Here is a 288,358-nt window from a genome sequence, read left to right as displayed (position 1 = left end):
ATATTTAAAAAAAAATATATTTTTTAAAATCTTTGAAATACCAAGTTAAAGTCCTTATTCATTCTTGATTTACAGCATAGTATTATTATATAATACTAATATATACAAGATTAAAAAATATTTTAATAAATAGAAAGTTATCATTTTCTCAAAATGTATATTTATTCTTGTAAGCTGTAAATATTTGCAGAAACCATAATTGTGCCCTTAATCAATTTGATATTTTCCTTCGCTTCTGTTTGTGGCAAAAGCGAACTGAAATTATTGCTAGAATACTCGGTAGCAGTATTTGGATTTAATATACTGCACCCTCGAAGAGAAGCCGCACGCCAAACGCAACACGGACTCCGCTCCAAGATATATGCGAGTGGTCTAAAGAGGAAGACACGCCACTCGGAAGGATTTCCGCGGTTGGAAGACTTCCGCTACTAGTAAGTAATATTTGACCATACACACTGGAATTCCAAGTCAAATCGTAAGTGCTATATATGTTTATATATCACTCTCAAATTTGTTAATTCTATTGGGTACTATAAGACTTTTTTGATAAAATTAAATTTACTACAAAAATGATTAATGTGTGTGTAGTATCTATAAATTACAATATCGCAACTTACATATAACTTGTTTATAATTTTTTCAAGTCAAAAGCGAGACGGCAATTTTTAGTTTTGAAAATCCAGTACGAGGGGGGAGGTCTATAAAATAACAAATGCCATTTAGAGATACAACAAAAAAAAACAGTTTTTTATATGAACCATCTTTTTAAAATCATTATTTTGGACTTTTAGTAAGAACTTTATTTTTTGTTTATATGTGATACTTTTTTATCTACAATATTACTAAATTATATCTTATATTTTTCGATCTTATAAAATTCGTCTTGTATAAAATTTATTCTACTTTCTTCATAATTAATTGAACAAAAATAGCACTTGTTCGTTTAGTTTCATAGTTTTTGGTAATTTACGTATAAATTTTCGAAGAACAGGTACAATTTGAGACAAAAGATCTAAATCCGGGAAAAATATTGCTAAAATATTAGAAAAACCCGGAACACAAGGTGCAAATCCGGGATTGTACTTAATATTAATGATATTATATCAATAATTTAAATATAAAACTAGTGAAGTATGGAATCGTGTCTTAAGGCAAATTGCTGCAACTTTTCGTACCGTAATAAAAAAATCGAAGATCTTTTTAAATATATTATTATAAATACTGTATCTTTCATCATACATATTTTATAGACAAAATAAAAGAACTAAGAAATTGAACAACGACATTTATATATGTTTGCATGAATAGGAATTAAATAAATCTCAATCAGCCGGATTTAAAGTGAAGAACATTGTCTTCAATTTATAATATTATAATTTATAAGCATTATATAAATTGCATTGCAAAGTTAAAATTATTTGTTTGAAGTATATAAGTATGCTTTAGAACTTTAGCTACAATTAAAATTAAAATCCGATTTATTTTCGATATTCAAAGAAAATTTTGAAATAATTTTCAAAACAAGACAAGCAAAAGTATTTTTGAATCATGGTTCGTTCTATCAATAACTGCTATTTCTGCATATTTAGCTCCATATCTCCTGAATGGCTGGACCTGTCTTTGCGAAAAACTATTCATCATTTTTAATCATCATTGAATCATATCCGAAAAGGCTGGATGTGTCAAAAACAAATGAGCACCATCAATAGGAATCAAATATTTTTTGAATTACTCAATCGGTTTATCAAAAATTGTATCCATACAAACATAAACACACGCGCATATCCGTTTTTTTTCTAAGATATACGATGAATGAACCTTAGAAACGAGATTAAATTCATATTTCGATTTTTGAACGAATACAATAACTTACGCTACGGGAAGTTAAAAATACATATATATTATATTATTTTGTGAATGTCAATGTTTTAATTCCTATAAAAATCGGCGTAATTTGCATTTTGTTTTGAATAAGTTGCATAATCATCCCGATATGATTAAATAATAACTTAATAATAATTGCGATTTAGTTTCAACTGTTTATTTCAAATATTAATATTTTGCGTTTTTTAAACCCTAGTTAGTTTTAAATAGATATATTTCTTCCAAACATTTAATAGCAATGATTGAAATTATCATAGAACACAAACACGAGCTTGTATATTCTAAAAGAGCGAACTATGGTTCTAAGCTTCAATGAATTTTCATAATTTAAACACTCTTCGTAGAAATATAACATTTTTGGATACTCGTTTAGACCATAAACTCTGATATTTGCCAGAAATGAATTCCCAATATTTGACTTAATTTATTCCCGAATTTTTGACTAGTATTTGGACAAAAAATCACGCTGATTCCAAAGAAACGATTTAACCAATAATCATGTAAAATTAATCAACGCGCTTCCTCATTATGGGATAGCTTTTACATTTTTGAAATCGGTTCAGGCTTTGAGAAACCGTCAACGAAAGGTCAAAAATCGGCTAATATACATACATACGTACTTGTGTGTAAGTAAGTACACACACAAATACTTCTTCCAATTTTTGTTTCAAATGGTTTAGAATGACTTGAAACGTCGAGAAAACATAATATTAGAAAATGGCTTTTTGTGAAGCTTTTTCAGGAAGTTAATAATAAATTAGAAGATTTAGTGCGTTATCTATACTAAATTAGAATCTCTACATAGTTTACAAAACTTACGTTCTGTCATTGAACTAAAAACTTATAAAATTTGTATAAATATATCAAATTCCAATAATGAATCAAAAACTTTCCATGTACCAGTCAGGCCGTGGTTAAATTCCTATGTTCAATGGTTAAATTTCCAGCCGGAGATGAGGCGTAGACCGTAGACCCCAAACTAACGCAAGAGAACGGTGGAAACCGTCGGTAATGATGACGCATCGCCTGAATCGCGGTGGAGACTCCGTTGGGATACTATGTGTTTGAGAAGCCCTTTCTCGTTGCTTAAGGTACACATACACCGACATGTAATATTTACCACTCTAACAATAAGTAAGATAGATCATATTAGATATTTTAGAATTACGAATTAAGATTAGTTACTTAAGAACTTTGATCAAATATTTATAACTGTTATAATCTCCTTATTTGTGAATAAACTTTTACAAACAATAGACGTTTGCTTGGACAACAAATAAGTAAATCTAAAAATGTATTAATACTAATATAGCACTTCACAATATGTGATGTACCAGAAAGTCGCATATTGTTTTAATGGAGAGAGTCCAATCCAAAATTCTTTGATAGATCATTGATGTTTTTTGGTTGGTCAGTAATAAGACTTTACATGATGACTTTAATATGAATTTTGTTCAGTCACACCCACTTTCTAGATATTTAAATATAAATGTAATAGATTTTTTTTAAATTTTAGTTGGCCTCGCTCACTCTAAGCGAGCCACCTACAAGATTTTTATTTATTCACATTCTATACTAATTTTTACATCATAATCAATCTATATATATATATATATATATATATACTATTCTATATTTTTCTTCTTGATTTCTTCATTTTTTGCTGTTTTCTATCAAATTTTCTAATTCTATTCAACTTACATATTCATTCCATTTTATTTTCTTCATTCTTTTTTTTAATCTCAGCAAGTTCTGGTATTATTTCTTCTTACTCCTAAATACAATTCTGCTTTTCGAATTTTGTAATTCCTATTTTTCTTAATTTTTATTTAATTTCTACTTAACAAATACATTTTCATTTAATTTCGAATTAACTACACTTTTTTTTCATAATTTCTAAGTCAAAGACAAGATTCGATCCAACGATCCTTGTCGTGTGAATCGAACACGCTACCAAGTGAGCTATGCTCGCCATGATGTAATAGAAATAGATTTATTTTTTGTAATATTGAAAAGTTTTGTATTCTTTGAATAATTATATATTTATTAAAAACTCTCACACTACTTCTTTCCTGAATCGAGTTGGAGCATAACTTAGCTCACAGACCTGCCTTACACTATACCCAATATTATTATGAAAATAATGCTGTAAACTTTTTGTATAAAATAAGTGCAAATCTTTATTAATATATAAGGTTGTCAAATATCTCCCTTCCGCCTTTTTGTATTATAAACCAAGAACAAAAAAGCGGAAGGGAGATATTTGACAACCTAATATATACAATATTTTTTACGAAATAATATTAACTCACATTCTCCTATTATTTACTTTTCGAGAATTAATTGTATATCAGGAAGTTCGATTAGCATACTATTACTTTTACGCAATTATGAAATCATAATTGTGTAAAAGTTATATTACTAAATATTTTTTGCGGGTTATACATCATTTACGGACAGGGATTATCGTATGTGGAATATAGAATACAAAATTGCATTATTTTAGGACATTTTATGCCTAGAAAGTCATAAAATTAACTGTGAGATGAGAAACCAATCACTTCTTTCGACGCAAACCATTGCATTAGCAAAAATCCCAAGCAAATGTTCTGTACAAATTAACAGATTTAGTACCAGTTAAGGGAAGTCGGATATGCCAAAATCTTCGGTACAAATCCGCTCGAATTATTATTTTATTAGTTATCACTCCGCAGTGACTTACCCATCTAACTTTGTATATATGTGTTCGAGTATTTTTATATGCGATAGATTTTTTTGTTTGATGGCAGAGATCAAAAATAACTAAATGACAAAAACTAATTGATTTTATAATGATCAAAAATAATCATTTTCATTCATGACAGATCTTTGTAGATCATTTATTTCGAAATAAATTTTTAAATATTATCATTCTGCATTAGAAACTCAAAATAAAATGGAATGTATTCTTATTGAATATTTTTAAAATATTTTACTATATAAGTATCATTGACAGAAAAATCAGGCAAATTTAAAGTATGTGTATGGGATCTCTTACAGGCGAGCCGCCCTCAAGGGAACATACTGAAGGGCCGGCCTGTTATGGATACAGACACGTTAATTAATTGATGGACGTTAAACTAAACTGACACTTCAGTTTATAATGCATCATATATTATATTACTGATTTTGAAATTCTCTAGAGGTATTTTATTTATTTTGTTTGCCATTTTTATAATTGTTTTGATTTTGTTACGTTGATTACACTTATTTTACAATTTTCTTTGAATGATCGTATATTTCGTTACACTTACTAGGCAATCATCAAACTCAAAACAATGACTTTGCGCTATTCTAAATTATTATATTTTTAACGGTCTTTGTGCGGTAAAATATAATTTTAAATGCAGTATTCAACGTGTTGAAAATTGTTTCAATTTTTATTTGTATTAGTTTCCTTCATTTTATAAGGATACGTAAATACAGCCAGATTCAAATATTTTTATTGAAAGCTCAATTTAAATATTTTCAGAAAAAATGTAATACATTTAGTTTTAAGTATTTAAATACCTTACATAATAGATTTTAATACATTTATTATTAAATATTCAACCACAAAGAATAAATATAAAAAGTCTAATGCAAATTTTGTATGCATGTACGTATATGTAGATAAGAATGTAGTTTTTCGCACTTTTCGAACATTTGATTAATAAAAAATAAACAACAAATACGACATTTCAAACAAACAAATACTTGACTTTGTTCAGTAAAACTCTGAACAAATTCATCATCGTAAAAACAATTTTTTTTTCAAAAATTTGTCACATTTTACCCTATTTAAGTGCTTAATAGAACTGTTGGCAAACAGATCTAATGTCTTATTTTTATTTTAAAAAGAATTTTTCTTACAAAGTTTCATGGAAACATTTTACAAAGATAACATAGTGAATGAAATACCGGTGTAACGATATACCGAAAAACCCGTATGCTGCCTAAATTTTTGGCGGTAATAACACCAGTTTTTTCCTTACAAGTACCGGTATTTTTGATATTACAGCACTAGTTCAAAAAACTTTCGATTTCTATTGATAGGAAAATGTGCTGATTAGTTTTTGGCAAAGGCAGGTCTAGTCGTTACGTAGATACGGAGCAAAGAGTGCAAAAAATACGAATCGAGTTTTTGAGAGAACGGAGTATCCGATTTGAATGATCGGAAGAACATTCAATTTGTGTTGATTGGGAGAAGAGGTGATTAGTTTTTGGTAAAGGCAGTTCCAGCCATTTCAAAGATACAGAGATGAATGTGCAAATAATGGGAGTTTTTGAGAGAATTACGGGTCCGATTGGAATGATTCAAAAAACTTTTTGCTTGTTTTAACAAAATAAATTATGGTTTCAATTTTTTTTTTCAAAATTTTTTTTTGGTTATCGAAAATAACTCAGATTTTAATTTTAATTCTTACTAAAGTTTCAATATACTTTAAAAAAATAATTTCAACTTTGCAATTCAGTTTATCTAATTCTTAAACATTAGGTAATGTTACAATATTTATAATAATCTATTTGAAAACATTTAATATTCCTCGAACATTTCGTTACGGTATGGGAAATTCTAGCAATTTGCCGTAAGGCACGATGCCATGCACCACTAGTAAAATACTCGAATCACCATGTATTAAGTATTTTACTAGAATCATTTCAAGCTAATGCACATGCAAACATATTACCTCAGCTACAAAAATGTGAAAAAAAAAGAATCATAATGCGATACATTTAATGACGGTGCTCAATAAGCAGTCACGTTTGACTAATGGAATAAATAATACTGAATACATGTGATGTATCGAACATCAATCGAAAAAATACATATAATTCATGTGAGAGAACCAACCGAGCAATATGTTTAATGGGTTTCAGCAAACTATATTAAGTAATGACATGTCCACTTCGATATATCATAATTTTGTCCTGCATTGTGATCTATTTATTCTTTACGAAATTTTTCCCCTTTGTTTTTCCTTATCAGATATTATATACCCCCTGTTCGGTGGAATGCTCTATGAAGTTCTTTTATTCTCGCCGATGACATTATTGTATATAACGACGTCGTGTACAAAGAAAACTACATAACCATAAATTAGGTACAATATAAACATATGCGTCTATGGGGACTTTATATTCTGGTTTGTTTTGTTGTATAGATAAAATAAATTTTATTAAACTTGCATATGGAAGATTGAAGTGGAATTGATTAGTAGTTGATAAGTAACAAAAGGATAATAATAGTTCTGAATTTTCAAAGGAGTGGGGATAGTAATAGATTAAAGATATTGTTATGATAATGTATAAAACTGGTCATCAAATTTGGGTATTTCTGAAAATTCTAAGTGCTATGTTTTTCAAAACATCAAAATTAATTATATCAAAAAATGATTACTACAATACTGATGATATATGTCTGAGTGTGCAATGCATATAAATTCAGATTTTCTGCACACAAAGTTTACTCTATGTTTCTTTTTTTAACGTATTCAGTATAAGTGGCATTTCTCCTCAAGGCAAGTTGCATAAAGTGACTTAATTATGTTGATATTTAGCTACGTAGATAAATATTTTAACCGTTTATTTTAAAAATATTTATAAATATTAGTTTTACTAAAAACTAATAAATGCGATTTCTAATTAGTATCTTTCAATTAGATTAATAATAGAGCACGTGCGCTTGCTACAGGACTCTAATATTTTAGTATGTTCGTTTAGTTTAGATCATTAAATTAAATATGTCATGAACAAAATTAGCATTTAATTACTATTTTAAATTTGTTTTAACATTTAGGAAACAATTCGACCGATATTTGATAACTAGTGGGGTGGGTGGCATCGTGCCTTAAGGGAAATTGCTGGAACTTCTCGTACCGTAACGAAATGTTCGAGGAATACTGAATGTTTTCAAATAGATTATTATAAATATTTTAACATTGCCCAATATTTATAAGAAGTATATAAACTGAATTGCAAATTTAAAATTATTTGTTTAAGTTATATTAGAACTTTAGTCAGAATAAAAATAAAATCTGAATTATTTTCGATATACGAGAAAAACTAAAAAAAAAAAATATATATACAATTTTTTTCCAAAATCAATTATTTTGTTAAGACAAGCTGAAAGTTCTTTGAATCATTTAAATCGGACGCTTAGTTCTCTCAAAAACTGCCATTTCTTATATATTTAGCTCCGTATCTTCGAAATGGCTGGGCCTGCCTTTACCAAAAACTAATAAACACTTCTTCCAATCATTACTAATTGAATGTTTTTTAGATCATTCAAATCGGATACTCCGTTCTCTCAAAAAGTCGATTTCTATTTTCTGCACTCTTTGCTCCGTATCTCCGAAACGGCTAATCAGCTCTTTTCCCTATCAATAGGAATCGAATGTTTTTTGAACCATTCAAATCGATCTGCCTTCGCCAAAAACTAATCAGCTCTTTTCCCTATCAATAGGAATCGAATGTTTTTTGAACCATTCAAATCGATTGATCCGTGCGCCCGAAAACGTGACTGGAAATTTGTATCCATACATACATACACACTCTCACACATGCATCCATTTTTTCTGAGGTATGCCAAAATGTTCAGAATCATTCTAAACGTCGAGAAATGTAAAAATTTTTAATTTCGATTTTCGGCCCATTACAATAACTTACCCTACGGGAAGTTAAAAACAAATCAGCACGATTCTCAAAATGATATCTTTGAAAAAAGCCTATGCTAATTCTAAAAACCGACTTGACCGATTGTCTCGAGAACCTAATAAACGTGAGACTTTGTCAAGTCACATCGAACGACTTCTAAACTTTTGGAATATTTTTATTATTTCTACTTTTAACCGCAATCAGAATATACTATCCTATAAGCTATTTGCTGCATATCAAAAGTTGACTCACATATACATGCACAAATACTTCACCAAAAATGGGTCTCAAACGATAAAAAATTATTTTAATTTTGTCTTTAAACATAATTGGTGCCTTGTTATAAAGAAAGTGTTTGATGAAAAAATCTCATTTTTTCATTCTTTTTCCTTACGTTTAAATATTTACTCTTTACTTATGTTTAGTCTAGTATGTCCTATGACACTATTTTCAATTTTCCGTGCCATTCGTCAAACATCTGCATTCAACCATTTAATGAATATTTTTATTCTGGGGCAACGTCATATTGAAAGCATTCTTTTTTCACCATAAATTCAGTCTAATGACAGCTCATAGGTAAGTGGTTAGAGTGATGGGATTTCAATCATAGATCTTAAGCTTTATACATGCTTGATGTCAAGTAGTAGTGACAGCGGTTCTTGTATAAAATAAATAGACACCAATATGTATACAAGTAAATATCGTTCTTACCATACATTGATAGATCAATAAAACTTCATCACTATTGTAGGAATTGTAATGATAAAAATCATTTAGAGATGATTAAACTGTTTTGGTTGCGATCTATAAAATTAACGTAGTTAAATTTATCATAGTATAGAAATAATACAGAAATGTCATAACAATTTTTTGAAAATTGCCTTAGGAGCTCCAAAATATATGTCCGACTGGTTAATTCATGTCGACAAGAATACACCTATCATAAATGAAGTGATAACAAGAACAGCACACAAGTATAGAAACAAGCTAATGAGTCACCCAAATTCATTAGCAAACTCCTTGATAATAGAGAACTATCCAAGAAGATTGAAAAGAAAAGCGCCACTGGTTTTAAGCCATCAACTCTCCTGATAAAAAATGAAAATAACTTAATCATTGTTTATAAGAAATTATTCAATAAGTAAAAAGTTAAAATTATATAATTATCAATAAAATATTGTGAATTTTATATCGAATGGAAAAACAAGTACTGAGTTGTTTTTTCCAACATGCCATTGTAGTATACAATGTTCCTTTTCGGCCGACTATTGTAATTCTTCAAATTTATTGAATGTCCTTTACTGGACAGTTGTAAATAACAGAGATAACAATAAAAAAAAATATCATCGCAGCAGCTTATAGAATGCTTAAGTTCCGATCGCTGTTCAATAGCACGAAAAGTTCAATTCGATCTGGTTGTCTTTTCTCTTCACATTCATACTGACTAAAATTTCGCCCTAACATCCACAAAGTAGTACTTCTGCATTTGTTACCTTATAAGACTATTATATTTTCTTAAACTGTGTCGATTGTAATTTAATGAAGCTCTTAATACAGAGTTTATTAAGCATATCATTTCATAAAATAAGCCCTGCTCTAATAAAATTTAGCACTTGTTTCAACAAAAATACCCCATCAAAAATCCCTCGACGTTGAGCGTGATCAAACCATGTCAAAACTGCTAATATCTCTATCACCATATAAAATAATATCGCTGATGCGATACGAGTATGTGTTACCCGACATCAAATGTATCCCCATTTAGGCAATTGACAGTGGTTGACCGCAGGGCTGATAAAATGACTCTTGAATATCGTAGGTTCGTGCTCCCTCGGGAACATCAGTCAGAAGTCGTGGCATTGCGTGCCGCCCCGAGGTATTCGCTGTCTGCAGCAGACAGAGAGCAGCAAGGGCCTTGACGCATCTCGGGAGAGCGAAAGATATTCGACAACACTCTATACACCGAATTAGAGGGTGTTCAGGTTCACGATTGCGAAAGCAGAAGGTTTTTTCAATATTTATAGATAAAGTGAATAATCGATGAATTTATAAAAGACTATTTTTAAAATTAAATTTATGTATTTACATTTACGTTTATATCTATTTTGCATCTTATAAACTTTGACTGGTATCACAAACAACGTCCATTAGCCTGATATCAAATTTAACAAAAATTTATAAATTTGTACAAAATTGGTTTATTTTAATATTTTTGAGAATTCTCTTCCTTCATATATCTAAATATTTTATTCAATTCAATATCATTAACGTCCTTCTTGTTTCAGAGGTCCCGGGTTCGATACCCACTTCGAGCAGCCTGTTGTCAGGCAGCAGTGACAACGATTCTCACTTGAAAATATAGATAACAATATGTTTCCAAGTGAAAATAGCCCTTGCCCGTATTGCTTCACCAATAAAATGTCAGACCTATTAGATTAATTCTAATAACAAAAAATCATCAAATATGCATGGATTAACCATTGGGTTACCATCTAATAAAAATACGAAGTAAGGAGAAGTTTCAGTCCAACAGCTCATAGGACGTAAGGTTCTGATTCCTGTTCAAAAATAACATAAAAAAAAAATTTAAAAAAAATTAACGTCCTTCATTTAAAAAAATCATGTTTCATGTGTCCGCCAAAAAATTCGATTTGCTAATTTCATGTTTTCTCGACGTGTCAGGCATTTTGAAGCGATTGAGACCAAATTTGAAAAAAAGTATTTGTGTTTCTGTATGTGAGCCGATTTTTTATCTTTCATCCACGTTTACTCGCAAATGGCTGAAACTACAATATCAGAAACTTAAGTCATTCGATGTATGTATCTCAAGCACTTGCGTCGATTAGTTTTGCAAACGGTTTCTCAGTAATTATCAGAAAAAAAAGTTCTACTTGCACGTGATTTCTAAATTCAAGAACTGTTTGAAAGATATAAGTTAGGAATGGCGTACATTTTGTTAAAGATCGGCTTGGCCATTTCATTGTAATTAAATATTAAACAAAAATGTACGATTTTGATGAATATCTGAAGTAAAACTTCTTTAGGCGCGACTATGGTGTAAATACGCGCAAATGCAACAGTTACGCCCGAACTGTTCGTCATTCGCTCTCAATGGGATCACTTCTATACGGGTCGATTGTGATTAGCCGTTGTGTATGTAAACAGAGATCTGTTGTTGTATGCATACCGGCATCAACGTTGTATACGTACCGATATCAGCAAGGAAGTCGGCATAGATAAATAAACATGTTAAAGTTATATCGTGTACAAAGCTTGATTTAATAAAAAATGCCTGAATCAGAAGAATATTTTACCCTGTTTCATGAAAATAATAAAATAAATTAATCATTTGGGCCGTGTACTAAACGTAAGTTTATTGATTAGAAATTATTTCTATATTATTCGTAGTTTCTATAAATCTTTGAAGTTATTAAAATGGAAAATATTTTTTAGGCAAGACAGATATTTCAGCTGTTCAAAGAATGTGATTATATCGCTAGCAAAAAAGTAAAAAAAATACAAGCAGTCAATGAATGTATATTAATTTTAATCACATAAAGTTCTTCAAACACAATTACATGATGAGTGGAGTTGAGAAAACAATATTTGTTTAGGCGTTGTTAAACATAATCCACTGTGTAAACAAATATAAAAATTTTTTATCAGCAATTACTTCATTTCTCTAATGAAAGTTCATTTCTAAATGCTAATCACAATGACAAATCTATGATGTGATATTTGAAGTAAGACATTAATTATATTATTGTTTTTAAATATTATACATATTTTCGATGCTATTATAAATATATAATTTTTTATAATTTATCATTATATAAATGTGTATAAAGGTTGACATTAATAAATATGTGCATCACGATTGTTACCATATTACTAATAAACATTATTCAAAATTAATATAAGGTGTATTTATTTTTACTTAAATGCTATCTTATACAGTAGCAAAAAGTTTTACTTCAATCGCGTGTGAACCTTACGCGCACTCTTTTTTATGATAGTAGTAGAAAGTTTGAAGAAATATATTAGTCAGGAATTGTGTCAAAAGTCGTGTCGTTCAAAAGTCGAATTTGTGAAATAAACTCGATAACAAGGTGTCACTATTATGTGTAGGTACAAGACGATTGACCACGCCATTTCTTTGAAATTAGCATAAAAACTGCTTTACAGCATAATATTTGAAATTTAGTAAATCAATTTTTTTCAACAACGCCTATGAAATGGCATCAAAATCATTCAAATACAAGAGTGAGCCCAATTCTGTATGGAAACATGCGCATATCTTTTGTACAATATTAGTTGTTTAATATTGTAATATCACAAACAAAACCATTAGGTTTTTATAATTTGTAATATGTATTAGGGTAATATCTTAGTCAATTTCGAAAATAACTGCAATTTAATTTGAAATAATATGCATTGCATAGTGACCTATGACTGAGATGATCTGTGAGCTGCAACTATATTTTCTTTCTAGGAATATGTTTTTACACCAAGATTGATAAAATCTTACTTATATTTACTTTCAATTACATTTTCCTATTTTATTACAAATTTGGTTTGAATCGATTTTCCAAAAGTATCTCTCGTTTCCTCTGATGGAAACAATAAAATCTCAAACGACATATATTATTTTCTGTTTTATTGCAAGCCAGCTTATTCGGCAGTATCATATGACATTTTGAAATGGTTTCATCGGAAAAATATCAGTATTGAAAACACAAATAAAATTCCAACCTTCATATATATAAAAGTTGACTTTGCTGCAAAATCCTTGCAACATGTAGAATATTATATTTCGAAATAGCAATATGTGAGCTACTGTTTTATTAAGTCCAAATGGAAGGCAGTTCATGTATATTATGAAATGGGGATGAGAATAGATTCATGTAGAAAGCAACAAACATAACTGTAAGTTTATAGTATTAAATTTTAAATTACCATCAAAATTTTGTATAAGAACGACACATTCAAGACAAATGTAAATAAAAAAAAATTATTAGAAATAATTATAAGAAATAAATGGTATATTAAAAATTCAAGTTCAAACTGCGTTGTTTGTTATACATTTATTAAACTAAAATTAATTGAAAAAGTATATATAATTTTGTTGTAACAGATTAGATAATTTTATTATATTATGACAAATTATAAGTAAACAAAGTCGAAAGTGATCAAACTCTGGAGTGAAGCTGTCCAATAAATAAAAAACCCAAAAATTAAACTCAGATGAAGACCAAATTTGTAATCATAAATGCTCAATTGATGATTCAATAATATAAAAATTTGTCAACAATAATTATCTACTGAAATATAAATTATAAAATTTTATTATCCATCTGAGTTTTATATTGTAATCTTAAGTTGCTACTTCTTGCTATGTATAAATAATGGAATAATTTATTAAAAATTGAGATTTAGCAATTTTTCTAATGGTCGCTATAAAATTCTTGAAAATCGCATCCTATATTATTTCTTATTTAATTGAATTTTCATAAATAAACCTCTTCAATGCGTAAAATATTTAGGAATGTTTGTTAAGGCTCTGAAATCTATCATTAAAAAGTTTAATTAAAACCAACACAAGAACATGAAACAATTATTTCAATTTTAATTGTACAAATCGGCCAACCTTCTGTGATAACTGATAAGGATTTATTGTATTTTTAAAATTGGTTCAAAATTTCTGGCAGAAATTTGGACGGAAATTTTACAGATTTTCTCAGTGCATTCTGTATCGTAAAATTGCACTTGGAATTCAAAAATTAATAAATGCGAGTCCCACTTTCCATTAAATGGGAAAATCTAATTTTATCAAATGACTTAATACTTGGTTTACGCACGCATACATATATACATTTTTTCAATTTTGATATCGAACGATTCAGAATAATTTGCAACGTCTAAAACTATATATTACTGTCTAAAAGCTCAATCCTAGCATAATATTTATATAAATATGTTTTAACACTTTCATACGGAAGGGAAACAATAAAGCTTTATCACTTTATTACACTTTATATTTCAAAGTATTAACTAATCCCTTATATCGCAATGCATTATGTCCATAGTTCTTCAATCATTATTTCGTCTTTCTATGAAATTCAGATTCCTTGATCTCAACCCACTGGTAAATATAATATTAAATAATTGTAATAAGAAATGGCTTTAACACAAAATAAATTAATTAGTAAGTTTATATGTAATTATTAAAACACTTTAATCCCGAAATTCATCTAAATTAGGATCAATAACTGAACATTCAGATAAGAATAATTATTCTAACAAAAACAAAAAAGTAACATATCTTCACAAACAACATATATATCAATTTTTAAAGACCTGATATAGCCACTCTTTACATTTCGCGTTATTAACTAATAGGTTCAGGACACCAAAAATTAACAAATCGTATTTTTGGTGAATAAAACAAATCCTTCGAAAGGTTTGAAATTTATTATATAATAGAAGTATTTGGAACTATTATTTCAAGAAAATATCATCATTACTGAATACGTCACAGTTAATTACAATAATATCAGCAAAATCGTCCCACATATGCACATAAGTTCACCGTAGAACTTGAACTCCCCCGACGGGCGACGCAGTCGTTCGAAGCAGTATATTAATTAGTTTACCTTTGATGTTAGTATATCAGGGGCCTACAGAGCATAAATTATAAGGCACTTCGGAATCATTAAGATTTCATAACGATTTAAACGCGAACTCGACGAACGTTCGCGGTTGCGTGTTAGCCACTTAATCGCATACCACGCAAATATGAAATATGCAATGCCGCTCAACGCCGGCGGCAAACCGCAATTCATAATGCATGATGACTTTGTTGAATTCACCAAAATAATATTTTAAGTGGTACACAATTAAACTTACAACATCTCTAAACGATCAACGATATGGTCGATTGTCAAAGCGATGTTTGTATAGATTGATCTAAACCAGTAATTCTTAAAGTGGTCCACATGGACACTCAGGGGAAATGAATATTAACAGTTGCGGTGCAAAAAATATACCAGTTGCTTATGAAATCTATTATTTATTTTTCCATCGTCATACCTGATCGAAATACTGTTCAAGGAAAAAGATTGGACACGTAATTAGCTGGGAGACTTAATACTTACAAAAACTGATCAAATGCTGATATTTGAATATTAAAACATCAGATTATTGCTTTTCATTAAGAACTTTTATTTCTTGCTTATGTTGTTTTGTTAATTTTAAGTGAATTAATAAATGCATTAACTCAACATGTGTTTTTACACTAAATTTTTAAAACTATTATTCGTTTAATTTGAGAATTTTATCTATTGACGATTATATTCGTCATGCGTATAAGATTGCAACCATTTGCTGTTTTAATTAAAAAATTTGTAAAATAAAATATATGCTAAAATTTCAAGTTTTTTAGAATATTTTGAGGAATAGTAGTATACTGACGATTGATGAATATACTTACTCGATTAAAATGACACTAAACTGTGCGCACTGTCCCATATGAGCGATATAGTTAACTGGTTAAAATATGCAACTGTCATTTGCCACATCGAAAAGTTTTTTTTTTACTTAACTTAATCCGCATTATGAGGTATGTTAATGCGCGAGTCTCAACCCTGGTATAATAAAGTTATGGATACATTTCAATATATCTTCATACAGGATAGCAATAATCCTATCCAAAAATCTAATCCATCTTATTGCACTATTTTGAAGTTTAAAATAATCCTTTATATTATAATGTCTCTAGTCTATAAATAGTCCCTTAATGCATCTATTTTTCTAGAAATTAGATGCCTTAAGATGGACAAAACTAAATCACGCGTCAATATCTACTGAGTTGTTTTTTCCAACATGTCAATGTAGTATACAATGTCCCTTTTCGGCGGACTATTGTGAATTCATTAAATTTACTGAATGTCCTTTACTGGACAGTTGTAAATAAAAGAGTTAATAAAAAAATAATATCTGATTGGATAAGAATGTAATGGGCAGTTTCTTGTACCCAAAAATAAACCCATCAGAACATTAATATAATATTATAAAACGCTTTGTAAATTAGTAGCAATTCAAACTTTAGCCAAGTAAGATCAGAAATATATCAACACTCATCTAAGTAAGAAGTATTAACTCAACATTCAAACAAGTAATATCATTATAACATTAACAATCAAACAAGTAACACATCAAAAATAATCTAACAATATTCAACATCATATCAATTTATTAAACAACATTTATCAAAACTATATATAATGCTTTAATGATTTGATATAGCCAATAATTATATCTGGTCCTTCGATTGTAATAAGATACACCAAATATAATTAACTACGATTGTTTTTATTTCACTTCCTGAAGTTCTTATTTTTTAATTCTGTTTATCATGACTTTTCACGTCCATCCAGTCTATTATCAGCATTTTTTTCAACCTGGTCATTTCGATTATTTTATCCGATCTTTATATTAATCCTTCCACAGTGTTCTTTGTAAACGATTAAAAGAGCTTTCTTTTATTTTTATATTTGCTATAAAATATGACCTTAGAGTTTATAAAGTTAAAAGCAGGGTATCGGAGTCAAAGTTCAAACTTCAAATCAAATGTATTATTAACTCTTCCGATACGAGCGCTATTCATTGACGACATCCACTCGACCATCTGTGTAAGGATGTCGTCGATGGACGACATGTTGCGTATGGAACTTTGCTTCAAAATTCATCACCGTTAGTTAAGCTATCGGTAATTGTGATATGTATTGTAATTTTAAGTACATTAGAAGCACAAATTTTAATTTTTAATACCGTTTTATAGATATTGGTTTTAGAAAATCCTCAACATATATACGTATAAGGCGCGTGTTTGTATTAACATGATGTATAATGTGTAAATCATTTTCCACAAATAACCAACATGCTAAAGAATATTAAGCAAATTCGATAACATGCAATAGTTTCTCACATGAATCACTCTCGAATTATTATATTGATTTTTTATTGATTAAATCAATTATTCACATATGTCGAAAAGTTTATTTAGCTTGCCTTAGAGCAAAATGCTACTAAGTGCGATAAATACAAGATAATATAATTACCGATAGACAAAAGAAGTGCACATTATTTTCAAACGTTTACTATTTTTCAGAAAATCGTTATATATTCAGGTGATATCGGAAACTTGAAACTCCATAATCCTCAGTTTTTATGATTGATATACTTTGTAAATATAAATACAGTTTGAGGTCTGATTAAGTATATTCGTAAAATATCGTCCTTAAGAAGATGTGATTTATTATGTGCTCGCAGTATTTGATTGACAGCCAGAAACTTTTTTAACCTGACTCAGAAGAAGTTATGATAATGTAGAAGTACTTTGTCATTTTCTCTTGAGGGGCGAGTGCATGGAGTTCTCGTTTTCTGCTCCTTCGTTCGGCGACAAAGAATTGAAACTGTTAAATTGGTTCCGTAAAAGTTTAGTAACGTTTTTTTGAATAGAATGCGAGCTGGTTATGTGAATGTCAGGATCGTGCCTTTTGGAATATCTCACTGTGAATTTGCGAAACTAATATTGAAGTTTTCAGCGGTTATTCAATGTGAGCAAATAAGATATTTTGCGAAAGGCAAAAATCAACACATATTTTCAATCGTTTGTCTGATAAAAGAGCTGTTGCAAAAGTTTGCAGACGAAGGCTCTTGAAAAAATAAACTAGAAAGTAGCGACATTCTGTTAGGAACTTCATTTCAAATGTAATCGACTGCACAATTCTCAGTTCATGAAGAAAGTTACATATGGTAATTACAATATAAAAATATTTTCAAAAAAAAATCTAATGAGTTTGCCTAAAAGATGATATTCTTCATATTGATAGTATGTTTATTGACTTAAAAAACCCTTACGCAATTATTTATATTTCATGAAACAAAAGTTTTTAACATAATCAGAAAAACATATAAACATCTTGTTCGACCTGATACATACACAAATATAAATCAAAAGAAAAAGAAAAAAAATGTGACAATCTTTAGAAGAAAGAGTAGTAGATTTTTTTTCTAATTGATGATTTAAAAATTCAGATTAGTGATTGAATAGGAATTTTCAAAGTAACATTGTTTTTACAGTTATTTTCGACAAAGTATTGAAATAAAATAATAAATCATTAATTAAATGAATTAAATAGTAAAACTGTTTTGATAATTGATAATTGTTAATGAATATGGATACTTTTTAAAAAATATAATAATCTTGTAAAAATACTGTAGACTCTTTATAAAAAAATGTTTAAATAGTTGAATATATGCTATACTAAAGTGAACCTCTACGTTCTTTTACATGATGTATGTAGCTTACAATTGGTGGCGCAATATATGTATATATATATACAATAAATTAATATTAAATAGCATTTCTATTTACGAAATTTAACTTTTACAGCAAAGACACTGACTAGTATTGTACTCTAACACAACTCAATTTTAAAAGAAAATTTCAAAAAATATATAACACAATAATAAAAAAGTGGAAATACGTTGAGAAATGCATGTAGAAGTACTTTCAGTACTATCATTTGAGACATGTGATAATTGAAAATCTAATTACACTTTTGAAATTCAATCTACGTTCCTTTTAATCAAAAATTTCATCAGAATCATTTCAGAATTTCTCATTGGATAGGTTATGAAATTGACAAACAAAGGGTATCAGTTCTTAAATATCTCATCTCTTGATATTTTTGTGTGGTTGTATATATATATATATATATATATATATATATATATATATATTAGGGTGGTCCTTAAAATGGTCATTTTCGAATTTCCTTGCTCGCAGGGGCTCAAATGGTTCCAAATTGATAAAAAACAATTCTCTGGAAGTTTTAGCTCTTAATATTAACGTTTAGATAGAGCGCATTTCAATCAAACTTCGTATGGAAAGAGCATGGAAAAAAATTTGAAAATTTAAAAAAAATGTTTTTTTTAGTTATAACTTAGCGACAAATGAATGAGTTTTATTCATTCATTTGTTTGCTAAATTACATCTAAAAAACATTTCCACAATTTTTGAAAATTTTAAATTTATCTATAAATTGAATTAAATATTATAATTCTTCGATTTAGCATTTCCTAAGTATATAAATGATGTTCTATTAATAAAGAATAGTTTTTAATAAATTAAATAAAATAAAATTCTATACGTAAGTATATTCAGCAATGTTTATAAATTTTATTCATAAATTATTCATTTTTCTAAATATTGTGGTATGTTAAACAATGGTTAAACATAAAATATATAGAAATCGTACATTTACGTAGTCTAAAACACTAAATACGTATGTACATAAAAAATATTTTCTGTTCAGCTTATACATTTGAATAAATAAGCCGTCCACTAATACACGTCCTTTTTTACATATACAACGTAATTCCATTTCCCGAATCCCATAGAAATTGTCGGTCTATAGAGCAGATAATATATTCCAAGAATGTGTTCCATGGAAAGATCAAGTCCGATATGGACGTTCTACAATTAAATTAATTAATTGGGAATGAAGAGAAGCTCGGGATTTGCTCGAACGATATGCAAGACACGATTGAGATATCTTAAGGTGTGACCCGACTCCGCTAACTAACAAGGTATTCATGATCCCAAGAAATCGGGTGAAAACAAATTCACTGATTTCGGTACAAGTAAACATTTTAAAATCAAATGATAATGTGATGTTACATAAATTTATCATATGTAGAATAATAAACTATATGTGAAATAATAAACCTTGATAATTTTTGGTATTATAAAGAGAATAGTTATCATACACAAAATGTTACAAAATCCAAATATCTGTTATTTAAATGTGTATAATAAAATATCAAAATTCAATCATGAAATTATCAAGTATTTTACCATTTTACAATTCTTATTAAATGAAACTTTTTATAAAACTTACCAACATACTGAAGTACCTTTTGAAGTAAAACTTCTTGAGGCGGCAACGAAAATCCGTTACGTCAGAACTGTTCGCCATTTGCTCTCGGTGAGATTATTTCGATACTGGTCGATTGTGATTAGCCGTCGTGTATGTGAATAGAGATCTATCGTTGTATGCGTACCGACATCAACAAGAAAATTGACATAGATGAATAAATATTTTAATTACATCGTAGTATTAATCTTGGTTTAATGAAAAATGCCTGAATCAAAAGAATATTTTACCCTGTTTCTTGAAAATAATAAAACAAATTAAACATTTTGACCATGTACTAAACGTAAGTTCATTGATCAAAAATTATTTCTATAATATTCGTAGTTTCTATAAATCTTTGTAGTTATTAAAATGGAAAATATTTTTCAAAAATTGAGATTATATCGCCAGCGAAAAAGTAAAAAATACAAGCAGTCAATGAATGTATGTTAATTTTATTTAAATAGTTAGTTATTAAAATGGAAAATATTTTTTAGGCAAGACAGATTACAGCTGTTCAAAAAATGAGATCACATAGCCAGCGAAAAAGTAAAAAAAAATACAAGCAGTAAATGAATGTAAGTTAATTTTAATCACATGAAGTTCTTCAAACACAATAATTATATGATGATGAGTGAAATTGTGAAAACAATATTTGTTTAGACGTTGTTTAACATAATCCGCAGTGTGAATGAATATCATAGAATTTATTAATCAGCAATTACTTCATTTCTAAATGCTAACTACAATGACAAACCGATCATGTCATATTTGAAGTATGTCTTTAAGTACATTATTGTTTTTAAATATTATATATATTTCTAATGCTATTATAAATATATAATTTATAATTTATCATTGTATAAATGTGTATAATGGTTGACACTAATAAATGTGTGCATCGCGAGTGTTTCTACATTACTAATAAATATTATTCAAAATTGTTATATGGTGTATTTAATTTCACTTGTACAGTAGCAAATAAGTTTTATTGGTTGGGAATCGTGCTGATTAGTTTTTGGTGAAAAAGAACCAAACCGTTTCTTCGTAATTAACTGTTGAATTTTTTTCCGCAAAACTTTTTATGTTGCTAAATATCAAGGTCTTTAAAAACATACTAAAATCATACGGCCGTCATAAGTCGTTTAATTTTAAAAATTCAAAGTTTGAAAAAAAATAAGATAGTCAAAGTTGGTGTCAAAAATCGCTTTTGTGATGTCATAAGCCAAAATTTTAGTTTCTTCAACGCTTTCTCAAAAACGGCTGAATCAATTTCATAAGCTTAAAATCTACTGTAACTTGATAAGCGATTAGGTTTCCAATTGGCAAAGCGATTTCCTTGGAATTAGCAAAAACTTTATTTTTTGTAACAGTTTTTGCATTAATTTCACTATCTCAAGTTGATAGATTTGTGCATTGTTCGCAAACATTCAATATAGAGTTCTCTAAATAGATGTTTATATCTGTATCACGAAATTAGCAGTCTACAAAACATCTCTAGTTGTGTAAAAAATATTACCATTAATTTAAACGATTAAATAATATAAAGAACTACGTACGTTGTAGAAAATTAATATGGCGATAAAGGGAATGAAATAGTCCTACGAAAATTGGTTGAAATACATAAATTAGTGTAATTTTGGAATTATAATTCTCAGTTTTAAGACAAACATGCACCTGCTACGATTAGTATAAATACATATAATATAAATGTGTAAGAGTGAAAAGTATAAGTGAAAGTTTAACCGGACTCTAGAAATAAACAGTGGAAAATTTCAACTATATATTTGAATCTTAATTTCAGTTAATTAAGATAATTATTACACCTATCAGCAAGTTTTGTAATTAATTTCCTAATTAATTACTTAACTGATTCAAGCAAATTATTGAAAATATAAATAAAATGTAAAATATTCCAGCCTATATTTCAATTAAATTCATTCTTTTAAAATTATCATGTTTGTTTGAGACAAAATATTATTTATAGAAATTCATAAATATTTGTATTATATTAATTTTGTTATAAATATAATTCATTATTAAGCAATTACTTTCACAAATAATCTCTTAAAGCTCTAAACACATAACAGAATTAGTATGTGCTGTACAGGGAGGCAATTTACAAAAAAGCTTTCCAGACGAAAAAATGACATCGCAATATAATGCATACAAACTCCGCGTACTTCCGCAACGTAAGGCATTATAAAGAAAACTTTTCTGTTTTGCACTTTATTTCTGTTTATAAATCCACGTCTAGTCGGAGAGTCTAGAACTTTTTTTCTGCCCGCCTACCCTCGAAGACTTTTAATAATGTGATCAAACGCACGCCAACCCTCGGAAAACGGACAGCCCGGGACGGTGAATTATGAGTCTGGCCGGCTTCGTCTTATCTGCAGTATATCAAATGTACCATGAACAAAATTGCCGAAGTTTCGACAAATCACGATCTCGAAAACTATCGTCACCCATCTTCAAGAAGAGTTGGAGAAAGACGCCCATAAAATCACGTCCGTACATATTGAAGTCCGCGCGAACGGCATAAATATATAAATCATTTTTTCATTATAGGTTAAAAGTCACGACAGTAAAAAGTTGCGAGAAAACAAGATCGTAAAAGAACCTCAAAACTTTCTGTAGACGACCAGGAGATTGAGAAATAAAATTAGAGAAAATGGTTTCGGAAAGATTGATGATCAGAGATTAATGTATTATATATTCCTTAGCTGCATATGTACAGGGTGCCCAAAAACTCAACGTTAATCCAAAACTCAGTGACAGCATTTATCATGAAAAAAATATATATAACTTGTGGGGTGCATGGCATCGTTCCCTAAGGCAAATTGCTGGAACTTCCCGTAACGTAATTGAAAATCTTGGTACGGAACCAAAAAAAATTACACAAAATGTGTACACATTATTAAAATCTCTATAAAATATTTGATAATTTGATGTACATATGCCCATAAAACATTTTTGACCGACAAATGACATTTTTTAACTTATTTTTATTGAAAAAAATTAATCAGTTCTTCATCTTGTCAATACAGGTAAAATGTTGTTTGAATTATTTAAATCGGACGCTCCGTTCTCTTAAAAATTAAGTTACCGTTTTTGCCCCATATCTTCGGAATGGCTAAACGAATAGAATGGTTTTCGAATTATTCAAATTGGTTGATATCATTTTGGTTACCAAAATTGTCGACGAAAATTTGCATCCGCACCCACGCACACACACATACATCAATTTTTTTGAGGTATGCCTAAATATTCAGAAACCTTTGAAACGTAAAGATATATACAAATTTTCATTTTAGATTTTTTGCGATTACTATAACTTATCCTACAGGAAGTTAAAAAATATCTCACGTAGTTTAAAAATTATGAACATTAAGGTTAGGTTCGATGAATATGGGAATTTTTCGCTTATTGTAGTTTTTTTTTTTTACTAATTTTGTTCATTTTAACTTTGGATCCGTATGCGTAATTAATATATTAACACTATATATTGAACATACTGGCAAGAATAGCCCAGGGTTCCTCCTTTTAAAAAAAGCACTAAATTATGTTGGCAAGTTCCATCAAAAGTTTGCGCATTTAATCAGAAAAAACTCGATAATTTTTTAATTAACCCATTTGCTTCATAAGCGCACATATGCGCGCATTGCACTTGGGCATTTATAACAGTTAAAAGTTTGGTGATAAGAACGAATTTTTTACTTTTTTGTGTGATGCAAATGGGTTAAAAACATCGAGTATTTCCAATTATTAATAAAAAGTAAAAATTGTAACAACTATGTCAGATGTTCAAACTTTGTTGTGCACAAATATTTTATGCAAAAAAGTAACTATTTATTTCAGTAATGTAAGTATTGAGACAAGAATATATTGACTATGTAGAATATGGTCAGTGATCTAATATTGTGTCAAAAATTAAATTTAATTCATTTAAGATTTTTATAATTATTATAAAATTAAGTCTTAAAAAAAATCAAAATTAAAAAGGGCATACTTTATGTATAACCTGCACATGTACAAATAATAAAAAAACGTATTATTTTTTTGTAATTTTCCATAACAATTCAATAGTTCATATACATATAGTAATGATAATATTTCATTTATTTTTATATGATCTGAATTTTATATTGTGTTAAATGAATGAATTATCTGTGTATTTAATACTTTATAAAATTAAATTTTTATTTAAAATTTTAATATTTGTCGCTACATATGAATAAATAGGTACGAAATCCGTAAACCATTCTTGTGCATCACATATGTACATGAACAATAAATTTCTGCCAGGTAGCATTTTCGTCCGGACACTAGTAATTTACCTGGAGAATGTGTTTCGAAGGAACATAACAATGGAACGTGCTATTCCTCGGGTGCATACGAAATGTGCGGACAGACAAATATCGTCTTCTACATATATACCTCTGCAATATACCATTCGCGTTGAATCCGGATAGAACTCTCATCGTTTTCAAATCATTCTTTCGAAAGATTAAACTTAATTTTCTATTATTTTGTTTCCACACTGTAGATATTTACTGAAATATTTTTAACATATTTTGTATCCGATTTAATATAACATATGGAAGTTATTCGCAATGAGTTTTGAAGTTTTGCTCGTTATCTATAAACATATTCTGTCATTCTGGTACCCACGCTAGTTTGAAGTGAAGAACATAGTCAGTAAATTCAATAAACAGTCAATGATAAACTCAGTAAAAATTCGTCTTAATCAATAATATTTGAAATGCAAACGATGGTTCAAGTAAGTAAAATTAAATATTTTAACTTTTTTTTGCCATTTCATAAATCAGTAATGTATTTTCTGAGTTTGACTCTCTTATGTATCCACAGCATAATATCCAATATATGTATCGCACATAATTGTTAGGCATATGTAAGAATATATGAAATTTTCTAATATTGTTTTGTACGGAAAATCGCACGAAAACATAACCTACTGTTTTTACTAAGTTGGTTTTAAATGATTCTGACAGAAAACTCCATCAAATCAGGTTTAAAACGAAACTCAAAGTTTTCCTTCCAAAAATAGCAATTTATTTGAAGATCTTAGTAATTTCTCTTTTTAAAATAGTTACGTTTCTCGTACCACAATTTTTATAAAAATTTTAATCTTTTCTGTTTTCTATAATTTCGTATAAATATGTATGTCTATGCTCAAAAGTACAAGATCGCTCCACCGGACTTGCTGAATGGTTAAAAATATAAATTGAATAAGCAGAGCTACGCATTAATAATACCAAGATATACAAAGGAAATGTAATATAGAAACTACATAATATCTTTTGCCTTGTATGCCAAAACATTATGGAATATTCTAGAGATTTTTCCTAATTTTCTAATTTCTAGTATTAATTTAATACATGAATTTTATGAAATGAAAACTTTTAAATAGTCAAACAAGTTATATATCGAGTCAAAATTCAGAAATTTTAGCTTGATAATATATTCATCTAAACCGAAATAAACCGCATATATATTTTTCAACTGTTGTTCTTTCTTATTTGCCATTCCATTCCGCATCGTGCGTTCCGTGCGGAAGAAAATAACACATACAGAAGTGTGATATCGGGTTTCGTCTTTGCCAAGTTTCGCTCTAAAAATATGATAAACACATTCTACACATATAATATTTGTCTATCTCACTTTGCTAAATCCAATTCAACATTTCCTAGCGTCTGTAACAGAGGTGTTGTAGTTGAAAATTCTTTAAGGGCTGATTTGGAAATTTTAACTTGTATATTGATATTTTATAACGCTGTTTTTATCAAAATTTTTATATATTTTCTACGATTTATAATCAAAAATATATTTATTTTCTGAAAATCCTAACGGGCTCGCCAAAGCACTCATCTCAGCAAACTACTCCAAAAGATTAAAAAGGAAAACGCCTTTGGACCTAACTGGCATTCCAAGTCAATCTAGATCATAATCTTTTCTTAAATTAGGAGAGATTGCAACTGTGCACTCTCTCAAGCATTCTAAAGTTTATTTTGCAGACAGCTTCTTTGTTATTTTGTTATTCATAAAATTTACCTAATATCCATTGGACAGATGTAAATTATATCTAAAATAAAAAAAAAATCTGAAAATATACATATTTATCACATTTCACTCTTTGTTTACTATAGTCAAAACAATTTTTTATGCCAACATCATATTTAATTTGTTACAGATTTAATTCATCTACTTCGTTGTAATGTGACACATAAGCTTATCTTATATATAAAAATGGACCGCAAAATGTGTTGGTAAGCGCATAACTCAATAACGTTTGGACCAATTTGGCCAATTCTTTTTTTAAAATGTTCGTTGAAGTCTAAGGATGGTTCTTACGGCGAGAAAAAATCGAATAATTGCCGGGAAAACCCTAAAAACAGCCCTTTTTTTCACATACAAACGTTTTCTAACTAAAACGTACAATCAATTTGCTATAATATAAAGTTCATATTAAATTACAAGCACTCACTGTATACTGCTTCTAAACGATTATTCGGATTTCGATAAATCTTTCTGAAGTTTGTTAAGGAAATTTTCTAGAATGTATGTGATTATAAAGTACTGAGATGTATGTGCAGTATTGTAAATAAATGAAAAAATTGAAAAAAAAACGACATGTCATTGTTCGGATTGAAAACAAATGAAAACTATCATCTACCAAAAATTTCAATTTTCTTATGAACCGAGACAATATTATGGTTATGGTTATGATTATGTTATACCGTTTAAAAGACTTCAATTTCCAATATAGTGTGGGAATTGAGACACATCATTTTATTTAATATGCATTTTGGCGTGAAGAGTCATTTAAAAAGCAATTATTATTTTTAGGTAAGCGGTAAATATTAGTATATTATAATAAAAAATTGTAGACATGGGTACAGAACAACGTCTGTCGGGTCATCTAGTGTATAATATTTATGATTAGTATTTATAGCTTTGTAAGTAAAATTATTTGTAAATTCACTATATAATTTTTTTATTTTTAATTTATGTAAAAATAAAGATGTCGCTTCTACTAGGAAATCATCAAGGCAATTTTTGATTGATATGTTTCTGAAAAATTTATAATATTGGTATTTATATTAATTCGCATGTATAAACACGCACATGTTAGTGTTATCCTGAGAGCGCAACTTAGTATTACATACTTTATTTTTTAAAATTCAACTCTTTTCATGTGTGAATAATATTTTAGAGTGTTCGTTTCGCAACATTCAGACTCAAAATCAATTTTATTAAAATTTATTAAAATATTGTTAATATTAAACTATCGAGTTGTTTTTCTAACATATCATTATGATATACAAAATGTCCTATTACGGCTGACAATTGTAAATCAACATATTTGCTAAATGTCCTTAACTAGAAATAACAGTTAGTTGGTATAATATATCTAAGAAAGTGTTAAAAAGATTCGAATATATACGGTAACCTGATAAATATGATATGCCGGAGTTAGTATATACATAAATTACCTGCTTCTCAAAAATCGATTTTAAATTTATTAAATTTTAATTTTCATTCTAATGAAAATGCAAATCTGAGTTCCCCAATCTTGTAATTTTAGCGTAGGTAATGCAACTTATAGCATTAATCAGTCCACCATTGTTTTTCCAGCTAACTGACAGTTGAAATTTACAGATTAAAAGTATTTTAATTATAATATATGAATGTTCACACCAAACATCTAATTTTGAGAATGAATACAACCATACATTCTGAAGCAGCCCTTAGGCCGTTTTTTGAGCACCACTGCTTCTCAGTTTACAAACACACGCACGCTCCTTCTTGGCTGGTGTGCAGACACAAGGATCAAGTTACGTCCGATATAGAATATACTTCCTTTTGATCCCTCGGCATCTATGAATATTTTAAAACAATATTCAAATCCCAAAGAAAAGCGCGGTTTGAGAATATGAAAATACCGATATTTTCATAGAAAATCTATAGAACGCAATTTTGCGAAATTCTTGTACCTGCATTTTTAAATGAATTTTTTAAACTGAGATTGGATATTGGTATATCAAACGACGGGATATGCAGTGTTTGCATTTTTAAGATGTTATGAATCTGGCATAGGAGATGTGCATGTGATTTTTAAATCAAGCATACTTCTGGATAATATTTTATCGACTGTACAAAAATTTCTTTTCTTTCCAACTGTAACATTCCAGTTGCAAACGTATTTACATTGGGTGATGTTTTCTTATGATTTTAATATTGAATGATATTATTTACTATTCAGTGCTTTTTATTTCAATGCAAAATCATCTATAAATCGGTAATGTGCGATTAGAAAGCAGTATGGACATCCAATTTCACTTAGATATATAGATCCAAAATATGTCGTCAAATAAAAGCAGCCCTTCCATTACATTTGAGTGAATATGTGAGCAATATTAGATAAATTGTAATAATAAAAAATCTATCAAATAAATAAAGGTTAACCGTTGGTTTCAATATCATTCAAAATACTTCGTAAAAAGAGAAGTTAGACCAGAACACCTTTGGAATTAAATTCCAATGCATATACTCAATTACTTCTGATTGAAGTTTCTTCTTATATTTGTTTTATTACAGACAAGATTTATATATATGAAATAATAATGATTAGTAGTACTGTGCTAGGGCAAGTCCGTGAGCTGAGTTAAACTCCAACTCGATTCAGGTGAGATTAGTGTGAGAGATTTTCCAATGCCACATGTAACTATGTAATCATAAAGTTTATAAATCTTAATTTTTTATTAGAATTTGGATTTATTATAAAAATACCTGTAAAAAAGAATTAGTAATTTAATTCTTAAATTTATTTCTATTCGTGAATAGTAGGTAAGTAATGAAATAAAGACAACTTTATATGATATTATAAATGCACATTTCCAGATTCTATTCAAAATTTCACGTAAGAGATTTATAGCACGAGTAATAAAATTCTATGGCATTTTTACAGCCGCTTTATATATATAAGAGCCACCAGTTCGAGAGAATATGTGCCCGTTGATAAATGCATTATAGTTTATAGCTGACAAAATGCCTCTGTGAAGAATTGGACATAAATCAAGATTGTAAAATACTTTCTAATTATTTAAATTAGATACAATTATTAATGTTTAATTAAAATAGATCATTTTAACAACACAGTCTATCTACTATATATTCGTATGTAGGGGAATTTCTCCTACATACAAGTATCACATTTTTTTTATTAGCAATGATTTTATTAATTTACCAGTTGTCTGGGAAAGAGTGAATTAATTGTCTTGGAAAAAATTGAAGATTCTGTAAAACCAATGTAAACTTGTTCAAACAAACATACTTGATCTTTCTCTCTTTGGACTTTATCTCAAAATCAGTATAGTTTAACTGATTATGACATCTATCACTATCGCACCCTGGCACAACCGTACTCAGTTTTCCTTACTACTTGTATTAGAAAATTATTTTGTGCGATGAGAAGTTTTTATTTATTTAGCAGTAAAATATCACAAAATAATTGCAAATATTGCAATGCAAACTATATAATATGTGAATATAATTGGCAACTAATAAAACAATAGAAATTAATAACATTATTACAATGTTTCATTGTGTGAATGAATTCAAAGTCGAACTACTATATATATTAGTTATATATATATATATATATATATATATACAGCTAACCACGCATAACACGGTACTTCTATACCACGAATTCGCTCTAACACGATATAAGAATTGAGACCATCCCCCTCATAACACGGTGCTATCGGGTTCGCATAACACGGTTTAAGAATTGAAGAAAGTTTTAGTAAATTAAGAAATATAGTAAAACCTATGAAAAGCAAACTTTATTTAATCTAAAATTAGTAAAATCGTCGTACAATAGCTGAAAAAATGTGATGAAACTAGTGCAAAAGATAACTAATCTGGTACATATAAGAGCGCATACGTTCTATCAAAAAATAAAATTCTAGGATTATCCATACACATAATTCTTAAGCAACTCTTTAAATAAAATGAGCATAAAAAATTAATAATTATTACTTTATATGTGTTAAATATATAAATATCATTTTGCTAAAAGCAAGTAATCAAGTAATTTTCAATTTTATAAAAAATAATGCACGGATAACACGATTTAAGAGAATTGGAGGTAGTCTAGAACACTGCTCAGAGGTTGAGGATATCTTGCAGAAAAAGGATCATATTGAATAGCACTTACTTGTTAATTATGACAAAAAATCATGTAATTCAAATAATGTATATTACTTTTCAAAAAAAATTAATTAATGTAACAATATTTATTATAAAATCATGGTATGTAGCATGTTATTTGAATTCTTGAAATGTAACCCCTTTTTTGTACTAGTTGTTTGTCCCTTATAACACGCATTCGCATAACACGCTAGTTTTCTGGAAGGTAACTACCGTGTTGTGCGGGCGTTACATACATATATATATATATATATATATATATATATATATATAAATATTTTTCGTAACCATTAACAATATATAAACTTTTTCGACCGCCTTGTAAAGAAGAAGTAAAAAACTTGTAATGTAATGGAAAGATTTTGAAGTTGAAGTTCACTTAGATTAGTAGTCCAGATAGTTTGGAGATGTGAAGCAGTGCCAAGTGGCAAAGTTTCCGCTCGATTTAAGAAGTATAGTTGTAGAAAACCGAAAACGTTCTTTTGATCTGCTAAACCATAAAAACGCGCAGAGCGGCCCGTGCAGCCTGATCGCGGACTGAATGCGAAATGAGTAAAGCGCAGAATAATCCGACGCGCGATTTCTGGCATTAGGAGACATATCGAAGATCAGTCCTGTGTTTGTTCCCTCTATCACGATTATTTTATTTCACTTATGTTTTACCAGAAAATAGCATTACCGGTAACACCAACAATATTAATAGAAATAATATTAAAGTGTTTGGACTAAATACATTACAAATCTTTACAAAGACATTTAGTAATTTTGCAAGTTTACTTACCCACTTGACGTTCAGCACTAACTGTAAGCACGGGAGAAATCTGTAATAAAAAATATGATTGATTAGAAAATATAAAATAGAAAGTTTAGAATTATTTGTCGAAAGAGTTTTGATATAGATTTAATTAAACATCTACAAAAATGATTTGTTTTTTATTAATCGGATTAATTATTCAAAAAATATCAATTTATTGGAAAATCCAGTATTTAGTTATTCAATATTAGTTTCAAACTACAATATATTGTTTTAATTAAATTCTCTTCTGTTATAATATTGATGCAACATTAATTTTGTAAATTATTTTAAAAATACACGCTCAAGTTAAAATAATAAGCTTTAAATTTGTTGAAAAATTATTTGAATTTTATTCAAAAAGAATATAACCTGACAAAACAATCGTAACTAAAAGTAAGTCGCATTTTTTATTTTACATGAATATCAACTTAACTGTGAATGACGAACTTACTAATCACGAAAGTTCTGGAATTTTGTCTATTGAGTCATTATGCGTTTATCATAAGCAATTGCCTATTTTCATTGCAATTTTTGAAAATTAATAAAAAAAGTAACCATAATCACTGTTTCAACTATTTATTTCAAATATTTGTTACTCGCTTTCACTAAAAAGCAATCAATGCAAGGTCTTATTAATATTTTTCAAACATAGGGGGAAGTCCGTAACACCGGACACTATTTAACACGTATTATTTATGCGAGTATAAATCTTTTTATTCCAATAAAGAATATTTTTAACCAATTTTAGTAGGTGCCACCAAATGAACAAAAATGTCTGTCCCTTAGCACAGGGCACTAAGTCGTCCCTTAGTGCCGGACTGTAAACATATTGATATTTCTTGTGAGAATTTACGTAATTTATTCCAATTATTTAATTTTGTTCTGTATGAGTGCTAACGGTCACTACATACCCCTATTCTTCGTATTTTCTAGACAAAGAATGAAAATCTTATAATGAATGCTCCAGCTAAGAGCATCGGTGTGGCCCACCCAAAATAGTAAAGAAGTGGATAAATAGTGATTTTTTTGTTGATATTTCTTGTGAGAATTTACGTAATTTATTCCAATTATTTAATTTTGTTCTGTATGAGTGCTAACGGTCACTACATACCCCTATTCTTCGTATTTTCTAGTCAAAGAATGAAAATCTTACAATGAATGCTCCAGCTGAGAGCATCGGTGTGGCCCACCCAAAATAGTAAAGAAATGGATAAATAGTGATTTTTTTGTCAAAGACACATGTGCAAATATTCCGACGTGTGGAGATGACTATATATGTGATCAATGAAGGTTATTTTGAAATGTCCGGTACTAAGTTTAAAATCATATTTTTTGATACCAAAGTTTGATTAATAGTATTAATTATTTTTTAGCAAAGATTACAGTTTTGTTAATTCAGTTTGATTTCTAACTTTGTTATCTAACATAAATCATAATTAAATAAACATTTCGTAAAATATTTTTTGATTTATTTATAAAAAACCTAGGTGTCCGCCACTAGGGTTTTTCCCTACTTATTACATATATTAGCCTTTTTATAGTAGGTGCAACACTAATATGTGCATGTATTCCCTAAAAAAAAAGCAGTAAATAATTCCGAATTTTTAATAATTTGACTATTTGTACAAGATTCATAATTCTGGCTGTTTGCTTCTTCATATCAATAACACCATGTTAAATTTTAACAAAAAGGGAAAAATAATTTAACTTTGAATTATGAAAAAACAGCCCGGCCAATCGTTGTCAAAAACTAATCAGCTCGAATCCGAGTTGACATATTTCGGATTTTAATTTTCAAAATCAGTTCAGGTTTTTTAGCGAAGAAGACAAATATTTTTGTATCATTTTAGTGAATTCAACAAAAAAAATAGTCCGACAGTCTCGCAAAACTAATCAACGCTAGTCCTCATTGAATTTCATCAAATCAAAATTAAAGATTGGAAACGTTGACAAAAGGTCAAAAATTGGCATAAAAATACACACATATATTTTGTCCAATTTTAAAATCAATTAATTCAGAATACGTCCAGAAGACAAAACTGCCAAATTGAATTTGTTGGTTCAAAATAAAGATTTTCTTCGGGAAATTAATAAATCTTTCAGATTTGGCAGAAATTTAAGACTGATATAAATACTTAAGACTGAATAAATTATTACACCACAAATAGGTAATTTCCTTTCTCTTTAATGTCTATCATTCCCATTACCAATATTCTCTTTTTTGTGCATGTTTTTATGCATTATATGTATATTTTATGCATTATATTTATTATTTTTATGCTTTCTGATCCTGCGCTTCGAATTTAAATTCCCTGTATACCCATTGATATAAGACTGATATATTATGTAATTATTTAGAATTGGTGTTTTTGTTAGAAGTAATGCAATTATTTAGAACTGCTTTTGAAAGCATTATTTAAATTATATTAAAAATTAATATATATTCTCTTTTCTCAAAGCTAAATCTTTTCATCCTACTGCCGCCCTGCAAAGAATCTATGGTGTCTTCTCTCAGTCGCTATGTAGAAATAAAAGTGACGGACTTCCAGAGTAAACTAAGGACGTTCTTTCAATGTAATGCTCAAAGCATCCACTCAATTGATTCTGATAAACGAGCAAAGCGTAGACAAGCCAAAGAGTGCAGGAAAACGTGTCAATTCATATCGTCATTTTGCAATCATAGCACATTCCAAGATACGGATGCTGAATAAATTTGCCATAAATTCTCAGCCTGGAATGCGATAAATTCATATTTTGCATAAACGTTTTAGAAGAGAATAATAAATTCTTGTTTGCTTGGTGGAATAAATATTTCAATTTAATATCACTATAAATATCGCGAGAAATAATTCTTATATAGTATTAAGAGAAATAATATTTCGATATATAGTACTATAATATACTATATAGTATAGTATAGTATATATAGTAATATAATATTAAAGGTATCATCAATGAGTACGGACATTCTTTTTATTTTTATAACCCTTATTGAAATTTCACTTTTCCATCATTTTTATATGCCTATTCAATATTAGATAGATTCAAATAACATGTCCACAATGAAAGTTTTTGTATTAGGGGTGCGGCATATGTTTTTCAATGTAGTTTTTACCGCTGAACATAAATCTAAAATTGAAATTAGGGGGTCAAAGGGCAAAAAATTTAAAAAATGTTGAAAAAAGAATCTCTGATGTTCTATTATATGTTCTTTATACTTAAACTGTTATAATTTCTCGTTTCCTAGCCCTTTTCACCTTAAATGTCTATTGAGTATTCACTTAAATCATCTATTTAGTTTACTTTGTATAATACAGTAGTAATTTGCAAACATATTCTCAGATATTCAAGTGCAAACATGTTTGCATATAACCCAGGTGCAATGGGCAGTATTTGTCATTAAGTGAATACTCAATAGTCATTCAAGATAAAGAACCAGGAACGACAGATAATATAAAATTTTCAATGTCACGCAGAAAAATTACTAGATCAGAGATTTTGTCGTTTTTCGCCATTTGACTCCAAGTTTTGACCTTACAGTTAGATAAAAACTGCATTGGAATACATATATAGAGAGATAACTTTTCTGTGGACTTGTGTAATCTCCAAATAATTCGTAGATTCTAGATATAGAAATAATTTTTAATTCGTGATCACATCAAATATTGCATGTATAAGTTAAAGTTAACGGTTAGATTAATTTGCAAGATCTGTTTAAAAAAATAGTATTCTCATAAACTTGCCGTATATAAAATTAAAGACTCATATTCAGTTATGCAGAAATTCGATCTTTTGTCTTTTTTTAGGAAATTTTTAAATTTATATTAAATTTATTTTTATTGTTTATTTATATTAAAAAGTAATATAAAAAAAACATTTTCATAAGTTATTCTTTATACATGTGTAGAGCATATGGGATTCTACTCTAAAAGCAATTTGTGCGAATTTTGCACTTGATTCGAGAAAAGTGCATTTTAATAAATACATGGTTCATTTTCAAAAATGCGTGTCCCCATACTCCAAACTTCGATGATAATTAAATCATTTATCGTCTGTCTAGAACATTTCGAAATGTTTGTTACAACCATATTTTCTAATAATATGCAAATATTCAATGGAATGGTCAAAAAGATGGTTTTATTAATTACGAAGAAACTGCCGATTTTCACCAAATACTGATCAGCACGGTCCCAAATCAATATCTTTTGGATAGTTTTTCAATTTTCAAAATCAAGTGTAGACTTATGGTTAAATGCGGACAAAAAATTTTGCACTTTTCTGCTAATTACAGGAAAAACGGCTTGGCCAAGTCAAATATCGGCTTACACGTGCACTTGTTCCAAATTTGTTTTTTTTTTTTCGATGCAGAATGACTTGAAACGTCGAGAAAACAAAATTAGCAAATGGGATTTTTAGCCGAAAACGAAATTCTCCTTCAAGAAGATAATAAATATAGTACAACTAAATATGGTAGTTCGTTCTATGAATCGTCCGAGAATCAAAATTGAAAATTTTTGCATATCTCTACGTTTCGAAAGTTCCTGAACATTTTGGCATACCTTAGAAAAAATTGATGTGTGTGTATGTATGGAAACAATTTTTCGTCCGCAATTTCGGGCGCATAGATCAACCGATGTGAATAATGGCTGATGAGTTTTTGGCAAAAACAAGTCCTGTCATTTAGAAAATACGGGGCAAAGAGTAAAGAAAATAAAAATGGGGTTTTTAAAAGTATGGAAGATCTGATATGAATGATTCAAAAAATATTCAATTTGTAATGATGAAGAGAAGTGGAATCTAGTACATTAGTAATTTTCTGTACTATTCATGTTTACTCCATATTTTATGCTACTGCATTAGTTATTTGAAAACAAAAAAATATTATTAAAATATATATTAAATCTTTTAATTTCGTACTTTAATTTTCTGTATTTTAAGTTTTTCCTTATTAATGCTGATGTAACAGTATATGTAAAAATTGCTACGTTTTTGTGAAGTAGAAACGATTTACATAAACAATAAAAATAAATCTATTTTTTCAATGATGATGGAAGACATATAACCGTCGTGAGTCGTTCCATAGTAGTGAGGAAGCTTTCAAAATAGTACAAGGTAAATGCGAGGGCATTTTGCAACCGCGTCATAAGTACCGCTCACGGTTGGAGCTCGTTGGGGCTCGACACATCTAGCGCTTCCTACTTCACAACCAGTTCTGTCTTAAACCTCAAAATCCGCAAACACCTTTAGAAAACAGAGTCGAACTGTAATTAGACAGGTGAACAAAATTATGTGATTTTATTTTGAACAAATAAATCGAAGTATGATTAGATAGTGTTTAAGCAAAAATTAATAGGCATAATGTACGGCTAGATTTAATTTTAGCTCAACATTTTTAACGGGTTGAAAGGTAGCAGACTGCATATATCCCAAAATATGGTCTAAAATCTGGCTAACATAGCATGTTAGATCGCCAGCAAATTCTGAAAATTACATTCTAAGTTTACTACATAAGTCTAAATAGGCAATGTCAATGGCAATTGCAAAATACCTGAGAAAGATTTTTTAACTACCATAACTGTGATGTACGATAGGACAGAGGTCAATTTTTAACAAAATAGTGAAAAAGCATTGTTTTATCAAAAAGCATTGGAAATTTTACTAACCTTAGTTCGATTGTTGATTGTCCAGAAGGTATTTGTGTTGTGATATACTTGTAGTTCATTTGGTTTAGGTTTAGACAATATAATTATATTGTCTAAACCTAAACCAAATGAACTTCGAGTATATCACAACACAAATACCTTCTACCCGAAAGTCAAATTGCATTTTTAATGCGCCGCCCTACTCTAAATTGCCCCTTATTTTACTGTATTGCTAGTAACAAAGTTTAGGGTTTTCATGTCCGAATAACTTAATTAATCTATAACTTATTTTACATGTTATTATTTTTTTTAAAAAAAATGCATTGATCTAGTTAATATAATTTTGCATACGCTCATTACAGGTTATAAATGGAATGGCTTGAATTTTATAACTTGGCCAAATACAAGCTAAACAAAAACTCAACGATTTTATTAAAAGAACTTTTCAAATGTTAAATATATAGGTACATTCTGCTCTTTCTTATATAGGTACATTCTGCTCGTATATATTTAATCTTGCATATATTGCATATATTGATAAAAAATATGAATTTTTTTGACAAATCAGTGCATGCGTAATAATTTTTACATTGCACATAATATTTATATAATTTATAAACACCAAATATGTAATTAAAAAAATAACCTATTTATTTGCATTTTTTAATAAAATTATATAATCATAATCTATTTTAAACAATATAAAATACCTGATTATTTCAATTTTTTAATAAAATTATATAATCATAATCTATTCCAAACTGATTGTGAGTGAAATGCGATCGCAAAAATCGTGTTTTGGGGTTTTTAATTATTCACTCGTATAATAAGTTCAAAACCGATCTATCTGATCTTTAGATAAAAAACTTATTTTAGTGAAACTTATCAAGGTACTTTAGAACTTCAAAAGCTTTTCAAAATCTATCAATTTTGACTATTCTAAATTCATTTATTAACAAATAGTTTTAATTGTACAAAACTTAAAGAATTGAGTCATTTTTCACTATGGTCCTAGAAATGTTATTCATGGTTACAGTTTCAATGTTCAAATTAAAAAAATTAATAAAAATTTACCACAATAACTAAAAAATGGTTGTAATTTCACCAAAGCTCTAGATTGCACTTAAAAGTTCAGAATTTTGAAGTAACATAAAATTTTTTTTGTTTCTAAATTTTGTCAGGACAGTTAAGGTCAATACCATCACCCAGTTTCGGCTTGACGTCAGTGTTTGGTATATAAAGGTGCAGAGAATTTTGACAAAATAGTCACAGATCTCGTAAACAAAGTAGTAGTCTACGGGTATTAAAAAGAATAAAATAATAAATAATGTTTCTTCTTTTTTTTAATTTTTAATAGCAATCTGTCACATCTAAGACATTCAGTAATTGTTCTGATTTTCTATTACATGGATCTTCAATGGATAACAACCCAGTAGTTGTCCAATCTAATCATGACTCATTATAAATAATAAATAAATAATTTTTCATTTTTTCTTCCATTGAAATTTATTCGAACACGATTAAACCATCACGTAACTTTCGCTCAATTGATATTTTATTCATTAGGTCCATATCATCCCTATTCTGATATATGAAACGACCGTGGGGAAGAAAATGTATCATCCTCGGGAAAAGTTTGTTCCGCGCGTCGGCCGATCCTGAAAACCGTCTCATTGCGAAATTTCATGCGACCACCAAGCGGCAGAACATCGTTTGCCCATTAACAAATGCTATTCGTTACATCTGCGGTTTCCAAAAGTTTTCAATAGAAAACAATTATAAAACAAATTGAACGATGAAACAATTTTAACATTGTTATTCGGAGAACTACAATTTTACCAATAATATAAGTGTTAATTCAATTAAAGTGGAATTCAATTCACCTATTTAGTTTTATTTGATTGTAACCATAAAGTTTATTTTTGACACTCAATCAGATTAAATAATTGAAATGGTCTTATCATAAAAATTTACACTTTTTTTTAACTTTCCCGAACATAAAGTCTACTTTTGCTAAATAATTCGATTTAATAATTTCATGTTATCTCGATGTTTTAGGTCAATCTGAATAGCTTTAGAATAAATTTGGACTAGTGGGGTGGGTGGCATCGTGCCTTAAGGCAAATTGCTGGAACTTCCCGTACCGTAACGAAATGTTCAAGGAATATTGAATGTTTTCAGATAGATTATTATAAATATTGTAACAGTCTAATATTTATAAGAATTATATAAACTGAAATGCAAAGTTGAAGTTATTTGTCTAAAGTATATTAGAACTTTAGTCAGAATTAAAAATAAAATCTGAATTATTTTCGATATACAAAAAAATGTTTTTTTCCAAAATTAATTATTTTGTTAAAACAAGCAGAAAGTTGTTTGAATCATTTAAATTGGGTGCTTAGTTCTCTGAAAAGCTGCTATTTTTGCAGATTTAGCTCTGTATCTTCGAAATGGCTGGGCCTGCCTTTGTTAAAAACTAATAACTTCTCTTAATCATAACTAATTGAATGTTTTTTTTAGATCAGTCAAATCGGATGCTCCGTTTTCTCAAAAATTCGATTTCAATTTTCTGCTCTCTTTGCTCTTTATCTCCGTAACTGCTGGACCTGCATTTGCCAAAAACTAATTAGCGCATCTCCCTATCAATAGGAATCGAATGCTTTTTGAACCATCCAAATTGGTTGATCTATGTGTCCGAAAACGTGGACGAAAAATTATATCCATACATACACACACACATGCAATTTTTCTGAGGTATGTCAAAAGGTTCAAAAACCTTCAAAACATCGAGAAATGCAAAAATTTTCAGTCTCGATTTTTGGACGATTACAATAACTTACCCTACGGGAAATTAATACAGTATTTGTTTATGTGTATGTAATGTATTAAGACATATCACAGAAGTTTTCAATTTTTGAACATTCAACTATAATATTATGTTATTCAGTTATTAATTTCCCAACTTAAAGTTGGAGTATTGTAATTTATAGTAATTGCAAAAAATGAAAATGCATATTTCAATGATTTCTGAACATTTTGGCGTATCTTAGAAAAAAAATGATGTGTGGTGCGGATACAAATTTTCGTCGACGATTTCGGGAGCACTAATCAACTGAAAAAAAACATTAGATTTATAATGATGGGAAGACGTGATTTCAAGGCAAATTCAGCCATTTCAAAGTGCAAAAACAAAACTTTCGATTTGAATGATGCAAAAAAACATTCAGAAGTATTGACATTGGACGGAATACAACATTGTGTAAATTTTTGGAAAAGGTAATCCAGCGGTTTAGGAGATCCAGAAGAAAAAGTTAAAAAAGGTCATTCGGTTGTGAAAAGTTACGATTGGACGTATGCGTATCGAATTATCAGATATTTTATAGAGGATTTGAAGTTGAGTACGAATTTTATTTTATTTTATTTATTTTTTTGGGTTCCGTACCAAGAGTTTCAATTTTTGAAGTTCAGTTTTATAATTCAAACATATGTTCTCGACATTTTGGACAGTATTTATGAATCGGTTTGAATGATTCAAAAAACATTTGGTTCATACTGACCGTGAGACTTACTGATTAGTTTTTGCAACAGGCAGGTCTAGTAGCCGTTTCGAACGTACGGAGCAAAGGGTGTAAAAATAATCATGCAGTATTAGAGAAGACGGTTAATCCGATTAGAATGATTTAAAAACATTTTGCTTGATTTGATTTTGGAATGTGCAAGAGTAATAAGCCGAAATTAAATAGAGTTGAAAGTTTGAATATCAGTGCCAATCCCCCGATACCGCAAAAGATCGCGGTTGAAGAGGCGCTCGTAGTGAGAGTGTCTTATTCGTTGAACAGGCGCACTTCCTCCGATTTCTGGTGTTTGTCTCTGAGTTATCGCCCCGGAAAGGGAGATCGTTTCTGGACGGCGCGTCGCGACACGAGGCAACACTTACGAATTTTGAGGGGCGCATTCGCATTGTAAGAGCCTTAAGTGTGCAATTCAACTAAGAAATGCAGGCGGCAACAGTCGAAGATAATTGTTTCCACGCATTAAGAGAATTTACGGTGTTGTGCAAATGACTATTCCCATAGTACATAATGTATGAGCATTACAAGTACGTAGAAAGTGGAGATTTTTTGCTGATTCTAGGAGTATCCAGAATATTTTGTCCAATGAGCGATATCTAGTGACGCTTTATATAGCATTTTTATTGTTTTATTAGATTATTAAAACTTTCATTAATTTATTGAATAATAGAACCACTGGTTTTTCGATACATGCAAAATCAAATTACCATCTATACAACAGATATGCAGAAATGTATTACCAAAACATCTAAAATAATACAGATTAAACTTGATCAGTTAAAATAAATTCATATAAGTTTATTATTATATGTATGTTTTTCGTTCAGAAAAAAATACCACAACTGCCCCAATTTTTCAAGAATATAGAATTCTTCTGATGAACTATGATTTTTTTGATCAGGTGTCTTTGTGAGGCCCCTATTTAAAAAAAATCGTACTAAAGTGTGTTGGCAAATTTTATCAAAAGTTGGCTTTATTCAATTAGGATTGTGAATTGGTAAAATACTTGATCATTTTATTGTAAAATACTTTCGAGCAACTTTTAAAAACGTCATTATTTTTGCTAGTACATTTTAAATCAGATGTTAGAAATCTGAAATTTTCATTTTCGATTTTTTGACGATTACTGTAACTTATCCTACGAGTAGTTCAAAATGCAATATATTGATTAGCTTTATTATTTTTGATGTAGGTACTTCATATTTAATTGAAGAATTGGAAAACCAACAAATGTGTTCTTTCTTTCCCACTACTTGTTATAATTTTAAAAAATTATGTTATACTAATATATAGTTGAAAAAATGCAAAATTAAACAGTAGTCTTTTATGAATGATAAAAATGGTTATAAAACGTTCTAAAACTACTAAAAATACTTTAAAAATATGTCCAAAATATCTAAGAGCTACTCCTTGTATTTGAATGTATTTAATTAGTCCATTATGTTGTTCGATTACTAATAGATTACATTCAGGCATTTACAATGTTCTACATACGGAAATTATCTAGACCCAAAAAATCGAAGAATATTTCTACGTAGTTTTTCATGCATATACTCATTGTTAATCAAAATATAACATTTTTGAAAAATATGCTGGTCTTTATCCCTTTAAAGAATTTATCTTCATTGATATATATTCTTTTTTGACATTGTATTTAATATCGTATGGCCATTTTTAAGTAGTTATTTTGGTTTAAAATTATGACTTAATCAAATTCTTTATAATTGATTATTTTTTTCTATTTGTTTTTTATAGAATTGTAATTCATGAAAAAGTTAATAAACAATTAACAATAATGCTTATGTGCTCTGACTAAAATAATTCAATAACCACATTTTTCTTCATTAGCTATTGCACAGTATAAAAATTGTTATAATAACTTGTATCAAAAAATCACATAATGCACTATTTTGCTATCTCAATAAACATACATTACATGTAATAATAAACCTTCTATGAATGATAGTATAATATATTACATTTGGGAAAAAGTATAATTTTTTGTAGCGAAAACTATTTATATAAAGTTTTCTGCGTTTTTAGTTACAAGTGATCAATATTATGAGAGCGTTCAGTGATTGTTTTGACATTTTCTTGTGTGGCTTGTTTGAAGGCAATCCAGTTAGTTATCCTACCTTAGTTGTGATGTATTAAGGCTACTCATTATATTAAGTTAAATATTTTTGACTTTATATTTTTATATGCAGTCATGTCCACAAAAGACAATTTCAATTTTCAAGTAAAAATTTGGTATCATGCTGCCTTATATCGATCTGACCGAAGACAAATCCGCGACTTGTTTGAGTTTGCTCAACTCCTTAGTGGTTGCGCCATTTTGGCTCTAAATTACTGTACTTGGAGGAGCAAACAAATTATTATATGTAATAATAAACATTCGATAAATGATAATATATCACTTTTGAGAAAACGTAGAAACTATTTGTGGTGAAACCTCATTATATTAAGTTTTCAACTGTATTTTTTTATGTGCAGCTATATCCACAAAAAACGATTTCCGTTTTCACGAAGAACTTTGGTGTCATGCTGCCTTATATCGAGCCTTTTCCGAAAACGAACCCGCGACTTGTTTGTGTTTGCTCAACTCCTTAGTTGTTGCGCCATTTTGGCTCGAAATTACTGTACTTGGAGCAAGTTGTACAGCATGTATATACACACTAGATCTATATGTAGCTATATAATATATAAATACAGAAATTGTATTATATTCTCAAATAACTAAATGATTAAAAAATTCACCCAAAACCAGCAGCTTAATCACTGTCGGTAAATTGACGTAATAATCATCGCTAGATATAACAAAGGCTAATATACTCGTACATGAATATTCTATGCTATTCATATGACCATAGAGAGAGCTCTATTGATTAGATGAGTAAATAGATATTCTGGATTTCGCATAATATTATATCAATGTGCGCAATGTAGCATATCCAGTTTGATTGAAACTCTCTGTCCGTCTAATGAGGGTCCATGTCACTCTGGGGCACGCGCCGCCGATGGTCTATATGTGCAGGATATAGTTTGACACCAGACACTGCTGACAGAGGATGGAGAATTGGAGACTGCACATGTCGAAGAATTTAAATCGTAATTGACATAGTGCATTTCTAGATTATGAGCATGTGAAAAGATGACTTCGAGAACTATATCTGGGACACTTAATAGTAATTGTTACAAAATGTTTGTCAAAAAAATTGATCCAAAAACATTCAATTCGTTATAATGTCCAGCCATGTGGAAGATAAGGAGCTAAATGTGCAAAAATGCCAGTATTTGAGAGATTCAAAAAACATTCAAGCCGTGAACTAAACGTTAGTTCATTGATTAGAAATTATTTCTATATTATTCGTTGCTTTTATAAACCTTTTAAGTTATTAAAATGAAAAATATTTTTTAGGCAAGACATATATTAAAGCTGTTCAAAGAATGATGTTAATTTTAATTAGGTACCTAGTAGACACGCCGCTGGGTGTTGCTACTATCTTCTTGTTTATATTATATGATAATTATTGTTAGCAATCTCTGCTTAATGTTAATGAATATGTAAAACAGATTGCAGAATAAATTAAATAAAAAAAAAATAATTAGGTGAAGTTCTTCAAGTACAATTACATGATGAATGAAGTTGGGTAAACAATATTTCTTTGCGCGTTGTTTAACATAATCTACTATGTGAACAAATATTATAAATTCTATTAATCAGCAATTACTTTATTTCTCTAATGAAGATTCAAGTCGTAAATGCTAATTACAGTGACAAAACGATCATGTCGTATTTGAAGTATGACTTTAATTACATTATTGTTTTTAAATATTATACTGTTTTTAAATATTATACATATTATTAATGCTATTATAAATATATATAATTTATTATATAATTGTGTGTAATGATTGATGCTAATGAATCACGAGTGTTACTAATATACATTATTCAAAATTGTTAGATGATGTATTTATTTTTACCTAAATTTCAGCGTGTACAGTAGATTTTAATTTTGATTCTGACTAAAATTCTAAAGATAATATAAGATAAAATAAATAATTTTAACTTTGCAAATCAGCTTATGTAATTCTTATAAATCTTATACAATGTGCTTAATTTTAAATCGGATTGATTATATCTTGTCTATAATAGTATTTATAATAATCTATTTGAAAATATTTAATATTCCTCGAATATTTTGTTACGGTACGGGAAGTTCCAGCAATTTGCCTTAAGGCACGATGCCATACACCACTACTTTAACTTTTAGTTTATTAATTTTCTGAAAGAAAAGTTTATGTTTTATCCCACAAATTAGATTCGCTATGTTATGTTTTCTCGACGATTTAAGTCATTCTGAATGAGATCAAATTTGGAAAAGTATGCGTGTATGTGAGTGTTTTACTTTTTTGTCGATGATTTTTCAGGAACATCTAGACCAATCTCAAAAAAATTTAAAAGCTCGATAGGCCGAGAGCCGTTTCTTTGTAATTAGCGGAAGAGTGAAAAATGTATAGTCCACGTTTTAACCCCCAGATTAGATTTTGAAAATTCGAAAACCGTTTCAAAGATATTGTTTGGAAATCGTATTAATTATGTTTTTGGTAAAGATCGGCCGGGCCATTTGTAAGTAACTGTTAAACCTTTTTGTATAAACATCGTAGTTGGAGCATAATAAAATACTATGGCCTTACGACAAGTAATTAAGTTTAATTTTGAAAATTCATCAAAGAAAGAACATAAAATATAACATAAAATTTGTGTTAAGCGTCGCTTTTATGATGTGATATTATATAAATTAGTAATTTAATTTGTTAGGTTTCATAAAAAAAATATTTCGACCCTTTAACATTGCAATAGTGGCGGGAATAGCTCACTCAGTAGCGTTCTCAACTCACACGCTGGAGGAATTCAGTTCGAATCTCCAGCAATACCAGAATTAAAATATAAAATATTAAAATAGATCAAGAATTATTAATTTGTAGAATACAAGAAAAAATTGTATTAGAAGTAGAAAAAAAAAGAAAATTAGTTTAGAAGATGAGAAGAACGTATTGAGAAACAAGAAAAAGAATGAAAATCAGTAGAAAGAAAATTGAATGGAAGATTAGGCTTTAAGAAGAGTTAGTATATATATATATATATATATATATATATATATATATATATAATGAATGTGTAAGAAATATATATGTAAGACTTGTATAGAACATGATGAAAAATAATATAAATAATGTAGGTGAACAGTCTTACAAAAATTCGTTGAATTATAAAAATTCATAAAAAAAATTTCAGGGGTCGCTTTTAGGACATGCAAGAGAAAATGCCACTTTGAACTAGTTATTTAATATTGTATCATATCAAATAAGTGCGAATTTTCATTACGTCTGATGCAACATTATCCTGCTGGCGCTGAATAACAAATAATAACATTTATTATGCTATTTGCTTTACATATTATAAATTTCGAAATAATCTTATCAGACGTGCACTTGGGCGTTCTACCATTGGAAATGTTCTACTTAGACGAATGCCATAAAATTTTATTGCAATAAAACGTAGACGTAGTAGCGCCGGCTGCTTTTAGTATTCATTCAAAAGTCACATCTGTGCAGACTAATTACAAAAGGGAATTAAAAATTGCTACTTTAATAAAATATTTTATGCGTTTTCCACTCATAAAGCTTTGTTTTATCTCTGATCTTAAAGATACCGCAATTCTTAATGCGGATCGTAACTTCATTATTTTTTTATGTTGCTCTCGAATTGCGCACTTAAATCCCTCTGTGGATATTTATAACTCTAATACACCATTTGTTTTGGAATTTGCGATTTTCTAAATCCGGTAAAAATACTTAGATTCGCTTTATTTTAATCCTAACAATGTTCTTTTATTATTGAAATATTTGATTTATGCGAATATATATTATGAGGGCATTTACTACTAATTTTTCGTCTATTATATAGCGTTTTTTTACACAATCATTCTATAATGAAAAATATCTCGAACAACCTTAAAAACTAATGCAATTATTTTATAACAGCAAATAAATTTTTAACTTTTTGAAGGAGAAATTTGACTTGCTACTATTATGCTATATCTGCTTTTCAAGTCATTCTGAATCAAAATTCAGAAAATTTGTAGAGGTATGTATGTATGTACGATTTTTTATCCTTTCGAGGAGAACCTCAGGGATTTTGATAAAACTTTGCATAGTTAAAGTTGATAGTCAAACTTGAACCTCTTATAATATTATAGGCATATGAAAAGTGGTTTCATTATGCATAAAACTTTTTTTTTAATTTTAATTTTAGATCTATCTCGATGCATATTTATAATTATTTTAATTGTGCGAATTTCGTAAGACATTTTGAACTATTTCGGAAATATCAGTACTTGTTAATGCCCCGCCAAAGGAGTCTTCGAAATAGGTTCGAACACACGCAGAAATAGAATTTTTTAATGTCCGTATAAAACTTTCTAATACCTTTACTGTATGTAAACAGGTATATATTAAATTACTTTTTCAAAGTAACGTTAAAAAAGCAAAATTATACTACATTATTATTCATTTATTACAAAAATAATTATAATATATTAATGATTATAAATATACATCGAGATAGATGCATTTTTCGAAACTGTAATTTTTTAAATTAACACTAAACCTACCGGCAATTCGTGTATACCTATACATACCGCGCGCGGTCAAATTGGCCTAGTATTAAAAAGTTACCTATTTTTTATTTATTTCAGATAATTTATTGTTAATTGTTTATAGAATGAAGAAATGTTCATAAACTTTTATCTAAATTTACTTCATATAATTTATAAAATAAATTAGAAGAAAAAAATGAATAAAATCGAATTTTTATACAGAATTCGGCTTTTTCACAATGTTTACCAATTATTTTATTCAAAAATTGTACAATTGAAGCAAATATGTATGTTGTTTCGTAACTTTCACTAAAATTTTTTGCGTGTTTTTCGTTCTCACAAATCCAAACTCATGAACAGTGTTATTAAAAACTTGAACTTCTTGAAACTTGAGATTTTATGCACCTCAAGTTAAAAAAATTATATATAATAACTAAAACAAAAATTCGTGTCTAAAAATACTTTACTCGTCCTCTCTCTATATATTATTTACACTTTATCCAACTAGAATCAAAATGTTAAAATATACCTGAAGTTGCTAACTACAAATTTTTGACTTGATGTTACATTTCTTAGTTCACCAAACAAGGTACTAATACAAATTCTAATAATTTTTGGAACACTTTTGCTGTTTTCTCTTATTTTTATTGGATAATGTTTGAAACTTAGGACAAGCATTTTTTCAGTTTACTGTTTTACACCGTGCGAGTAATATAATTTGTTTTATAAAAATTTCTTCAAAATTTGTGAATTTATTAGTTTTAGAACAACAAATGTTTATTTGAAGAATTGAACAATTTTTTCTCTTATCATTTCCCAAATAGAGAGACCCACTTATATATTTATTATTGATTTCACACTCCGCCCAGAACTTTATTCTAAATTTGGTATATTTTGTATAAATCTCTATCTACAAGTTGATAGATACAACTCTCTAAATAACATAATCTTCCAGCGGCCAAATTGACCGACCGCGGTAGTTAGACCACATCATTTTTTTTTTTTTGGAAAATTAAAAAAATAATTAAAATCGAAGGTTGAAAAAGTGTTATAAGTATGTTTGAAGAATTGTCATGTAATTTGAGATTGGTATATTAAAGTTTAAAATTGTCTAAGTTATTCACAAAGTTTGAAACGGTCATTTTGACCGGCCTTGTTAGGTTTAGTGTTCTCGTTGGCCTATAATATTTTAAGGTATTCAGTTCGACTATCAACTCTATCACCAAGCAAAGTTTCATCAGAATCCCAAAAGATTGAACCTGAGGTTCTCCTTTTTAGTAAAAGTTTTCTCAAAAGCGGCAGGACTAACTTCAAAAATTCAAAACACAGAAAGATGAAACTTATAATTAGAGTTTTTTAGTTTTCAATCAAATCAAGACTGGAAATAAATGATTTCATTTGTGGATGATGAAACTTCAGGATAAAATTTGGAGCCATCAGTTATATATGTCATAAACTTTAATCTCATGATAAAGGCATTGTAGTTGAGTTAAAATTAATAAACAATTTATCTGCAATAAATTTAAATCTATGACAAAAGAATGTTTTTGTATTAAAAGAGCTCTTATAAAACGTTCCATATTAAATATACTGTGCTCTCGACAAAGAAATATTAAATATTTTAATATCCAAGATAGCTCAAAGTTCCAAGAAGTCACAAGCGACATCACAAAGGACACGAACGGAGGCGAACGGAGAGCACTGATTTATTATAATTATCGTTGAAAGGCGTTATTGTGAAGTTAAACTCCCGGCTGTAAAGTTTTCGCTAAATATCATGCGCTATGTTATCATTTTAATTAAGAACGAATTAATATAAGACCTTATCTATAAGCAAACTTCTGCTTTCATAATAACAGCGCATTCTTCGACCATTATGACAATATACAGTCATTAGTATCAGTAGACTCATGGAGATGAGAAAGCCCTTCGAGAGAAATTATGTTATTTAATTCGTTACTCGTAATCTGAGAAATGTTTGATTAGATTTCTGAATTTCATAAAGTTAGAATGGTTAATATAATATCAATAAAAATAAAGTTTTTATATTTTAAATAAAAACTATACTTACAGATAATTTATTGATTCTGTTATAGCTTTTAATAAATTAAAATAAATTAACTTGTTTTATTCACAAATTTATATGGTTTCATTATACAGTTAAATCTCTAAAATCCTCATAAAACGTATATTTTTTTAACTCAAAATATAAGTTATTTTATACATTCTTAAATAGTAAAATCATACATCCATTTATTTGGACGTCAAATCAATCATTTCGAACAAGATAATCGAGTACCCCAAGAGAAATAAAATAAATTAATCAATTTTGAAAAAAATTAAAATTGCTGTGTCTAGATTCCTAATTTTACCGCAAGAAAAATTGAACCTTTGTCAAAAATGGGTGTAGAAATATATATAGGTGTCATTCATATTTTCGATTAATCTTGCACTACTAATAAAAATTATTTTTTTAATGCACTACCGGAAATAGATAATTTCTATTTTTTTCAAAAATGAAAAACATGAGAAAGTATTAAATGGCTTCATTCTTAATCAGTATCTTTTAAAGGTTTCACTTTTATATATCTAAATTAGTTTCTAGAAAAAGTTAATATATTATAAATATCTTATTGATTATTAAAATAATGATAATGGTCACCAATATAATAACTTTGAAGCATAAAACTTTGGAATCAAAAATTGATAAAATAGTGAATAACTTTATTCAAGATCAGATCAACGGTCTCATCAACAAAACACAGCTGTTTTTTATTAATGTATCAAAATAAACCAAGAGACTATGAAGAGAAAACGAAAAAACGAATTTTCAAGAGAAATCGCATTTAAATATAAATGATATTTATAAGAAATTCTACATGTGTAATACTAAAAACAATATGCAAATATATAAAACATTGTTAGAAATTAAAAATAAGGTAACTCTGAATTGAATGAATTTCAAATATCTAATTAAACTAGCGGGGTGCATGGCATTGTGCCTAAAGGCAAATTTCTGAAATTGCCCGTACCGTAATTAAATGTCTTGATACGGAACCCAAAAAAAATTGCACAGAATGTGTACACATTATTAATATCTCTATAATATATCTGATAATTTGATGTGCATATGTCCAATAAACATTTTTGACCGCCAAATGACATTCTTTCAACTTATTTTTATTTAGAGTCCATAACCGCTGGATTTGCCCCCCCCCCTAAAAATTTAATCAATTTTTCATCTTGTCAATACAAGTAAATGTTTTTTGAATTATTGAAATCAAACGTTCCGTTCTCTTAAAAACTGAGTTGCCAGTTGCCTTCGTCAAAAACTAATCAGCACGTTTCCGTATCAATACGAACCGAATGTTTTTTGAATTAATCAAATCGGTTGATCGATGTTCCCGAAATTGTCCATGAAAATTTGTAACCGCACTCACACACATACATCCATTTTCTTTAAGGTATGCCAAAATATTAAAAAAACCTTTGAAACGTAAAGATATAAAAAAAAATCATTTTCGATTTTTTTGTGATTACTATAACTTACCCTGCGGGAAGTTAGTTATAAAATAAAAATCAACTAAAAACGATAAAATAGAACCTAATAAGAAGGAATAAAAAATAACATGGAATTTTAGAACATGTGATTTCCTTTCCGTAATTCCTTATATCAATAATTGATCGTTTTTTTTTTGGCATACAAAAAAAACTATTTCACTTTAGTATATAACTTTTACTATTGTTTTAACATTTCTGTATACAGTTTCCGTTTTTAGATATTGAAACCATATTCAATACAGTTTAATGCATTATAGAAAAAAACAGAGGCTTTTTCATGGCAGGGCTTATAAAATTGACAAAGGTTCACTGGAGATCATATCTTCACATCATAAGATCCATAAAATATTTACATTGGAAATAACAGAACCAAAAGCCGACATCGGCATTAACCCTTTTCAACTGAATGCGTAAATAAATAATTCGTTTCATCTATACTATCCAAGAACGTTTTGAAAAATAAAACTTATATGATATTTGGCTTAAAGAACTTGGATGTTGTATTTCCAATGCATAAAAATAATTTATGTTGTAATAGAAAAATAAAATAATTTTTTTTCATCGACACAGGGTATTTTTTAGACCTATACAAATGCTTGTAATTTTATATTCTTACCAAATTAGTAAAAAAAAGTTCTATCTTAATATTAATTCCGCATATGCTAAAATATGAATAACAATAGATTTTTCTTTGTATCGAACTTAAATTAATTAAGTTGTTGAGCATACATCACCAACATACATCACTATCTTCATCACTTATAATTAATCAATTTATCTATAATAAATAAGAAGTAAAAAGAAATAGGAAGGCGCGACTAGGGTGTAAATCCGTACAAATGCAACGGAAGTCCGTTACGCCCGAACTCTTCGTCATTCGCCTCGATCATTTCTGTACGCGTCGATTGTGATCACCTGTCGTATATGTGAATAAAAATATGTCGTTGTATGCGTACCAGCATCAACGTTGTATGCGTACCGATATCAACAAGGAAATCGGCATAGATAAATAAACAATTTAAAGTTACATCATAGTGCAAATCTTGATTTAATGAAAAATTTAATGAATCAGAAGAATATTTTACCCTGTTCCTTGAAAACAATAAAACAAATTATACATTTGGGCCGAGTACTAAATGTAAGTTTATTGATTAGAAATTATTTCTATATTATTCGTAGTTTATATAAATCTTTAAAGTTATTAAAATAGAAAATATTTTTTAGGCAAGATAGATATTACAGACGTTCAAAGAAAGCGAAAGTAGCGAAAAAGTAGAGAAAATACAAGCAGTCAATGAATGTATGTTAATTTTAATTACATGAAGTTCAAACACAATTGCATGATGAGTGAAGTTGCGAAAACAATATTTGTTTACGCGTTAACAAAATCCACTGTGTGAATATTGCAGAATTTATTAATCAACATTTCTAAATACTAATTATAATGACAAACCGATCATATCATACTTGAAGTATGACTTAAATTACTTTATTGTTTTTAAATATTATACATGTTTTTAATGATATTATAAACATATAATTTATAATTCATCATATATAAATGTGTATAATAGTTGACGCTAATAAATGTGTGCAGCACGAGTGTTACCATATTACTAATAAACATTATTCAAAATTGTTATATGATGTACTTGTTTTTACTTAAATGTTGTCTTGTACAGTAGCAAATAAGTTTTACTTCAATCGCGTGTCAACCTTTTGTGTACTCTTTTTTTTATTCTCCTCCGGAGCCTTTATAAATTGCAGGTTAAAAAAATGTTTGTATCAATTCACAGTAAATTGCATCAACTAAAGTAAAATGTAAAAAACAATTTAGCGCATAGATCCACCTCATTCTTGGTAGAATTTTTTCTATTTTAGAGTGGAGCCTAATATCAAAAACAAAATTTTCATTTAGCTTTCCTATTAAACTATTATTTTTTATATTATATATCTCTTATTTGTGTGAATGACAAATGTGATAGGTTCTAAATTTATACCAAGATTGTAACAGTCTACATAAGCCATAATCATTTTACGGGCAGGAAATTTTACAGTCGGTCCAAATAACACAAACGGCGAGGACAGTATTACAATCCTTTGGATAATATTAACTATATTAACAATGAAAAATACGATAGCACGGATGTTGTGAAAAGGCGTTACAAGAAAAGCATGCAAACAAATTGTGGTCGAGGAGCTGATAATATCTTGAGGAGTAACAGATATATTAAATAATTTTCAGTTGACTTATGTAATGTGAGATATATTCCAGCTAAACCATATATAAATGATGTATTTTGGATTCAACATTTTTGAGCACTAGTAATACAAAAGTAAATTTATTGTCATTTATGTAATTTTATTTAATGTTACTATTAACAACTAAAACCAATACCCTTATTTACAAGATTAGCTTAATGCATATACAAACATAAGAGACTTTTTTATTGAAGGGGGAATAAAATTGATAAAGATTCACTATATATGACATGTTCACATCGAAAAATTTATGAAATATGATTATATTAGCTAAAACTATAAAAAATTCTTTTCTGGTCTAGTTGAGAGATATGTTTCTGTTGCTCCCCAAAAAGTTGAAGAGCTCATTTCATGTATTCTCAACGATTCAAGCCATTGCGTGTTTGAAAGTTGAAAAAGTGTTCATTCTCTAAAAGAAACTATTAGTTCATGGCATGGTTAAAGCAAATTGCTGGTACTTTCCGTACCGTAATTTAAACATTTTAAAAGCTTAAGAATTTTAAAATAATTAGATTGGAGAAATAAAAAAATATTTTTCAGAAAATTTTGATTTTTTTTAGAAAATTTGATATTCATTCATGTCGTTTGATTCATACTTTAAAAATGATCAGGAGATTTGTTTGAACTAACTAGTTGGTATTGGTATTTTGCCTTAAAGCAAGTTACATGAATATTCCGATATGTGTAAATAATCGTTTCAATCAATAAAAAATAAATTATTTTATAAGTGATTAAAAGTATTCCTTGCAGATTTATTACACATAATTGAAAAGAACGAAAACGTTAACTCAGAGTATTGTCTAAAAGCAAATTTTCACAAATCAATAATTTTTATAATTGAACCAGTTTCCGTAAGGTCTTCAATGGTTTAGTATGTTCATTAAGACCAAGTCCTCTGTCGTTATAACAAGTAAATCATCTAATTTTAATTTTAACAAACATAAAAAAACTACTCATTTTCTCATATTTTTAAAATTAAACTACTTTTTATAAGGCCATAATATTTCAGTGATTTTTATAAGACCATATATATCGCCAAAAAAAGTTCCACAAAAATCGGCTGAATTTTTTTTAGCAGTTAATTACAAGAAAATGGCTCGGTAGATTTTTACCTAAAACTAATCAGTATCATTCCCATCTAATATCTTTCAAACAGTTTTTGATTTTTTAAAATCGATTCAGTAGTATAAGCTCAAATGTGGACGAAAAGTTTAACACTTTTTCTAAATTAAAAAAAACGGCTCAGCCGATCGTCGCACAAAACTGAGAAACGATAATCCTCATCGAGATACATCAAATTGATTTTAAATATCCAAGATCGGTTCAGGCGTTTTTGAGAAAACGTCGATTTACGTCAGAAAATCTGTTCACATACACCCTGTTGTGGTATTCACCCTTTACAATAATTATAAATAATATTATAAATTCGATGTAATAGTCAATATGAATAACGCAATTGGTATGACTAAGCTTGCAATATTGTACGCAACAAAGTATTACAGATAAGTAACATTGTAAACATGCACGTGTACCGATCTGTGACCGCAACTACGTCTCAAGTAATAGTTGAGTCATTCCTAACGGTAAAACAAGCGAACCTTCTAGAAGGATAATTGCGTCACCATCGGAGATTATAAAAAGCCGGAGGACGACCAAACGTGGTTCATTTCATCACTTACTTGCCAAACAGTTCACATCACTCTTATCTTAAAATATCTATTGTGTATTAAGTGTAACCAAGTAATGAATTAAATAAATATTAATAAAAGTCTTCAGATGTTTGATTAAATATTCCACAGTGGTAAAGTTTATGATAGCAGCAGAAGAACCTAATTTTAATTGTTGACATCGTTGGTACGCAACATAATTGTCGGTGACGGCCTCAACATAACTTGTTGGCAGCCAGGGTGCACAACAACCCATACACATAGTTTTATTAAATGAAAATATCTGATCATTTGGTGTGCATATTTTTAGTCATCATTTTTGACCGCCAAATTGCATTTTTTGCAATTCTTTTCTCGAGCTCCGAAAAGGCTGGACCTGCCTTCTTAACAATTTAATCAATTTTTCACTTCGTCAGTACAAGGGAAATTGTTATTGAATCATTCAAATCGGACGCCTGTTCTCTCAAGAAGTGAATCGCCATTTTTTGCAATTTTAGCCCAGTATCTTAGAAATAATCAGCAAAAAATTGTATCTTCACAAATACACACACCCACGCGCACGCGCACGCGCACGCGCACGCGCACGCGCACACCCAAACACATCCATTTTTTCTTAAGTATGCCAAAATATTTAAAAATCTCTGAAACGTGAAGATATGCAAGAATTTTCAATTAAAATCATTTTAAAAAAACAACAATAGGGGGCATTTAACCATTTTGCAATGCCAGAAATTCTATTTTTCGAACTGTACAGTTCGAAATTAGCGTTTAATAGATGTCCCCGAATTTTTCATGCAACACGTATAATAAAGATTGATTACATATTGAATTTTATCAAGTTGTTCTTAGTAGATTCTGTTAATTAGGTTCAGTATTTTGTGTCAACAATCCCAGCTCTTCTTTCAAACCTAAAGCATCTTCATCCCCGTCAGTGGAATGGGATGTTTTATAACGTTTTTGTAATCTGTGAGCGGGAGACACGTAACGATGTGATACACAATGAAAATCCCAGTCGTAAAATGAGCTCTGGTTCGCCGCAATACTCCTCGCGCTTCACTGGCCGTGAGATGAGCCGCGAGATGCCGGAGTTACACCGGGAAGGGATGCTGTGCGGTTGCGGAGACGGCCGCGAGACGGTGGCTTCACAAAAATTATTGGTAGAATAGTGTTTTTATGGAAATGATAGATCAATAATCCTCTATTGTATGATACATGGATGTCTAATAAATTACTTTCATTTATTGTACCCAACTTAATACTAAAGCCACCTAATTACCTTTACCATAAGGTAAGTAGACATTGACAAAAAAAATTCTTTTAGAAAAATAAATGTTTTCTTTATTTTGAAATAGTTTGGAAATTCTGAACTTTTCTCAAAGCAATCGTACTGCTGTAATTGCATAGAGACGAAATATCGAAGCGCTGTCTAACGGATTAAAAATGATACGGAACTCATAGGAATGTAAACAGAATTTATACTTATTGTTAAAATATCTTATAATTTGATGTGCATATGTCTAATTATCATTTTTGACCACCAAGTGGCATTTTTTTTACTTTTTTCTAGACCTGCCTTTATAAAAATTTTATCAATTCAATGTTTTTTGAATTATTGAAATTGGACGCTTCGTTCTCTTAAAAACGGGGTTACCGTTTGTGGCACTTTTTGCCGCGTATCTTCAAAACGCCTAGACCTGCCTATGCCAAAACCTAATCAGCACGTCTCCGTATCAACAGCATTCGAATGTTTTTTGAATAATCGAAATCGGTTGAACCGTGTTCCCGAAATCGTCGACGAAAATTTGTATCCGCACACACACATCAATTTTTTCTGAGGTTTGCCAAAATGTTCAGAAACCTTCAAAACGTGAAGATATGCATAAATTTTCATGTTCGATATTTTTTGCAATGACTATAACTTACTCTTAAGGCAAGTTGCATTAACTTTCCAATACATATACAATACATTATCAACTTAATAAAAATTGACATCCACTATTTAGGTAAAATATTCAACTGCCTATTTAAAAAATAAAATTTTGCTTTCTATAAAAATTGATTAATGCCATTTTAAAATAAAGTCTTTCAAACACATTTTGACATACATAGCATGTCATATGTGTAGAATACAAAAGAGTGAGTGGATTATATATTGTGAGAGATAAAGAATGACATTTAGATGTATTATGATGTAATATTGCAGAGAGAGTATTTAGAGACAATAAACGAAAGACGAACGAAGTTAAATAAGAAGTGGGGTTAACTTAAAAATAACTTTAAGAATATTTTAAAAGCATTAAGATTAGAAAGTGTGAGATTATATTTGTGACATTACACCAACAAAAATTATTAGAACAATTACAACGACTTGAGTGAGCCACAAGGATTAGAAGAGTTATATAAAATTGGAAAATATTGGAATGCAGTTGCCATGATGATGTAATGTAATGATGAGAGTATTTAGAGTATTTAGAGTATTTAGAATATTTAGAGACAATAAACAAGTGATTAGAGAAGAACGAAGTTAACAAATATATCGCAGTGACTGTATAATTTAAAATAATTTGTACTACACATTCTATTGCATCGATATCGGGTTCTAAAAATGCATTTTTTTAGTTTTGACGACAAGCATTAGTACATACGCAATACCGAACCTACAGATGCACGAAACGCATAGATTCTAATTAGAATCGCTTATCGTAGGCCTATAATATTTTAGTATGATATGTTTTGTTTATGTATGATCGTTAGAAAAAAATAACATTCAATTACGAAGAAGCGGCACGCCGATCTTTACCCAAAACTAATCAATGCAAGTACCAACCAATGTCTTTCGAGAAGTTTTCGAATTTTCAAAATCGGTTTAAAATTGTGGACCAGCAATTATGCATTTTGCCACTATAATTAAAAGAAACGGCCTGGCCGATCGTCGTTCAAAACTGACAAAGGTAATTCTTGTCGAGTAACATTGAATGGCTTTTAAATTGTTGAAATCAGTCCAGTAGTTTGAGAAAACGTCCACTAAAGGACAACATACATATACATATTTTTTCCAAATTTGGTCTCATTCGATTCAGATTGGCTTGAAAGGTCGAGAAAACATAAAAATAGCGAATCGGATTTTTTGATGAAAACATAAACTTCTGCTTCAGGAAGTTAATAACGTTTCTATAACAATTATAGAACAAACAAGTGGAAATAATTATCGCAGAAATAATATTACAAAAAAATAGTTATCCTTAATGTAATGATCAATATCAACAGTCAATATTTCAAGTTATTCTATCTAGGTATATGATGAATTTTATTAATATAATTTCTGATTTTTTTTTACTGGCGATGCAGTGAAGGGCAAGGACTATAAGTTATTGCTCTCAAGATTTACAAAAAAAAAATTTATTACAATTTATACAATATACAATATACATACAATTATTTGTATATAGTTCGTAAATTAAGGTGCAGTTTGTACTTGATTGGATGTACTACCATAGCTCTAGCATTTACAACTTTTCCAAATGTTATTCTGCGCCCGAACGAAACGCTCTCTCCTGCAATTTGACGCTCAAGTCAGCCATCCAGCCGGGACGAAGGGAGTAGAGGTGTAATAACAGAATTATGCTAATATCATTCGCGCTTGGAAACTAAAGTTTCTCTGCACTGTCTTGGACTTCCTCGATATGACAAACCTGGGATTTCAAAACGACTTAGTCTATTTTTCATGTACGGGAAAATTGAGTTGCTCCAGATACTTTAATATAGAAATCAGCCGATCGGATTGCAAATACATAGTATAATGTATAAGGTTTTTCGGATGAGGTAAGACTTATAATAAAATAATTTCAGGCATCCATACAGCAATAAGAAAAAATAATAATGAAAAAAAATTACTAATCAAACTGCAAACGTTCCCAAGGTACATAATTACCATAAAAGATTACCTTGGCAATGTAAGTTTTTGGGTCAAAATATTTAACACCAAATCCAACTTCAGGACCTTTGAAGCTGGCGTACCACAAGGTGGTACCCTCGGTCCAAACATGTGTTTATCGTTTATTATTGTTTTTTTTTCGTTATTTGAATTCTATTTGAAATTGTTTTTCCTATTCCTCATTCCAATATTATTTATTGAGTGTAAAATTGGTGGTCGAGAAATAAAAGTATCAAATATGAGTTTTCCTACAAAAAAATTATAATTTGTATTAATTATTATCAGGTTGTTATTGCGTGTAATTCTAAAACCTCCAAAATTCTGGTCTAAGATATTGTTTGATTGATCTATTTATTACCATAAATTCTATCTAACAAGATTTATAATGAATATTACTTTTAAAACTATTATATTTTTTATAAAACAACATATATAATAAAACATTTATAATAAAACAACATATTTTATAAAATAACATATTTACAACTACTCAAATTTCTAGAATTTGACATTTAATGAAATTTTTAATAATACAAATAATAGATCATAATCATGATCAACAATTTTGTTCATAATAAATTATAATTTTAATCATAAAAATATTCCTTTAGATCTATTTTATTCCTTCACAGTCGCGAATTGCGAGATTTATATGAATTTTGCCGGAGCGGCGGCATCCAAGTCGAAAGGGTTAAATATCAAACACATTATTAGTAATTGTGACCTTACTGAAGTTACAATTTTTTTTATTTTATAAAAAATAAGCAGAATACTAAATGTTCAAGTTCTTTCCAATAATATTTTTGAAAAACCATGTTAGAAGTCTTATAATCTTTATTAGGAAAAAGTTTACAACTTAGCGCAAAGTGTTTTTATAAATATTGCAAAAAGTTTAAGTTATAATTATTGATCATATACGGCTTATAAAACTGTAATAAAATTATAAAAACGCTAGTAATCTACCTAACAATGATATATTGGTAACTTTTAATTTGGAGAGAAAAATACCGATGCATACCTATACAGGGATATGCACTAAACTAACACTCTATATTTAAACTATGAAGTAATTATTGCAATTTTAATAAACCTTGTATAATATTCATAATAAACCAATAATACCAGCATTATTAGAAAAAATGATAGCATTCATAAAACAATGTACACAGAATTTCTAAAATAATCTTAATAGAATTGATCCTGATAATACATTTTCTTATGTTAAGCGGGCAATTAAACAATTTGAACAATACCTACAATTTTTGCAATTTGAATGAAATTTGAATAATATTCGTAATATAAAAATTGCAATGAAATACTCGTTAATCAAATTTATCTAGAAGAAAGTGGCGTACCGTTTATAGAACAATATTTACAGAACTGCTAAAATATTTTTTTCTACTATCTAAAACCCCACTCTTCCCTACCTAGCCATGGCGTAAAAGAAAAAAGTAAAATTAAAACCGTTTGAGTGACACTCGACAAGTCTTGGAATAATAAACGAAGCGTTATTATTATGCAGGGAGAATTGTGGGAGTGATGGCCATGAAAAATGATTGTCGTGCGAACGAGGATTTTTATATTTCAATTTTAATATATATTAATATTATTTCTTTGGCGCTTTTGTTCTGCGACATATATTGCACGTCGTGCCACGGCCCCCGCCTTAGGGGTTTCGCCCCACAGTTCGCCCTCCTGATATGACTTAATGATATTGTCTGTTTTGTATATATTTATTTTTACACCGCTCGCGAATTTCTTGTAAATGATCATGATTTTGCGAGTGTATGAGATATTTTGACGTTTTCTTGACTTTCCCGATATTAAATTACGAGGAATATTCATTTATCAAATATTTGATTTTGATCATTTTCATAAAAGCGTGGCTTGTGTAAGTTATTTACAGAAAATATATTCTTATTAGAAGCAAGCATTATTTAGAAAACGGCCTTCGTAACCTTAATATATGATAAATAATAAAACTGTGGATCAACTGTGTTACAGAAGCATGTTCACAGTTGCAAAAATATATCAAATCATTGAAATTAAACTAGCTACAAGTGGCCTTTTTCCTTAGGACAAGTTGCATAAACTTTCCTAACCGAGTGCTTGACAAGTTTCATCGAATGGCTTATAAATTTTTGAAATCGGTGCAGCCGTGTTTTAGAATGTGTAGAAAAATCAAAAATCGGCTCACATGAGCACACACACTCGTTACACACATACAAGTTTGATCTCAAAGTAGAGAAAACATGAAATTAGTAAGTCAGATTTTGTCGTGAAAACAAACTACTTCTTCGGAAAGATATAGAAGATGTTTTGCAAAATTGCATACGATTGAATTATAACAATCAGTGAGAATCTTATTAAGATATCAATCATTATAAGAAATAATTCAAAACATATTTAAATTCAACCTCCAAGCAAATCAATGAATTAATAAATTTTATGCAACATGTTTTGTTGATATTAAATATAAATATATCAAATATATATGTGAGTATTTACTAGCTAATATTGGTTTGATTGATTTCTGGTTTCCGCCTCAACAATAATAATAATAAAAGTATATAGTTTTGAAAAAGTGTCTAAAAGCCATTCGATGTATGTGTAATTGGTCAAACTGTTTATTATTAGTGTAGAAAAGTGCAAAACTATTTGAAAGATATCAGTTGAAAATTGTTATAATTAGTTTTTGGTTAAGATCAACTTGCCGTTTCTTCGTGAATAATGAAGCTATGCACAGTAAAAGGTTTCATGGTTTCAACGAACATCCAAAAATATTATGATCGGCCGAGAAGCAATATTATGAGCTTGAAAGGAGTAGTTGGATTATAAAAAAAAATCATTAAAGTTTAGAATAGTACGGCATGTCATAATTTCAACAATTATATAGTGACAAAAGTTTCTAAATCTCCATTCCAGATTATGTGGATTATTTACACATATAGTGAAGTTGTTGCAACTTGCCTTAACGCTTACCATTAAGACCAAGTACTATATATCGTTATATCAAGTAGTATATCGTCAAATTTTAATTTTAACAAACGTCAAAAAACTACTCATTTTCTTAAACTTTGATGAATTTTTAAAATTAAACTACTAGTCGTAAAGCCATAATATTTCAGTAAGTTCTATAAGACCATGATATATATCGCCAAAAAAGTTATTTAAAAATCGGCAATTTTTTTTCAACAGTTAATTAAAAGAAAACGTCTCGATAGATTTTCACCTAAAACTAATAAGTATCATTCCCAACTTACATCTTTCGAACAGTTTTAGATATTTTTAAAATCGATACGGTAGTATGAGCTCAAATGTGAACGAAAAGTTTGAGACTTTTCCCAAATTACATAGAAACGGATTGGCAGATCGTCGCACAAAACTGACAAACGATAATCCTCATCGAGATACATCGAATGGCATTTAAGTTTTTGAAATCGATCCAGCCGTTTTTGAGAAAACGTCGATTTACGGCAAAAAGTCTGTTTACACACACACACATACTTTTTCCAAATTTAGTCTCATTCGATTCAGAATGGCTTGAAACGTCGAGAAAACATGAAATTAGCGAATCGGATTTTTCGATAAAAACATAAACATCTCCTTCGGGAAGTTAACAAAAATTATTATGTTATAACTCCATTTAATAATTCAAAATATTTTGCAACTAGGAAAGTTTTGCATCAAAAGTTCTTCAGAAATATGTCACTCCTTGACCAAACAATCCCTCTCGTACTTTCCAAAGCTTTGATAATATATTATTTAGCACCAAAAAATGGATTTTCTCCAGGCATTCGCATTTTGAAATATTTAATATAATTCAGTCTATAAATAAAGTAGATGTCAATTCACATACTGTCATCGCTAACACAAATTTCTTTTCGAAGATTTTCCATAGAATAAAAGATGTTGAAATAAATCCTTGTGACAAGTAATATCATCGGTAAAAATACGGCCATTATCTTATCGATGCAGCAGGGTATTCTTTCTGAATTCGACATTTCAAAAGGATTCAAAATTGACGCGCAAAATCGTCTTTGCATTGAGAGATTGACGCATTTCGCATTTCATTTGACGCTTGGAGGAAGGATGATACCATGACAATGTTGTTATCAAATACAAATAAGGATGTTACGGTAGATATGATATTTAAGTAAAATGTGTGCCATTTTTAATATCTAAATCTAAATTGATCGGTAAAGATTTTTATAAAATGTGTAAAAAAAATACGACATATGACACTGAAAAGCAATTTTTTTTCTGCAAAACTAGTAATACAATACTAGTAATAAAAATTTGGCAATATTTTAAACATGACATTAATCAAAAAAACGAACAAATCATAAACTTCGACATTTTGGCAAGAAATGTATGTGGGTGTTTTTTGCGTATGTAACTTTGCGTATGTATTTACCATTTAGGTTTTGTTAAATGTTAATTTGATTTATTATTAACTTCCCGCAGGGTAAGTTATTGTAATCGTCCAAAAATAGAAATTCAAAATTTTTGCATTTCTCGACGTTTTAAAGGTTTCTGAACATTTTGGCATACCTCAGAAAAAATGGATGTGTGTTTGTGTTTGTGTGTGTGTGTGTGTTTTGTGTGTCCGCATTTTTTCGTTCACGTTTTCGGGCGCACGTATCAACCTATTTGAATGATTTAAAAAACATTCGATTCCAATTGATAGGGAGATGTGCTGATTAGTTTTTAGCAAAGGCAGGTCCAGCAGTTACAGAGAAAAAGAGCATAGAGTGCAGAAAATAGAAATCGAGTTTTTGAGAGAACGGTGCATCCGATTTGAATGATCTAAAGAACAATTAATTAGTAATGATTGGGAGAAGTGGTTATTAGTTTTTGACAAAGGCAGACCCAACAATTTCGAAGATACAGAGCTAAATGTGAAAAAAATGGCAGTTTTTGAGAAAACTAAGCGTCCGATTTAAATGATTCAAAGAACTTTCTGCTTGTTTTAACAAAATAATTGATTTTGAAAAAAAAAATTTATTTCAAAAAAAATTTTTTTTTCAAAATAATTTTTTGTATATCGAAAATAATTTAGATTTTATTTTAAATTCTGACTAAAGTTCTAATATACTTTAAACAAATAATTTCAACTTTGCAATTCAGTTTATATAATTCTTATAAATATTAGACAATGTTACGGTATTTAATTATAAATCTATTTGAAAACATTTAATAATACTCGATCATTACGGTACGGAAAGTTCCAGCAATTTGCCTTAAGTCACGATGCCATACACTCCACTAGTTTATTACATATAGCTTTTTATTTGTATTAATCAATTTAAAACAGAGAAGACCTGTAAAATAAAAATTGTATGAAAAAGCGCTCACGAATTAAAATGTTACTAAAAATATATGGTCAATATTTGACTTTTTGTTGCCGGAGTTGATATTTTTGTTGGAAAAATTGACTGGCTAATTTTATGTTTTCTCAAAGATTGTGAATCACTTTGAATCGTTTGAGATCTAATATCAATACGTATGTATATATGTAAGCTAAAATTTTATCTTTCATCGAAGTTTTCTTGAAAATGGTTGAACCCATTGAAAAAAAACTAAAAACCATTTAATGAAACTGAATAAGGACTCTCGATGTTTAGTTGTGTAAAAGGATTGATCTAGTCGTCATTTTTTAAGAATCATCCCTTTTTGAAAAATTTTTGATCATGTTTTTTCGCAAAGAGTCTTGAACCGATTTTGAAAGTTTAAAAACCATTTGAAAGATACGGAGTTAGTTCAATAATTTCATTTAATTTATTTAATAAATTTCGGTCTAATTCTAATAATGTACTAAAAATGTACTTTCGGTTCTAATTATTCTATTGTATGTTAAGTTATAGCATTCAAAAATAAGAAATATATACCTTCACGTTTCAAGATCTCCAGAACATTTTGGCATACCTTAGGAAAAATGGATGGATGGTTGTTTGTATGTATATGTGTATATGTGGCTACTAATTTTTGTCGACGATTTCTGGAACACGGGTTAACTGATAACTGAGGAGATGCAGGCTATTTTTTTTCTATTTGATAATTTGTAAGTTTGTTTAGAAAATTCATCAAAGTTTCGTATAATGTTGAAAATTTTAAAATTAATCCATAGATAAATTTACTTATGGTTACCAGGCAGCATCACATAAAATTTTTATTTGAGGTTTTAGATTTCAAATATAGGGGCAAATTCTGCCGTAAAATAGAACAATAGTGTGATAAGGCTATTTTACATAGCGTTTTTTACTTAAAATAGTTCTAAAAGCGTACATTTCCTGTGGATTCAGGCTGTGGGATTTGCAGATTTACATTACAAATATGCATTCATGATAGGATTTTTACGTTGTTTTCTATCTGAAACGCGTGACTGTACAACAGCCATATAGCATTTTGACAGTTTTTACTACCAGTTTTTATGAAAAACTGCAGCGTTACGTAACTTTGTCATAACATTGGTCTATTTTACGGCAGAATCGTCCCCATAATCTGAAGTGAAGATCGCCCATTGTGGGCATAGTTGCACTTAAAATAGTCTATATCAACATATAGAATACGTGATATTTATATTAAGTTTAAGTGAAGTAAGTGCAGACTATTTAATGCAGTTTAAATAGAGGTCAATAAAAAAGATATGGAAAAAAATAATATAATAAAAAATATAATAATGTAAAACACTTATCGGCTGGTATGGTGGTTGTTCTAAACATAAGCAAATATATATCTGCGATACGAGATACGAGACGTGATATGAAGCTCATTTCACAGGCGACTTCGCATCGTCGGCGTTGCATCGAAGTCGCTATCATATTTTCTTCCCTAACGGCTTTCATGAATAACCCAATGCATATCGGCCACCTAAACTCGGGCTTTATAATCATTCAGCTTATTTTCAAACCATTTTACCCTCGCAGAATGCGATCCCATGAATAAACCGTGTGTAAAATACGGGAGAAGCGGGTAAAATATACGGTCTGAATTTAGAATCATTTGGAGTTCTGTAAAACCGCTCCGAGAAAAAACTAAAGGAACCTTTAAATTGTCTACCTACCATACACAACAGAAATTTATAATATTAGAACCTTTCAAAGGGATTTGCACAGAGCAAGTATAGTAAACTATTTTTTTTATTTTTATTCTGCAATGTATAAAAATAATTATATTTAGCAGAGAATGCTGACAAGTTGTTAATAAACTAATTAACCAGTTAATTGAGATTGGGAAATTATACGTCACAGGAAGGTGGCAGAATTTTCTGTGTCGACGAGAATATCCGTCAAGCGTTTTAAACAGTAATCGCATACTGTTTGAATTGAAAAGTTTGAAATTAAAAATAGAATTAAGCAATCTCATTTTTTTTAGAAAATTTTGTGGATATGACTATATAAAATAAGTAGTTGTGGCATTTTACCTTGAGAATAGTTGCATGAACTTCCCAAAATATGTCAAATTTATAATTACTTTAAGCTTATGCTAAGTGTTAGTTGACTGATTTCATTTAATTTATTTAATACACTTCGGCCTAACTCGTATAATAGTAATGTATTTTATTCAAGAGTGTACGTCAAAAGTGATCAGTACATAAGAGAGAATGATATATATACTCGTATATATATGTTGCATGTACTGAGAAATTCTAAACATTAATGATTTTTCTTAATTAAACTACTTCTCTTACGCTTTTAGTATTTTCTAAGGTTCATAACACTTCACAGCGAGAATTTGAAATTTTACTCATTTGTGTATATTTAAGTGAAGTTATTACGTTTTTAGTGTAATATGAATGGAATATATGCTTACGTTAACAAAGAAATAAAACGATTTTTTTTTTAATTATGTAAAATGACCACATATTTTCACTTCCCATACGTTAAGTTATAGCATATATAAGTGAAAAAAATTATATATTTTCATCTTTGAAGACCTGCTGAACATTTTGGCACACAAAATGAATGGATGGATGGATGGATGGATGGATGGATGGATATATGTATATGTATATGTGTGCGCGGATTCAAATTTTCTTGAACGAGTTCTTGAACACGGGTCAACTGGTTTGAACAATTCATAAAACATTTGATTCCTATTGACATGGACACGTGGTTATAAGTTTTTGGCAAACGCAGGTCCAACTGTTTCGGGGATATGGGACAGAAAGTACTAAAAGTGGTAATTCAGTTTTTGAGATAACCGAGCGTCCAATTTGAATGATCGAAAAATTTTATTTGTATTGAAATGAAGAACTAATTACATTTTTGGAGAGGTAAGTCTAGTGGTTTCGAAGATCCAATAAAAAAGTGAAGAAAAATGCAATTTGGCTGTCAAAAACGATCATTAGACATATGCCTATCAAATTATCTGATATTATATAGATTCTAATAATAAGAAAAATTGTTCACATTTCTCCGTACCAACGTTTTTCCTTCGATATTTAGTCTCTTTACTTTAGTACGGAAGGTTCTAGCAATTTGTCATAAGGCACGATACCATTTACCACCAGTTCATCCGATATATTATCGGCAAAACTGACAGACCGATTCTTCCCCTTAGCAGACAAATGTTATAAAGAACTTTTCCATACAAATTCGTTCTAAATATTGATAAAACCCATGTGGTTGCTGTGCAGTCAGAGGTTGTTATATAGAAAGCCTAACCTAGAAACCGCACTAATGTCAAAAAAACAATCTTGGATAACATGGTCTTTCTAACACAGCTTCCTAACATACGATTGACGTTGCAGTTTATATGTAAAACGTCTGAATGAATAGCAAATTTATGACATTTTGACAGTATTCATGTATCATTCAGTAGTATAATGTATGGAAGTTGAAGCGTAACATGGCCTTGCCATAACATTGGTCTGTTATGCAGCAGAATCGGCCCATTGTGATTGATGAATACCTTAGGCTCGAGGTTTACACGTAGCACAGAACTGTGCACACTATTCCATGCCGGCGCCACAGTTAAATGGTTATGGGCAACGACTTTGAATAGTTATTTTATAATTATTGAAATATTTGTGTGGATGTGGTTGCTGTGCAGTCAGAGGTTGTTATAGGGTGAAGCCTAACCTAGAAACCTCACTAATGTCAAAAAAACAATCTTGGATAACATGGTCTTTCTAACACAGCTTCCTAACATACGATTGACGTTGCAGTTTATATGTAAAACGTCTGAATGAATAGCAAATTTATGACATTTTGACAGTATTCATGTATCATTCAGTAGTATAATGTATGGAAGTTGAAGCGTAACATGGCCTTGCCATAACATTGGTCTGTTATGCAGCAGAATCGGCCCATTGTGATTGATGAATACCTTAGGCTCGAGGTTTACACGTAGCACAGAACTGTGCACACTATTCCATGCCGGCGCCACAGTTAAATGGTTATGGGCAACGACTTTGAATAGTTATTTTATAATTATTGAGAAATATTTTGGTGGAGGCACTGCAAATCTGCTCCTGCATATCGTAATCAAAAAACGTAACGCTAAGCGTGGTAGCATAACCCGGTTCTCCTTTAAAAATTGAATGCAAATATAATTTCGTCTCAAGATATTCGTTTTTGGTCTGAACGTATGTAATGTGGTTTTTGTTGTGTTATTGTATTATTTATCCATGTGGTTCTTATTCTTCTAACGCGATGACTTTTTGTTCCTAGAGGCGCACGTACAGTATACCAGTATAGGGTACCCCAGCGCAGCGCCGATTATTGCATTACTTGAACGCGCGTACGAGTATGCATCAAATAAATTATAGCAATGCATCTTTTGTCTAATGTTCATATTAATATAGGTTATAATATTAATATATATATATATATGAATATAATATATATTATATATATAATATATATATATATATATATAAAGCGAGAGGTTTTTCTTCAGATGGTGAAATAATATGATAAAATTGTTTCTTGGGCATCCATCCAGTAATTAAAAATAGTTTTATTGCAGGAAAATGTTTTTATTCAGAGAACATACGTTTCGGGTCTTGATCTGACCCATCTTCAGTGCATACAAATAAATTTGAAAAAAAAACACAAAAACACACGAAATTGCACGTAAAAATAAATATGAAACAAAAAATTGATAAAACGTCGAGTTATGATAAATTTTAAAAAATTGTAAGATTAAAATAAATAATATATTTTATTATAAAAAAGCTTATTCCAAACAAACATGTGTTGTCAGCTTGGAATATGTATTACGTGTAAACATACATATTCCAAGCTGACAACATGTTCCTTAGCAGTCATATCAATCATATTTCACTACACAAAAAATAAGTAAATATTTGAAATTACCTAATTAAAATTGTTTGGAAGAGAATAAACTCGGGGTTTTGTTTAATTGTTTTTAGAACTACAATTGGCATCAACAAGTATGTATCAATATTACCTATTTTTTATTTAATTAAAAGTTAAGTTTTTTATTTAAAAATGTATTATTTTTATTTATTCGAACTCTTTTCTTGCATTATTTTTATTTATTCGAACAATATGTGAAAATAATGCATGAATAACGAATAATAATTTTCAAAGTTATTTAATCCAGATCAACTATTATTTCTTTGTTTTACTAATTAAAATTAAAATAAATTTACTTACTATTCATGAAATTGAATATTAAATAAATTCAGTCAAAATAAAATTCGAATCCCGATTGTTGTATAAGTTAGCAGTTATCAGTTCAAAAAAACATTATATTAGTCATAACCAGTCAAACCGTTGAATAAAAATAAAAAAACTATTGGTACAAGTGGTATTTTGCCTTAATGCAAATTGTAGGATGACTGCAACTGATGATTTTATCAATGAGGATGGAGTTGTATCAACTTTGACATTTTGGCGCAAACCAAATTTTGATGATTTCGCATACTTAAACCACTTTTCATATGCCTATTTTATTTTATGATGTTCATTGAACGTGAACCCTATCAACATATGTTACAAAGCTTCATTAACCCCTTCGCTTACCAGCTAATATCCAAATTTACGGGCCAAAAACGACACTAAGGTCGGCCGCACGCAGTGGCATAAACAACTTGGCTCGGCGTTCGAAACTGTACAAATCATGAAATTCCTGTAGTTTGTATATACACGTGCTCGGTACAATTAACTTTACAAGATGTTTGAAAAATAATTACATTTATTCTTAAATAAAACTGAAAATTGATTATTACATATATATAAATTTATACATATAATTATAATTTATAAATTTGTGCGAAAAGTATGTCACTACCACTGTCAGTACTACTGGTAGCAAAGTCATCACTGCTATGTAATTCATCACTAATTTTTCTTGAAGGCAATATAGTGTGTATTTTTTTAAAAACTTCTTACAAACCATGTATGTATATGCTTCACCCAGTTTCGGAAATGTATTATTTATGTTTCGTCCGGTAGACTTGCGACGACTCTAAGGCGTCCTATTCGTGTTTGGACCGATAACCTTGCGACGACTCTGAGGCGTCATATTTGTGTTTGGGCCTAATACCTTGCGACGCCTCTGAGGCGTCATATTTGTGTTTGGGCGGATAATCTTTGGACGCCTTTGAGGCGTCTTTGTAAGCGAAGGGGTTAATCATGAAGAAGCGAGCGGTCAGACGTTGGTTAAAGACTAATCAGTAGTATTTCCAAGTGGTGAATTTTCAAATATGATTCAGGAACGTAAATGTAGCCGAAATAGAACTGTTTTTTGGGAAACGTAGATGACTAAAGAAATGGCTCGGCTGATGTCTCGCAAAACTGATCTTCCCTAAATCTTACCTAATTTCATCGACTGTTTTTTAAATGTTTGAATATACTGAAAAAATGGCCCATATTACAAAAAAACCTCAAAATTTTCATTAATTTTTTAAGTCAATTATCTCTAAGTTTAGAATAAATAGGTTTCTTCAAAAACGTCAAAAATAATTTACAATAACTAACAACAAAGAAACATCCTGGCCGATGTTTACCAAAAACTTAATGGCACAATTCCCAACTGATATCTTTCAAAAATATTGATTTTTTTTATTCGGTTTAAGATTTTGGGCTAAAACGCAAACTGTATTTTTTATCTATTTTGCTAATAATGACGAAACGGCTTGGCCAATCGTTATAAAACAAAGACCTAAAAGTTTGGAAGCCGGTTCTGCCGTTTTTGAGTAAACATCTACTAAAAGTCAAAAATCGGTTCATATACATGAACACATGCGTTACGAAATTGGGTCTCAATCGCTTCAGAATGACTTGAAATGTCGAGAATACAAAATTAGCAAGTCGGATATTCAATAGCATTTTTAAGAAATGCTAGTGACGCTGATTTATTGGAGGAAGACAACTATAAATTTTTACTACATTTGATATGTGGCTATATATAGATTAGAGATATTCGGGTAAATTCTCGGATAAAATAGTAATGCTACCTAACGTCTTCGTATAAATTAGTAGTAACAAACCGTCAAAAATCAATGTATTTGCTGGGCGATCAGGCGTTTTACACAATAAATTTAAATATGTTAACAAAGAGACATCAAAGTTGCATTCCTGATAAAATTTAATTAAATGTTATTTGGCCTTTGTGCGTCTTGAAGGTTAGCTTTTATTTGTAAAAAGCCTCATACGATCATAGCCCCTTAACATAGCATTTATTTTATCCGAGAATTAGCCCCATAGGCACTAAGGAAATCTGTGAAAAACTACTGAGAGTTTCTAGACGTGAAATGAAACCTTCATAGATGTTATTCATTTTAGATGTATTTTAATTCACAAAACTGCAAGTATTGATATGATCACATATCTAATTCATCAGAGCATTCATTGAATGGAGAACGTAAAATTTCCAGTTGCAATAATGTTCAAATCCCTCTCCATATAAAAAATAAAGAAAAAGCGACCGTAGGAAAGTTACAACACGGTTCCACAATTAATATCAAAATCCGAATGGTAAAAAATGGTTTTGGCCTGGTCGTCGGACATTCATATGAATTCGTATGGGTTTTAAAGCGCAATGCCGATTGCAATTAAAGCAAAAGGCAGCGGTGAGTTGTTTTAGTACTTGAAATCATTCAGCCAGCAAAGCTTTTAGCAATTCGCAGAGCGAATTTATTCAATCGTGACGCACTCGTGGTCGCACACACTCTACTCTAGTTGTACTGAATTATACCAGAAATAAAGGAACGTTTTTATACAACGAATATCGTTACATGCAATTTTTTCGAAACAAAACTTAACTAGGCGTAAGTAATACGTGGAAGTATAACAGTTTGCCTTAACACGTTAGTGGACAGGCAAAGTTTTGGCAAGGTACAAAAATGTACAGTCATTTTATTTTTAAATTGTTGGTGATATCCGAAAATTGATTAAACATCGCTATTTAACCGTTATATGCGACGGATGCTATAGTTACGTTACGTTACGTTTCCATTTTACGCGAAGTGCTTCTCATTTGGTGACTGCGGGAAATGATATGATACAAAAATTCCTAAAGCATATGTTGATCATTTGACAGCTATAATAATTATAATAGCGTAAGATAATATAAAATTAAATTAACTAGTGGTGTGTGGCATCGTGCCTTAAAGCAAATTGCTGGAACTTCCCGTACCGTAACAAAATATTCGAGGAATGAACTGAATTGGAAAGTTTAAAACTTTGTTTATACTTAAAGTACGAGTATATAAGTTTTAGAACTTTAATCAGAATTAAAATTAAAATCTGAATTATTTTCGATATACAAAAAAAAAATTGAATGAAGAAATTTTTTTGAAAAAAAAATTTTAGACAATTTTTTTTCAAAAGCAATTATTTTGTTGACACAAGCAGAAATTTTTTTGAATCATTCAAATCGGACCCTCAGTTCTCTCAAAAACTGAGATTTTTTGCATATTTAGCTCTGTATCTTCTTAATGGGTGGACCCGCCTTTGCCAAAAACTAATCACCTCTTTTTCTAATCATTAAAAATTCAATGTATCTTAGATACATTATGGCTGGACCTGCTTTTGCCAAAAAATTATCAGCACATTTTCCTATCAATAAGTATCGAATGTTTTTTGAACCATTCAAATCGGTTGATCCGTGCGCCCAAAAACGTGGACGAAAAAATCCGGACATACAAAATACACACACACATCAATTTTTTCTGAGGTATGCCAAAGTGTTAAGAAACCTTCAAAACATCAAGAAATGCAAAAAAATTAATTTTAGATTTTCGGCCCATTACTATAACTACCCTACGGGAAGTTAAAAAAGTGACTTTAAAATTTGAATGCTATAGCATTTGTCATTCTGGCATAACTGACTAAATGAACAACAATTTAAAATTTGAATTTTTACAATTGTAAAAAAAATACCTTTACAAATTGGCTATTTCAGTGTCTACATAAAATCATTTCTGATTAACTTTGAACTTACTAATTCTAATTTTCTGAGACAGCATGGATAATCTTGTGTTTATAACTACTATTAGCGAATTTTGTATAAGCTGAGAGTATATTTGAAGTAATTAAAACTATTCGAAAATATTTAGAATTTCTAAAATCTTCAATAAAATATGCAGCAATTTAATAACAAAAAACGATCGGACAAAATCTTCACCAAATACTAATCAGCACAATATTTAACGAATGCTTTGAAGAGCATTTATAAAATCAGTTTAGGATTATTTGGGTAATTATTGAAAATAATTCAAACCAATCTATTGATATTATAATTTCCAAAATCATTATTGAATTTTGTAATCATTTATTAAGAGAAAAACAATCAAGCGATATCTGTATACCTAATCCTAAAGAAGATAACCTAAAAAATTAATCAGCACAATCTTCGACTAATATGTTTTGAAGAGTTTTTTATATTCAAAATTAGTTGAGTATAATTTCCGAAAACGTTTACGAAAATGTTCAATCGTTAATTACATAGAAACAAATTGATTGCTTATCTCGTAATACTAATCAAATCAAAAATCGTTAATAAGTTTTTAAAATTAACTTAGTTGTTTGAAATTTAAAAAAACTTAAAAACATAAAAAATTCGTTTATCTTTACCTAATGTTTGTCTAAAGAGATTGAGAATGACTTGAGAAGTCAAAAAAAATTAAAATGCAAGTGGATTTTACACGAATGAACGTTACACCTTACCGTAGTTGAAAAATAATTTGAATTACATCTTGTAACTACTAAAAAGTCATGAAATGTTATCACTTTCTATAGGATTATATATCTATTGCAATGTAATTTTATTTAAAAATGCGCCAATACGATAAAAGACCTTTTAAGAAATCATGATGTTACTAGTTATTACTCACAACAATGATGACGGGCTTTGAAAACATTCTCATCTATATTTTCAAGTAAAAACCAATATCACCAACACTTATTACTTTTTAAAATATTTTAATTTATGTTTTATATCGATGGTTGTGGAGCATGGACCTAATTAAGTTAATAGTAAAGAAAAAAGTGGGAGAGCAATTAAATTATTTTCAAAGAAGTTGTAGTCAAGAAGGATTTTCACTATTTTTTTAAAATGAAATACGCCGTTTTACGAAGCATAATATACAAATATAAAGAAAGCATAATATACAATTCAAAAAGTAAATATTCAAATGTGAATCTATCAGTCTTTAAATTTTTTGGATTTAATGGAAATATCCCCTGCGCAGTGCGCGGCATGGGTCTTACGCATTCTTTGTGCGATTTATATAAATTTAAAACTTTCAAACACATATGTATTTGGAATGTCAGAACAACATTGAATTCCACCGTATAAGAATGTAAATTCCGAAGAAAAAGCAACTAAACTTTTCTACTTTAAAGGAAAAACTTTTTGTTTTGCATTATCCATTGATGTTTACGAACAGCTAACTTATTGTGTATGTGGAAATTTATTAGAAGTTACGAGATGAATACGAACTTATATTGCGGTTTGATAAACTATTATCTAATGAACTATTTCGATTCATTGCAATATGACACAAAATAAGAAAAAACTTTTTGTGGCTTTTCGAAGTAGAAAATGAATTGTCTCATTGATCTTATGAATTTTTAAAGACGGACAAGCTAAATCAAACTTTAAAAGCATAATTTAATTATCAATCCGATTTTAAAAATATTTGCTCTGAATTGGTATATTTTTTATGTATTTTTACCGTAAAATCATTTATGCAATTATCGTATAGATAATATTGGTCAATTATTAAAATAGCTCAAGTAAAATTATAACAAAATTTGAAATTCTGCCGCATAACAGAAAAATGTTATGGCAAGGCCTTATTACTCTTATGCTATGAAGCTGTGTCAGAAATACACTATTATCTAAGATAGTTTTTTTTTTTGACATTTGTGCGGTTTCTAGGTTAGGTTTCCTATCTGACAAACGGAAAAACGCACTTTTTTTCTGCACGGCTTTTGACAATATTTAGAATAAATTTGTATGAAATGTTTTTTATAACATAGCCTTGCCATAACATTGGTCTGTTAAGCGGCCGAATCGGTCCATATCTTTCATATAAGGAAAAGTAATTCTTTATTGATACCATCAATTGACGTACGTAGTTTTATGAGATACAAAAATATTACACAAGATCAATTTGAAGGTTCCAATATTGCAACCTATGCTATTTTATTAAAAAAAATATTTTATTGAGAATTTTTATTCATTAATTTTAATCTTAAGAAATTATAGTAATATAAATAGATATAATTATTCTATAGAAATTAAAATATTTTTTTGAAAAATGTTAAAACAATTGCTACTTTGGCTACTTCTCATCACAATAAATTACCTATCTATTGGAAAAAATTAATAAAAAATTGTTATTGATTACGGCTTGCTTATGAATAAATAAATAAATTAATAAAAAGAATGTATACACGACATAAAATTAATTATAAAAAATAAATATTAGGTCCCACTCCGAAATATTTGGAAATCGCTTTAATGCAAAATACAAATCTTTCAATTAATATTAATTATATAATTCCAGAATTTTGAAAAATGTAAGTGGCTTAATGCTTTAGCAAAGGCAAAGGAACAAAAACTTCATATGTCTATACAATTTTACTACAATAACTTACATAACGATATGTATTCTGTCATTTATGAAAGAATGAAAACAAACTTTGTAATACAGTCTATTGAAATTTAAATTAATTGCATGACTATATAATAAAATAATTTTCGACAATACAAAATTCGTCATAGGGTTCAACACGTTCAACTCCGGCGTTGAAATTTGTCGTATATATATTTTTGAAAATCCTCAACAATTTTGTATTAAACTTTAATGAAGTTTTGATTGACAAAAAAATTTAAAAAAATTATAAGAACTTTTGAAATTTATCAGAATTATTTATATTTATCATTTCCATTTTACCAGCATTTTAAATTTTATCGAAATTTTAAAATTTATTAAACTTTTGAAAAATTAGAATCATGAAAAAATTAAAAATTTAAATATTTTTAATTTTCAATTTCACTCAATTTAATTATCAATTTCACTAGATCGTAACAAGCGTAAATTTTGAAAATCCTTTCATAACCTGATTTTTCAAGCATAAGATATTCTAAATAATATTTGAATCAATCTTATAAATAAAATTTAAATCAATCCATCAGATTGATGACAAATTGCATTATAAAAATGAAACTAGCTGGTATTGGTATTTAGCCTTGAGGCAAGTTACATGAACTTCCCGATATGTGTAAATAATCGACTTAATCAATAATAAACAAGTTAATTAATGAGTAATTAGAAGTATTGCGAGAGGATTTATTACACATAATTGAAAATTAACGAACATGTTAACTCGGAGTATTTTCTAAAAGCAAATTTTAACAAATCAATAATTTTCAAAATTGAGCCAGTTTTTCGTAGGACGTTAATGGTTTAGTCATTAAGACCAAGTAAATCATCTAATTTTAATTTTAACAAACGTCAACAAAACTACTCAATTACTCAAACTTTGATGAATTTTTGAAATCAAACTATTCGTCGTAAGGCCGTAATATTTCAGTAAGTTACATAAGACCAATATATACATAGCCAAAGAAAGTTTCATAAATTTCGGCTTAAATTTTTATTTCAACAGTTAATTACAAGAAAACGGCTCGGTAGACTTTCACCTAAAACTAATCAGTATTATTCCCAACTAATATCTTTCGAACAGTTTTTGATTTTTTAAAATCGATTTGGTAGAATGAGCTTAAATGTGGACGAAAAGTTTAACACTCTTTTTTAAATTACAAAGAAACGGCTCGGCAAAACTCACACAAAACTGACAAATTATAGTGCTCATTGAGATACATCTAATGGCTTTTAAATTTCTGAAGGCGTTTTTGAGCAAGCGTCGATGAAATTTCTAATTTTGACAAATGCCAAAAAAACGATACCAATATTTGCAAACTTTGACGAATTTTTAAAGCTAAACGAGTTGTCGTAGGGCGGTAATATTTTAGTATGACCTAGAAGACTATGGTACTACCGTCAAAAAAAATCATGAAAATCGTCGATTTTTTTTTAACTTTCTTACTAGAAAAAGGCCCGGCCGTTCTTTACCAAAAACTAATCAGCACGATTCCCAACCAATATCTATCGAATTGTTTTCGAATTTTCAGAATCGATTCAGAATTGCGGGCTAAAACGTAGACAAAATTTTTTTCATTTTTCTGCAATTTACAAATAAACGGCCCGGCCGATCGCCGCACAAAACTTAGAAACGCTAGTCCTCATCGCGATACATCGAATGGCTTTTAAATTTTTGAAATCGGTCCATCCGTTTTGGAGAAAACGTCGATTTACAGCAAAAAAATCTGTTCACACACACATACACACACACGTACATTCGATTCAGAATAGCTTGAAACGTCGAGAAAACAAAATTAGCGAATCAGATTTTTTTATGAAAACATAAACTTCTCCTTCAGGAAGTTAATTAGAATGCATGCATTTCATTTGAAAGATCAGAATTAAAATTCTAAGTTAAATTAAAGAATACAATTACCCAGGTAATGGTTCACACTTCACCATGGCGCACTGTGATTTAACTGTGCACATTATTGTTTTGTGTAGTCGGAATCTAGGTAAAATATTGTTTTGAAGGTAAAATGCCATTAACAATTGTTTATTATATTTCGACATAGACTCTTTTTTTAATTTCATAAGTTACAATCTATGTGGGCAATCGACAACCATTTATATGTATGACGAATGTTACTCAGCAACACATAAAATTATGTCACTTCTCCATAACAAATATATTCGTCAATCACAGTTAAGTAGTTATCTGATCATAAAATTTAGCTGATTATGAAAATTGAAGACTACCGCTTCAAATCAATGAGTATGTGTTACGTAAAATGTAGGGGGTATGACGTGAAGTGACTCATCAATTTCGCACCTACAGGCTGAGTTTATAGGATATGCAATTCTGAAATCCTACCTTTTGTAGTGATCATTAAATGTTTCGGCCCTTTACAATTAATTGCTCTAGAGCAGATTAAAGTTTATAAATGGTTGCACTTGTCACTTCACTTCGCAATACATTTTATAATCATACCGCGACTCGACCTGAAAGACAACATTTTGGCAACTGATCTAGTTCCTACAAGTTGTTGCAACCTACTGACAATTTTTTTAATATTAAATTGTGGCGCCATGTTTGGGACGATAAAAATACTACAAACTGCAATAATATATTATCAATACTATTATCGCGCCAATTCTATTTCTATATCGATTTTATTTTATAACAATTTAAAAGTTTGTAATTGTGGACTATGTATAAATTTATATTGTTCATAATGTTATTTCTGCAAAAAATATCAACTCTTCAAAAGAATATTGATTACTTTATTACGTTACATACAATCAGACTATCATTTGTTTTCTATTTGATAAAAACTTTATGTGGATGTATCTTCTTAAATTACTTATAGATACTTATAATGTTACTCATTTCATCATGATATAATAATAAAGTAAATGAAATAAGTATATAATCACTTTGAATGCTATAACTTATATTGTTAAAACAGCATTAATTATAATTATAATTCAATATAATATGGTCAATTTTAGAGCTAGAACAAGGCTGACTAACCTCTATTGATAAACACAAGGTATAAATAGCATTTTTCCTTACGGCAAGTTGCATAAACTTCATGATATGTGTAACTTGATTCAAAAATAATCCACTTTTTTAGCCGAATTTTTATATTCCAACCACTATTTGTATGCCTATAATATTTTAGGATGTTGAAGACCATGGGTTCATCACTATGTAAAATTTCATTATAATCGTTAAAACAAATTTGTTATCAATTAATTGTAATGAAACAACCGGTCCGATATTAGGTGAAAACTAATTAGTAAGATTTCCAACTGATTCGAAACGTTCTTCGTTCATCGTTTTTAAAAACATACATAAAAAGTGTTTTTTCTCACACACCCTTTCATACAAATACACATACACACGCAAACACATACTTTTTTCCAACTTTGGTGTCAAAAAATTCAAAATGAGCTAAAACATCGAGAAAAAAATTTAGCAAATCCGATTTTCTGGGTAAAACAGACGTTTCCTTTGTAATATGACAGTCATTGAGTGAGACATGTCATTGAGACAGTAATGAAATGTTGCATTATGAGCATTGTTTATTATGGAACTAAGAACATGAACTCAAGTAAGGAGTTAAGTAACTGACAAGATGAAATAGTCTGACATAAGAAAGTAAAAAATAGGAAAAAAGTGCAAAAGTTTTAAGCTATAATTGAACTAAAGTAATCACATTGATTAAAATGGTTGCAATTTATCTGTAAAGAAAAATAATAAATTGAATAATGCGAGCATTTTTTTAGAGAAACTGTATACGGATCATGGACAATTTTTATAAACAGTGACAAGAAAAGTGAGATAATGACTTGAACAATTGAATGATGGTATACAATTTAATTGGTGGTGGTTCTTAATAGGCGCCAATAAAATAATTACATCATACGAATATTGTAATTTCAAATAAGTTTCCATTTCATGTCATAAGTTGACAAAATGACATGGTGATTTGTTTTTAACGATATTTATTAACTTCCCGTAGGGTAAGTTATTGTAATGGGCCGAAAATCGAAACTGAAAATTGTTACATTTCTCGACGTTTTGAAGGTTTCTGAACATTTTGGCATACCTCAGAAAAAATGGATGTGTGTGTGTATGTATGTATGGATACAAATTTCCAGTCACGTTTTCGGGCGCACGGATCAACCGATTTGAATGGTTCCAAAAACATTTGATTGCTATTGATAGGGCGATGAGCTAATTAGTTTTTGGCAGAAGCAGGTCCAGCAGTTACGGAGATAAAGAGCAAAAAGTGCAGAAAATAGAAATCGAGTTTTTGAGAGAACGGAGCATCCGATTTGAATGATCTAAAGAACATTCAATTAGTAATGATTGGGAGAAGTGTTTATTAGTTTTTCGTAAAGGCAGGCCCAGCCATTTCGAAGATACGGAGCTAAATGTACAAAAAATGGCAGTTTTTGAGAGAATTAAGCGTCCGATTTAAATGATTCAAAAACTTTCTGCTCGTCTTAACAAAATAATTGATTTTGGAAAAAAAAATTTTGTTTCAACTTTTTTTCAAAGAAAAAAAAATTGTATATCGAAAATAATTCAGATTTTATTTTTGATTCTGACTATAGTTCTAATATACTTTAAACAAATAATTTCAACTTTGCAATTCCGTTTATATAATTCTTATAAATATTAGAGAATGTCACAGTATTTATAATAATCTATTTGAAAACATTCAAAAATCGTTACGGTATCGGAAGTTCCAGCAATTTGCCTCAAGGCACGATGCCTTACATCCCACTAGTTTATTTAATGATATTATAACCAATCTCAATCGTTTTTGCTCACTTTTAGTTCATTGACTACCGGTTTACCAGTAACATAATATTTTAATTAAGTAAATTCTTAATAACATAGTTATTATGAAAACATGCAATCAATTACAAAATTTATTTTGTACATATAATATGGAGAAAATGACATAGGTTGAGAATATACTGACACTTAAGAAGATAGTTCATAAATAAATCGTTGAGTCCTTTTTGGCACATCAGCCCAAACTACGTCATTTTGTCCGAAAATGATGCATCAAGATTCATCGAGCTCATAATTGCAATAAAAATGAGAAAACCTGGCGCAAGTCCGTACCGTGCAGTATGGGGACCGTGCTATAAAAAACTCGTATTTAACATACAATTCAGGTTAGTTCGTAGTGCGTTCTATGGAACCTTATATAGTGCAGTATGGGAACCGCGCTAGGAGAGACTCAGAGTTAGTACAAATCGCACAATTTTTATCGTGCTGTATGGAGACCAAGAAATGCAACTTGAAGTAAGAGTAATACGGACGAAATGACATGTATGACATAGACACCTTATTCAAAACTTGGTGCGACGCACTAGTCAGCTCAAACGTGTTTTTAAACAGCTATTATATAATCAGGCACTAAAAGATAAAAGTCGATAACAAAACTTACATTAATACCCTTTTGATATCAAGTTACTAGAATCACTCATAGGTTGCGCAAGGAACTTATGGCCTGTTGAACAAAAACCGTATAATAGGAAGTCCGTGTAGTTGGAGGAATGTCGGATTTTTAGCACCGCGTAATATGGGAACCGTGCACCCAGAGTGCCGTGTTAACCGAGGGTTGGCTGTATATCGTTTTGTCCCATAAATGTAAAAATATGACTATTGTTTATTATTATATTTGTACGATGCTTTTGTTTTACCAACTGTTTTCCTCACAGAGATCTCATTGTACTTATTTGTGCTGGCAGATTAAATCTGTTAAGTGAAAACATCATACTTTTGAAGTTTTTTAATATAATTACTACTCAAAAAATACTTTGAAACTTATTTGAAATAGCAAAATTAGTGTAACGTAACTGATTTTTTTTACATCTAATAAGAATCACAATAAAATTACATACCACCATTCAATTATTCAAGGCTTCGTGTCCGTCCAAAATCACGGAACGTGCAAAGAAACCCAATAAACTAAATAATTAAGTCGTATTGTGTACCCTGCTTAATAAACGACTAAGTCCTATTTTTTATGCGGACGAGCAATAACTCAGAGCCATTGTTGCAGGAGATGCCATTAGGATGCCGGCAAAAGCGGCGAAGCAATTTCAACACCTGACACATTCAAACTAATCTGCGATTATTTTTCACGGGCATAATAATTCGTGTAATTGCAACGAAGCAACCCACTGGAGCCATATATCACAGGGAACAGGGCGCTCTGTCATGTTTTATGCTAATTAACCCTCCGGGGCTCTCCTCCGCCCCCGCAGTTACTCATCGGCCAGATCCAGATAGACCGAAACAAAACGGACGGGCCGCCAGCCAGTAGGGGAGACTGGGTACGGTTGTGCCACTTTTTCTTTGATCAGCAATAATTTTGTTAAATTACGAGTCAGCTGGGAGAAAACTGAATTAAATGAAAATACTAAAATACTGTTTTTAACCCTCCGTCGGTCGGCGTGGTCTGGCCAGACTTTTTTCGACTTCAATTTAAAAAAAATACTTCTAGTAATCCTATCGACTTGAAATTTATTGGCTTTTCCTAAAATTTCATTAGTTGTCGATCAATGAAAAAATCAGGACGAAAAAATGTACAGAAGGATAATTATAAGGATATTAACTTTTTTATACTTCGAACGGTCGGAAAGGTCTGTCTAGACCACCCATACATTTTGTATGAAATATACGCTTTTTGATATATGTAAAACCAGTATTTTGTCTTTTTTCATGGTATTTTCTATTCAAACTGCGTTGTATATATTCTTTGCTATGTGTTGTAACATGAATGTTAGTATTTTCATGACGAGAGTTCCTTGAAAACCTACCAAACTTATTGGTAATCGCAAACACTGAAAATCGGATGAGTAATGCACACATTATCAACAATTTTTCTACCCGTACTGCGTTCGAATTTTTTTTTTTTGGAGTGAAATTATATTTTCACTTTGAGTTTTACAGCTCATTTCAAAGGCAACGCACCTCATTTCGTTTTCATTTGAATTTCACATTCATTTCAAAGGCGCCGAAAAAGAATAAATATTGTTTTTCATTGATATAAGACAGAAAAATTAACAAAAAAAGCAACGATTTTTTTATATTTCTTGATTTTTTTTATATAATATAATATGTAATATTTTTATTATAAGTAAGCTCAGCACATGCAAAAGACGGTACGAAAAAGAAAAAATCTAAACTATAAATATTTACTACTAATAATCGTTAATATATAAGACACCAAAAACTCATTTATCCCATATAAATGCATATAAAATGAATGGTGGTCCAGTCAGACCTTTCCGACCGCTCGAAGGTGAAAAAATATCCGAACGACGGAGGGTTAAATATGAAGGATTAGTCATAAAACCAAATTATACGAGAAAAAAGCGAGTGTCGCAAGGGCCAACATCCCCAGGACAATTGTGACAGGCATAAAAATAGGTTCAAAAACAATAGCTATGACAAGCAAAATAATTTATAACAACTTTTACTGACAGAAATATGTAACAACACAACATTATCATTTAAACAAAGCTTATGAATATAATATAACAATATATAACCAAACCATTTTTTAAACAAAGTTAAGAAATCTTTTTTTCTTATATTGAATTTTTCATTTCATCTCTCTTCAGTACTTTGTTTTAGTTAATTTTTACTTCGTACCCCTAGTTTCCCCTACAGAACGAATTTCTATCCGCTGCGTACGATAGGATAGAAATTGAAACTGCAGACTCAGCGTGTTTTATTAGATTTAAAAACGATACGAGTTTTCAATTCATTTCGATTTGGATTGTTTGCAACGTTTATTTTACATGCCATGCCAAAAATGTGTACCCATATACCTACTAGATCTATGCATCTCGTGGAAATCTTTGAAACACACATCAGTTTTTATTGTAACACTATTGACTTGTTTTACTTTGTTGTTTTTATTTACACTTGCCACTTAATATAATATAATTTTGAATAGATAAGAACTAATAAACTAGTGTAAGTAAAATTTTGCCTTAAGGCAAGTTGTATGAACTTCGAGAACTTCCGGAAAAAAAATTTTTCTTCAGACAGTTGCAATTTTATGAGAAACAGAACATTTTATTTAATTTGTCCATAATTCATACGATCACGACAATATTCTAAACTAGCTGTAAGTGGAATTCTGTCTTAAGGCAATTAGGGCATCGTGCCTTAAGGCAAATTGCTGGAACTTCCCGTACCAAAAATTATTATTTTTTTTTAAAAACGATTAACATTTTTGAAAAAAAATTACTTCGAAAAAATAAGATTTTTGAGAAACTATAAATTTGACAAAAAATTACTTTTTTTTGAAAAAAAAAATTGAAAAAATAAATTATTTGAAATTTTTTTTTTAAATCTTTTTTTTTTGAAAAAAAAAATGTTTTCTTTATTTTGACATATGTTGGAAGATCTGAACTTTTTTTCAAAGCAATCGTACTGCTTTAAATGCATAGAGACAAAATATAAAGCGCGTAAGCGCCGCGTCGCTGTCTAACAGGTAAACATTGGTACGGAAATCATAGGAATGTAAACAAAATTTATACTTATTGTTAAAATCTCTATAAAATATCTGATAATTTGATGTGCATATGTCTAATGATCATTTTTGACCGCCAAATGGCTTTTTTTTTTACTTTTTTCGTTAGATCTCCGAAACCTCTAAACCTGCCCTTATAAAAATTTGATCAAATCTTTATCTTGTCAATACAAGTAAAATGTTTTTTGAATTATTAAAATCAAACGCTCCGTTCTATTAAAAACTGAGGTACCGTTTTTGGCACTTTTTGCCCCATATCTTCGGAACGGCTAGACCTACCTAATCAGCACGTCTCCTTATCAATACGGATCGAATGTTTTTTAAATTATTCAAATTGCTCCATCCGTGTTCCCGAAATCGTCGACGAAAATTTGTATCCGCACACACATACATACTACGCACACACACACACACACACATACATCTATTTTCTCTAAGGTATGCCAAAATATTCAGAAACCTCTGAAACGTAAAGATATATAAAAATTTTCATTTTTGATTTTTTTTGCGATTACTATAACTTACCCTACGGGAAGTTAATTAATATGCAAATTGTTAACTTCCCGTAGGGTAAGTTATTGTAATCGTCCAAAAATCGAAATTGAAAATTTTTACATTTTTCGACGTTTTGAAGGTTTCTGAACATTTTGGCATACCTCAGAAAAAATCTATGTGTGTATGTGTGTGTGTGTATGTATAAATACAATTTTTCGTCCACGTTTTCGGGCGCACGGATCAACCGATTTGAATGGTTTAAAAAACATTCGATTTCTATTGATTGGAAGATGTGCTGATTAGTTTTTGGCAAAGGCAGGTCCAGGCGTTTCGGAGAAACGAGTGCAGAAAATAAAAATTGAGTTTTTGAGAGAACTAAGCGTCCGATTCGAATGATTCAAAGAACTTTCTACTTGTTTTAACAAAATAATTGCTTTTGGAAAAAAAATGTTTCAATTAGTTTTAATTAGTTTTAATTCTGACTAAACTTTTAAATACTACTATTTCTAATATAATACTACTTTAAACAAATAATTTCAACTTTGCAATTCATTTTATATAATTCTTATATTAGACAACATTTAATATTCCTCGAACATTTCGTTATGGTAAGGGAAGTTCCAGCAATTTGCCTTAAGGTACGATGCCATACACCACTAGTTTAACTTGTCTATAGTTCATACGATTGCGACATTATTCTATTTTAATAATATATCCAATGTTTTCTCATATTATTTACAGGGAACACCCACTTCATCGCCTTCTAGTATTAAAACGTTGATTTAAAATTTTTATTTTCATTTTTTAATGTTCTCAAATCATTAATGATTTAATTTAACTTTTAACCCTTACGGGACGACGCCGATTTCAAAACAATCTGTTGTACTGACTGTAAACTTGATTTCATTGTCTATGTTACGCAATTTGTTTGATAAAAAAAAATTGTGGTCATTGAAGGACATACTTTATTTTTGATCATTTTATAAAGAATGGTAACGTTTAAAACAATTTTCAACAAACATAGCGGATTGATTTTGACATGTTTCAGAATAAAATCTTGTACGACGCCTTCCTCCAGGTGCTTTTCTGTGCGAACAGACTATACAATCTCATTTTCTTTTTCTCGCATTTAGAACACGCCACTGATTAGTCAGATTGTTTGAGAACGATGTAAATGAAAATGTTTGAAATTTTTACACCTCTCAACAGTTTCACAAGATTTTTTTTACAAAACTGTGGTGTGACATTGGTTGTTGTTGTTTCCTTCACAAAATTCACCAGTCGTTTTGCCATATTTAAACTAGTAGGTGTTGGTATTTTGCCTTGTGGCAATTTACATGAACTTCCGGATATGTGTAAATAATCGATTTAATCAATAAAATATAAATTAATTTATGAGTTATTGAAATATGTATTTCGAATGGATTTATCACACATCATTGAAAACGAACGAACACTCGTTATACCAAGTAAATTGTCTTATTTTAATTTTAACAAACGTCAAAAAACTACTCATTTTCTAAAAGAACTTTGATAAATTTTTAAAATTAAACTACTTATCGTAAGGCCATAATATTTCAGTAAGTTGTATAAGACCATGATATATATCGCCAAAAAAGTCCAATAAAAATCGTCTTAATTTTTTTTTTCAACAGTTAATTACAAGAAAACGGCTCGGCAGAATTTCGCCTAAAACTAATCAGTATCATTCCTAACTAATATCTTTCGAACAGTTTTTGATCGATTCGGTAGTTTGAGCTTATAGTTATATTTGTAGTTATAGCTTAGCGTAAATGCCATAATAAAAATAAAGAATTTTTAAAATTAAATGACTTGTAGGCCCGTAATATTTTAGTATGATCTATAAAGCTATGGTATCTACCCTCAAAAAAATCATAAAAATTATCAAAAAAAATTTTTAACACTTTATTACAAAAAAAACGGCCTGGCCGATCCTTACCAAAAACTAATCGGGTCCATTCCCAACCCATATCTTTCGAACAGTTTTTTGAATTTTAAAAATCGATTCAGAATCGTGGGCTAAAACGTGAACGAAAAAATTTTCACTTTTCTGCTATTTACAAAGAGGCGCTTGGCTCATGGTCGCGTAAAATTAATAAACGCTGGCCCTCATCGAGATACATCGAATGGCTTTTAAATTTTTAAAATCGGTCCAGTCGTTTTTGAGAAAACGTCGATTTACGGCAAGAAATCTTTTCACATAAACGCACACACACATATACTTTTACGAATTTTGGTCTCATTCGATTCAGAATAACTTGAAACGGAAAACATAAAATTAGCGAAACGGATTTTTTGATGAAAGTAAAAAAAGACTATGTAGCAAAGAAAAGGCTAAAAATACTTAAAAAATAACTAAGAATTATTTTCAAAATAAAACACCGTTTATCACTGCTTTATGTAAACTATTTAACGTTTTGATGCAAACTGAGTCATTGTTTATAAAATAACCTGTGCCTCACAGATAGCCTAACAGAGCACGTTGTCCACTCAGATAGACAGCCGTCCCCAAAGAGTTAAGAAAATAATTAAAATATTTTTTATCTTAGCCAAGCCAATTAGCCAATAGCCGCATAAAACTCATGCCTTTAAACCAGAATACCCTCTTTTATTAAAATTATTAATAAAGCTTTTACAACACTATCTAGTTACTAAAGATCACGCTTGACAAGAGCCTGAAATAATATCTATTATTATTGATTATGGCTTGCTTATGAATAAATAAATAAATAAATAAATTAAGTAATTTATAAATTTCGCAAAAAATATGGGGTGTGGAAAACAAACTGCGCTTCGTAATGCAGCATTGTGCTATAGAAGAAGAATTTTAGCAGCGGGTTATTTGGAAAACAGTGTTTCCAAAATATCACGTTATCGAAGGATTGATTGTATATAATAATAAACACAATATATAATTATAAATACAATCTATAACTTACCATTTTTGTGGCAAACATAGCTCAGTCAGTAGCATGTCCGACTCACATGCAGGAGATAGTTGATTAGATTCCTGGTATATTCTAAAAAAATAATGAATTGTAATTACGAATTTGAATATTATAATATACTTGCATTTGACTGTATTAGTATACAAAGTATGTAAACATAGAAGAAGTATGTAACAACGTAGTTTGATGTAAAAAAGTGACATTTAGTAATTAGTAGAAGAAAGAAGAAAATGTATTCAGAGGGAAAAAATCGCATAATTCAGATTATGTAAATTATTGAATGAATGAATTGAAAAAATTATGTATGTGGGTAAATGCTAGTTAGTGCACTAAACGGAGCGTTTTAGGTCTGAATTTTTTACTGTGCTCCGAATTGAATGAAATTTTGGAATTAGGTTCATCTTACCTCAAGTTCAAAAGTGAAAACAATTCGGGTTGCGCCATCACCCCCCGGGGGAATGGCACCCCTTCTCAATTGTGTAATTACATTTTTTCAAAATTGAAAAAAAAAGTTTTTATAAAATCGTGAGTTTTCTGAAAATTGTTTGTACTAAAGTAGTGAATCTGCTAGAAAGTATCAAGATATCTATAATGAAGTGAATTCTAGATGGAATGTGAATTACTTTAATTCTGGTGGAAATGGCGCTCATTAAACCACATGATTTAGAAGAAAAAACCATCGTATATGCTTCTTATTTGCATGATAGCTCACTCATTTTACACGCAAAAATCTTGTAACAGCGCTCATTTTAAAGCTTGTGTTGAGCACTATAAAACCCAAGTTCACCGAAATGCATAAAATGTAAAACCTCGACACTAGATGGCTTTAAATACAACAAATAAATCCAGCGGCGTAGCGTGCCTTGGCGGGGCCCCGTATCAAAATTTGTTTGGGGGCCGCCTCAAGAAGAATTTTTTTTTACAAAATACAAAACGCATAAAATTAAAAGAATATTTATTTATCAATCTAATTATTTCTCTATCTATTTTTTTCTAATTTTCTGAATATTTCACAAATGATTCCTGATATTTATTCACTCTCCATGCCTTTTTTTAAAAAAAACTGAATTATTTAGTGATTAAACTTTATAAAATTTCTGTCTCTAAGAACATACAGATCCGGTGGATCTTTCTGTCCTAAATTATCTTTACGTAATTGTTTATTAGTTCCAATTTTATAAATTCTATTAGCAGTTGCAATTGTAACTGGAAGGGCCAAGAATAAAATGTATGCTGTTATTTCGTTGAGAAAACTGAATGCAAGCCTGTTGCATCCTATCATTCTGCCTTAATGAAAAAAATTTCTTAGATTTCTGTATTCAAACCTTCATACTTCAAAGATATTTTTATAGTATTTCTTTACAGTAACTCAGTCGCGTGTTTTCCGGAAATATTCATTAATTATCGATTTCAAAAAGTCAAATGTTACTACTTTACGTGGCAAAGCTTTTAAAATACTTGTTTGCTTTGTGAAATTAATATATATCCAAACAGCAATAGTATACATTAAAATAAGATTTCGGGTCTAAAATTTTCTCATATTGTGATAACTCATCATAATAACTTTTGATAACTCATTATAATAATGCTCCATTATCTTTTGTTTTTTCTTCTTTAGAATAGTTATTATAATCCATCTTTTTTGCATATTATTTGGACTTCTTTAGCAAACTTATTCAATAAATTTTCATATCACAATTCGCACAGTCTATTCAAAAGATTACTTAATAAAATACTAGTTTTTTGTAATTCATTACTGGCATGTTGTAAAGTTTCATAAATGAAACTAATAATTTGAAACAGTGAAGAAAGAAATCTGAAAGTGATTTAGTTGATCATATTTATGAAAATCTAACTATTAAACTTACGCGTCATGCAGACAATTCAAGTAATAACAAAAACAAATATAAAAATGCTATAAACATAACTATAAAAAATCCAAATTACAATTTTCGATGAAGAATGTATAAACTGGATCCAGCAACAATTGTTGACAAGAATATTATCTATTATCGGATGTGAAAATGCTTTACTTAGTGAATTGATTGCTAGGGCTTGCTAAAATATTGCAACAGAAATAAATTCTCTTAAAGCGTTGGCTTACATGTTGAAATTTAATACCTTTCGATAACAAAAGGAAATGCAAACTACATTAAAATTAATCATTTTTTTTGAAAAATTGTTGTTTTACTTTCTGCTTGCGCTCGTTGGGGGCCCCCTCGGCTCGGGGGCCCCGTATTTTTGATACGGCTGATACGGCGATAGTTACGCCCCTGAATAAATCTTAAACGAAATAAAAAAACGACTTTGCTCTTTCGAATCTTGCTTAATATTTTCCCTAGAACACTAAGTAATACCGATTTATTAAAATTTTTATTGACATTATTTTGTTCATTACATGATTTTCGTTAAAATGTATATTTTAGGAGATATTTGCAAAAAAAACGAAGAAAAACGCCAAAAATATATGAATCTTTAGTGGCCAGTAACTTGAAAAGTATTAGTTTTTTTGGAAAACTTTAAAAGACATTTTTTTCTTATAATTAGTTCTTCTATCGATTTCCGACGATATTTAGAAAAAATTTAATTACACAATTGAGAAGGGGTGCCATTCCCCCGGGGGGTGATGGCGCAACCGGAATTGCTTTCACTTTTGAACTTGAGGGTAAGATGAACCTAATTCCAAAATTTCATTCAATTCGGAGCACAGTAAAAAAATTCAGAGGTTATACCCTTTTTTCCTCTCTGTTTACTGCACTAAGTGTAAAGACCAAGAAAAGACGAGAAAAAATTACCGTTTTATTTGCAAATAATTTTGTTAAAATCGCACATGACACACGCGACGAACATCAACACTAAAGGGCACTCGACAGAATTAACACGACGATGACCGACAACCGACGACCGATGACGGACGACCTATGTCCGACGGCGAAGACGGAGGACCGATAACATTGCACTTCGAGCGCCGCCCGATAACTGATTTTGCATTATTTTTTACGATTTATTGTCCTTAACACGACGATGACCGACGACCGACAACTGACGACTGACGACCGATGAGAGACGACCTACGACCGACGGCCGACGTCGGAAGACCGCCGCCCGATAACTAATTTTGCATTATTTTTGACTATTTATTTTCTTATTTATTTTCGCGACGATTTTATTTGAAATTAATAAACAAGGTGCAAGTGCCATTTTGCATTGTGAGAAAAACTTGTCCGTTCATAATTAGAAACGTCGAAAATTTGATAAATGAATAAAAGAAATTTAAACTAGTGGTGCACGGCATTATGCCTTGAGGCAAATTGCTGGAACTGTCTGTACCGTAGTAATTTTAACATTTTTGTTAATTTTGAAATTTTTTGAAAATTTTGAATATTTTTTAAGCGAGTTGCTCTGTTATAGATCACGTCGCTCTCTTTATTGGTTAAACATTATAAACCTCGGTACAAAAATCATAAAAATTAAACATATTTTTTTACATATTATTAAAGTCAATGTAAAATATCTGATAATCTGATGTACATATGTCTAATGATCATTTCTAACCGCCAAATATCGTTTTTTTTAATTTGTTTTAATAGGTCTGAAACGCTGGAGCTGCCTTCCCAAAAATTTATTCAATCCTTCACTCCGTCAATACAAAATTGAAATAGTTTTTGAGTCATTCAAGTATGATTCTCCGTTCTCTCAAAAACTGTCTTACCATATTTTGCACTATTTACCCTAATTCTTCAAAACGGCTGAACCTGCCTATGGTAAAAATTAATCAGAACGACTCTCCATCACAGAAATCGAATGTTTTCTATATTATTATTGTGATGCCTTCGAAATAGAAAGCAAAAAATTGTATCCAAACATATACACATACACATTACATACAACACACACACATACATCTATTTTTTTCTAAGGAATGAAAAAATGCTCAAAATCCTTTAAAACGTAAAGATATGGAAAAAAAATATTTTTATTATTTTGCGGTTACTATAACTTACCCTAAGGGAAATTAATAAATTATTAACTTCCCGAAGGAGAAGTTTGTTTTCATAAAAAAATCCGATTCACTAATTTTATGTTTTCTCGACGTTTCAAGCCATTCTGAATCGAATGAGACCAAATTTGGAAAAAGTATGTGTGTGTGTGTGTGTGTGTGTATGTGAACAAATTTTTTGCCGTAAATCGACGTTTTCTCAAAAATGGCTGGACCGATTTTAAAAATTTAAAAGCCATTTGATGTATCTCGATGAGGACTAGCGTTTATCAACTTTGCGCGACGATCAGCCAAGCCGTTTCTTTGTAAATAGCAGAAAAGTGAAAAATTTTTCGTCCACGTTTTAGCCCGCAGTTCTGAATCGATCTTGAAAATTCAAAAACCGTTTGAAAGATATTGGTTGGGAATCGTGCTGATTAGTTTTTGGTAGAAATCGGCCGGGCCGTTTTCTTGTAATAAAGTGATAAAAAATTTTTTTCGACGATTTTTATTATTATTTTTTTGACGGTAGATACCATAGTCTTCTAGATCATACTAAAATATTACGGTCCTACGACAATTCGTTTAGCTTTAAAAATTCGTTAAAGTTTGCAAAAATTAGTATCGTTTTTTTGGCATTTGTCAAAATTAGACTTTTCATCGACGATTGCTCAAAAACGCCTGAACCGATTTCAGAAATTTAAAAACCATTTGATGTGTCTCAATGACGACTATCGTTTGTCAGTTTTGTGCGACGATCTGCCAAGCCGTTTCTTTTTAATTTAAAAAAAAGTATTAAACTTTTCGTCCGCATTTAAGCTCAAACTACCGATTCGATTTTAAAAAATCAAAAACAGTTCGCAAGATATTAGTTGGGAATGATACTGATTAGTTTTAGGTAAAAATCTACCGAGCCATTTTCTTGTAATTAACTGTTGAAAGAAAAAATTAAGCCGATTTTCATGGAACTTTTTCTGGCGACATATATCATGGTCTTATAGACTTTACTGTAATATTACGGCCTTACGACAAGTAATTCAATTTTAAAAATTCATCAAAATTTGAGAAAATGAGTTGTTTTTTTGACGTTTGTCAAAATTAAAATTGGACTATTTACTTGGTATAACAATAGAGTACTTAGTCTTAATGAACATACTAAACAATTAAAGTTTTACAAAAAACTGGCTCAATTATAAAAATTCTTGATTTTTGAAACTTTGTTTTTAGAAAATACTCCGAGTCAAAGTGTTCGTTCGTTTTCAATTATGTGTAATAAATCCACTCGGAATACTTTTAATCACACATAAGTAAATTTATTTTTTATTGATTAAGTCGATTATTTAAACATATCGGGAAGTTCATGTAACTTGCCTCAAGGCTAAATACCAAACCAACTAGTTTAATTAAATGTGTTATAAGTCCGCTTAAAAAATGAAAGCAAAACTCTATTTTTGAAATAAGCAATTGAAAATTTTATAAAAGTAGATAAATCTTACATATTGCTGATTAAGTCAGTGAAGAATTCAGATTATAAAATATTTCAAATACATTTGCATAATAAATAATTTAAATGAATTAACACTAAGATTAATATATTTTTAACTTCCCGTAGGGTAAGTTATTGTAATGGGCCGAAAATCGAAATTGAAAATTTTTACATTTCTCGACGTTTTCAAGGTTTCTGAACATTTTGGCATACCTCAGAAAAAATGGATGTGTGTGTGTATGTATGTATGGATACAAATTTCCAGTTACGTTTTCGGGCGCACGGATCAACCGTGAATTGAATGGTTCAAAAAACATTCGACTCCTATTGATAGGGAAAAAAGCTGATTAGTTTTTGGCAAAGGCAGGTCCAGCCGTTTCAATTAGTAATGATTGGGAGAAGTGTTTATTAGTTTTTGGCAAAGGCAGGCCCAGCCATTTCGAAGATACAGAGCTAAATATGTAAATAATGGCAGTTTTTGAGAGAACTAAGCGTCCGATTTAAATGATTCAAAGAACTTTCTGCTTGTCTTAACAAAATAATTGATTTTGAAATAAAAATTATTTCAACTTTTTTTTTTCAAAAAAAAATTTTGTTGTTATCGAAATTAATTCAGATTTTATTTTTAATTCTGACTATAGTTCTAATATACTTTAAACAAATAATTTCAACTTTGCAATTCAGTTTATATAATTATTATAAATATTAGACAATGTTACAATAATAATAATAATCTATTTGAAAGCATTCAGTATTCCTCGAACATTTCGTTACGGTATGGGAAGTTCCAGCAATTTGCCTTAAGGCACGATGCCATACACCCCATTAATTTCTATTAAAATACTTCCATTTAATAACAGGCATTTAAATAAATCAACAATGTGCGCAATAAATATGATTATTGAAAACTATTGAAATGCACAGTACATTCACTCATAGGCCAATTCTCCGATAAAATAGACTGTAACATAGCATTGTTATGGCAACGCTTTCTTCATATAAATTGATAGTAAAGTTCAGTGCAGTCAGGCGTTTTAGAAATAGAACCTAACCAAGCAAACGCACAAACGTCAAAAAAGAATCTTATCATGATTGCATCTTTCTGATTTGTCATGATAACACATACATAAAGTTAGATTTTACGTGTAAAACGCCTGATCCCACAGCATACATATAGCATTTTGGCAGTTTTTACTACCAATTAATATGAGAAAGGACTGAAACATATCGTTGCCCTAACAACGGTAATTACGGTCTATTTTATCGGAAAATTGGCCCCTCAGTTTATAGACTTTACAATTCTTCATTGCACAAAAATTGTCAAACGTGTTTTGACAATAGTATAGCACTTAAAGAAGGACAAATACGTTAAATCTAACAATGTTAAAAAATCCAAACAATTTGAGCAATTTCTATTACTGTGTACATTGAGAAAGTTTTCATATTATCCTAAAATTAGTTTTATCATTTTTACTCGTAGTTAAAATAAAAGTTGGTCCACTAAGGAACAAACAAAAGTTCTTTGGCACATGCAACACAACAATTCTCGTCGGTTCGGCTCCTTGAAACAACTGCAAATTACTCTAATGAAGACATATAACCCAAGGAAGGAGCCCAGAAGCACAAAGGGACTAGATTTCATCGCTCGTGTTTTATTTTACGTCGCTTTGATGCCACTTGTGAATTATACAGGAAATGTGTTGAATTTCGTGTAATCACAACGGTACAAATTAAGAAATTTTATTCTCATAGAGGAAAAGATTGTGTACACTGTACAACAATATGGCGCAGTGAAAATATTTGCATTTTGTCGCAACAAAGATTTTCTGGATTTAAAGTAGGTACTCTCTTTTCTTTCTGATTTCATTTAAAAATTTAAAATTATTTTTCATTTATAGCCCAGTTTTCTGTTTATTGGAATTTTATCGCTAATTCTCTATGGTTTCCTCTTGTTTCCCTGAAAAAAATCTAAAAATAAAATATGTTAAAATGAAACAGGAATTTAAAATAGTCCAACTTGCGATATGCATAAACACAAGGTAAGTGGCTTAAATTTTACAAATAAATATGAAGTAACTATTAATTTCTTGTAGATTTTCAATAATCTAAATCTGTTAAAGATTTAGATTTTTTGCACTAGAAAAAAAAATGAGTATTTGGATTTTATTAACTTTCCTAGGGAGAAGAAGAACTTGCTCATATTATATTTCTCTACGTTACAAGTCATTCTGAATCGTTTGAGACTAAATTTTCAAAAAGTTTGTGTATGTTTGTGAGCCAATGTTCAAACTTTTGTCAATGTTTTCTCAAAAAACAGTTGAAATAATTTCAACAATTTAGAGGCCATTCGAGTGAAATCGATAAGCACTCGTGTTGGTTAGTTCTTTAAACGTTAACTTTTTAGTTCGCTTTCGTTAAAAACTCTAAATCGATCTTGAAAATTCAGAAATTATTCAAAAGATATAATTTGGGAATCCTGTTCATTACTTTTTGGCAAAGATTTTAGAATCGTTTCTTCGTAATTCATTATTTTAAAAAAATGCGCCTATATTGAAGCTTTTTACGTAAATATAGTTTTTGGTTTTGTCGCCATGATTTTAATAAACACATTAAAATATTAGAGACCTACGACAAGTGGTTTAGTTGTAATAACTCATTGAAATTGGAATTATTCGAGAGTTCTTTTGGAAAGTACTCTATGTATAGGTGTTGGTTTTTTTACAATAATGCATAGTATTTAAACTATTTGTCAAAAATAACTAACATGTCTGGATAATTTGTATAAAATTAAATAATCTTCTATAGTTGCTCACATTATAACGCTTTACATTATCTTAGTATACTTATAAATCACACACAAATTAATATAATGATTTGTTATTGATAAATGTAGATTATTTGCACAGGTCGGAAAGATCATGCAACGTTCCTCGAGGCAAAATGCCACTTACACCTAGTTTGATTAATTTTGTGACAAAGTTTCATTTATCCTAAACCTTGTATCAAGTTAAATATGTAACAAGCTTTTTAAATGTTTCAACTAAAATCTATAAGTTTTGTTCGAATAGTTGCAATGTTTTCTTTGCATGGATTAGTAATGATATATTGATATTAACTCCAAAATTTAATAAATAGATGAATAGTAGTAAAAGTGTAAAAAAACGTTCTGTAATTTAATCGAAATTTTTTGGCTCAAATATAGACGTTTTTATCTATTTTCCACCGTATCAATTGTTTTCTTCACACAAACACATATCTTTTTTGTAAAGTAAGCTAAAATCATAGTATCTATAAAAAGTGACAAATAGACAAATATATTTTATTTTGACTCCACTATTTTTGACATAATTTTTTCAATAATTATTTGAATTAAAAATACCATAAAAAATCTGATTCTTGGATTTATAATTTAAGTTCATTTTAATTTTAGAAAATAATTGATCATCATTATGTTATGTTTTGTTAAACATATTACTAATTTAGCTCTTCTAACGTTATTGATACTATTGATATTTTAAATTCTACTTAATTCAATTCAAATATTTCTAAAATGGCTAATTTCATTGGAATTATTTTAGATAATATTTTCTTATAAATAATATATTCAATTAAATATCTTAATAATATAATCAATAAATTAAATATATTGATATAATATAGTCGATTGATTGATTGTCAATCAATGAATTAAATATATTGATATGAAAAAATATTATAAACTTTTGTGTTTGTATTATGTCATATAATAATAGTATTTATACATAAACCAACCAACACAAAAGTTTTGGAATTACGACAAATTTATTACAAAATAATGTTGTTCTTTATATGGCCTACAAAGATACCTAGAACGCATTCGTGCAAATAATTTAGAATGAAAATAAAAACTTAAGGCTCCATGCACGTGCAGGCAGTAGCTTTTTGATAGTTTTCCTCGTAAGAGGTTGGTGCATATTTTATTGAGAAGCAATTTCGAAGCATTTAGAACCGGCGAATTTATTACACGAATGTGCAAAATAGGAAACGTACTTTTATCGGAGGTTCCTGAAAATTTAAACATGGAGTATTCTTTACGAGATAGATTTCTATTTTTAGAAACCAATGACTTGATATTTATTATTTTCCAATTCATTTTCTTTCCTGTTAAAATTAAATCTTTTTGTTTATATGTAGCGTTTTGATTTACCAACATATATGTAAGAATTAAATAGTAATTAGGTCAGGATGGGGCACAAAGTATCAATTTCACTTTAAGCAATTATTTTGTCTAAACCAAATGAACTATATTCAAACACATAACGTGTATAAGCAACTATCGAACTATGTTCAATAAAATTTCCAGTTATTTCCTAATTAAAGTAATGTGTTGTTTTTAGTGTTTTTCTTAAATTTGTTATTTTTTTAGCCCATAGGTGGGGTAAAATGGGACAGCCAGGAAGCAAACAAATCTAATGTCCTATTTTTAAATTTAAAGAATTTTACTAAATAATAGGTACAGTATTCAACCAATGCATTTCATCAGTAAAGTTAGAACTATTAATTTAATTTACTTTTTTAAAATTGCCTTTAAACTGAATTTTCATTTTTATTCACTATTTTTTAGTGGTCAAGCCTTTGCCAAGGTAATAAAGATTCGGTTGGCGCTCTTTACCCCACCCACATGTAGGCTATTATAGAGGTTATATAAAAATATCTGTTAAATCTAACAACTCAAAATTAACATCAAATCTTATAAAAAATTAACTTAGGAGTTCTTAAAAACTAAATTAAGGTGTCGTAGTCTAAATAACAGTGCTCACAACTAACAATAACGGAAGAAAATACTTTAGTTATAGATTGTCAGACATGGCCCCTTGATTTGAGGCGATTGCTCATTACACATCTTTTTCCCTCTAATTTCGAATATAATTGTTGAAGAATTCCTAACTTTACTTGTTTTTGAGATCTTGGTGTTGGATCTTTTTACCTGCGGAACTTAATTCCCGCTCTACCCTATATTTCTTAGAACTTTTATTCGTACATGAAAAATTAAATTGGCATCCATAAACAAAGATAGGTGATTCAGTCATTTTGCCTTAAGGCAAGTTGCATAAACTTCCCGACATGTGTAAATAACCAACTTGATCAAAACTAATTGAATAATATAATTTAAGAGTTATTTATAAGTATCAGGAATATTTAGCCTGATAAACTGATACACGAAAATAAAAAATAGTTACAAAATTGCTATCACTTACAATTTACAATTGAGATCACTAATTTCAGAAATATTGTAAACTTTAGAAAAGTTTCAAATTTTTTAACAAAAATATTTTACTACATATAATTTTTATAGTCAGCAAAATATTTTTTTCATATTTTCATATTATCTAATTTAATAAATTTCAAGTGGTTTTCCATTCTCCAAATTTCCCTAATACTTCACTAATTTATGGATGGATATGCACTTAGAAATTTTTAAATTAGAATTTTTGATACAACTTTGAAAAAACATTAAGTGACATAAACAAATCATAAGAAAAAAATAAAAAATAACAATAATATTAAAGTAATACTAGTGAGTAACAATAATAACCATAACAATAACAAAGTATTCACAAATAATTAAAAAAAACATTTATGTTTAATATAGCAAATTCAAATTTATAAAAAAAATCACAGATATTTAACACGTTCTAAATCTTTTGACATTTTTTAAAAATGACATATGTAATTTTATTTGTATAAGCAACCAAATTTAAGTTAGAATATTTTTGTTATTATTATTGTATATAACTCATCTCGCTATTTATGTTTCTAGCCAATCTTCTTTTATCATATCTGAAGCTTTTTCTCCAATCATAATTGCTGGTCCATTTGAATGAGCAGTTGGTTCCTTAGGAAGAATACTGCTGTCTGCCACTCTCAGTTTGCGTATTCCATATACACGCAACCTATTATCAACTATAGCCTCGGGGTCATTGGCAGGTCCCATTTTGCAAGTTGCAACTTGATGATGCAAAGTGGCTGTCAATTGCCTGACGCAACACCGCCAATAATCATCACTACCAAATGGTATGTTTCTACAGCCCGGTAAAGGCCTTTCGTTTATTTTGGAGCCAATGCTTTGCATTGCTTCAGTATTAGAGATCTTGATTACATATTTAATACCTTCAACTAAGGTATCAATGTCTTGGTTATTGGGATCTGTGAAGTAGTTACCATACAATAATGGATACGACATAGGATCTTTATCTCGAAGTTTCATGTATCCTTTAGAATTTGGATGCACAAGCATTGGAAATGCTGTCCATGCATCAATGTTTTCGATAGGTTTAAAAACAGCATCATATATTTCTTGTTTTACGCTCATTCCTCTACTAACTCCAGTGCCGTAGTCTGAAGCCATTGTGCCTCCAATAAAAATTAACTCAATATCTGCATAATCTTCGGTTTCTTGGCTTTTATTAGTTTTAATAAATCCTAAGGCCTCAACGCCACCTATCATCGTCAATTGGCCTTTACCACCTAGCCAGGATATAACATTTTGAGGTTGTACCGCTTGTTTTACAATTAGACTTGAATGTGTTGTATTAACAGTAAAAGATAAACCGGGATAACAAATATGATCATACATTATTTGTCCAACAGGAAGATCCTTCACAACTTCAATTTCCATTTCTTCCAAATGTTCTTTTGGTCCAATGCCAGATAGCATTAACAATTGAGGCGAATGATACGTTCCAGCTGATATAATAACTTCTCTTCTAGCATAAGCTTTCAAATTTTTGCCATTTCTAAAAAATTCAACACCAATCGCCTCTAAGGAATCTGGATCTATAATAATTTTGGTTGCTTTGGTATTTGTTAATATATGTAAATTAGGACGACGCTTAACATCGTGCAAAAAAGCTTTAGCAGTACTACATCTGCGTCCATTTCTAATTGTTGCTTGTACATAACCAAAGCCAAACTGAGTTTTACCATGATAATCAATAATATCGTGTCCAAGTTCCAAAGCACCTTCCAAAAATTTATGGACGATTGGAGTACGATATGGAACATCTTCGACACTTAACGGTCCATCAAAACCATGGTAATAATCTTCACGATAAGCAATTTTTGCGGTTTCAGATTTTTTAAAGTATGGAAGCACGTCTTCGTATGACCAGCCAGGATTTCCTGCAGCAGCTAGTCTATCGTAGTCTATTCGATTTCCTCGATTTAAAATCATATAGTTGAGAACAGTAGTTCCACCTACAGCTTTACCTCGTGGCCAATAACATTGCTCATTTTCCATTCCTATAATTATATACAATTTATATCTAAATTCAAATTTCAAACATTTGCATTATTTTATGTAACTTCTTGTTGTGTTAAAATGAATTTGTGTGTTACTGTTTTCATGATTTAGGAGAAAACTCAAGTAATTGTTATGATTTGCGGTAACAGTTTTAATTGATTACCTAAACAAACTCCTTCTTGTGGTTCCATTTTATGTCCCCAATCATAACGAGATTTTTGAAAATAAGCCGCTAATACTGGAACTTCAGTTAATAACATTTCTCCTTTACCAGCTTCTATAACTAAGATCTTCCAACTTGAAATTTCAGATAAACGTCTTGCTAGGACGGAACCCGATGAACCAGCGCCAACAATTATAAAATCATATACCTCATCGGGATTTCTATGCAAATCTATAAAAAATAATACTTAGATTTGTGAAAATAAAATGCAAATTATTGATAAATTGCATAAACTTGACTAACAAAAAAAATATAATTAAACTAGGTGTAAGTAAAATTTTGCCTGAAGGCAAGTTGCACTCATTTCCCCATCGTGGAAATAAGAAATTAATAGATTAATTTATGGGGAATTCATAAGTATACCGAGTTGCTGTAAAATGAATAGTTTAAATATTATACGTTGCAAAACAATACCTACACAGATCCTAGTATAATATATGCACGGAATATTTTCTAAAAGCGCGGCCGATTAATCCAAACTTTAATTTATTTTTGAAACTACAAGTAACCACTTTTTGTAGGCCCATAATATTCTTGTTTAGAGTAGACCATAATCTCTAACATCAAAAAAAGTTTTATAAAATCCGTTGAAAAAATAATTCAACAATTAATTACGAAGAAACTTGCCATAAAACTCATCAACAAATTTCCCAAAATCTTTAGTTTTTGAATTTTTAAAATCCATTAAGGATCTTTGCCAAAAACGACGTGGACGAATAATTTTGCACATTTCTGCTGATCATAAAGAAACTGCTTGACCCATCGTAGCGCAAAATAGATAATCGCGAGTTCTTATCAAGTTACTCCAAATGACTTTTGCATGTTTGAAATCAGTGTAGCCGGTTTTCGAGAAAATGTCGACAAAAGGTGAAAAACGGCTTACTTATGCACACATACTTCCAAACTTGATGTCATTCGATTCAGAATGATTTTAAACTTGGCGAAAACCTACAACTAGAGAATCAAATTTTCTGGCTTAAAGAAAGAAGACTTAAATTTTTGCTTCGGTGAATTAAATATTCCACTTAAACTTAGTTTATTAATTTTCTTAAATAAATTCGTATCAAATACCATAATCTTCTTGCACCAAATTGAGAGCTTGAGTAACAAGAGTTTCCTTAATCAACTGAAATGGGTCGTTTAAGGAAACACCACCAACAGGACGTTGTTCAATATCCTGAGCTGCCGAAAATGTGTCGACAGCAACATCTTGCACTAAAGGTTCTAAGAAACAACAAGATTTTTTCACAATTAACAAAAACACTAAAGATTTCCAAACTGTCATTTTTTAGACAATGTTAACTTTCGGTATAATCATTTGCAATTGTAAACCAAAATCACCAAATGTTAACATCGGTTGTAAACATTTGCACTTGTAAATCTAAAACACTTGTGCAACGCTGCTGATGTGTTAATGCACTTTATTGACGTCGAAAAACATTTCTTTGCAAATAATGAGTTAGGTGTTTTTATTCTTTATTTACAGGTATGCGAACAACGGCTTAAAATTTATAAATAACGACTGATTAATTAATTGTATGCTTACTAACAAGAAAAATATGAACACAACACAGAATACAAATTTGGGCAACGCCTATTGTTAAATATTTAGGCGAGCAGCTAATTATGCATATTTGCATTTTACATGAATACTTTTTAGAGTGTCACACTGCACGTTTTTGGAATTCGTTTTCATTGAATAGCTTTCAAATTCATTTTATCACATCCAAATAAATTATTAAAACCTGTATAGAAACAAGTCTTAAATCCTTTCATTTTGATTGTTTTAATTCATTATTTATGATACCAAATAATTTACACTTTTTTATAACATATCTTAACAACTGATGTTTGCTCTTATAAAATATTTTGCACACTGAATGAAGAAGACTGATTTTATATATTCATTTTTCACTCTATGTATTTTTGGTCAACAATGAGTTGCTCATAAATTAAATATTGTGTATGAAAATATTTAAGAACAAGCAGTAATATTTATTTTAATGTAAAGTATTTGGAATTTCACCAACGATTTTGAAATGGTTGTATATATATATTTAATTTTTAAAATATATAAATATAAATAAATAGCAAAGACTATATAATTTTTGTAGAGCTATCAAATAGGAAATGCAGATTCTAATTACACGTCCGGCAATATATAAATATATACATATGCATTTATGCATATCTATGTTTTTATATGTAATCATTTATATTTAATAACCCATATAAGTATTTCCGCATATACGTAATTTTATTTAAGATGCACAATTTTCAAATTCCATAAGTAATTTTTATTTATGTAATTTGTTCACTTTTTCTTTTCATTTAAAATATAGTGTAGCCAGCTATTATAATAGTCCTTTCACTGCAGTTACTAAAGATTGTTTTTGCAAAAAAATCCAGTTTCATAATTTTAACTTTATTTTTAAATATATAAATATAAATAAATAGCAAAGACTATATAATTTTTGTAGAGCTATCAAATAGGAAATGCAGATTCTAATTACACGTCCGGCAATATATAAATATATACATATGCATTTATGCATATCTATGTTTTTATATGTAATCATTTATATTTAATAACCCATATAAGTATTTCCGCATATACGTAATTTTATTTAAGATGCACAATTTTCAAATTCCATAAGTAATTTTTATTTATGTAATTTGTTCACTTTTTCTTTTCATTTAAAATATAGTGTAGCCAGCTATTATAATAGTCCTTTCACTGCAGTTACTAAAGATTGTTTTTGCAAAAAAATCCAGTTTCATAATTTTAACTTTTTTCAAAATTTGGTCTCTTCAGAATGACTGGAAACTAGTCATTAGCAAATCGGATTCTTGTGCGAAAATCGAAATTTCTCCTTCGGAAAGTTAATAAAAAAAACATATGTCACATACGTATTAAAACAAAACCAAAAATAAATTCAATTAAATATTATAAATATATAAGTGAGAATTCAAAATCTTGCTGTGAAATAATATACACATTATAAAACATTATAGGTCTATGAAAAGTAGTTTATGAATATTAATTAATGTTTAAAATTAGTATGGGAACTAGCGGCTGTTACAACAGTTTTTTTTAATTAATATATCTTGAAATCCACCGAATAAATCTCTACGAAATAAAGATTGTCATTTGCTGTAACTAATTCTCTACCGAAGTAGAAATATATCCACAAATGTTCTTCATTATTTCACAATTAATCAATTTCTAGAAAAAGTACGGTGTTACAACTTACCTCGTGGTTGGGGCCAGTTGTAAAATCTATCGGAGCAAATAATAACGACAAGAAAACGACCATAATGCCTCTGATAATTTATTCTTTACTCATTTTTAATAAAATTGACTTGTTTCTGCGTGAAACTATAATTTATTAATACAAATAAAGTATATTGTCTCCTGTAATATGAATTTTTATCATAAATCAAAGTGAAATATAATTAATATCATAATCACAAAATATATAGTATTGTCTCCTTTGTCACAATTTACATGTGCCAACATCTTACAAACCATTAATACCATTAAATCTTCTTCATTTGAATCCGCATTAAAAAATTTTATGTTACAACTAGCTCCAAAGATTTATTTCAACTAACCACAGGTGTGATTTTTTTACATTTATCAACTAAAATTTTGTGATCGCTAAAATTTACTATTCGTAAATTTTAGCAATCACAAAAGATGTTACACATTAGCAAAGATTGATAAATTTCAAGCAAATTAAGATGTATAAAATTTGAAATTAGTGGATAATATTAACGCAGATAGAAATTTTATGACAGCAGAATTTTATATAACATCTCAAAAATGACAGACCTGCACCGTTCTGTTTATTGCGTCAGCCTGCGGGACAATAGCTATAACCATATTTTACATGACGGTTCACATGTCCAATGGAGATAAATAAATATTTTAATATTGTTTAGAATCCTATTGAAAGAGGCATGTTACTAGTTATCCCTGTTACAAATAGTCCCTAGCTTCCATACTCTTACTATACAAGATATATAGATATATGTATTCAGCGTTACAAGCAATATAGATATATTAACCCTTTCGAACCAAAAAATACGTTGTACCATTGCTATGTACGCGTGGAAAGGGTTAAATAAAATACATTTTCCTAACAAGAATAACTATAATGTTCTCGAACGTATTTTCGTTTTATTATATTGGCCACGAAGGTGACAATCTTCATGGCATTGAGCTTTACACGGAATGGTTGCTACCTGGTAGAGGGGGTAGAGGAGTGTTTTAATGGAACTAAACGAAACAATATGTTTGATAATAATAATATATATATATATATATATATATATATATATATATATATATTCTTCCTATATAACTTACTGACAAATCAGTGATTGTAATAAGAACTGCAACAAATACATAATATACAAACAAATAGTTGTTTAATGCAGTCCACAGCTACAAGAGTTAGATTATAAATTATGAATAAATTAATTAAACTATATTAATACAGTTACATGTACTTATAAGTTTGTGTACAAGATATCATTTGGAAATAGCGTTGATTAGTTTTTGGTGGAAATCAAATTTAAATAGCTAAATCTAATCCTAATAGCAAATCATCACTTATTTGTTATTTTATATGCGTGAAGAATATACTCGTCAAAACACAAAATTCCGCCATATCTAAATGACGAGTATATTCATCAATCACTGTTAATTGTTTATTAACTGGGATTAATAATGTAAAAAGTGATTAACAAGCTGGTCGGCAACAGGCGTTTGTAAGAGAAAACAACAACCACGCAACATCTCTCCCTGTAAATCTTAGCGTTCCTGCGAACAAAGAAAATTATTACCTTAGTAACTTTTATGTTTATTTTATCTTCATTACGTTTACAGTGACAATCTTAGCCAGAGCAGACATTTGCGAAATCATGTTATTCATATTAAACCCGCTCATTTATAACCCAATTACAATGTATACTGTTCATCGGGGTAAAGTTTTCGACTGTGTGCTATGCTACTGCGAAGGATGCATATATTACTCTTTGCAAAATGTTTGGTTATTAATGATACAACTTTACTTTAAAGTGTACTTTGGTACTCCTGTAATTGAAGTTCCTGTGCAGTTGCATAAATACGATGCATTCTGCTTATTGCGTACACTCGGGCTCCTTAAATAGGTATTCCGTATGATTACTTTGCTTGTTATTTTCTATGCGCTACACCGCACCTACAGTTTTGCCAAGTTTTTTGCGATTGTATTACCGATGTAAATATATTTAGCTTATTAAATAAATACTTTTCGAAAGTTCTGATAACTATTATGGTAAGTTGTTCGGTTGAAAACTGCCAAAGTTTGTGCTATAATTATTGACGTTCTGTCCGAAGGCAGATCAGTATAAAAGAGCACCTCTTTTTGCATTTATAAGCTTCATGTATTTTCTTCATTCGCTAAAGGTGTTCAATGACATTATTCATCGTAGTACTTCTATTTTAACTGTCTATTTTTAATATGGTTCGAACTAGCTTTATTAACTTCCCTTAAGGTAAGTTATAGTAATCGCAAAAAAAACCGAAGATGACAATTTTTATATATCTTTACGTTTCAATGGTTTCTGAACATTGTGACATACATAAGAAAAAATGGATGTATGAGTGTGTGTATACGGATACAAATTTTCGTCGACAATTTCGGGTACACGGATCAAATAATTTGAGTATTTCAAAGAACATTCGGTTCGTATTGATAAGAAGGCGTGCTGATTAGTTTTTGGCAAAGGCAGGTCTAGCCGTTCCGAAGATACGCGACAAAAAGTGCCAAAAACGGTAACTCGGTTTTTAAGAGAGCGGAACGTTCGATTTTTATAATTCTTTACTTATATTGGCAAGGTGAAAAACTGATTAAATTTTTCGAAAGGCAGGTATAGCAGGTAAAAAAAATACGTAATGTGTATCAATTTTGTTTACATTTAAATGCGTTCCGTGGCATCGGCGCTTACGCGCTTCGATATTTTGTCTCTATACTGCTATGGCAGTGCGATTGCTTTGAAAAAAAAATTTAAATTTCCAAGATTCCCAAAATATTTTAAAAGGAAAGTTTCAGCAATTTGCCCGTATGGCACGATGCCATACACCACTAGTTTTAATTCACACCATCCCTTTTTCCATTCTTTACCAACACCACATCTAAAAACTTGACCCACAAGCTATATCTAGATACTTTAGCACGAAAGTCAAAATATTAATTTCGGTTATTATCTTTACGTTTCAATGGTTTCTGAAAATTGTGACATACATAAGAAAAAATGGATGTATGTGTGTGTGTATGCGGATACAAATTTTCGTCGACAATTTCGGATACACGGATCAACTAATTTGAGTATTTCAAAGAACATTCGGTTCGTATTGGTAAGAAGGCGTGCTGATTAGTTTTTGGCTAAAGCAGGTCTAGCCGTTCACGGGACAAAAAGTACCAAAAACGGTTACTCGGTTTTTAAGAGAGCGGAACGTTCGATTTTTATAATTCAAAAAACATTTTACTTATATTGGCAAGGTGAAAAACTGAATAAATTTTTCAAAAGGCAGGTATGGCGGTTTCGGAGATCTGTTAAAAAAAGTAAAAAAAATACGTAATGTGTATCAATTTTGTTTACATTTCTATGCGTTCCGTGGCATTGGCGCTTACGCGCTTCGATATTTTGTCTCTATACTGCTAAAGCAGTGCGATTGCTTTGAAAAAAAATTTTAAAATTTCCAAAATTCCCAAAATATTTTAAAAGGGAAGTTTCAGCAATTTGCCCGTATGGCACGATGCCATACACCACTAGTTTTATTTCACAATCCCTTTTTCCATTCTTTACCAACACCACATCTAAAAACTTGACCCACATATCTAGATACTTTAGCACAATAGTCCAAATATTAATTTCGGTTATTATTTTGAGAAAGTCAAACCAACTACGTCGCAATACATAACATATATCAAACAAACAACTATCGAACTATGTTCAATAAAAATTTCCCATAGAACTAGATAATTCCTGCAGAAATATGTTTTTTTTTTCATTTTTCTAAAATTTGTCATTTTGTACTTTTCATCCCATCATTTTCATCCCAGAGTAGAAATAAAAAGGAACAACCAGTTGACAAAAAGGCACCACGTTATATTTATAATTTTAAAAGGATTTTACGGAATAATATCTCCATTATGAAATTAGTTATTAATGACTAACAAAATTAAAAATTACAATATAAATATATAATTGTTGAACATATTACACATTAAAAAAATTCTGTTTTACTTATGACAACTAATCTCATTGTTATTTTTTTAAATATAATTATTACAAATAAGGTCACTACAACTTCTGTTTGATCCACACATTTTTTACAAAATTCGAACTGTATATAACCTTCGTCAGTTGGAATAACTAATAATTTCATTTATGTCTTGTACAAATGTCAGTTTTTACGTATTTTACTTTTTAATTACTATTTTTATATTATTTACACCTTTGGTTCAGTTGGTGTTTAATTCACAAACCAAATGTATGATTTTATAAAGCTTATATAAAAAACTTAAAAATAACAATATACCGTAAAATTAATTATTTATTTACAAATATTTTTCGTTAAAAAAATTGATAATGTGGCCAATTTGAGACTATGGCTTATTACATATCTTTTGCCCTCAACCCCTGAAAATATCATCTTTAAAAAATGCGATCGTTTTGTTTGTGAAATAATGGTCTTAATCCTTAGACCGCAGAACTTTAAGCGTCACTCTATCCTATATGTACAATAAGTTGCCTCATAAAGATCAGCGCAATTTATTCAAATAAAATATTCAAATATTAGGTCTTAATTAAAAACACGTGAGTGATTAATTTTATCGATAATTTCCCGCAGGAAATAGCAAATATATAAATTTAAACATATGGCGAATATGTGTCTATAAGTCGCAAAAATTAATTAAAACGCAAACTTATCTAAACAAATATCCAATTTTAATTAGTTTGTAATTACTATTGTGTTTGATCAGATGTGATAAAAATTTTACTTATCATAACGTATCAGCGTAATCTTCTAAAATTATCTCACATTTTGTGTATATAAGATCAATTGATCTGAAGTAATAACACAAAAAATAAATTTTCGGTAACTGAATAAGTTGTCTCCCAAATCAACTATCAAAATGAAATACTTCTTGGTTTTCGCTTTGGCATTGATTGCCTTGTTCGCCAATGTGCAATCTGCTGCAATTGAAGAACCAGCACAAGTTGAAGCTGAAGTACCAGTTGATGCTGAAGTCGCCGTCCCAGGTATAAACAATAATATTTAAACGATAGTTAATTCATAACAGATATTATGATCAATGTGCTCTGAATATGTTGAAAATAGTTTTATACATAAAGCAATTAGTATTCACTTTAATTTATTTTATAGAACCTCGTCTTTCTTGCCAAATTGGTGGAATCATCGGCTGCTCTGCTCACTGCATCGCTCTCCACAAACCAGGCGGCTACTGCAAAAATAACATCTGCATCTGCTTTTAAACTAATTTTATAATATAACCCTTCATATACCATGGCTAATGTTTCCTATGTACTATTAATGTAATTAAATTAATTAATTAAATAAATTTCAATCCATATCTTTACAATAATTTATATCGTTTTCATTTCGAAAACATTAAGTTATAGTTAAATAAGGGTATATATATTTTAAATGTTAAAAAAATGTGAATCAAAATGCACATATCAATATAATACCCAGCCAAGGAGTGACCGGTAAGAGCGAGGTCTAGCACCAACTAGTTCCGGATTCGATCACAACATCGGCCAAGCTCGATATCAAATTTCCACTTGAGATCTCAAATATAAACTCAAGTAAAAATCGCATTTCGCGGGCATTGCTGCATCACATACAAGACAACTTTATTGAAGTAAAACTTCTTTAGGCGCGACTAGAGTGTAAAACTGTAAGAATGCAACGGAAATTGCGTTAAGCGCGAACTGTACGTCGTTCGCTCTCAATGAAATAGCCGTCGTGTCGAATAGGATCTCTCGTTGAATGCGTACCGGCATCAACGTTGTATGCGTAGTTTTATGCTTATTTATCTATGGTATGCGTACCGGTAACAACAAGGAAATTGGCATAGATGAATAAACATTTTAAGATTACATCGTAGTTCGTAGTACATATCTTGATTTAATAAAAAATTCAGAAGAATATTTTACTAATGAAAATAATAAAATAAATAAAACATTTGTGCCGTGTACTAAACGTAAGTTTATTGAAATAATTTCTATATTATTCATAGCTTCTATAATTCTTTGAAGTTATTAAAATGAAAAATATTTTAGGCAAGACAGATTTTATAGCTGCTCAAAGAATGATATTATATCGCCACCGAAAAAGTAAAAAAATACAACCAGTCAATGAATGTATGTTAATTTTAATTATGCATGTAAGCATGTAACAACAAACACAACTACGTGAACACGTAGTTCTGATCGTTGTTGAATATATTTCTATCACAATATAGAATGATAATAAATCTCCAGAACTATAATAAATTTTGGTCATAAGTTGTTCCAATGTGTTATTAAATTTAAATATTTAGATATTTAGAAAGTTTTTAAATTATTTTCTAATACATGAAATTACAAAACAAGATGAATATTAAATGATACTTTGTTATTAGGAACGTTAAAACAAGATGTATCATCATTCAGCAGTTTTAAAATAATTGTTTTACATATGTTTTTTTAATAGTTACAATCGTGGCGTCGGAACCAAATTTTTGATGGGTGGGCTCGTTTTTTTTTTTTTTAGATAGGCAGCCAGTGGTCTCATTTTTTTTAGAGATATTAGCCCATATAATTTTTTGAAATTGATGGGTGGGCTGAGCCCCCCCATCAAAATTCATGGGTGGGCTCAAGCCCACACAGCCCACACGGTTCCGACGCCACTGGTTACAATGATGTTTTAATCAATTTTGTTGAATATTCTTCAAGATCAAAATATCATTTATTCATTTTAGTCATTTAGTGTAAGACTTTTATCATTATTGTCACTTCATAATTTTTGAGTTATATCTGTGATATTTTAAGTAATAATGCCAACCCTCGTGTTCCGAACATTTGTAATTTTATTATATGGCGTCGTGTTCAAATGATTTATGGTTGTCGCATTTTATCTCGATATGAGTGCCATTAATTATTAATCGCAATTAGGGTGACCATGAGCATCTGTAAATCAAATCAAAAAGCGTTTGCTTCTAGATCAGTGATCGGGGAACCGGGGTAAATTACCCCAAATGGGGTAAAAGTGGAATTTTTGGGGGTAAAAAGTATATATGTGCAAAGCACTAAATCAGCTTCAGTAAAACCTACTATCGGAAAGAATTTCTGCATTAGCAGAAAATGTGAAGGAATAAGTAGTTTTCGCACTAAAACAAGTTAATTATCTTGCTTGGTTTAAATCAACTTCAGTAAAACATACTACCGAAAAAAATCTCTGCATTAATAAAAAATGTGAAGTTTTTGCATTAAAACAAACTAAACATTTTGCTATTCAGCTTGAGGCAACGGATTTCAGTAGTAATTCACAACTGGTATATGTTTACTATAAAGTGCAGATAATTTTGAAAAGAATTTGCTGTTTTGTTTTTTTCTCGAGTTCAGATGTCGTGGTATAGATATTTATAATAAAGTAAACGAATACTTCAAAGCGCAAAGATTAAAATGGGAAAATTGCAATTTGGTGTCTTTGGATTAAGCTCCATCTATGATGAATCATATTTATGGTTTTTCAGCTTTTGTAAGGGAAAATAATCAACTCTCATGATGAGATTATAAATTTTATCAAAGGACATGCACTAAATACGCGGCTATTTTGTGAATTATGTCAGGATGGTGAAGCTGAGACTTACCTTCTTTATTATACATAAGTAAGGTGGCGCTCTCGCGGAAATATTTTAAATTGAGTATGGACTCTTAAAAATGAAGCTGAAATCTCTATGGTTTCTCAAAAAAATATTCTTGCTGAAAATTTTAAAAACTTTTCCTGGGTTGCATATCTCGCATATTTAGGAGACATGAAATTTTGAAGAAATTGTGTCAAAGATGAAGCAACATCATTTCTCCAAATCGTAATGTTCTTACATTACATGTGTGCGTGTTTTTTAGTCACTTGTGGCATTATTGTTAACTTCCCGTAGGGTAAGTTATGGGAATGGGCCGAAAAACGAAACATGAAAAATGTTGCATTTCTTCACGTTTCAGAGGTTTTTGAACATTTTGCCATACCTCAGAAAAAATGGATGTGTGTTTGTGTGTGTTTTGTGTGTCCGCATTTTTTCGTTCACGTTTTCCAGCGCACGGATGAACCGATTTGAATGATTCATTCAACATTCGGTTCCTATTGATAAGGAGATATGCTGATTAGTATTTGGCAAAGGCAGGTCCAGCCGTTACGGAGATACGGAGTAAAGAGTGCAGAAAATAGAAATCGAGATTTTAAGAGAACGCAGTATCCCATATGAATGATCCAAATAACATTCAATTTGTAATGATTGAGAGAAGTAGTGATTATGTTTTGGCAAAGGCATGTCCAGCCATTTAGAAGATACAGAGCTATATGCACAAAATTGGCAGTTTAAATGATTAAAAAGACTTGCTGTTTGTGTTGACAAAACATTTACATTTGGGAAAGAAAAATATTTCAATTTTTTTTTCAAAAATTCTTTCTTTGTATATCGAAAATAATTCAGATATTAATTTTAATTCTGGCTAAAGTTCTAAAGCTCACTTATATACTTCGAATAAATATTTTTTTTTAATTTTGAGATTCAGCTTATATATATCTTATGAATATTATACAATGTTACAGTATTTATAATAATCTAATTGGAAACATTTAAAATTCCTCGAAAATTTCGTCACGGTGCGGAAAGTACACCACTAGTTAATTCATGTATTAGTAGGATTTTCGTGAAAAATATATTTATTCATAATGAATATAGCTTTTACTTATTGTCTTCTTCAAACCACTTATTTCAGCCTTTTTCAAAATTTAGAAGTAACAAACAATGTAGCAAACCGTTGATGTGCGGGTTATGGCAGGTTATACAGAAATATGTTGCAAACAGATTCCAATTATAGACTACATTTTTTTTTGTGGGGTAATGAGAAGTTGCACAAAAACATTTTGGGGTAACTGTTCCAAAAGTTCCCCGACCACTGTTTAGATATATAGCCATTGGCTTAAAACAAGCTATGAGAAGAAATCTTAAAGTAATACAAATTGTTTGACAAAAGCAACATTATTCTACATTTAGGTTGTGGCGTCTTTATATTCGAAGTGAAAGTGAAACCATAGCTATTTTTTTCATCTTATGATAAAACAGTAGAAAAAATTATTTTAAAATACAAAACCAGGTATAAGTGACTTTTCACATTGGGAAGTTGCATGGACTTACCGATATGTGTAAATAACCTAAAGCGACTAAGTTTAATGATTTTTTATAAATAAACCACTCTTCGTAGGCCAATAATATTTTAGGATGTTATAAAGTAATAAATTACTAGATGTAAGTAGTAAAAAAGCTTTTTGCCCTAAGGCAAGTTGCATGAACTTTCCGATACGTATACATAATAAACTTAATCAATTAAGAATCGAAATTCACGTAAATAGATAAAATATTTAGCTATTTATTTCAAAAATAACATTTTCATTTTACTAAACAATAATCGACACGATTTCCAATTGACGTCTTTCGAACACATTTTTGTAATATCAGTAATCGTATGAAATAAATTAATCTGTTTAACGAAAGTTTGTCTAAAAATTCGTCAAAATTTAGAATTTCGAAGCGCGCTTAGGTGATTCTAATCACAAGCTATGCCGGGCACATGTACGTTCCGTGTTTCGTAGGTAACTGCTGATTACAGTTGACGTCCAAACTAAAATAAATATGTACTTCTATTTTTCATATGAATTCATAGACGGCGCATATGTGTATTTATTTTTAACACTCCATGTAGAATGTAACTGAAGTTATAATATAAGAGTAAAATAAAAAATTTGTTGCAACACCTGAGGTAACTTATACCTAATATTTTTTGGAAACGGACCGGCGGTTACAATACTGCTGGTCCACTATGAACATATTATGATATGAAACTGGCAACTAGACGTAAGTGGCATTTTGCCTTAATTTAATCCACAATAGCCGGAATTTAGATTGAAATGACTTTCATGAAGGACTGTATGCTCATGAAATACACAGTGTATGTATATGATAAGTAATAAACATATAAATTTAAAATTGAAACGCTAAATCATTGATATGTTTTCTACCAAGTCTTCATAAATATACTCAGTATATTTGATGACGTATTTGTGATTCGTAAATGCATCTTTGGCTAAAATTTTAGTGGAATAAATTTGTTTTCTTCTTTACGAAAGTTTGAGCTTCTCTATCCTTATACTCTTTTTTATCTACGTCTCCATGAACACATCGTATTCTAATATTGTCTAGGTACGTCCCTATCGTAGATGTTTCGTAGATCATATGAATAAAGATTGAATATAACTTACAGCCTTTCTATTTGCACCTGAAAATAAAAATATAATATATTGTATTTATCTAAACGTTAATACATGTAATGTTTATATACTTACATACAGCAAATGTAATTTCACATCGCCATAATCAATGTTCTCAAATTCCACAGAATGCTGATTGAGAAAAAAATAATATTGATAAATTTAATAATGTTACACTTTTGGGAAAGTTATATGTATCAACATTAAAATAATATTTCTTATATTTTATTCAATATCATTAAAAATTAAATGTTAGGTCCAGGGATAAAAGAAGAGTATATGACGTAAGGAGAGTATATTGACCTAAGGTCAATCGCGTATTTTATAGTAAAAACTTATTAGGGTATTGTTTATAAAATAATTAACTTTAAATAAGTAATTAATTAAGTTTAAAACATTATTTAAATTATATCAATTATTATTGTGTGTATAACTTTGTCATTAAAAAATATTGATGCAATAAGTAAAGAAATCAGATTAAATAAATAAATTTGAATAATCAAATAAATATTTCGGAATTGTATCCCTAATTCATAATAAATGAAAAAAATAATTACTTGTATTATGAAATATATGATACAGATACTATATAAATTATACTTTTTAGAAAAAAATATGGTATTAGTTTGATATTAATAAAAAAAAGTAAGTTTTCTGTTGTTTACAGTTTGTATTCTAAAAAACTCACTAAATAACATATGCATATCTCTAAAATCGAATATCATTTCCCATAAAATGTCTGTTTATAAAATTCAATATTTACATTAATTAATATATACATATCTATTTTTATTCCTGTATTATAGCATGGATTGTTGTATTTCATACAGTAATTTCTCCTGCTCTTCTAATTCTTGCAAGGCGGTATCTAGAAAAAAAGACAATGAGCAATATATTTGATTATAGGCTTGTAATTTTAAAATAGTTTTTAATTGGACGTTCAACATGATAGTAGATAAATATGAATTTTAAATCTGTTTTTTATACTCATTTATTATTTTTGCTTTTGTAAGAATTTTTATTACTTAGATTGCAAGTAATTGTATGCCAAAAATAATGTAGAACGATAAGTTCAAAAAAAAAATGTAGTGTGAAAAATTGTCTGGCAAATCAGTTTCAATGATGTTAAGTTTGATTAAAACACTTCTTAAATTTTTATTTATTTATAAAAAAAAAAAAATTATATAGTTAGATAATAAATAGATATCTACTATTCATGTTTTGATATAGAGGACAGGTATATGGGATGGAATTGAACAGGGTAAGAAATTAAATACAATGTAATCGAGAACAATATTTTATTGTTGTATAATAAAACTGAGTATAAAAGTAAGAAATAATGCTTTGGAAAAAATAAAAAGGGTATAAAACTTTAACTTCATTTTAATTTATGCTTGAAACATGTATACATGTTTTGTTTAATAATAATAAAATATCTGAACAATTGTTTTATATAATTAAATATGCTTTAATATAATTAGTTACACGATAGCAAGAAATAAGTCATTTCTGAAGTTGGAGTATTTGCAAATAATTTTAACTAGAATGTATCCAATTGTAATATTGATAAATAAGATCATTAGTTATCATTTATCAAAACTTCACCTATAAACACATCATCTGGCAAGCATCACACGCAATTTTGATTTCAACTATACTTATATAAATATTGACTCAGTCGGTTTTGTGAAACATTTGCCATGTTGTGTGAATATCTGGAATTTGCTATTTGATTTTCGACACACATTCATAAAAATAATTATTGTTTGCATTCAACATCAATCACGCCTATAATAATAAATGGAGGTTATTCTTAGTCTCATCAAATTTATAGCAAATCAATTTTTTGATTAAATACTATTCTAATGATATATATTTACAAATTTAAAATCTTTAATTATAATATTGACTAAAGGCAGACTTTAAAAAAAATTCAATCACAATACGAGGTTAGTAAAAGAAAATCTAGTCCTATTATGAAACAATTTAAAGCTAGTATACCAGCGCACACACTTCACTACCAATACATGAGTTTCGCCATCTTATTCTAACTTAAATTAAATAAATAATATAAATATTTTCTGCAATGTACATAGAAAGTATAGGAAAAATAAGACAAACACGGCTGATTAATAACATTACGTGTTGGAAATGACTTGATTTGCATCACTGATATTAAAATGCAGCATCATATTAATAATATAAACGATATCTGCAAAATGAAACATAAATATATCATATGATTTTTATTATAAAATAATGTTAAATTTTGTAAAATATTAGACTACAAGCCCATCCATATTGTAAATTCATAAAAATTGTGGTTTCATATGACTGCAATCTTGTGTAACGGCAGTCTAAGATTTAGGACAATTTATGAAAAAATAATAATAATAATAATAAAGTTAATAACCAATTAAGTTGGACTGCATATTATAGACATAAAAAGGCATTTGTAAATGACATTTTTCAGTAATACTATTTAATTCTGATCAAATAAAACTGGAATTTACCTCGCTGAAAAATATATATGTATAATGTAACTAACATTACTTAATGCACATATTTAGTTGCATAATCTCCACGAATGGACTTGTAGAATATGAATCTTAATTAATAAAATATTAAAAATGTATTACAAGATTTATATAATTACATATTATTAAGAAATTTAAAAAACTATATAAAAGCGTTTCATTCGGGTGATATTGCTATATGTGGTAAACATATTGGACTGTTAGTTGGTATACCATAACTTTTAAATATATGTATCACCATATTTTCACTGCTCACCGTTCTAGCAATACCTGCAATTCTACAATTGCCAACCCTACTCTTTCTTATATGTAAACACTACCGAAAATCTACAGCTTATATATATATAGTCCCGGGGGTCAAAGTCGTATTGCGCTGGTACTACTCATATAAAAACTAAAGAAATATGAAATATTCATCAATATAATTCCGGAGTTGTAAATATTCCGTATCCTAGCGTTTATACAAAAGTATAGAAAACTAAGTTTACACCATTACTAACTGGCCGAATGTACAGCTGTCTGTGAACTCGTTGTGGGAACTAGTAATGGAGGCTCGTTTTTCTCTTCTATAGGTGATTTACTAATTGCATTTGATGCTCCACAACTCCGCAATGCATCTTCGATGAGTGATGTGACTTTATCTTGATCCGTCTGGAAAAATTGTTTCAACAATAATTATTCATTCAAGTCTTCTCTACTACTTAAATATAATATTTTATTCATTAATAGTAATGAAGTATGTAAAGATCATCTATATAAATAAAGGTAAACCACTTGCAACCCGGTACTTCTATAGCATGTATTCACTCCAACAAGGTTTGAGAATTGAGAACCTCCCTCTTATAACATTTAACTAAGTCACTGTTCGAGAATTAAGCAAAACTCTAATGTAGTAATATAGTAAAACTTATAAAAAACAAAGTTAAGCAAAACTCTAATGTAGTAATATAGTAAAACTTATAAAAAACAAAGTTTATCTAATTTAAAATTAGTGAAATCAGCATACAATACATTTTTAATTCGAATGCTATTTCAATAAAGGTCATACAAATATTTAAAATAAAATTTCACATGTGATTATAATCCATAAAAAATGTTAAATGCTCGCGGTGAAACAGCACTTCCTTTTGACGTCGAAAATAGCATTTAATTCATTCAGTATGCACTATTTCTAGTTAAAAATCCATAAATATATTTATCTGTATTAAGAGCGAATAATAGCTAATTTTATTTAAATTTTTGGAATCAATCTTTATACTTGTACTAGTACTGGTTTCAAATAGTACGGTTGTTCCGTGTAATATGAAATGTAGTACCGTGCTATATGGGGGTTACATAAAAATTTAATTTGTGTTTCCTCATATAGTTCATTATACTAAGCATTTTAAAAAATGTAATGTTTTCTATGCTTCATATGTTTTCTTTCTTCAACTGTGAGCAAACTTACTTCATGTATGAATCCTAAATGTACTAACTCTTGAGAGAGCATTAAAGCTGTATCATCAGATGAAATTTGACAAGTCAATTGTCTGTTCATTTTATCATCCATTCGTAATAATAATGTCATCTGAAACAAATCAGAAAATAATGTTATTAGGCTATCAATAATTCAATAGTTCTTACACATCACATATAAACATTCACTAAGAAATAATATATATCAATATTCAATAATTAAGACAAGAAATACTAGGAAGATTTTGAAATGTGGTGTTGGAGACCAATGGGGAAGATAAAGGGAATTAATAGGATATCAAATGAAGAAGTGCTAAGCACTTATGTGATAACAAAAGCAAACTGGGTTGGGCCCATATGGCAAAGAGAGTCTCTGCTGCATGACGTCGATAGAGGTAAAATAAAAGAACTAGGAAGAAAAGGAATGCAGGTGATTAACAAATGAGAAAAATGCAGGGAGTTGAAAACAGAAGCACATGATCGGCAAGCATGGAAGGAGAAGCTTAGAAATGTGAATAATAATACATGATAACAAACATGGAAGGAGAAAATAAAGTCGAAAATATGTAGACATCATCAATTAGATATAGACTCTGTATAATATATATTATTTGGTAATCTCTAAGAAATTTATTAGCATTCAAGGATATGTGGGCATCAAACATCACATCATCTATTACATAAAAACAAACTCTGTATAATACATTTTATTTGGTAATCTCCAGGGAATTTGATTTATTGCTTATGCCCGGCAGCAGAATAAAAATTTTACATATAGCATAACAAAATATACATTTATGCAAAAAATAAAGAGTTGGTAGGCATAAGGGTATATACAAATATCTTAGACTAATATAAGACCAAATATAAGAACGACTTCATTGTGGAGATGAATTAGTATTCGTATGATCTGCACCGTTGTAAAATTTCAAACGAAATAAAAACAATACTACGAGAATAATTATTACTTGTGGTAATATATATACTATTACTTACCAAGAGATCACAGCCATCTTCCTTGGGCTTGACGTTGCATATCATATTGACAATGCGCCTCATTTCGACATCAAGCGGCTCTGGAGTCACAGACTTAACCGAATCAGCTGCTTCAGGAGAAATAGCTCGCCCTCGCTGCTGTAGCGGCGGCGTGCGCGAAATGAACGCCGTCAGGGGGTAAATGCCGTATCTGGAGGAAAAATTATATATATAAAAATTTAATATTGCTGAATAGAATATTTGGTTAAATTAGAATTAAGTCAATTATTGATCTTTTTTTTTTAATTTTGAACAGAAATCGGAGCTTTTGTGATTAAACTTGATCATAAAGTTCCACTTTAGGAGATCGGTTTTCCTGTTTTCTATTTTTATATAGCAATGTCAGGAATGTGCTATTTTCACATGAAAACAAATATTTGAATTCAATAAGAGCAATTTTGAATTTTATTGCATTATATGAACATTCAATGCAAAATACATAAAGAGAAGTTAGAAGATTAGGATGATAATTTAATGAGCTATGATGTTGATCAATAAAAAATATTCAGACAATAATAATATTTTACCCATATTAACTGTTTATAGTGGACCTCTTTACCTGTGAAATTCTTGATATTATAAAGAAGTAACATCTAAACTACCGACAGAAGTCTTACAAAACAAACTCGTCAATTAAAAACGTCAAAAAAGCAGTCAATTGTTTTGTTTATTACTGACAATTTATTACCAAACAATGATCATACCAAAAATTATCAAATTTTCATCTAAAGTCACAATATCCACTTAATATTATAGTAAAATTACAATTTATTATCCGATTCACCTATAACAATTTATAATTTTGAACTTATTAGCCCAAATTATTTTACTTAAATTTTTAGCAACGATGTCAGAGAGATCAATACTGCCTATAATGCATTTAGATTCAAATTTTTATTATCCGAAATTAAATAATCATGTTATTGTACCTATGTTTTTTGAAATGATTATGAAAAAAAAATTAATCATTACATACCTGACATCTTCAACAAATTTTTCTAACTTTTCCGCTATAGGCACATCAGATATTTTCCACTGTTTTGATTCTCCACCTTTTGAATGGATTTCGGCCATTACTGTATCTGGACCATATAACCTTTGTACAACATCATCCATTATACTTTCGGATGAACCTAAATTTTAACAATAATTAATTTAGAAAAAGAATTTATAATTATAGTCGCGCATGATATTATATCATTATTTAAAATAAACTATAAACCAAAATACTTTAATGTGACAACTTTATCGATTATATATAACAATACTAATAATACCAGAAGTATTGACGAGCACATGAGCTGCCAGCAGCTTCAGTGAATGCACTTCAAATAAAAGTGGGTGGAAAAGGAGTTCTCGAGCGGAAGGCCTCATCGCTGGATCGGATGCAAGACATTTTGCTATAAAATCCCTTTGTAAAGGGTCATCTAATGTGTCTATTGTTCGCCTGTGGAAAATAAATGCATTAATTAGAAAAATATAAAAAAATACAGATGGAAATAAGGCAGTATGAAACTCTAGAATAAAAGTATTTGTCACAAGAGAGTCATATTAATAGTAGTAATATTTTAATTAAAAATATTAAATGCCTTTTAGGTTAGATTCTAAATAATTTAATGTTGAAATGTAATATCATTAATGTAACAGATCTTTCACAAAGACGCTTAAATTTACCTAATATTCTCATCATTAACGATTGCAGGGTCTGTCGTTGACGACCCAGTTGAAGATGAGTTTGATGAAGTTGGCACATCACCATTGCCCTGTATTTCCAGAGCGGCCATTTCGAGCGCGCACATTCCGAAAGCGAATACATCTGTCGCTTGAGTAGGATCTAAATAAACAAAGAATTGTTTCAATATTTTATAAATATGAGAGAAATAGTTTGTGTTATTTGTCAATACTTAGGTAGTAGAACGCACATACTAATATATTAATATTATTATTTAAATTCATATAAACAATCCATAAATGGATGAAGTCATTCGGAGTTTGAACAGTCTAGACAAAAATAATTTTTTGTAATAAGTCGTGGGGTGAAATCAGGATATTCCATGCACTTCAATTATGTGCATATATATATATATATATATATATATATATATATAATATGCATGTTTGTATGTACAGTTTATATATAAAATTGCTTACTTTCAATCATCTGTAAAAAACACATGTTAGTATGATCACACATTCATATGAAAAAAATAGAAAAATGTCTAAAAAAAACTAACTAAATCACATTCATATATTAACTAAATTAAATAAATTTGATATTATTTAGAATGGCGACAGAATAAGTTAACAATATATTTCGAAATTAAATTATTAAATAACTTCATTTATTTCAATATGAAAAACATTTTCTTGAACAACACTTTTGTCGTCATTTGTACTCTTAATAAAAGAATTGTCAGAACATAAACTACTCACCTCCTAATTCAGGTGCAACGAAGTGGATATTTTTTAATCGCTCCCTGCATGTTTTGACATGATCATTGATCGAATCCGGGGCGACTGAAACATAATACAAAAGATAAACGTTAGTCAAAAACTGGTTAACTTTGAACCCGATCAATTTTCGAAATGCATATAATAAACAGCAATACAAACACCGTTCGACGCAACGAATTTACCAAGTTCGATGCAGTCAAAGGCGCCAATATAAGTTTGGTTTTGTGTGTGTGCAGAATAAAGTTTTACCTGATCCAATCTTGACCAAGCCGTTGTGTTGAATAAATATTGTATCACAGGATAGATTGCCATGTATAATTGGCGGTGAACAGGAATGCAAGTAACTATAACAAAATATATTACTATTATAATTTAAAAACTATGTTGGCGCAGGCACATGAGATCCAAAATTGCTACAAAAGTTCCAAAAACGAATGCAAAACCAATTGGATAACCTTTACTGAAACAACTTGCATAAAAATGCATAATTTCGAATAAGTTCAAAATAAAAGTTATTAGAGGCAAATTAATCTTCAATCAAAATCAATAAAAATAAGCAGTAAAAAAAGAAATGGAAACAACTTCTATCCGAGTCAATTTCGCGTAAACATATATTGAACTTCAGGTGTCTACATATGATAAGACAGGACAAATTTAAATCAGTTTGTTGATTGCTCCATAGGCAGACCGCACTGAGGACACCTTCGACCTGATGGAAAGCACTATACAAAATATGCACTAATGACAATCAATTACTGCGTTTATATTTGTATTGTTCAACATTATGATATTTACATCAAGTTATAATGTAAAAATAATACACATAGTATTAATAATAAAATATTATAGTTCGATTTGTGATTAGCGCATATAAAAATGTTTTAGATCAGTTTCATTATTAATTAATAGTACAGCGCCAACAGGGTAAAAATTATACAACTAGCAACATTGATAAAGAATATATGCTCTCTTTCTAAAGTTTGTAATAATAAATCTTTAACCTATCAATGTTCTGGGAAAACTTTTAAACAAAAACTAATTTTTACCCTGCACAAACAAAGCAAGTAAGCTTAAAATCAAGGCAAATGAGTATTAAACTGTAAATGATCAAATAAATAATTTTAGAAATACATTATAAAGGATACGATGTGCCTGAATTTTCAAAAATATTTAATACTCATTTTCCTTAATATAACCAATCATCAAATTTAATAATTATGTGCGATTAAAACTATTTCCACCGTTCATAATTAAACAACGTTTTGAAAACGAAGCACTCACCTGAGGGCAGAAAGTATCTGTGTACACCAACGCTTCCATGCTGGCAGTGGTAATCGCTTGACGTTCCTCTTCGTTCTTTTCAGGAATTGTTTTAACGAACCAGAGGACATGTATTCCGTTATGAATATAACCTAAAATAGAAAAATCAAACGTAATAAATCTCAAATACTATATACAAAAATCTAAACACTATAATAGAAATATAAGTAAGAGGAAATACAAATAGCAATACAGAAAACTGAAACTTTTACGAAGAAAACTCTAAACATTTTTCAGAACTCCCTCACTGAAAAGGGCGTTTACTGAGCTTCCACCTTCTTAATAGTTGTCTTAATTGTTTGCACAAATATATTTTACATTTGACAGAAAAAATATAATTATGAAAAGCTGAGCAAATTATACATGTGACAATATTTCGTTACATGAAAAAAATATTTCATACCGTAACTATTCAAACAAAAAGATAGATAATTTTTAGTAGTTAATAGTCTTTGCCATGAATACTTAACTAATTTAGAAGGATTTAGACCTTTTTAGAAGGATTTTATAGTCGCATTTGATATATCGCATTTGCCATCCATAATGTTTACCATAGGCGACATCCACATGACTACCTGTGTACGGGTGTCGCCTATAGACCCCATCCCCAATATTTATTAAATTATAGAGAATTAAATTATAGAAAACTCTAAGTTGTTATAATCTTTTTTAGTACTTTAAACGTATAATTGATAATGATTAAAAATCTTGCAAATATAGTTATGCCAAATCCGTTCAGCAGCGCTACTAGTCGCTCTCTGTTCCGTACAGCAGTGTCACTCCTGCGGAAAACACTGCTGTAGCGAAAGATTTAATATACGTACCAATACTATTAGATCAGAGTAAATGTTTTTCATAATTGTATGTTTCTATACAATTATTGTATCTGTTTAATAAGATATAAGTTTTCCTGTAAATATATTATACGTTATCTAAAAATATTTTTACATTTTAATTAAGAATAATTATGTCAATATAACTATGTTATTATATAATATTATGTATTGAGCGCCTTATATTTCTTGGTATATAATTTTATGATATAAACCTACTGAAGTCGGCAAAGTACACATGAAAATATAAAATTGTTCTTGTTTTTTGAAAGTATGAACCGGTTGAATAAAGTGTAACGACATGGGATTATAAAACAAACATAAAAAAGAACTACCAAAAATTATTAGCTCGCGTAAATGTTTTATCATGTAAAGCATTGACCACCATTTATACTTGTTAATCTATGTTGACCAAATTGTCAAGTTATAAATTGTTAAAATTATAAAGCAAGACTAAATCTTTATTTAACAAATTATATTCAAAAAATATTTAATCCTTCGTAATCAAAATCGCTTTTAGGTTAGACTTAATTGAAAGAATGTGAGCTAATTATATTTAGTGCCATAGTTTAATGCTGATCTAGTTTGATTTGAAAAACATGCAGAAAAATAAGTATAAGATAAATTAGAACCGTTTGTTGGACAGAACTTAAATGTCTTAATTTGACAATTGATCATGATTTGAAAAAATTAGTGTATAATTAATTTTTACCACAAATATATCTTGAATCAATAATATATATATATATATATATATATATATATATATATATATATCACTTGCTTCATAAGCAAGAATGGAAAAAACCATAAACATCGTAACAACCTGGTTTAAGATATACTGTGTCACCGCGATAAGCTAATATCGGAAACAATGGAACATCTGTTCCATTAATAATTTATTTCCATATATTGATACTATCTAAAGTGGGGCATAATATATATAGAAAAATTGCTCGATGGTGCAAATTGAAAACCGACGTAAGCTCCTATCAAGAAATCCGTTTACTGGCAAGGATTTTTGGTTGAGCTGGCTACCATCATCGACAGGTCTCAAAAGCGCACTGAATATAAAAATCATTCATTTCTGAAAACCGTTCCAATAATAGTAACCGAAATTCCAATAGTAGTTCCAATAGTAGTAACCGAAACAGTTCATTTGATATAAGATTATATTATCTTCTAGTAATCATACAAAACGTCAGTTATATTTACATTCGGTACTGTTCTCAGTAGTAGTAGACTACATAAAGATTATATTACTACGAGAGTACAAATGCATATACAGGAGCAAAAACACAATTAGGCATACCCTCTTTTAAAAATGTGGATAGGCTCTGCCTTTTTCACAGAATTGCGCCCGATCCTGGACCAAGACCGTTAAAGATTCTACGAAATTTAGCAACCATCAAAATTTGATCATGCATCCTGACCAATTTTTGTTACACTTCATTGGCAAAGATACAATCAGTATTATTTCTATTTCAAGAAAGGCAATTAGTATCGAAAACATTAACAATTATCTTATTTTGGTCCAAGAGCTTTTGAACCTTTTGAACAACGATGTGCCTGTAAGGCTAAAAAAATTTGTACTGTTAATTCTTGGTGTAATAAGTACGAAAACCAACGTTTGGCAGGCTTCTGTCTTGTACATCATGGTCGCCCAGGATAGAATATTTTATTCTGAATAATTAAATCAATTTTTATCATAATTTCATTTTTCACTTTTTATATATTATAAATATAAATAAATAAAATATAAATATAATTTACATGTTTAATATTAGTTTTCACGTCTTGCCTATTAGACTACTTGTGCTGTTGCCATAGCATCTTTAGTAAAAATTCTTTACCATCGCCTGGTAAGGGCTTAGGCTGGACAGAATCGCCTGTTATTGCACATGACTCGTGAACATCGCTTAGAAAAACACTTATATAAATTTTATTTATAGTTTATATTACTGCATACATATCTTGCTCATAAAATTGAACTTTGTGGATCGTCTGGCAGGTAGTTGTGCAGGTTGAAATCATCTGGCAATTTGAATTGGAGCTTCTCAATGAATAAATTAAATGGTATAAAAATTTGAAGCTCACAGGAACAAGTTTAATTTTCGTTTTTGTTTTTACAATTTTAAAACGCCTAGGCGACCAAGATGTACAGGGCTGAACCCTGTCTGACGAAGGTTTTTATATTTAGCGCGCTAAGAATCACCAGTATACAAACTGTTAGCCATACAAGAACACCGTTATTCAATAGTTTCAGTAGCTCACAGCCTTCCTAAATTGAGTAACCAAGTTATTCATATATCGCTTCCATAAAAGCCATATATATATATATATATATATATATATATATATATATATATATATATATAATTTCAAATGAAAATGTATACAACTATTACATGATAAAAGACTTTTTGGTGCACGGTATCGAACCGCTTACACTATTTTTACAGGGCTTTCCAAAGAGAATAAAATTTAATTCAATTTAATTTAATAAATGGAAAACAGTACTACAGTATTTCTTTTTTTAACTTCCCGAAGGAGAAGTTTATGTTTTCATCAAAAAATCCGACTCGCTAATTTTATGTTTTCTCGACGTTTCAAGCCATTCTGAACCGAATGAGATCACATTTGGAAAAAAGTATGTGTGTGTGTGTATGTGTGTGTGTATGTGTGTGTGTGTGAACAGATTTTTTGCCGTAAATAGACGTTTTCTCCAAAACGGATGGACCGATTTCAAAAATTTAAAAGCCATTCGCTGTATCTCGATGAGGACTAGCGTTTCTTAGTTTTGTGCGACGATCGGCCGGACCGTTTCTTTGTAAATTGCAGAAAAGTGAAAAATTCAAAAACCATTCGATAGATATTGGTTGGGAATCGTGCTGATTAGTTTTTGGTAAAGATCGGTCGGGCCGTTTTCTTCTAATAAAGTTTTTATAAAAAAAAAATTCGACGATTTTTATGATTTTTTTTGACGGTATATACCATAGTCTTCTAGATCATACTAAAATATTACGGCTCTGCGACAAGCCGTTTAATTTTGAAAATTCTTCAAAGTTTGCAAAAATTACTATCGTTTTTTTGGCATTTGTCAAAGTTAGACCTTTGATCGACGTTTCCTCAAAAACGCCTGAACCGATTTCAGGGATTTAAAAGCCATTTGATGTATCTCAATGAAGACTATCGTTTATCAATTTTGTGAGACGATCTGCCAAGCCGTTTCTTTGTAATTTGAAAAAAAGTGTTAAACTTTTCGTCCACATTTAACCTCAAACTACCAAACCGATTTTAAAAAATCAAAAACTGTTCGAAAGATATTAGTAGGGAATGATGCTGATTAGTTTTAGGTGAAAATCTACCGAGCCGTTTTTTGTATTTTACTGTTGAAAAAAAAAATTGAAGCCGATTTTTATGGAACTTTTTTTGGCGATATATATCATGGTCTTATAGAACTTACTGAAATACTGCGGCCGACCAGTAGTTTAATTTTAAAAATTCATCAAAGTTTGAGAAAATGATTAGTTTTTTTGACGTTTGTTAAAATTAAAATTAGACAATTTACTTGGTATAACGATAGAGTACTCGGTCTTAATGAACATACTAAACCATTAAAGTCCTATGGATTATAAAAATTATTGATTTTTGAACATTTGTTTTTAGAAAATACTCCGAGTTAACGTGATCGTTCGTTTTCAAATGTTTGTAATAATTCCACTCGGAATACTTTTAATGCCTCATAAATTAATTTATTTTTTATTGATTAAGTCGATTAATTACACATATCGGGAAGTTCATGTAACTTGCCTCAAGACTAAATACCAAACCAACTAGTTTTTTTTAATACTGACCCTAGGTCGTTCGTTGTGCGTGTCCGTCCAATACCGATGGAAGTTGACAATATTCGGGTGGGCGAGCAGCGTGAGATTCTCGAAGACTGTCCGGATCTTCTCCTCCTGTTTGCGAAAGGACTTCCTTTCGGAGAACAGCACCTCGTTCCAGACGACCTCGACCCCTTCCTCGGTGTCCATCGCGAGATGAGCGCAGTCAATGCCGGGCACGTCGCGCTGGTCCACCTGCGAGAATTAATAAACTTAAACTTGAAGCTTATAATAATATACATGAAGGCAATTATGTTGAAATTTTATAGCTTGTTCTAAAGGAAAATCGAATTAGCATTAAATCAGAACCGGAACAAGTTCTCGATTAACGACCTGGCAATCTCGTTAAATCAATTTAAACTGCATTCGTTCATAAATTTAAAGATTGTAACAATGTAGCATTGATAAAATTATCAATCTTCTTATTGCTAGTTGAGCACATTTTTTTTAAATAAATCATATGTCCCAGAACTCTACGTAAAGTTAAAACGGGGTGATAAATCAATTTTTATCATAATATCCTTTTTCACTTTTTACATATTATAAATATAAATATAATTTACATGTATTATATTAGTTGTCACGTCTTGCCTATTAGACTACTTGTGCTCTCGCCATAGCATTTTCATCGCTAGTGCCAAGAACAAATTAATCCCATGCATTTGAAAGATATGAGCTTTTAAGTACAACCTAGAGCTTTGGTCAAACTGTGACCATTTTTCGCATTTGTGGATAATTCTTTTTCATTTTACCGTGATTGTAAATAACATCTTTCGACAGTAAAAAATAATAACACAGTAAACCTAAGTTTACAATAATTAAGACCATTTGTTGAACTAATGGTTTAAAATTATCATACTTGATCCAATCTCGAAGACCTAAAAAAGTACTAAAATGCCTTGAAAGTTTCACTAAAAATCAGAATTGCTAAATTATACAATATTTGTTAGTTTGGTGCTATAAACAAAACAAAAAAAGATAAAAACCGAAAAGTAACAGAAAATTTGTTAACGGATTTCAACTCACAATCATTTCAAATGTTTTTTATTCGTAATTATATTTATTCGCAATTAATATTGTAATTATTATTACATTCGTATTATTTTACACGTATTTTTACAACGACCAGACATTTACAAACAGATAGCATGAATGGTTAAATATAAACAAATGGCGGTTAATGGTAATACTTGACTCAATATTTATTATTACTAATATTAATAAAATTTACAAATAAAATCCCACTGTTAAAACATTGGAATAAAATTAAATTGAAAATAACATGAAGAATATTTTACAGAATTAATACATACATTTCAACATTATTTCCATGTACAAAAATTAGAACATTTTTGTCAACATGTATATCGCAATATTGATATATTGATTTTACTTACTCAGACCTACGATCATTAAATATAGGATTGAGAAAAATAATTTGAGATTTTTTCAAATCTACTTTCTAATCTAATATCAATTAGTTCTGAAAATGCATCCCTTATTACTTCTGCGAGTACATATTTGTATCTTCTGCAATTTCAATATCTATAAATTTATTATTTATATTGGGGTAATAATTCACTCGTCAATCTATATTTTCTACCTATTGCAAATTATACCTAGCTTATGTATCTGTTTATAAGGTAATAACCTCGAGTCATTTAATATTCAATTAAACGTCGAATTGCTTCAATTAATTACTCACTGTGCAAATGTTGAGTTCAATGAATGTAATGATGAATATTGAGCAAAGTGATTATCTTACCAAATTATTTTATCTTGAAAACAACCAAAAATAGAAAACAGAGTTTCAATAAATAAAAACTTCACACATGCGGTCTAAGAGCAATAAATCTTCGAAGGAAAAAATGGATGGCGCTAGTGGTAATTGAAATTTCCGGTTTTGGTATTAATGTACATATCATTTACAACACCAGATGGGATATAAAACATCGGAGGAAATTCAAAGAGATGAATTATATTTATGTAAAAGTAAATAATTATAAAATGTAGATATTTTACCAGAATTTGTTAACTGATTGTAATGAGGTCAGAACCCAAAATTATATAAAATGCATTTTCTTCGGAAGATTTGTGTAAGTTTCTTCATTCTCATATTATTATAATATAAAAATACTACTTCTACTATATTGTTAAATGCATCATAATGTATTATAATTATACCAAAGATATATTGTACTACAATGGTATTAAACAAACCACGATAAAATGCCTATATTGCCAAAGTTTCTAATTGAGTCTATGTAAAAATGTATCAAATGTACAAAATTATCAGTGCATTTGAATTTCTGGCACATAATTTTATTCAGTCTTCAGGCATTCGATGAAGATATAAATTATGCTTTGTATATGTTTAGACGACTTTCAATTGTCAAAAAAACTAATAATAATAACACGGACGTAAAGCTGATCGCGAAAAAGGCAGTCAAGGCCGCAGCATCGAAGGACGTGCAAATTGGCAGCGCCAAAAGTAATGCGCGTCATCGGGCGCTTAGCAGGCGCATGGCGCGTCCAATTTCGAGTCGTTCAGACTGTGTAGATCACAGGTTAGCATGGAACAAATAGTGCAGATGCCCACGAGATAAAATAGCGTGTACATGCATAAGCTTTTCAATATTTATTTCCATCTTTTTGATATTCAGCTAACAAATTGTTTGCCTTATTTGATGATACAAAGAAAGCAGTATCTGCACACATTATTTGGTGTTTCTTTGCATCTCGCGGTTACATTGAAATGGGTGCCAAAATTTCTACTATCAAAAATTCTTTATTCCACGAAAAAATTAATTCTTTTAAACTATTTCCCAAATTGTAAGCTTTAAAAGAACGGTTGAATATATTTATTATCTAATTTAAAAAATCATTATCAAGGCGACATAGAGTAATTTCAAACTGTCCCAATTTCAAACGAAGTAAACAAAATTCTAAAAATAGCTTTGCTTCTATTTGAAGATATGCTTCAAAGCAACCGGCTAAGATAATCTGATAAGAAAATTTATTTTTGTTTAGAATACCAGCTTCGTCAAACATATCTCTATCGATATTGGATAATAAACTGGCATGTTGTCAAATCGGTAATAATAGTATAAAACTGAACAAAAACTGTCCTTTAGAGCCTAAAGAATATTTTTATATTGTGGATTTAATATTTATTTATATTTCTTTATTTGTAATTCGTTCTTATTTATGTTTATTTATTAATTCATCATTATTTTTTTCTTTTTCTTCAGTTCTTTCAGCGATTATTTTTTTTATGTGTGATTTAGCCTTATATATGGCTCTAAAACTTCTGTCAATAACTCTGATTGTTGTATAATATTGAATGAATAAAGAGAAGTTTGCTTCTAAGAACATTGCACAATAGATTTTTGCTTAACAAAATGATGAGTTGAATTGCATATCATACCAGTGATTATACACAACCAACAATAAAAAGTTACGGCTATCCCATTCCATCTAAAATGAATCCAATTCTCTGATAAAATAAACCATAACATAGCGTTGTTATGGAAACACTATGTTATGGTTCTTTTTAGTACTAAAAACTGTGAAAATGCTATGTATTTGCTGTGCAGTTAGGCGTTTTATATATAAAACCTAACTTAGAAAGCAAACAAACGTCAAAAAAATATGTTATCATAAGTACGTATTTGTTATGAGTATCTATAACCAGTGAGGCGCATCGTACCTTAAGGCAAATTGCTGGAACTTCCCGTACCATTTTTTTTTTAAGATTAACATTTTTGTAAACTAGCTGTAAGTGGAATTCTGTCTTAAGGCAATTAAGGCATCGTGCCTTAAGGCAAATTGCTGGAACTTCCCGTACCAAAAATTATTTTTTTAAAAACGATTAACATTTTTGAAAAAATTTTACTTCGAAAAAATTAGAGAGAAACTATAAATTTGACAAAAAATTACTTTTTTTGAAAAAAAAATTTTTTTTTGAAAACTAAATTTTTTTGAAAAAAAAATGTTTTTTTCATTTTGACATACTTTGGAAATTCTGAACTGTTTTTCAAAGCAATCGTACTGCTTTATCTGCATAGAGACAAAATGTCAAAGCGCGCAACTGCCGCGCCGCCGTCTAACGGATAAGCATTGGTACGGAACCCATAAAAATGTAAAAAAAAAATTATACTTATTGTTAAAATCTTTATAAAATATCTGATAATTTGATGTGCATATGTCTAATGATCATTTTTGACCGCCAAATGGCTCATTTTTTTACTTTTTCCTCCATATCTCCGAAACCGCTAGACCTACCTTCATGAAAATTTTATCGATTCTTCATCTTGTCAATACAAGTGAAATGTTTTTTGAATTATTCAAATCGGACGCTCCGTTCTCTTAAAAACTGAGTTACCGTTTTCGGCACTTTTTGCCCCGTATCTTTGGAACGGCTGGATCTGCTTCGCCAAAAACTAATCAGCACGTCTCCTTATCAATACGAATCGAATGCTTTTTGAATTATTCAAATCGGTTGATTTGTGTTCCCGAAATCGTCGACGAAAATTTGTATCCACACATACATACACACACGCACATACATACATACATACATACACACACACACACACACATACATCCATTTTTTTCTAAGGTATGCCAAAATGTTCAGAAACCTCTGAAACGTAAAGATATATAAAAATTTTCATTTTCGATTTTTTTGCGATTACTATAACTTGCCCTACGGGAAGTTAAAAAATTACTCTGAAGAAATTAGATTTTTGAGAAATTATAAATTTTTGACAAAAATTTACTTTCTTTTGAAAAAAAGGCTCATTGAAGAAAAATTTATTTCGAAATATTTTGGAAATTCTGAACTTTTTTTCAAAGCAATCGTACTGCTTCAACTGCATAAAACGGATAAACATTGGTTAGGGTTTACATAGGAATGTAAACAAAATTTATACTAATTGTTAAAATCTCTATAAAGTATCTGATAATTTGATGTGCATATGTCCAATGATCATTTTTGACCGCAAAATGACTTTATTTTTTACTTTTTTTACTAGATCTTCGAAACCGCTAGACCTGCCTAAATGAAAATTTGATCAGTTCTTCATCATCAGTTCATACAAGTAAAATGTTTTTTGAATTATTTAAATCGGAAGCTCCGTTCTCTTAAAAACTGAGTTATCGTTTTTGGCATTTTTTGCCCCATATCTTTGGAACGGCTAGACCTGCCTTCGCCAAAAACTAATCAGCACGCCTCCTTATCAATACGAATCGAATTTTTTGAATTATTCAAATCGCTTCATCCGTGTTCCCGAAATCGTCGACGAAAATTTGTATCCGCACACACACACATACATGCACACACACACATACACACACATACATGCACACACACACACACTCACACACATACATCCATTTTTTCTAAGGTATGCCAAAATGTTCAGAAACCCTCGAAACGTAAAGATATATACAAATTTTCATTTTCGATTTTTTTGCGATTACTGTAACTTGCTCTACGGGAAGTTAATAACACATATGTGAACTTTAGATTTTATTACCTAAAGTTCCTGATCACACAGCAAGTACATAGCGTTTTTAGTGACAAGAAATAAACATAACATAGCGTTGCCATAACACCGCTATGTTATGGTCTATTTTACCGGAGAAATGGTTTATCAATCTGAATTATTAATTGCTGCCGTAAGCTGGCAGTTCTTCGGTTGTAAACAACCATTGAAACAAACCAAAATTGATATTCTGACATAATACAATTAACGTTTATAAGCCTGTTTCATCGATCGTATAATCGTCATCTTATAAAATTCTTTCACCACCAAATGACTTGTTACCTCTAGAGACATAATGCGGTCTAAATGATGGAATTTGTTAATAACTCAATTCATGTAAACGATGTTTAACACCATAAATTAACAATACGCACAAGGGCCACCATCATAGTATTCTACGACGCAACATACTAAATCGCAAACAAATAACTGACGCAATGAGCGACGGATATATTGTGCGTGTTATGTTCAAGCCTTTAAGTCTAATTGCAATAATGTACCGTAGGTGTAGAGCAGAAATAGGCAAATCACTCGCGAATTGATATAAAATCTGTTATCAACATTAAAGTCGCTTGAATACATTTCAACGCAATTGGTTACATATTTGCGTTCATTCATACACGTGTGAGCAAATTTACATATATCAACACTTGATGTAGATACATCTAAAGCGAATATTGGGTTTTTATTTCTATTTTTATCAGCAAGAATTACAATATTGACTTTGTAGTTGCGCGCAAATATATTTTTTTAATTTTAAATTAATAAAAGACATGTTTCGAGAATAACTTCCAACAATTTTATGAAAAAATATTTTTGATTATTAAAATGATTATGAATCTTTTTTACACATATATGTAATGTAATCGATGTAATTTACTAATGTGGATGCTTGGATAATGGTATGTTAGAATAGTAATATACATTAGGTCAGAGGTCGGCAACGCGGGGCGCCCGCGGGCGCCATGGGGCCCCCGATCAACTTTAGATGCGCCCTCGGTTAATGTAAATGTATGATAACCTTAGCATAAATCAATTTCACATTTTCCAAATATAAGGCATATTGTTGAAAGTCTAAAAATAAATATAGAAAATTTTACTACTACATCATATTTAGAAGTTATAGACAAATTGGCAGAAGAGTTTTGTTCAATATATGAAGATTTCGCAGCACTAGAACCCGTTCTAGGATTTTTTATAAACCCATTCAAAGTTGCCGAAGATGATCTTCTGCAAAGTGTTTCAGTGTATTTCGAAATTAGTAATATCGAAGACGTGGAGTTAGAAATAATGAACTTGCAAAATGATATTATTTTAAAAGGACATAGTAATATTAAAATGTTTTGGAATTTAGTCGATGAAAATAAGTATCCTATTTTAAGGAAATGTGCGCTAAAAAGTTTCTCATTTGCGGACAGAGAACTCTAATTATATTCTCGATTATAAAAAAATAGCTGAAAATACGGACACACAAGTTTCACACTAAATTATATGTATATAATTAGGTATTATTAAATCATACTCTTCTTTTATCGATGTACTGAATGTTCGTAATGTATATATTATACTATACTAAGAGAATAAAGTTATGAAAAATCTTTTTTTTTTTCATACCGATGCGCCCTCGGTAATTTTCAGATTTAGTTTTGCGCCCTTAACGGCAATCAGGTTGCCGACCCCTGCATTAGGTTATCGTTTCAAAAAGCTTTATGGGCCGATGCTGCCGTAAAATAGACCAATGTTATGGCTATGTTACGTTCCAGTTTCATACAAAATGTTACTAAATACAATAAGAATGCAATGCACTTGCTATGCAATCAGGCGTTTTACACATGCAATCTAACTTAACTTATATGTTATCAAACCATATCTCAAAGATCCAGTTGTAATAACATCGTTTTTATGACATTGTGCGTTTTCTAGGTTAGGTGTTTTATCTGAAACGCCTGAATACACAGCAACTACATACAATTTAGACAGTTATTAGTACTTTTATAAAAAATGCTTCGTAAAATAGCCTTGCCATAACATTGGTCTATTTTACTGCAGAATCAGCCCCTCAATCTCATTTGGAGAGCAAGTGGCGTAAGTGGTGGATTCTTGGCAGTTCCACCAGAAACTTGCTAGTTCGAATCGCAGTTTGCTTGCAATCTGGTATTGATCGCTTAAAAATATAGATCAAAAATATGTTTCTATGTAAAAATGAACATAAGAAAATTTCCATGTCCAAATAGTTCAATACATCAATTTCGCTTTGAATAGAATAAGCCTCCAGATCCAGTTGCAGTTGAACTCGATCGTTGTCAATTAAAGAAATGGAAAGTACGCATTGAGAAAATTAAAAAATATTATAAAAAAATTACTCAGTATAAAAAAGTTATAACATACGCAAGTTTAGAAGAAAAAATAATAAATGAATAAAAATAAAGCAAATTAAATTTTATTATACATACGATTAACAAGAACAAAGAAACATGATGGTTTGGGCTATTTCGGATTTCTGCCAATAAAATATCCCATGGTTATCGACGCACTATATTTCTATTGATCCATAAGTTCATTATTTAAAAAAATAACTGAGTAAAAATAAGATAATGATACTAAACAAGATTTGGGAAAGAGATTCTCCTGAGAATATATAAATTAATTATATTATCAAAATATTGAAATTGAAATTTACATATTTAGATGATAAGTGTGACTTTTGAAAATTTTGCTGATCTTAAAAACTTCACGATTCATCATTTTTGTGTGGAAATAATGAATTGAAAGTATATTAGAATAATATAAAGTCGTCGTGCTATAAATATGGCAAGTTTAAAAACTTGCTGATTTTCTAGTTATACAGTAAGAGTTGTACTTAAGTACTTAAGTAAAATTCACAAAAATATAATGTGCTCTGTTGAATCAACAGTGTTGATGCAAATTAGAAAAAAAATACTGATGATTATTATTATAAAATAATAATTCCGATTCATTAAATAAACATCGAAATTCCCGAGAGCTTCAATTGCTCTCTGTAAATTCCCGTAACATAAACTGAATGAAAACAATTTCTTAATCGCATTATCCATATTCACATATTCATTATTAAATATAAACAAGTATATAATTAAGAAAGACTATATCAGAATATTGTTTTCATATTAGTCATAGCGCTATCAGTGTTATCTTCAGTTTTTGTTTAATTTCTGATGAATGGAACAATGAGCGATATTGAATTTCAATATGCAGTGTTTATTTCTAAGCAATTAGGGTAAAATAAATATACCTATCTTATAATTGAATACACAGATTAAATACCAAAGACGGTTGCATTATTCATGTTTTATAAGATGAAAATTCGAGAGCATATCATTTTAATAGCTTAATTTTTTTTTAAATAAATGCCAAATAGCAATATATATAGTTCGCATTCAATAGTATTTGTCTGTTTCTTAGTAATTAATTGTTAAAAAAATGACCATTTTGATGAAAATTTTTGTTAATAGAGTGAGTTTATCATAGATTTCACAGTTTTAACGAACATTCTAAAACATTAGAAGCAATGTGAAAAAATGATGTCAAAAAATTCAAAAAATATAGTCAATCCTCATTAATTAAGTCAATTATATACAAATATCAGCAAGTTTTTGCAAAATGCCACTTGCACTTATTTAATCTAATTTTGTGAGCATTTTCATATTTATATATATATATATATATATATATATATATATATTCATTATGGTTTGAGTAAATATTGTGAAAAAAGTACGTTTTAAATAAATATGGAATACTAAAAGGAATACCGCGAACAGCTACAATAAGTAATTCCATTTAGTGGTAAATGCAGTTCAATAGATTAGCGCGATAAGAAAATAATTTTCAACCTTTTATACTTCATTTCCGATAAAAGTACATATATAGTTAAAATGAGTACAGAATATAGAATAAATATCAATCAAATGTAAAAATTTTCCACACAAACTAGATCAATTCTCACAAAAAATCTAAAACTGTAAAGAATTATTTATCACATAATTTTAAACAACTTGAAGTAATTTAATAAGTAAACTTTTCAAAAGTGTTACAGTTGTGGAAGTATATTAATTTATAATGAAACTTGTTACAAATGTATTAAAATATTAAAAATCTGATCATTAACGCCCTTTCCGGGGATCAAATGAATACTTCCTAAAGAAAATTTTAAAAATAAATATGTTATCTTGCTTACGGGTGACTATTCAAAAATGGAGGAACGATAAACTTGTTGAAAGTCTTAAAGCAAAGCTTTCTAGTTTCTTTAATTCTTTGGACAGACTGGTTTATACCCAAAGGTATTAACTCTAATAAATTACTTCCAGATATTAATAATGAGAGAAACATATTTATCAATTTCAATAATTAAATATTGAAAAAAGATTATTACAGTGTCGTTTAATATATAAGTTATAATTCCTCCATGGCAAATTCCGTTTTTAAGTAATTAAAATTGAAATGGTACCCAAGCATAAGTATTTTTTTGTTATTATTCCTGATTGTCGCAATATTAATTATAAACCTATATTTTAGTCATAAGTATCAGTAGTTGAAGTATTATCTACATATATATAAAAATAAGTCGAGTTTTACTTCCTGACGATAACTCCAGAACGCACGAACCGATTTCGACAATTTGTTGGAAAGGTCTCGGGCTCCGCAAGGTTTATATACAACTTAGAAAATAAGTGGTGCATGGCATCATGCCTTAATGCAAATTGCTGGAACGTCACGCACCGTAATTAAAAGTTTGAGTAATGACATTAGTGAGAATGATCAGGATTATGTTTGGTTAAGTCAACGAGCAATTCTTGCCGAAAAGAATAATTATGTACACGCACTGAATTTCACCATTCAATCAAAAATTGCTGGCGATTTGGTGACATACCAATAATTCCGACTGGTCTTCCGTTTGACTTCAAACGATTGCAATTTCCAGTTCGCCTTGCGTTCGCAATGACAATTAGCAAGTGACAAGGCCAAACGCTTAGTGTTTGCGGGATAAATTTAGAAAATCATTGTTTTTCACATGGGCAGTTATACGTTGCCTGTTCACGAGTTGGGAAACCATCCGCTTTGTTTGTGTTAACGTCAGACCAAAAAACAAAAAATGTGGTTTACTAAAGAGCACTTCAATGAAACGGATAATTTGCGGATTCACTTTCATTTAGTTAGAGAAGTTGAACTAAAACACACTTCATTTTTGTAATTGAAATAAATTCATTACTGTTGTGTAATAAAATCAAATTTTTCCTTTTTAAATATAAAACAAACAAAAAATTTCTTCATCTTTCTCACGAAATCGTCTGGTGGCGAAACGGAGTTCGTCGGGTTTGCTAGTTATTAATAAATATATTTATAAAATTTATAAATTTGCGTATATCTTGTTTCCGGCAATTAATTGCGTTATTCCCACTCAATTATATTATATGATGATTCCAGGAACATTTTTTAATCATCTGATCCCATTCGGTAATAAGATAATCTGCTTTTAATCATTGTTATCTCATGGCACGCGTAAGAAATGTGAGACCAGAGGCCACCAAGAGTCGAGTGTTATCCGCAGACAGACTAACCAGCAATCGGATCGGCTCACGGTCTGTGTAATTGAATAAGTAACAGAATTCGCGTCATTTTAATCGAGCGTTGAATGATAGTATCGGGTTATGTCTCATGTGCAATGTTAACAGATTACGAGCGATATCGACGCAAATTTAAACAAATATGCATGTGCTAACCAGAGATAACCTAGCACATATATCATGTACAAACATAAAAATAAAATTATCATAGAAAACAATTCTATGAAACAATGTTATGGTAACGCTATGTTACTTGTCTTTCTTCGTATGAATTGGTAGTAGCTAACATAATGTATGTGTTATCAATGGGGCTTCAGAAAGATGCACTTATGATAAAATTGCTATTTGAGGTTTGTGCCTTTTGTAGGTTAGGTTAAGTTAGGTTAGGGAGAAACGCCTGATCGCATAGCAAGTTCATAGCTTTTTGACAGCTCATATGTTACGGGTCAGACCCGTAACATAGGGTTATCATCACTGTTAACGCCTTACTCAACCCTGGTCTAATTATATATTTTATTACCTTCATACAGGATAGCAATAATAAACCCTCATCCCTCATTATATAATTAAAAACTGTTAAATAATCCTTCTCATTGTCATGCATCCTGTCCCTAAATCTATCATCATACCATTAATCCATTTTTCTAAGAATCTTTAATCACCTGTTCCCGTACCGAATCACCGGTTAATACCTGATTGGTCAAAAATGTAATAGGATGTCATTTGAACCCACAAAAGCGAACCAATCAGAAAAATCATATAAAATATATAACTAACATCAGTCTTAAATCAACACTCAAAGGAGTAATATCTAAATCTCATCTAATAAATATATCATCTATACGTCTATAAATCGTTGCATTTAAATATACAACAATTAAACATTTATTTATCATCTTTTATTTTTTATTATTTTCAATCGGTCTGATATAGCGACTAACTAAATATATCTGGTCCTTCGACAATATAAATAAAGTGCAAGTGTTTTAATAGAGTTCGGCAGCATCTTGGTGGATCACGAACTTCTAACACATTTTTGCAATCTATCTTTTAACATATTATTGGTCCATTTGCACCGAATGGTCAAATAGTAAACAATCACATTTCGATTTTATCGGAATTTTGTCCCCATTCAATTTTTAATGGTGATAAACTACGAACAAACTACGTTGATTTTTTATAAAAGGCAACCCAAACAGTTGTCCCATCTCTATGCGTAATGAATTTTATTTTTGCAATCTCTGTAAAACAGATTTTTTTTAACATTATGCCGGGTAAGAGCTACATTCGCACTGGAAATATATTGCTTACTATGTTTAAGAATAAAAACCGATATCATCAGGCTGTTTGAAGCGGGGATCGAAACCGGGACCTCTGATTCTGTGACTCTACCACTTCTCTGAATAAATCATTTCAAAGAATTTCAACAGCGAATCTGAAGTTCAATAATACGATACACATAGACAACTTAGTTAAAATTGATTTTAAACACTGTTAAATTTTTGTCAAAGAATTATATTTCTATAATTGTACTATCGTTCTTCTTTCCATAAAATATTCTGAATCAAATTTTAGTTTTACTTGAATTGCCTATAATATTAAAGGTGTGATTAAATTGAATAAAAATAACAGAAAAAAGATTATTAATCTAGAAAACAATCGTTTTTTTTTCACAAAATAGCGACTGTCGAAAAAAATGTCCTTCAAAACGGAATTTGAGGATGTGAAAATTTTAAGTATATATCTGTCCAGTAGAAGTTGAGATATGGTAGGAATGATACGATTTCATCTCGAAAAAAACAGTTTCGAGAGAAACGCGTTTAAAGTTTCACTGAGTAAAAAACAGAGGAGGATTATCGTGATCAAATAGCTATATATCTGAAAATTGTATCAATTTTAAAAAAAACTCTTGTACAAATATTCTAAATAATAAAATTTTAAGAATATCAACTAAAATCCCCATTAAAAAATTCATAATAATACTATTAAAGGAGAGAAAACAATATATGAATTTCATATTAACATGCAAAAATATTAAAAAAAAAAAACAATATGAAAATTATCATAAGTAAATGAATAATATAATTTCAGTCATTCTAATATTTTTTTCTTATCTAAATATAAAGTTAAATATAATTTTATTATACATACTTTTTTGCAATAAAAGATAACTAAACGGCATCTAATTTCTATAGATGTTATCAATTATATATACCATAATAAATTAAATTGCGGTCTTAATTACTTCGGAAATTCTCCGACGATATTTGAGACTTCCTACATTTGATACCCCTGAAATTTCTTTTAATAATGCATACCTTTGTAATATCAATTATATGAAAAAATGCAAGATAATTTTCCCATTATTTTATCGGCCAATGACGGTGTCAAGTTATGTCAACACGGATTATGGAACATCAGCAGAAACATGTATAAGTATCAATGAACCAAGAGATAAACTGATATCGTACAGCATTTCAAAAGCATGACTAATAAATGCTTAAAATATACTGCAGTTTGCAATTACAAAAAGAACACACAAACGAATCACGTGGACAAAAGCTTGATAAATGTTATGCATTTATTATTTCTGGAAGAAGCCGTAATTATATATTTGCATAACAAGTGCATTGCATTCAGATCATTACATAAATCATTCACGAACGAACACGTGAAATTATTTTGATTTTAAAGTGCATTTCTCTATAATTATGCAATAACTATATTAGAATCATTAAGTATCAATCAAAATAGAAAATCCAGATTTATTTGTCGTTATGTGATCTGTAATATATATTTCTTAAAATTGATATCTTCTATATATATAAAAATAAGTCGGGTTTTCCTTCCTGACGAAATAACTCCAGAACGCACGAACCGATTTCGACAATTTTGCATTCTTTAGAAAGGTCTCGGGCTCCGCAAGGTTTATAGCTAAGAAAATTAGTGGTGCATGGCATCGTGCCCTAATGCAAATTGCTGGAACTCCTCGCACCGTAATTAAAAATTCGAGTAATAAAAATAATCAATAATTGTTTTAAATAATTGCAAATAGATTATCTTCTATATATATAAAAATAAGTCGGGTTTTCCTTCCTGATCAAATTTTTCCTTTTCAAATATAAAACAAACAAAAAATTTCTTCATCTTTCTCACAATCATCTGGTGGCGAAACGGAGTTCGTCGGGTTTGCTAGTACTGTATATAATTCAATTTGATTTAAAATTTTGAAACAATTAAAATTAAAAGGAATCATTAGCTTAAAAAATTTTTTTTACTTTTTTTATTTTTAACCGCAGAATACAGTATTCTATGAGCTTTTTGGCTTAATTCATTCGCTCACACTTATAAACACACATCTGGAATTATTGTGCTAAATTTCAATATATGAACAGTCGTCACTCCCTAACCAACCGTTCAACATTCCCTAAAACTGGAAGATCATACAAATTTTATAGTCACTCAGCTCGATATAGACATCAGTCTCAAGAAGACTGAAAAAGAATTTTCCAAAAGACAATATTCAAGAGCATTAGCATTATCATTAACATTAACACATCTTTGGAGAAAAGAGCAGAATTGGTGAATTGTTCATTGGCAATGAACAGAATTGGCGAATAACTCATTCACTGGCAATGAGAGAACCACCAGTTCTGTTCATTTCTTCAAAGATGTGATGGTCTTCAATATTTTTCTTTGTATGATCTTCCGGTTTTAGGGAATGTTGAATAAGGGTTAATCCTAGATATGGTCCTTTGGAAACTTTTTTCTCAGTCTTCTTGAGACTGGTGTGTCAAAAATCTGAGCGACTAAAAAATTTGTATGATCTTACAGTGTTCCAGTGTATGATCTTCCAGGAAATGTTGAACACTGCCCAGTTTCATTGGTCTGCCTATGAATTTTATATCAAGATCGTTCTGTAAGGTCTTATTGGAAAAAAAAAATTTGAGCGCTTATAGAGTAATTGTTAATTAACATAGTTTCATTTCAATTTATTTTTGTGACTTCTTCGACATTTCACGAAAAGCAATACTTGGAAAAGCGGTTGGAAATAATATGGACGAAAAGCCGCATGTTTCTTTTGTTCTCTCTCGTTTGAGAATACGCAGAAGAGTTAAACGCAGGAAAACATCGCAAAAAGTCAATACAAGAGCAAAATAATTTATTAAAGACAAGCGGGCGTGAGCACGTGCATGGTGTCTCCTGAAATATCTCGTGAAACAAAGTTTTGTTCAGAAATATCAGCGTTTATCTTGGCTACAAATGTAATAACATTGCTGTATTATTTTCTGACATGGATAATATCAATCTACTCCGACAAATAATTAATTATTTCCTACCAATAAAAATTGCTGTTCGTTCTCTATATTTAATGTATAAATTGAATGCTATCTGAAATTTCGCCCAATTAATTTATGAATGGTATAATATAGTGATTATTTTGGAGCACGCTTCGGTCTTTGCAAATCTAAAATACTTCTCTGATGTAACAGTTATTATATAATAATATTGCTCAATTACATAACTTACATCGAAACGAACAAAAATCACGTGTTTACCCTTTTCATTCATTAGCTAGAGGAGTTTATTTGTTCTCTGAAGGCAGGATGTAGAAAATTCATTTTTAAATTACTAACTCCCGAAGAAAATATTTAGGTTTAGCTAGAGAATTTAAAAACCGTTCGAAAGATATTATTTGGGACTGATTCTGATTAGTTTTTGGTAAAGATAGGCCATGCCAAAATAAAATTTTAGCGTTTTTAATGAAATTTTCTAAAATATTCGAGACATTTTTAAAATTGATTAAAGTTTGGAATAATGATTTTTAAGACTGCAAGGGGTATGTGCACTATAATTAATATAATTACATATATCTAATATAAGTTTGTTTAAAAGATATTGATTTGTTTTTGAGCATGGATTTGTTTTTGATAGGAATCGAAATTTTTAGATTTGAAATAGTGAAAAAAATTATACGTCTATATATATTTACACGTATTGGAAAATTCGTACAACTTGCCTTAAACCAAAATATCACATTAACATAAAATTTAAAATTATAGAAAATATAGAAATTATAATCAAAATTATACAAATGCTCTTTATGATTACTAGTAAACCTTTACTATTATTTATTTACAATATGTTTTTGGATTGTCACGCTTGTAGTAAATCGTACAATGAGCATTTATCAAATTCAACATCTCTGCCAAGTGTAAAAACAGAAGATTAATTAATATTTTAATGCTACGCTAAAAATATTTTCAAATCTGCTTTTAATTCGCATTTAATTTTCGCAAATAATAAATAATAATATTCATTCTTAACCATTTTGGTATACTGTTAGTGAAATTTACTGCTTTTATAATTTTTTGATTTATTTGTGATTTTTTAAAAATTCTCCTAATGCCAATAAGTTGCAAAAAATTTGAGTTTCAGTACTTTTATGTAAATCAATTCTATAGTGTAAGAAAACGGAAAGATTGATTATAAAATATTTCTTGCGCATAATATATAATCATATATTGGTTTCGAATATTGACAATCTTACAATGAAAATAATGAAGAAATGAAAACCGATAAAAAGTATAACACCTATAAGTGATAAAAGAGTATAATTCCTTTGAAGTCATAGTTTACAAATTTATCCAAAAACTATAGTTTATAAACTGTTAAATTTATCTATTTGCAGAATAATAGTCTTGAAATATTTTACTTCCCGTGAAAATAATCGCAAAAAAATGAAAATAAGAATTCTGATATATTTGTACATTTCAAGACCTTCTAAACATTTTGGCATACCTTAGAAAAAGTGAATGTATGTGTGTGTGATTGTATTTTGTGTATAAAATTTTTCATACATTTTCGAAAGGAAGGATCAACCGATTTGAATATTTTAAAAAAAAACTCGATATCTTCTATTGATGGGAAGATTATTGATTTTTGGCGAAGATAGGTCCAGCCTTTTGGAAATACGAGACAGGTAGGCAGGTACTAAAGTTAGATAAGTTAACAACTTTGACAGGTAGTCAGACAGGTAAACCAATAGACTGTTAGACACATGTAGCTCATAAACAAATCAAATATTTATTGATTAAATCGAATATTTACACATATCGGGAAATTCTTGCAACTTGCATGAGGGAAAAAGTCACTCGCACCTTTGTTAACTGATTAACATTTTTCAAACTATAGCAAAAATGAAAAGTTATATGCTGCACAGGCAGTATGATGATGTGAAGAACACTTCCTTGAAAATGCATCAAAAATAGAGTAATGGCATGAAATATTTTTCATTCGCCTAAAATCCAATTGTTTTACTTAATGTCGCCAGGTTTTCTTTGCATACTATATGTAATTTTGTCGAACATTTTATGCGTTCCGAATATAAATCGATCCATCAGAGATACAAATCATGTCATACGTGTCATCTGGAAAACATGTCAATGTAGCGGTCGCATAAAATTCGCGAACAGCGTCGAACACCACGCGCGTAGGTACTCGTTTTATTTACACGAATATAACACGTTTTGAGTTCATATACAGTACGCATAATTTCTTTGTTTTCCGAACTTTGTTGACATTGTTAACATTGTTGTTATTGTAAAAAAAAGTTTAAATGAAGGCGCCATAGGCTCCTGGACATTCGCCAATTAGGTCTACTTAAATATATAGTATGGCTAGACAACAAGAAAGAATTTTTACATAAGGTTAATCGGTAAGTGCATGTGCGGTATATTTATAATAATCGTATCCTGAAATCTAACCGTTTTTGTAATTACAATAGATAGACTTGATTTTGTTCCATTGATTTGATAATAACAAGAGGTATTCAGTACTTCATAATGATAATAGCAATATTGGATATTTTAATATATTTGAGTAAAACTCATCTCAAGTTTGATTCCGTTAACTCATGCTTTAATAAACGTAGTACATAGTTTCTTAACAATTGTTACCCAAAAATTTTGGTTAGGTAATTCACATAACAAAATCTTAGTAGACTCGTTAATTTTATTTCATTTTAAATAAAATGTACTGATTTTTCACCTTTCGCTTGAAATTGATTAATCTGTTTTGCTAAAATTTTAAATATGATTAAATCTTTAAAATTGTGTATTTCATAAGTTTTGATTTATTAGTTTATTATAAATATGTATGAAACTGAAAAATTGAAAAGCCATTATATTATTATGCTTTTGATGATTAGACACATAAGGACAGCAGGAATAAATCGTAATAAACTCTACAGACTTCTCATAAAATTTAATGAACATGAAAATTGTTAGTTATCATTTATACTTGTTTGTCTATGGTTAACATCCATCACAAGTCTGTTTCAAAATAAATTTTCTTCAGAAACAAACTTGTGCTACTGCCTTTCCAAACTTTTGATGTGGTCATAAAAGCTCTCAGTTATTCAGTCTTGTGGTTAAGTATACAAGAAACTTTTGAAGCTAAACTTTTAATTTTTAGCTTTTAATTTTTTTTATAATTTAATTTCAATCTCTAAAACTTAAAAGTTTATAATTTTTACTGACTTAATAATTTATTAAATACCTATATAATGCAGGATCAAATAGCGAATAATTTTATCATCTATAATTGTTGATATACTAAAATGTCGATAATTAAAAATTAATATCTGGATGCTAGATTTTTAAAAACATATAAAATTAGAGCTCTGTGTTGAACGTATTGTTTATGTTCACATTTGAATCGAATGAAACTATCTTTTTAGAGCATCAAAATAATGTATTGAGAAAAATAAGTGGTAACAATCTGAAATATGTCTTTAAATTCTTTGATACAGCAATTGGCACAAGGCAGTTAACAGCAATCGTATAAACACGTATTTTTAAATGTCGGTATTTTGTTTTTCGATCACTACAATCGACAGAAGTTAGGAATTTCTTGGCACACTCAAGACTTCAAAAAAAATCAATAAAATCGACCAAACGGAAATTTTCTTTCCTATTTCATAATGAAAATTTGAAGATTCCGCCAAAAGCTATTTTTTGAGTTTAAGTTTGAACTAACAGTTCTTATTTTTATGCATAATAATAATAAGTGGGCTCAGATATAATTCTAAGTACAGCCATTGCCGATCAAAGCGTTTTAAAAAAATGTTGATACGGTAATACTTACAACCAGCATTATCATTCTTAGCTTTAATTCGATTATACAATGTTTAATCAATCTAGTACCTGTAATCTAATAATCTTCAAGGTTGAAATTTTTAGTTTATAAAAAGGCAAATTCTTTCAAAAAGTATGTAAATGTAAATCAAAACTTGTGTTTTATTTTTCAACAAAATGAGTATATAATCTATTAAATAGAAATTTATTATTGCCACACAATAGTGCGCTTTCCTACAGAATTAATATGATATGGAAATAGGAAAATGCTAGAATGTGTAGTGTTACGGTCCGATTAGGTAGGCCATTTACCTTTTTTTTTTTTTGGATAATGATATAAATCAAAGTTTAAGAAAATAATTTGTCAATAACGTATGGAAATAATATTTCCATATAATTAAACCTTCTGTTTCATTTGTGAAGGAGTTCAAAAAATATCTAGATGTAAGTGGCGTTTTATCTTAAGGTAAGTGACATGAACTTCCCCATGCATTTAAATAATCAAATCAATAAAAATTAAGATTTAGATACAAAAGTAAAAAAAGTAAAAAAAACGAAAATAGATGTGAATTTAAATATCATCTGTTTGATAGATTTCTAGCGTGTGCATTGTATTTAGTCTCATTGGGATATTGACAGCCAAAAAGTTTTTCACCAGTTGATTGGTGTGGGACCATCAATTTTCTGTATGTCCGATTGCAAACTGTAGTATTTCTTCTTGGATAAAATAACTAAATAAATAATAATCAACTATCAAATATTAATTTTTCCAAATTTTAATGAATTGTAATAATTCAATTTTTGTTTACACGAACTACTACTGTGTTAAGTTTCATTATAAACTTTTTTAACATTTATTGCAAAGAAACTGCGAAAACGTCGACGAAAGACCAAAAATCGACTAACACACACATACTTTTCTAATATTGCTCTAAAATGACTTAAAACGAGAAATCATAAAACTGGCAACTTCTCCTACGTTAAATATTCGTTCGTGTAAAAGATTTGTACTAAAACTGTTATAGAACTTAAGAGATTGCAAACATGGTAATCGAGTAGATAATATTAAATGAATGCGCCAGGACAAATATGAGAGTCCCATATGTTTCATACACGCACATGTTTTCTGACATGAGTAAAATTACATGGTACGACCGCGTTGGTGCGAAAACTTTGTGGGCGTTTCCAACACGTGGGTATTAGCTTTTTTGCAGACACTAAGGAAACTTGTGTAGTTTTTATAAATTCACAACATAGCAGTGCAGCTGAATATCTAATGCTCAAAATATCAATGCAATATGGTAATATTGAGTTTGTTGTAACTATTATTAGCTAAAAATAAAATAATTGCATAGCAGTAACGTTAGAGGAAAAGATAGCTACGAATTTCTAGAAACTTTGGAATGATCATTTTATTGCTTACATCTATGGAACTATAAATAATCGCATAAAGAATTATGATATTTTACGAGATATTCGGGGTTACTAGCATGTTTACATATTTAATATCTTGAACATTCAGAAGGTAAGATTAATGATTAAAATACTTATAAAATATTAGTGTATATTTAATAAATATTCACAAATAAGCACAATTTGAATTAGAATTGAATTAAGAATGTTAGGATCTCACGTTTTCGTTATAACATGCAAAAAGCATTTTTGTACTTTCAACTTTTATAAGTTTTTACAAACAAATTGATTTGCTGACATAAATAAAATAATAATAATGATAATTTCTAAATAAACTTTTCCATTTCATGTTAATCAAATTCTGTACATCTCAATCAAAATCACGACATAAAAATTTTCTGCTATCTACTATCCGAAGATCCCAAATCTAATTTAACTAAATCTAATTGTAAGATGTAAGATCAGAGACTTGCAAAAACTAGTTCAATGAGCTAAAATAATATGATCATAATCATATGATTATAATGACCGCCAACATCTTTATTATCTTGAACTTGAAACTTGAAAAGTTTATAAAAGTTGGAACACTTTGAAAACTGTTTACAGAAATAACCGAACTAGACATGCAAAATTTCCCACTGTATTTTTTTTTCAATTAATTCGAGAGAGTAAATATACATGTAAATAAACCTCTTCGTGCATTTTAAATAACTTGCATAAAGGAAGCATTATACGAATGCGACATTGGTTTTAATTTTGTTCAATAATAGATAAGTAGAATCGATCGTAATTGGCACGTCTTCGAAAGATCTATATTCTATGGCGTCACTTTAGTTCGTGGAGTAAGATATGTAAACAAGTATTTATATGTGTTTACATGCAGCATAATGACGCATAATATTCATTTGTTGCTTGCATTATATAAATTTATGAAAAGTGCAGAAATAAATCTCTCAGTATTAAGGGTCTGTCTAATCATTGTTTATCTAATAGGGTTGCATTGTCTTTGAGCTGCAATGCACACGAAATGCAATTAAATAAAAATTTGATGTTTTTACTGCTTGATATCCAGCTGGGCCCAGGTTGAGATCGACGTTTTTACAGTTTACATTATGGCACAAGAATGTGATATGATGACAATAAATATCAAATATAAACCCTATTAACTATTTCGAAACCTTATTAATTTAGAATAATTATAACAAAAATTGTATTTTTTCATACCCAACTAGCTTTAATTGAACTTCAAGCCGTTTCGAAAATCAAACTTACAGACAATACAAAACGAGACACTAAGATTTGTACTAGACAAATTGAGAGACCCTCTGACAAGGCACTACGTTTCGAAAATCAAACTTACAGACAATACAAAACGAGACACTAAGACTTGAACTAGACAAATTGAGAGACCCTCTGACAAGGCACTACTTTTCTATAAAACACCTACAAGAACAGACTGACGTAGGGACAGTATACAATTACATAAAAAAGCTCACTGATAATTTTTACCTCAGTTGTAGGGATGACGACAATACTAACTTCCAGGCATTTGACCAATTTACGAAAAAAATAGTTTGGTATGGCGAACTGTATCCTGATCGACCCATAGATGTAATTGAAACTTCATTTATATTGCTAAATATTGTTATGAGATTTTTTTCGAGAATTGTCGAACCTTTTCCCTTTTCAACATGTCCGACGTACTATTATAAATATTTATTGTAAAAGTATAATACACAAGGGTAGACAGCTTTTGTAAAAATTCACCTTAATTGAAGTATAGTGAATACTTAAGTATAATGAATTATATGTTTTATGAACTTGAACTTGAACTTGCCATTCCGAAAATCAACTACTCCATCAAATAACACAGTAAAATGTGAAGAATTCTTGTAAATAAAAGCAATCGTTCTTCTAAAGACTTGTAAGACTAATAGTAACCGCCAGTTAATTTCCTTAAAAAACATTTTGGAACAATGCATAGTTAAATAAATCACATTTTTTTTAAGCAAATTTATGAAAAACCTTATTATTTTATATTTATTATTCATAACTCTATATCTTCTTATTTAAAAATGAATAAAAACTACAAATTGTTAAATAAAACAAATTTGCATATCTCAACCATGGTTCAACCAATGGCCACTGGATAAATGTTCTAATCACTATAATGGTGGCAAGCAACAATACAATCGGAAGTAAAACTACTAACTGAGCTCGATTATTTATCAACGTATGAGTAATTAAAGCAAAATAAAGTGATTCATATTGAATTTTAGAAAGATGTTAAAAATACAATAAACTCATCTTCAGTGATTCTTATCAACGAGTCTCAATTAATTGCTGGCTCAAAAATAAAACTATTCACAGCTCCAATATGCTTGCTTTGTGACTAAGTTAACAATAACAATAAAACTTGAACATACATTAATATTTATAGCCATTAAGAACGCAGCTCTTAGCTAGCTCTTGGGCTACATGTATGTAGGTAGTCCAGTCTAGACATATGTTCCATCGCACATACAAGAGAGCGCAATCAAATTACCGACCGATGCACTTTCGTGTTCACTCACTTGATTCTTATCAATTTAACGCACCCTTAACCAGATTAATATTGTAAGGATCGACGATGTGTTGAAATAATTGCACGAAATAAACATTAAGATAATTGTGTTATTACGATTGCTGACGCAAAACACTTAAAATGCCATAACTTACATTTCTTTAAAAAGATATATGAGAAGAACTAATAAAATTTATGTGTGTATTAATTACTCTCCGACATATAAATAAAATCATTTCTCTAATACATAATTTAAAGGATTTATCAAAAATATTAAATTTATTAGCATCTCTATGACTGAATTTATATCAGCTATTCTTCCAATATTTCTATAATTCTGATCTATCTACATGTACATATCTTTATTATTCGCTAATATATCCAACCCAAGCATACATATCTGTAATATGGTTTCTATTTGTCGAAAAATTAATAATTCAGTAAATAATTATGAAAAGCTCTTCATGTAATACAAGGATCTGATGCAAATGCTCCGGGACAACACTAAATAAATTTTATATTATTTTCGCTGAACTAATAAGTCTAGAATCAACTTAACCATAAAAATCGTTCGATAGGAAGAAGTTTAGTCACTAACGCAGATTTTAGTACCTAAAATGCAAAATGAAGAATAGCGGCTGAAGCTAAGGATTGAACTAATTTTACTATTTGAAAAGCGATCAGAACTAGGGAATGCAATACCGATGAAAAATTTCAATACCGGTATTTCGGTAATTTTTCATTTTAAAACCGGAATACCGGTAAATTACCGGTATTTTTATTATCTTAAATAAACGTAAACAAAATTGAAAGTACTAGTACAAATATAAAAAAATGTATACTACAACTATATTCAACTAAACAATAAAAACAATAAAATAAAACGTAAGTTTATTTTTTTAAATAATAATTTAACAAAATTATATCCACTTTAATTAATTCATTATCACTATCGAGTATATTGAGTACTTTTCACCAAAAACAAACTTATGAGTAAGGAAGACCAAAAACTCATGAAAGATCATATTACATTATTATAATAAACTGTATTGTCTGTATCTGATGTGTTAAATTAGCATAATCTCTATTATTTAAAAAAAAAAATTCTACACTAATTTAAGATTGAGTACTTTGTCGAGATAAATAATAAGTTACTTTAACTGTTGAGTATTGTTATTTAAAACAATGTGATGCTTTTATAGTATTTTCAAACTTCGAAACATTTTCGAAAAATAATATTTTATAATTGTAATATGAAGCAAAAATATTTGGTAATTATCATAATTATTATGTATAAAGTTAGAAAAAAATAAAGATCACGCAGAAGTAATTTGTATGATATAAAATATTTTGGCGCAAATATCACTTAAAAAACCGTTACATTTTTACATAAGATGAAACAAACATGAGATAATATTTGGCATTTGTTTATCCTATAGAATCACTTGGAGATATAGATGTACATGCGACTATGGAATCTTAAGCTAAATTTGTTCTTAGCGCTTATGTAAAAATACCGAAAAATACCGGTATTTTTGGGGTAAATACCGGTAAAAATACCGCCGAAAAATCGGGCGGTTTACCGATAATTCGGTATACCGGTATTGCACCTGATTCAGAACTACGTGTTCTATGAGCTATTATTCTGGCATCTTAACCTAGAGATATTTTTCTCAAGATGACAACTCAGTGAAAAACAATTCTTGTTTTTGTGTTAATTATATACATGCAATATATAGATTGAATAGTTTTGATGTATATATTTTTTATCTGCGGCTAATCACACGAAATGTGATTTTCACTCAAGATTATATTTGAGATCTACAAATTCGAGTTTCTTGATGTTGAGCTTAGTCTAGGTTGGGATGGAATCATCGAATCCGAGACTGGTTAGTGCCCACATCCGTACCGATTACGCTACCGCCAGGCTCATGGAATGAACTTATAAAATCAAAAGTTTCGATTTCTTCAAATTTGAGATTAGTATTTTCAGATACTAGAACATAGATCAGATATTAGAGGAATATATTCGTCATACAAATCTAAATTTCTAAAGTTGCATTTCCGTGTTGGGTGTATATAAGGAAAGTTTATAACTGAGGTAAATTATTTTAAAATCATATCTATATATAAATAGCCAATGTACTTGTTTACAAAGCCAATAAAACGTGTTTAATAAAGTAATAAGTTCAGTAAAATAAGCAAGAAATATGTACATAATAGATATAAACAAGTTGAATGAATAAAGCTTATTAGTGTCTTCAAGTTAAACAACCCCGACAATTCTCGCATAGAACATATCATCAGCAAGGTGCTCTTTAATCTATTAATCAAATTTACTACATATCAAAATGATATTTAATAAAACTGTTAATTCGCGTACAATATAGTTGTTCCTTTGATATGTAACTGCGCTATGTGATTAATGATTGGAGCTAATTTGCTGGAAGTAATTGGAAGCCAACGAGTCATTCGCCTTTGCTTTTATCCATAAGATAATATGCTAATGTCACGGTCATATCCGAAATGCAGAACTATTAATAGAACCGTATATAATTCAATGAATATTATTATATTAATTAGTTGTGCATGCCAATAGACGGCGTTAGCTATCATGCATGTACAGTTTAATGATTAAATAAATAAGTTATTGAAATGTTTTTTGCTGGTGACTCAGAATTAGCCAAGGATATCTGAAATACGCAGCAGAATATTTAAGTATAAAAATCAAATGATTTATGAAAATGAGCATCAATTTGGATAGTTCTATTACAAATTAGCAATCATATACATATTTAAAGATACGCAGAATGTTTATTTTAAATTTAATGAAGCAATCAATTCTACAAATGTTATGAAAAGATTAATTATTTATTGGAAGGAAATTTACTGAATTATATGAAAAATATTTATTGAAGGATTATTGAACACACACACACACATATATATATACATTGAATTTTTTCATGCTATTTCCATATAAAACTTTGATTGAATTGCGCTCTATCTAAAAGACAATATTAAGAGTTAAAACTTTTAGAGAATTGTTTTTATCAATTTGGAACCATTTGAGTACTTAGGAGCAAGTAAATTCGAAAATGTCCACATTAAGGTCCACCCGATATATATATATATATATATATATATATATATATATAAAATTGCAAGCAAATATTTCATATCTGTTCGAGACTCTTACATGTCATGATTGAAGACAAGATAAATCAATATGAAAGAAGATCAAATTGGATTCAAAAGTAAGTGCATCGGATGCCAGCATAAATATCTGCGTCTTAATATTATTAATGAAATGACTCACAAAAGTGTACTTTTAACATTGATTCCACTGGATTAAAAGATTTGGAAACCCATAGATTTATCGGAAGTTGAGGACTGGTAGTAAAAAAATAGGCGCAAAAAATAGTGAAAATTACTGGAAACATACGATAAATAACTGCATTTCTATTTGTGATATAGCTGTGAAATCCATAATTGATAAATTGCTGTAGTGAGAACTAAATATGATAAATGTTATATTCGAAGAAATTATATTCAATGAGATTATTACAAGTAAAGCTATTGTTTCAATTATTTTATCACAATCAGAATACACACATTCTATAAGGTATTACTATCTAATTGAACTCAAAATATAAATTTATGGCTTATTTAGGTAACTTTTCAAGGAGAGCCCTAATTATTTATAGCAAATGGGTTGGTTCTTCTTCAATCTCCTCCTAGTGTTCGAAGAGTCGCATTTTGCTGGTTTCTAAGTCGGTTAAAGTGGGATGTTTTATTATTTCAAACTGAATATTAGCATTAGATAATTAGGGGTTCAATGAAAAGTGCTTTATCAAAAGCAAAGATTGTGAAGTATTCACGGTTTTTCTTTCAATTCTGTAAAAATCGATAACAAATAAATTGGAATGCAAATTATTCAAAGCTTCTGTTATTCAAACTATTCACAAATTCAACACAAATCAAAACCAATTCTGTTTTCAGAAAATCAATTAGCAATGGATAACGGTAGAATTTTCCTAAAAATCCATGTTTTGCGTGGCAAGAGTAAAAAGGCCGCACTTGATAAAAAAACATAAATATTGAATAGTTCCGATATCGCGATTGTAGCATTTTCCTGTGGAATGTCGCAATGCGCGCCTCGCTGATGCGGTAACTACATTGTTTTAAGCGTGACCGCGCGCTGGCGCCTGAACGCGCGTCACACACTTTGGAAACACATGAGCAAAGGTGGAAAAATCGCGGCTTTAAATTTATTGATATATATATATATATATATATATATATATACCAGCTGTTACTGATCGCGCGTTGCAGTGTTATACATATAACTAAGGTGACCATATTTTTTCAAGTCAAAACCGGGACGGTAAATTTTAGTTAAGCTAACCCAGGACGGGGAGAGGGGGAGAAAGCTAAAAATTGATTTTAAAATTACGAATTATTCTATTCTAGAATGCAATAAAAATTAATCATTTTTTAAATGAGTGATTTTTTTAAAATCTGAATTACCAAGAACTTTATTATTCGTTTATATGTTATATTTTATCGTATATTTTTGGATATATATGTTTCTGAAGCTTTCAAACTCAATATAAAATTTTGTTCATTTTTATTCATAATTATTCAGAAATAATTAGCATTTATTCCAGGCAGTCAAAAAGTTCATTTTTATAATTTTTGTTAATTTTCGTAAAAGTGAAAATAAAAGTTCAGAGTTATGAATGTAAGAGGCTGTTTTAACCCGCCTTTTTCATAAAAGCATGTTATTTGTACATAACATTTTCAGATATTTGATTGGTAGCTGTAATTTTATCAAGTATGAGCGAAGATTCAATTTAGGTCTATACTTTTCAAAAACCCGGGACACAAGGTGGAAATCCGGGACTGTCCCGGCCAAACCGGAACGTATGGTCACCTTAATATAATACATATTAAGATGAATGTATCTTTCGTGATAGAATGTTGAGTTATATTAAGTGAAATATACCGTTTAGCATCGCAACATAATTTTATTGATCTTTATTAAATTCATTCATACTTCATTTTTTTAGAAGTTTCATAAAAATCTGAATAAAACTTTTCTGGAGAAATAAACTACAATAAAAAAAATCAACTTTTAATTATTATATCAAATTAACAACATCAGTATCATATCTAGTATAGTCAATTCAACTAAAAATTTAATTCTATAATGTTATTTAATAATTCAAGAAACTGCAGTCTAAAAGCTATCACAAATTAATAAATATTTTATTACTTTCTATCTTTCTACATTCATTAAAACCAATTAATTTTTTTATAAGTAAGTTTTTTCTTGGTCTCAAATGAAGAGCCTTAAACGAAATTAAAGAAATTTCTAGGAATAAAACCAAGCCAGCCCTATTAGATTAATTCTAATAACAAAAATTATCAAATATGGATGGATTAACCATTGGGTTACCATCTAAAAATACGAAGTAAGGAGACGTTTCAGCCCAACAGCTCATAAGACGTAAGGTTCTGATTGCTGTTAAAAATATAATCAAAAAAAAATATAAAAAAAGGAATAAGACCAATCAAAGTTTTCCCAAATCACTGACCGACTTCGACACCCTTGTTTTACCAACAAGTATCGCAAGCCGGATCATCCTCTCTGCGCCAATCTGATATGAGGATGTAGTGATGCAATGATAAAATTAAATTTTATTACGTAATTTATTTAATTAAGATATTTAAATAGCCTACTCCTTCATGCATAATCCTTTTGTTATGGAAACAATGGATTTAGGTTAGAGTTTTGATGCCATTTTTATGCACAGGCTTAGCTAAGCAATTAAGATGAATCTCACAATATACAATCCATGATAATTTATTTAAATTCAATATTGCAACAAAAAAAGTTAAAGACGAAAATTATTCGATTAATTCTTGAATTTTAGGTTTATTGAATTTGGCGATTCGTACAGATATCAATATCCGCAACAGCTGATCAGACATTCGACGTCATCGTTATTTTCGGAAATTTGTGTGACGCTAAAAAGAGAATGAAAATTGAAGTTTTAATAGAAAATTTACATCCTTCAACTTGGTTGCATCCATGCTTATACGATTCTAAGCGATACAAATTAACTTTTTTTTTTTAAAAAAAAAAGTAACAGCATCTCTATTTTCACCATATTTAATCAAATTTTTGTAATAAGTTGCTGCTTTTTTAATGTTTACAATTTGATAGTTAGTTTTGAATAGTTTGATTCAAATCATTAAACAAAATTCGTTTATTTCTTAGAATAAAAAAAATTAATTGAAAAATTTTGGAAAACGTAATTTGAAAATACCGAAAATTGGATTGCTAAGAAATGTTTTGATAATATAATGTACTTGTAAACACATTGCCACTAACACTCATCAATCTCTATAAAAATATTCAAAAGAATTTTTATTAAAAGCAAATATCATTTCAAGGAGTTATATTTATTGCAAATGCAGAAATTGCACTTTTCAAATTAATTTCTTCGAATTAATAAAACTGGTGATTTAGTTACTTTTATCCTACAATTATACGCATAATTTGTACAAGGAAATAAATGTTTCTGGAGTTTGATCAAACTGATTTTGCACATTGTTAAATATTGTAACTAATTCTAGAATAAAATATTTTAATCCACAATAAATGAAATAAAAAATTACATTTCATGCTATTCCATACGAGTTAAATAATAATTTGTTTATTATCGTGTATTTACCACAGTTAACTATACAAAAGATTAATTTGAAGCAATAAATTCTGGCAGCTAAAATTATAAAACTTCCGATTAGTTTGAGATAACGAAAGAAAAGATACGGTGTATTATAAGAATATTTGTAGAGTATTGTGTATTTGTTATGAGTACTGTCAAAAAAAAAACAGAGCTGCTGACGCCACATGTGCGTCACAGGCGCATTATCTGTACATATGGAAATCTTCTCAAAATACAGATTAAATATTATCATTATTTGTCAAATAATAAATATTTGACGCATATTTTGTCAAAATAATAAAAAATATTTCAAAATTTGAAACTAGATGATATAATCGACTATTTACTACCTGCAATTGTAGTACAATATTTAAAATTTTATACTGTAATAATTTACATTGTTAGCGAAATACTAAAAATTATCAAATCCAAATAAATTGATGCGATTTACCTATTTACGACCTTCATCATTTTATATATGGAAAGAATAAATGTAATTTTATCTCATTTTGACGATTGGATCTGAATTAGGGATCCCGGATTCGATCTCGCTTCAAGCAGTCTGATGTCGAGCAGTAGTGACATCAGTTTTCACTTGAAAATATAGATAACAATATGTTTCCAAGTGAAAATAGCTCTGATCCAGCATCGCTGTACCAATAAATATTCGTCCTATTACAGAAATTGTAATATCATTTCATCAAACAGACGATAGCACAATTGTTTGATTTATATCTGCAGAAGCGACTAGTTTTAAGTGTAGTATGTATTAAGTAAAATTAGCACAACAGCTTGAAGGACTCTTGAGTTCTGATTACTGTTCATTATTAAAATTAATGAAATTATTAACTTAAAAAAACTATTTACTACGTTTTTCTACTGAAGACAATCAACTCAATTATTTCCAAAATATACATGAAAGTAATTTTGATTGGGTTGTAAAGCAAGAATAGATAATAAATAACTTATAAAAAAGCTAATGAACAACATTTATTCAAAATCCCCTTCATGACACGATGATCAGTTGAACCAATAATAATTATAGTGATTATTAGTTATCCACCTGTAATATAATGATAATTGAATAAATAAATAGATTAATACGCAATAACTAATGTAAATAACTTGGTGCAAAACAACTTAGTGATAGATTGATATATGAAAGAGGACATATTGGCAAAATAATTACTTCACTAATTCAATATTCAAATTATTTCTAGAAGTGAGTGAAACAATTTAATAAGTAAGTTATATGTATAATTTTACAAAACAAAATTCTAGCTAGTATTGTTTTATAGCCAAAAATTTAAATTGCAAAATAATATTATTGCTAATACTATTGAATATGCAAGTTAAAACATATGCATTCGTGTCGATGAATTTGATAATCTGAATTCTCTAAATCTTTCAAAACCGCAAGTGACTGGATTTTCCGTTTGTATAATCCAACGTCTAAAACAGATTACGAACCATAAAGCGTCTCTCATCATAAGTGTTTTCCGTTTTGTAGTAAGCAAAGTTGACTAAAATATGTAAAAATTGATAGTTTTTTTCTTTATCGAGCTTATAATACGATAAAATAATTTCCACAAAGTGCTAAGAACAAAAGTGCCTCAAGGAAAAAAGTAAGCTTTTAATGTAATGTGAAGTAGATAAAAAATATGGTGTATCAAACTCAAAATTGATACACAACAATTAAGTAATCTCTCAATAATTTTTTGTTTGATTAAGAAATTCGTGAACACACTAAGAATACTCGTCGCACGCGGAAAAATGTTGATCCATCTATATATAACGTTGGAAATGTTAATATAAACATGAAGATATGACAAAAAGATAATAAAGTTACGTTTACGACATGACGTAACTTGCCAAACGTCACGCAAACCGACAAATTAATGAACAGAGCGGTCATCTGTCATCGTGCAAATTAGCGGGACTTGTGCGCGGGCCCCGTATTGTGTCTGCCAACCATAAATTAACTAGACTATAATATAGGTGTATCGATAAGTGAATTTTGGTAAATAAACTAGCTATAAGTGGAATTCTGTCTTAAGGCAATTAAGGCATCGTGCTGGAACTTCCTGTACCAAAAAAAACATTTTTGAAAAAATTTTATTTCGAAAAAATTAGATTTTTGAGAAACTATAAATATGACAAAAAATTACTTTTTTGAAAAAAGAAATTTTTTTATGAGAACAAATTTTTTTTGAAAAGAAAAATGTTTTCTTCATTTTGACATATTTTGGAAATTCTGAACTTTTTTTTCAAAGCCTGAAATGCATAGAGACGAAATGTCAAAGCGCGCAAGCGCCGCGCCGCCGTCTTTTTTTATTTAAAAAAATTTATACTTATTGTTAAAATCTCTATAAAATATCTGATAATTTGATGTGCATATGTCTAATGATCATTTTTATCCGCCGAATGGCATTTTTTTACTTTTTTCATTACATCTCCGAAACCGCTAGACCTGCCTTCATGAAAATTTGATCAATTCTTCATCTTGTCAATACAAGTAAAATGTTTTTAATTAAATTAAATTTATTCAAATCGGACGCTCCGTTCTCTTAAAAACTGAGTTACCGTTTTCGGCACTTTTTGCCCCGTATCTTCGGAACAGCTAGACCTGCCTTCGCCAAAAACTAATCAGCACGTCTCCTTATCAATACGAATCGAATGTTTTTATTTTATACCGAATTATTCAAATCGGTTGATCCGTGTTCCCGAAATCGTCGACGAAAATTTGTATCCGCACACACATAAATACACCCACACACACCCACACACACATACATCCATTTTTTCTAAGGTATGCCAAAATATTCAGAAACCTCTGAAACGTAAAGATATATGAAAATTTTCATTTTCGATTTTTTGCGATTACTATAACTTGCCCTACGGAAGTTAAAAAACGTATGTTTTGTAATGTAGTTTCACTTTGCAAAGTTCAAGTACCTACAGAATAATAGCATGCTTTATTTATTGAATTTCTGGAATTGTACTTAAGTTATCTTTAACAACATTTGGTTTCCGTTCAAGGAAATGAAGTATTCGTGGAAACTGTTTCCTTAGAAGATGCAAAAATAAAATTATCTGCATGTACCAGCAACTCCTTCTTAATAATTTTTTATATAATTTTGATACTGTATGTTATATCGTATTATTTATTCAAAATTTAACTTCCAATAATACGCTTGTTGCTCTAAATATAATAGTCTTTTTGTTCATTTAAAAGTTCCGATTAGTTTTTGCAAACCGGGTTGCATTTTTGTTAAATTTAAAATTCGTGTAAATAGAACTTTACGGTATTTTAAACCTAACATTGAACCTCACGATGCTTATGTTTTATAATTGGATATTATAAAAGAAGCTCATGCATAATAGTAGTGGTCTAATAAAATTATACAAGTAAAGTATATATTATCTATAATAAGAACTAGCTATTATCTATAATAAGAACTAGCTTTAAGTACAAATGCTTGTAATTTCTTACATCTGTAATAAAACTGTTATTAATAACTGACAATAATTAAATTTCTTTTTCAAAAATAAGAAAAATGATTTAGTATTTCAAGTTTAAAACATAATAATATATTAAGAATTAAGATATAAATAAAAATTTAAAACATTTATTATTTGTGGACGTAGATAATAAAATAAAATTTTAAATTTTACAACAAAAGGCAGTGGCTAAGCAAGATACACGTGTTATATAAATCGCATATAAAGTACAGAAAATAAGCCGTTCAACGTATTGAAGTAGCAAAATAATAAGTAAAGTAAGTAGTAAAATTAAGTTATTTTCAACGTACGGTATATGCGTTTATGATACGCAAGATTGCAAGCCTCCTCCGTGATTTCGCAAGTAGTAAAGAGATAATTCAAACAATTAACGCTATCATTTATTCTTTATCCCATAAATGTGTCTTCATAAATCACACCCACATTGATAAAAAAAATTATCGCGTTTACCAAATAAATATTTGTAAATAATTTGTTACGAACTAGCTATGCAAATTCCATTTGCCAATTAAAACACCTCGAGGTTATCTCACTAAATAAATATAGTCACTGGCCTTTGAAACGCACAGAGGATGCAAGACAGGCACAAATGTAAAAATTTCACTTGAACTTATTTTTAGCGAAAATAGAACCGCGTATTTCCTAGATACTGATTTCTACTGACATCAGAATTAATAGTATCTAATGTTTCTATTTTGAACATTGTACATTAAATGTTCACTTCGAAAGACACATGAAAGCAAAATAGCAGATGCAAGAACTGTATGTAAGAAAAATATTTCATTTTTAAAAACAGCATCCATCAAAATAAAATAAAAATGCGGTCAATTTATATAGCTTACGCGTATAATAAAAGTTTTAGAATTTTTTAACATTATAATGCTACATTCAGTAGGATATAAGTTGGTTAATAAAAGAAGCTTAATTCCACAATATTATATGTTATATAAAAAATATATGAACAAAATTTTACCTCCCCTGTAAATATCGATTGCAAATTTAAAGAGCTTAGCTTGACTTTACTAATTATATCATATTTTTGTTTTTATCAATATACTCAGCTATTCCTACCATAACATTAACACATGTGCATTTTATTATTTATTTACAAAACTAAAATATTTATTAATGTGATATACAAATATCGAATGGCCTTGGCTTTTTTATCTACCAACAATAAGAAATGAAAACGTGAGGTCAAGTTTAAGTTATCCATTCACTCATTCATTCATAAGTAAATATTTACAACTCATTCTTATGCATTCATCAATGATTCTCAGTTGTCTAAGCAGTATATCATATATCGCAATATATCCGTCTTAAAGATTCGCAATTTTGCAAATCCTGAGCTAAGGCCGTTTCCGTGAGTCCTATAAATAAACTTCTCAATATGCTAATCTCTCCAAGGAATTGGAAAGTTGAAACGTTTCTCATATATGAAACGATAATTTGAACGTCCAGGCTTCAAACAACCTCGCAAATGTCACAAAAAAGAACAGAGCTTTACCACCAGGCTAGTTTCTTTTCTATTCTCTACGACGAGGTGGAAATTTATGTCTTGGAAAGATTTTAAACATCATTATATTGCCTTTGTGGCAAGTACAATAAAAAAAATATAAGATATACTGAATACTGCAAGAAAATTTAATACGTGGTATAACATATAAAAATGCAGATAAGACATCGAAAGAAAAATATAGCTACCACGCCAAAATATGCCCATTAGTTAAATTTTTATAATATTAAACTAGAACAGAAATAAATGGGATGTATCTGCCTAATAGTCTACTTTTTACCTGTCCAAGTTATTACCTATTTGATTATCTACCTGCCTAAGTAATTACCTGTCTAATTTTCAACTTGTCTGCATTTGTACATGCCTCCATGTCAATTTAACCGTCTACTTGTCTACATATTTACCAGTCGACCAGCCTACTTGTCTTCTTTTTGTATCTTTCTAAAGTTTTACCCATCTACCTTTCTACCTGTCTATCTTTCTACCGTTCCACCTGCCAACCTGTCTACTCTTCCACCTGTCAACCTGACAACCTTTCTATCAGTCTATCTATCTACCTGTCTGTCATCCTGCAAATGAATAATAATGATTTGAAATGATCATTTCAGATCAACAAATGTCAATTTTTTATCTTTATTTCTTGCAACTCCGAAACTGTTGAACTTGCCTTCGCAAAAATGTAATCAATTCTTCATTCCGTCAACGTCCTGAAAAATTGAAGCAGTCGACACACCGTCGACGTCAAGTTATTTTATTTATTATAAAAATGTAAAACAGTTGAAATAATTTGTAAGGTTGAGAGTAGCAATTTTCGTTAGACGTGCTAAAAAATATTTTGTATTATATTTTTGTCTCTAATACCTTGGTGCATGACAAGAAGGACCGGTTATGTGTGTAGGTCATTATTTTATTTCGGTGACTAATAAAACAAACCAGGGCCAAATAGTATCCATTTTATTGCAAATATGCGTATAATATATGTTATATGCATAAAAGTATTAATGCAAATGCAAAAACTTACCTTCTGAGTGAAATGTTAAAAAAAAGTAAATTAGTGACTGTGGCGAATACTGATTTTGGGTCCCTTGTTTTATTGGTAGAAATTACCAATAACTAGTAAGTAACTAGTAACTAGTTGCTGATGTGAGAATAGATTTAAAGTAAATGCAGCAGTGTCACCAGGAAGAAGAATGGATTGTCGACTGATTATCGACACCCGCAATAAACGTGTTAAACGCCATTTGTAAGATCACTGTATGCTTGAGAATAACAACACAGACATTCTTCATTTAAATAAAAAATATTGAAAATGATGCAATCAGAATTTAATAGTACTTTGTAAGGGTACAATAACTCTATGGTACTATAACGTCTATAACTTATCACTAAATTAGTTAAAGCTTCTTATCTACGTCGCTATATTGAAAACTCGACATAGGATGGGCTATCTATACTAGATATATTTACATTATTTTCAATTTTATTTCTTTAAAACTGGGCATACTCACTTTCAAACATAATTTAATATAACATAAGCAGATTTTAACTGAGCATCATACAACATTATGTTATTTTCAGTTCCATTCGAATTGTGTCCACAAATAGAAGACCAATATTCCGCACATGCACATCAATTTCAACGCCCCAGTTCTACAATATGCCATCACGTCGGATAAAATAAATCTACTCATTCATTTACGTTCGTCATCAACCAGACACATATGATAAAGGGCACGTCGGAAACGGTCAAACAGTCGTTTCTCGAGCCAAAAGAAGTCGATAGCCAAATCAAACACACGCTGACCATATAAAACAAGCGCAATCTGGCAAAGTTCGAGATGTCGTCGTACGTATGACGCGCCGATGATGCGAAATGTATTATCCCGTTCTCAGAACTGATTCTGCCTTAACATATTCTGTATTTTATCTGGAACACATTTTGCAACTAGTATTATTGAAATCTATATAAAATATCTGATAATTAGAACATAAGAAAAAATGATAATTTCTGACCGACAAAAAGCTAGACTTCCAGATCTCCGAAAAGCTAGACCTTCCTTACCAAAAACTAATCAGCACGTCTCCTCATCAATATTGTATCCGCACATACATCTAGCTGATGTGTAAGTTTTTGCAAATGAACCAATTATCGCTGTATCCTTCTACTTGAAATAAATCGAAAACTAGTGGGGCGCATGGCATCGTGCCTTAAGGCAGTTCCAGGCCCGTATAAAATGTTTTTTTTCAAAGAATAACATTTTTGAAAAAAAGTTACTATAAAAAATTTAGATTTTTAAGAAACTATACATTTTTGATGAAAAATTACTTTTTTTTTTTGAGAAAACAAAAGACTTTTTAAAGAAAAATTTATTTTGAAAATTCTTAACTTTTTTCAAAGCAATCGTACTGCTTTTACTGCATAGAGATGAAATATCGAAACGCGTAAGCGCCGCGTCGCCGTCTAACGGATAAACATTGGTACGGAACCCATAAAAATGTAAACAAATTTTATACTTATTATTAAAATCTCTATAAAATATTCAATAATTTGATGTGCATATTGTCTAATGATCATTTTTGACCGCCAAATGGCTTTTTTTTTTACTTTTTTACTCGATCTTCGAAACCGCTAGACTTGCCTTCATGAAAATTTGATCTGTTCTTCATCTTATTAATACAAGTAAAATGTTTTTTTAAAATTTTTAAAATCGGACGCTCCGTTCTCATAAAAACCGTGTTACCGTTTTCGGCACTTTTTGCACCGTATCTTCGAAACGGCTAGACCGGCCCCCGCCAAAAACTAATCAGCACGTCTCCTTATCAACACAAATCGAATGTTTTTTTTATTATTTAAATTGGTTGATCTGTGTTCCCGAAATCGTCGACGAAAATTTGTATCCGCACACACACGCACACAGATACATCCATTTTTTCTAAGGTTTGCCAAGATATTCAGAAACCTTTGAAACGTAAAGATATATAAAAATTTTCATTTTCGATTTTTTTGCGATTACTATAACTTGCCCTACGGGAAGTTAATAAACAATACACTACTAAAAATTTGATTTTGAAAAACCTTAACTTCTCCTCATATCAGGTAAGCAATTTCTTCTTTCTTTGTAGATTTCCACGTTCTGAAAATCCTAGATTGAGTATATCCAAAATTTTCACAGTTGAGTAAATAGTTTCCTGATTTGCCTCAATATTAAATGGAACAAGATGAAATTGTCAAAATTAAGATGCCGAATCTCGGATAAAATAATAATGTTATGTTATCTTTAACATAAGTTCCAGTTTCTTTTGGTCAGAAAACAAGATTTTTCTTTGCTGTTCAATGGATCATTTTACACAATATTAACTAACTAACTAAAAAACCTAACCTCCAAATAATACAAAATTCGAATAATAATGTTGTAACAAGTCACAACAAATTGTTGCACTTATAACACACAGTAATGTTAATTTTGACGTCTATGCTATTCGGAGCGTAGATTTTCTGAAGCTAATATTAACAGTTCGTGACTACCAACCAAAACTCATGCTTTCTCAACAAAAGAGAGCTATAACATATCATTTTTACTTTATCCGAAAATTGGCCTCTAAATGGCGAATCATAATCAGGAATTGATTAAAAAGATCAAAAAATAATGATGAAGTAAAGTGATTATTCTTTTCTGCATAATTCTATCTGAAGTTATTTCGTTGAATCTGCAACAGTTGCTGGCCTTTAATGAGCAAGAACTACATCGTCGGCATATTGCAAAGCTACATGTCATTCGAGTCGCGACCAAAACTGACGGTCTCTCCTTGCTTTAATTATTATCACTTGGCCTCGATTCGGAAATATCGTGTCTTATACATCTTCGAAAAATTGATTTATTCCCGACGCCAACGGAACACGCAACGCGACAGTCGTAATACGTGTTTTATATGCTCGTTGTCAATTTTTCAATTGGACTACATCCTGCATATGGTTCAATTGGAAGCCTGAGAGGAAATGAAATTCAATGACTAAATTCCAGCTTCGATTTTAATCCGTCCGCAGTCCATTAATAACTGAAATAACGTGGAATGCAGAAACTTTTGTATCGTAAATGGACAAAAAATTCTTTGTGAAATTATATTAAAGAGCTACTAAGAGCTTTTTGTACTGAAAACTATAAAAATTAAATAGAACATCGGTGTATTATTTAATAAAATATTTTTGTATTTTCTGGAAGAAACCGTATACCTAAAAGGTCGTAAAACTGCCTGTGAGATGAGAAAGCGACAGCTTCCTTCCCAAAGCAAAAACGCAGTAACAGATTTAGTACCAGTTTAGGGAAGTCGGATATGATAAATCCGGCGAGACAACTCCATTCGGATTCACTCCGAGGGAGGAGTTGTATCGGAGTGATAACTCCGGAGTGAGTTACCATCTCTAATACATACTATAACGATAAAAAAATAATTTAAATACATAAATATTTATATATGCAAAATATAGAAATGCCTCTATAAAATACCTATTTCGATAATACAAAATAACAATTAATTAATTCTTGATAATTACTTCATAAATATTAATGAAGATATATAATGAAAAAGATATATAATTGAAAAATTAACATTTTCAATAAATAATAAATTCCTAAAGATGATTAGAAGCAAAACGAAAAAGCATTTGTTATTTCCTTGTACAATGTGAGATTGCATGGAAAATTTTCCCCGTTACCTAAATACGAAGCAAAGTCGTAACATGAAAATTGGCAAGTACATAAAACCGACAACGGTCTATTTATTCAAATTCGTTTTGCTAATTCGCTAAATGAGCAAAATTATCACTACACACGCCATGTTACAGATGGCAACAAGGAGGAAAAAAACGCGAGCGATCGTGGACTTAACATTGTAACGTAGCATTGACCTTGCGATCGATAAAGCTATAGCAGGAAAGCAATAAATATATCTCATCAAATTAGATGACTCTGTTAGATGCAAACGGGTATCAGATAATTTCGTATTAATTTATGGAATATTTATATTCAAAGTGCGGTCAGTGCCGGAAGAAAGATTTAGCATTATAGTTTCAAAAACGATAAGTTCTTATCAGCTATAAAAAATATTGATAGCTTATCACAAGGGTATTAGCGAAATAAGAAAATCACCATTTTTGTCGAATGCATCGCAAGCAGTTCCTACGTCACTAAATCATTGAAATATGCATATGCATTTTATTACATCGATGATTTTCGCATTTTGAAATATAATCACAAAAAATTATTCTCATATTTTAACAGTAATTAGAATTATACGTTCCATAAGCTCCTGTACTTCGTATTTTTAGATGGTAACCCAAAGGTTGATCCATCCATATTTGATCATTTTATTATTGGAATTTATCTAATAGGCCTGACTTATTAGCCAATTCGATGCTGCAATGCCCGACAAGGGTTTTTTTTCGAACATATTCAAGATCTATATGTCCAAGAGGAAACTGATATCGCTACTGCTCGATATCACGATTGATTGTGATGGGATGGAATCCGCAAACCGCCACGACGAGGTATACCTTAAAAAAATCATGCCGTAAAGATCTAATCGATTTACCCAAAGTGGCTATATAGTGCGCACCATTCACAGTGTTTAATATTACAATAGATATTTAGTACGATTTTTTTTTTTCAAAAAAGGTTGATTATCATCGAATAAAACTTTAATAACATTTATTTATATAATTTAAAGTTTTTAATTAATTGCATTCTGTTAATGAAAACAATGAGCAGAAATTGTGAGAAAGTGAAAAAATTGTGAAAAATATATGAGATAAGAGTAACATTATGGTCGAATATTAGTAGATACTCCCATTGGACAATTCATTAGTTTCATATAAAACACAAAGGAAAAATAATAAAATAGTAAAAAAAACGAATTGTAATTATAATTATTTAAAAGTATAAAGATCATTTTAAATAATGCTCGTATTTATATTCCTTACAAAACCAAAAGTTTTTTTTATTATAATTAAATACTATCACATATTATTCGCTCAATTTTCTTAATCCATTTATCAATTAAAGAAGAAATGAATTTAAATAGTCGCTTCCGATTTCCATTAGCTAAACCAGTTTTTACGAACGATTTAGCAACACATGTATCAATCAGTTCTACCAGATAAAATGTATGGTTACGAATTATATTACCTTATCTTTACATGATTTCTGTTTGCAAATTAGCATTGATGGAGAACATACCTGAAAAGAAGAAAATCATTTTTAATTTTTCCATATCGACTTTCATATAATTTTATTAATATATATTTTTTAATTTTAAAATTAATTTCATATAAATTATTATAAATTATTAACATTAATTTAGGAGTGTGAGTGTAAGTGTATTACTTCAAACATTTTTAAGATATTGATTACATTTACTTATACAATGTAATTGTTGAATATAATTACCATTAAACAAAAAAAATGAATATTCAAAAAACTACATTGATTAGGAAAAGCAGTTATATCGAGAAATGAAAAAAACTAATCGTTTCTTTGAAACAGTTTAGCTTTATCTTATAATTTATAATTACAAATTAAAAGTACATTTAAAGGTTCAATTAAGGTTGTCAAAAACTCGAAAAAATAAACTGTTGTCAAAAGGTCAGATAAAACTATTTTTCAAAGTAAAGAATTATATATGTATGTGTGTGTGTTCGTGAGAATGGGAGGGGGTAAGGGGGTTATTAACAATTATTGATGTTGTGATATTAAGAAGACATTTTGCCAATAAAAAAACAATGACTAAAAATTCAAATTGTTTATTTTTTATGTAATAAAAAAATATATAATAAACAAGACTACAATGGTGCAATTATCCATGACAAACAAATAGTGGTACAATCTCAAGGCGACAAATATTTATAAAACTTTTACAACAATTTGCATCATTATTTGTTTATAAAACTTGTCCTAGACATCTGCAAAATCAACAACAAAGTCAGGCGTCCTCGACGAATGGGGTCAAATAGATCTAATAATACAATATTCGCAAATGTTTATCACAAGTAGATATACAATCACACACATCCATACACAATTCATCTTTAAGTGCAAAACGTCAACGAAGTTGTTTCCGCGAAAATAAACAATCAATGTCATGGCATTGGTTCACGTACATAAATGTTACTTACTATGTTTGACTATGTAAAATATTTATTATGTTCGAACTATTATTATAAGCTAAATTCTATTTCGATCAGAAAATAACTGAAGCGTCATAAAAGAATTTTGTTCTCACAGAACTGTTGGTATCATTGTTACAAAATCCGATTCAAATATCTGACAGCATTGTAAACAAACATGACGAGAGTGGAATTCTTAAAATTCAGGAAATTAGATTCGTTTATTAATGGAATCTCTATTTTGAGGCTGTGGACTTTTTAAGCGTTATGAAAATAGAACTGCACTTTGCACAGTGTGAACGACATTTACTGTAACTGATGAACTTGACTATAAATATTTAATTACAAACAATGTTGATAGTCCGTATAAATAGAGTTATTATATTGAATAATGGACAATAGGAAATTATAGTAGGCAAACTGATATATATATATATATATATATATATATATATACACCTAAGTCTGTTTCTACACGGTAGATTGGTTCCAGAAGAAGCCGTGTAAAAAAAGACATTGATCTTATACAAAAATGGGTGATTTATTCCTAATCTCTAAAATCTATTAAAATTAGTGAAAAACAAGAATTTTTAAGAACAAGAATTCATGTTTATTCTATTAAATCAAATATATAATGCTTATTTTCACAACCATAGTAATTAATGATAAAAAAGATATGCACTCTAATCTTAAAAGTAATATAAATTAAATGTATGGCTAGTTCAGGAACTAAAAAACTATGTTGTGAACTAAAATAATAGGTTATTCAATTTTTAAGGTAAAAAATAAAATTCACTTAAATCTTTCAGCCAGTGTTCGCAAACTATCGATACTATCGATGGTTTCAGACTTTTTTCTTTCATAAATACTTTTTTGTGATATGAACATACTTCGCAAAAATTAAATTTGACAAAAAAAATTTAAATACATAAAATTTCAAATCGTGCTAAATGGAATAAAATCGTGTAAAAAAATTAAAAATATTCAATTTTCAAACCGTGTTATATCAAAACCGTGTACAAAAAGACCGTGTAAAAACAGATTTAGGTGTATATATATATATATATATATATATATATATATATTCTATTGAGCTACGAACAAAGAACCCAATAAAAATAAAAACCAAAAAGATTTGTTGTAAAATAAAATTAATTATTTCCAACTTTTCGGCACTATGTACTTTCGACCTTTACGACATCCCTCGTAGAGGACATGCTCTTAGAAGATCAACAAACAAAGTAAAAATATTGGATTATAATATAAATAATAAAATTATAAATAATTGGGATATATATTATATAATAATTATAAATGAAAAGAACGTTCATAACAAAACATTAACCCTTGCCCATGGACAACATCCACTTAACTTCTTGTATAAGAGTGTCGTCCATGAACGACATGTTGCGTGTCGAACTTCGCTTCAAGATTCATCACTATGTATTCTAATTTTCATTGTATTTTTTTGTTTAGTAGAATCGCAATTTTTATTTTTTTAACACATTTATATTGTTAATTATAGGCTACTAAGCAGCACGCTGTTCCCTCCTGCGGAAAACACTCCCGTAGCGAAAGGGTTAAATAAAAAACCAGGTATTTTAAATAAATGCTATTCATTTTTAAATTTAAATAATATTTCAATAATTCTGAGAAGAAAAGGACCACCTGGAATATACAAAATATCAAGAGGAAGTCAACAAAGAGCATTCACTCCCAGCAAAAAACCACAAGCAATTGAAATACCACGTGCTTTCATATCGACTACAAACAGTTTTCCGAGGCTTTATCACTGGAAGAAAAGTACTGCCGGTATGAGTTGATAAATTTCATAGAGAGAAAAACCAAACAAGCCATCGGCATAATCGTTTATTTGTTTAGAGAAAAATATTTATGTCTACAAAAGCAAACAAGCAGAAAGTTCTTTGAATCATTCAAATCGGACGCTTAGTTCTGTCAAAAACTGTCAGTTTTTGCACATCTAGCTCTGAATGGCTGGACCGACTTTTGCCAAAAACTAATCACTTCTTCTTCCAATCATTACAAATTGAATGTTTTTTAGATCATTCAAATCGAATACTCCGTTCTCTCAAAAACTCGATTTGTAATTTCTGCACTTTTTGCTCCGTATCTCCGTAACGGCTGAACCTGCCTTTGCCAAAAACGAATCACCACATCTCCCATCAATAAAAATCGAATGTTTTTTGAACCATTCAAATCGGTTGACCCGTGCGCCAGAAAACGTGGATAAAAAAACGCGGACATACAAAACACATACACACATATGCATTTTTTCTGAGGTATGCCAAAAGCTTCCAACGTGAAGATATGCAAAAACTTTCATTTTCGTCTTTCGGCCCATTACTATGACTACCCTATGCGAAGTTAAAAATTTACACTTATACATGTAAGTACTTTAAAAATAGAATTTGTCGCAAACAGAACTTTTATGAAACCAGCATATTATTTTCCTTATTTGGCCAAACTAATAAAAAGTTAACAGCCTACAGTGGTAGTTTCAAGCCTATAAAGCTATCATGATTCGGGACAAAATTGAGTTCAAACTGAAATGTCGAATGCGCTCTAGTATTAAATTACGGTTGCGGAAAGCGCGTGGGCCATTTAGTGACCGTGAAAAATATATATATAGTATCTCACATTTATCACACCATTACGCAATAGAATTTTCCATGACTTTCACTACTGCCTACAAACAATATTAAACATAGTCCTTTATTTTGACTTTATTACAGCATTACCATATTTCTTAGTGCACGGTACTTTGGCATGTCGCCTCGTTAACTTAAAATTTAATAGCGAGCAGTAAATCATTGACCTATTCTCGCGAAGACAAGTCGTAAAGTAGAATATACATATATTACAAGATTCCACACAAATAAAACAGGGAGAGAGCTTTTAAAAAGATCTGGTTGATTTCACAGATTTTGTATTTGCTACGGCAAGAGCTTTTACATGTTCTTCATGATAATGATAAAATAATAAATTAATAAGTTGCAGTTTAGTATCTATATAAATATCAGAATTGGTTATAATAAATACGATATAATAAAATTCTACGAGTAAAATAAGTTAAATAAAATCTAGAAGAATAATATGAATTTTGCTTTAGTTTCAACATTTAAGACTTAATATTTTGCTATCAGAGCTCGGCTTTATTTTTACCAGCATTTGTTACTTTTACTTTTATTTTCAAATGTCCAATGCTTTCATTTAGTTCACGCTTTTACATATTTTATTACTCTAAATGCATATAAGAATTGGCATACGCCAGTCAATAATGTAAATCTACAACACATTTTAAATAACATAAAAATATGTTAAAAAAAACCTATGCAATAAATTACATTTTTAGTAATATCCTGCAATAATAAAAAAATAATATCTCTGGCGATCACTTTCTTATCCCGTAAACTATTCACTGTCAGAATAAAAACAAACTGTGCAGAGTAACTTTCAAAAATCAACTCGTAAAAATTTATAATTAATTTAGAAATGAATGAGTGAATTCATACGCCTTATAAATAATTAATTAAATGATAATTCCATTATCAATTTCTGTAACATAAAAATTGAAAAATAGTTATGAAAGCACTCTACCATGAGATAGAGAGAAATCACATATAGTTCAAACAAATTTTATAACTATTTATACATATAGTTTGAACGATATTAATCTGAACATACATTCATATTCTGGCATCAAACACGATTACTTGTTCAATTGATTTAGATAATCCAAAAAATAATGCTATTTTGAACCAAATGAAGTTGCGCCAACTCGAAGGATTTCTACGATTGATTTCCCACACATCAATAATAGACGATTTTGATAATCGAATATTTTAGGAAACTGGAGAATAAAACATTACAAGCATCATATAAATGATTAAATAAAGAACAATTATTAAATTACTTCACCAGTTTTAAAGGCGTATAATTATAAATGCGTTTCTAGTGTGAGATTTACTAAAAGTATTATATTTTTTTTTTTTAATTTAATAATACAAATTCAATACCAGCTGAACTTGTTATATATATATATATATATATATATATATATATATAAATTAAAATAGTCGGAGCATATGTTTTATCATCGGAATATGATAAGAAGATCCGGTCTTCTGTCTAATGAACGATAATACGCCCACATAGCAACCCTTTGGAACTCCTACATTGTATAATCGTATGAGTATACGATTCAAGTAAAATTTCTGTAAATAAGCCCAAAATGATAGTTATTCCAATAATACTACGGTTATTGTAATTGTTAATGTGTATAAGTGTATATCTGCATAAATATGTAAGTGTGTAAGAGATAAATATTAATACAATTATTATGGAATAAATTATTAGTTTTATAAATTACACATGTCCACCAATAAAAGAAATTGTATTGTATGTGCAACATATGCTTTCCAACGCACTTTTTAACGCTGAACAAGAATCTAAAGTCAAAATTGGAGGTCAAACTACAAAAAAGCGGGCAAATATACAAAAAACGATAAAATCACCGATCTAGTAATTCTTCTGCATGATAATTAAAATTTTATAATTTCTATTGCTTTCTGGCCCAGATTTCTGCAATGCTGTTTTTATGTTTCTCGAGTTTCTTATAGAATCCAGCAGCAATCTGCAAATTTTTTTTCTATGGCCCTAGGTAATCTTCAAACATGTTTGCAGTTTAAAAAAAATTGCAGATTGCTGCTGGATTCTACCAAAATATAACTCAACAAACATGAGAAAAGCGTTGCAGAAATCCTTTGCCCGACAACAGAAATTATGAGATTTTAATCATCATGCATAGAAATTACTAGATCTGAGATTGTAAGGTTGTTATTTTGCTTTTCTCCGTTTTTTTACAGTTTGGCTGCAAATTTTGACTTTAGATTCGTGCCCAGAGTTACAAAGTACATGGGAAAATTTGTCGCACATCCAGTCCAGACAACTTTTAATCATAATTATGTCAATGGAATGAATATGGAGTGTAATATGAGTATAGGATACCCTATTTTCCAGAGGATTAATAAAAATTTGGATAATATATTGGACCTTATGTTTAAATGAAATACTTGAATCGGTTTATTTTAGCAAAACTGATAATATGTATTAATTATATTTTTAAAAAAATAGAGACTATCTTAATAAATAAATTTTGAGCAAACTAAATATATTATATCATTAACTTGCAAATGAATAAGCTTGCGTGCATGGTGCGTCTCATGTCTTTGCAATGTAATATATGCTATCGCAAAAGTGATTATGGAAAGTCAACATCCTCCTTTTATTCAAATTAAAAAAAAACATTTCCGATAAAATAATTACAAATTAGTTACGATGCATATTTGATACGACGAGAATAGATTAAGCTAAATTTAGAATCATACTTTATCACTCGAAGTGAACTCGAACTATTACGAGTTGAAAAGTCATTAACAGAGTGGGAGCTGACAGAATATACGATTCAGAAAACAAATAAAACTGCTAACAATTTGAATGATATATAGCAATAGCAATTGAGTACATCGTAACGTGCTTTTCCAGGATTTTATTTAACAGCAATCAGAAAAATCTGTAGATTGTTTTGAAAGAAGTCAATCCATCAATTGTTTAACTAACTATAAGTTATAGTTTATAATAATTAGAAACGCTATTGGAAATTAACTACAAGGGCCGTTCAAGTAGTACGTAAGCACTACAGGGGGCGAGGTGGTTACTGATTTCTTATTTTGGGTGACATTTTGGTGACAGCTTTGCTTACTTTTGCTGACAAAGGGGGATGGGGGGCGTAAATAATTGTACTAAATCTGCTTACGTAATACTTGAACGATCCCACACAGTTGCCTTCTATTTGTGATATTGCAGCTATGCCTACGAAAGGCGATTATTACTTCATTTGGTATTCGAGATCTATATCCTGAAGTGAAAATTTATTATCATGCTACCTGATATCCACCCGACCGAAGTTTAGCAAGCCTAGTTTAGTCACTAATTTTTGCTCACGTCCTTAACGATTTACGGCATGATTTATGGATTCTTATACAATATTGAAAACTATGAAAAGATCTGATCATGAAAATTACAAAAATGTAACTGTTAAAAAACAGTAACAGTGAGTAGAATGTTTTCAAACCCTATTTTGGTTCAGGCCATTTCCAAATCCATTATGTTTCTACGAATATAGTTTAAACAGTAGGAAGTTTTAGGATAGCATTTTTATCAATAATGATCGAAGTAGAATGATAAATTTCCTTATTAGCTTTAATGAATTATATACATATTTAATTCATATGAATTGTATTACTTTATTAACAAGTATACTGATAATTTTTAGAAAAAAATTATAACTATAAAAGTAAATAAAATCACAATAGTGTAACATGAAAGTAACTAAAACTGCATATTTTGGATAATAAGAAACTGCTTGTAAAATTCAGCATGTTAATTATAAATATAACAATGCACAAACATGATAAAACAGTGTTATTTATAAATAAATTCCATAGAAATTCTTGAAAACTTGAAAAATTTGCATAAGATACAAATGTGCATTATGAAATGTTAACCAACAAGTTGATATGGGTATTTTGCCTTAAGGCAAGTTACATGAACTTCCCAAAATTTGTAAATAATCGACTTAATCAATAAAAACTAAATTAATTTATAAGTGATTAAAAGTATTCCGAGTGGAATTATTACACATGATTGAAAACGAACGAACGAACACATTAACTCGGAGTATTTTCTAAAAGCAAATTTTCAAAAATCAATAAGTTTTATAATTGAACCAGTTTCCGTAGAACTTTAAAAGTTTAGTATGTTCATTAAGACCAAGTACTATATCGTTATAGCAAGTAAATCGTCTAATATTAATTTTAACAAACGCCAAAAACTCATTTGCTAAAATTTTGATGAATTTTTAAAATACTTGCCGTAAGGCCGTTATATTTTAGTAATTTTCTCCTTTGGGAAATTAAAGATAAAAAAGCATTAACAAAGAACTTCAAAAAGTTATTTCGAATTACAAATACGAATGAAAAAGGAATACAACAGTACAATTTTTTCTAATAATAGGTATTTTATAATAAAAGTTATAAGTAAAAACATACTTGAATCTTTATACTATAGAATATTCAGGACAATCGTGAAATTTGTTACTAAATTGCTTCTTTACGATATAAAGTGAATATGAAAGGTCTTTTACAGCTATTGAATTATTTAAGTTACTAAAAGTAATAAGAAAAAAGACCCGCTGTAAAACTTCATTCATAAAACAAATAAATATAGGTATTCAATTTATAAAGAGAAAAGTATGAACTATGAAGTATCTTATGAAACAAATAATAAGAACGCAATTTTTTAACGAAATTAAAATATTAAATAATCTGATTATTTATATAACTTATAAACATCTATAATACCATTAGTTTCACTTTTTATGAAATTAAAAAAAATTGCTAAATAAATACGTGCCACTAAAGAGATCTCTCACGAGCACGTGGATTTGTCATATGCCATGTAAACCGCTAAATGGCAAAAAGTTCTATTTACGAAATGTTAATGACTCGATCACGTTTTTAGTATAATTAGAATCTTCTCGGGCATTCATTTAATGCGCCTTTAAATATAATAGCAATAATAATGATTGTGATAAATTAATTAAATCTTTAAATTAGCATGGAATACATAACCAACAACTAAGTTTAATCGTCAACTATGTAAATTGAATTGTGTGTATAATGTTATAATTTAAACATTCGTGTAAAACAAAGATTAAACTGGTGGTGTATGGCATCGTGCCTTAAAGCAAATTGCTGGAACTTCCTGTACCGTAATGAAATATTCGAGAAATTTTAAACGTTTTCAAATATTACTGTAACTTTCATTATTTTTTCTATCTTGTTATATCTGAGCAAATCAAATGAGAATCATAAATCAATTTATCTCCAGAACATTAACAATCGTCATTTCATTTCGAATTCAATTTCAAAAAAATAGTTGCCTAATTTGCACAAAATTGAAAAAGTGCTCCCGTATAGTCACAGTTGCATTTGCAAATAATTCTGTGCGACATTTTCACTTATACTGCGCTTAGCTTGGCGGCATTTCCACATTTTTCAATAGTTTACACAAAATTGGAGAAGTACATCATAAACAGTCTAAACGCACTTGGGTAAACGTACCAGAGTGGCGCTTAGACTGTGCTTAGACTGGGTAATTTTTTGAATTTTTAATCCAAAATTACAAAAATATTTTATGGAAAATAAAAAAAGATGTAATATTTTTTTATCCTCAAAAGCAATTGTTTTGTCAGTACAAGCAGAAAGTTTTTTAGATCATTCAAATCGGACACTTAGTTCACTCAAAAACTGCATTGTTTTGCACATTTATCTCTGTATATTCGAAATGGCGGGACCTGTCTTTGCCAAAAACTAATCACCTCTTCTCCCAATCATTACATATTGATTGTTTCTTAAATCATTCAAATCCGATACTCCGTTCTCTCAAAAACTCTATTTGTATTTTCTGCACTCTCTGCTCCGTATCTACGTAACGGCTGGACCTGCCATTCCCAAAAACTAATCAGCACATCTCCCTATTAATAGGAATCGAATGTTTTTTAAACCATTCAAATCGGTTGATCCGTGCGCCCAAAAACGTGGACGAAAAAATGCGGACATACAAAACACACACACACACATATCCATTTTTTCTGAGGTATGCCAAAATGTTCAGAAACCTTCAAAACGTCTAGAAATGCAAAAATTTTCATTTTAGATTTTCGGCCCATTACTATAACTACCCTACGGGAAGTTAATATCATCTTTATTAAATAAAATGCAATTCACTCCCACTTATAAATTGTAAACCGTTCGAAAATAAAATTTGCACGATGTAAGGTTGTTTGTTACAATAAAATAGAATTGAATTGAATTATTGAAAATATTCCAAATTGAATATGATTTATTATATATATTAGAAGTTCCTGCTATTACATCTGATTAACGATACCAGAAGAAGCGTCTGCTACGTTATGCTACCAATTTGGTTTCGCTTCGAGCATTATGTGCCGTATCATAACAAGCGGCCACTCGACCCTAAATTATAGCGCACAATGGCATGATTAGGGTTATTAAGGTGCTCAATTTAAGCGGCAAACCTGCTCGTTGTCACATTTATTTAAACTGCTTAGAAGAGGACCGACATTTATGTACCTCTATTAATTATTTGTAGAATGTAGAGAATGCATATGTTTAATATGAGACCATCAATTTAACTTATTATTTAATTGAATTAAATAAATTTAGATTTTTTCTGTTCGATTTGGCAACGAATGCAGAATATAAGAACTGAGTTAACGGATTAAATTTTTGAAAATTGGTTTCATTAAAGTTTTCTTTACCCTCAATATTAATACAGTACATGAGGAATTCCAAATTCATAGTAACAATTATGAAAAGGGACTCGTAAACCACCCAAATTCATGCGTAAAACACTTCCTAAGAGACTCGGAAGCCATCATACCCGGAAGCCCAATTAGTGGATTGGCATCCGATTTAGACATTCTATGAAGGACAATCAAAAAATTTGCTGATATTTTATTATGTAATAGGTGCCAATTATGGAAAAAAATCTTTAGAGTATTATAAAATACCCACAAGGCAGTTTTTATAATAATTTCCAACACAAAGCTATACTAGGTCAAAACTTTTCAGCCCGCCCTTGTACACAACTGTCCTAAAATTAAGAGATGCTTATGAAATATTAGGTATGTTTAAAAGTAAAGTTACTGATGATAAAATTACAATATTAAATTGTAATAGATTGTTAGATTGTTATGTGTAGTAATGTTTGATTTTCTGGATGTTCCAAGTTATTTTAAATCGTTGGGCCACATATTAGGCCCAAAAGTATATGCGTGTGAGTGGGATGAAAGATTGATGAAACTCGTTTATGACTAGTGTTGAGGATGTGCCGTTTCTTTAGAATTTGCAGAAAAGTGGTTAAAATAGTTAAAATTTCAACAAGTTTTCGCCAAAAAATTTGCAGCTGATTCTAAAATCTAAAAAACTGTTCAAAAGGTATCAGTTGGCAATAAATAAAGATCTTTTGTCTTCAGTTTGGGCCGTTTTCCCAAAATTAATTGTTGAATTATAAAAATCATCAAAAGTATCAAAAAAGAGCGGCGCGCCCTTCTATACCTATGTGTGTTTTGCATTAACTGATTACCGTTGATGTCAACAACAAATATTTTTTCATAGAATGAAGAGTGTTAAATAAATTATATTTAATTTATATAATTATAGATACAAATTTGTTTAAATTTGGAACATTATACATCGCATTGATTAATTTTTAGTGAAAGCGAAAACTTTGTTCTCAAAATATATTTGAAAATATATTGAAAATATTATCTAAAAACTGTTAAATATTAATTGTTATTTATTAAGACGATCATTTACACGTCTGGAAAAGTCGGGAAGTTCATGCAACTTGCCTTAAGGTAAAATTCCATAAACATTTATATTAGTTGTTTTAGTCGTATCTGGTTGATGTATCATTCAAATACAAGGTAATAAATAAATTAAGTGGTATTTGATTTGAAAAAAGAATATAATAGTGTGAACTGCCATAAATGTAGTGAAACGCACATGTATTTTTACCAAACTTAAATAAATAACTTATCAAAAAGTGAAATTTAATGTAATGCATTGAATAATATTTCCGTCTCTTCAGAGGTCATGTTACACGCTGACAATGATGTATCAAAAATTATATTAAGAAACCCATAAAAAACTTCTATTTGTTTGAAAATTCTATTTATAGAACTCGTTTCAGCTACACATACAACGTGGAAACGTGATAGTGGCAACAAGTTCTCGCGATCAATCTTCGCTAAGTATTTATCATCAAATAGTAGAAAAAAAGTTAGAAAGCTATACATAAAAGAAAGAGTTCTAATACATTAGTTTTAATTAGCAATACATTAGCTTGAAATAGCAATTTATGTACCAGTATGATGTAATTTTGCATCATAAAATCACGTGAATGAAAATCAGGAAAATATAGAAACTTTAACACAGTATCAGTTATGTGAAAAGTAGCTTGCAAATATAAAAATACAAAATACGAATGCTAAATGCGAAGTCACGTTGCAATTTTCATTAATGAACACCTAACCGCTAAACGAACGCATCACGAGTGCTGTTGCTAATTATAGACAAAAAAAAATCGGTAAATAGTATACAGAAGATTATAAATATCAAATATTGTTTTTTTTTTAATTTTTGTGTCATATTTATATAAAATAAAAATAATATTTATAAAAGAAAATATTTTTGATAATTTATATTAAAAGGATACAAAATAAATAAAAAGCAAATTTATTTGTTGTAATTTTTCGGAGCCGATGAACGAACTTTCACTATTACTTCTAATTTTACTCCATTACTATCAGAACTTTTTAATTTTTAATTTTAATCAGAACATTTAATATTTCAGCCATTCGTCAGAAATATCTCATATTCAAGATACGTGTGAATACATTTGGCTGCAAATAACTATGAAACATAGGTTTTATCCCAAGATTTCTCGAACATACTTATGTTTTCGATAAGTTATGATAAAAATAAATGTGATTCACCTCGTGGTAAATACATGGATTACCAATCTCTAATTCCGGGTTCGATACCCACCTCGGATAGCTTAATATCAAGCAATATAATTGTATTTTTTATATTGGATTATAGATCTAAAATATTGGATCAATGTAAATTGCGTTCCTTGAGGGCATTGCTGCAAGATAATAAAAAGTAATAAAATACTGTTCAAGTATATTTAAAATGTTTCAAAAAGAAAGAGCAACTACTTGACACCTGAACAACCATCTGTTGAAAATAACAAAAAATTACTGATGGGCCAATTCTCGGATAACAGAAAATAAACCTTTGTTACGTTATCTGTCTTCCATGGTAATATAGCATGGTACAAATAAGAGTAAGTCGAAGGTTTGGTATTCTCGGTGCACCAATTTTCTTTTGACAAATCATGTTTTCTTGATGTTGACTCTCGATGTGATGGTAGTCACGAAATTTCAAAAGGCTGTAGTGTTTCAATGGAATACCTATGCTGTTTTTACATTTTTGACGCTGGTAACGAATAAAAACTAACCTCCAAATAGTACAAAATAACATTGTTCAACTTCACGCCTGTTTTATTCATAAGTGCAACGCTTCGGTATTAATTATTTCGGCATGTTGTAATATGACATAAAACAAGTAATCGAGCTGTAAAATAGGTATTGCAGTAACATTTTGAACGAAATAAATGTGTACTGTAAGATATGTAATCGAGACCCATTTTCTTAGTGTAGTTACCGTGTTTCTAGTACATCAGACCTAGTTGACAAAGGTCTGATGTCTTTAACATCATGGACAAAAATTGGCGGTGGTTTTAAAACTACTTCTTTCTCTGTTGGCTCTTGAACTTCATTCAAAACTTCAAAGGAATTGCTGGTTAATGTAGGGTTTAACCAATACTCTGCAGGTTTATTTGCTTTATGTTTTTTGTACTTAACCTCGATCTATTTTTCAAAGTTCATGATTTTTTTATCCTTGGTTACACAGAATGAACATTTTCTAAACTAGATGAAGAATCGTTCATAACAGACTAAGGGGCCAATTCTACGATAAAATATAAATGTTATGTCAATGCTATCTTAAAAAGCTGTCAAAATGCTATCTATCTGTTGCAGGTCATGGCGTTGCTATAACATTTCTATTTTATCGGAGAGTTGGCCTCAGGCAAATAAACAAAATTCAATCTTAAAGCCTAACAAGTTAGAGTGATTCCAGAATTTATGAATTCCATTCGTCCAATAAATTATGACACTTGTTTTCGACAAGTTTTTGTGCATTCTTTTTCACGCACAATGGCCTACGTGACGGTAAGCATGTCATCTCGTGCCCTACTGCCGATCTCGTCCCTTACATAACTACCGTAGGGAATGCAGTCCCACCTCTCTTCATGCATTATGATTACGATAGCAAGAGAATCCCTTTAAAGGTTTTTAAAGTCTAAACATATTACTATCGAAAAATTTTAATCCATGTTTTTTATTCATAATCATACCATCCTTACCTAGCAAATTACTTAAATTCATTAGAATAAACATATAGAAAATAAATAAATAGAAAATAATATTAATTATGGATAAAACAATTATTAATGAATTATGAAGAAAATCATGATATATACTTAATAACTATAGTAGTCTGCAAAGATATTTTCTTGTAAACTGTTAAAGAAAATGGTATTGATACTGTATTAAAAATTGTATTTTACGGAAGTATTTTAACATCAGTTCTGTTATCTATGATAAACGTTTTAAAAGGATTATTTAATACAAAATATTTTGATTATTTTGTCATAAAATTTACTCGTGGATCTATAAAAAATGAACCAATTTTTCTCATTAATGCATTTTCTCACCATCCGCTACACATATTGTTAAACTTGTTGCAATGCATACAACCTTATAATTTAAAAAAAATTAAAAGAAATAAGACATATGGTTAATCTGTAAATGGTATATGTAATACATATTGTTTTGGTAGATTACGAATTAACTGTTTTATTTTTTAACTTTTATTGTTTCAATCAAATTGATCAAAACTTTTCCTCAGAAGAAAATAATATAAATAAATAATGGGAAGCATTAAATAGCACAAACTCTTCTTTATGATATCCAAATACTAATTACAATACTAATTACAAATTAAATGCATATCGTGATTCGTCTTTGTTTATGTCCAATTTACTTGAATTATTTCGTTCTACAATTTGAAAAATTATTTTTGTTTATTTTATATCATCAGGCTTTTTAACAGCAAGTCTGTTTTAGTGATAGAACAAGCTATGTGCTTTTTAGATATAAATGTGTCATCGGATATGCATTGTGTTAGATATTTCAATGACTAAAACACATATCGTACGTCCGGAATTTCTATAAATAATTTTCATTAAGTTTATATCATACAAAAAAAGAAATTAGTTTTTTTTTTGTTTGAATATATTAAGATCCTGAAATACGTTTCGGCTAATAGTTCTCTATATATTATATTACTCGATATGATTTCAAATTTTGCTTATGCGTTCATAGTGCAATTTTGTATAAATACTCGATGTATTATTTGGCCAACTGCAAATCATTTATTGATTTCATTGTAAGTTCATTGTAATTCATTAATCATATTGCAACAAATCGATTTTTTTCTGATTCGAGTCATTTATTATCATAATAAATGATAATAAATGAAAGCACTCTTACGATGGATCATTTTCAACACGTTAATTATCAGTAATGTAGTTTAAAACTAATTAATCTAAGCATTTCCTGCGAACTCGGCACTGTACAAACTCGTTAATTTATGTGAAATGTTTGTAATGGATTATTTTTATCATTGACGCATCGGCACATAATTTACTACCCATTGTTTGAAATATTGTTTTAGATATCTTCAATGTGGTAGCGCATTGACCTTTCAAATAAATCAAAAGTCGGTTTTAAAGGATACGCATGGAAATTCAGAGGTCGCTCGGTTTATTCTTAGCCGATTGATTGTTGTTGGATTCGACACATCGCCTGAAACCACTTCAGCTTTAGGATCCAAGTTTCTAGCAAGCAAAAATTTTACTTTGAATAATAAATAAAAAATAAAATAAAAAAAATGAAAATATTCTGGTGAATAAATATACTATATAGATGGTATAGAAGGATTTACGCGAAAATATAGAAGGAAATGTTTCCAATGCAAAATAGCTCCTTCTCAGTATTGCTGTCATTAGACATAAGTCATATAAGACAAATTTTAGTAATAAAATATATCAAATAGAGAAAGAGCGCCCGTTCGATTGCCTTCGAAAAATCAACGAATTATCATCACAACTGCTCGCAGCACTCTGATTAGTGTTCAAACAAGTAAAAAAAATCTCTCTTCCGTGTGAATAGAACTGTTGAAACCAACTGTATTCACACATTTGTATTAAAAGACGTTTATATCAAAAGGGCAAATTTTCATATAAATTAGTTTTTCACGATGATTGACGCTTCAATCACGGCTTCAATGATGGGGTAACATATGCAAAAAAATATTACCGACACGCAACAGCTGAAAACATATATTCTCAAAATAATACTTCCCTGCCTTATTACATAAATATAGGTAAAAACATATGTTGAATCTCATTATGTCATTTAATTGAGTCAATATTAGACATCAGATTTTTACATAATATTCGAAAGCACACGCCAAGGGCATGATGACACGCGAGGAATTCCCATAGTCTGATGTGAGTCATTATTGAACCGCCTTGTAATTTCACCCCCAAATTGTTTAGATAATAGATACTTAAAATGAATAAATAGTAAGAATTTTTTCTAATGAATGTAGAGTAGTAATGAATAAAAAAAAACACATTGTTTTATAAAAACAAAGAAAGTAAAGCTTTGAAATAAAATAAAATGAAAAACTAGTGAGGTGGGTGGCATCGTGCCTTAAGGCAAATTGCTGGAACTTCCCGTACCGTAACGAAATGTTCGAGGAATACTGAATGTTTTCAAATAGATTATTATAAATATTGTAACATTGTCTAATATTTATAAGAATTATATAAACTGAATTGCAAAGTTGAAATAATTTGTTTAAAGTATATTAAAACTATAGTCAGAATTAAAAATAAAATCTGAATTATTTTCGATATACAAAAAATTAAAAAAAAAAAAATTGAAACAAAATTTTTTTTTCCAAAATCAATTATTTTCAATTCCGATTTTCGGCCCATTACAATAACTTACCCCACGGGAAGTTAATAAAGTTACGTAGATTGCCACATGATTACTATAATGCGTACGAAGAACATAACCAAGCAATGAATTTTTTACTTTTATATTTTATCTTGTTTCATCTTCTTTTTCTTTTTTAGCTTTTAGAAATCAATGTAATTTTTTCTGCTTTAGTACAAACTTATAACATAAAACTGCACAAAATATTGATTTAGTGTTTTTTAAATTCTTATAAGTATATGCCGGGTTCGAAACCCACCTTGGCAGACTTGAATCAAGTCCAATATTCATCAGAAGTGATATCGGATTTCCAGTTAAAACCATAAATATAATCTAAGTGATATTATCAAGACATTGCCGCAAAATTGTCATTAGAAGGGATATATAAATAAAAAATATATAAAAAAATGTTTAATAGAAATATTTTATTTAACTATCTACTATTAATTATATAAACATGCTTAAAACATCAACTATATATTCCTAATATTTCTAAGTATTCATAATATTTAATTATATGAAATTCTTAATTTGAAGTTTTAAACTTATGGAAAAAACTTCAACCAAAATTATTTCATAATACATGCTCTATATCAGGCATCGGCAACCTACGGCACGCGTGCCAGACTTGGCACGCGATGGGGTTCTGAATGGCACTTGGCACTCTATAAAGTAATCAGGAAAATCGCAAATATCGTGTGATTTTTAAATAAGAGAAAATGTTTAATTATAATTATTTTTCTAACGTAGCTCGCTAATGTAATTCAACCTACGTTGAAGTACAGTCGGTCAAGTAAGAGCGTGGCAGACTTTAACGACAGTTAATGAAAGATTTCGGTCTAGTTCTTTCGTGAGCCAATAAAGTGAAGCTTTGTCCTTGATGCATTGTCAAAAAAGGTTTAGTTGCAGTTGATCTTTTGAGAAAAAATTACGTTAAACGCCATGAGTGTCAAGTTACGCGTCGCGCTACGAGGCTGCGCCCTTTTGCATGCACCTAAAAGGTACCCAAATGGAGCAATCAGCTAATGCTAAATATATGAGAAAGTTGAAGGCATTTGTACAGAATTCGATACACCTATATAAAGTTGCTAAAAAAGTCGATGATTTATCAGAACGTGATTCAAATAAAAAAGAAGAAAAAAGGACAGTGAATGGGTATTTGCGGAATCCTGCTTTAACACTGCAGCAAGGACGAGCAAAATTAATGGCAAAATGTTTAGAAATATCTACAAAAATATCTACAAAACTATCTGAACCTTTCTTCGTATTCATGATCTGAAATGGCGCAACACAACGAGGAAGCCTCTGACGACTGAAAAACATGTGCTTCTTTTCCGCTTGAGCACATGAAAATATTGTTAGAGATTTTGAAAATGTCATTTTCACTTATGAAAGTTCTATATGAGCACGTACTGCCCTCGTCGAGCCGTTAAATTAAAATACAAGCCGTCGGACTCCGTTAAAATTAAAATAATCCGTTAAATTAGTAAAAAGCAGGCGTCGGAGATGCCAGCCAATTGTCGACTCCGGTGGTGACTGGACACATATTGACCAAAATTGCATCCTTGCTTTTAACGTATACAATGCATATATAAATATTAAAGTTTCATAAAATAATTATTTTTATAAATTAACCCGGCCACGCTCTTACTTGACCGACTGTACTTAAAGATGAATTTTCCAGAAGATGCTAAGACTTTGAAACTTATGTGCCTATATTTTCCTTCCTCATAAAACCAGATTTAATAGATCCATCAATAATACCATTTGATTTGTTGATTTTCGAATGAATTAATGTGGATAATTTTGAAATGGAAATTATCGAACTAATATCTTCAGAATTATGGAGAACAAAATTGAAGGAATAACAAAAAAATCTGGAAGATGACTCTATGGAAAAATCGACAGCCATATTAAATTGTTGAATGACATTGCCGGAAATGTTTAATTGTTTAAAGAAAATTGTATGTGCTCTCCTTTCAGCTTTTGGTTCTACATATCTCTGAACAAAGTTTTTCTCACATGAAACATATTTTGAGTTCGAAACGTACGTTTAACAACGAAATATTCAGAATCTTGTGTGAAATTAGAAGTTACAAATTATACCCCGGATATTGAAATGTTAAGGAAAATTGTGCAGACACGAGTTTCGCATTAAGGTTGTTTAGTTTATATTCAGTGGCATCATTCTAAATTACTTAAATACAACTTTTAACTTTGCGTAAAGTACTCGTAAGGTATAGGAATCGCACAAAATCGAAAATGAAAATTTTTGCATATTTTTACGTTTCAGACATTTCTAAACATTTTAGCATACCTTAAAAATAATTGATGTGTGTGTATGTATTTATGTTTCATTCTCATAGATAAGAAAGTTCTGATCAGTTTTTCGCTAAGACAGGTTCAGCCGTTTGGAAAATACAGAACAAAAGTGCAAAAAATGCAATTCAGTTTTTGAAAGAACCGAGAGGCTGGTTTCCGAATAATTCAAAAAAAATTTACTTGTACTAAAGGAATGAATAATTACCTAAAATTATGGGAAGGCAGGTTTAACTGTCGATCTAGCTTTTTTTGTAATTAGTAAAAGAGAGAAAAAATTCGTCAAAGTTTTAGCCCACAATTTTAAGTCGATTTTAAAAATTCAAAAACCATTCGAAAAATCTTAGTTGGAAATCGTATTCATTAGTTTTTGGTAAAAACCTGCCGGACTGATTAGGTTTGCGGGACGATCGGACGAGCCGGTTGTTTGAAATTAGCATAAAAAAGCAAAAATATTACGTTTTTGGAATAAAGCCAGAAACCGATTTTTAAAATTGAAAAAAGATTTCTGAAAGATATCAAGTAGGAGTCAAAATATTTGTCAATTTTAAAAATTCATCAAAGTTTGATAAAACTTCATAATCAAAATTTGTGTTAAAAGGCGCTTTTGTGATGTGATAAATCAAAATTTAATTTTCAAAAACGTGTGAACTGATTTCACAAATTAAAGACTTTGGACTAAACTCAATAAATAGAACCGAGATATTTAAAAATTTCGAGTTTTTTTTTAAAATCTAAAATAATTCAATTATTTGAAAATTTTAGATATTTTAATTTTTTTTAAATTTTGAAACCAGTGGAATTGCCTTTTCGGAAAACTAATCATTTCTTCATATCACTAAAATACCACAAACAAAATATTGTTTGAGTCATTCCAATCGAATGATCTGTATTCTGTACTCTCAAAACCTTCATGACCACTTTTGCACCTTCTGCGCTCTGTATCTCCAAAAATGCTAAACCTGCCTTTGGCATAAACAGTACGCTTCTCAGTCAAAGCCAAGCGAATATTTTTTGAATCATTCATGGCGATTGATCCTTGCAAAGGACATTTAAAATATCTAAGAAGTAAACTTTGAAAATTAAAAATCTTGGTACGGAATGATTCAAAATAATGAGGACAAAATTTGTAATAATAATTAATAATTGTTTTATAAAAAATCTAATAATTTGATGTCAATGATCATTTTTTTATTACCAAATGACACCTTTTCGGATCACCGAAAACGCTGACCATGCGCTCTCGCAAAATTTTCGATAGTTCGTCATACAAGTAAAAAGTGTCTTGAATTATTCAAATCGGACGCTCCGTTTTTGAAAAATTGAATTAGCATTATTTGAACTCTTTGCTCCCTATTCCGAAACTGTCTTTGCAAAAAACTAATCAGCACGTCTTCCCGAATGCCAATTGGCAAAAAATTGTAACCGCATAAACACATGCATACATCAATTTTTTCTAAGGCATGTCAAAATGTTCAGGAGAACTTGAAGCGTAGAGATATATAAACAATTTCATTTATGATTTTTTAGGATTATTATAACTTAGCCTTCCTGGAGTTGAAAAAAAAGCCAATTGGAGGAAGCATACCAAATTGTCAGATATTTTAGTTTAAGATTCAATTTTATCCTACAGGCATATTTAAAAAATATATTTTCACATACAAAAAAATGACATAAATTAATTAACAACAATGAATATATTATGTTAATTCGCCATCGTTTGATTTAATACGGAAAATAAAACTGGAAACAATCGAACAGTTTTTAAAGCGTTTTAATTATAAGATTCACCTGAACAAAATTACAAAAAACGAACAGTTTTTCAATATTTCTTCAGAAAATCTTACCAGTTTGATAATTATTATATTAAATATGATACATCAAGAAAATATCAATGCGGCACCCACAAATAATAAATTTGATTAGAAAACGCATTACGTTCTATTTCATCGAAAATGATCTCTAAATTTACAAAAAAAAATTCAGGATCTATCCTTAAAATGAGTTGTCGTGTCATTTCATCGAGTTTTAAATTTTTACATTTTGAAAAATTTACCGCCCCCTAAATAATGCCGCCCTAGGCTCGGGCCTATGGGGTAATCCAGCACTGTTTATATTAGAAATTCATGTTATTTGTTAATAAATATGTTTAAAAGATAAATTTGGTTATAATTCTTCTCCCCTAGAACCCAACTGTATATTTCAAAATTAAGGCGGCACTCTAAATCATATTGGTAGAGTGGCTTGGCACACTACAGTTAAAAGCTTGCCGACCCCTGCTCTATATTTTCAAAACTACTGACAACTTACACAACGTGCATGTGTGAGTATTTATATTGAAAAACGACTTCTTAAACATGGGCGGCTTGATGGTTCAATACCAAAGCCACGGAAACTGTTCTTAATCTACGAAAGCTTCTATTGAAAGTTCGTATATGGTAAACTTGGAATACGTGCATCACGCCAATATGAAGGCGCCAGCGACAAATCATAACAGAAATGTTGAATTCACGAAAATGAAGGAAAGATTTTCGACATAGAATATTTAGAAATATATGATCAAAGAATTGAAGTTTTTCACGTTCAATAACGCCTATCCCCCGTTTTACGTGTTTTAGATTTTATAAGGTTTATAAAATATTTTTTTAACGAAATTTATTAATTTTGCACATAAACGAGATTATATACACCAAGCTATAAAAAATTTGCTTATATATACAATAACATTTTAATTGTTTTATTCTCAAAATATTTTACTGTCATAATACAAAACTGCAAAATATATTGTTTGTTACAAATTCTTAGTCTATGATAGAAATATGTAGATAAGATGGGAACTCTCCGTTTTATGATCAAAACTGAATGTTATGTGTGTTTAAGCTATTATAGCCAAAACAAAGAATAAAGTAAACTTTTCAGCTTTGAATTTGTTTTAACTATGTATCGTAATATTTTTTAATATTGTACAGTTGTGCCAAAATTATATATATAATCAGTAGAGTTAGCGACATTTAACTATGCCAAATCTAAATTTTGGACAAAAAACAATTGTTCGAATAATAAAATAATTTTCTGAACATCCCTAATCTAAGGCCATTGTCGATCGACTGGCTTTGCACACAATGTAAGTGGTAAGTGCATAAAGGAAACAAAAAATCGGTCACAAGCGCTGCCAGGCACGGTCGATTCAAGCACAGGTTGTAAGTTAGTAGCGCCAGGTGAATCCTTTAAGACGGTCATGCATTGTATAAAATCAGTATTTCCTGTGACTTTGGTGAAAATCTGCACAGTTTGCCACAGATTTGTGACGCCTACAAAACCGGGTTTGCGCTGCAACGGGCTTTGCAGAGAATATTATCACCACGGTTGTGTCAGCACGGACTACGCAAGACTCGGTACTATGTGTGCGGCCCTGAACATCGATTGGAGCTGTATCAAATGCAAGATGGCTAGGACGAAAATTTTAGGTCCTTCTTTACCAGGATGGAATAGGAGAAGAAAATCTCTTCAAAATATGGGCAAGAAGCCGAACGGTTCTTGTGATTTGACTAGTGCTAAAAGTCAACCTGATATCCATTTAGCAGATGCGGTTATGAGCAGATACGATTCAATAGACAGACAAAATGAGAAAAGACAAAAAGAAGTTGTACCTACAGAAAGTGTTTCCAAATTTAGTCAACAAAAGGTCAATATAGAAACTAGCAATATCCATAAGAAAAAATCGTCTAAAGATTCAAATTCAACACAAATTCAATCAAAAAAAGAAAAAGTCGAAAAGGTTACAGAGGAGCCAACAAAAATTATAGACGAAACTGACGCTAAAAAATCTTCTAAAGAAAAACGCAAAAGATTTTCTATTGATAGAAGTAGCGATTCATCTAGCGCACGTAAAAAATCTGAAAAATCAAAAAAACACACAGTTGTAGTAGAAGTGGAAAAAACATCCGATTCATTGGATTCATCAAATTCTGTATCTTCCAAAAAATCCAGTAAAAGTAATACTTCTGATAGCGAGGCCAGTTCTCTGAAACAATCAAGTTATTTTCTTCAAGATCCACAAAAACTTGCAGAAAATGCACAATCAGAAAAGTTGGAAACAGTTTCTAAAGAGGCCAAAAAAGATGTAAGGAAAATAAAGATAGAAAAAGAGGTAGAGGAATATGCAACATCAGTAACGAAAGAAAAACCCGTAGAAGAAAAAGACAAAATCAAAAGTAATAAAGGTAAATTCTTAGATGCCATTATGAAAGAAGTACAGGACTATAAGCAAACCCAAGATGACCTGCTAAGTTCTATAATGTTTATAACTTCGGCGTTTTATGATTTATCTACTATAATGAGCGTTATGAAAGAAAATACTGAAGATATTAAGAAATTGAGAGAAGAAAATACATATTTGAAAAGTGAGATCAAAGACATCTGTTCGAAGTTAGAATCGATGCAACATGAAGTTACAAGTGATCTGAAAGCTAAAAAGTATCTAGATGATGGTGATGAAAATATTATAATGAACATAACGACAAAAATACGAAATAAAATTGACATTCAAGAAGAATAAGTGTTTGAATAACAATATATTTATAATGTAACATAGCATTTAGAATGATGTTATATTGATTTAAATAAACAATTATTGATTTATGCAATAATTTATTATACTGCTGTTTTAAATATAGCTGAAAGCATTTGTTGTGATAATTTATCGTAAAAAATGTGTCACTATAAATATAGATCTTATTCTTTAAAATAATACATTTTGAAAAATAATTGAAAACAAATTTCCTTTTGTACATATTTTTATTTTAACATTCAATTCAAATAATGAGTATTATGAAGTACATTTAAGATACGTAGTCATTAATGTATAATATGATTTATTATATTTTCCTGGATGTCTGTAATATTTCCAAATATTAGCAGAATGCAAATAGATGACAGAGTAAAAATATTAAGCATTTAGGTATACTATAGAAAGAATTTTATCTTCACTGTATTTTAAAATATAATTTACTTTATAGAAAAACAAGCAAACTGGAATGTTTCGAAAATCTGAATGTTTTATAAATTCTAATTTCAATATCGCGATGATCGAAGGCATTAAGTATTAATAAATTAATAAATATTAAGTGTCTGTGCAACTACTTTTCAATCTTATACGAATTATCCCATTAAAGACAAATTAAGTTTTTCTGTATTTTTGTATTATAGATAATTTTACCTAACATTTGTTAGAAACATGGAAACACTGATGTAATTTGAATATCTTTCAATTAAAAAGTTACCTATGACATCATTGTCTATTGCATTTTCTTATCATATGTCAGCATATATAAACGCATATGTGTTTCAATAAATATTCCCAGTTTTCTGCTTTGTATTTCATAAATGATACATTATTTTAATAAGAAAACAACCTACTATAATCTTTCACATAACATATAATCGTGACCACAAATAGCAACAAGTAAAGGCGATTATTCAGTGTTATCCTGTTAAGTGTTAGAGAGCAATAAAATTAAATAAATCGGTCAACGTAGATTAGACGACCGGTAAAGAAACTTAAACATAAATTGTAAGTAACAATCCTTGGCGGGTTATCAAATAGACCAGTGGTTTTCAACACAATTATAGGTACAAGGTGTTCCAGAACTTGTCGACAAGCCAAAAAGGGGTGACAATAATGTACCTTTACAGTAATGTATTGACCTTAACGAGTAAAATGTACTAGAAAAATCATGTTTTTAGTTAAAAATTAACTACACTAACCGAAAAATGGTCATAATTTCACCAAAGCTCTAGGTTGCACTTAAAAGCTCATAATTTAAGAGCACTTAAGGTCAATGCTATCACCCCGTTTCGGCCTGATGTCAAAGTCTAGAGCACCCTGTATATAGATGCCAAAAAAGGCGTTTAATTTGTTATATATTGCTAAAAATATAATATAGTATCAATTAGTAGTAAAGTATCAATAAATTAATATCTTTTAAATAAAGTTAGAGAAAAAAGAGAGTCTACCCAGTGGCGTACTCTTTCTTTTGTCATCAGAACAGCCCATTAATTCAACATGATAATTTTTGTCCGATAGGTTAAGTTTGCTAATCTTCACGTTTCAAAGTTTTTTGAACATTTTGGCATACCAGAGATAAAATTATGTGTATGATGTATGTATGGATGCATGAAGTACCTATGTATGCATCGTTTAAGATTTGGAGAGCACGGATCAACCAATTTGAATGATTCAGAAAGCATTCGATTCCTATTGATAGGAAGACGTGCTGATTAGATTTTAGCAAAGGCAGACTAACCGTTTCGAACATATAAGAAAAGTGCAGAAAATGGTAATTTAGTTTTTAAGAGAATGCAGCATCCGATTAGAAGACTCATTTAAAAAGCGTTTTACTTGCAATGCCAGAATGAAAAGAAGTTATATTTTTGGGAAGGCAGGATGAGCGGTTTTGGAGATCCAATAAAAAGTAAAGACAAATGCAAAGAAAATTATCTGATATTTTAAAGCGATTTTAATGGTATGTAAAAAAAAATTGTTTACATTTCTATAGGTTTTGTATCAAGATTTATAATATTAAACCGTTAGAGGCTCCTAAGCGGCGCATACCCGTTTCAATATTCAATTTAAAACAATTACGCTTTAAAAAAATCCAAACTTTCATAAAATTTCAGAATACGTAAAATATATTTTTTACAAAATTTTCAAATTTTTTAAAGCTTTTAAAAACTTTAAATTACGGTACGGAAAATTCCAGCAATTTGCCATAATGTTTTATTTTTGCTGATAATCTCAAAGTTCAAAAACCTCTGAAAACTTATAAATCATTATTATACTTACTATAATTAATTGTTTATTTCTGTAACTGAGTATAGTAAACATTCGTGAAAACTGTGTATAAACACAACAATGTTAATGGACCAATTGCTAATAACAATACAAGAAGTTTCAGGTTGTAGCCCTATTGTTATCAAAGTTGTTGACATTATATATAAGAATAAGATCGCAAACACGATAAAGAAAACAAAGTCCTATTTTATTTCATGATATCTGAATCAAAATGTTTATAAGTAATTGATAAACGAGAAGTTATATATACAGATAAGAATTATATTGTTTCATTGAGGTAGCCGTAAAAGTTTTGATAGCAATTGTTTAATAATACAATTGAAATAGTCGAATAAGATACTTTGTTTTTGATTAGATAAATTCTGGCTAACTCGTAGCGATATAATTTTAATAGCCAATTTGTGGTTAAAACATTTTAATTATGAAAAACTGATTTTTCATATAAACTGGAGAGGGATGAGAATAACTGCAAATACAGACTTCGAAACTATTAAGCTTGATTAGTAATTGTATATGAAGATAATCACCAGGTGTAATATGTATATACTGTATCCTGGTGTAATATATATATATACTGTATCCTGAACTTTAAGTTTATAAGCGCTCTGGAAAATACATCCTTTGATGTGTTAATTCAAATCATCAGTTAATTCCATGTATGTCCATGCAGAACCTTATGATCATTCATATCATTTTTTTATATATTTTATTTATTTAGTTATATTTATTTGTTATTCATTTTTTATTTGCGTTTTTGAATTATTTTTTTATGTTTCTTCTCTTTATCTCTTTCTTTGATTATTTTTTATGTGTGATTTAGCCATATAACTTATAGACTTCTGAGGGATTGTTCAAGTATTACGTAAGCAGATTTATTACAATTATTTACCCCCCCCCATCCCCTTGTCAGCAAAAGTAAGCAAAGCTCTTACCCCCTACCCCCATGCTTACGTAAACATTTTGCAATTATTGTAAAAAAATAAAAATACTACCTATGACGTAATCATCATCCAGACTCCCCTGCCCCCCATGTCAACCCAAAATAAGCAAATCAACAAACCCCCCGCCCCCCCTATAGTGCATACGTAATACTTGAACGGCCCCTGACAACAAATCTGATTGTTGTATAATGAATTAATAAACAAAATAAATATATATTTCAATTCATTTTATATTTTCTCTAAATATTTAAATTCTTATTTTGATTGATTAAGTCAATTCTTACACATTTCGGGAAGTTCATGCAACTCAATAGTTCAACTAGTTAAATTAGTTGTGATATCCGAAATTTGATTAAAAAGCGTTTATATGTGTAGTCAGATTATCGTATTTTATTCGCTATATTCGATGGATGCTATATCATCCACGTCAAGTATTACGCTATTTGCTTGGCCGAGCTAATATATGACTACGGGAAAAAATAAGATAAGACGAAAATACCTAAAGAATCAGTTGATCATTCATTCATCAGTTGATCAGTTGTCATGTACCTTGACAGATACATTGATTACAAAAACTTGAAGTTATATGAAATCAAATGAAAGACTTCAAGATTTGAATGCTATAGCATTCATGCCATTTTGCATCTGCAATGAAAATGAATGCTATAACATTCACGCCCGGCGCAAACGTGAATAGCTAGTAGTCACAGAATTAAACTCATTACGAGAATACTGATTCAGCAACTGATTAAACAACATAATCCAGAACAAAAATAGACTTGAATAGAAAAAATAGAAGTGATATGTAGGTGACTGAGAAAGCATTTAAATATTTAAAAAATAGTGTTTAGAGACCAGATATCTCAAGAGGCATTCCAATTCAAATATTTAACCTTCAAACAAAATACATTATCATTTAATTGACCAATGTACACATATAAATATGATAATATCCGTGAAGATACCTATGATGCTTTGGTTTCGGCTTGCTAAAAATATATTGACCACTTCCTGTGCGAATGAATAATGCAGATAATATGTGGCGTAATGGAGCGCAATAAGATTTTCTGGTAGCAACAAACAACAAAACGGAGATATCCTAACAATAAGATAAGACTGACGACTGCTTACCAACGCGTAAGTTGTGCGCAGTTAACGATATAAATAATTGAATCAATCAAGGATGGTTAAGCGAATAACTGGTTAATACTCTTGATGCATTCGTCATCACTTTTTTGGATATAAAGGTAAATAAAAAATCAAACTAGTGGGGCGCATGGCATCGTGTCTTAAGGCAAATTGCTGGTACTTCCCGTACCAAAAATTCTTATTTCTTTAAAAATATTAACATTGATAAAAAAAATTTTTTCGAAAAATTAGATTTTTGAGATACTATAAATTTGACAAAAAATTACTTTTTTTTGAAAAAAAAAATGTTTTCTTTATTTTGACATATTTTGGAAATTCTGAACTTTTTTCAAAGCAATAGCACTGCTGAAACTGCATAGAGACGAAATGTCAAAGCGAGTAAACGCCGCGTCGCCGTCTAACGGATAAATATTGGTACGAAACCCATAGGAATGTAAACAAAATTTATACTTATAGTTAAAATCTCTATAAAATACCTAATAATTTGATGTGCATATGTTTAATGATCGTTTTTGACCGTCGAATGGCATTTTTTTTTTTATTAGATCTCCAAAACCGCTAGACCTGTCTTCATGAAAATTTGATCAGTTGTTCACTTTGTTAATACAAGTGAAATGTTTTATGAATTATTAAAATCGGACGCTCCGTTCTCTTAAAAGCTAAGTTACCGTTTTCGGCACTTTTTGCCCCGTATCTTCGGAACGGCTAGACCTGCCTTCGCCAAAAACTAATCAGCACGTCTCCTTATCAATACGAATCGAATGTTTTTTTAATTATTCATATCGGTTGATCCGTGTTCCCGAAATCGTCGACGAAAATTTGTATCCGAACACACATACATACACGCACATACATCCATTTTTTCTAAGGTATGCCAAAATATTCAGAAACGTTTGAAACGTCGAGAAATGCAAAAATTTTCATTTTCGCTTTTTTGGCGATTACTATAACTTTCCCTACGGGAATTTAAAAAATTAAGCAAAATATCATTTGCCTTTCTTTATCATTCATAGTCCAGTAATTTGATGCAAAAAAAGGCTGTTGCCGGTACAGTACTCCGGGAATTCTGAAAATTGGTAATCTTATGGATTTCGAGGTGCTTTTTACGAAAAAGCAACTTTGCCACCTCAAATTTGAACGGCAAGTTGCCGCTATATTGGAAAATGGCGTCAAACAACAGCTTTTTTTAAAATATCTCCTTTCTGGCTGATTGTACAATAAAAGTCGGCAAATAAAAAGGAGATATTTTAAAAGAAGCTGTTTTCTGACGCCATTTTTCCAATATGGCGGCAACTTGCCGTTCAAATTTGAGGTAGCAAAGTTCATTTTCGTAAAGAGTACCTCGAAATCTATAAGATTACCAATTTTCAGAATTCACGGAGTACTGTACCGGCAAAACGACCAAATGACTGGACTAATATTCAGAATTTCATACTTCATATTCTTTTTGTAATATCAAAAAAAGTTAATGCTTAATTTCTAAACGTTACTTTTATTTTTTATTTTGATAAAAAAACATCGTAAACGTATTTATTCAAATTAATTACGATCTAAAAAGGCACAAACTTATTCGATGCACCTTGTAATAGCTGCAGTTTAAAGTTTACCTTTCCTGCATATTTAATACCAATTTATATAAACTATTTAGATAAAAAAATGTCTAGATAGTTTTTATTAAATAACCTATCAAGATAAATAGTTATTAAAAGGTAGAATTTAATTAGCTTAAAATTGGGTTTTCCAATTTATTGCATTCATCAATAGTTTATGAAGAACATGATAAACCAGTTTTCATCAGCAAGTTTACTAAGCCAAGAAATTTTAAGAACTTGTTAATCTATAAAGTCAGTAGTAAAAATTTAAGAGCATTCTCTGTAAAAGTGATTGAGTAAAAATTCCATGTACCAATGCTAATCATGCGATGAATAATGTACGAAAGTCAAAAATTGGCACGAATTCACGTTGTAAAACAAATTGCTAAAACCATTTATCAATGAATTCAAGGTAATAGAGAAGCGACTGCATTATGAAGAATTCAGTTGAATTTATTATTATCTAGGAAAATAGCAAAACTTATATAATATCAACAATCTGGTCTAGTGAAAAAATTTACATTTACGTATGTTGATTTTAGAAAATTCACAAGCATATATGAGCATTATAAATGACACAAAATTAATAAAATTGAGTCAAAATTATAATAAAATTGGTTTTTAATCCATATGGCTAAATAAAAATATATTAATTATCAGAAAATAGTATTTTAACAAATTTAAATCTATTGAAAATAATACCATATTTATGCAGGTTCGAATAACATTTTCAATACCAATTTCGTAACAATTGCACTTTAAATTTCGTAATAAGACCAAATAATATTTTGTAAGAACTACATAACAGCCAGTTTTGATAGCATATTTTATGTTCATCAGAATATGCTAAAACATAATTAATGGATCTTGTAACTGCATTTATAAATTAAATAATTTTAGAAAAAAATGTTTTAATCAAAACCAGCATTTTGATTATAAAAATAATCATGTCTGTAATAATGATAAGAATAAATCAATTGTACTTATTCGAAACCATTATAAGCAATAACTTTTATTCTTTTATATACATATAAAATAATAACAGCATGGTATCTCGGTATTACTAGATTCATAGCATGCTATGGAATATTTTGAATGAAAGTACAATTCCACTATCATAAATAGAAGTCTAAATAATTAATTTTAATTATCGGCGGAACGAGTATATACGATGTAAATATTTGAGCATGTAAGATTTGGTTATCTGAATTTCGATAAAGACTTCTAAATACCATAAATTGATGAATGTAATTAATCGTACTTGACAATTTATTGACATTTTATTAAGCATGCAGTTTATGAACAAACAATATATAATAGAAATTACTAACGGTAAATGAATAAAATTCGTTATCGTTTTCATAAAGTAATTTCAACCGATTTCATCTCCATATTTCTGAATTTAAAAGAAATTTCTAACATATGTATTGATGCCGAAGGCCCATGGTGCATTTGGAAAGCAGATAAACACTGATGCACGAACGTATAGAAATTGATTTCTAACCAAATAAACGTTCATTTGTTCATTAACGCTTATGCGGAATTCTGAATATCTTCAGATAAAGAAATATCAAGATCGTAGAAAGCTTGTCGATAAATCATGCATTAAGAATCGGTTTGAGAAAAATAATTATTAAAATATTTTTAAAAGTGCATAACTAACACGCTCATCTACAGAACTAACATTTATCACTACTGAAATATCTATACATGTATATAAAAATGTTATGTTGGCTAATATTTGGTAAAAGCTCAAGAAGTTGCACCGATTGAGCTGAAATTTTAGCATAATATATTATCGGCAGCTTGAATTGTTGTCATCTACGTTTTTCATCAGTCGCATATCGTCGACCGCGAAAACCAACTCTTTTAACTGCTCTTATTACAAAATCGTAGTAGTAATTCTTATTAGAGAAACCAGATAGTCTTTATATTACACATCTACAAATATTTCAAAATTGCACTTTTATGAAATTTATTCTTTGTTTTGTTTCTCGCCTCCCAATCAATCAATCACAATGTGCCCCAGCGAAACTAGTAGGGTACAGCTAGTATATATATATATATATATATATATATATATATATATAGTAACTTAATTGGGAATATTTAGAGTTTAGGTCACCTTTGATCGGCTACCCCTGACCTAGTACAATCGCTACACGTTATATACGTACTAAAATAATCAATATAACACAAAGTAGCTATTATTTCCTAATTCATATATCATATTAATTAACAAAGTGATATGTGTGTCATTTTTATAATAAATTCACTTTAACATTCATTCCGCAAAGCCATTTAGTAGAATTAGTACAAAGGTGCAATTAAAAAATACGATTACTAAATAAAACAAAGTAATACACTTGTTAATGAAAAATATGAACAGTGTATAATATAATTTTCTTGAAAACAATTTTTTTACAGAAATTATATAATATGATTCTTCATACAACACTGGAATCAAAAGATTATTGAGAAATATTATTAAGATGCATAGAAAATTAATTTTAAGATGAATTAATTGTGGGCGACATTTTGCCCGTTGGGTTGCCCTCTGAAAAGCGGAGCGGTTTAGTCAAATCTTCATACAGTTGATAGAATATAGCAATACAGTTTATAGAATATAATTATAATAATATTTAAGCTCTAATCGTTGTTTAACACGTTGACTGCGGGTGTCGACATCCCCTTCTTTTTCTTGGTGCTGATATCGACAATACCACATTAAATGTATCCCCAAATTATCGTAATAGTAGAAGCAACTGGTTAGTGATTTCTACCCATACAAGATGGGTCCAAAGAACCGTTTTCGTCACCGCCACTGAAATACTGTTTTCATTTGTATTTGAAAAACTTTTTACTTAAAATGTATTAATAATTTTAAACATTATAGCACATATATTATATGCATATTTGCAACAATTAGTTTTATTAGTCTCCTAAATAAAATAATGACATATTGACCCTCAGGTATAAACCAGTCAACCTTGTCAAGCACCAATGTACTAGGCAAGAGGCAAATTTATAGCATTTTCTTGCAAATCGAAATGCCGATTGTTACTTTAAACCTCACAAATTGTTACAATAAAGCTGTCGAACTAGTCTCGACGAAAGGATCACCTATTCTGATGCGGCTGTTGACAATGTGTTGACACTTTCTATTTTCCCAGAAAAAAAAAAAACTTCAAAATCGGTAAGAAAACGATATTCCAAAAACCTCTGGATCAACGTAATCAAAAAAAGTAATTTAAAATTTTAGAACTTTTTATTTTCTGATTGCTATTTAATTATCGTTAAAAAAAATTTCAATTATTTTATTAATATTTCAATTTATTTGACATTACATGATTAATCAAATTTCGTAGATTTTTTTTGGTACTATTCATATCAATTATGATATTTATATAAGTTGAATATTGTAATATTTTATATTTTCAACTATTTATACTTATAATTTTTATATCGATAAAATATTTTAATATTTAGTTAGATTCGTATGTAATCGATACCTTTTTATCTTCAAGTTAAAGCTTCTTTGTACGCAACAAAGTTGTGCAGTTAGCAAAGAACCGCATGCTAATGGCATAAACACAGAAAGCAAATACATTTGCAAGAAATCTTCTAATTGAATTAATATTAACATAAACATTATCATTCTATGAAGCATTCTCGTCAAATATGAAGACACATGCAAGAAATCCTGTTTACAAAGTATTATTGAATATTATCATAACTCATGGATATAAAAGTTATCTTGTTTGAATGTTAATGGATAAATGTAGAGTTTATTAATATAATTGGCGATATCTTGTCAATGTGATTAGAAGAAGTATTTGGAGATGTTTGGATTCACATATAATAATATTGATGCGAACATACAGCAAGAAATAACTTGAACGTAGTGCAATTATTGCACTATTTATTAATTATTGAAATACAGTAATAAATTGTTCATGATAGACAGGTATGGAATTTACAAAACATTATTATTTTTAGTCTCTACTGGAAGTAGAGGCCTATGGTGTGGCATGAAGGTACTATATTTTACATACACTTTTCGATCTTTCAGTTTGAAAGCTTCTGTAACTTGAGCATCGTTTTATTATGTTATGAATTATCATATGCAAGCCTTTAATGATTTACATTCATTCGCACTAATCCTTTCAGCATTTTTATGTAGATTCAATCCAGTTTCCTTTTCAATTTATAATGGTATCTTGTAAAATTTCATCATCCATCACTCTCCCGAGCATTTCCCAATATTTGCGCCTTTCACAATGACTTTCCTAAAATTTTCTAGAAAAAAAGAGCAAAATATCATCAGGCCTCGTAATATTTTTGGCAGTTCTCAACAAAGCAACACAACACAAAAGAGGTGTTTGTTTCCAATTATCCCGAATGATTTTTTTTATTCCCTGATCTACTAACAAATGCAGTAGATTTAAAATGAGCATCCATTATATGAATCAGATTTCTCCTGACCACACCAAGCTAAGGTGCAGCATCAAATGCAGACCGGTTATATTGCCATTGCAGTTTTCAAATTTAAATGAGCCAATTCATGAAACGTTTCTGTTATTCAAATATTATTTGTTTCATTAAAGACGAAATATTTTTATCAATTACTCCGTTAATTTTCGGTATGGGCTGTATCTATACTATTGATCAGGTATAGTGAGTCATCTCACAGACAGTCAAATTGCGACATTGTGACGCAATAACAAAGTTTGCTGTTAAATTTGACTTTGACTTCAAATAATCGTGAAAGTGATTAATAGTAGTTAAACAAATATATGCATAAATGGTTTTACTTTCAATAATGTTGTATACAACACATTAAGAAGGTGTTGAGAGATCACTATGTATATTTGAATATTTTTTTAACGTTTAGTTTTTAACATAATATAAAGAATTGTACCATTAATGTAGTGTTGCAAATTTTCTTTGATTGAGGTTTTTTTGATTGACAAAACATGATGTTACGTACAAATACAGTTCTAAATATAGAGAATGCAACAAATACTTAATACAATCTGTATTAAATATACGAAACAAAATATATCATTAAATAAATTAAATATAAAATTTTGGATTGATTCACATATCGCTAAATTAAATCATTTATTCATAACAAAAATATTCCATTCTCTATGCCAAACATGTAATTTTACTACTACTTATCAATCAATCAAACTATCAATAATCTAAAACAAAAAGTAAATAGTAATTTTATTTACTAAAACATACTTAATGAACAAACTGTATAATTAGTAAAATCTGATTTCTACAAACAAGAATTAGGACCAATATATAATAATTTCTATCGATTTCACAACCGGTGAAGCAAAAAAAGCTATGGCACAAACTAGTAATTATTATTTTAAATTTTTTGCTCATCTTCGTGGTTGTTGAACATGATCAAGTTAAATGATGTAGATCCGAGTGGATCTAGTCACTCATATCGATACATACAGCGTCGTGCATCGTGCCAAGTTAATGTTAGTAATTCATGTGCTAATGTATAAATTATGTAAATATTAGCTCCATCGTGTTGGCCCAGAATAACCATTAGGCGACTGGAATGGAAGAGCAAACGCTAATTGAGAAAACTCAACAGCTGATAATATTTTAATCATATTTTCTGATTACTTTTATTAGAAATTGCTGGAAACGCTTGGCTGATTCATGATGCAATCTATCGAGCTTTGTAATTAGTATCAGTTACAAAAATAAATTATGTTCGACAGAAATTGATTAAAGCTTTTGAATGCGGTTTATGCTGACAAACACTTCGAACAAATCCGATACGACTCCACCGTATTCGACATACAACACCTGATAAAAGCTCATATGTAATAACAGCATAAATACCATGAATTTATCAACCTTACAAAAGTCCAAGATATAACACCGAATAATTTAAAGCTTGATTTTTCCATGTTTGCAATTTGTTTATTCAAAGAAAACAACTACAAAAAAAAAATAACAAAATCTTAAAAAGTTTCTTTATAGTTTAAAAATTGATCATTATGTATTTTTAAATATTAAAATCGTTTATAAGAAAATATCGGGAAGGAAACCACTCGGAATGATCAATAAGAAAAAAATTATCGAATCAAATTTTCTAGAGAAAACGAACTCTCCTTTAAAGTTCAAAGCTCGTCGGAGTCTTTCGTACCTACAAATTAGAAATCGCAGTAAAAAAATTACTAAGTAGCAACTAAATTGATAAAATTTGACAAACAGTGTGGCACATATAATAAATTAGGAAATTTTGCAAAATCATCCGATTATCAAATGAAAAACCAAACCAAGCTATGTTTTATGCATTTTCATTGGTCACTTGGAATATCAATAGCCTTGCTGCATCAATAAAAAACATCACTTTTAAAGACATTATAATAAAGAAATTCATCACATAGACACAAGACAACTGTTTGGATTACTATTTATAAAACCGACGAAGTGAAATTTGATTGCTGTTTAAATAATAACAAAAAAATATATAAGCACAGTTATAATTTATATATTTTGATATAGCAAATCTGTTATTATCGGGTAATAATGAAAAACATGATATATAATACTTTGTCATGAGCTAGACTTTAATATTTTGCGGGACATCACTCGAAGCTTTTTATAAGTTGGGCGGTTTGCCATTTCACCAAATTTAATATCTATCTGTATTCATAAAAATATTTATTAAATTTTTGTCCAAGAAAAATTCGTTGCACACAGATTTTTAACGGATAATAAAAAAAATATTAATATCTCTACTTTCATCAAAATAACATTTATAAAAAAAAAATACGTTTTTTACAAATTAATTACATTTTGCATTAAAACAGTGCATAACAAAGATAAAATAGAAGTTTTATATCCTCTGTATTTCTATTACCAATATTCCAAATATAATGCATCAATCCAATATAATCATAAGATTATACTATATATATAATCATTGCAGAAAGTTTGTATCATTTATATCAGAAGAAACAAAATACTTCTCGTTAATTTATGTAAAAGAAAACTCGTCGTTGAATAGTACAGTTTAATGTTTTGACATTTGGATAAAGTGGACATTGTTTAGATATTTACAGTTATTTTATAAACAATGTAACCGCAAATATCTAAAAACTAATTTGAAATGAAATGGGTTTTTTTATGTCAGATAGAATGCACGTTTTTTAAACGTGTTTATTTTGCAGTTTTAAAACCTGTTTTATAAAAGAAAATCAATAAAAATATTATTAAGTTGTATATAAAAATAACTATGCAAAAATATGTAAAACACCTCGTATAAAAAAATAATACAGTTCTTGTTTAAGCAGCACTACCAACAGAATAATTATTATTGACACATCAAGGGCATAACTCATCAGTATCATTTGTTATTGTTATAATACAAAATGCCGATATTGACTTAGTTTACAAGAATATGGCAAAACGTAACAGAAACTGTCTTTATTACATGAAAAATAATTGGACTACTTAAATGACTATTATGAATTAAAATTTGAATTAGGTGAGTAAAAACTTAGGGCTGTATGTGTTTTTTAATTGCAAATTATAAAGCCAACCCTTTCCTAAAAAATAGATGTTGGATACTGAACGTGATTATAAAACTTTATAAAAATCGGTCAAATCGTTTCGGAAGAATTTTGCTACTAACACCATTACACGGTATATATATATATATATATATATATATATATATATATACTTATATATATACACACAAATATATCAAATAAACCGAAAATGTTTCATACAAAAACCCAGGTAAATTTTCTTAGAAGATTATCCATATATTTTATTTAAATCAGATTTCAGCGAATCTAATACCAGATGGACAAGATGCAATAAATTTTTTTAATGACTCAACCCTAAAACATATTTAGTTTTAAATAATTTATAGATCTTTTATAAATAGCTGAACTAATTAAATACTTCATAGCTATATTACTTTGTTCATTGTATTCCACAATTTGTCTAGAAACACAGAATTATCTGTATGTTACGGAAGTAAGTGTTTTGCAAATGACACGATCAGAAGTTTCGACAGCTACGTGAACCTATAAACAATGAAAACGTACAAAGCAACTGTACTTGGTAAAATTACATCGAGACTAAGAGACAATGAACTTTAACAACATCAAAATTTAAATCGATAATTATTTAAATTTGAACTAAAGAACTGGAGAACTGTTAATTTCAAAAAATAGATATTTTGATATTTATCTGTTGAATGAACTTAAATATCAGGCTCATTACAATTTCGGTACTAACTTATATATATATATATATATATATATATATATATATATATATATATATATAATCTACAGTACATTGTGATGTCACTAAACTGCTCCTAAACGCCTATTCGAATTTCGCTAAATCATTTTAAAGTGTGTCAGTCGATGCATACTATAATGGTTCTGAATGGAATAAATATAGTGAACATAGAAAAGAAAGTGGAAAAATTGAACAAAAAAATCATTGACACATGAGATGATAACTGTCAAAATGTCATTACACTTAAAATTTGAACTTAAATGATAATGTATAATATGCCAATTGAAGTCAATTTTCAAGAATGATTTCAAGCTTTTTGTTATTTTTAACTTCCCGTTGGGCAAGTTATTGTAATGGGTCGAAAATCGAAATTGAAAATTTTTACATTTCTCGACGTTTTGAAGGTTTCTGAACATTTTGGCATACCTCAGAAAAAATTGATGTGTGTGTGTGTGTGTGTTTTTTTTTTGTATACCGAAGCAAATGCCTTTAGGCACCCCAGACTGGTGGTGTTTTGTCTGTGTATGTCGGACCAGTCACGTTTTCGGGCGCACGGATGAACGATTTGAATGGTTCAAAAAACATTCGATTCCTATTGATAGGGAGATGTGCTTATCAGTTTTTGGCAAAGGCAGGCCCAGCAGTTACGGAGACAAAGAGCAAAGAGTGCAGAAAATAGAAGTCGAGTTTTTGAGAGAACGGAGCATCCGATTTGAATGATCTAAAAAACATTCAATTAGTAATGATTGGGAGAAGTGTCTATTAGTTTTTGGCAAAGGCAGGCCCAGCCATTTCGAAGATACGGAGCTAAATGTGTAAAAAATGGCAGTTTGAGAGAACTAAGCGTCAGATTTAAATGATTCAAAGAACTTTCTGCTTGTCTTAACAAAATAATTGTTTTGTATATCGAAAATAATTCAGATTTTATTTTTAATTTGGTATGTATAATCTCACTTCTGTACCCTTTATTCTTATATATCTGTATTTTTGTATTAAATCATTTATTATTTTAGCTGAATGATGAGACACATATACATATAACTATTCCCATCTATCTACATCAGTTTATCGCAATTTGAAAGAATAAAAGTTGAATGCAAATTTTGCACCGAAAATAAATAGTGACGAATTTAAAAGATACAACACTTTCAAAACATGTGATACATGCTCAATGCAAACGCTAATTTTGTCGTGGGTCCTAAAACGTTTAACAATGTCTTTGCATTATAATCCATTGGCTATTCTAGATAAAGTTCTCCAGTTACAATAATTCATTTTCTAATGATCATTTCCATTAAATTTTCCAAAACAAATTTGACTATTCGAGTAAGTCCGTCTTCCAACCATATACCGCAAAACGTTTGTTGGATTATCGGCCAGTCTACTGTATTACAAGTTCCAACGGCCCGGCGAACAACCTCTCGCACACATGTGAGACGCCAATGATCGTGATCGGTGAGTTTCGCGTTTCCCTGCAGTTCCAATGGATGAGTCATAGCCTCATAGACGAACGGCTTGATCTGCCGTCGAGTAATTACTAAATAGTAACAGTATTTTTTATAATATATAATATGAATCATCGTTATTGAATAATAAAACTGTAAAAAATACAAGCAATAATTACTAAAATAGCACATATAAAACAAATATCTGACTATGTTCAGTAAAACTTATCATTTTATAATTGTGTTTTTTACTGTTTTTCAAAAAATTGATTTTTTTTTCAGAATTAAAAGAGTAATAATCCAATTAATGCCGGGGGTGGTGAAAGAGTGCAAATTGTTTTCACTCCTGAACTTAAGATTAAGATTAGCCTATTTCCAAAATATCAAGCAAATTGGAGCATAGTAAAAAAAATTCTTAGAGCACACGCTTTTTTCCTCTCTATTTGCTGCAATAATTTTCTTTATCGTAGGTTGAATAGAGCACATGTGAACAGGATTTGACAAATTAATTCACTTCAAAGGAGTGTTCAAGTAAGTTTTTTACTGTTTTTCAAAAATTTGTCACCTGGTCCTTTTTGCCACATAGGTGAAACGGAAAGGCCAAAGACTAACAAACAGATTTTTGATTAAATTAAAGATATTCAAACATTCAAAATTGATCTGATATTTCGTCAGGAATATTCATCAGTAATTTTGAAATAACTATTTATCCAATTTATCTCTTACGAAATTGCTTTTTTCAACTTAAAATACATTTTTATGTTTACTATTTTTATTAATTGTATTCTGAGTGGAGATATTAATTTAGAAATATGAACAAACAACATTCTTTTTTGCACTAATTTATTAAATCTAATTTAATAAATTAATGCAAAAAAGAGTGTTGTTTGTTCATATTTCTAACTTTATAAATATTTATATTATTTATACCTTCGCCAGGGTAAAGGTTTAGTTGGTCTTTTTCACCCCACTCATGTCAGGGCTTTTATAAAGTTTATATAAAAAACTGTTGAATATAACTTAAAATTAATAATACATCTTATTAAACCATTAAATAATGTATACTTAAAAATTAAAGTAAGGTCTTTTAAACTCAAGAATAAATAATCACAATAAAAAAACTAGGAAAAAAAATTCTTTTTTAATGGATTTCGAAACATTTTCGTTTATCTCCCGATAGCAAAGTCGCAAAAATCAAGATGATGGCTATTTATCCATCTTTTTCTCCTTAACTTTCAAATATTCCTGTTAAAAAAATGAGCTTTACTTGTTTTTGAGATATCGGTGGTGGACGCTGGGGTCGAACCATCAAATCCGGAAACAATTTATGATAGCCCGTGCCTATTGCACCACAGCTAGTCCCATTATAAAAAAGATGCTATAATAAGAATGATTTATTTTCCCATCAATTATGCCATCAATTGAAGCTCATTTCTTAGCAGATCGCCCTTATCTGTTTGCAATTTTTTACATACAGCTCATACGAAAGAATACCATGCAATAATTAACTTCCCGTAGGGCAAGTTATAGCAAAAAAATCGAGAATGAAAATTTTTATATATCTTTACGTTTCAGAGGTTTCTGAACATTTTGGCATACCTTAGAAAAAATGGATGTATGTGTGTGTGTGTGTGTGCGTGTGTGTATGTATGTATGTATGTATGTGTGTGTATGTATGTGCGGATACAAATTTTCGTCGACGATTTCGGGAACACGGATCAACCGATTTGAGTAATTCAAAAAACATTCGATCCGTATTGATAAGGAGACGTGCTGATTAGTTTTTGGCAAAGGCAGGTCAAGCCGTTCCGAAGATACGGGGCAAAAAGTTCCGAAAACGGTAACTCAGTTTTTAAGAGAACGGAGCGTCCGATTTTAATAATTCAAAAAACATTTTATTTGTATTGACAAGATGAAGAATTGATACAACTTTCATGAAGGTAGGTCCAGCGGTTTCGGAGATATAGAGGAAAAAGTAAAAAAATGAGCCATTTGGCGGTCAAAAATGATCATTAGACATATGCACATCAAATTATCAGACATTTTATAGAGATTTTAACAATAAGTATACATTTTGTTAACATTCCTATCGGTTCCGTACCAATGCTTATGCGTTAGACAGCGACGCGGCGCTTACGCGCTTTATATTTTGTCCCTATGTAGTTAAAGCAGTACGATTGCTTTGAAAAAAAAGTTCAGATCTTCCACAATATGTCAAAATAAAGAAAAAAAAATTTTTCTTCAAAAAAAAAATTTTTTAAAAAAAAAATTTTTTTTTTTAAATTTTTTTTCAAAAAAAACTAATTTTTTGTCCAATTTATAGTTTCTCAAAAATCTTATTTTTTAAAAGTAATTTTTTTTTCAAAAATGTTAATCGTTTTTAAAAAAAATAATAATTTTTGGTACGGGAAGTTCCAGCAATTTGCCTTAAGGCACGATGCCCTAATTGCCTTAAGACAAAATTCCACTTACAGCTAGTTAAGAATTTTATCATACACTACTAGCGCTCTCATTATTTCATCGAGCGTTCGACGGCGGCGGCGGCAGACGTATTCAAATTCCGACACGAACGCCGGAAGCGAGGCGCGACCAAGTCCACGCGGCCAGAAAGCGCGGACCTACTTCATAACTAAAGTCATAGACAGAAACAAGAGACAACCTCTGCACTCCTGGCACGTACAAATAGGACTTACACAGACGATAAATGTTTTGTCCGTTTCAAATAATATGTATCCAGGAAGGAGTTGAGTTGAACAACTCTATCTTTGTTGACCACTCCTCTTTCCAGGAATGTGCTTCATTCAAGTTTGATGTATGGCTACTAGTTTCTACAGCATTTCTTTTTGGGAGATCCTGTACGATCTACTAAAATATCACCTTAGGAGTCACTTGTCTTAATAGACGTCCCCAATATTCGCACCTTCTCTTCATTGCGGAGACCTGATTCTTTATAATCCAATGATGATATCCTCAAAAATTGAGTGCATGCTCCTTCTAGAGAATGAATAACTAGTTGGTATTTGTATTTAGCCTTGAGGCAATTTACATGAACTTCCCGATATTTGTAATTAATCGACTTGATCAATAAAAAATAAATTAATTTATGAGTGATTAAAAGTATCCGAGTGGATTTATTAGCCATATTTGAAAACGAACGAACACGTTAACTCGGAGTATTTTCTAATGCAAATTTTAAACGATTTTTATAATTGAACCAGTTTCCGTAGGACTTTAATGGTTTAGTATGTTCATTAAGACTAAGTACTCTATCGTTATACCAAGTAAATCGTCTAATTTATATTTTAACAAACGTCAAAAAACTACTCATTTTCTCTTTGAGAAAACGAATTTTTAAAATTAAGCTACTTGTCGTAAGGCCGTAATATTTCAGTAAGCTCTATAAGACTATGATATATATCGCCAAAAGAAGTTCCATAAAAATCGGCTCAATTTTTTTTTTCAACAACGAATTACAAGAAAACGGCTCGGCAGATTTTCATCTAAAACTAATCAGTATCATTCCCAACTAATATCTCTCGAACAGTTATCGAATTTTTAAAATCGGCCCGGTAGTATGAACTTAAATGTGGACGAAAAGTTTAACACTTTTTTCCAAATTACAAAGAAACGGCTCGGCCGATCGTCGCACAAAACTGAGAAACAATAATCCTCGTCGAGATATATAAAATGCTTTTTAAATATCTGAAACCGGTTCAGGCGTTTTTGAGCAAACGTCGATGAAAGTTCTAATTTTGACAAATGCCAAAAAGACCTTACTAATTTTCGCATACTTTGACAAATTTTTAAAGCTAAATCAGTTGTCGTAGGGCCGTAATATTTTAGTATGATCTAGAAGACTATGGTATCTACCGTCAAAAAAATAATCATAAAAATCGTCGAATTTTTTTTAAAAAAAACTTTATCACAAGAAAACGGCTCGGCCGATCTCTACCAAAAACTAATCAGCACGATTCCCAACCAATGTCTTTCGAACGGTTTTTGAATTTTCAAAATCGATTCAGAATTGCGGGCTAAAACGTAGACGAAAAATTTTTCACTTTTCTGTGATTTATAAAAAAAACGGCTTGGCCGATCGTCGCACAAAATAATAGTCAACAAATCACAGTCCTTAAACTAATAGTCCTCATCGAGATACATCGAGTGGCTTTTAAAGTTTTGAAATCGGTCCAGCTGTTTTTTGAGAAAACGTCGATTTACGGCAAAAAAAATCTGTTCACACACACCCACACACACAGTCGAGAAAACAAAATTAGCGATTCGGATTTTTTGATGAAAACATAAACTTCTTCTTCGGGAAGTTAAGAAAAATCATACTCGTATCCCAACTATTCATACAACTCTGGTGTATAAAATTCTGTAACAGTTTTATTTCATTCATTTCTTGAACTTGTTCGTGGCTCCGTGATAACTGTTGCACCAAGTTGCAAGTTGTATAATAATTATGAAAAATTTCTGTAAAATCGGATATCAACTTATTTCAGCATATACAATTTCCGAGATAATTTCAATAGTTACAAGGAAATACAATACATTTTATCTAAAATGCAGTAGTATTGATAATTTTATTCGCAATTTCAAGAATGATTATATATTTCTGTGAACCCAAATGTAAAATATGAGACAATAAAATTTAATTTGCAACACGTTTGGCAGGAATCCCAAATTGCAGCAAATTGTACGTAAGTTACTACTATTCAAGTTTAATATGAATTTATCTACAGCACTAAGTTTACCAAAATCAATATTATCAAATTCAATATCGAAATCATTTCCAAATAATTGAAAATGTATATAGATTTCCATGGAATATTTTTTTGTTTTTACTGCGCGATATCTTTTGATCAAATTATTACGTGCTCGTTACAATAAATCCAACTATCACGAAAATTGATACCAAAAATAGTAATTCGCTTATAATACATATTTTGCATGCACGACTTGGTTTTTGTGACAGCACTCCAATGAGACAGGTCGTGATGGCGCCTCAGTCCCGTTTCGCCAAAATTATTCGAAACCGAATTTAGACACAATCGTATTCGAAAATCAAAAACCATAAATGTAGAACTTATTGCAAAAACGTAAAACCATTAATTAAACATTCATGATACATGATACATACGTCAAATTCATTGATAAGATGATGAGTACGGTCGACTTCTTTTAAAGCACATGACGCGGCACTGGCGCCTATGAAATCATGACTGACCCACTTCAAGAAATATGTATTCGAAGAAAACGACGACACTTGTGCAAATGATAAAATATCTTATTGATAAAAATTATCTGTGCACAAAATCACTATTTCATCGTCTTAGAAAGTATAAAATTTATATGGAATAATATTGATAAGATAATACATTCATTCATTTGACAAGTCCACAACTTATACGTGGATCATCGAAAGGTCTTCGCCTTACGTTAAATATCATCACCAACGATTAAAATTAAATCAAGGGACTAATAATTCTTGGTATCAGAACCAGCATTTTATATGACCAATTTTAAAAACTCTATTTTTCACAGGCATTTTCGCAGACTATGAAGAATAAATAAGATTTCCTTAATTACTAAATTATCTAATTTAATTTAATATCAGAAATATATTTACTGACATTATTTTATTCGTAGAACGGACATTGGTTTATTACTATTTTTTTCTATCGCAGATCAATTGTTAAAAATTTTAAATGAAACGGAAAAGTATTAATGAAAATTAATACTTACAATTTAGTAAATTTATATTACTGTATTACTAAAATTTATATTAATTGGTATTTCTGAAAAAATCAAAAATATAAAAGTAATAGTAGAGTAGATATAATATAGTGATATAGAAGTATTAGTAATATACAGTCTATGCATATTACATGAGTTACTGAATCTATTCATTTTTCTCCTGTAACTATTCATTGATAGTTACAGGCATTAACCTAAAAATAAATTTTAGCTTAATATTGAAAGAAATTTCATTATGCATTGATAAGTTAAATTTCTGATGGTGTCTACCCGCAACACCTCCAAAATACGTCCTCGACATAAGAAAGACAATCGTCATAAATAAATAACTGCAAACCAATATCCCTTTTTAACTCATAAAGGTTTTCAAAAAACCGTTTAAGAACACAAATTAAATTTTTCTGAATGCATAAAATAGTTTTCAAAAATCAACATTGTTTTCGCAAAAGCTACTTAATGCCTCATGCAAAGCGTTTACTGCATTTGTCACTAAATTTTGCTTATTGTTAGTAATTTTGGAACTATATGAAATAAATGAAAGAAATTTTTGCTTGATCTAATCATATTTAAAATACAGAACCGAAAAGAATTATTTAAGTCTAAGGTGTATGAATGAGGCATTTTATGTTATCTCCGAGAATAAATATTAAACTTATAACATTTAGAGCGATATAATTGTAACCATAGCGTAAGGAGTGTATCATAGAATAAACCCATTTATAGGTATATTTATGTTCTCTGGAAGTTTTCTGTTGTTTCATAAATTTATCAAAAAGAAGTGATTTCAATATTACACTCTTATAATCATTAGGTGATAGCTTTAAATAAATATATACTATAAAAACTACACTCACTGAACTCAAATATCACAAATTCTATTTAAATAATTTGCTGTTTAGGTTAATTTGGCTTCCTGAAATGTAAAATAAAATAAATTTTAAGTAATTTTTTACAATTAAGTTCACATGTTTATTTAATAAGCTTATTTGGCAAACTAATAACCTTGTTCTATATTGCGTAATCGCAAAATTTTATAATAGCACACTATGCAATATTGTCCGGCACTTATTGTTATACACTAACATTTATATGCTATTCCTAGTCTCATATGTTCATATTTCAGCAAATCTATTTTTATTATTGTTGAATTAGTTTGTAATAATTTAGTTGCAAAATATGTCATATGCTTATGTTTGCATTTTTATGACGTCGTCGAGCAATAGTATACAAATGCATGTGTCTATTTTTTTCATTTTAAATGAATATTTTTACATTTTTTTAAAGTCTTGGGGGAAAATGACCGATTCCTAAACAAGATAAGAGTGATAGTAGTTAAATATTCTAAAAATTTACTTATAATTTTGTCACTCCTATTGTGTATTTTACTAACACTTGTGTCAAAAGATCGTCACGTGTCACTGATGACGTCTAAGTAATGCTCAAGTTCGCGGTTTATGAATTAAATTATTGCAGAATTCGCTCCTTTCTCGTAATTGCATCGTTTGCATGTAGTAAATATAATAAAAATGTGTTGGCTAAGAATTTATTTTGTATAAAATTGTATCTGTAAAACTCTTAGCAACAAGTATCTAACAAAATTTAAGCTTTGGACAGTATATAATCATTGTAAAACTACTAAGATTGCATTTCCCGCCATTCGGTCCGGAAATGTACTGATCTAAATATCGTGACACTCTATAAAGATCTTTGCGATATCTAAAAGTTGTCTCTTATCGACGGCGATATCATCTGAATAACTGGCGGAGCGATGAACCATCGGTGTGAAGGTGAACGAGTGCAAGGTCGCTCTAGACGAGTTATTATCAACGTGAACAACTCAAACAATCACTATCTCTATGCGTTCCAAGCACGCGACTTTGGCGTCAACAAGACGCAAAAAATTAGCAGAGTCCGTCGAACAATTCGGAAAAAATCGCGGAGGTCACTTAGATATTTAATACCAGGCAAACGACTGCCTTAAAACTGCGTAAGTCTTATGGCTACTTTAAGTAAAATGCAGTATGTTCGGTTCAAATATCTGAAACCCATTCCACGTCCAACGTACAATTATTATATAATTAAAGAATCTAAAAATTTCTAAAAGATGCCTAATGCATCCTTACATATATGTAATAACAGTCAAATGTTCGCTGAGCTATACCGATTTTGTGCGAGCAAATCCAACATTGTGCTAATGCAACGTGCCCAATCGAAGCTATTGAGACAGATTACAGATGCTCCGTGGTTTGTTAGCAATAAAACTTTACACTACGATCTTCATATTGAATTTATAATCAGAATTACACAAATCAACAGTGTCAAACATTTTCATAAACTAGAACATCATACAAACACTATAGTCACTCAGCTTCTTGAGACAACAAATTCAAGAAGACTGAAAAAGAAGCTGCCCAAAGATAATATGGAGGACCCTTAGAACTATTATAACTTATTGAATTATTAACACTTATTGAAGTAATTCTATAAATATTTGTGTGTGTGAGTGAATGACATAAGCCAAATAGCTCATAGAAAATAAAATTAAAAAAAATTATAGGCCTTATTTATTTATGTTTTGATGATTATTGACAAAAGAGAGAGAAAAAAAATTATAGACCTTATAATACATATTGTACTATAAAGTCTATGGTTTAATGCATAGTTATATATTCCCTATTGTTTTTAACTTTGATGTCAACTCGCAGCAAACCTATTTAACTACTTATTTTTTATTAAAGTTACTAAAAAAACATTTCTTCTTTTAACAGAAATATTGGTAGATCTTCTGACGCAAAAGTAAATGAAGCTTGGGGCAAGCCACTTTAGCAAAAAAGCCCAAAGGTGAACCAGTAAAAATAATGGATATTCACATACTTTTTTATAAGTAATATTTAATTAGAAATATAGACATGCATTCATAACATTTAAAGTTCTTAGTGTAATCTTAAATTCGGCATCCAACTATTATAAACATAGATAAAAAAAATTATAAATAGATAGATGGCAACTTTGCCATTACATCAATTTTAATTGTTTCCGCACTCCACAGGGCGCAACTAACTGTAGCACGTAAATTTAGCCCTAGATTTAATTCCAGGTAAGAATTATATCAATATAAAAATAACTAGTGGGGTGTATGGCATCGTGCCTTAAGGCAAATTGCTGGAACTACCAGTACCGTAACAAAATGTTCGAGGAGTACTGAATGTTTTCAAATAGATTATTATTATTATTGTAACATTGTCTAATATTTATTAGAATTATATAAACTGAATTGCAAAGTTGAAATTATTTGTTTAAAGTATATTAGAACTATAGTCAGAATTAAAAATAAAATCTGAATTATTTTGGATATACAAAATTTTTTTTTATTAAACAAAAAAGTTGAATCAAAAAAATTTTTTTTTACAAAATCAATTATTTTGTTAAGACAAGCAGAAAGTTATTTGAATCATTTAAATCGGACGCTTAGCTCTCTTAGCCTTTACCAAAAACTAATAAACACTTCTCCCAATCATTACTAATTGAATGTTTTTTAGATCATTCAAATCGGATGCTCCGTTCTCTCAAAAACTCGATGTCTATTTTCTGCATTCTTTGCTCTTTATCTCCGTAACTGCTAGACCTGCCTTTGCCAAAAACTAATCAGCACATCTCCCTATCAATAGGAATCGAATGTTTTTTGAACCATTCAAATCGGTTGATCCGAGCGCACGAAAACGTGACTCGAAATTTGTATCCATACATACATACACACACACATCCATTTTTTCTGAGGTATGCCAAAATGTTCAGAAACCTTCAAAACGTCGAAAAATGTAAAAAAAATCGATTTTCGGCCCATTACAATAACTTACCCTACGGGAAGTTAATATATACTACATAAAGATAGATTGGTACATAAATGGTATGACATAAGGAAATATTAGTACGTGTATTATAATTAGAGAATTAATTCTTTGAAGAAAGTAATGAATTGAGGCACTGTAAACCATCAGTTAATTGCAACTAACACTTAAACAGGACAAAGCAAATTTGCTGTGTTCACCCTCCACGAACAGAACATAACTCGAATATTTTTGCAAGCATATTACAGTCAATATATCTTTTCGAAAGCTTTTCCCCAAAAGTTCTAAGCGAGTTAAAACTATTTCTATAGAATATTATAAAAACACTTATTCACCTAGAAAGCAGGCAAATATATTGATAAAAATAAGTGACAATACAAACGGACGGGCGTGGAATGTCTTGTGCAACAAGTACATTTGTGTAAAGTCAAAATACAATAAAGAAATTAAAGTCGATATATGAAAGTGAAAAGAATCAAAACAACAAAGAATTCTAAAATACTAATTATAGAAAACAATGTATAAATTATTAAATAAATAATTCATTAAACGAATTAATCATTCAATAAAATATTTGAAAGTGCCCACATTCGCAATATATAGGTTACGAGTTTGATATTTTTAATTAAATTAATTAATTCTAATACACATATACAAATGTAATAATGAATTAACTGAACCCAGACACGCCACTTCTGAATTGGCGCTAACATTTCAATTGAATCTAATTGCGAGCCGACATATTAGGCGCAGGCGGCGCTAAGTGTATTACGTAACACACAATCACAGCTGATCAAGTGCCAAAATAATCCGACAAGAAATACTTTCAGTTGAAGCGGCGTCAGATATTCGGAAGTATAAATTGGAATACGAGATATAATTAACATAATACTTTTTTGTTAGAATAGAAAAAACATTGACCGTGATAAACACAATACGAGATAACAAAAAATATTGTAAGATGTGTCGTGTTTAGTATACTTGAGCATATAATTAATGATTTATGTATTTATTGTTCGTTTATAGCAAAACTAATTTATAAACTTCCCTTAGGGTAAGTTATAGTAATCGCAGGAAAATCGAAAATATTTTTTTATAAATCTTCTCGTTTTAAGGTCTTCTGAACATATTGGGGTGCCTTAGAAAAAATAGATGTATATGTATACACGTGCAGTATATATGTATATATGTTCGGATACAAATTTTCGTGCACGATTTCAAGAGCTCTGATCAGCTGATTCGAATGATTCAAAAAACATCCAATTCCTATTCATAGGTATACGTGGTGATTAGTTTTTGGCAGAGGCAGGTCCAGCCGTTTCGAAGATATGGGGAAAAAAGCAAATTGCAAAAATGACAATTCAATATATGGGAGACCGGATTTTTGTACCATTTGAATGGTACATAAATCATTTCACTTTTATTTAGGAAATTAAGAAATGGTAAAATTGTTTAAAAAGCAAGTCCCAGCGGTTTTGGAGATCCAATAAAAATGTTAACAGAATGCCATTTGGCCGTCAAAAGTGATCATTAAACATATGCACTTCAAATTATTAAATATTTTGAAGAGATTTGAATGTTAATACTTACGGGACGGCACCGATTTCAAAACAATCTACTGTACCGGCTGTAAACTTGATTTCATTGTGTATGTAATGCAATTTGTTTGATAAAAATTTGTGGTCATTGAAGGACATACATTTATAATATTAATTTATTTTTGATCATTTTATAAAGAATGGTGACGTTCAAAACAATTTCCAAAATGCATAGCTGGTTGATTTTGACATATTTTACAATAAAATGTTGTTCGCCGCCTTCCTTCTAGTGCTTTTCTGTCAGAACAGACAATACAATCCCTTTTTCTTTCTCTCGCATTTAGAATATTCCACTGATTAATCAGTATATTTGTTCATTTTTGTGCTGCCATAATGGTTTGTTTTTTCTATTATATTGTTTAATAATTCATTTGTAAAATATGAAGTAAAATAATCTATTGGATGTCTTATATTGCTTGGTATTTGTAGTCGGGGTGTTTGTTGATGTATGTCAAACTCTATTATTGAAGGAGAATCGGCACATTCGCTAATGTCTTACCACTCTTCTTCGAATTGTCAAACTTCTTTTTTTTGGTTGGATAATATCATCATCACAGTCATCACTATCTTTCGGTGCGAATAGTAGTGTCGTAAAATTTGTCTCTGTGAATGTTTATTTAAAATTCATCTTCACTACTGCTTAATTCACAAAATTTACCAGTCGCTTTAATATATTTAAAAGCACTCGGTCGTTTTAAATATTAAAAAAAGACTATATAGCAAAGAGCTAAAAATACTACTAAAATAACTTAAAATTATTTTTAAAATACAACACTGTTTATCACTGTTATATGTAATGTATTCAACTTTTCGATGCAAACTGATACATTGTTTATAATGTAGCCTGTGCCTCACAGAGAATGTTTATCCACTCAGGTGGACAGACGTCCCAAAAGAGTTAAGTAAAAGAATTTGTTCATATTTCTATGAGTTCCGTGTTAAGATTTATAATTTTAACCATTAGTCTTCGAAGCGGAGCTACAATCGCTTTAAAAAAAGCTCAACATTTAAAAAAATTAAAGCTTTTAAAAATTTTAAATTACAGTACCGTAAGTTCCAGCAATTTGTCTTAAGACCCTATGCCACGCAACACTATTTTTATTCCAAAATTATAACTTCGATTTGCTGTTGTTTGAGTATAATATATTGAAGCTTGAAACAATGCAATTAACAAACCGAATCAGCTCGTCAAACAGAAACTTGATTTTATGTACATATATTAAATTATTATGATTAGAATCTGATCAATTTGCTCTATCCGATGTCGGATAATATAAATTATCGAAAACTGACCGTAATTCATTAAGTGCAAAAGCTAATAAAGTTTTTATCTGTCTTACTTTAGACACACACGAGAACAAAACAAAGCTCGACATCGAGTAATCAATTAAAATCAATTGACTTGATTCGATAATCATTCTTCTTAGAATAAAACGATAAAATATTTTCTGGAACTACCTGTATGCTGCTCTCAGAAATGTTAAATCTCCTCTAAAGCTAAGGCAATGTCGAAACATTCACGGGCTTGCTATTTTAACCAGAAACAAAATGAGTCATCAATAGAAGCTTCAATGAATGGATGATATCCTCACAAAACGTTTAAATACTTTCTAACGTGACTACTGAGAACAATTTACGAAATATGCAGACGCGCATTACAAGTCCTGAATATTAATAGTTCACTCATAAGTTTAATGATGTCAAGAATTCGATTTAATTCAATTAAGATACGTCACACAATAGTTAGTAAATATGATTGGCAAATTTTAAATTAAGCGCTTTGAAATCAACGCACAACAGGACGGCCTTCATTAGCAATGAGAATAAAACAGCGTTCATTAAAAATGTATTTCTGAATTGATTGTACCGACCGGAATAATGTAAATAATTAAATCATTGTAAAAAATACATTCATACTTGATATTTGTTTGCCTATGTATTAAGCTATCAAATTCGATTAAAAATTACACAAATGACATATTGACCGCACAAATTGAATTTATTAATAAATAACGAGTAAAATTATTATTTTATTAATAATTTACAAGGGCAGACCCTTCATGAAGTACCGTTTACATTGAAGACTTTACATGAAATATATTTTTTCCAGAAATACAAGAGGACAATAACATACTATTAAGCTTTCAGCTGAAACCGAAAATCACTCCTAGATATCAATTAAACTAAAACTTTCTTTTAGATATTAACTTCCCGTAGGGCAATTTATAGTAATCGCAAAAAATCAAAAATGAAAATTTTTATAGATCTTTACGTTTCAAAACCTTCTGAACATTTTAGCATACCTTAGAAAAAATGGATGTATGTGTGTGTGTGTATGTGTGTGTGTGCGCGTGTATGTATGTATGTTCGGATACAAATTTTCGTCGACGATTTCGGGAACACGGATCAACCGGTTTGAATAATTCAAAAAACATTCGATTCGTAATGATAAGGAGACGTGCTGATTAGTTTTTGGCGAAGGCAGGTCTAGCCGTTCCGAAGATACGGGGCAAAAAGTGCCGAAAACGGTTACTCAGTTTTTAAGATAAGGAGCGCCCGATTTGAATAATTCAAAAAACATTTTATTTGTATTGACTAAATGAAGAACTGTTCAAATTTTTGGAAAGGCAGATCCAACGACTTTGGAGATATGGAGAAAAAAGTAAAAAAATGAGCCATTCGGCTGTCAAAAATGAGCATTAGACATATGTACATCGTATTATCAGATATTTTATAGAGATTTTAACAATAAGTATAAATTTTGTTTACATTCCTATGGGTTCTGTACCAATATTTACGCGTTAGACGGCGACGCGGTTTGATATTTCGTCTTTATGCAGTTAAAGCAATACGATTGCTTTGAGAAAAAGTTCAGAATTTCCAAAATATTTCAAAATAAATGATTTAAGATAGAGTGATTTAATATGGTTCGAAATTCATTTAAAAGTTTCAAATCATTGATCAACTTTTATTGATCATTATTGATTATTTTTAATTGCGGTACGGGAAGTTCCAGCAATTTGCCTTAAGACACGATGCCTTAATTGCCTTAAGACAGAATTCCACTTACAGCTAGTTTTTTTTATTTTTTTGAAGAGCAATCAGAACCTAAATAGTCCTATAAGCTGCTGAGCTGATTTGACTTAATACTAGGTCGGTTTTACAAATGGCAATCCAAACAATTGTCTCATTTATGTGTGATAAATTTTATTATTACAATCTCTGTATTAGGACGAATATTTTATTGATGCAACAATGCCGGAAGAGAGCTACTATAACTTAGAACTATATTGCTATTTATATTTTCAAGTGAAAACCAATGTCACTACTGCTTGACATCAGACTCGAAGCGAAATCGAACCCGGAACCTTTGATTTTGTTACCCACAAGTGAGCCCTCTAAAACTTCAATGCTTAAATCAATGCGGTTTTTTATTGTTTCTACATTTGTTAGAAATAGAGAAGTTGCTAGACTCAAATATATGATAAACTAGTAGTACGAAAAGAACAAGTTCATTAGTTGATTAGCAAGTGATTTTTGTATATAATGCAAAACATAAGTTTAAAAATATTAACTCTAAGAAAGGAATGAGAGATTTTGCATGTACACCTGTACATTGTAGAATTAACAAAAAAAACTTTCATGTTACTTATATCCCATAAAAATAGTTTTCATCGAGTCGTTAAAATCGCAATAAAAACAACTTCGAACTTGAAAGAACAATGACCGTAAAATATGAACTCGACGATTCGTCACATTAATTTAGTATAACTAGCGCGGCTTATAAGAAAAAAAACACTCGTCATGCACATGTGCTCGTTAAACACATATCAGCTACTCGTAGCAATAAAATCAGAAGGAAATAAAAATATTGCTTTGTTACTCACTTATGATAGAAACTCGAAACTCATCTAAATATTGATTAAGAAACAGGTGATTTAAAAAATTAATTTAACTTTATTTTTATGGGAGTACTGTAAATCTTCGTAATTGTATTTATCTCTTCAAGACTATATAATTTAAAGGCGTGCTAAATCTCGTTTTTATTTTATTGCTTTAAATAACATTCCTTTGAAATGAAAAGCTGCTGTGTGTGAACATTCTTTCTCAAGTTAAAATAAGTGAAACCTAAAGCTGTCATGTAATGTTATTTGTCGATGATCCTATGCATCCTATGCATCTCATGCAGAAGAAGTCGATTCATTTATTTTTTATATTTTGACATGTGTATTTTTTTACATGATTTGGATTCACTGATGCAGCATTCGTTAAGACTTCGAGCTGTAAACATGGCTCAACTGATACTTGCATAATACCAAAAGTGTAAATAATAGTTTTTCTAAAATCATAAAAAAACAAAAAATAATATTAATTATAAGTCAATAGTCACAGCAACTGGATAAGAGAAATTCTTGGATATCTACTAAAAATAAGCCATGCACTACATGTCAACAAAATTACTACTGATTATCCTCCTAACTTTCAAGATTGCAAACAAAAAGTTTTTCCATCTTATATATATATATATATATATATATATACTGAATGGTAGAGTCTTGGATTTGTGTATATTTTTTGTAGAGTTTCGAACAAGAATCCAAAAATAATACAAAATAAAAAAACAAGAAAAGTTTTTAATAAACAATTTCTTTATTTAATTATTTGTTTACTGTCAACGTTTCGGAACTAGGTACGTTCCATCTTCAGGACATCTGTCAAGAAACATGATCTTGATAAGATTTAAGCGCAAAAAAAAAAAAAAAAAAAAAAAAAAATATATATATACATACATACATACATATACACATATGTATACATTCCTATCAAAATAATCACACATAGTACTTTTGAAAAAATCTCATAATGGGAGAAAAATTTATATTAATAACGATAAGTATAAAATGAATACAAAGCAATTAAATAAACAATCGATACGAACAAACAAACAGTTTAACAAATTTGTAGATAAGTAACATGACTTAATAATGAGAAAATTTATTTTTCATAATAATTGTTACTGAAATAATTAATGCAACACATTTAAATAAAATAGCTCAGAGAGTTACACTTTTCACCAAAATGGCATAAGTAAATTATGAGCACTACAATATATATTCAAGATTGTAAACTATCAGAAACTTTAGATTTATTTTAGGTTTTAAGTAATTTATATTATGAAGTAATTAATCATCAAATATTATTGTTATTTTAATGTTATTTTACACATTAAACATAAAAACATTTTCCATATTAATAATTTCATATATTATTATTTTTATTATTATATTTTATTATTGTAATTATTATTATCCTTACATCCACAGAAATATAAATATGTGCTAAAATATAAGTATAAATATAAATATAATACGAGCTGATACTTCACTCCTGATACATCACGTCCATGTACTAACTGTTTTTAAAAAAATTCAGGGTAGTGGGAAAACAATAAAAAAATCTAGAATAACTAATAATATAAAATTTAATAGGGGTGAATATAGGAGAATATACCCTTTATAATTTATAAGAAAATATAAAGACATATTATGTAGCAATAATAATTACGAATTGTTGGCATGAAGAGAAATCATATTTTGTTATAAATAAATCTAATAAATGTAGCTATAATGACAAAATTCTTGAACTCAATCATATTCTATAGTACCTTTATCAGTGGTCGTGTGACCGGGGTAAATTAACCCAAATGGGGTAGAAATGGATTTATTTAGGGTAAAAAGTATGTATCTTTGATATTGTATCTTGATATTTACTGTATTTACTACGTAGTGGACCGTAGATGGGTATAATATCTCTTTGCCATGGGGCTAATATCAAGTTATTGTTAGACAAAAATATTTTGGGGTAATGATTAAAAATGTTCCCCGACCTCTCATCTATATAGTATCGCAATTGTATTCCAAGTACTATAGTATATAATAACATAAATATAAGCTTAACCAATGAATAAAAAAATAATAATGCAAAAACATTTTTGTTTGAACGTTTTTGAAATTATTTACGCCTTTTATTCTTCAATTAGCTCATTACAACTAATTTAACATTCATGCATACAAAAAATATCGTTAGTGTAGTGATAATAATGTATTGCTAATGCAGATAATTACGAAGTTGCAAACCACGTCCGAGGAAGACCCATCGCTGGAAGGATGCAATGTGCGACAATCATCGGTGTAAATTGTAACCATGCAAAGAGCTGGGCAACAGTTTGAATCAAAATCGATATAATAATATTCAGAATCATCGGTGATTTGATAATCTACGTAAATAATAATCAGATAAAGGTAATTACATAGTACAAAGTTGTAACCGAGATTACAACTCGTTTAAAAATGCATCAATTATGATAGGAAAATTGAAATTGTATATACATATAAATTTGGATTTGGACTTTTTATAACAACATTTGAGTTCATATTTTAATCATTAAAATATTGTCAATATTCATATCGAATAGAAAATCAACTATTTTTCCAACATGTCATTAATTAATACAATGTTTCGTTTATAGCTGACAATTGTAATTTATCGAATATGATAAATTTTCTTAACCGTTGATAAATATAAATGATTATATATTAATGGATTTGTTCTATTTAAAATTACTGTTTATGTTAATTATTCGTGTTTCTGGACAATATTGAAAAATTGATTGAATCTATGTTATATATATATTTTTTGACTTGCTCGCCAGAATACTTCGCAATTCTTCCAGAGCCAGATTGAAAAGGAAGTTTCTTCTGCATTCATAATCAAATTCAATAAGATAAGACCTTATACTAATCACAGACAATGTTCTGATGGTTTGTATTTATCTAACGACCTCAATTCTATACCAAATGATTTATGTGTTGTCCGTTTCGAGACAGTTGCAAAAATTATTACTTAAAAACATTTATTTTGAAGCAAAAAAAACTTCATCACATGCCTCTTAATCCAAAGTGAAGCCCGCAACTCTAGAAATATTGTAAGATTAAAACAATGGACCAAAGGCTAACCATTATTTTTAGCAGATTTCAAATAATGTTTATGAGTTGCATATTTTTTTTTAGATATAATTCTAAATTAAAAAGTATTTGTATACTACACCCCACCAGATATTTCAATTATTTATGTTCTTTCGCTTTCTGCTTCAAAGGAATGTGATTAGTCTAAAGAAATGAACTAATAATAAAACTGAATTTATGGCCGTATAAAGACATGATAATTGCACATTCCTCTTCAAAATTTAATTATTGATTGAAACAATAAAGAAATGCTAGCGTATGTCTTCGTTATAACTAATATATGTAATAGTTTTGATCGATAAACGTTAACATTGTTCACGTTGAAATACGTTGTTTTTTAATTGATTGGAAGTTCATTGGAAAATGCAATCTGAAACCTATGCTTTAAAGACAGATTCCGTTTAAAATTATAGAATACTAGCCGTACCCGATCACATACATAAAAATAAAAATCTGAACAAAAATGCGGTTCTGTTACATCTAATGAAAAATAATAGAAAATAGCGCACGTATTTTTCGTGATTAATAGTTCAGCTGTATTAGATGCATCATCAAGTGAAATATTCCATTCATCATCGCAATATATAAGCCTATAAGCGTATCAGTAAGTGTGAAAACCAAACAGTATCGAAGTATGTCCAGAAAATTTCCCATAAATTGCCTAAATATAAAAATATGTATATACTAATTTTTTTATTTGTCCTTTTTGAGGGCAAAACACATCCAATGTTTCATTTTTAATTATAAGGGATTTTCAGAAATAAAAGCTATTATTTACCCAATACCAAATACAGATTTCACGAGCACATTTTTACAAATATTGTACCGAAATATTCATCAGCAGAGTTGCATAGCAGACTATAAATTTATCTTGTAAAATTCTTGTAAATTTAGATTAAGAAGGTTCGGCTGGTCCTTTTTACCCCAACCACATATAAGCTTTTATATAAGCTATAAAAAAATCTGTTGAATCTAACAATAAGAAAAAATAAAAATACATATTATAGAACAAATAACATACTTATAAATTATATATATATATATATATATATATATATGGGTCATAAATTAAAGTGAACCTTTAAACCACCTTTTTTAACAAATAAAAATTGACACCATAAATAAAAAAAACATGGGGTAGCCAACCCTTGCCACTTGGTTTCTATTAAAATATGCCTGGGGATATTCCTAATAGTTTCCCAAATTTATGCGGCGATTGGATGTATTGTTTATGAATATTTTTGTTTATAGAAAAATTAAATGTATAATAAAAGATTTCGGTATAACATATAAAAAAATGTGAATAAAATATTTTTTGATAAACAACTTGTGTGAATATTTCATATATATAAGTATACTACTTGAATAAAGTTTTGATTGACAAAAAAAAAAATATATATATACGAGGTCTGTTCAAAAAGTACCCGGAATTTTCGTTTTTTCAAAAAAATATTTATTTATTCGTCTACATTAATGTGGTCCCCTTCAAAGTAGTCCCCCCCAGATATAATACACTTATGCCAGCATTTTTTCCAATTTTCGAAGCACCCTTGATATTCACTTTTTGATATGTCCTTGAGCACTCTCAGCGATTTTCTTCAATCGAGGAAAACCGCCGTCCTTTCATGGGTCTCTTCAACTTTGGGAATAGGAAAAAGTCACACGGAGCCATATCTGGTGAATTTTTGCACTTTGCAACACTTTATTTCATTTTTTACGCAAATTTAATACAAATTCTTTGACTTTTCAATTCTTCCATTGTAAAAATCGCCGAGCTCAGAAAAACACGTCGAACCTTAGCGACTACCACAGACAAAGTAAACAGTGAACATAGCTGAAAATTTCATCATACTTTAGGGGCATGTATACCAACACAATAAAAAAAAAAATTTTGACAATCAGACACTCCAGACCCGCGAAATTTAATTATTAGTAATTCCGGGTACTTTTTGAACACACCTCGTATATATATATATATATATATATATATATATATATATATATATAAGTATACTAGCAAACCCGACGAACTCCGTTTCGCCACCAGATGGTTTCGTGAGAAAGATGAAGAAATTTTTTTGTTTGTTTTATATTTGAAAAGGAAAGATTTGATTAGGAAGGAAAACCCGACTTTTTATTATATATATAGAAGATAATCTATTTGCAATTATTTAAAACAATTATTGATTATTTTTATTACTCGAATTTTTAATTACGGTGCGTGAAGTTCCAGCAATTTGTATTAGGGCACGATGCACCACTAATTTTCTTAGCTATAAACCTTGCGGAGCCCGAGACCTTTCCAACGAATGCAAAATTGTCGAAATCGGTTCTGGAGTTATTTCGTCAGGAAGGAAAACCCGACTTATTTTTATATATATAGAGGATTAATTGATGTGTATTATTAAACGTGGACTAATAATTACATGTTTTGTCATACTTTACTGAAATTTTTAAATTGATGAAAAATAGCTGACTATGCTGATAAATAAATGTTATAATATAAAATGAAATAGATATAAATGTATATAAAAATTATTTCATAATCTTTTATCCTAACTGAGATGTGAAAATGTTATGTGAAAAAACTAAGATTGTAAAATATCTAATAAATGTTGAAGAGACATTATTGATGTTTTACTGTATGACATCATATAACAATTTAATGTGAGTAAGTAACAAGACCAAAAGTATCAAGAATTTTAGGACATCGATCACCATGTCGCCATCCCTAAACAGGACGCGTGCAATGCGTAAGTGTGCGTGGAGTACGCAGACTGTCTCCTCTAAAAATATCACCGTCTTGTAGATGGTCTGAGACGCATCTCTCGCCGCTTCAACGGAATGCACTAAGACGACTTTGCATTCCAAGTACACCGAGCTAAATAGCAGACGGATTTGAGAATGCGAATAGGCCTTTTGCAAATGTCAACAGATCAAATAATCGTCAATCGTTTTAGACATGATAGTTTGTTAAAATGGCGTTAAGTATGGATTTGATAACTTTTAATGTGAAAATAAAAAGAATAATTGGCTCACTAACGGTGCAGCCACGAACTAAACATGAACATAAGACGATCTAGATATTAACATGGATTCTTGCTTCTTCGTTACATTATGTAAATTAAATTTTTATCAGACTGGTCATTACCAAAAATCTAGCTACAATCGAAGTGCATCAGCTGGATGTGCCTTTTTTCATTAATATAGCAAGTAATATAAACAACGAAATATTTGAAATTTGCACCGATTTCTTTGTCACAACAATGAATTGATTGGTAATATATAATGAATATGCTAAGTACATCGACGTTTTTATTGAATAAATTACATACTTAAAAGTTTTGTGAAGACATCATTTTCGTACGGTAGTGACAATTGTCATAATAGCTAAGCTATACTGACTTTGAGATATGGTCCAAACGAGGAAAGATGAAGTATGTTTGTTCGAACATGTTTCCATTATTGCATTAAGTCAACGCCCTACATTAACATGTAGACTGCATTGCTTTTAAAGACTCAAAAGTAAGTTTTCATGTTCGATTTCTTTTAATAATAACTGTTACTTGCATATAGGGAATACAATACCGATGGAAAATTTCAATACCGGTATTTCGGTAATTTTTCATTTTAAAACCAGAATATCGGTAAATTACCGGTATTTTTATTATCTTAAACAAACGTAAACAAAATTGAAAGTTTCCCGTACAAATAAAAAAATGTCTATATAGCTACAACTATATTCAACTAAACGATAAAATAAAACAATAAGTTTATTTTTTTAAATAATAATTCAACAAAAGTATATATAATTTAATTAATTCATTATCACTATCGAGTATATTGAGTACTTTTCACGAAAACAAACTTATGAGTAAGAAAGACCAAAAACTCATAAGAGATCATATTACATTATTATAATAAACTGTATTATCTGTATCCGATGTGTTAAATTAGCATAATCTCCACTATTTTAAAATAATAATTTTTCTACAAATATATAATTTAAAATCAGATACTTTGTCGAGATAAATAATAAGTTACTATAATTGTTGAGTATTGTTATTTAAAACAATGTGATGCTTCTATAGTATTTTCAAACTTCGAAACGTTGTCGAAAAATAATATTTTATAATTGTAATAAGAAGCAAAAATATTTAGTAATTATCATAATTATTATGTATAAAGTTAAAAAAAATAAAGATTACGCAGAGGTAATCTGTATGATATAAAATATTTTGGCGTAATATCGTTACATTTTTACAAAAGATGAAACAAACATCATAATCTATCAGTCCAATTCTATTTATTGTAACACGATATGAAGCCCTTAGTAAAGCAATTAATATCCAGTTTAATGACGAGTTGAGATAATATTTGACATTTGTTTATCTTATAGAATCACTTGAAGATATAGCTGTTTATGCGATTATGGAATTTAAAGATAAATTTATTCCGAGAAATTTAAACTTTAGTGTATTATGTATCAAATAGCGCTAATGTAAAAATACCGAAAATACCGGTATTTTTGGGATAAATACCGGTAAAAATACCGCCAAAAAATCGGGCGGTATACCGGTATTGCATTCCCTACTTGCATACATATAATTTATTTGTTATTTTGCTATATGTATATTAGTAGTTAATTATAAGCAATTAGTTTTTGAGTAGATAATTTAGCTCAGTTATAATGATGATTTGTTTTCAAAAGTGTGCGTTGGGTACTGTTACAAATTTTGTGGCTACGGTTGTGAAATGTATTTTTTATCCTTCTCGGGTAAAGATTCGACAGATAAAAAAAAATCTAAATTAAATAAGGCAAAATACAAAAGACAAAGAAAAGGGAGAGTTCAACACAAGAACAAAATGGTTTAACAAAGATTTCTTGTTAACTTTGTTTTAAAAAATATGTTCTGTTATATGTATATTGTTATAAATGATTGTGTTGTGTTACATATTATTGTTATTAACGACAATAAAAGTCATTTAAACCATTTTTTGTGCTTATAGATACTATTTTTTAACCCATGTTTATGTCTGTCACAACGGCCCTGGGGGGTGGACACGGTTGTGACACTCTCCCTTTTCTTGTATGATTTCATTTTATGACTAATCCATCTAGGATCTAATCCAATCATATGTAGACAAATGTCTAAATTACCATTTAATTTACATTTCTCCCAGCTAACTGGGAAATTAACAAAATTATGGCTGAAAAAAAAAGTGACAAAACCCTGCCCAGTCTCCCCTATATAGAATTTATTGCTAACTTAATAACTGTATGCATTTACATTAAGTGTCACAATATTCCAAATTGATATTTTTTGCGGAAGGGTTTGTTCTGCAAGAATAATGGAAAATATGCCAGTATATTTTATCTAATGTTTGTAATCTACATTTTGAACGTATTGCAAACTTTATATTAAAATATAAATAAATCTGTACTAAAAGATTAAGAAAGAAACAATGTCGAACACTTCATTAGTATAAAAAATACTCGTAGTCGTAACTGAGAGCTTAAAACAAATTTACAACTTACAACATATTTCTTAAAGGGCCAATATGACTATAAATAACGCTATTAGTATATTTAGAAGTTGTCATAGGTCGTGGTAAATCAGTTATCTCGCAAGATTTTTTTGAATGGATTATACATACTACTAGAAACATATTGATGATACCGAATGAGTCATGAATTCTGAATCATCATTCAGGTATATGTGGTAATAATCAATTAAAGATCATGTCATTCTATTGATTAGTAAATTTGAACAAACTAAAAGATGAAGGTTAATGTTAAAAACATTATAATATTGCAATCTCGATTTAGAAAAATATACCACAGAACAAATATAGAAATCATTTTCGGCAGTTTCAATTCACTTAAATGCTTATCAAAAATATATCCATAAACGTAATTTTGCAAGTGTTTCCATTCTGATTGAGAGTTGATTTATTGAAAGGAGTACGTTCGCTGAAACTAATTTGGGCATGAAATGTCAACCTGAAGTTACATTTTTATGTATTTTTTCTACATTTAAAACAATTACGCCGAATTTAAGCATGTTTTTATTGTTGAAAAGACCTTCAAATAACACGTGGAAGACAATCTTTTGTAAACAGATGCATGTGTATTCCAAAGTTCAAGTATGTAATACAAAATGATTCTATCTATAAACGATCAACGTTTGTTTTCATTTATTTTGTTACTAATAAAATTAATTTCGTAATAGCAATTGCATTTTATGTTGTAACAGTAAATATGTGTAAGTAGAATAATTAAATATGTAGTCATATAAATGAAAAAGCCATTATGAATGTTAATTTACGCATACATATATATTTTTCATTTATATAAATCATAATGTAATAACCAATGGAATAATACTACAATTAGTTTTTGGGTGTTATTTCAATGAATGTACAATTCTGGCAATGTAATTATAAATATGCTATGAAAATGCGTAGGATCTTTTTTTTTCAAAAAATATAATAAAAATGTTGTAATAAATAATTTTGTAATCATAATAATTGTAATTATATAAATATAATATATATTATATGATCGCCGAAAAAGTTTATAACAATTTATTTAACATTTTAATATACTCGATTTAATTTTAATGTATGAGAAAAAACAATTCGGAGCTTTAAAGTTTTTTTTTATTTCATATGTGAACTTTTTATTTTAAAAATTGTGTTTATAAAACTGGAATGCACAACAATGCAAAGTTAATTCTTGTAAAGAAATGTCAATAAATGTAATACGCCAAAATAGGTTAGAATATAAATGGTTTGACAGTTCGCAATGAAAGTATATGAGTGGGTGTATTCCCAAGATAGGGGATGAAAAGTTTTCAATCTCACAATGAAATATGGATATTTCTCGTGTTTTCGTGGTTATTATTTATACTTTCTACTGGAAAACAAGTTTTTTGCACAGTTTTATTACGAAAAATGTTATGTCGTAAATTTATGGTATGGGTAAAAAAAAATTCCACGAACCTCTTCCCGTCGCTTAAGCCACCTTCCACAGGGGCTCTCCTCTAGGATTTCGCTTTCATCCTCGGAATCCTCACCGCTCTCTCGAGGAGATCTGTTGTCGGGATCAAGGCGACTGTCCGGCATCGCAAAATTTCCACTAAACACTTTTTTTAGTAAGAACCACGCACTACATACATTAATATTTACACGTTCACTAAGATACTGTTGCAAAAGACATTTATACTTTTGACAATTAAATTTGTTTTATAACAAGGAGCCAAGGTTACCGGTCTATGACTGGACGTCATTGATCTAACTCAACAACGTTCAAGTTAGCTGCATTGATTGCTCGAATGTTGACTTATAAAGGGGGGCGAACGCGGATAGTAGATTATAACAATGCATTATCACTCGATGTTAATAGTAATAGCCCTTTAATTGAACTAAGAATGTTCATTGTTATCCAATATTAATATTTCAATATGACAAAATAGCACAACCACCACCAATGGAAAGTGAGATTAAACTAGCCAGAGATGCCACTACAGAGACTTGGAGCCATGGCTTCGAATGCGCAGGCAACTTCACACCGCGGCGCGCCCAACTCATAATTTAAATCAATTCTTTACAGCGTTTATGGCGCGAAATTTTAAATGAGACGAGAGAAGCGACTATGAATATTTTTACAAAGTTGATTGCTTTTATTAGTGTTTTGACCTCTAGTATTATAATAAATTATGTATATTCAAAATAACGAATTTACAAAATTATGAATAAGATAATTTGCAACAACTTATACACTTTTTGAGTCATTCAAACTGTTGTATTTTTCCTGTTGTTTGTAATGTCTTCATAAGAAAAATAAAAAACATATTAAATAAAACACAATAATACATAAAAAATTATATCTGTAACATGGCTTATATTTCAATTATAAACAGTCAATATCAAATGTAATATTATATATCTTTAATAACAAATGTGAATAAATATTTCCATTATCTCTTAAACACCATAGGCAAGATTTATATATCACAAAAAAACAATAGATGCTTCAACAACTATATACAATACTTTTTTAATTATTTTTTTCAATTATATAATATATAATAAATAATTTGTAGGTGCATCATAAATGAAGGCAAGTACTCAATTGCAAGATCTTGTTTTGAAATTAAATATAGATTAAAATTAATAATAGTGCTATAAAATGGCACAATACTATACATATTTGTATTTATGTATATGCGGTTTGAAAGTGTTTGCACAAAAATGTGGATATATATAAAAATGCAGATGTGCAGTTATGTAAGTCTGAAAGCGTTCATACTTTGGATCATGAGCGTGATAATTTGATGCAGCATGATACATTGAATAAATGTATGTTTTATTTAAGTTATGTATCAATTTAACATTGCTCGCTATTATCACCTAGCAATTGTCAAGATTTAGTGATTACTTGTATTTTGATAATGGGAATGATTTTGAATAATAATAAAAATGCTATCTTTTGAACAAAAATTATCATAGAATGAAATATAAAATTTGAGTATAAATTTGTAAAATCTATTAATCTCCAATCTATACTTTGTAATAATAGAAAAAACTTTTACCCATTCATAGCATACAAGTTTACAGATATCATCGAACATTTAATGTTCTGATCATATATATATATATAATTTAATAAATCGACTATATACCATGCGGCATCATATAATCCACTCCAAATTTTATATGTGTGTGCAGACAAAATTTTGCAATGTTAATTCATTTTAACACAAACAAACATTATGACTGCTCTTGATTATCTTTCATTACCTCCATATCGTCCCTACATCTTGGTATATACAATGTTACACAAGTATGTTCCCAAATATCTTGAGGATATTTATCAGCTGTTGTCCATTGTTTGCTTTCAATATCATAACACTCAATAGCTGCTGTAACTCTATCAAACATAACATCACTATGAAACCCACCTATGAAATATATTTTTGTATTTACTGCAACAATTCCGGCATGATATCTAGGTGTAGGAACTCTGGTGATGGTTTCCCAAACATTAGTGCTGACATCATATAAATCAATTGTATCGACTAATACACGATTTCCAGTTTCCGTGTCTTCATACCAACCACCACAGACATATAAGTTATTTCCAATCAAAAGCATAACATGATCTGCTCTCGGAGTTAACATTGATGCTTTGTTTTCCCAAATATCTTCAAATATATCATATCTGCAAAAATAAATAAAATAAGTATTTAAAATAATAAATATACAAAAACTATTGTTAACTTGTTAAAGTCTATTGATTTGCCTAAAATCAACATCATAACAAGGTTTACTTCGATTCTTTTAATTTAATATATTTAAAAATTACCCACCGAACCATAGACGACAAGACCATATCTCTTTCCAATCCTCCTGATATGAAAATAGAACTAGCATCACTTTTAGGCCAACTAGCACCAGCATGCTGAGTTCTAAATTGAGGCAGGGGTCTGAAACTGAACCATGTATCAGTAACTGGATCGTAACTCTCACAGGCACTGACTTCTTCGTCAACATTTTCCAAATCATCCATTTCACTAACTCCCCCTATAGCATATAATCGCCCTGAAGCTACATTCAAAGAAAATCTACATCTTTCCCTTTGCATGGGCGCCATTGTAGTCCATTTATTTGATCTAGGACTGTAACAGAATCCAAAAGGATGTATATTTTCTTGCAGTAATTGATTGAAGCAACCACCAACAACAAATAATTTATTGTCTAGAACTGCAGTGCCAAAATTACATTGTTCAACATGGGGTATTGAGGTAAGGTGTCTCCATTTTCCAACGCTAGGTAAGAAATATGTTATTTCATTTGTAATCCCACCAATCCCAAAACCTCCCACTTTTATCACAGCTAGTTCCATACCTCTCGAATTAACAAGAGGTATATCTTTTATTTCTTCTGTTAAGGTTGAGACCTATAAATTTGGTTACATTAATTTTGTAAAGTATGAAGAAATAAAACTTATAAATTGAATCAAAACTTTGAAACTTTTTCAACAATATTAAGTTTTATCTGGATCATATTATTGTAATATACATACCTGGGGTATTGTCTGTCGATAAGCTTCTGCAAGAACCATTCGGCATAAAAATTGTTCAGTTAAAGGCATTTTTGATGCTGCATGACCATATATAAATTGGTCTTTTAATATTGAGTCTAATTCCCATCTTTGAATTTCAGAAAAATGTACTCTCTGAAGCAATGCTTGTGCATATTTTTGTGCTCTGCAAAATCATTTCCCTTAGATAAGTTATAAAAACTGAATTTACTAAATATTTATACTAAAATATTTTACTAAAGGTATCAAAATTAAAAAATACTTCTTACAGAATTAAAATTTCTTATATTTTATCCATAGATAAAAGAGGAGTATCAAGTAATGAGTTTATGTATTAATAACTTATCATATAAATTATGTTTACACAGCAATATTAAATGTAATGTCTTAAAAAGCTTACATGTACAGAGTAATCTATTTTAATAAATAAAACAATATTAAAACTTTTGAGTATAATGAAGAGTCTACTTGTATAAAAATTATGTTTTAGATCACAAAGTGTGATATATAGTTATTTTTAATGTTAATTGTTCATAAATTGGCAATTATTTTTGTTATTATTTCATCAAATTAATAGAAACTTCTACTGTTTACACTGTATATAACTTACTCCATTGGATCCCTATTTCTCAACCATTTTAAAACTATTTTTAGAACTTCTTTTTCTGGGCAATCCACCGGAAAATCACAAACTAATAAATGTTCAAGTTGTTGTAATGATAAGCACTGAAATTCACTAGAACCAGAAAATTCTTGTAAATGTCCACTCATAAATCTGAAATGAAAATATACATTCAATATAAAATTAATAACCAAATTTCATCATTCATTTCATAATCAAATTTATTTACCTATAAACTTTGTGTCTTAGTTGAGCAAGTGAATAAGTTTCAGCTATTGTTACAATATCGACACAATTTTCTAAATCCAATTGAGACTGCAAATAATTAGAACATGCTTCGACAACTGCATCAACCTACAAAACAAAAAAAAATCAATTTCAATCAGTTCACATATTACAACACAAATATTTTTAATATGAATGTTCAATAAACTTTTAACAAATTTATATTTGCAGCAATAAATTATTAGTATACCTATATAATAATTTGTGTATATGTAAAGTAAATAAAGTCTATATAAAAAGCATAATATATTTATATTATAAATTATTTTTATTTTTAAATGTAACATATATAGCACTTACTTGAACATGACTAGCAGCCGATAAAACATCTTGTATATTAGCTAAATTTAATGCTAATCGTGATGTATAAGCGTAATCTAATAATAATTTAATTCCATTTGCTGTAACTCCATTCAAACTAATTTCACTTTGTCTTGCTTCTAGCATGGCATCAGTAAACATGGCTCGAAAATAATCACTACATGATGCTAAAACTGCTCTATGTGCCTGGAAATATATATATATTGATAAAACCAAATATTGGTAAATTTAAAACTTCTATGTATACACCTAATACCTTAAATGCTATTCCTTCTGCTAACAATGTTATGTCCAAGAGTTGACCTTTTTTCCATAATTCATGTAAACCAGATAATAACGTACCAGTGTGTGATGGAGAATCAAAATAAACAGTATTCAATGGTTTATCCAAGAAGCTAAAATCTTTAGCTTTTGTCATTATGAGTATTACCAGTTTTCAAACTAAACCTGAGAATACCATTACTCAATAGTTTTAAATATGTCATTTATCTTAGCATGTGGAGAAAGTGCACATTCCGCCACTGCGCAAATTTTAATTAAATCGTTAACAAGTAATTTATAATAATTTATTAATCATTCCACTATGAAGAATATGTCATTTTAGAAGGTCTTCTAGTCACTTTTACATTTAATTTTCATAAAGCATTTATTGTGCAACTTTGTTGTTATGCGTTTATGACATCTAGCACACGATTCAGAGTTATTCATTTTAACGTGGCGTCATCGAATGAGCGAACCACCAAACATATATTTTAAACGATTCTGATGAACGGCGGATATTTTGAATACGAAATTCAAAAATGTATATTGAAATTATTTTACACCATCCAAAACTTTAACCTAAGTCTATATATAAAAATTGAATAAAAATATTCACTTCTTTTTGAGTTTGTTTTCATTCATATTTACTTCATTTACTATTTTAATATTGTTTCAAATTCAATGCAGTCCACCGCTCTACAAACTGAACTATAGAAGGTTTTATTCTCAAAACAAATGTTAGTTCAGATGGTTCAGATGCATTATAAATATTACTGTTCTAAATTATTTTCAACATCTCATTTTGATCGGTATGAGAATTAGTGATCTTGTGAATATTAGTTGACAAACAGACCAACCAATATGAAAAATGAGTTTGGACACCATTTTGGACTATAAACTTTGAATAAATGTGTCAGTGATAATGAATAAGTAGTTTCAGTTAGGAAGCAAGATCGAAATTATGTACTTCTGGGAAATTCGGGTACTACTCATAGATAAAAGAAGAGTATACTACTAATATTTCTGGAATAAATGTAATGTAAGGTTAGTATAAATTTATTTCATAAATATAAACAAAATTTGTAATCATCTCAACATTTATAGATACATTGCTTCTTCCCATATGTGCCTTAATATTTTGCACTGACAAATCTGAAATTTTAGTTTTAATAGTAATGCATTAATGATATATCATAATTTTGGAACAAAGTGATTCAAAATTGGAGCTAAAGCACATACCTGTCCGAACTTGAGCTTAGTATTGCATTTATACGAACAATAAGTATTTGTCCATTGATTCTTTACTTAAATGAAAAATCTTCAAAAATACTATAAACGCCAAATATTTTTTAATTGAATGGCGCAACAGTACAAATGTACCGACTCATGTGGTCGAGTTGTGAGTTTAAACCTCTCTCTGGACAACCTGACATTGAGCACAGCGATGTCCTTTTTCACTTGAAAATATAAATCAACTAGTGGGGTGGGTGGCATCGTGCCTTAAGGCAAATTGCTGGAACTTCCCGTACCGTAACGAAATGTTCGAGGAATACTGAATGTTTTCAAATAGATTATTATAAATATTGTAACATTGTCTAATATTTATAAGAATTATATAAACTGAATTGCAAAGTTGAAATTATTTGTTTCAACAAAAAAACTAAAAAAAAAAAAAAAACAAAAAACAAAAAAAAAGAATGGAACAAAAATTTTTTTTTCCAAAACCAATTATTTTGTTAAGACAAGCAGAAAGTTTTTTGAATCATTCAAATCGGACGCTTACTTCTATCAAAAACTGCCATTTTTTACATATTTAGCTCCGTATCTTCGAAATGGCTGGGCCTGCTTTTTCCAAAAACTAATAAACACTTCTCCCAATCATTACTAATTGAATGTTTTTTAGATCATTCAAATCGGATACTCCGTTCTCTCCAAAATTCGATTTCTATTTTCCGCACTCTTTGCTCCGTATCTCCGAAACGGCTGGACCTGCCTTTGCCAAAAACTAATCAGCTCTTTTCCCTATCAATAGGAATCGAATGTTTTTTGAACCATTCAAATCGGTTGATCCGTGCGCCCTAAAACGTGACTGGAAATTTGTATCCACACATACATACACACACACACACACATACACACACACACACATCCATTTTTTCTGAGGTATGCCAAAACGTTCAGAAACCTTCAAAACGTCGAGAAATGTAAAAATTTTCAATTCCGATTTTCGGCCCATTACAATAACTTACCCTACGGGAAGTTAAAAATGTGTGAAAATAGCCTATTTTGGGCACTGCAGTGTGAAATGGGAAAGCGAGGGAAATCTTTCACACTACTCTTCCTTAAATCAAGTTAGTTAACTAAGCTCACAGACCTACTGTAGGGCAGTACCACCCATTATTATAATTATTATATGACTTAGTATTATTATTTCAATACTTCATATTCCATCAAGAACCAAAAACAAAACATTGATATACCCCATATTCATAAATAATTATTTAATTGCCTATATCAAATAATATACATACATAGATCCTTTTAAAAATATTTTACAATATTAGATATACAAAATAACATGTGTTGTGCTCAATTGTGACATAGCAACAAATTGTGCTGATAAAACTATCCACAGGGCTACAAACAAATATTTAATATTCATTTCATAACTGATAACTGAAAGACTCCATGTTATTAATCTATATTGTATTAATTAATCATTATGAGGTATCAACTTCATTAGCGTCAACCATTTCAAAGTCTTTACCAGTTGATGATCTCTGTGATGATTCTGATTCACTTTCTGATGGTTCCACAGGTGTCACTTCAATTGTAGGAGAAGAAAGTCTGAAAAATATACAAAGTTATTATTATAAATAAACATTATTATAAAAAAGCAATTATTGAACGTCCATACCGCTGGCATTCATTATCTTGACTTTCAACAGGCTCAGATACAGTTTGCTTAGATATATTTATTTCTTTCTCTCGGACTTCATCTTCGTTGTCACTATATTTATCTTTTTTCTTTTTCTTTTTTTTACTAGTATTTTCTAATGCTTCACCTCCTTTATATTCATACTGTAATATAAAAATTAAGTATTCTTAATTATATTATTGTCATGATAGTATTGAATATTAGATATCAAATAATAACTAAAAGTGCATACATTTGTAATTACGATTGTAAAATTAGATACACAATGAAAAACTCTCCAGGAATCAAATTATATTTTAAATTAAAGTATCTATTAAATATAAGATTACCTTATATAGAGGCCAAAATGATGCAAAGAACCCAACATCTTCTGTTAAATTTGGAAATAGCCATAAATGATGTTTACCAAGTGTTATGATCCAAATTATACAGAATATTATTAAACGTATAATAGTTAATGCAATTATGAATACCAAAAATCCTGCAGCTGCTATACTTAAATAATACACTCCTTTCCTAATTATAACCATAGAACTCATTATCAAAATTAAATCATATTACATCATTACTATCAGATTCATACTCACCTCACTGTTGGTGGCCAAAGTGGAAACAAGCAAACTCCAATCGCACCTAATACCAAAAGTGTTCCAAATATCCAATAATGTAAAGGAATAGGGTCATATATCCAAACATAAGCTTCCGATCCATCAACAAACACTTGATGCAAATGCATTTCTAAGCGTATCTTTCTCTTACGTTTTTCCTTTTCTTTCTCAGGTTCCAAGCTCTAAAACAAATAATTACTTATGTAAAAGATTCACTTACTCTATTAAATAAGATCATGAGTTCTTATTTTTTTATTTTTTTTTTGTTATTATTTACAATATACCATCTTATCCTTTCCTTCAGCATTGCTATTCTGTGCTTCAGTTTGTGACTCAGGTTTCTCAATTTTTTTCTCTTTCGATTCTTTTGGTTTCTTACCACTTTTATCACCCTTCTTACGATTTTTCAATTCCTGCTCTGATACAGGAACCTACAATAAATAATCAGCATAATATAATTTATGTTTTGTCTTATATATAAATTTTAGAATATTAGAAAATTACCTTCACAGCTCGATGGAAAAATTTATGGCGGAGCATTGTGTTCATAAATTCAATAGCAAATTCTCGAGTTGGAAGTAAAGCATCTTCACCACCAAATTTTGATGCCATTAAAGCATCAAGAGCTTTACTCGCTGCAACATAATATCAGACATAAAAAGCAATCAAATATAGTGCTTTCGAAATAATTTCTCATCTATGCTTATTCAATTCAAGTGGTTACATGTTTATTTTTGTAACAAAGGTTTTATGTTTATTAACAGGAATGAATACTTACAAGTAAAATATTCCACATTATGGTTAATAAATTTAGTTTTTTTTGTTGGAACATTTTTACGTAACCATTTTGCTATTGTATATTCATCCTTTGATGGTTTTTCCACTTCTTCGGGAGTACCTCCTGGGCCTGTGTATTCCTGTAATTAAAGTATAAATAAAAATAGCATAATTTCTGTATGAGTTAATTTTATTGATAGACGGCATTTTTATATATAAAATCTTATTAAGATAGCTGTCATTGTGACGCCCGTGGTTTCCAACATATGTGTACGATGTAAATAACACGATACCGTTATGTCAAACTAGATATTTGTTTGCAGATTTTTTAAAGTTATGGCGTATATAAAATAGAAATTATACCAAATATTATTTTGGTTAACTATAGCTACATGTTACAAATATATTAGAAGATCCACTGTTTATAAAATAGTTAAATAGCAAAAGTTGTAAATGTCATCATTAACAACGTCATCTATTAAAGCAATGTCATAACACTTGATTTATCCATAAAAATATGACTTGAATTATTTATACTGAACTCATTATGAATTTTAATGATGAAATTTTAGTTTAATTAATATAATAGAAACTACATACATCTTTGCGCTTTTTTCCCCGTTTCTTCTCAGCCATGTTGTTTTCAGAATGAAATTATTTCATTTTAATTTTTGCAGTTGGTCAAGCTCTTGTTTTAATGATGTTGGAACTGAATGTATTCGGCGCGCGTTTTAAATTAGAAATATTTCGTAGAGGAAACCGCTGCTTTTTCTAAATGTTTATTCGCTGAAGACTTATTTGAGAAAAGCTTTTCTACTGAACAAGATATAATTACTTATTGAATATATTTCAATATTAAAGAAATGATTTGATATTTTTATAATGGTATTCATTGTGTAAAACAAAAAAAAAATATAATTTTGATGAACTGAACACATATCAAAAATTCAAAAACTTATAAATAAAAAATTGAAAATCAATTTACTATTTTTAATTTAGCGAATTAGTTGCAAATAGTATCAAATATATTTCAACATCGAATAAACAATTGCAATACAATATTCTACCAAGTAAGCAGTATAAAGAAATATTTTTTTTTACCATTTTTAGTAGCCAATTAATTTTCTAAAAAAAATAATAATATTTTTTTTATCTGTTTATGTATTTAGCATTTAGGAAGTATCAGTTTAAAAAATTAAAGTAAGCATTGAGCATAAATTACAATAAAGCCTAGTATATAAGATCATAAATTTAGTAAAAATTTGGTATTTTCAATGTAACACAATTTTATCCATTTATAATCAATAAACGGTAAAATGTATAACAATATAATAATGATTTATTAATGAATATCAAATAATTCAATTTAATAAAATAAAGACACATCTATTTCAAAAAGAAATTTACATTGCCAATTGAGTAGTAAAAATATGCACTAGTGGAAAGAAAATTGATATATTATATGAATATTGCATTGTTATTGATTTATTAATCATAAAGCATATATTTGCAACAAAGATAAAATCATAAATGACATAACATTTTAGGTTCAAATGATACCTAAATAAAACCTAATTTTAAGTTAAAAAACTCAAATAACATCTAGACTAAAAATGGCATAAATTATCAATTTCTATTACACAACTAAAATATGCATAATTTCCATCGTATTATTTAGTGGAAGGATAATAATATAAAACTGTAGATCCCGGCAGTTGCCAATGTGATGCTTGAAGTTCAATGAGTTGAAGAAGCGTCTTTCTAATACTAGGTTCCATAGATGTACTCAAGAAAGCATCTCTTACTTGACGCAAAAGTTTGTCAAGCTGATTTGGCATATGAATTTCCAGATCTCTTCCAATGCATGTTAATACAAAAAAGAGACATTCGATCTGTGGACCAAAACAATTTTTCTGTACATTCAATATATTTATAAAATTTTCGATTTTCTTTAAATATAGTCACTATAAGAGAAATAAAGTAAAACATGTTTATAGCAATTATTTTAAAAACGGTTAAATATTTTTTAATAACAAATTCAAAAACATCTATTAAATAACTTATTTTCTACATATTATCATAATATATCACATATAATCCAGTAGCATTATGAAAAATTATACCTCTGACAAAGATGAGATCGGTGGCTTCACACATTCTTCACAAGATTTGCACAATAAAGTGAGTAACACCATAGGTGGTGAAATTCCATCACATTGGGTTTTTAATTGCAATTGCCTTCTCTTCAACTGAGAAAACATTTCCATCAAGAAGGCCATGAATGCTGTAAATCTTGTACGAGACTTTGTTTTAACTGAGAGACGTAAAATCTTGAAAGAAAGAAAATATATAATACTAATATTGTCATTTACGGTAGTTAATAACAAAATAATTATTATTTTACGGTAGTTATTAAAAAAATAATTATTATTTTCATTAGATTTATTTTTTGTCTGCAAACCTTGTCTCTTTCTTGGTACCACTGTCTGCATGTATTTATAAGTGTTTCCAAGAATGTTTCTTTTTTTTCACTCGCTATAATTTTTATGCAAAGTCTAGCTGCTGGAAGAGCATACTTTTGACTTTCTACAGCACGTTGCATCAGACTATTTGAAAGATTGATTAGAGCTCTAGCAGATAACTGATTTGGATCTGTAATTAATAAATTGAAATATTAAATTATATTAATTATTAAATATATATTGTATTGCAATTATTATTAAGTTGCTTATCATAATTTTTTCAATACCATCAAAAATATTGATTAAAAATCATACCTTCACAAGCCAATGTAATTATCTCCTCTATTTCTGCAGGAAAGGGACCTAAATTAGGAACATCTGAGCTAATGTCGAGTCCTAATGATAAGCTCCTAGCTAGCGAATCTGCAGCAGACATGCTTTTAGATCGTTGAAGACCACCAGGTATTGTTACTTTGTTTTCCACTCCATTTGCTATTGGTGTTTGCTCTAACTTGAAGTGAACTTTCGGTGTATTCTTATGAAGAAAAATAAATATTAAAAATTCTTCTTCAACATGTCTTCTGAAATTATCAGCAAGACTACATACTCAATTCTTATTTCTATATAACTTTTTCTTAAATTGCAAAGTAAATGTCGTACATAACGTGCAGGAATGACTTTAAGTACCATTAAGAATAAACTTTATAAGAAAAGTAATTCAAGCAGCAACATTAATAGATTGTGTGAGTAAAACTTACAAACAAATGAATGTAGAGCATTGCACTGTAATATATTTATATCTAATTTAGATACTTTTTCACTCATAAGTAATACATTGAATCACAAATGTGAATAAGTAATTAAACGGCTGGTTTGTACTATAAGTAGTTGGCATTTATTAACACAATCATTATACACATTACAAAATAAAAGTTCAAATAATGTTATCAAAATAAATATAAAATCAGTCTAATCATAAAATATTCCATTTTATACATCGTAATTGAGTTAGTTCTACATTTTTCCAGATCACTTCTTGGTCTTTGGTCTTCCTCTCTTGACTACTCCTGCCGCTTTTCTGGCTTCTTTCTCAGCTAAAGTTTTCTGCACTTTTTCTTGTTGAGCAGATGTCAATATTTTCTTTGGGCGCCCCCTTTTTCCAACTTTTCCAGGGGATTTAGTAGCTGCTTTACCGGCTTTGGCTTTGCTCTTTGCAGGAGATTTTTGTTTTTTGGCAGGAGAGTTCGCCTTTTTGCCGCCCTTCTTAGATTTTGTTTCGGTATCAGACATTTTCACAGAATATAACTCGCCGCAACGAACGAAAAAAGCGTCAAAGATAAGATGTCTTCAAATAATTGTTGTAAAAAAGCTTAACTAAAACTTGTTCAAATCAACGGTTTGATTGCAAAATAAGAAATAAAATGGCGCTCCGTCTGTCGTACCGCTACGAGCTCTTGTTTACGACTTGAACTTATGTAGCCATACCAAGGCAGTTGTTTAGTGTTGCCCAATGCGAATTCTATTTGTACACGAGCTAAAGATGCTTTCACACGAGTCAACGATAGAAATTTTTCACTCCCAACTTGTGTTCTAAATAACAGACATTTTAAATTCAGAACAATTAATTGTTCTGATTTTTAGAATCGATTCAGAACGCTTGCAAATAATATTTTTCTTATTACAATATCAAAGTATCTATTTAGAATTCATCAATTTAATCTCTGTAAAATGTAACAAAAAGCTGCATTTGTGATCACTTTGTTACTTAAGAAAAATCACAGACAAATCTTCAATCTCGCAGCTTCCTTAAACCCTCGATGGCTTTGGAGTATAACACACGAAAATTTAACAATACAATCGTTAAATGTTTAAATAAAAAATTGATGATTTTCTAAATATATTAATACTGGATTTCACACTATATTTGTCGTTTCTTTATGCTTGCCATTTTTTAGATTTATCTCATTTTAATTAATTTCAGAGATTATTCTCTTTTTGCATTTGCATCTGCAACTGCATTTGCAACACATAAACTATTTACAAGATTCCTTAATTGTCACTTGTGTTTTAAATCTTTAATATAGTCCAAACACTATGTGAAATTATAAACCAAAAAGATCTATTTAAAAAATATTAAGAATCAATTGTATAATATAGATTTATTATTCGACTTAAGAACTTGTGATAAATAATATCATATATGTATATATGATATTATTGGGATATTGTCTATATCCCAAACGATATAGATAATATCCCAAATATATAACGATAACGATATATCGTTAAATGTTTAAATCAAAATTGATGATTTTCTAAATATATTAATACTGATTTCACACTATATTTGTCGTTTCTTTATGCTTGCCATTTTTTAGATTCATCTCATTTTAATTAATTTTAGAGATTATTCTCTTTTTGCATTTGCAGCTGCAACTGCATTTGCAACACATTAGGTATTTACAAGATTCCTTAATTGTCACTTGTATTTTAAATCCAAATTCCAAACATTCCAAACACTATGCGAAATTATAAAACAAAAAGATCTATTTAAAAAATATTAAGCGTCAATTGTATAATATATATTTATTATTAGACTTAAGGACTTGTGATAATATCCCAATAATATCATATATATAAATATATGGAACATATATATTATATATTTTATGGATATTTTGAACAAATTAAAACTATATTTCATTTTATGTTAGGTTTTAAAGGAGTTATGTTTCAAATCGTTATATCTACGCTCATAATATATGTGCTCATGAAATAAGTACTTTACAATTTAGTCGTGCGTGCGTGCTTTTTTATTGAATAGGGGATATTTCACCCCTTGTAACGAGTTTTTCTTTATTTGATTATAATTAAGAACTAAACTGTGTACCTCATTGATGTAAAAATCTTCTATTAAACATTGTACAGAAATAATTTATTAACCAATTGAGTAACTGAACAATATATGTATTTCATCGGAGCTGCTGAACTACTTTATATAATTTCGGACGTTATAACATATCCTACATATCAAAAATCCAGTTATTGGCTTCAGAACCGCCATATTGGCTTCATTATTTTTTAGATATGAATAATTTAGCATACTGATACCCATCTTTTTTAGTACGATAAAAGTATAAATGTGAATGTTTCACAACAATTTATGAGTTATTTCGGTCTCAATGATTCTTTAAATTGTTAACTATTTGTTAATTTCTTTTACAATTCAGTCTTCTTATATATTAAATTCATATTTTAATTTAAATCATTTGATTGGAAACATTTTTGTTTCAGATATATTCAAATGGCTTTTTCAATTAGATAGTTAGTCTTGAAAAATTAAAAATTTATTTAAATTTACCTGTATAATATGAGCTGATGCAGAAGTCATAAGTGGAATTGCTGGTATTTGTGGAGACATTTGTCGGTTGTTGTTCTTCATTCCATGATGATTATTATTTGTCTGATGCCGGAGTCCCATAATATTGGCACTTTTCGAATGTTGTAAACCATGCTGCATTTGATGTTGATTAAATGGCACGTTTACACTAGATCTTCAACAAAACAACATCAATAATTAGAAACGAAATTTAATTTACATTTAGTTATAGACTTTGAAACTAATATGTTCAGAATCTCACTTCTCTTAGCTAAACTGTTTTTATTCAGTCACTATTAGTGTATTGACCTTGTTTTCTTTGTAATTTTATTGCTGTTTCCATGCATTATTATTGTTTTTTTGCAACAAGATGCAATAAAATTCAATATTAATTTAATATTCACAAATTATGTTTAGCACTTAGATATTGCCATATTTTTTTATAAAACAATAATATTCTATTCTGCTCATGTTTTAGGCACTTTTTTATCTATGTTTGGCATACTCTTCTTTTATCTATGTTTTGGAATTTTTACATTATAAGTGTCATAAATATCGATTAAAATTATCCAGTTACCTTGAAGTTTGCAGATTATGTTGCTGCCCCATCGCCATCGTAAACTCTTTCGCATGGACGTTCAACTTGTTCGGTCCATCCACACGAACATCTATTATAATAATATTATGAATATACAATAGTAAGGCATATTTTAACGATGTTTGAATATATAGGCTTTGAGTATATACACATATTTTTATTGATTATCGAGCTTCGAAACACAACCCAGAAAAACACATTTTCTTATAACACAAAATCTAGTTATAGGGCATAAAGTAGAAAGGTTATTATTTATAACTTTTTCGTTATAGATCTGAATTAAAATTTCTTCCCAAAATTTTAAATAATTTTGGATTTTTTAAATTGTTTTTATGTTGCTGCAGGTGTTTTATTAAATGATGGCTCTTTTTACCAATATACGATATACGTATGTGTTGAATCACAATCTGAGCAATTAGTTTAGCAAACCACATTTTTCGTTCGATATTGAAAGTGGTTTTTGTTATTGTAAAGACAGGATTATTGTGTTGAATTTGTTAACTAGATATTGTGCTGATTTATAAAGTTATTTTATGTATGGTAAACAAATGACACCAGAGTCAATTTCTAGTCTCCAAGTTTTACTCTTAATTTTTAAACACTATCGTTACAATCTAAATTTTGTTTATTATTTTGTTTATTAACTTATGGATTTTATGATAATAAAAAAAAACAAGTTTTTTAGTAAAATCTTTTTACTGATGTTATGCCCGTTTATCGGACTCTCGGATAATCAGCTTAATAAGTAAACCTAGAATACATTTTTCTTGTTTTACACAATAAATACAATTGTTAAAAAGTATTAAAACAATAATTAAAATTTTAATCATTTAACCAAACCAGAAAAAAATTACATCGCAATCTTCGAAACACTATTAATTTTAAAGAACAAAAATTTTTCAAATCAATTTTTCGATGTTTTCAGAACATATGAAAAATTTTTCAACGACACTTTTAAAACTGTTCAACCTATTGTTTATACAGAGAAAAAAATTGTGACCTCAGAAGATTTGCTAAATTTCTTTATTCGTTTTGTATTAAGAAACGAAATTCCGCCATAGACCTTATAACATATAGTATTATAAGGTCTATGAATTCTACTCATCTATCACATGACAGCTGTCAGTTTATTATTAATTTTATCAAGAATAATTCTATGTCTGCGACACGACCTTTTCCTTTTTTGATGCATTTTGCAGTAGTATTGACCTTGCCCTGTACAACAGTTCAGTTTTGGTAATGATGGATTAGTGATCAAATATTCAAGGTGTTGTTATTTTAGTCAGTTTTTGTTTAAAATAGTGTTTTCTTATTTTGAAAATAATAGTGTTTCGAATTTTGTCGTGCTTTGTTCCATCGTGGTTTGGTATGTATATTTTTACTTACTAAATTTTAAAATTAATGCAATAGGAATAACTATGATATTAATTAGTTGTTGATAATATCTCAGTCCACTTTAATTTAACGTGTTAATAGATGTTTGTATATGTGATACATATAACAAATTTTCCGAAGATCTTTCGATAAACAATGTTTTAAAATAGCCCAGTAGTTGAAAACTTACTAGGGGGCCTATAGATTTCAAGAGATGGCTTGCCTCTTTGTTGATGATTGTAGTGATGTGCGGGGCCATGACCGTGCACGCTACGCCTTTTTGCTGCGCCATCCCTCATCTGAAAAATGAATATTTTAAACTAAAAGCGAACGAAAACCTTAATAAATATTATATTAAAGATATAAATATAAATTATGCACAAAAATGACCATATAAATTTATGCATCGAGTTTGAGTTAAATCTGTAGTATTCTGTTTAAAAATAAATTTGGCTCGGATTTGAGGTTGCCTTCGATAATTTAATCATCTATAATCGCTGTTAGCATAAGTTCTGTATATTGTAGTTGTAGTTGAATCTGCGCAATATTTTCGTCTTAGTAAAAGTAGTAGTAAATAAACGTATCACAGATTAAGTCCGTCGTACAAAAGAAAATTGTATTAGAAGAGAATGAATTTCATATTAGTCAACTGTGATTGACTGATATGGTCGTCATGGAGAGTGACAGAATTCTGTGCATTTAGAATAATCGTCATGCCTATAAATCATTGACCATTAGCTATTTAGACAGCAATTTTTGAGAAGAAGAAAACAAAATATATTTCTATGTTTCAGGATATTTAGTATATTTTGAAGCTACGCCGGTATAAAATAAGTAATTGATATTTTACCTCAAAATAATACTAATAAAATTGTGCGTACAGTTCAATGAGTGTGCACTGGTTAAGGTAGAATAAAATAACCCTAAATTGTTACTTTGTGAGTTTAAAATATATTATATTCAGTGGTGTTGTCGAGCCGGAACATCGTTCCGGCAAATAATTTTTGAGCCGAAACGCGTTCCGGCAAAATTTTTTTTTTTTAAATCGCTACTACTAGAAAATGATTTAATAAGTGAATTTTATAAATTATAATTCAACTAATTTTTATTAAATGTTCCTTTTATTGTAATAAACATGCATATATGTGCACAAAATGGGTTTTGTAATGATTTTTGTTTCTTTCCTTTTCGAACGGAACCGGAACAAACATGAGAACCGATTTATAAACCGGTTTTTAAATTTCAGCGTTCCGGCAAAAAATATTAAATTTTAGCGTTCCGGCAAAAAAAATATTAGCACAACACCACTGATTATATTGTCTAAAAACATACTCCAATAACTAACAAAACATTTTTTTCCGAACGCCTAGGCCCTTAAAATTATTGTGTAAATATAGCGGCCAATATTCCTTTTTTGTTATACTTTTAATTACAATATATCATACCAGGATAAATTCAGCAATTGTTTTGACTTTATTACTTGGCTTCTGAATGGATTGCAACCCAGTTGTTATCCAATCCAGTTGTAAATAATTAACTATACTCGAAGAATTTATTGGCATTTTTGTGAATTTATATGCAGCTATATCCACAAGGAACGATTTTTACTTGAGATCCAAAACCTCAAGTGAAAATTTGACATCAAAGCTGCCCGATGTCAGCATATAAAATAATAACTACATGCGAGTTAAATTTTTAAAACTCAAAACTCAACTTCAAATCATTACAAATTGAATGTTTTTTAGATTATTCAACGTTCTCTCAAAAACTCGATTTGTATTTTTTGCACTCCTTGCTCTGTATCTTCATAACGGCTGTACCTGCCTTTGTCTAATCTAATTTAACTAATCAGCACATCTCCCTATCAATAGAAATCGAATGTTTTTTGAACCATTCAAATCGGTTGATCCGTGCGCCCAAAAACTTGGACGAAAAAATGCGGACATACAAAACGCACACACACATCCATTTTTTCTGAGGTATGCCAAAATGTTTTTAATATATTCATGCAATTTTAATAATACACTTATCCTTAATAATATATTGTTGCTGATATTTTTAATGTGATTTTATTAAAATCACTTTCAATCAATTTTATACTTTTTTATTAATTTACTTCTAGTGCTGCCTTTCTCAATGCTTGATTTTTGAAAAATATCTTATTTGTCATAATGAAGTTTCAATTCAAATATCTGAGAATTTATCAATACTCTTGTTATTTTCGGAAACAGGAAATGTTTGTTTTGTTTCATGTTTTAGAAATTCGTTACCATTCCCAGAGCCATAAATTCAAATATCGAAAATTTCGAATTATCAGTTTGCTGAACATCTGAAAATTATACTGATAAGTTAGTCTAAATAATATATATAATAAATGTAATAATGTAATAAATTATAATTTATTTTTCATTTTTTATAAATTATTTATGACATTAAATTTATACGTTTCCAATCACATTAATATATTCTAAATGTATAATTAGTAAAAATGTTGTATTATTCAAATAGTAATTTACTAATTGCTTATAATTTAATTTAAATATATTTATACAATAGAGTAATTTTAACCGTAATATGTGACACAATACAGAGAACAATTGCATTCAGGTTTTTATAAATACATTTCAACCTCATACTAGAAACATTTGGTACACTTAAAAGATTCCTACCATCGAATTCTATTTTAATCCATGTGAATGAACTAAAATATTCTGAATTTTTATAGTTTCCTTTAAACAAAAGCAAATTAATATAGAAATATTTATACTTTTCTTTTGAAAGTTACGTTCGATGGATAATTATTATAAAAGTCACATGAAATACAATGAGGCATTATTTTTTTAATAATGGTGAAGCAATATCTACAATGTATGTATGAGATGATGCATTAATTAAAAATTAAGTACTTTTAAAATATTATAGGCCTTTGAAAAGTGGTTGATTTATAAAAATTCTTTGAAGTTTGGAAAAATGGGTTGCACTTTTTAGAGCATTTAAAAGGGTATTTGTGCATGCACTATATTAATACAAAACAGATATAACGTCTGTTTAAAAAAAATGCATTATAAGTCTGTTTAGACTTAGTTATATCTGATGTATGTAAGTATGTATCAATGTATCCATACATACACCAGACTTACTTATAGTCTGATGTATGTATGGATACAATTTTTCGTCCACGTTTTCGGGCGTACGGATTAACCGATTTGAATGGTTCAAAAAACATTCGATTCCTATCGATAGGGAGATATGCTGATTAGTTTTTGGCAAAGGCCAAAACAACAATTTTTTTTGTTCCAAAATTTTTTTTCATTTTTTTTTCAGAAATATTTTTTTGTATATCGAAAATAATTCAGATTTTTATTTTAATTCTGTTCTAATATACTTTAAACAAATAATTTCAACCTTCCAATTCAATTTATATAATTCTTATGAATATTAGACAATGTTACAATATTTATAATAATCTCTTTTAAAGCATTTAATATTCCTCGATCATTTCGTTACGGTACGGGAAGTGGGTGGGAAAAAAGGGCAATTTGTTTATGAAATGGGCAGTACACAAAATTTTATTACTACTGTGATAAGTTACATATTAATTTTTTTGCAAATTAGCACGCGGCTATAAGTGAAGTCGCTCGTTCAAGCAAAAACTATCGAACCATTCGAAAATAGTAAATATTTATATATAAATTTAGAACTGGTAGATTTATGTAATTATTGAGTTCCTCCCAACGTGTTTGTTCAGAGTAAAAATAGCATGGTGATCTATTCGATTTTTGGAAACGCTGCTCTAACTTACGATTAGATTTATTTTATAGTTGTAGGATGATAAAAACGCTTACTGAGCGTTACATAAATTTAAATCTTAATTCTCGTATAAAGTTTAAAGTATGGCATGCCAAATTTTAAGCAAGAAATGCAGTTAAATTGTAAATTGACATTCACAGATACGTAACATGATTTTGTCACGCCTATAATGATATAGGTTTTGCCATCAGGCACTCCCAAGCAATTAGTTCAATGTTCAATGACATGGCAAAAGTAATAATTTAATTATGAATGAATACGTTATTACGCATGTGTGCAATAATGTTCATATATGTTTAGCATTCATAAAAATTACATACAAGTTCAAATACTTGTATGTAACTGTATATGTGTTTATATTCATTCAAAGAACCAATTTAATATAAAGCTAAAGTGTACTTTAGCTGTGTGACGACTGTCACTACAAAAACTTTGCACAACCATACAGTGTCCCACGTCATATATAGTTTAATTGTAAATTTATAGTACTAATATAAATATATTTTTAAAAAGTCATCTACCTTCGGATAATGTTAATATTACTTAAAATGTATATATTTATATAAAGTGAAAAGACTGAATGATAGATGTTGATATTTCAAATTTGAATTCGTTCGATATCTTTGAATTACTCCCATACTATTTCATCATGCATATAATGTGTACGTTATAAATATGTTATGAATGCGAAATGCATTGTATGTAAATTATTTCTTAAGCAAATTGATTACGAAAAGAATTACTGTTCCGAAAGTAAATTAATCAAGTGTAGTATTATGAGACTAGGACTTCAACTGAACATTCGATTTTTTACGGATTCCTAAATTATTATTACATTCTAGAAATCGCTTCAGGATTTTTTCATTTAATGTTTTTAACAAAGTCACAAATAAGTAAAAGTGCGAAAAATAATTTATGTAAGTTATAAAACAAGATTTTTTACCAAATAAAAAAGTTATATTCTGTATTTTAAATTCAATATTACTTCTATATTTTAACTTCAATAGTAAAGTAGATGTTTATAAAATTCGTCAATCTTGAATTCAAGCAACTTGTAAGGCTATATTTGGCTTGTAATGTTATATTTGTAGACAAAACAATGGATCCAAGGTTCATTTGGTGTTGAATACATGAAATATCATATATGAAAACAAATGCTATCAAAAAAATCAAATAAGGTTTAAATACAAAGTTAATTCACAGATATCGATACATGTTTTCTACTTAAACTAGATGGCCCGACAAACGTTGTCCTGTACCCATTTCTACAATGTTTAAATATAATATACTAATATTTACCGTTTACATAAAAATAATGTTTTTTAAATTACTCTCACGCTAAAATGCATATACATTTATAATGTGAGCGATGTTAAATGTAGAACTGCTGAATAAAATGATGAGTCTCAATTCCCGCACTATATTGGAAATTTAAATCTTTTAAACGGTATAACATAACCATAACCATACATAACACTGGTACTTCATGTTGGATTAAATTAATTTAATTTTTTAGTATTTAGGATATCCAAAATAGCATCTTAAACTTCTCCTAATCGATATTATGGGGCCGAATTGTATGTATTCATCTTTACTTTCCCATTTTGTTGTTATAAAGTGAAATTTTTATGAATTTTAAAAATATTGTGGAAAGATTAGTAAAAAATGCAAAGAAATTATATATTGAAAATTTAATATCCGAGTCTTGTGTTGGCGCCCCCTAAGACGTGCGCTCGTATTTTTTGCATGCATCGCATCAAAGGTAGGACCGGCCCTGATTAATACTTAATTTCATTATTTACCTGAATTAATTTATTATATTCTGTTCATATGTGTATCAATCAATCTGCCATACATATACTGTATTTTATATTATTTTAATTTCTGGCACATCTCAGCTGCTTTTTGGCAATAATAATGTAGACATTTCATTTTTTATTCATAATTATAAATTTATTATACATAGTCTAATATTGTCTAGGTTCATAAGTAAATTGAAATTTTTGGCAGATTATAGTTTTCATTTATTTTCAATACAAGCAATGACATGTCGCTTTTTGCAATTTTTTCCATTTATTTCTGCACATACATCCCAGTACCCTATAATCACATACATCCTAGAAAATTTCCTTAACAAACTTCAAAAAGATTTATCAAAATCCGAATAATCGTTTAAAAGCAGCATACAGTGAGTGCTTGTAATTTAATATGAACTTTGTATAATAGCAATAAAGCTCAAATTGATTCTACGTTTTAGTTAGAAAACGTTTGTATGGAAAAAAGAAAACGACCGTTTTTAGAGTTTTTCCGGCAATTATTCGATTTTTCGACCTAAGAACCATCTTTGAACTTCAATGAGCATTTTAAAAAAAGAATTGGCCAAATTGGTCCAGGCGTTGTTGAGTTATGCGCTTACCACCACATTTTGCGATTTATTTTTATATATAAGATTGGCATGAATATTAAAATTAATTAATTACTTTGTAGTTGTTTTCAAGGTCAAGTTTATCCTATTTGGGTATTTTTTATGCAATTTGCAAACAATAGGACAATACGTAAAAAACAAGATTGCTAATATCATATTCGTATAAAATGTTATAAAACAACTTATCTTATATAAAAATTTCCTTGCAGCATCTAAAGTGTTCTAAAATAATGAACATATTTATGTAATATATGTAGACAAAACGAATTAAAATTAATGCAGAACATGAAAAAACTGTTTTGCACGACTTCACTTATAAATAGAATAGTATCTTTTGTATGATAGAGAAAACTCGTACAACATTTGATTCAATAATAAAGCATTCAATGTAAGTTCATAATTATCAATAATGTATAAATTACAAACAAAAAACTTTTAAACATCTAATAAAAATTCTGTCATCAGAAAAAATTAGTAATAATTAATTAATTACCTGATATTGAGATGGTGGTCTAATAAAACTCCTTTCACGCATAAATCCCGGATGAAACTCCGGCAGACGTCCGCTTCTTCTCAAGGCATTCAAATTATCGGCTTGAGCCATTTTTTGAATTTCGTTTTTTTTTCGATCAAATAATATAAATATAACACTAACACTCACTATATAAATTTACAATTCACAATAATAATTATTCTCGGCGCGCAGTAATATTTTTTATTCACTTATTTTAATAATAATTATAATTATAATTAGTATCTATATAGAATTAATATGAGGCACTTTGTTTAGATATAAAACTTACAAAAATATATTTCGACTAGCTACGATATCACAAGTTTTATCTTAGACTTTGTATAATTATTATATAAATATTTTATTTACATATCTTAAATTATGTATAATTATTAATTATTAATACGAACGTTAATCTTTTAAATATTTTTAATTACTAACACCATGATCATGGATTTTTATGTTCAAATCTTTATTAGATTTATTTCTGCAAACTTATGACGTCGCTGAAATGTAAACAGAAAAACGAATTAATATGACTAATATAAACAAGCAATAATTAAAATTTCACCAATACATTTTCAATAATAATGTTCCACACATAACTCAATAAAGATTAAAACCTGTTAGAATGTTAATGGAAGATAATTAATAAATTATTAAATTTACTGAATTTATTTCCAAGTAAAAGTTAATATTTTTTTTTAATTTTATCTTGCAAGCCATATTCTATCTTTAAAACGAGTTTAGGAAAAATATATCGTTTTCAAAATCTAATTATGCATGAGATAATTTGCTTTAAGATATAATTAATAGAATAAGAGAAAATAAATCTTGTTATGAAAGTATCTCAATCGTCGTGATTGATATTTTCCTGATCAGATGACTCGACACATTTCTATAATAAATTTATTATTTTTAATAAATGTTACCAAATAATAATGTATATCTTATTAATTGGCAGTTGATCTGCAAAATATAAATTCATTTTTAACAATCAAATTAAGTGGAACTGATGGCTGCTGCTTGAACTTCATAAAAAAATGAAGATGAAAAAATGAAAAAATAAAATGAATATGTTTATCACTGATAATATTAAAAACATTTAGAAGCAACACCCAACGCCCTTCACATATGATGTATTATCCTACTTCAAAATTAATATTTAATTAAATATTAGTTCTTTTAAACTGTAATAATTAGTATCTAATTAACACATTTAGCACATTTATACGATTAAATTCAATGATGCTCTGCGAGGACTTTGTATTATACTCTTTTATTAGTATATAAGTAAATTAAATAGTGTATTTATTGATGAACAATTTATTGTGACATAATTTTTGTTTTCTAAACATATATATAAAAAATAATAGAGAAAACAAAATCGCAAAGGTAGAATTGATGTACTGAAGAGAAAACATTCTTCTAATGATATGTTTCTTACTAAAAACCAAATCGAAATTCAGTTTCCAATTAAACATCAATATTCTTTAAAATCCTTTTTTAAGCAATAATAATAATTTGATTATGTTAATATGTTCTATAATAATCATAACAAGTTGTAAGTAGCATTTTGCCTTAAGGCAAGTCGCATGAACTTCTTGATACGTATACACTTTAACAAATAAATATTGAGATTGAGCTATTTAGGTAAAATGGGTAAAATATTAAAATATTATTTCGTTTTGACTAAAAAATAATCGATACGATTTCCAATTGATATATTTCCAACATACCTCTAAAATCTGGATATATATATTTTTTTTTATTGAATACAGCTTGTTTCAACAATCAGATTGTATAAATTAATTTGTTTAACGCATGTAAATTCATCACTTTCGGGTTTAGAAACGTCTTTTTTTAAGTGTGGTCGACACCTGTGATCAATAGCTTCCTACGAAACACGGAATATATATAGATATTCGGCATAGATTCTGAATTATTTTATAATTCAGCCGCTTATCGTAAGCCTATAATATTTTAGTATTTTATTTCAGACTACGAAAACTGTAGTTATACAAAGGCTCATCAAAATCATCACAAACATTTTTTTTCAACATTCAATTACAAAGAAACTAATCTGCCGATTTTTACCAAAAACTAATGAACGCAATACCCATCCAATCAATATCTTGCGAATAGTTTTCGAATTTTTAAAATCGATTTACGACTGTGGGCTAAAACCTGGACGAAAAATTTTACACTTTTCTGCAAATTACAAAGAAACGGCACGACTAGTCGCACAAAACTGACAAGCTAGTTCTTATCGAGTTCCATCGATTTACTTTTAAATTTCTGAAATCGGTCCAAATTTTTTTGAGAAAACTTCGACAAAAGATTCAAAATTGGCTTGCATACACACGCACATACTTTTTCCTAATTTGGCCTTATTTTAATCAGAATGACTTGAAAGGTCGAGAAAACATGAAATTGGATCGGATATTTTAGCGAAAACAAACTTCTAATTCGTGAAGTTTCAAGTCTATTGAAAAATAAGTGAATAAATTATATTTAATAATAAGGAAATAAGTTAATAAATTCCTAAAAGTATATCTTTATTTTTTTATACTAACAATATTACAAACATGAATTGTAGACTTTAGTCTTCACCACTCTTCAAGTATGGTATAAATTTACTCCCAAAATAATATCTTATTCAATATTTCTTCAAAATACTCTTCAAACAATAATAATAAATAACCAATTAACTAACAAGTGCTCTATCAATTATGAATTCATAAAACGTTTATATTCAATGACACTCTCGCGTGGGAGCATTCGCATCTGATGACGTTTGTTCGAACTTCGGCGCGGCATATGTAACTTGCTGCAAATACGTCGTTGGCACTCCGCGGCGTTTTCTTAATAATTTTTGCATACAAACAGTAAGCGTGCATATGTCGGAAGACATTCACAAACTAGTCGATCATGTGCGACCAGTGTCGGAATAGTAAAACATCTAAATTTTTAACTAGTTGTAAGTAGATTTTGCCTTGAGGCAAGTTGCATGAACTTTCCGATACGTGTAAATAATGAAACTAATCAATTGAGATTTGAGGAATTGAGATTTAGCTATTTGGATAAAATTTTAAACTGTTTATCTCAAAAATACATTTTCGTGTTCATTAAAATAAGAGTTCGAATTGATGTCTTTCAAACATACTTATAATATATTTAATGATATAGAATAAATTAAGCGTGAATGACAACTGTAATCAGTAGCTACCTATGAAATACCACAAAACGTAGATAAGCTTTGGCGTAGATTCTGATTAGAATTTTTATAATTCAACCGCTTATCGCAGGTATATAATATTTTAGTATGTTATTTCAGAAAATAAAATCTATTTAAAAAAAGTTTAATCAAAATCGTTTTTCAAACATTGTTCTCCAACCTTTAATTATGTACAAAAAAACGGCTCGGTTGATCTTTGCCAAAAACTAATCAACGTGATACCAATCAATATCTTTCGATCGGTTTTCGTATTATTAAAATGGAATAAAGTTCTGGGCTAAAACGTGGATTTTTCTGCTAATTACAAAGAAACGGCTCGGCCGATTTTCGCACAAAATTGATAGGCTTTTAGTTTTTTGAAACCGAACCAGCTGGTTTTGAGAAAACGTACTCTCGTACACCATTTCCAAATCATAAAATTAGCAAGTCCGTTTTTTTCGAGAATATTTGTGTATTCTTCTCCTTGAGGAACTTCCCATTAGTTAACATTTGAATTCAAAAGGCGTTCGAAATTGAAAAAAAGATGAAAAACACACCAATAAATAATTTGATATAGTCATTTACTACATGTCAATAAATACATCCTATTTTTGTAACTTGGTGGCTACCGAAGATGAGCTGATAGAAAGTATCTTTCGAAATTCAGTCCGAAAGCAAACTCCAGTCACAAAACTTTAGGTGTCGAACAGATGAATTTAAATTTAATTTCTTTGACACTATTGCTAATCCTAAGTAAAGTAGTTAATTATCCAAAAGAATTTTTAAATTTACTAGTTTTAATTTTATAAGCATATTGTATTACTGAAAAGTGATTCAAAATCAATAATCTAAAATACGCTTATTGTTAGAAATTATGTAATGGGACTAGATTAGTTAAAAAACTTATGAACAACATTATTGAAGCGATGATTTCAAGTGGGGAATTTCAAACTGATGTTCTTCTATCATGAATGCCAATAATTTTAGATTCATTTATACTATAAATAATTTATAGAATGTTTTTATGTTATGATGATTATTAATAAAAGAAAAAAAAACTAAATGTAGTATCAATACATTTGGTTTGTTTTTATAAGTCACATAGGCATACTATGACTAGTTCAAATTTGAAAAAAAGGTAAAAATCCTAAATAATTTTATCTGAATTTCATTAGTTAAATTCGTTTATTATAGTAGGTGTCCATTTTAAATTCGTGTTTCCATATATAAGTATATTATATAAATCGATAAGTTTAATGTAACAAGCGTTAAACTAGCTATATGAGGTTATTTTTGAATAAGGTCTCCAATTATTGTCATATTTATATGTATGTATAAATTAAAAAAAAATTAATAGAGACATCTAGATGCTTGACTAATAGCCGTTTTTATTGATTGATTGATTGTGGTCGATTAAAAAAAAATCTAGGAAAGAACATCAAGTTAAAAAGAACGATACGCCACTGAATAAAAATTTTTGCATAAAATATTATAAAAAATTGACTTGTTCGACAAATATGGACTGCAAAACTGTATAAAAATGCAAACGATGTAGCAGAACTGGATATTTATTATTGATACAGGTGTGAAAGTTGAAAACTCAAAAAAAATTAATTAATTATGAACGATGCAAAGAATTTAGTCAAGATTTGAAATTACGTTATTAACAAATAAGTTAAAATTTTAGTGATGAAATGACGTGATTTGATTAAATTACTTATATAATTAAAGACATAAATAACAAATGATATATTTATTAAAAAGACTAAATGAACTTTAAGTAGGAATTTGAGAAATAAATGTGAACCAATAACTGAAACTTTGATACTAAACGTCATTAACTTATTTTGGCATGTATTCAAAGTGAAGTGAAAATTATGCAATTATGATTTTGGCTTACGACATTTACGTGTAGGCACGTGAAAAGTAAATATTATAATAGTCAACGATTTTTTGAGTAAAATTGATAATTCTAGAAAATTACCGAATTATTTATATTCAGAATATTATATTGAAACTTAGCTATCTGAGATTTTGACTAGATCAACAATTATCAAGCATGAAAAGTAATCAAAGCAAAATAAGCATATAAAATGAATTTAAAAAATTTACTCTTCACAATACCATTCTTAAAAAAAAAACTAGTGATGCATGGCATCATGCGTTAAGAGAAATTGCTGGAACTTCCCATACCGTAATAAAATATTCAAGCAATATTAAATGTTCTCAAATAGATTATTATAAATACTGTAGCTTTTATTATTCGTCTATTATAGACAAAATATAAGAGCTTATAAATTGTACAACGACGTTTATATACGTTTTCATCGGATACAAAATAGGACATAATATTTATAAAAAATATATAAAATGAATTGCAAAGTTAAAATTACTCATTTGAAGTATATAAGTGAGCTTTAGAACTTCAGCTAGAGTTAGAATTAAAACCAAAAATATTTTTTGGAAATTAAAAAACAATGACAAAAAAATTCTTATCCCAAAAACAATCGTTTTGTAAACAACACCATACAGTTTTTTGAATTATTCAAATCGGATGCTTAGTTTTCAAAAACAGCTATTTTTTGCACATTTTGCTCGGTATCTCCGAAACGGCTGGACCTGCCCTTGCCAAAAGCTAATCACCACTTTTCCCCGTTATTACGAATTGAATGTTTGTTGGATCATTCAAATCAGATGCTCCGTTTTCTCAAAAACTCGATTTCTATTTTCTGCACTCTTTGCACTGTATCTCCGAAACGGCTGGACCTGCCTTTGCCAAAAACTAATCAGCACATCTTCCTATCAATAGGAATCGAATGTTTTTTGGACCATTCCGATCCGTACGCCCGAAAACGTGGACGAAAAATTGTATTCATACATACACACACACATCCTTTTTTTCTGAGGTATGCCAAAATGTACAGAAACCTTCAAAACGTGAAGAAATGTAAACATTTTCAATTTCGATTTTTGGAAGATTGCAATAACTTACCCTACGGGAAGTTAATAATAAATCATGATTATGATTTAGAGTCCAAGAAAATATAAAAACAACAAAATAAAATTTTTATTTCAATTGTATCATTTTACTTTTAATTATTAATATACAAGTTTAAATTGAAGTTTATTAATAGAAAAATGCTTCAACACGGACATATTCCGCCTTTTTTATAAATTGTGCATGCAAAAATATGATTGGGTTAGTACATATGCATATCAGCTTAAATTGATCAAAATGTAATATATTCAAGAAATTCTTCATATCTCAAACAATCGATTGCATTTATTAAAACTCCTATGTATTGAAAGTGTCACAGTGGGTAATGGGTTTGTGATGCTATTTGCATCATCTGGCTTAATAAGGCTCGTCATGGTCACAGAATATGTTCAGAGTTAGAATATTTTATTCTGCATGAATCATATCAACGCAGCCGTTTATGAATTCATTAAAGTGACATACTTGACAACATATTGCGAAATAGAAATTTTCAATTTTATTATAATATTTAACAATGTTCATCAATATTATTATTTAAGTACAAATACTGAACATAAAGTTGCGAATGTAAAATAAGACTATTAGTGTCAACAAGCTTTTAAAGTATTCTATTTCCAAATTTGGCGAGCAGCGTTTTCCAAAATATTAAATTCGAATACGAATTAAAAAAAATTGAATTCACATAAAAAATGAAGGAAAAATAATTATTATGATTGTATAATTGTAGATAATACTATCTGTTCATGCACAATTTATAAAAAAGGCGTAATATGTCCGTGTTAGATGTTGACGCATATTTTTCTATTAATGAACTTCAATTTAAAATTGTATATTAATAATTGACAGTAAAATAGTACAATTGAAATATAAACTTTATTTTGTTTTTATATTCTCTTGGACTCTAAATCATAATCATGATTTATTATTTTAGTTCACGCGTTGCTATTCTATACATATAAATAAAAATCATATAATACATATACAAAAGTGGTAAATAGCATCGTGCCTTTAGGCAAATTGCTGGAACCTCCCGTACTGTAATAAAATGTTCAAGGAATATTAAATGTTTTCAAATAGATTATTATAAATACTGTAACATTGTCTAATATTTATAAGAATTATATAAACAGAATTACAAAGCTAGAATAATTTATATATGTATATAATGTATATAAGTGAGTATCAGAACTTTAGCCACAATTAAAAATAAAATCTGAATTATTTTTCATATACGACAAAAAAAAATTCGAAAAAAAATAGAATAAAAAAAAAATCGAAAAGCAATTGTTTAGAAAACACAAGCAGAAAGTTTTTTGTATTGGATGCTTAGTTCTCTCAAAAACTGCATTTTTTTTGTGCATTTAGCCTTGTATCTTCGAAATGGCAGGACGAATCACCACTTCTCCCAATCATTACAAATTGAATGTTTTTGGAATCATTCAAATCGGACACTTCGTTCTCTCAAAAACTCAATTTCTATTTTCTGCACACTTTGCTCTGCATCTACGTAATAGCTGGATCTGCTTTTGCCAAAAACTAAGCAGCACATCTTCCTACCAATACGAATCGAATGTTTCTGGAACCATTCAAATCGGTTGATCCGTGCGCCCGAAAACGTGGACGAAATATTGCGGACACGTAAAACACACACACACATTTTTTCTGGGGCATGCCAAAATGTTCAGAAACCTCTAAAACATGAAGATATGCAAACTATTTCATTTACGATTTTTGGCCGATTTCTATAACTATAGGAAATTGCATCCAGTTATGTCTAGTTATTATGATAAATAGCTCACGTATGTTTCGTGATTGATTGTTGAGCTGCATTAGGTGCATCATCGAGTTAAATAACCATTTATATTATTTGGAAGCCCGTTAAATAAAGTATAATGTCGGTTACTTATTCATGAAATTATTGCTGCAAAATCTAAGAAAGCGCAATATTTTTTAGAAAATACTGGGATGTGCAAAAACTAATCAGCACGATTCCTTACTGAGAGCTTTCTAACAGTTTTTGAATCATTAATTTAATTTATTAATTTTGAAATTGGTTTAGAATTTTTGTTTTTTACCATGAAATTTTGCACTTTCATGGTAATTCTGAAAAATTTAACTTCACTTCGAGAAAGCATATAATTAGAAAATCGGATTGTACTTCAAAAAGTTAATGATTAAACATTTAGATACTTATGTTTTGAGCCAGTAATACTTTGAATTGAAAACAACATATTTCTCTTGATCCAACTAGTATTTTCTTTATTTTTTCATCGGCCATCCGATCGCAAGACTAACGTATAATTTCAGCATCCAATTCTTAGTTTCTACCAATCTTCTACTCAAGAGATCGTGAGAGCGATTCACATGCAATGCTTGAATCGTTTAGACTTTAGAGTGATTCTGCATGGTAAATAATTGGAAACGTGCGTATGTCAATTTACAATTATTATAATTATAAAGCACTAGTAAATTTTCGTACGTATATTACGCATGGTAAAATAATTAAGCGCTTTCAAATCTCTCCAAGAAATGCTACTGGGTATACAGAGAAAGACGCAGTCATAAAATTTAAATACTGAAAAGGTGCAGACACAAACAGTTACAGATAAATTTTGTGCTAAATATTAATATTGAATAATCGTACAAAATCCAAATAAAAAATCGCTAAATCAATGCTTAACAAAAATGCATATGGTAAAGCAAAATCATACAACAAGGAGGATCGCCTTATGTGCTACCACTTATAACTCACGAACGGCTGAACCGATTTAGATGAAAATTGGCAGGGAGGTAGTTTAGAGTCAGGAGAAGGACATAGGATACTTTTTATCCCTTTATTTCATTCTAATTTAAAATTAATTATTTATAAACTATCCATGTAGTTTATTCAATCTATGATACTATCAATGATTTCATCCATGACATTTGCATTCGATTGTCAACTGTCATTCGGTGTTTCTGTTTTGATACAAATATATTGATATGCATTTCTTAATGACCATTATTTGAAAATTATTACGTGAATAATATAAATATTTTAATCGCCACGGAAAATTAATACAAAGTGGCAAATAAATTAATTCTTAATAATACCAAGCGATGCTAGATGGACGATGGGGAAATTTATTTCTTGAAAATGGAAATGTAATTATTTATATAATTAGGTATTTATGTATATTTGTTTATACGTATTTAAATAGAGTATTTGAGGTGTTTATTTTATATATCAGCAATAAGTATAATCATCAACAAATTAATAAAAAAAATATTCTGAAATATAGTTTCTTGACATAACCTCAAAATTTGTAATAAAAATGTAAATAGTTATACATTAATTGTTGTTAATTTGTAATTTCTTTATACATATCTTATAAAATGTTTCAGGTGTTTACAACTAATTGGCATATATATATTATCAGCAAATGTGCTTTGATTCGACAATAAAAAGGTCTAATTGAAGTAATCGACTACCTTAAGTTAACTATAGTGATAGAATATTAGTTTTTGGTTCTCATATATTATAACCCAGCTATAAACCTCACGGAGCCCCAGACCTTTCCAGCGAATGCAAAATTGTCGAATTCGGTTTGTGCATTCTGGAGTTATATTGTCAAAACTTATAACTCAAGAAGGCTGAACCGATTTAACTGAAAATTGGCTTTGGTAAAGTTGGTAAAAGTTGGTGCTTTGATTCGACAATAAAAAGGTCTAATTGAAGTAATCGACTACCTTATGTTAACTATCGTGATAGAATATTAGTTTTTGGTTCTCATATATTATAACCCAGCTATAAACCTCACGGAGCCCCAGACCTTTTCAGCAAATGCAAAATTGTCGAATTCGGTTTGTGCATTCTGGAGATATATCGTCAGAACTTATAACTAAGGTCTAATTGAAGTAATCGACTACCTTATGTTAACTATCGTGATAGAATATTAGTTTTTGGTTCTCATATATTATAACCCAGCTATAAACCTCACGGAGCCCCAGACCTTTTCAGCAAATGCAAAATTGTCGAATTCGGTTTGTGCATTCTGGAGATATATCGTCAGAACTTATAACTCAAGAAGGCTGAACCGATTTAACTGAAAATTGGCTTTGGTAAAGTTGGTAAAAGTTGGTTCAGAGCCAGGAGAAGGACATAGGATACCTTTTATCCTGTTCGACTTGGAATAACAATAAGCAAATGACAGCTATGTAATCACGCATGGATGACAATTCAATATTTGTAAGGAATTAATAATAAAATTATTTATTTTAAATAAATAATTAACAATTATAATATAATGATAGTGCCATTGCCCATTCGTATAAACAGTGAAGCGAACTATGTATAACTCAGTATGGTTGACAAATCATATTTTTCTCAAACACAATGCTCTGAAAGAACTTATTTGTATAATTATGTACTCATTGGTATTTATAAAACCTTTTCTAGATTATTCAGATTTAGAACCTAAATTTGGAATTGATCAAAGGAACATTTTGTCGAATAGCTTATTTCCAGTTATAATTTTCTGAATTTATTCAAGAATGGATAGTAATATATGAAGATCCACGACCGAAGTGTCAAAAACCAGTAAAGCTAAGCATTGTTTAACAGCAGTATTTGAATGTAAAGGGAAAAATATGTATAATCAGCTATAACCTGATTCTTATGACTTTGGTATTGGGAGATAAATGGTAATCTTTGAAAATCCATAGTAAAAGTATTTTCTTCCATTGGTAGTTTTCTAGCAATTAGTTGAAAATGTAATTATTTTGTAAAATACCTTTGAAATTAAAATATGACATTAGACCTGCTTGCCATCTGGCCGTTCCAAGTTACCCCGTTATAGGGTAAAAAGGTCTAGATAAATTTTTTTTAAAGACAGCAAAAAAGCACGTTTTTACAATGATGAAGTAGCTGGTAGTTTTACTGAACGTAGTCAGATAATTGTTCATTTGAAATGTGTCATTTGTTGTGATGTAATTGGTTTGATTTTCATAATAAAATTTATATTTGCCTAAAGTCAAATTGGACCTTTGTGCCTTGCCCTGTTCTACATATATACTTTTTATTAAATTTACTTTTATTCATCGAATATTACTAGAAACTTTTCAAAAAGCAGGTCAAAAAAGAGATACCTAAATCATTTTGTATCTCTCCTCGCAGAAATTTGAAAAATTTGTACAAGCTCAATAGTATTATTTACAATTATACACAAAATCCAGAATCCAAAAAAAATTTCAAAAAATTTGAAACGCATTCATTAATCGATTAAATGGAATTTGTAATGACTATATAAGTCGAAAGACCAACAAAGACTTGGATTGAATTATGCCATGTTTTCTATAGAAAGTGTATAAAACTTTCAGTTTGGTTGTATTAATAAAATATATACAAACTAATGGGGTTTATTGTTTCTATAATATCTCATTGTATATAGCAATTCAAACAACACATCCTTACACAAAAAGTATTAATTTTTTAGATACTCTAGAAATTGTTTATAAAATAACTTACTTAGCAAAACAACGTTTGCCGGGTCAGCTAGTATATATATATATATATATGCGATTTTGCAAATTTAGCTTTAAGAAATTATTACATTTTATGTATCAACTTTTTCGATAAAGATGCAGTATGTACGAATGGAAAGGGTTAATATGCACGGCATAACTACTGATATTAAGTTCTTAATGTAATTATTGAACAAAACTATTTTTCATTCAAAGTTTTCGTAAAAATTTTCCAACATAATCTCATTAAAGCTCTTGAATTTCTATTTCACCCTCCTAAAATCAATTCCTTGCAGTTGGTGTGAGTATTTTACAAACAATATTAAACTTTGTTTTACAATTATAAAAGGAGTTATTAATAAATAAAATAGATTTAAAATAATATCTTTACTCTGCTCTATTGGACTGTTTTATTCGTGTGACTATCTTCTTTGTTTTTTATTTGTAGGAATTACAAACTAATACGAAAACATTTTCGAATGAAAAATTTATTTATGATTTCAATAATATTAATAGCCTGTTATAAAGCAATGAGCGATAAAAAGTAGATCATATATTGTAGTAAGGTAGGGTGTGGCACAAAGGTCCAATTTGACTTTAGGTAATTACAAAGTTTAAACCCCAAACAAAATGAACTACATTTCAAAACATAACACGTATAAAACTAACAATTATCGAACTATGCTTAATAAAATTTCCTGATAATTTGTAATTATATAAAAGTGTTTTTGATTGTTTTCTTTCTTAAATTTGTCATCGTTCTTTTTTCACTAGGTAAAAAGAGACAGCTAGAGGGTAAACAGATCCAACGTCTTAATTTTAAATTTATTGGGATTTTATGAATATAAATTTCTTGGGTACATTTTTTGTTAAGATAATATTTGATTTGATATTTTGTCAAAAATATTCATCAGCAGAATTGGAATAATTATCATTTTAATTTATCTCAATTTTTTATTTGTTTATTACTTTATATATGTTATTTATTATATTAAATATGTTATATAAATAATCTGTTAATTCTAACTTAAAAATAACAGATAAATAACGTATAACTAAATTTTGTATTTAGTTTTCGAAAAACAAAAGAAAACTCTTGTTATAGATTTTCAAACATAGAATGGCTGTTCATCTCCTGATAGGGACGTTGAAGGCAATGATTGGTTTCACATCTTTAGCCTTCTTCTTTCAAATATTGTTGTTAAATAAAAAGTTCCTAACTTTACTTGTTTTTTAAATATTAGTGGTGGACCTTTTTTCCCGCGGACGTTTAAGCTCCGTTCTACCCTATATCTTTTAGATAATTTCATGATTATTATTAACATTCATAAATTATCCGTTAAGTACCTATGTGAAGTGAAAACGTCTCATATGTGACGTAAAAATGTCTCATTTTTATTAATATTATTAAATATTTATATCAAAATAAATCTCAATAGTAAAAAGTTAAATTCAAGAGTCAAGGTATATAAAAAAAATTCGTACTTATGAGTTAATCTAACAAGATATTTTCCTCACAATATTTTATAAAATTTATTACAATAATTTCTCAATGATCGATCCCGTATAAAGACACGCCTTTCTCCGATGGCCTGGTTTTTTTAGAATACGCATTTCACTCGATTCTCAATCAGTCATGTTTTGTTATTAACTCATGATATGAATAAATTAGCTTCATGGATATCGAATGTATTGGAAAATGATTGTATTGCAAAATCGCCCATGCAAGAAACACACGAGATTTATGAATTCATAATGAACGAAAATGATAAGTATCAATGAGTTTATTGAATGCTTTTTCGATGTCGGAAAAAAATTATATGTTATAACATATATAGAATACGCCAATATTTTAATAATATTCTTAATTAAATTAGCAATTCTTAAACTAGCAATTAAAATGAAATATATATATATATATATAAAATTAATAATATATGTTAATATATATATATATATATATATATATATATATATATGCATATATATATAGATTCTCAATTTGGAGATGACTGATGATGACATAAAATCGAGAGTCAAAATGTAGGGAAAAAAATGATTGACAAAAGGGTTTGCTATGGTGTCTTCAGAGGTTTTATTCACATATTTAGGCATGAAAATTAACTATTTTATTACAATGAATAATAGGCCTCTAAAAGAATGAAACTCCTGAATTATGCCAGGGCAGTACATAATTGTTTGGTTTGTTTAAATATAATAATCAAAAATGTTCAAAAGTCTTCTTAATCAATATTCTTTATTTATTATTCTTCCTTGTGTTTATCTCATAAATTTCAGACGAGATATGGGAAACATTCTAAAAGTGAATTGGTGAAATGTCTGCCAATTCTCGTAATAAAAATAAGTGGGTTTAAATGTTGAATTAGTAATCTTACGAATATTTTCAATATTCGTAACAATAAAATAAACTAGTGGTGCATGACATTGTGCCTTTAGGAAAATTGTTGCAACTTCCCGTACAGTAATTAAAAAACTCGTCAATAAAAATTTATCAATGAGTAATAACAACTTTTTAAATAATTTCAAATAATTATTATAAATACTGTAAATATCATCGTTGTAATTTATTTTTTATTTTATTTTTTGGCTTCGCTTACTCGAGCTTTTAACCACCTACAACATTATATTACTTCTTTACATTCATATTCTATACAATCTTCAATTTTATACTATCTTCTTCATATAAATCTTTCTATTATTTATACTTTGCCAACTTATATTTATTCTTCTTTATTATCCACTAATTTCATCTTCTAAGCTCTTCTTACATCTTCTACTACTTTGATTCATTCAATTCTAATTTTCAAATCTTTATACATGATTCTGTTTATTTTTATATGCTATTCGTTATTACAATTCATAATTCTATTAGAATTCCAAATTAACTACTTAGTATTTCTTAAATTGTTACCGGTGATTCGAACGAAGGTTACATTTTGTAGATATAATATAAAATAAGTGCTTATTTGGGCGACAACCTCTATCTACAAGAACAAAAACATAATCGGAATGCATCATACTTGGAATGCTTCCGAAAACCTCACATTTCTCATTTTTACTATTTTTTTTCATTATTACACTTTAAAACTAAATGAACAAAACGTAATCGTAATGCATCATACTTGGAATGCTTCAGAAAACCTCACATTTCTCATTTTTACTATTTTTTGTCATTATTACACTTTAAAACTAAATTGCAAAGCTCAAAATTGTTGTTTTCGAAAAACTTTGTATATTCTTACAAATTAAAAAATAAAATCCGATATTCATTTTTGATATATTTCTAACAGTGTTTTTTCTTATCAAACCTGTCTTGTTCAAAAACTAATAATTTCTTCACATCATTGAAATAAGAAATTTCTTTTTGAATCATTCTAATCGGATGCACCGTTCTCTAAAAAATATAATCAATTATTCACTCAATTAATACGAATCGAATGTTTTTGAATCATTTTAATCCAATGTAATCCAACTGTGCAAAATACTCTCAAAAAATGGTAACTGGTAAACTGGATCTGCCTTTGCCAAAAACTAATCGTACTCCTGTTATCGTAGATGAAAAATTGTATCCAAACATACACACACACACAATACATACATCCATTTTCTTTGCCCTTTGGCAGTGCATGCCAAAATGTTCAAAAATTTTCATTTTAGATTTTTTTGCGAATAATATTACTTACTCTACGAAAGTTAATAAATTTCAGATATTATATGTGTTTGTAAGATAATCAGATTAGATTGATTAGTTTTTAGTGAAATAGAGTTATTAACTTCCTGTAGGGTAAGTTATTGTAATCGTCCAAAAATCGAAATTTAAAATTTTTGCATTTCTCGACGTTTTGAAGGTTCCTGAAGATTTTGGCATACCTCAGAAAAAATGGATGTGTGTGTGTGTCAGCATTTTTTCGTGCACGTTTTCGGGCGCATGAATCAACCGATTTGAATGGTTTAAAAAACATTCAATTCCTATTGATAGGGAGATGTGCTGATTAGTTTTTGACAAAGGCAGGTCCAGCAGTCACGGAGATAAAGAGCAAAGAGTGCAGAAAATAGAAATCGAGTTTTTGAGAAAACAGAGCATCCGATTTGTATGATCTAAACAACATTCAATTAGTAATGATTAGAAGAAGTGGTTATTAGTTCTTGGCAAAGGCAGGCCCAGCCATTTCGAAGATACAAAGCTAAATGTGCAAAAATGGCAGTTTTTTAGAGAACTAAGCGTCCGATTTATAATGCTTAAAAGAACTTTCTACTTGTTTTAACAAAATAATTAATTTTGAAAAAAAAATTGTTTCAATTTTCAATTGCCATACACCCACTAGTTTCTTTCTTGAATATTTATTAATTAATGCGATAACACATTTGCATGTCAAAAAGTTTATGAAACTATTGACTTCAGAAATATCTCTTGAATACTTTGACTACTATTAGATACTATTATTTCATACATCTTAATAATTTGAAACACCTTTAGTATATATATGAAAATTCTAAATTATTTTCTGTAATATACTTAAAACGAGAATGCTGCTCACTAATTCATCTTGTTAGAAAAGTTGAGTTAATACACAAAAATCTTTGAGTGGGCCGCAATTATTTGCATATTCTTTGACTTGAATATAAACAAGTAATTAAAAATAACAAATAAACGAATGTAAGATATTCGAGATTATTATCCGTAACAAAATAAACTTAACGGAAATCAAAAGCGATTACAAAATCAATAAAAACTTGAATTGCAATATGAGAAAGTTTTTCGAAACTGGACAAATCGGCATTTCAGGTCGTGGGTACATATCGGTCTATTGAACATCTAATTAAACGGCGATGCTAGATAGAAACTATAATCGTAAATTGATTTAAAGTAATCATAAACTTCTTTAATTTTAATTCTAGTATTTATTCGAAACTAGCCTCTTCCAGTTATATATTTTATTCAAATTGAAGAATTCTATGTTTAACACCTTCAACATTCGATTTTTAATGGAAAGTAGGTACTTTTGTTGATAAATTATTATGTATTTTTTAAAATGATAATTATTTCGGAATACTACACAAAATGTCATTATCCACAAATGGAATGTGGTGTCAGAATGCCGTAGTTATGTTTGAAATATAGTTTCTCTAAAGAAATACAAAGGTGTGTTAGATAAAGGCCACATTGTCGAAGAAATATTTTCATTTAAGTGGATAATTTTTTTGACATTTTGTCTTTTTTTGAACAAGGACAATGAATAAATATATATCTCAACATAAAACATAAAAACTCAGTGGGCACTATTGTGAACTAAAATAAAAAAAATTTACTATTGAGACTTATTCTTCTAGGAAAGGGCTTTTGCAAATTTAGTTTTTCTAAGCATTACATAAATATTGGTATTCTTCATTTAATTTATTATTTAAAATTATTTATTAAAGTAAATATTAAAAAAAGGTACAAACAAAAGGTGTATTCGGAATAAATCAATTTTGTGTTCTTTACTGTCCCATAATTGCTTATCGCCTTACTTTTAACTGATTATCAAAAAATAATTGAATAATATAAAGCTATAACTATATTTCGTTTATTATTGGAGAAACGATGTCTGATAATGCAAAATTTAATTAATTATAAATAACAATAAATTTATCAACTATAAAATAACAAGAAATTTTTAGATAAGCAAACAATGCTAATTAAACAGTTGTGTTAATCAAAATTGGCATTTTTGTTTGAAATAGTTTATACTGGTGCTTTGAAAAACATTGATAATTAATAATATTTGCAATAATTAAGTTCGAGGTGAAAATATGTCAACATCTCATTATTTTTAAATATCCATATATCAAAATTATTTATTGAATTAATTTTGAAGTGTTATTTTCAAAGACGTTTATTCTAAAATTATTAAATAATATGAAATTAATTCTTGTTTATTATTGAATAAAGAATGTCTAGTAATTAATTATGAATCAACAGGAAATTTTTAAATAAACAATGCTGATTAAATATATATAATCAAAATTGGCATTTTTGTTTGAAATAGTTTATATATCTTTTGTTGAAAACATTGATAATTAATTATATTTATAATGATTAATTTTGAGGTGAAAATATGTCATTATTTTGTAAATATTCACATATCAAAATTATTGATTGAATGGGTTTTAAAGTACTATTTCTACAGCAATTAATTTATCATATGAGATTCAATGACTAATCAAAATATGTTAGTACTCATACTTGCTAAATAACATGAAAAACTTTCCTTTAAATTAACGTGGATTATAAACGTAAAATATTTTGGCAATAATATGCATTAATATGAATTAATAATTTTAGTTTTTATAATATAAATAAATCATTTAATTAATTCAATAATACAATAATTCGATATCCTTCATTTTTCAAATACAAAATTGAATTGAGTGACTAATATTGTTCCTAATATATACAAGAATTTATGACTCAGGTCAAACATTTTAAAAAATAGAGAAGCATGCAATTAAATAAGGTATATTATTTCTACGTTGGTATTTTGAATTTAAACTAATTTTATTTTAATTAATTCATTGTAATAAATGATATATTTGACTTGCGACTGCATCTAGGAGATTTTCATTATAAATCAATTTCATCATCTTTCTGATTTTAGGGAATGAAAAATAAAAACTTGCATTTACATTAATTCAAATCACAAAGTTAATATATTTTCTCAACCATGAAAGAAAAACCACTTCAGAAGTTTAAAGCTATATTTACTTATTATATATATAAATTACAATATACGAGTATATTAATTCAATAATTTTTAAAATGTGTTCATGAATTTGTAATACGATTAAAAATAAATTCAATAATTTACATTCTATATTAGACAGATTATTTTATTATTAGAAATACAAATAAATCTAATATTCATCATATATTATTTTATTATATATAACAACGTCATGGAAGGGATATGTGAACTTGGAAACATATTTTAAATCCAAATTTCCAAGTGAAAAGGTTATCGCTACTTTTCGAAATCAAGTTATCTATTAACGGGGATTAGTTTTAAAATTGAAATACAAATTTATATAAAATTCGTTCGCTGACATTACAATACCCATGTATTAGAAGCAAATGTTATACTATTCATTCAAATTGGCATTCGAATCATCAAACTAATATTTCTAATGAATTGAATTACTATTGCAAGTATTTCAAACTATGTAATTAAATTATTGTTAAATTACAATCAATAATGAAATATAAATGCAGTTTCTTTATAAATTATGAACTTCCAGGAGGGTAAGTTATGGTAATCGCAAAAAGGAAGAACAATTTTTCGTCAACGATTTCGTGAGCACGGATCAATTGATTTGAATGAATCATAAAACATTCGATTTCCATTTACGGGAAGACGGTTAAGTCCAGCGGTTTTGGAGATTCAATGAAAAAGTTAAAATAATTATATCTCGTCTTTAAAACAGCTACGCAAGGCAATGGCTTTGAAAGAATCCACATTTTCAAAAATATTCAAAATTTAAAAAAAATATTATGGATTATTCAAGCAATGTGTGCACGATCTCATGCACCACTTATAAGTTATAGTTATAAATTATATTGTTTTAATTATATTGAATTGCATTAATATTTATACCGCACGCAATTTTTTATTTTATTACTAATTTAGTATGCTCATGATGTATGGAGGAAATTGTCCGGTAGAGAATATTGGATATTTTATTTATTTGCCTTGACGTGACGAATTCAACATAATTTTAAAAATATTATAAAGAGTTAAAAACACAGCAAATTATTATTATTGTGCAAACAGTAAAAAATCAATATAAAAGGATCAAAATATTACGCATTTCGAAAATATTATTTAAATTGAGGCATTATTTATATAGTTTATAAAAAAGACATGTCAAAAGTTTGATAAACACTTATAGTGCACGATTAATATTACTATTGCAAGTTACAAGAGAAAAACAGCATTGCTTGCCAAGTTATTCTAGAAAATGACATCATATATGAATGGAATAAGTTACAAGTTACAGTGATAGATAGATTTTTGTTTGATGTAATACATTATAAAGCCCAGCTTCAGGAGTTTATATATCATCCGTATAAATTATTATTGTTGAGCACATCTGACAAAATAGTTCGGAACCTCAACCTGTATAGTTGAATTAAACCATTAAACTTAATGAACACATGTTCCACATTGTGAATGACATGAAGCCGTACTTGACAATCCACACTCTACACGTGTAAAATTGTACATGAAAAACATTGAACAGATCGTTGAAGAAAATTCGATTTTTCAAGTAAAATATCACATTTGTTATTATTATACCCATACAATAACAATTATAACAATTTTTAAAATAATGTAATACATATAAGATCTAACCTTCCCGATGCAGCTACATATTCATAAGATTTCTTGTCGTTAGAAACCTCTCAAATTTTTAATTTATTTCAAATGCAAATGAAGTAAAAAAAGCAATTTTATTAAATTCTGAAATAAACAAATGACATTTGCATTGTTATCTTAATGTCATGTAATTATGACATGGTCTTACATAAAATTTAAACTATTATATAATTTTATAATTTACTTATAATATTGAACTATTGCGCTAATAAATTCTAATATATTCTCTGAGTGAATATTAATCAATTGTTTGATTGAATATTAATATGATTAAAAAAAATTTAATAAAAATGATTAATAAAGATTATTTTAATAATTTCACTATACAATAAAATATTATTAAAGATTTTTCTAATAATATTAATACTCAATCAGTCATTATAGATTAATCGATCAATATTCACTCAAATAATATATTAAAAATTATTAAAGTTTGGCAACTAATTGCGGATTTTATTAGCAAATCAAAGACATTTCATGTAACTGAATAACTTTGTAATATATTGTGCATTTTGGTCAATGACTATTTGTCATCTTTCAGCAGCATCATCATTTAACTTTTATAAAACTTCTGGTTTTTATTAGCAAAAAACTGAATCAAGTATAATTTGACACCATCATAATCATTGAATTGTTTAGCATTCAGAAACAAAAAGTAATTGGAAGATGCAAAGAATTGTATGGTGGATAGAGCAAAATATCCTACCATTCTAATCAATCTCGAATAATATGTGAACAGAAATATGTGGTGTCTATAATGGGTTAAATCACAGTTTCAGAACGCTTTTTTCAAATGCACTTTTTATTTTGTATTGTTTAATGTGTATCAGGATTGAACCTTCGATTGTAATAACAGTTTAAAGTAGACAATTTCTTTTCAATCAATTTCATCTGACGACCAGATCATTTTCAAAGATTCAACTTTGAGTTAAAAATCACCAGAACGAAATTTGGCAAACCCATTTTGGCACAGCCGTTTGTTAAAGCTTCGTTGCCATAAATAGTTAATAACTTTTCATGAGCTTAAAGTGCCTTTTTGCCTTTGCGGAAATAAAAAAAAAAAAAAAAAATCGATTTGATTTTCCATCTTTCAATGAAAACTATGCAATGGATGAAAAATCTATTTCACTGATGGACATCTAAATTGCCTACTATTTCTTAACAAAAGGTAAATTACATCTAAGCCAAATACCGCACTAACTTAGTTGCCAATATCATAAATAAATTATAAAATTCAAAAATAATTTGAAATTTATGTATGTCCGTCTTACAATTGTATGATATGAGGAGAGAACGATGCATTTGTCTTTTCTTGATTTCAGAATTTCATTTACAACATGTTATTTTATTTGTTTCATCAATTTATTCAAGAAATGCTATGAGTCATATGGATGTTGTCATTAAAAATTATGGATTACATTATAAAAGATCCAAAACAAGTCTTAAAAAAATGAATCAAAAATACTACATTCCTCAATTCTTTTTGTTACTTATGTGAACCTTAATAAATTCTAATAATAATTTTACACAGGATACTAATTTCAATATATCCAAATCACATAAGAAAAATAAATCCAAGTTATATTTAGATGTAGGCGTTAGAAACACATGCGCACACATCACTAATATCTCAACAATTCAAATATTTACACATGTCATCAGTTCATAAACTGCACGACTTCCAACACAAAGGCAAAATTAAATAATTTTGTAATAACTCACCGAATAAATAACATAATTAATTAATCAATAATTTTCGTTTTTTTTAATAATTCGTTAACTCGAGTTTTGTGGCCCAACAGCCGTCGATCGTTTACACACTCGTGACTGAGCGGCGAGTCGTGCGCCGTTCTAAGTTTGGAAGAGACTTCGGCTCGGCACCTCGGCAGCTCCTGACGCGACGCAATTGTGCAATGGAAAGGAGGCGCGCGCGAACTGATGGACCGATGGACGTGATGAATTTTAATTTTATAACTGAATCGTGAGAGATTTGTAATCAGAAATCAGGCGACAATATATAATTGATATTGATATTGTCTTGCACTAAGGATCAAATTATAAAGTAACCTAGTTATAAGTAGTATAGCCTTAAGGTAAGTTGCATTATCTTTAGGATGCGTATGCATAAACAATTTAATCAATAAAAATGAAAGAGGTTTAAGTATTTAGGTGAAACATAGGTTCCAACTATTTTTTTCAAAAATAAAATTTTCGCTTTCACTAAAAATTAATCAATGCGATTTCAAATTGATGTCTTTTAAATACTTATACTAGGGCCGATCCTACCTTGAACGCGATTCATGCAAAAAATGCGGGCGCACGCCTTAGGGGGCCGCCAAAACTCAATATATCATTCAAAAAATATATAATTGCTTTGTATGCTGTGGTGTATGGCATCGTGCCTTAAAGCAAATTGCAGAAACTTCCCGTACCGTAATGAAATATTCGAAAAATTTTAAACGTTTTCAAACATATTATTACACATACTGTAACTTTCATTATTTTTGCTATCTTGTTATATCTGAGCAAATCAAATATAAATCATAAATAAATCAATTTATCTCCAGAACATTAACAATCGTCATTTCATTTCGAATTCAATTTCAAAAAAATAGTTGCCTGATTTACACAAAATTGAAAAAGTGCTTCTGTATAGTCACAGTCTAAATGCATTTGCAATAATTCTGTGCGACATTTTCACTCATACTGTGCTTAGCATGGCGGCATTTTCACATTTTTCAATAATTTTCACAAAATCGGAAAAGTGCTACATAAAGTACATAAACAGTCTAAATTAAACGCACTTGGGCAAACATTTGTATCAGAGTGGCGCTTAGACCGTGCTTAGTCTGGGTGTTTATCCAAAATTATAAAAAGGGGGCCCCCAACGAGCGCAACTAAACTTCATTTTTGTACAAATTTTAATAATTTTAACGTAGTTTGCATCTCCTTTTTTTTATCGAGAGGTATTGAACTTCAACTTGTAAGCTATCGCAGTAAGAGAATTTATTTCTGCTGCAATATTTCTGCGAGCTCTAGCAATCAATTTAATTATTTAAGCTTTTCCGCATTCGATAAGTTAACAAATCTATAAAACTAATTCAGATTATACATTCTTCATCGAAAATTAGAATTTGGAATTTTTAAATTTATATTTGTTTATATTTATATTTTATTCGTTTTTTGTTTGTCATTGTTACTACTTGAATTGTCTGCATGACAATATTTTAATAAATGAATAATTAATAAATATGATCAACTAAATCATTTTCAGGTTTCTTTCTTCACTGTTTAAAAATATAAGTTTCTGCTCTGAAACTTTACAACACGCCAGTAATGGCTTAGAAAAAACTAGTATTTTTAATCTAATAATGTAATCTTTTGAATAGACTATGCGAATTAACATATGAAAATTTATTGAAATAGTTTGTTGAAGAAGTACAAATAATTTGCAAAAAAGATGGATTGCAATAACTATTTTACAGAACAGAATACAAAAGATAATGGAGCGTTATTATCACAAGATGAGAAAATTTTAAACCCGAAATCTTATTTTAATGTATACTATTGCTGTTTGGATATATTAATTTCACCAAACAAAAATTTCAAAACCTTTGCGACGTAAGTAGTAACATTTGTCTTTTTGAAATCGAGAATCAATAAACGTTTTCGGAAAACTGAATTACTGTAAAGAAATATTGTAAAATATCTCATATGATCATGATAATTGAGAGTTCTAGAAATAGGTTTGAATACAGAAATCTAAGAAATGTATTTGATTAAGGTACAATGATGGATGCAATAGGCTTGCATCCAGTTTTCCCAACTAAATAACAGTATGCATTTTTTCTTGGCCCTTAATTTCAATTTACAGTTAAAATCGTAACTACTATTTTTTTTTTAAATTAAAACTAATTAAAAATTACGTAAATACTTTAGGACATAAATATCTATCAGACCTGTATGTTCCTAGAGACAATTAAAATTTAAAGATCACTAAATAAGTCAGATTTTCAAAAAAAAAGGTAAGGATTAGAGTGAAAAAATATCTGGAATAATTTTTGAAAAAATCAGAAAATTAGAGAAAATTAGATAGATAAATAATTAGAATGATACATAAATATTCTTTTAATATTATGTATTTCTATATTTTGTGGAAAAACATTTTCTTCTTTAGGGGGCCCCGCCAAAGCACGCTACGCCCATGCCTTACAATCAATAAGAAAAAAGTTTACGACGCAATTTTTGATATTTTATATAATAAAAAATTAAATTGAAAAAATCCAACATGAGTACGAGTGTTACGTTTAATAATGAAAGGCTAGAATTATTTTTTTTGCTCTCCTGACATGATTTGCTCAATAGAATACGAGTAAATCGCATAAGATCCCAAAAATAAGTAAGTAAAATGTTTCAAAACCCAAATATTAATATGACACATGCGTTAGGAAAAATGGAAAATTTAAAAATATTCTTGCAAGCAATATTATATATACTGAAATTTTTAGATGTCGTAAAAAGTTCGGATTGAAAATGAGAATTTTAAAAAAAAAATCGGTTCAACAAAAGTAGGCACGACAATTTGATTTCGCGAATTGCCTTGATCTTCTAAATAAATTTAAAATCAATTTATATTTATGCACTTTTAGATTATATTAAATTAACGTAAATATTTAAATTATTTTAATGATAAACTTTGTTAAAGTTTGGCCGGGAGGGGGGTGGGGTTTCGCTAAGTAAAAAAATGCATGCGGGCGCTGAGGACCCCAGGACAGGCTCCACACTGCAAATGTTGTTGTGTGAATCAAAACACAAAAACGTATTAAAAACCATAAAAAAGCGCGACATCATACACATAAGGGTGTGGTATTGCATAAAGGATGTTGTTTAATACGGCGATCGTTTAAATTATCGCTCCAGGCGTGTAGAGATACATCCATACGGCGTGTAAACAGTTACGTCAAGTGCGTCAAGTCGAATTCTAACCCCACTTTTTGAGGATTTGTTGATGACAGATGCTTAAGTGCGGAATTTGTGAATGTTATTATCAATTAAAATAGAGCGTATTAAATAATAATTTATTTGTAATAAACAATTTGGTTCAGCTTTTAATGAATACATGAGTATGGAATCTTCGAAGAAATTTATAGAATGTTGTATTGAAATGAAAAAGTGAAATGGTAAGTATCAGTTTTAGAATTTATTAATGAACTGAATTATTCAATATTTTTATTGTAAAATTAATTACAGATGGATGAAATGATTCCATTGAAATTGCTTCTGAGAACTGTGACTTGAAAATTTAATTTCTCTTCAGATGCAAAGGTTCTTAGTTTTGAGGTTAGTTTGAGGTTGAAAATGTAATTCTCAATTTGTACGATGTGTCTTAATTAATTTATCATTATATTTTCAGATATGAGGAAAATAGATCAAACAATCAAATTAAAATGAAAGATTTACAGAAATTCATTAAATACATTAAAGGCAGGAATGTATCACAAGTAGAAAATTTATTCAGAATTTACTGAGTGATCGAAGGCCCTAACTGGAAAATAAGGTTCAACGAATAATTGGTATAATAAATAAATTTTCTTCACTCGAACATAGTGAAATGACAATAGTTTTTTTAGTGTTGTACTATATTTTATTTTATTTCATTTTAGGTGTTTTAGAGGTTTTGAATTCAAAAAGTTTAGATGGAAATCTTTTGATAAATACAATATGACATGATTGAAAATCTCACGAATGCATTCTCTATAGAAAGTAAGAATGCGAAAGTAACTTTTATCTCATTTCATTGAAGAAAACAACTACAAATTTGGCAATAAAAAAGTTAATTATTACACTACACATGAAATTATATCTCGAGCTATCATTGTAACGGATGACAAAATTAAGATGGAAATTAATAATCGGATAATAGATTTTGGATGCTACTTTGTATGGCACAGATCTTAACCCCATGCTTATTCAAATGCATTAAAATATATTGAATAGAAGAACAAGACCTGAAAGCATAGAAGCAGAAATTTTAAAGGAAAATTCATAAAAGTGAATAAAAAATGATTAGTGTTAATAAAACTGTAATGAAAATAATAAACAGAGGAGCAAAAGGAAATCATTGATTTGTTGTGCTCTCATACGATGGACCTGTTTTCGGCCAAACTACTATTAATTATCATTATATTGAATTTGAAATATTGGGAACAGTAACAAATAATAAAACTTTAACATTGATGAAATTTGTGCACGCTATATAAAAAAGGCAGATAAACTATTTTAAATACATTTAGATAATTCTTTTCTAGGATTTTTGTTATTAATTATATTTCATGATAAATTTGTTCAATTTTTAGTTACATATAATTAATATTGTCACTAATTTAATTTCAAAAATAATTCATCAAAATTATTGTAACATAAAAAGTAACAATATTGTAATTTTTGTAAAATTCTGATTTTGATTTGGAATATAATAATACATATAACCTTATTATTTTATAATGTCTATTTATTTCAATAAAATATAGTCATTGTGGTACTACAAAAGCGTAGATTGTAATTATTAATATTAAACATTCTTCAAATAAGCATATGGTTAACACCCCACGACGTCGCGTTCTCATGATAACACACCCGTCGGGGCGGTTTCATAGTATCACACCCGATCGGTGTGTTAGTCGAAAACACACCAAAAAGTAGATCAAAAGTGACTACATACAAATATCACCCCTTTTCGTGTTATTGTACGCGACATACGTTTGCAGTGACTTATTATAATATCTGTCTGTAATTATATATTAATTAAATTGAATTGCTTAACACATTTTACGGAACCTATAGATAAAACAAGAGGTTGATAAAAACAACACATTGCATTTGTTATATGACAGAACCTACATTTGATTTATACAAACAGGCATAGATTTTGATTAGAATCGTTTAAGAGCGCCTTTGGTAAATTTCTATAAACCGCTTATCATAAGCCTATAATATTTTACTATGTTATTATTACTATGAAATGTATCGCCATACAAAGTTTCATCAAAATCGTCTAAAAATAATTTAAACATTTAATTACGAAGAAAACTCAAGAAATTACGAAGAAATCGATCTTCGGACTAAAACGATTAGAAACAAAATGATCTGAAACGAGAACAAAAAATTTTACACTTTTCTGCTAATTACAGAAAAACGGCTTGACCGATCGTCACACAAAACTGACTAACGCTGGTCCTTACCGAGTTAAATCGAATGGCTTTTAAATTTTTGAAATCGGTTTTTCCATGAAATGAAATATAAATTATGATTGTTTCTTCTATGCTACGATTCTCGTAGCAGAGTTATAGTAATTGAAAAAAATCGATAATGAAACATTTTGAATATCTTCATGTTTTGAAGGTTTCTGAACATTTTACCATACCTTGGAAAAAAATGGATGTATGTTGTGTGTGTGTGTTTGTAGGTATGTATGTATAGATTTTTTTTTCTTTCACGATTTCGAGAGCACTGATTTTTGGTACAGTTGTTTCGAAGATACGAGGCAAAAAATGGAAATTCAGTTTTTGCATCCGATTAAAATGATTCAAGAAACATTCGATTCGTATTGACAGCGAAATATGCTGATTAGTTTTTGCAAAAAAGTTGGACGGAGCATCTGATTCAAACAATTCAGAAAACATTTTTAAAATATACTTGTATTGACGGAGTGAAAAATGGATTACATTTTCGCGAACGCAAGTACAGAAGTTTGAGTTTCAGGGGGAAAAAATAGCATTTGGTAGTTTGAAATGATTATTATAAATTATTATAATTGATTCATATACATTGATACACAGATGACAGCTGGAAGATAGGGAGATAGACATGTTTACAGGCAAACGTTTAGAGAAGCGGAGAGGTAGAGAGGTACAATATCAAACGCAAGTAAACGGGTGGACAGGTAAGCAGGAACAAGAGTTGATAGGTAGACATTCAAACAGGTAGACAGGTATTAATATAATAATGTTTTCTCGACTGTACCCTCACAGCACAAGTGCGAGTCGAGAGTGACCTGAGGTTCTACTCCGTTGGTCGATCAGTTAACCTCTCGTCGCCCCTCATACCTGTATTTTGGTCAATTTGTGCACCATAATGATCCTAACACGAAAATAGTTCGATCAAGAGGTCAAAATTTAGAACATAAGTTGAAAATAGTTTGATCCTAAGTCAAAATTTGGCATATGGGTTGAAAATAGATAGTAGGTATTTTTTTTTTTGATGAATTAAAGATTCTGAAATTAAAAATATTAAATGAATTAAAAATGCAATTGAAGGTTAAAATTAAATTTATATATTCACAAGAGATATTTTTTTATTTTTTTTTTCTAATAACAATCAGAACATTCGTTATATTCTATGAGCTATTTCGATTGACATTAATGAAATTTAATTATAGATAGTAGTTAACCCAGTGGGGGTACTGTGTGATGAATTTTACTAGATCAAATTAACTGACCATAACTGAACAACGAGTGAATTAGAGTGATTCTCTGATTTTTGATGATGATTACAGTCGACATTGTTTTTATGAAGTCCTTAATATATAACACCTTTAGATAATCATGTAGAGTTTTATTGCTTACGAACCAGGGTGAACCTGTCATCATTCTAAGATAAATGAAAAATGAAAATAACTAAGCTTTACAGTATTTTATAACATATTTAATATAATTGAACATCTAACCTAACTAAAAATGACAAAAGAATACAAGACAATACTATAGTATGAAATTTAGATCATAAAATTCATCTAATTTTTTTTCAAAATCTTTCACAAAAAGGTTTCAACAATTAATTACGAAGAGAAGGACAGCCCGATTTTTAATAGAAACTATAATCTGTACGATTCCCAACTGATATCTATCCGCAGTGGCGTACCTAGAATTTTTGCCGCCCGGGGCGGTCTCCAGATTGCCGCCCTTTCAATTATAAGTCAGCCAAATAGTAGTTTTCATAATTAATACAAATAAGCTAGTGGTGCATGGCATCGTGCCTTAAGGCAAATTGCTGGCACTTCTCGCACCGAAACATAAAATTTTTAAAAAAGATTAAAAATTTTTTGAAATCTGAAAAAAATATATTTTGAGAATTTCGAAATTTTGAAAAAAATGGCTTTTTTTGAAAATTTTTTTTTATATTTTGAATTTTCTTGAAAATTTGTAACTTTTTTTCAAATCAATCGCGCTGCGCAGCTGTTTTGGAGACGAAATATCGAAGCGAAACGGCTAGACATTGATACGGAACCCATAGAAATGTAAATTAAATTTGTTCTTATTATTAAAATCTCTAGAAAATATCAGATAATTTGACGTGGATATGTCTAATGATCATTTTGGACCGCCAAATATGTCATTTTTTTACTTTTTATTTTTGATTCTCCGTAATCGCTAGACCTCTAGACCTGTCATCCCAAAAACAATTCTTTGTTTAGTCAATACAAATAAAATGTTTTTTGAATTACTTAAAACGGACGCTTCGTTCTCTCAAGAACTAAATTACAATTTTTGGCTTTTTTTCCCCGTATCTTTGAAACGGCTAGACCTGCCTTTGCCAAAAAGTAATTAGCACGTCTTATCAGTACGAATCGAATGTTTTGTTCAAATCGGTTCATGCGTGTTACTACAATCATCGACAAAAGTTTGTATCTAAACACACACACACACATCCATTTTTTTCTAAGATATGCCAAAATTCAGAAACCTCTGAAACGTAAAGATATATAAAAATTTTCACTTTCGACATTTTTGCGATTACTATATATAACTTACCCTACGGAAGTTAAAAAATTATTAAGTTATTTAATCAATATTACACAGAGTAATTTTTTTCTGATATATTTTTATGCACTCGTCAACATATTTATATAATGCCCCAAGGCTTTGCAGACTTAGCACACCCCGCCTTCCGCCAGCCCTGATTTTCAAAAAAAAAATTGACAATTCAAGAAAGAAAACTAGTTGGTACTGGTATTTTGCCTTTAGGCAAGTTACATGAACTTCCCGAAATGTGTAAATAATCGACTTAATCAATAAAAAATAAATTAATTTATGAGTGATTAAAAGTATTCCGAGTGGATTTATTACACATCATTGCAAACGAACGAACAAACACGTTATCTCGGAGTATTTTCTAAAAGCAAATTTTCAAATATCAATAGTTTTAATTAATCAATAATTATAATTGAACCAGTTTGACTTTAATGGTTTACTATGTTCAAGACCAAGTACACTATCGTTATGTTATACCAACTAAATCATCTAATTTTATTTTTAACAAACGTCAAAAAAACATTTTCTCTAACTTTGATAAATTTTTAAAATTGAACTACTTGTCGTAAGGCCGTAATAATTCAGTAAGTTCTATAAGGCAATGATATACATCGCCAAAGAAAGTTTCATAAAAATCGGCTTAATTTTTTTTTCAACAGTTAATTACAAGAAAAACGGTTCGGTAGATTTTCACCTAAAATTGATCAGTATCAATCCCAACTAATGTCTTTCGAACAGTTTTTAATTTTTTAAAATCGGTTCGGTAGTATGAGCTTAAATGTGGACGAAAGGTTTAACACTTCTTTCCAAATTACAAAGAAACGGCTCGGCCGACCGTCGACCGACAAAACTGAGAAACGATATGCCTCATCGAGATACATCAAATGGTTTTTAAATTTCTGAAATCGGTTCAGGCGTTTTTGAGAA

The 288,358-nt window shown here is 29.2% G+C and overlaps 5 protein-coding genes and 1 long non-coding RNA gene across 8 annotated transcripts; 1 reads left to right on the top strand and 5 right to left on the bottom strand.

The window, feature by feature from the left end:
- Positions 1–99,245: 99,245 nt before the first annotated feature.
- On the bottom strand, positions 99,246–102,247 carry LOC113373946 (glucose dehydrogenase [FAD, quinone]-like). Its single transcript, XM_026614210.1, has 3 exons — positions 102,034–102,247; positions 100,903–101,133; positions 99,246–100,738 (listed from the first exon to the last, which is right to left on the bottom strand). Exons 1-3 carry the CDS (start codon positions 102,245–102,247, stop codon positions 99,246–99,248), a joined length of 1,938 nt encoding a protein of 645 aa, XP_026469995.1.
- Positions 102,248–117,012: 14,765 nt separating this feature from the next.
- Positions 117,013–234,486, bottom strand: LOC113372277 (nuclear receptor-binding protein homolog). Its single transcript, XM_026612604.1, has 11 exons — positions 233,994–234,486; positions 128,066–128,290; positions 123,337–123,467; positions 122,305–122,399; positions 122,035–122,118; positions 121,276–121,435; positions 120,879–121,048; positions 120,578–120,734; positions 119,563–119,752; positions 118,559–118,678; positions 117,013–117,762 (listed from the first exon to the last, which is right to left on the bottom strand). The coding sequence occupies exons 1-11, from the start codon at positions 234,114–234,116 to the stop codon at positions 117,607–117,609; spliced, it is 1,611 nt and encodes a 536-aa protein (XP_026468389.1). The 5' UTR covers positions 234,117–234,486; the 3' UTR covers positions 117,013–117,606.
- A 615-nt stretch (positions 234,487–235,101) lies between these two features.
- Positions 235,102–238,941, bottom strand: LOC113372583 (kelch-like protein 26). The gene is made up of 7 exons (XM_026612935.1): positions 238,581–238,941; positions 238,304–238,510; positions 237,948–238,072; positions 237,707–237,871; positions 237,079–237,262; positions 236,363–236,952; positions 235,102–236,214 (listed from the first exon to the last, which is right to left on the bottom strand). Exons 1-7 carry the CDS (start codon positions 238,740–238,742, stop codon positions 235,764–235,766), a joined length of 1,884 nt encoding a protein of 627 aa, XP_026468720.1. The 5' UTR covers positions 238,743–238,941; the 3' UTR covers positions 235,102–235,763.
- A 2,152-nt stretch (positions 238,942–241,093) lies between these two features.
- Positions 241,094–243,645, bottom strand: LOC113373261 (translocation protein SEC62). Its single transcript, XM_026613564.1, has 8 exons — positions 243,509–243,645; positions 242,910–243,048; positions 242,636–242,766; positions 242,416–242,562; positions 242,111–242,313; positions 241,853–242,039; positions 241,503–241,666; positions 241,094–241,432 (listed from the first exon to the last, which is right to left on the bottom strand). The coding sequence occupies exons 1-8, from the start codon at positions 243,542–243,544 to the stop codon at positions 241,306–241,308; spliced, it is 1,134 nt and encodes a 377-aa protein (XP_026469349.1). The 5' UTR covers positions 243,545–243,645; the 3' UTR covers positions 241,094–241,305.
- Positions 243,646–244,518: 873 nt separating this feature from the next.
- LOC113373260 lies at positions 244,519–257,871 on the bottom strand. 3 transcript variants are annotated; one of them, XM_026613561.1, is made up of 8 exons: positions 257,450–257,871; positions 250,912–251,020; positions 249,327–249,417; positions 248,732–248,924; positions 245,686–245,905; positions 245,370–245,560; positions 245,032–245,238; positions 244,519–244,800 (listed from the first exon to the last, which is right to left on the bottom strand). In XM_026613561.1, the coding sequence occupies exons 1-8, from the start codon at positions 257,558–257,560 to the stop codon at positions 244,579–244,581; spliced, it is 1,344 nt and encodes a 447-aa protein (XP_026469346.1). In that variant the 5' UTR covers positions 257,561–257,871; the 3' UTR covers positions 244,519–244,578. The 3 variants fall into 3 exon arrangements, with proteins under 3 accessions (XP_026469346.1, XP_026469347.1, XP_026469348.1); XM_026613562.1 differs by having other exon boundaries at positions 245,382–245,560; XM_026613563.1 differs by having other exon boundaries at positions 250,945–251,020.
- A 24,693-nt stretch (positions 257,872–282,564) lies between these two features.
- On the top strand, positions 282,565–283,884 carry LOC113373262. The gene is made up of 4 exons (XR_003366903.1): positions 282,565–282,802; positions 282,873–282,962; positions 283,036–283,195; positions 283,286–283,884. It is a non-coding gene; the product is annotated as an uncharacterized LOC113373262 (long non-coding RNA).
- The last annotated feature ends 4,474 nt before the right edge of the window (positions 283,885–288,358 follow it).

This window comes from Ctenocephalides felis, unplaced genomic scaffold (assembly GCF_003426905.1).
Source record: "Ctenocephalides felis isolate EL2017-DRISC unplaced genomic scaffold, ASM342690v1 CF-g0.4_SCAFFOLD_01604, whole genome shotgun sequence".
NCBI classification, from domain to species: domain Eukaryota; kingdom Metazoa; phylum Arthropoda; class Insecta; order Siphonaptera; family Pulicidae; genus Ctenocephalides; species Ctenocephalides felis.
This window is presented reverse-complemented; position numbering and strand designations above follow the sequence as displayed.

Excerpts from the sequence above, each read along its gene's own strand:
- LOC113373946 (XM_026614210.1), bottom strand. The coding sequence starts at position 102,247 with ATGACAGTTTGGAAATCTTTAGTGTTTTTGTTAATTGTGAAAAAATCT. Across the intron at positions 101,134-102,033 it reads TTTGGTGCAAGAAGATTATG|ATTTGCATAGAAATCCCGAT; the intron begins GTATTTGATACG and ends TATTTTTTATAG. Across the intron at positions 100,739-100,902 it reads ACAAGAAGGAGTTTGTTTAG|GAATGGAAAATGAGCAATGT; the intron begins GTAATCAATTAA and ends ATATAATTATAG.
- LOC113372277 (XM_026612604.1), bottom strand. The coding sequence starts at position 234,116 with ATGCCGGACAGTCGCCTTGATCCCGACAACAGATCTCCTCGAGAGAGC. Across the intron at positions 122,400-123,336 it reads CAGATACTTTCTGCCCTCAG|TTACTTGCATTCCTGTTCAC; the intron begins GTGAGTGCTTCG and ends ATTTTGTTATAG. Across the intron at positions 122,119-122,304 it reads CTTGGTCAAGATTGGATCAG|TCGCCCCGGATTCGATCAAT; the intron begins GTAAAACTTTAT and ends ATTATGTTTCAG.
- LOC113372583 (XM_026612935.1), bottom strand. The coding sequence starts at position 238,742 with ATGACAAAAGCTAAAGATTTTAGCTTCTTGGATAAACCATTGAATACT. Across the intron at positions 236,953-237,078 it reads ATCGACAGACAATACCCCAG|GTCTCAACCTTAACAGAAGA; the intron begins GTATGTATATTA and ends CCAAATTTATAG. Across the intron at positions 236,215-236,362 it reads GTCTTGTCGTCTATGGTTCG|ATATGATATATTTGAAGATA; the intron begins GTGGGTAATTTT and ends TTATTTTTGCAG.
- LOC113373261 (XM_026613564.1), bottom strand. The coding sequence starts at position 243,544 with ATGGCTGAGAAGAAACGGGGAAAAAAGCGCAAAGAT. Across the intron at positions 242,563-242,635 it reads TTTTCCATCGAGCTGTGAAG|GTTCCTGTATCAGAGCAGGA; the intron begins GTAATTTTCTAA and ends TATTTATTGTAG. Across the intron at positions 242,314-242,415 it reads CTGAAGGAAAGGATAAGATG|AGCTTGGAACCTGAGAAAGA; the intron begins GTATATTGTAAA and ends TATTTGTTTTAG.
- LOC113373260 (XM_026613561.1), bottom strand. The coding sequence starts at position 257,560 with ATGGCTCAAGCCGATAATTTGAATGCCTTGAGAAGAAGCGGACGTCTG. Across the intron at positions 248,925-249,326 it reads CATAATCTGCAAACTTCAAG|ATCTAGTGTAAACGTGCCAT; the intron begins GTAACTGGATAA and ends GTTTTGTTGAAG. Across the intron at positions 245,239-245,369 it reads GGTACCAAGAAAGAGACAAG|ATTTTACGTCTCTCAGTTAA; the intron begins GTTTGCAGACAA and ends CTTTCTTTCAAG.